This window comes from Hippoglossus hippoglossus, chromosome 23, assembly GCF_009819705.1.
Source record: "Hippoglossus hippoglossus isolate fHipHip1 chromosome 23, fHipHip1.pri, whole genome shotgun sequence".
Taxonomy (NCBI): domain Eukaryota; kingdom Metazoa; phylum Chordata; class Actinopteri; order Pleuronectiformes; family Pleuronectidae; genus Hippoglossus; species Hippoglossus hippoglossus.
Genome location: NC_047173.1, coordinates 12,483,194 through 12,726,986, shown reverse-complemented (window position 1 = coordinate 12,726,986; position 243,793 = coordinate 12,483,194). Strand labels below are relative to the sequence as shown.

General features: G+C 44.1%; 5 protein-coding genes across 14 annotated transcripts; 1 reads left to right on the top strand and 4 right to left on the bottom strand.

Moving 5' to 3' along the window:
• The first annotated feature begins 439 nt into the window (after window positions 1-439).
• Window positions 440-4,705, top strand: pax4 (paired box 4). The gene is made up of 10 exons (XM_034578394.1): window positions 440-568; window positions 1,117-1,247; window positions 1,329-1,544; window positions 1,635-1,719; window positions 2,000-2,131; window positions 2,275-2,357; window positions 2,926-2,989; window positions 3,118-3,185; window positions 3,493-3,598; window positions 4,006-4,705. Exons 1-10 carry the CDS (start codon window positions 535-537, stop codon window positions 4,314-4,316), a joined length of 1,230 nt encoding a protein of 409 aa, XP_034434285.1. The 5' UTR covers window positions 440-534; the 3' UTR covers window positions 4,317-4,705.
• Window positions 4,706-8,338: 3,633 nt separating this feature from the next.
• Window positions 8,339-29,210, bottom strand: hgfa (hepatocyte growth factor a). 2 transcript variants are annotated; one of them, XM_034578118.1, is made up of 18 exons: window positions 28,845-29,210; window positions 25,259-25,415; window positions 25,009-25,121; window positions 24,292-24,403; window positions 20,315-20,457; window positions 19,585-19,705; window positions 19,290-19,408; window positions 16,632-16,803; window positions 16,302-16,453; window positions 15,342-15,435; window positions 14,148-14,287; window positions 12,392-12,424; window positions 12,047-12,155; window positions 11,883-11,957; window positions 10,940-11,077; window positions 10,725-10,831; window positions 10,472-10,605; window positions 8,339-9,886 (listed from the first exon to the last, which is right to left on the bottom strand). In XM_034578118.1, the coding sequence occupies exons 1-18, from the start codon at window positions 28,906-28,908 to the stop codon at window positions 9,710-9,712; spliced, it is 2,160 nt and encodes a 719-aa protein (XP_034434009.1). In that variant the 5' UTR covers window positions 28,909-29,210; the 3' UTR covers window positions 8,339-9,709. The 2 variants fall into 2 exon arrangements, with proteins under 2 accessions (XP_034434009.1, XP_034434010.1); XM_034578119.1 differs by having other exon boundaries at window positions 16,302-16,435; window positions 28,845-29,209.
• Window positions 29,211-48,281: 19,071 nt separating this feature from the next.
• On the bottom strand, window positions 48,282-131,681 carry cacna2d1a (calcium channel, voltage-dependent, alpha 2/delta subunit 1a). 3 transcript variants are annotated; one of them, XM_034578115.1, is made up of 39 exons: window positions 131,406-131,681; window positions 114,704-114,785; window positions 112,832-112,948; window positions 97,564-97,623; window positions 93,769-93,804; window positions 92,945-93,068; window positions 81,550-81,681; window positions 80,993-81,062; window positions 80,449-80,499; window positions 79,837-79,936; window positions 76,657-76,815; window positions 76,085-76,189; window positions 75,904-75,982; window positions 75,124-75,173; window positions 74,869-74,958; window positions 74,227-74,289; window positions 73,255-73,338; window positions 73,083-73,157; window positions 71,924-71,995; window positions 71,751-71,822; window positions 71,606-71,667; window positions 70,697-70,773; window positions 67,523-67,531; window positions 67,073-67,133; window positions 66,852-66,958; window positions 64,497-64,581; window positions 64,216-64,278; window positions 62,866-62,981; window positions 62,650-62,721; window positions 62,151-62,218; window positions 62,025-62,063; window positions 61,856-61,927; window positions 58,247-58,396; window positions 57,108-57,160; window positions 56,588-56,643; window positions 54,931-55,057; window positions 54,066-54,178; window positions 53,181-53,263; window positions 48,282-49,690 (listed from the first exon to the last, which is right to left on the bottom strand). In XM_034578115.1, the coding sequence occupies exons 1-39, from the start codon at window positions 131,483-131,485 to the stop codon at window positions 49,568-49,570; spliced, it is 3,237 nt and encodes a 1,078-aa protein (XP_034434006.1). In that variant the 5' UTR covers window positions 131,486-131,681; the 3' UTR covers window positions 48,282-49,567. The 3 variants fall into 3 exon arrangements, with proteins under 3 accessions (XP_034434006.1, XP_034434007.1, XP_034434008.1); XM_034578116.1 differs by lacking the exon at window positions 67,523-67,531 and having other exon boundaries at window positions 49,460-49,690; XM_034578117.1 differs by lacking the exons at window positions 48,282-49,690; window positions 53,181-53,263; window positions 54,066-54,178; ... (12 more) ...; window positions 67,073-67,133; window positions 67,523-67,531 and adding an exon at window positions 68,238-69,162.
• Window positions 131,682-140,565: 8,884 nt separating this feature from the next.
• On the bottom strand, window positions 140,566-198,667 carry pcloa (piccolo presynaptic cytomatrix protein a). Of its 7 annotated transcripts, none has more exons than XM_034578020.1 (28): window positions 198,512-198,667; window positions 189,900-191,094; window positions 187,579-188,574; window positions 174,565-174,759; window positions 167,816-171,890; window positions 165,937-167,471; window positions 162,741-164,805; window positions 161,127-161,174; window positions 160,465-160,547; window positions 160,147-160,222; window positions 158,701-158,826; window positions 156,696-156,804; window positions 156,412-156,476; window positions 155,825-156,009; window positions 155,001-155,051; window positions 154,732-154,862; window positions 152,688-152,714; window positions 151,530-151,623; window positions 150,529-150,600; window positions 150,198-150,444; window positions 149,392-149,658; window positions 148,052-148,240; window positions 146,838-146,979; window positions 146,636-146,697; window positions 145,297-145,431; window positions 143,975-144,120; window positions 142,050-143,661; window positions 140,566-142,013 (listed from the first exon to the last, which is right to left on the bottom strand). In XM_034578020.1, the coding sequence occupies exons 2-27, from the start codon at window positions 190,887-190,889 to the stop codon at window positions 143,518-143,520; spliced, it is 12,255 nt and encodes a 4,084-aa protein (XP_034433911.1). In that variant the 5' UTR covers window positions 190,890-191,094; window positions 198,512-198,667; the 3' UTR covers window positions 140,566-142,013; window positions 142,050-143,517. The 7 variants fall into 7 exon arrangements, with proteins under 7 accessions (XP_034433911.1, XP_034433906.1, XP_034433909.1 ...); XM_034578015.1 differs by lacking the exon at window positions 198,512-198,667 and adding an exon at window positions 193,428-193,918; XM_034578018.1 differs by lacking the exons at window positions 148,052-148,240; window positions 198,512-198,667 and adding an exon at window positions 193,428-193,918.
• Window positions 198,668-205,916: 7,249 nt separating this feature from the next.
• sema3aa (sema domain, immunoglobulin domain (Ig), short basic domain, secreted, (semaphorin) 3Aa) lies at window positions 205,917-236,779 on the bottom strand. Its single transcript, XM_034578498.1, has 17 exons — window positions 236,117-236,779; window positions 222,901-223,061; window positions 220,995-221,057; window positions 217,374-217,493; window positions 216,420-216,510; window positions 216,203-216,322; window positions 214,116-214,258; window positions 213,910-214,024; window positions 213,751-213,820; window positions 211,277-211,421; window positions 210,950-211,169; window positions 210,585-210,676; window positions 210,451-210,492; window positions 210,043-210,200; window positions 208,277-208,344; window positions 208,026-208,174; window positions 205,917-207,639 (listed from the first exon to the last, which is right to left on the bottom strand). Exons 1-17 carry the CDS (start codon window positions 236,220-236,222, stop codon window positions 206,920-206,922), a joined length of 2,583 nt encoding a protein of 860 aa, XP_034434389.1. The 5' UTR covers window positions 236,223-236,779; the 3' UTR covers window positions 205,917-206,919.
• Window positions 236,780-243,793: the final 7,014 nt, after the last annotated feature.

Sequence of the window (243,793 nt, the reverse complement as noted above, 5' to 3'; positions counted from 1 at the left end):
GCATTTCAGAGAGAGCCAGAATTCTGTTATTTCGGATTTATTCTATTATTTAATATTTTATGGGGAGACCACCTCCATGCTGGACTTGGGGTTAAAGCAGTTTCTCTCTGCATCGTGAATCCCCACGACTCAGTCTCATCTTCTGCCCGTCGCTCAAGTCAAACTGCTGCACTTGCTTTTGGAAATTTCCTGGAAGAAATTAAAAGTGGAATGAAAACTGGCACATTGGTTCACATGTATGTTGTATGTTTATTTAAGAAAATACATTTGGGGACTATATCAAGATGTAAAGCTGGTGTTTGTGCACATTCACTTCCAGGCATTGTTGACACTTCTGGTAACAGGTCGCCGCGTCAGGCTGAGCTCTGCGGGCCTATAAATGTCTGCGGAGGCGCGTCAGTCCTTCACTGTCAGTCAGCAGAGGCGCACGGACTTTCCAGGGATCGTCATCACTTTTAAGAGTTTTATTTCAATTTTTTGTGGGGTTAGGGTTAGGGTCATCTTTATCATCCAGGCTGCAGGGAGCGAGTGGAGATGTGCGGAACCAACGCTGATCTGCAAAATAAAGGTAAAGGTTTTATTTTACTTACTTTTACGCACTTTGATGCTTTTATTAGTATTGTAGTTTTCATCCCTGTGCGTTTGTTGGCAAGATTACGCAAAAAAAACCTAAATGGATTTCCACGAAACTTGGTGGGTATGGGCCTGAGAAGAACCCATTTAATTTTGGAGTGGATCCGGATCAGGAGGCGGATCCAGGAATTTACTTTTTCCACTTTCCCCAAGATGGCGAAATGGGCCTTTTCCCAGCATTATTCCAAATTTCCCAGAGAAATAATTCATGGATCTTGATGAAAATAATCAGGCATCTTTAGAGCACTGATATTTATGAGTGTGCGTAATTTGGTGCAGCTTGATTGAATTTAAGGGGGCCTGTTGGGCCTTGGATGAGTTACGCGCTCGAATCCATCCATATAGTCATAAAACACCAAGGAAACTACCTGCTGAGAGTTCTTTAACACAAAGGTTGAATATAAACTAGTGTAACTGTATTTCTTTTACAGTAAGAATGTAATTTAAAGACACAACTCAACTGTATAGACTTGTTGTAACAAGGTGGTGGGCGTGTGAACCAGCTGGGAGGCATGTTTCTGAACGGAAGACCTCTCCCTGAATCCAAGAGGAGGAAAATGATCGAGCTGGCCTCAGAGGGGGTCCGTCCCAGTCAAATATCCAGGATACTTAGGGTAAGGAAAAGCATTGTTGTCATAGTTTCTACAGCTACAACACGTTCAGTGGCACGTGTGAGAATCCTGTGCGTCCCCCAGGTGTCCAACGGGTGCGTGAGTAAGATCCTGAGCCGGTACCGACGCACGGGACTCCTGGAGCCCAAGACCACCGGAGGGAGCCGACCTCGACTCCTCACCCCCGGCGTCATCTCCACCATCATCCAGTGCAAGAGGGAGAACCCGACTATTTTCGCCTGGGAGATCCGGAAGCGCATGGCTGCGGCGCGACTCTGCAAAGTCTCCAAGATTCCCAGCGTAGGTGCAACTGGAATCAATTGGTTTTGTGATGTAACCGATAATTGATTATGTGCAAACGTTTATTATTGCGTATTGTTTTTCTTCTAGGTGTCTTCCATAAATCGGATTTTAAGAAAGATCCACCTGGAGCACGGACCCATGTGCATGGAGCTCAGTGCGCACATGGAGCCGGGTAAGTCACCTGATCTGTGGAGACACGGAGGAACCTGTGAACTCCAGCTCATGACTGAGTGGAACAAAAACATCCATAGTGGGCGAAATGCATCATTTCCCAAATCCTCTCGTTGTCCAGTTTATACAATTCAATTAAGCCTGTTTATTTCCCACGTAAACACACGTCACGATTTGGGTAAACTAATAAACAGAGGAGGGGAAGTCCAGCTGGTAATTACATTCTGTGATGCTGATGTAATGTGTGTGTTCACGTGTGTTCATGTGTGTGTCCTGCACAGATTTTGATCATTTGATACAAGATGAGCTAAATCACAGAGACACAGTCTGCAGCGATGAGCACAAACCTAAAGGTGTCCAGCAGCGGAACCGCACCACCTTCACCCCAGAGCAGAGCAGAGCCCTTGAGCAAGGTGACAGAAAAACCTTTGAGAGTCTATGCATCTTTCAAACTAACACAACACTGTACTCCCCCCCCCCCCCCCCCCCCCCCCCCCCCCCCCCCCCCCCACACACTTATGAGAAAATAAATATCTCTACCTCTCTCCCGAATCAGAGTTTTCTCACAGCCAGTATGCAGACATGTACCTGAGGGAGAAACTGTCGGCCAGAATCAAACTTCCTGAGGAAACCATCAAGGTGAATTACTCAAGGAAAATCTATTCTGCAGAGATTACCAGTCTTTTTTATAGAGGTTTTATTGAATCTGTTTTATGTTTTGGAATTTTTATATGATTTGGAGACGTGGATGTGCCCAATAGGAAGATATTTGGTGCCAATGTGGCCACTAAGATCTTTGAGGGGAGTTATTCTAAGCTTTAGTACTTAAAGGGTTATGCTATTCCTTGCACTGCCTTGTATATTTGCACATCTGTACATTGGTGCATGTGCAATTCTGTCCGTCCCTCACTTGTGGCTCTCCTTGAGGTGTCTGCATTTTCCCCTGTTTTAAGTTTCTTCTTGGTCTCTAGTCGAGGGTTGAGGACAGATTTCGTTGAGGCTACTTTGCACATTTGTACTTGGATTCTGTGTTTTTTGCCCGTGTTTTTATTGTGTTATTGTCACAGTCCGTATTGTGTATTTGTTGGATGCTGTGAACCCATGGCTGCAAATCAGTTTTTTCACAAGTGGGACAATACAGACTTGACTCATATTTGTCCGTCATTAAAACTTCTGCTGTCCACATGTAACCGTCTGTCTCTCAAAGGTCTGGTTTTCAAACAGACGGGCCAAGTGGAGGAGGGAAACCAAACAGAGGAGCGGCACACAGAGTAAGTGTGTTTGTTTTTGGATTTGAGGCCTAGAAACAATATGTGTGACGCTTTCCTTCAAGCCACGACAAGATGAACTGAACTGAGTGGAAAGCTCAAAGCTGACAAAATGTTTTTCTCCTTTACAGACGTTCAAAAGCAAAGGGATTTTCCTCCTGTGAATCCAGCGCTGCCGCACGGCTTCACATCTCAGCAGGTACAGATGGAAGTAACAGTTTGTGAGGGAAACTTTAAAGCCCCTCAGCTTCTTCTCTCTGAGCGACGGGGTCTTTAACATGAACACGACTGTCTCCTGCCAAAGTTAGAAATAGACTTCTGTCATTTCAAAGCATCGTTTGGATCTAAAATGTCCATACTGCCTTTTTAGTAATGAATATTTAATGTTATGGAGAAAGACTTTAAATTCTTGGGGACTTGAACTTATGATGTTGTATGATTTAGATGACAGGAACACGTTGTTTATAGTCACGTTGGAACTGTAAACTGTTTGTGTTGATTTGAAGGCAACAGCAGTGTCAAGAATCTACCATCAACACTCAGAAGCCTCCTCTTCCTATGACACAGTTTCCAGGAAATTACAGAACGGCTGCATTTTCTCTACAGAAGCAGGTAAAATCTGTTTTATCAAACCAGCGTCTTCACATTTCTGTATAGAAATCGATGTCTAAAGGTGAAAATAGTTAACTAGTGGCTTTTTCATGTTGAGGGTGATCGAGTTATCGAATATTGTTGTTTGATTATTAGAGGAGATTTTTCTCATGTGCAAATCCACCAAAAATATTTAATTTTTAAGACGATTTGAGAAAATGATTGAGGTATTTTAAAGAATTAATAATGGGGCAGATGTTGGACTGCTGCTTTTTTATTTCTCCTCTGAAGAAACATGTGATTTATGATGTGATCCCTTGGCTGGAAGTAACTTGTAAGTTGAGTCACATCATTCTTGCATGTGATCACTTGACTCAGACACAAACATGAGCTTTTAATAAGTTTGCTTCCTTCACTCTGATGCGCAGGCATCAGAAATCCTGCACAGCTCACGTCCATCTCTCTGCCTCCATCACTCTTCCACCCATCAAACAACGCGATGACCCAGAACATAGACACGGCCCCGCTGGCTCTGCACTCGGAGGGATTCCCTTTCCCACTGGTCCACCGGCCCACAGACGCCAGGATGTCCCTCCCAGTGATGAGCGAGGGGGTGCGGACAGGCCGCCCCGTGCCTCAGTGCTGGACCCAGCAGGGAGTTTCTCTCACTTGGAGCCAGATCCAGGCGGACCAGAGGTATCTGTTCGCGCCGCAGACCTGGGACGTCCATCCACAGTAGTACCTGGACTGAATCAGTGACCACCTCTGTGACATGAATGAGACAAAGCAGCTTGTTCTGAACTCTGGAAACTGTACCTTTAGGGGGGGGGTGCAGGTCAAAGTCTGGACTGGAGGGAGACATTCTGGCCAGCAGAGGGCGACAAATGACTGAAGTTACAAGATTGTTCTCATCACTTTTCTTTGAATCTGTTCTCTTGAAATGTCATTAAACAGTGAGTTTTATTACAAATTCTGGATTCTGAAATCTTTAATATGTTACATGAGACAATGCAAAAGGATCTTAAAGGTACAGTGTACAGAAATTATAAGGATCTATTTGCTAATATGGGATGCAATTCTAATAACTATGTCAAAGTCACTGGGTCACCACCTTAAATTAAAACCATAGTGGGATTATTACTTTAGAATGAGCCTTTTATATTTACATATAACAGGTCGTACTACCACGGTCGCCGACATATTTCTACAGTGGCCCAGAAAGGACAAAATTCAACAGACGAAGAATTAATCCACTTATAAATAAGACAATAATGCAGGTAAAGGTGCAGTGTGTAGAAATTATAAGGATCTATTTGTAGATGTTGGAAATATTTATCATACTTATCTTTCAGTCTTTAAATCAACAAACCTGTTATTGTTACGTAGGAATGAGCCTTTTATATTTATTTAGTTAGCGGGTCCCACGGACTCGGCCATGTTTCTACAGTGGCCCAGAACGGACAAACCAGCACGAGATGGCCTTTGTACATTGCAGCAGAGCATTTGTGTGGGAATTTAACAGACGAAGAAGAATCGTACCCTAAAATCAATCCGAGAAAAGAACCGATCGAGGCTAATTATGAGTAGTTATTGGTTGTATTCCCACAAAGTGAGGTGTGACAAAGCCAATAAAGGTTTAATTTAATGCTAATAGATAAAAAGAAATGAAATATGGATATCTGAGGATCACTTTAACAGCAGGCTCTGCCGAACAGCGTATCTGCTCAGTGATATCGACATAAATCATATCTGCATGGCTCATTTAAGGTTACCACTATAATAATATATGGATGTTGCGTCTTTTATAGTCCTGGGCTGGCTGTTTGTTTAAGTGTGGAGTGCGGTGCAGGCGCCCCTCCAAGATTTCTTTCCAGGGATCGGCCAGTGGGGAAAATCTATAAAAGTGCAGCTTCAAAAAAGTCCAAACACTGATCTGATATCTGCGCCGCTCGGTGTCGGCTTTTATGACTGCAACAGGACGGAGGCATCGAATTCCTTCAAGTCCCTTTACTGCAGCGGAGAGACGGTACGACTTCTCGATAATTGGCCACCGGGGGGGGGGGGGGAGGCTTGGATCAGAAGGCAAACAGCTCGGTCAGCAGCGTGGATGTGGCCTTCTGGTAAAATGACCATGTCGGAATTTAACCCTGTGAAGCCAGATGGGTAAATGTCACCTCCACATGTCACTGCTATGTTAGTCATCTATTTACTGATCGTGGTCAGGGGGTCTGAAAATTACTCAGTACATCTATTCTAGTCCTGTACTTGTATTTCTACTTCGAGTATTTCTGTTTTATGCAACTTGACACGACATGTCACAGGCAAATCTTTGTTTTTTACTTCACTAACTTGATTTCACAGTAGATTGGGATCCTCCGTTTGAAAATTACATGATTAGTTTATAAAATAAAATCAATTCTATATGGATTGTTGCCATTCTACGCAAGCGGTTGCCAACATTTTTGGTTTTAACTGTGTCTGACTGGAGCCACTTGTCCTGCTCCTCGGAGATCTGTCACACAAAACTGAAAATACCCCTCTGAGGTCTGAACGTGGTTTCACGTAAATCAAGAAAATAACCCAAAAAATGAAAACAGATTTGCTCTGTGCAACTTTGTTTTTACTTCTTCCATAAAAATCCTCTCGTGACGATGATTCAGTTATCTTGTGACCCTCTGGCGGGTCGTCTCAGCTGGGAACACTGCGCCATGTTGACCCGCCACAACTGTAAAACCATGCTCCAACATTGATGCAACAGTATTAAATATCCAATAAAGTCATTCAAAACAATATGTCACAACAATATTAGTCACAAAGTTTATCTGCACCAAGAGAACTTAAGCTCATAATTGTTGTTTACTCAAGTAGGATTTTAAATGTAGGACACTGAAATGTGATACTAATAATACTAATACTACTAATACTACTACTACTAATAATAATAATAATAATTCTTATATATTTATCCATTATCTGAGGGTCACAGGGAGAGATGGAGCCAAATAATAATACGAATATGAATAATAAAAGTCATACTACTACTACTACTACTACTCATAATAATAATATAATAATAATATATCTGTATCACAAAACAATACAATTTAAAACAAATAAAAAATCAAATAAGATAAATTAAAATTCACACAGAGATGACAGTTTATTTTTTATTTTAAAAGAACGTTTCAAAAATGGATTTTAAAGGAGCAACAAACATAGAAAGTCTAATTTCAGCTGGTATATCCTTCCAGAGTTCCTTAGCACGATAACCTTCAGTTTTCTATCAGACTCTGGGAACCACCAAACAAAACTACCATCAGCTAATCTAAGATGGGACCCAGGCTCACTGGGAGTTGAGTCGCTGATAAACACAGGGTCTTAGTTGTGTAAAAATCGAAATCTCATATGTTGCTTCTTCCACTTTAAGTGAAATATCTCGCCACTGGCTACCGAACTCTCTGTCAACAAAATGACAGAAAGCAGGTTTTTACCTCAATATAACAAACTGACACAAGCATCCATCTTGCGTTCGGAGCATTAAGTATTATCTTATCTCACGTTGAGCAACCAGAAGTCTCCGAGCCGCCGATCCAAGTTCAGCTATGTATCACTTAACTCTGCGGGGGACGTCCAAATTTGTTATCCAAATGTTTCCTAAGACATGTTATTATGTATCCTCCGCAGCCGTGGTATGGATGACATCTGCGGCTCTCAGCCACTTCAGGGCATTTCTCATGTACTACAAGCTGCTGCTGTGAGTGACAAAGGAAGTAAACTGCCAAGAAGGGAATAAACACACTCGGGATATTCCTTAATCGACATATTACTCAAGAGGAAAACGCCAAGCGGAAGGACCACTACTGGAACGTGTGATGTCAGTTTTTCTTTATTAAAATAGGAATAATACAAAGGCTACAAAATTCAGAAAAAAGGCCGTAGATAGAAAAAACAACCCACTAACACAAAATAGCAGCTGTTATATTTCAGGTTTACATTGTACAAATATATAAACAGAATGATCAGGGAGTCAAAATACTCGAGGAGGGTATTTACAAAAATTACAAGTTGTAATTTACAGGACGCGCGAGGCCTATTTACATGAAGGTAAATTAACAAGTCACATAAATTAACAGTTACAAGTCCATTCGTTTTTTCAAAGAAGGCAACAGGTCATGTGATCTGCTACGTGACATAAGAATATTTGGTTTCCCCAGTTTAGTCTGTGAAGCGTCTTCCTTTCAAACTGCTGCTCCACAGACTTTTATAACCTTTGTAAGAGTTTCTGGATGTTTTTAATGTACGTAGCATTTTACACGTGATGTTCAGAACAAGAGAAAATCATTTACGCTTTAAGACAACACCGCTAAAATGCACCGGGGTCAGAAAGTGGGAATAACAGGGTCATCGGGGGAATCAATTGGGGGGGAATTATAATCTGCAAAGTTTTTTTCTTTATCAAAAGTGTGATTTCATATCAGTGGTTTCTTCCTCATTAACAGGGCGTCATTCTTCATGAACTAATTCTGTCACAACTTCCAAATTTTCTTTATTTTTAGGAAATGATCTGGGGATAAAAACTTTTGCATGACTTTGATTGTCGTCTTTTTCAGCTGATGCATTTTCACTTCCTTGTTAAACTGCCCCCCCCCCCCCAAAATAAAAAACATTCCATAGACAAAGATGGAAGACATGACTGCGTGTATCAGCAGGACTTTTATACCACGGCTCCATCTCACGATCACTACTGTTCAGACTCTGGAACTGTGTGTATCCAGGATAATTTGGCTTCACATCTGGATAGTGGGAGGAAGTGGAGACGTGTCGTCCATCTTTATCTACAGTCTCTGGTTTGAATGTATAAGGCACATTGTCAACGGTGTGTTCCTTTCTGTTTCTGTGTCTTTAACCTGGAGTCAAACACGCAGCATGTTATTACAGGTTAGAAACAAAAAACAAGTATCATTATCTGCAACATCTTCTGCTCTTTCCAAAGAAATAAATACACCAACCCGACCGCTCACAATCCACAAGTCCTATCTTTTAAATATTAAACACAATCCGAAACAGGAAGAAGCCAATCTGACATTACTCAGTGAACCAAAAATATTCCAGATCTATAAGACCTATAAAATCTTACGGCACGGCAGAGACATACTCAATAAATCTGCAGTTATGTACATAAGGAGTCACTTTCCATGAAATTTAAAAAGAAATACATACATATATATAAAATATCCTACTGACCACACACAGCCCGCCAGGGGCCACAGTTCCCTCCAAACTGGAGACCAAATAACCATGTTATATTTGGCATGGCTCTTCTCTCTCATGCTTCAAATATTAGCATAAGATCTGGAGCAGTTTGCTCAGTTCCTACTTAGACCCTCTCACGGGGGGGGGAAACTAACAGTTACAGCTAACTGGGGAAAAGGCAGTCCGGCTACTGCGCACAATTAGCACTGAATGGTTCGCCAGGGCTGCTGCAGTCAGCGTTTCAAGCAGCTATAGTGTATTCTATACACCTAATTCATGGTATATCTGAAGCAAAGTTTACAGGTTTAAAGTTACAGACCACTTCTTCTTCCTTTTTGGTCATACCTTGTTTATTATTTTTGGGTATGGTTATATTTCTATGGCATCTGAAATCACTATGGCCAAATTTGTATAGTTGTTAACATCTGTGTGTGTGTTGGAGGTAAATAAAAGTTTTGCAGTCCAGCTCAACACGTTAAAATAAAAAAGCAAAGAAAGAAATCCCAGTCACAGTCGTGTCCAACAGGGAATCTGGGCTCCGTCCATATTCAAGTATATTCCAGGAGATAATACTGAGTCACACGTGTCATTCTCATGTCAAAATACAATTAGTACGTCGTCCATGTGCCCGAGACTTTGGTTGTAAAAATGTTCTGGAGGCTAAGAACCTGCATGTGGAGGAATGCGGGAGATTCCACTTTATCGTATCCAGTCTTCAATCACGAGTCCCCGTCCTCTCTGTAAAACGACAGCTTCGGCCGCTAAAAATCCCCAAACTGGTGATTTCTCCTCATGTCTCCCCTGCGGTCCGCGCCGGAGAGGTCCGACCCAGAGTCGCCTCCCGCCTCTCGCCAGCTGTGGTACGCTCCGGAATTTATTTCAGTTCCTCTCCGGGCTGGGGTAAAGTTTGAACACTTTATAAATCCACTCCGAGTAGAAAGCGACGTTGACGAAGAGTGCAGGCTGCGACGAGGCACATTTCGTCCTCTGGATGCTCACGCCTACGATGACTTTGCGCTCATGCTCCTGGCAAACCAACGGGCCGCCGTTATCTCTCTGTGGGAGAAGGGCAGAGAATAAAACATCAGAAACACAGAAGATTCAAAATTAAGCCCAAATATCCCAAGATATCTTGCGATTTTTAAATAATTTGAGTGGATTTGCGAAACTCTGCTGACACACGCCCTCAACCAATCACGAGGGAGTCTCGGCTGTCAGTCATGATGTTTCCCCTCGTTTTTATAGCATCAAATCACAAAAATCTACTTGAATCAAAACCAATCAGTGTAATAAGAAGTACCCAAAATTGCAGAAAATGTATTTAATGTTTACTCTTTAGTTTGGTTTATGTTCCATCCACTAACATGGAGGAGGCAGGACATATGACCTATGCTGCAGCCAGCCACCAGGGGGTGATCAAGATGATTTGGCTTCACTTTTGGTAAGCAGTGATGTTGTCCATCTTTACATACAGTCATGCATTTCCCATTAATCCCCAACTTCAACGTTGAACATTTCCTCTGGGACTATTTCTCCAGTAGAAAGTAGTTCCAAAGAAAACTACATTTCAAGCTGTTGCCATGGTAGTTTGTTCTGTGGCTCGATGACATTGTGAGTACTGTACATTCACGTTCTCCTTACATCACAGACACCTTCTCCTCTCATGCCGCCGGCGCATATCCTGCTTTCCCCGGCGTCCCCTTTGATTTGCGAGCACATTTCATTGTTGACCATCGGCATGGTGACCGTGTTCAGTGCCTCGTCGTATCCCGCTTCTGTGCGGAGAAGAACACACAAACCAGTGAGTGTCAGAGGTCACACACGTTTACATCTCTTCAATTTGAATGATAATGGAATGTAGTGTTATTGGCATATTGGCGAGTGAAGGCAGTACTTTTGGTTTCGCCCCATCCATACATGGTGCAGTTGGTGCCTTCGGGGATGTGACAGTCTTTCACTGGAAGATGAATCGTGGAGGCGCCTTCAGACACAGGTGCAGGGCTACAACAACAACACACAACAGTCCATTAATTATACTTTAACAGTAACACAGTTTAATATTCGGATCTTAAATATCAGTGGAAACGTCGCGTGGGGCTGGAGACTCACTCTGCTAGTTTCAACATGACCAGGTTGGATCCCTCTGGGCCGCAGATCAGGCGCGAGATGCGTAGCCTCGGGTGGTGCGACGACTGGTTGAGGTGGCGCAGACCAACCTGCACGCTGTAATCCCTGAGATCTGGAACACTGAAGACCACAAGGACCAGTGTGAGATGGACAACCTGCAGTATTTGTGACTTGTGTAGTCGGCCGCCACTTTGATCAGAGATTAATTTGATCAGGTTGAGGGATCAACTGAGGAACGTTAGAGAACTCAGGGCTCAGATCTACAGTGGGCTCACTTTTGAATATTGTGGGGGTCCAGATCAGGGGGCGGATCCAGGATTTCAACATTTTCACCCTTTTCACGAGGAATAATTATGAGATTTTGTTGAAAAGAGTGAAGCACATTTGGGGGACTGATATCTATGAGTGTGTGAAATTTGAATTGAAGACGACTGTTGGGCCTCAGTGATCTACTGAGTACAGATCTAGTTGGGTTGCGTGTGGTCAAACCATTCCATTCAATTTTAAACAGAAAATCCATCAATGCACAACGAACATTATATCAGTTAATTCAATATTAAAAGCAATTTTTTCATCATAAGCCTTCAAAATTTGCGAAAACGGAAAAACAGCGATTCCCTCCACTACACAGCATCAGCTTCAAGCTGCTGATCTACACCACATGTGATACCTACAGTACTGCACATTACTACACAGATAGGGAGGTCTCCATTAAAACCACTGCTGCAGATGACAGAGATACTACATGTACAAGTATACGAGTGGCTCTGACAACTGCAGAAGTTAAACAGATCTCCAGTCCGACTGCTTTGTTCCATATCTCAGGTCTGTTTGAGGATAAGTCTCATTAAACGGGATCTGGCCTGAGGAAGCAGGCGTTGGAAAGATATGGTGAAGTCAGACACACAATAAAATTCTGAATTACCAGGAGGTGAAGCACTGTTGGTCCGTCAAGACCCAGTCCTCTCTGATCAGCGAGCCGCCACACAAATGAGCCTTCCTGAGAAAAAACGTGAAGAAGACTGTTATATTCACGACCAGGGGGACGAAGGAGAATCTGTAAAAACACAGAGAGGTAATAGGACTTACTCTCTTTGGATGCTCACCACCCAGCTGCCGTCTGTACCTTGCACTTGATGTCCGCCGACTATTCTGGTGTTTATGTGCACGAAGCATGATATCTTTGGTCGGGTTAGATCTTTAAGAGAAAAAGGAGACGCTGTTTATTTTTGATGGATGTATCATTTATCTTTCAATGGGAAAAGATTTATTAAAAAAATGTCAAAGCAGGACCATAAAATATGATTCGATTAGTCCGGTAAATGACAGCAGATGGATTCAATATAAAGCGTTTAAAAGGGAAAAGATTAGAGATAAGAGGAGGAGGAAGAGGACCAGACTGGTAAAAGCCAGATAAGTCAAAGTGATACTCACTGCTTGGTTGAGGAGCTACTGTAGATGATTCACCTGATAGAGGGGAAAGAAAAAACAGTGTAAGAAGAGACGTGACAGCCGCGGGAATAATTCTGACCCGTCGACCTTAAAACGACACAAAACCTCAGACGCGGACCGCACCTTTCTTTACTTTGCGAGCACTTCAGATCCGAGTCGTTGTCGGAGGCTACATCAGTTAGCGACCGCGGGACGGAATGAAATTTGCTCGAGACCTCAAATACTGCATGCAGGACATGTTTTACATTACAGTAATTATGGTGCAGCCATTCGAAAGAGGCTCTTCGACGCAACATGATTGAAACCAGCCATTTTCTGGAATAAAAGGATGACAGCACAGTCCTGCATCTGTTTGCTGTTTGGGCATCACGGTTATTCTCTGCAAATTGGACTAAACCGCAAGCTAACACATTACGTAAGGCTGTGTGAAATAAAGATTATCACGTTATAGGTGGAGTCGATGAAATAAAACAATCCTCTGCTTTGTACCAAGCGCAAATACACGATCTATTTAAAGTGTTTTTTTGGACAATCTGAGGGTCGAATATTTGTTTCTGTTTTCAAGCAGCTGGAATCTGAGCGACATTGTTCAAATACTTTACACCTGGAGGATTAAAGGAGCTAAAGGAGACCAGGACCACGTTGTCCTGAGCTGACACCGGAATCACTTCCCTGAGAACTTTTGCATATCGCAGCACGGGGTCACTTTAGTGGGTTGTTTTATTTCAAATGTTTACAAGCATGTGAAGAAGTGCTATTAATTTTTTCTCCTGGCTTGTGGTCATAATTTCTGAGGTAATGCAAGGGAACACTCATGATGATAGCATGGGGGACACAAGGTTTATAGCCACCATGTGCATACAAAGCATATTCAAGAGGAAGTGCATCATGGGGGAAATTGTGTAAAGATGCTATTCAGATGTCGGGACATTAAAAACACACCAGGAAATGTGGTAAACTCTTTGCATCTAATTAGAGCAACTTTTTACGAGTGTGTTGGGGCCTTATTGAAGACCAAAGAATTGGAGATTTCGAGAGTAATAGACAATGTTTTGCATCAAACTTTGTCCGATTAAAAATTAAAAGTCCGATTACTTATTATAATGTGGGGCTGATGTGCCAAAACATTAAGTATTTTGTAAAGTATAACGAAAGAAAAGGCTCCACATTACTCATTTTAATGCAGGCAACAGACTGGTGTTCTGAAACTCCCACTCTCAAAAGACACGTGGCCTAAAAAAACACTTTATTCTTAAATGACAACTTTATTCTCGTAATATTACGACCATCTATTCTGAAAGAGCCTCCACCTTCAAACTGTTTTGGGAACTATGCTTATTTTCCCCTTCTTGCTGAGGCCAAAGTGAGATGCATCACGTCTGTGTGGTAAATATGAAGCTAATGCCATGAGCTGGCAAGATCGGCTTAGCACAAAGACTGGAAACAAGTGCAGGAAACTCCCACCTGCAGCTCTCAAACTCAATAAGGAGCATGTTGACGCTTGTTGGTACATCGATTCCCTCATCACTGTTAATAAATTATACTTTTTCACTTGTGTGTATGATTTCTCTTTTTTGAATTACATGTTCGAAATAAATACAAAATGAATGAATGGCTAATCCCCATGAGACAAATAGTGAATATGGGCTACAGAATAAAAATTTGATTGATGAACCCGGACGTATCCACTGTTACGTAGATAGACGAGAGAGGAAACAAGGTTATTTAGGCCACTCACAGTGTTTCAGTTTGCAGTAGTCCCAGGCCAGGCGGTTGTTTGGATTGGTGTAGCACCAGGGGCCGTGCTTGTCCCGGTCCGGGTTCCGGCAGTAGTTGTTCTCCAGCCCTACATGGGACACTGTAGAGTGAGAATCCCCACTGTAAAACACACAAATACAGATTCTCATGTTCCATTTGTTATTCTGCACAGAGCTCACGCTGGCCCGTGTCTCATTAACATGCACACTGCCATGTCGTGGTTACACCTTTAATGCGCGTACAGTTCATATACACTGTAAGTAACCGCGGTGTGTGCCTGGAAAGTCTGACTCTGGCTTTCCTATAGTGCAATCAATCCTCTGCATTCGCTGCACTGAGCCCGTAGAAGGAAACGCAGAGTTTTGTGAAGTGTGCTCATGGGAGTATGAAAGTATGCACTCTAAGCATTCGGCAGGGCTCAGACCAGTAGGAGCCACATCCTCCTTGGAACAAATTCATATTTAATTGTGTCTTTTTTGCAGCGTCCCACTAAAATTAAACATAACCTTCTCAGACATCCCTGGAAAGCAGCTAGTGGGTACAAAACATAATGCCAAGCAATAGACAACAATTTGTCAGGAGGTGAAGATAATTCCACATCCCAGGAGAATGTAAAACAAGCTGTTGCTCTCAGCCGTTTTTCCTGGGGCGACCCTTGACCTTGAGCAGGATAGACTCGCTGGCTGCAGTCAACGCGAGGGAGCTGATTGGCTTTGATCTGCTTCCCTCAGAAAGCACTTCCTGGGGTCAGGGGTCGGCTCTGGAACATGTCCATCTGTCTGTGTCATTTTGGCTTTTAAAATTCCTATAAATTAAGTAATTCCAACAGCCTGACTTGAGCATGAAGCAACCGCCCCGCAGTGGGCCACCTCTCCATCACGATGGGTCACTCCGAGAGCACCCCAGGGTTTCCTCTCGACAGTTAGATGAATAATAATTGGGCCTCGTATTGACCCCTGAGGAACCCCCCCGATTTCCTCCCACTGTTTGTTTTCACTGCTTAGCTTCATTCATATGAAAGGGATTTTCACATGGCAATGGGAGCTAAGTTGTCAACAAACACTGAAAAGAATGTCAGCCTCTCCAGTGTTTCCTAACGCAGCTGAAGCTCGACTGGGAGTGAGGAGGAGGAGACACGGGACACATAACAATGCAGAATCAATGAGTTTGTTACCTGTCTATGTGATGTGACCAGTTGGCACAGGGAATCCCGGAGCGAGTTATGGATAAAGTTCCCCGGTACATCTCTCCGATGTCCTCGTAACACTCTGAGGAAAAACAGGATAAGGTTATTTTTATTGATTTTAGAATAGCAGATCCCAGCAGTTTCTGAAACACCTAAATACAGTCTGTGAGCGGGCTGACTCGCAAACGAACATTCATGCAAGTGCAGAGACGAGGAAAGGGATTCGGGTGTTTCGTGTTCTCCTTGTGGTTTGCATCAGTTTAATGTCAAGGCCTCCCCGCGTAACTGGTGGTTCTCAGATGTAATAGAACATTTAAACCGTGCTACGTCTTTTCTCTTAAACAGAATCAGAGGAGGGGTTTGTATAAGCCGCTTTTTGACATCTGTGGTCTTTTGAAACGCAAAGCAGAGAAAGATGGGAAACGACAGCGAGAACTATTGACAAAGTCTGGGGTTTTGATCTCCCATGAAGCGGAATTCACTGGGCAGTTGCCAAGCGGTCCAGTCCTATGGGGAAAATATCGAATGTGTGATTCTCTTTGCAAAAACATGACAAGCACCTGTAGTCCAGTATTTCAAATCTAATTATTGAATAATTGTTAACTCTTAAAAACACTTGCCACCTGGAAAAGGCTTTGACAGACTTGAAGGAATAGTTCACATTTTGGTAAATGCAAAACATTTGCTCTCCTGCTGAGTTGGATGAAAGCTCATGCCTGGAAGGTAAATATGCAGCGATAGTAGCCAGCAGCTGTTTCGGAGTTGGCCTCTTTCTGTCCAAAGGTTAAAACCATTCCTTAATCCATACATCTTTCAAATTTATTTCAAAATCCAAACTGAGAAAACAACTGCAGCTGCTGTGTCTAGCTTTATATCTACAGTATAATGTGCATATTCCCCAAAAATGTCAAACTGCTCCTTTAAAATCCAGCTTTTTCAGCCATTTACCTATTTTTTGTGTGGCCTCAGCATCACACCTGGGGATCTGGGTGCAGTTGGCTTTCCTCTGTTTAGGGTCTGTAGTGAAGCACCATGGGTAATCTGCTCCATCGGGGTTACGGCAGTAGTTCTCTCGCAGGTCTCTGTGGCACACACACAAACTACAATTTAAATCATGGTGCTGATTACTGTGTTTTTTGCAGCGTGGCTAAGAACTTCAAAATCCTTTTTCTTGGCATTTCAACAGTCGAATGCATGAAATGAACAAATCGCCGCCTTGACACAGCACAGAGGGACTGAATCCAACCAATCACGAGCCGCCAAACAAGCGTGACTCACTTGCATTTGAAGTTCTGGGGCAGAAACGAGTGGTTATGGGGGAACTGAGAGTCCCAGCGCTGACACGTCACGCCCTCAGGAGTGACAGACGTTGTGCCTCGGTAATCTGTGCCCTTCCCCTGGACACAGGACGTCGTGACATTGACGTCTGTGTCCTCGCTGGAGTCCGACTCTAAGAAAGAAAGAGAAAAAAACGTAGATTTGTAATCGTGTTGAAAGCTTGAGAAAAGAAGGCAAAGAAAAAGAGAGGGAGTGGTAAAACACTGAAGGCAGGAAGGAGGGAGGGAGAGAAGGAGGGAGATATTAATCCCCAGAAGAATGTGTCGTGTTTAACATAGAGACAGATGATCAAAAACAGTAGCACTCCCCCTCTTCGCCTCTGCTGCGATAGGAAACTTTATGTGTATTCATAACACCGGTGCCCCACATTCTTGCACGTAGGGGACATCCACAACAATATGCAGTTATCTAACTTTTGCTGACACCACACAATGTCACAGGTTGTTGTTGGGAAACTCCCGGAGCTCATATTCATGAACACATATTTAGCCTCGCAATTAAACATCAAAAACTTCAGGATCCGGGTTTGAATTTGTTTATTTCAACCCAAACAAAGATATCACATCCAGCCTGGTCCGACTGGGGCAACTTTATCCACCGGAAAACTATTCCAAACATCTTCAGATGGAATTCTGCTTTTCAGCAGAGCAGGAAAAGCCGGTACGTAGGGAGCGACTTCTCCCCTCCGGATTTCTGTCTCTGTTTCTTTAGCCTTTGACAAATGAGATTGGGGAAGATGGAGGAGTGAAGCAGAAGTTTTGAGGCAGACACGAGCTGGCGGGGGGGGGGGGGGGGGGGGGGGGATTCTTCGGCTTGATGTAATGCATGCCAGTGTCTGTGTGCACTGTGTAGCACAGGTCAGTGGTTTTTATCTTTCTGAGGGCAGGCATTGAGGGATACACACATCTGGACAAATGCTGATCCTCCGCCCAGGCTGTAAATCATATCATGTACTGTATGGTGCATGTGCGTAAGCGGCCGACAGAGACAAAGAGAGATGCTCTGTGTGTTTGTCATTGAGCATGTGGGAATATTTCAAAGCGCGTTCAGTGAAAAAATTAAATTCTCCAAAGGTGCGACCTCTTTTCGGCATCCACTCTTTCTTTTTCTTCATCTGTATTAAACATGGAGGCCAGTGTTCCACACTACAGCTCAATCAGACACATGTGAAATGGGCCAATTATAGTTTCCGGCCTAAAAAAAGAAAATCGGGAAAAACAAATTTGCAAACATGAAAAATACCCCATCTCAATTTCAAAGAGCAAACAGTGACATCCTTGGAAACAAGTAATTGTGTAAATACTGTGTCATTTCCTGACAATCCACAAGACCTTTCAACAATAATATTCTAAATTGGTGACGACATAAACTATCTTCGTAAGGTTCTAAGTTACCACAAGCCTCCAAAACAACCTCAGTGCATCTGGGCATCGATTCTACAAGTCTGTGAACGGGGATCAAATGGCATTGTTTCATAAGATTTTCCATCACTTCTTGTTTTGATCATGGGGATGGAGATTGTTGTTCTCAGTTGGGTTTTAATGCTCCACACACCATCCACTGACCCCCCCCCGAGTCATGCATGGAGGCATCTGCAACTGTTTTGTTCTTTGAGCATTAATTAAGCTTTTCCCTATAATTCGCCCATTGTCTCTGAATATATGAATGTCAAAAACAATGTTCACAGTACTAAATCCACTATTAGACCTTCCGGTGGCAATGTGGGACATCGCAGTATAGTAGCCTCTATTGTAGTCCTCCGCTTTATTGCCCCTAGTCATCTGTGAGTGGTCTCAGTAAAACACTACATGCTCTCTGAAGTCAGACTCGACAATTTACCAACAACATATTTACTCCTCCTTGTTGAGGTGGAGGGATTTGAACCCAAGCACCACATGAAACACTGAGCTGGGTCAACAAAAGACTTGAGGCTCCGCAGGGGACCTGACCGCAAGAACCTCAAAACCGCCAAAGTCCTGCATGTAGCAAACTCCCTGACGCACTCAAACCACTTGCTGGAAGTGCTAAACCGCCATTGGTCTGTCCCAAAGCCAAGCAAGGGATCCTAAATGCTATGAATCTGACAATGGATTCCTAACTGTGTGAGACATGCACAGAAGTCGGGACATTTCCGTCAGTTGTTCCACACATTTTCCATAACTTTCCCTTGCCAGCCCCCAGGTAAAATGTCTGGAAAATACAAATATCTGAGGATGCAAAGGAGGAGCCAAACACGTAGGAGACGCTGATGAAGATGTCAACTTGGAAAGACAACAGAATTCGAGAGATTCGGGTAATAACACTTGTTACCTAGATGTTACTCCTCGCCTGAATGTTCCGGACATCTGGCCCAGAAAATCTCCTGCTGCATATTTCATATGTGAAAGGCAAACTCCGAAAAATGCTTTGGACCCAATGTCTGAAAAAGGCTTTACTTGTTATCAGGTTGTGAAGGAACTAGACACGGAGGAAAACCAGCAACAAAGAAAAGCCATAAATCAGCGTATAACAGTAATTTAGTCTTCCGCTGATTTGTTGAAGACTTGTCCACAAAGCCCAGGCCCCAGATCTGAGTGTATACAGTGAATAGGTCCGTACCACACACAGTGATGTTGCAGTACTCCCATGGAGTTTTCGGATCCATGGTGTAGCACCAGGGACGGCGACGATTATCTGGGTTACGGCAGTAGTTGTCTTTTAAATCTTTGCCACGATACCTGAGAGAGGAAACAGAGGGGAAGCGGGGAGGAAAAGAAGTAATGAGGAGGGAGAGAAGTAAGTCATAACAACTGGTGAGGTCTACCTCCCTCGGGTATTAGCGTCATTTATTTAAGCATCTGTCATGGGCGTAGGCGGGTGTTGTACGTGAGAAATGATAGAGTTTAGTTCTCACTTTTTGGGCTGGAAAAGGTGTTTGTGAGGCCTCACTGAGTCCCACCGCTGACACTCCTTTCCGCTCTCTGTATGGTCCATTTTGCCTCGGTAATCCTCCCCGTTACACGTCATACAGACGTCTGTCAACAAAGCAAAACTTAACGTTACTCATGTTATGACTTTATAAGATACAGACAAAGATATATACCACATAAACATTGATTAAACCTTATTTGGCTTTCTGACGTGAACTGAGTTATCACCTCCGCCAATGAAGTTATGTGTTTACTGAATTGTTTGTTTGTTCGCCTGCAGGATTAGGTAAAAAACTGCTGATCAGATTTTTAAAGAAAATTGGTGGAAGCATAAGACATGGGTCAAAAAAGAAGCCATTACATTCTTGAACAGATCTGGACAAAGCGGTGAATCGGGGATCACGAGATAAGGCAATTGGGACATTTTCACAAATTTTCCAGAGAATAATTCAGGGATCGTAACGAAAAGAATAAGATCGTAAATAGGGGACTGATATCTGAGTAGGGCTAGAAACCTGTAAATACCAATGTGCAGCTGAGATTATGTGGATTAGGTCAGGAATGAACAGTTTGTATGTATCTTCAATAGCTGTCTCACTATGTCCAAACAAACATCCTGGATTTATGGGGACTGTTGGGCCTTGGTGGAGGTATCTGCTCTGCTAAAGCTGACCGAATGTAATTGTCCAGTAATGATGTTTCGGAGGGCCTTACCCTCCGAACACTGCGGCACACCACACTCCTCCACCCGTACGTTGGGGTCAGTGGTGTAGCACCACGGACCACCAGGATCGTTCTTGGGATTCCGACAGAAGTTCTCCCTCAGGTCTTCCGCTGGGAAACTATCAGGATAAAACCTACAAGGGAGAAAGTGTTACCTGATACTGTAAGCTGTATAAATACATTTTAGTTGCACACTTGGCTGCTCCGCTAGTATATACAGCGGTTGTACCTGCCTGCTAGTGCTCTCAGATGCATGCAAAATAAATTCATTCCATTAAGATGTTAACCCAGTTTTAACAAATGTTAGTGCCCATTATGTGACCAGGTTACATTTTAAATCCTAGAAGAAAGCAGTCATAGCAATCTCATGCAAAGTAGGTCATCAGTACGTCTCTCCTCTCCAGGTTTGCACCTTTTGGGCGGTTTGCCACACTGATTGCTGCCACATCGCAGGTCCCTCATGTGTGAAGCAGCCAGACTCTGTCACAGCACAGTGACCGCCAACAGCACAGAACAACGCCACGAACCACTTGGAGCAGCCCAAGCGTGTCATTTACTGGCAGCCTTTGAACAGGTCTAAACCTAATCCCTCTCTGTCAACTGCTACATCACGTCAGTGTGACCGAGCCGCTGTGAGGCCGTAAGAAAAAGAACCAGGCGAAACCAAACATGTGGGACGCAAGCGCTGGGAGAGGCATGGGATCCCCGCACTAAATGGACAGTGTGTGAAATCTGTCTTGTGTCAGGGCAGGATGATTAAAAGCTGGCATGTCAGCACCCCCCTGATCCATGTCGACCGCATTCCCCCCTCCCACCCAGGGAGACGGAGAAGGGGAGAGTGGAGAAAAAGAAAAGTTTTTTGCACAGGAGGAGGAGAAGAAGAAAACTCGTGAAACTTTAGTGGTTTAAAAAAGAGAAAGTGAGCAGAATGAATGGAACGAGCCAAAAGGTTGCTCGGTGTTTAACTGATGATGCAAAAAGAAAGAAAAAAAAAAAACATGTGCAGGGAACGACGAGGAAAAAGAACCAGAGCCCTCCCTCCCTTCAGCAGCTTGTCTGAGCGTTCTACCCCAGGCAATGACTCTTTTCCTGGGAGAGTCTGCTCTGCTCTCCCCTCTGCGCCCTGGGGTTTATGCAAGGCTTCTACACAAATGCGCAATATCATTCAGCCCAGGCGTGGAGGAAATGTCAGACATATAACTTGGCCCAAGGAGAGACAGAGCTAAAGGAGACAGGGGGGGGGGGACGACTTTCAACCGCATTGTAATTCCTACAAGTGTCAAAGTATAACAGGGTTAAGTCTAACATTGACATTTCACTTACGCATTTAACTAAAACAAAACACTTGCTCGGAAGCAGCACTGTGCCAAGCGCCACAACTCACATCTGTTGTGTGTAACTCTTAAGCTTAATATATATTTCTATCATACTACAGTGTCCCTAATTTATAAATGGAATTACACGGTTCGTCACGTCACAAAAGAGGCCGCATCTGGTGAGAGTCCGTAAAAGGCCGTGGCATGGGAACAAGTTAACCATAATGATGTTGTGCTAACAGATGTTGGCCAGTTATTCATCTCCTTGCCAGAGTCTGTTCCCATCGGAGCGCAGGCAGACACTATGCACACATGCTTCGCTCCCTGGGCCGACTTAACATATTGGCTAGATTTTGGGATATCGCTAAAGATGAAATCTAGACCTGAAGTAACTGCTGCGCAATGTCGAGCAACGTGCACCTGGCGACTGGGGAACAAACACGGTCACGCTTCAGTGCTCCAGCATCCAGAGGAGTGAGAGACGGAGAGATTAAAGGAAGTGAGGGGTTAGTGGGTTGCTTGATAAATATTGAGACATAAATACAGGCGTTTTGGAAGCAGAGTGTGACAGCTGACATCTGCTGAAGTGTCCTGAAGGGAAAGAATCGACATTTTGGGGGAGTACACCGACTCACTGTCTTGCCGAGAGTTAGATGTAAAGATCCGGCGCACGCAAACTTTAAGCTTAGCTAGGCATAGTTAGAATTAGCGCCGTGTAACTGCCACAGACTGTATGGACGACATGACAGATCCCCGAAAGTAAAGTCAAATCATCTTGACTTCCCCTTTGTGGCTCAGTCTCCTCCACTTTAGCAGATGGGACATAAAAAGTCAAAAAAGCATATTTCAGGTAAGTTTGATTTTAAAATGTTATTTAATGCTGTAAAAACCTGATAAACAGCTGAGACTCGAGATTGGTCGAGCACATGTATCTCGCTAACATGTCTCGTGCCGTCTACTGGCTCCAAATTATGTCGAAAGCGCAAGACGGCGGCTTCTGTATCAGACATATTTTAGCTTAAATCTTTGTACAATGGGAGGAAGTAGAGCTGCGTCGTCCATCTTTGTTTAAGGTCTACTCTAACGGCCAGTTCAGCTCGCATCAGACAAGCCATGCTAACAGTTTCCAACAGTTTTTAGTTTTCCTGCAAAGCTACACTCACTAGCTGCTGGGGAAAGCTTCAGATTGAGACACATGAATCATTCCTAGAGTTTTTCTTTCTTCTCCAAAAAAAAAAAACAACCTTTTCCTTTGAGCAAAACATAAAATCCAATATGCACCAGTGGGTTTCTGAAGCCAAAAGCGCTAACAGACCTCCCAGTGGAAATGTGCCGAAAAATAAATTAAGGTCTCTGCGGGAATAAACAAATGACTGCGATGTTATCTATTATTAAGAATATGAATAACAATGTTCCATTCCTCTCTCCAGGCTTGGCCGGGCATCAGCACACACTGCGGTTCAAACACTAAATATAGACAACAGGTGGAACTCCCATTCCTGGAAGGGAACCTCCTGAGAAATCACCCCTGCCCCATGGTGATCGGTCAAGCGTGAAAATAATAGTTACCTGAGACTCAAATGGTGCGTGGTTCATTATGGTGGTAATTCTCACCCAGCGGGATGGTCCCATGTTAGGTAACCCCACAGTGGCTCTAAATCTCCCTTAAGTAAAGCTCGCTTTGACCCTTTGAAAGTTAAAAGTTGTTGACAAGCCCAGGCGATGTTGTCAGACGCTACATTTGCCATTCGGGAAGGAGCCTGAAAGTTTGTGTCAAATAAACAATGACAAAAGGCTCCTGATGTGAATAACTGCTCGTGAAATGGGAATAGATGAGGGGAACTGTAAGAGACGAAAGGAAAAGACGGGGACCAACACCGCAAAGTGTTGTAATCACTGATCTTGTATTTTCCCTCATGTCTGTGGCTTTGTGAGCTCAGCTGGACAACAGACAGAACATTACTTCAGTCCATAAATCTTTGCATTTTTCTTTCTTTCATTCTACCTCCCCGCTGTACTTCTTCAAACTCTTATTATTCTGTCTCGCACCCCACCCCCCCCCCCCTGGCCCGCCCCCATCGCAGTTAAAATATCTCGTAACTAATGAGCTCCACTAATGAGATGCTGGCACAGAACCGTCCTCGCAGAGTCGCTGATCTGGCCTCTCCTGAAGCAGTGGAAAAACACATCTCTACTGTACACCTGATGACCTTCACTGTCACAGACCAAAAAACACACACACACCAGCCTCATTGGGGAGGACATCCCTGCATGTGTTGAAAGAAATCTGACTTAACTCTGGATAAACGTTCAAGCGTCTCAGAGCCTCCGCCTTCCCTTAACCCCTGAGGTGCAAGGGGATGATTTGAACATCGGTAAATCAGCTGCCGGGGCCTGTTCTATATCAGACACAGAGAAATAAAGAAGGAGCATCCGGCAAGGTGGCGGAGGCCAGAGGATTGGAGATGCTGGGCTTTGATGGCTGCAGGAATGCGGCCAGGGGGAAATGAATAATTAACACCCTCTCCTCCCTAAAAAACACCGCCGTCCAAGGCACTGCACGCCCAAGGTGACAAGTGAATCGTAACCACCCGTCCCACGTAGAAAAATGCATTTTGTTTGACTTGTTTAGTTGGAGATGAGAGGACTTACGTGTGTTCATTGATGTTATTATCTGACCAAGCTTGGCAAGTGATGTTTGACTTCGTCCAAGACCTCCTCCCTCTGTAGTCCTTGGTGCCGATGATACACTCCCTTATATAATCTGAGCAAAGGGCAAAGGGATAAAAAAGCATTTGAAAACATCCATCCATGTTTTCCCTTTGATACAAACTGTGCCTGTGTGTTCCCTCGTGTGCCAATTTATACAGCGTTTCATAAATTAGAAGTTTATTCCCTCTTGCTGCCCTGACCACCTGGAATACATTTTACCATGTATGGTCAAATGAGACCTTTTCCCACTTGTGTCTTAGTGTGTCCCGGCCTGAGTGTTATTCCCAAAACAGAAAAGTCCTTGAAGTTCATTTAATGTCACCGGGCGGGGGGGATTTACGTAAATTCTGCCGTACATTCTAAAGTGCCAGATTCCAACAGGCTGCGCTCCGACTGTAAACAATGAATTTCTTTATTGTTTACACTCCACTCAAGTCTGCTGCATGTTTATGCGAGCGACAAACCTCATCGGAGTGATTAAACAGCTCGGGGGGGTGAACTAGGGTTGGTTGCTTTTTATTGTGTCAACAGAAAGAGACCTTAACAAATCGAGAAAGCCAACAACCTGCAATCACTGGCAAACCCTGTGGAAACCCCTGCCTGCACCTGAGCGTTCTCATGAGAAAGAAAACAAATGAGTCAGACTTCGGGATTCACCTTTTTTTTCGTACAGAGTAAAGTTGACGTTGGCCTGCTTCTTCACGCCGGAGGTGAAACGGTCGAAGGGAAGCAAGTAGCATTTCCTGTTGTGCTTCTGAAAGTTGAAAGCCCTGTCGAGGACACACGGGAAGTCGTTGAGTCGAGATGGGACCACGATAAACAAGAAAAATATGTAAATACTGAGTCCATACAGGAGGAGAGGAGGAGTGATAACAAAAAAGAGACGGAGAGAGAAAATACAACTCACCTGCAGTTGAAGTTTTTCTTCTTGCATTTGCGAGCGCATTGCTCCTGCGATCGGTTGTTTCGTACCAGAGGGGCCTGAGGACAGTCTGTGCAAACCAGCATGTGGCTCTCGCTCTTCTCATACCGCTGTAACGACTGATGGATCCTTCTGCAGAAACCTGAGGAATCAATAAAGATGCAGCCTGAGAACGTCTTTCGGCACGTTTCGATACAGTCGTTATGTTCACCTTGAAGGAGACGGGCCAGCCAATGCCGCGATCGCCTCACCTGGGAGTTCTGCATGTTTCTAATTTGTTAAAAAACGTTTACATCAGCATCAAAATGCGTAAGTATGACTTGGATTACTCTGGGAGCTCAGAGTCATCCAACTTGTGGAAGCGGCAGCAGAAAATTTGGACGATCCACCAGAGTTTTATGGCTGAGGGTGTTAAATTTAATTAATATGGTGCTATGTTGTAATGCACGAGTATTTTTAACCATTAACATTAACCATTTAACCATTGGTTCTCCTTGTTCTCATCAGAGATTGGACGTGAAGATTGGACGACTGAGCCCCAAAAGTGAAGCCAAAGCATTTTAAACGCCACCTGGTGGCTGGCTGCAGTGTTGGTCATAAATCCGGCCTCCTCCACGTTAGCGGATGGGACATGGAACCAAAAAAGTAAACTCAAAATAAACGTCAAATTCGATATTTGATGCTATAAAAAAGGGGCACAACTGGTATCTGGGATATTTGGGCTTCATTTCTGGATAGAGGAAGGCAGTGGATACGCATCGTCCATCTTTATACACAGGTTATGGTTCGTTCCTAGAAACCATGTGGAATTTGTTTGTCTCCTCTTCACTGACAAAGCATCATCACACATTGCTCAAACACAGGAGGACCCGGCCAAATGCTTCTCTGCTGATGTCAAGTTCCCGGGGCTGAAGATGAACTTGTCAAAGCAATGAGAATATTTCCTTGAGTTTTCTCCTGGCGGGTTCAAATATTGGAACGAGCGAGAATGCTGTTTTGACGGTTTTGGCACGGACGACGCGGAGGATCTTCAGCTGTGCCGGCCACAACGAGGGATCGCACGAGTTTATGTCTTGAGAAAAAGCTGGTGTAAGGTATGTCTGGGACTGAAGACAATATTTCTTAAAAGCAGAGTGGCTGCTAAACTGCGTAGACAGCCGGCAAAACAGAGTGATGTCCATCCAACAGGCGGATGTGCTCCAGTCCATATCTATGCATCTCTCATATTTTACTGCTCAGAAACAGAGCCAAAACAGTTTTCTTTTACAGTTTTACAACTTTGTGGTACCCATTTGATGACTTGCATTTATGACTTCCTATCAGGCATGAGATGTCGAAACAGGATCACTGCTGCAGGCAAAGGCTTTTGTTTATTAATGAACAAATCAAGATGCAAATTCCAATGGAAAGCTCTCACGGTAGTCATTGTTTCCCACTAACTAATAAAAGCAATCGGGATCCAACACGTTTAATTGATAGGCTTTTCACTCCGAATCACTCCTTCGGAGGAAGGACATCAAAAGAGAAGTAAATCATTGCAAAGACACAGCATAATGTGTAAGACATCCAAGTGGGTTCAAAAGCAGGACAAAAGCATATTTTAAGTCTAAATCCTCCTGCGATACATATCCATCATTTTTACCTACTGGAAAAAATTCTTCAGTGGGATGGATTTGTAGAGGAAATAGCGTTTCCAGGGGGCTACAGCGAGATCATCAGATGCACTGTGGCTCGGTTACAATATAATTTTCCCGTTTATAATTAGGGGGCAAGTGCGAAATAAATCACACAAGAAAATCTCCTGCTACTGAGTTACAGCAACGTGCTGCTGCGCCAAGATCCGACACAAGAAGTTGTGTGTGTACTTAACATACTGTAAACTGTGGAGCGTTTAGAGGCTCCTCGTGGTTGAAAATGGTTTTTGGGGAGGACTTGTTATTAATGTTTGGGCTGGACTGGACCACATCTGGCACTCATCACCGTGTTGCTCCAGCCCTGATGTCTGGCCAGGCCGCTCAATTAGATTTCACTTAGTCTCTTCCTCTCCTCGCAGTCAGACCGCTGCTATCTCCAAAATCCAGAGCATTTGCTGAAGGTGGAGATTACGATAAAAGGTGCTCGGGCAGAGGTGAGAGTGAGAGAGAGAGGACATTTAATGGGAAGGGGGCGCAGGTGTGGATTTCTGGTTTGATCTTAAAAACGTGGAGAGGAAAAAGGTGAGGGAGCAACACTCTGACCCTCCTCAGACACTTCCACTTGAGCACAGAACCCAAAGCGTCTGCTGAATAAGTGTGCTGGTCGAGTTCCCCTGTCAGAGCAAAGTAATATTAATAATCATGGAATCTATCAGTGAATAGAATGTAAAGATGTGTGGGATGAGGAAGAGGAGGAGGAGTAGCAGGTTCAAGGTGTGTGCGAATTAAGCAGACATTACATCTGGTCCATGCACAGAGCAGCACAATGTGGAACTGAGCTCCGCAGCCAGATGTTGCCTACGCACCCCCACCCCTCTGCCACACACACACACACACACACACACACACACACACACACACACACACACACACACACACACACACACACACACACACACCTTTTCTATCTCTCTACCGGGACATACCGAATACCTCAGCTCAGGCGCGCGTTTTACTTTCCCCAACTCCAGCAGAGAGGGGGGGGCGGAGGTCAGGGGTCAGGGTCGGCACCCCCTGGAGGTGGTAACTATGGATTCAGTGCTTTGACTCGGTGACATGTCAGCCGGGGGGCAGATGTGAAGCCGGGACACTGACTGTGCACGCATGGCCACCAGATATCACGGACTCCGCGCGTCATGGCGCAGCGCGGAGCTGGCCTTTTTTTTTGGGGGGGGGGGGATGCGGCTGTGGTGCGCACCGGGCGTCCCGAGCTCCATCCCCCAGAGTAGCTGCTGGCGCGGGCCCAACAGATGCTATTGACCATGACCTGTATAAAAAAGGTTAACGACAAAGCAGTAAGATCAGCAGATGTAGTGGAGGAATCATTTGGGCGGCTGGAATGGCACAGGGGTTACCCAGAGGATCCACGTCTATGGATCAATTTGACCCACATGGCACGTTGGAGGGGCAACAATCCTCCAGGGCATCAGGGTGATTCTCCTCCTTCCACTTAAAAAAAATCCTTGTTAAAAGGTTTGATGAGTCTCCTCGCGTAAACAGCCCTGAGCAGGTTCATCTTCGTAATTAGTTACCGCAGAGAGCATCAAACACGGAGACGACCCAGAGCAAGACGGGACTTGTCATCAGGCTCGTTCCGTGACTCTCGCAGCTATGATCAGAATTAAAGAAAGGTCGTGTTTACATGCTTATACACGTGGTTGGAAGAGGAAACTCAACGAGGTATGCGTGTTCTACCCTAAGCTGCTTTAAAGTAAATCCTGAGTTTACAATTTTAAAAAAACATGAAGAATTGGGACTTTTTTCTAACTTTCTAACTTTAATTCCTAGGGGTGATTCCTGTTTTTTTTTTAGTTATAAAATAAAAATGAGATCCAACACCATTCATGCACATAATCCTCATCTCCTGTCTCTCTTACCTGTGTCCAGTACAGTGAGGGCAGCGCACACCAGAGCCTGGTAAATCCATACGTTTATCCTCATGGTGGCACAGGGGCTGTGGCGCAGGTTCGAGTCCGGAGGAAAGTGTCGGTGGCTGTGTGAAGTCCCGGGTGGCTGGTGATCGGCACAAGACTCACTCCTTCCTCCCTCGGATGCCACTTTTCCAAGGAGCCGCACGTCCTCGGTTCAACCCCCTTTTGACTCGGGTGTGCGCCGCTCCTCTGTCAGCGGCTCCTACCGTCAAGTCCCGCGTAATCAGCTCACACAATTTCCGGCTGGGGTTTCTTACCAAAATAAAACCGGATGCAAATTCTAGTGACAGTTTTTCTAATATACATCATAATGTCAACCAACAAAACTAGCTGTTAATTTACCCTGCAAACAAATATTGTACTGTGTCTTATTTTGCTATCGGTTCTCATTACAGACGCTGGACAGTGTGACGTCCTCCCACGATCCAGAAATGAAGCCAAAATATTTGACATTGACTTTTCAGTTTGGCCCATGTGCCGTCTATTAACATGGAGGAGATCTATATTGTACCCAGCCACCAGGTGGCGATCAAAACACTTTGGCTTCACTTTTGGATGGATGTGATGGATGGACGGACGGACAGACAGAGAGGCAGACAGACAGACAGACAGACAGACAGACAGACAGACAGACAGACAGACAGACAGACAGATAGATAGATAGATAGATAGATTTTCTTGAAACTTGGTGAAAAGGTGGGACATGGACCAAGAAAGATGAAAGATTAAAATGAAGATAAAGGGGCAGATCCAGGAATGTATTTTTTACTTTCCTTAACATTTTGGGATTGGATTTTTTATTTTTTTGACATTGTCACAAATTTACCAGAGAATAATTCATAGTTCCTGATTTAAAAAAATCTGGCACATTTGGAGAACTGAATTTGAGGGGACTGTCGGCCCTTTGGCGGAGATATGTGCTCTACTGAGTGTTCTAGTTTACAGGGTATTAGGAGCTTTTTTATTGTGACCTGAAACACAAATTGGTTTTACCCAAAATTCTCCCTCTTATCAAAAGAATTTCAGCATATTTCTATAAGAATGAAGGTTTAAGTAAGATTATGTTAATCAAAGTCAGTCAGCCAGATTAAGCCAACAGAGATAGAATAATGGTTTATTTGTTCTGTGCCCTCCCTCCCTCCCTCTCCATTAATATACAAAGCTTCATCATAAAACGTTGGTGCTTTTATTTTGAAAGCAACCGTCCTTATTTAGCCATAGTGTTCTATTCTGGTTTCATAAATTAGTTGCAGAGCACTTAATTACTGTGCATTCTCGCAGACATGTTTAGCCTCATGTTGGTCTGCATGGTGGCGCGTGGCACCACATTTTAATGAGGCAACGCTTTTGAAGGGGTTAAGCTTGAAATAATGACTTTACTGATGCTTCATCAATCATTTATAGATCAGCTGTAAACACTTAACAGCGAGCAATAGATTTTAATTTGCCCGGTTGTGAAGGAAATCTCTTTTGAGCTCTTCAGCTCATCAAAACCGCTGCGATCGACGAGAAGAAACAGAAGTACCACTTTCACATTTCCCCCTTCGACAGCAGGTGGTGATGCTGAACCAGACACTGGTGTAGTGATGTCAGGGATGATGTTGTGTCATGAAAAGTACCCGTGTTGAGGTGGCTCTCAGTTTTTGGCAAGAAACTAGCTCCTTACATTATCCTTCTCTCCGCACTCGCCTCGCATCTGCTCGGCTGAAAAGGCAGATGGGAGTCTTCATGCACGCCAAAATTCACTTGAAGCAACATAGTGGATTAGCCAATACAGTATCAGACCTTGTGCAAAGATACAAAGCACAAGCAGAACACAGCGTTTAAATTGTCCTCGAGCAAGACACTGAAATAGCATCACATCCAATTAAACTGAAGAGGACAGGGCTTCTAAGGTTTATGCACATCGGGACAGAAAGGCAAAATGGTCCGTTTCATAACTTTGTCGTAATTTGTCTGTAATGAGACCAATTTGGAGAATTAAACCACTGTGGTCACATCACAAGACAGCCGTGCAAATTTCCCTCGAAAACAAAAACACAGGCGGGGTTCGATGTTCTCATGAAAATCAAATCACGACAAAAATTTAAAATATCTACCGGGGACTGAGGGAATATTTGTCCTGCTGGGCGAACGATTCCCTGGAGAGAAAGAAGTATGGAGGAGGGGAAAAGCGCCAACAGTCAGGTCATGGTTTATCCCAATGCCACATTAGACATGGTACAACCTCTACATACAGTAGAACTGCAGTATAAAGTTTATATTGTACAAGGATACTGTTGGGTAGCGTAAACTACTGCACGGAATGTCCTACAGGAATATTAGAGTGATTATAGGAGTTTAAAAGTACCATAAAGGTCATTGAGGTCACCATAAAGACAATACTGAGCACCACAGACACAGTATATATCCCTATAGGGACATTATAACACATGACGAGTGTGTGTTCAGGAAGGGCAGCTGGAAGTGATCCAATTTAGGTACCAGCGTACAGGACTTTTGTTGGGCCCTAACCCTTATTTGACAGGAAATCCACACTTCAGCCGTTAACGGGAGGCGGACTTAAAGCCCTCCAGAGAGCAGCAGCAGCGGGGGGACGAAATGGTTTGAGGTAAATGCCAGACACCCCAACCCTCTCTCATTAAGACGTGTGGAGGTCATTTAATTTTTTTTCTTTGGTCCCCTTTTTCCTCCCTTTGGTCTGTGTGTGTGCCCAGGGAAGTACCAGCAGGTGTAGAGGCAGGCGTGCGTGTGTGTGTGTGTGTGTGTGTGTGTGTGTGTGTGTGTGTGTGTGTGTGTGTGTGTGTGTGTGTGTGTGTGTGTGTGTGTGTGTGTGTGTGTGTGTGTGTGTGTGTGCTCAAGGGGCTGCAAACTAAGCCTTGGCAGCAGGCGCGTCGCTGCGCCATGCACGTGCACTGTGCACCAGCAACGTCAATCAGCGTCAGCGAAGAGAGGAAATCCAGACGCGCAGAAAATCGGTCTCACAGGAAACTTGTGTCGATCGGTGCCGTTTGAACTACACAAGTGCGTCACAAGCCACAGGTAAATAAGTTACGTTTGACAGGCGGTGCGGCAGGACGTTGGAAGTGCGAGTGCTCTATCAAAACAGTCGAAAGCAATGGGAGTATTAACCTGCATGATTTATGTTTTCACTCAGAGCCCCGGGCCTATCGTTGGCGATTCCAAAACGTCACTCACTCCCCAGCATGGGAGTTTGCATTACAACATGGGAAGTTTGGTAGTGCTGTGATGTGCGAGATCGATGAGCAACTTTACTTAAACAAAAGCCGAAGATGTAATCAGCGTGACTCAATTTCACAACTGCCAGTAACAATAGGGGCCAGTTCATCCGGACCGTAATCATCAGTTACGTCCCATGAGATAGCAAGTCACTCCCTGATGATTTCCAAAGGTAATTTACGATCATCCGTAACAAAGTCCTGCAGCCCTCTGTTGCCATGGGGATAATGAGAGGTAACTCCCCTCGCTTTGTTTCTAATAGTTTATGTAAATACTCCTGCTTTTTCCAGGTGGAGACAAAGGGAGGAATTGGTTTGGCTTATTGCCTCACAAAAAACAAATCAAATACAGGGCGGTGTTTAAGTGTCAGATCCAAGTCATCCACCTGATGTTTGTGTTGCTTCCCTTTTCTTCAAAATCCAGGAAAGCTAATTTGTCCTTACAGCCATTTGCCTATTAAATGAGCCCATGTGATTTTTATCTTCTATTTATTAACATTGAATTTATCTGTTCTTGTCATGCATGGATTGCTGGCTGTACAACAAATTGCCCCTTGGGGATAATAAAGATTTCTTTACTCGACTGATTCTACACTAGAAATTCAAATAAAAGTTGTAACAAATGACACCTGAATAAATATTCTCTTGACACATGTAGATTTCATTCTTCCACAAAATGACTTCAGGTGCATTTAAAGTTTCCCATCTTACTGTAAATCCCATATTGTGCCCATTCTAAACCTGCCTGTCAGGAATAGGCTGCTTGTTTGGCCTGTGATGATGCTGGTGGCAGTGTTTCTTTCTGGAACTGTAAAAATCGAGCCGCAGCGAGTGAAGACAACCTGCAGGACTCAATTTGCAGAACCCTGAAGCTGTTCACCCTTATATTCAAATTTACATTGTGAGAGTATTTTGAATGATTTAATAATAGGGCGTGTCTGGAATAGCCTGTTTGGCTGGCCTCAACGATCCAAGCTTGGATATGTGCACGACAACGGATGGATGGATAGAAAATAAATAATTTTGACAATACAGTCAAATCCTCAAAAACTCTCTTTGTCTCAGGTACGAATCTGTAAATGCAGCTGTTTTCTTTTGCATTCCATTTCTCTCTTTTATCTTTTGTTTCCTCGTCCTTCCCGCCCACACGAACACTCGCCTACCTCGTGGCTTGCCGAGCCATGTAAAGAGGTGTGGACATGGAGATGTAAAGAGGAGGGAGACCCAGAGAGGAGGATCATTATCATCATCATCAGGAAGACCTGGGTGGTTCTCAGGTCTCACGACCCGTCACCTCCCGAGGCCAGAACCTGTCAGCACTCCCAGAATATGCAGACTCAGCTGAGATAAAGCCGCTTGTTGCGCACAGCTGATGTGTTCATCCAGCTGGCAGCGTCAAGTCTGTGATTTATGACATTATGAGCAGCTGAATACATTTCAAAGGGCTGAACCCACAGATTCAAACCAACGGGTACAGGAGGTTCAAGAAGTTCAGTGCACACATACTAAAAAATATTTGGTTTTTAAATTTTGAGTTTCGGTGACTTCTTATCCCCGGGTTCATCACTGTCTCTTCTTTGTAAATATTTTTTTACGGAATTGACCAGGAATCACTTAATCGGGGTCCAGGTGTCCATGCATTGACCTGGGGCATCATCATTAGCAGCACTGACCATCCTCCTCAAGCAGGATTTTACCCCTTTCCCTCTAATTACCTTACACACCAGCTGCCCAGCCCCCCCCCCCCCTTGCCCTGCTTCCCTCCATTCCTGCACATGAAGCAGGCTAATCACCAGTGTGATCTCCCCCTTTTCACCTTTAACCCCCCCTCCCCGACACTAGAATAACAACCTCCAGACCAGCTAGCCCACAACCCCTCAACGCTTAACCCCATCCCCAAAAAATTAGGAGGGTGCTTTTTCCCCTTTGCAGATGACAGATGAGGGGTCGGGGGTTGTCAGACCCCCTTGCTTGTTTCTCCTCGTGCCCACCGTGGGATGAAACAGGAGGATGTCTTTGCCTCGGGAAGTGACGAGGGAAAACGGTTCAGCAGTGGAAGTCACATTGACATAGACAAATTGGTGTCGGGGAAACTGGGCACGGGAGCCGGGGTGGGCTGCAGATGGAAAATAAGACCTGTTGAACGGGCGTTGGGAGGACGAAAGATATTCAAGGGGAGAAAAAGGTGAAAGTTGAGAAACTCAATGAAAGAAAAGAGGAAAAAGTAGAAGGCGATATGGCTGCACCTGAGGAGAAAAGACAGCAGTTGAAGCTGGAATGAAAAAAATGAAAGTAATATCAAGCACAGAGAGTGAGATTAAGTGACTAAAAGTAAAAACAAACGAGAAAGAAAACGAAGGAGGAAAAGGACCAAGACAGATAAGGCAGCACTTGCTGTGCCGGAACGCTGCAGCGAGCCCCTTTTCCTCCGCTGCAATAAAAGCCGAGCCCCAGTCCAATGAATCAAGGCGTTGGGGGCTTTCCTCTCTCTGTTGTGTGTTATGTCCACTGCTAATGGCCAGCAGATGTGGAGGTATTTCACAAGTGTGGCTTTGGAAAACATTCCCGCATATAAATCCAATTAGGTCGGACCCTGCACACGAGCTACAGCTAGCGAGCAGGCGAGTGCACTTGCGACCGCCCCAAACGCTCCGCGGACACAGTTGACTTAAGTAATCAAATTTTTTTCACAGCAGGTAAGAGAAGGTGTAGACTTAGTGTTGGTTAAAGGCTTTCTAAGCTTAAGTAAACCAATGTTCTAATTCAGGATTTCACTTGTTTGGGTTTGTCTGACTTTGGTGTTTGGGCGGGTGATCAGCTCTGACGGCAGTGTCAGGGTTTTCTTTGTACAGGTGGTCTGTCAGGAAAAGCCACAGATTCCACCTCAATATCCGTGGTTTTGTGAGCAGAGTTCTTGAATTAATGTCCGACCCAAGGTTTCATCATCAATAGAAATTGCTCCATCTCTCCAAACTAATTTCGATGGGATCAAACAATGCAGGTTAAATAACGACACGTGAACTCTGTGCCACGCTTATATAACTCAAGGCAACAAAACTTTGACATTATCATGTTTCCTCAGGGAGTCGCCCTCCCTGTGTCAGCTCCTGATAGTACAAAGCCTTGTTTGGACTGGAAGCCAGAAGACCTTTGGCTTGTAGCTGAGATTTCAAGCATTTTATTTTATGAGGCTGAGATAAAAAGGGGAGATAAATTGGCCTCTCATCCATCTGTACTCACCAGGTTATTGGAATTATGGAAGCAAACATTGTAACGTGTTTGTCATTAACTCATTAAATTTCAACGTTGGCACATGAGTTCTGCTTCATCAACTGTGGTCTGGCACGAGTGGGGTATTCGCAGCGGGCAGGAAACATTTAAAGTTGTTACTCAGAAATCCAACTGAACCGAAGGAAAAATCGGAATCGGGTCGGTAAACACGATAACTTTATAAATAGATGATCACACAAAAGCATTTATCTAACTTAACCATGACTAACTTTGCCTGGAAGCACTCGGCGTGTGAATGCGAGTGCTCTGAAGAGGGAGAGAACTGGAGGAGAAGAAAAGACCAGTTTTACAAGCGCAAGCGGCACATATGCAAAACCCAGCAGGTTGTTTAATAGAGAACAAGTGCCCTAAGTATCGATGCTGAGAAGTATGTATGCTAATTACAGTCATAATGCATATGAATAATTTCCTTGTTAAATGTAAAATTACATGTTCGGTCGCTTTCTATGTGGGAACTACTTTGTTGCCGACTTCAGTTTCGAGGCCGTCATGGAAATACGATAAATAACATCAGACTTCTTCCACATTGGGCAACAGTAACCTTTTCAAAATAAAAGCAAATGAAATAGAAGGCTGTGTTTACCTGTATATCGCAAAAGTTTTGAGTACCAACAATAACTTGGTCGCCAGCTGTCAGGCTCAGTTGTTTCAAAATGAACGTTATCTAGACTAGAATATAAAAGGATTTAGTCATCTAGCAAATAGCTTTTTCTTATGTCCTGTATCTTACACATCTCTTGAAAGGATGCTCGTGAAATCAAGTTGTTATGCCAGAGGGACATTTCTTCAGATAACCCTGTCCCAGACACTAACATCATCTCAGCAATTAGAGCAGAACGTAGGATCTGACCTGGAGTCAGCACTCCGCACTCTCTGCAGCCTACTGTGTCTGGATCATGAGCTATTGTTTCTAGTGTGGCAGCTGCTGCATGTTTGTCTGGCACCTCATTCACTGCTAACTGGCTCCACGTGTGTAGGGACAAGTCCAGATACACTGCATGTATACTCTGCACACACACACACACACATACATGCAGGCGTAAATGCACACCTCGCCACACGCCACAGACAGACACACGTGCACACACACACACTCACTAATCTCCAGGCTTTAGTGGCACAGCAGGAGTGCGGTGGTCTTGTGTGGCTTTATTAACCGGGGTGGGGCAGCGAGAGGTGAGATGGTAGAGCGACGGATGGAAGGACGGAGGGAGGGGGAGAGAGAGAGAGGACAGAATAGGCGGGGATGGGGGGAGTCCCACCAGGTGCTAATAGATTTCCTGCAGCTTTGAAACGTTTGCTTGTGCTGGTCCCCTGGAATGGAGTCTGGTTTCATCTGTGGCAAATTACCCGGACCGAGGTTTGACCTCCCTTCAACACACAGCACAGACACACGCCTGCGACACACATTCTGACACACACCTACCAAGTGGGACAGTCGTGTGCACACATCCACTGTTACGCCTGCATACAGCCCCAGTGGTGACATGCCCTCATAAACCCACACTTACCATTTGGAATAATTCAAAACTTGAATTGGGAAATATGCTTATTTCTTTTATTCTGAGACTATGAGACAATAAAAAAGCAGCTGCACCTGGTTCTGCACAAAGTTTAAGGCACCTAACATCATTTTACTTCGGTTTCTGAAGGCTGCTTTCACAACTTCCTCGTTTGGTCTGGACCCTCGGACTTTTCTCTTTGGTCCAAACCCAAATTACCCGTGTAAAAGTGTCTTTGGAATGGAGTCAAACCAAAAGAGGTGATCTCGGATCTCTGGATCAAACTGAACCACGGGTTTGGTTTTGTTTGCACTGGGAAAACTTTTATGGATAGTTCGGACTTTTGAATCAATTGCAAAAATTGTGACGGCATTAAACAATAAAAGAAATAAAAAAGAAGCCAAGGCGTCTTGCAGGTATTGCGTGTCGCCTCAGACGGTATAATGTTTGAACGACAAGGATGTTCATTTGGCACATTCTATCTCGAGTCGACTCCTGTGTCTGACCTTGCTGATGTTGAAATGATTTTACAGCTGCAACGAAATGAACCAGGTCATTCATTTCCTCCATTCAGACAGATACCTCGTGCCCGCACCCACAGAATTGACAACTTGCCAAGGTCAGACGCACATCCGTCTACAAACGTGATTTAAGGAGGACTTACATGCTTGTGCAAGAGACACAAACAGCTTGTTCCGTTGAACAAACGGAGCGTCCCGAAGTCTTGTAAAAGAAAGGGTTGCCATTTTATCGCTGGCTAACCCACACAATCTATCCGTTCAGCAGAATGAGTGCAGGAGCAGGGGAAAACAAGCTTCTCTCTGAAGGTTAGAAAATACTGCCTCTGTCACTGCTGGGCCACTAAATAGCCACACACTTAACCCCCAGTAAAAACCTAACTTGTCTTTTTGTGACAAGAGCTATAAGGTGCTAATTGGCGAGTTTTAGAGGTGCTGGACGGAGCCGAGCCGAAGTCTCTGTGCTGAATAAAGCTAATTGGCTAAAAGGCTGCAGCTTCGGGTTTATGCTTATGTTTATTTGTGCATTAACACACAATTACTGAGCATTGTGCCACACACCAGCCCGTTTTATAGCGGTGCAAGAGTTAATGCACTTGCCCGTTAAGGATCGTGTGTGTGTGTGTTTGTGTGTGTGTGGGCGGTGTGTTTGCGTGAGTGGTCCACACTGGAGATGAAAGTCTGTAAATGAGTCAGAGGAGTCACTTTTGCTGCCGGGAGTGTGAGTGTTTTACACGTTTGTTTATCTGTATTCAGGCCCTGTTTTTTTTATGCATGCCAACTTGTGTGTGTGTGTGTGTCTGTGGCTTTTGAGAATGTGCACATCTGCATATTGCTCCAGTTGTGTGATCCAGCTGTAGGAATAAGCTACAAGATGGGACTTGGCGTGTAAGAGGATCTTTAGGAGAGTCGTCTTTCTAAGCGTGCCAGACCCTGCTGCTTAATCACGGTGTTGTTACACGGAGTCGACACGCTGACTCGACGAGCTGATCAGACACCTGGGGTGACAGGAAATAACTCACGCTGGACAAACGTGAAACACGTCTGCCTCTCGTCGAGTCGGCGTTATACAATCGTCTGTTATCTGCTCGAATCTGACATGAGCCCGTGACTCGTCACAAGTCTGGCAGAGTGAGTCATTGTTTGTGACTCTGAGCGGGAATCCGTTTGTTTGGTCCGTCAGTTGGTCAGTAGAAAAACCAGGAAGAAAGGAACAGTAGTCACGATGAGTGAGATTCAGATGCTGACAAATCACAGACGATCCAATTTACTTTTACTATTTAGCCAATTTGCACGGCTGATTCAAGCTGCCTCACTGCTTTGTTTGCAAGTTATCAGAAAAAACAAGTGGTCATTTCCTGCAGAGTCAGCTCACACAAATTACACGAAACTTATTTGCTCGCTTCTCGTGAAATCGAGTTACGCACAGATTTGTATTTTAGAGGAAACATGTCAAGCTTTTTCATATTTTCTTTCCTCAAGTATGTTACATGAGCCTTTTGTGTATATAGACATTCTGTAAAGTTAAAAAACCCAAAGTGTACAGTAAGCTCCCCAACAGAACTTCTCCACACGGCTTCTAAAGCTCCTGGTCGGTCGTCCGGCCGGTACTTCCTGGAAATTGTGATGTCACGTGACTTTACAACGCCTCTCATTGGACAACGGATTGTCTGACACGCCCCATAACAAAGCAGGTAAAGCGATAACGAAGGCAGACATTTTTCTATACGTGCTGGAAGCTGTTGACCAATCACAACTGAGTGGGCCACCCGGCAAATCTGAGCAGCCTTGACTACATCAGGAGGGGGAGTAGCTAAAAACCAAGCATATGGACAGCAATGTACATTATTAGGAAAGTGATATGTTTTCTGAGCATTAGAGAATGTAAAACTTTCCAGGTAATAACCCAAATTAAAATTATGAACCTAAATATGAACATGATATTGCAGAGACATAATATCGCTCCTTTAAGCTTTTGGAAATCGATTTCCAAGATTTCTGCCTCTGTGTCATGAAGAGGTTTTAAAACGTTGCAGAATCTGTGTTTCCTGAGAAGCTCGATTCCTGAGAAGCTCTCCATGAGTGGATTGGAATTTTTCCATCAGTCATCAAGAGTAGCTGAACATTCAGGGTTTTTTTCCTTCCCTGTTTCGGGCACCATCATTTAAAGACAAGGTTTTGACAGCTTGTTCCTTTTTCACCTCGAGTCCATCTGCAAATCTCTGTAAGTGCTGCTCTGTTTTCTCTTCTGCTCGGCTCCCCTCTCCCCTGAGATAAGGACCACTCACATTTCCAGTCAAGGACAGCTGATACAGGACCGTGGGTGATGCCGGTGATTCAAAAACCACATCAAACCTCAGGTACTGGTCACTGCACGGCCCCGACGAGGGAGGGAGTCCCACATCTGCCCAGGGGGATTTTTCTGTTTTCCCGATACAGCCGGGGCCCTCCACTCGAGCCCTCACTTTCTCTGCGGCCCAAAGAACATGAAAGGAAGATGAAAAGCCTCAATGCTCCCAGACTGCAGCAATTACAACAAAGTGAGTTCACAAATGACCAGCAGATGAGTCACAAAGTAAAAGCTCCCGACAGGGCTCCCAAGTTGTGTGGAGACAACGGAGCAGGTGGAGGATATTTGGAATTCAGGCTGTTTTGGAAATCGGAGAACAGTTCTTTGACTCTGCCAAGCTAATAGTCTAAAACTCCTGGTTTTATCATAAAACCTTCATGTGGTTCGTGTGGATAGGACCATGTGAGAGGGTTTATTTGCAAATATCCTGTGTAATTGCATGATTGCAATGTTGTTTTTAAATACAATTTATTAATCCAAAGTTGATCAAGCCGTCTTCCATCATGCGAGTCACTTTTGTTGACATTAAAAATACGAGACATTCCTCTTGATGTTTGTTATCTTGATTGATCTAAATTATTAATCAAGATATATCACATATTTTCTTAACTCAGACATTCCCCCAAATGTGGAGACCACAGTTTCCCCTGCAGTGATTCTTAGGACACGAGACACAGGGAAAGTTGACACATTCAATCAATGACTTGTTTATAATAATCAGCATGTGTGGTTCCCGGGGATTCACACAGGTTCACTCAGAGTGAAGCCCGGACCAACATTGGAACCAAGACAGCTTTGTTGGACTGCACCTGGATATAAAAAAAAAAATTTCAGTCTTGACAAAACGTATCAGATTGCAGGATTAACATTCAGGAAAGAACTCGGACAAGTGTGTAAACTCACAGAGTTTCAGGTTTGCATGAGAAATAACACAGTTAGGAGTGTGCTTCAATCGAAGGGCTCGTTAGATCATAACATTGTAAGACACTCTCTTCCTCCAGAACCGTCTGAGGAACGACTTTGAGAAAAATGCAAATGACAATTTTTTTTGTGACCCTCTGACACCAAGAACTCAAGAACACGCACACACACGCACACGCACACACACACACACACACACACACACACACACACACACACACACACACACACAGGTGTGTGTGGGCGGAGTGTGCGGCTGACAGCAACATCAAAAACTTATTAAGAAGAGTACGTGATGCAGCCGGGGTGAAGTTAGGACAACAGGGTTTTGTTTGCCACCCACTCCAAGTGTGGTGTTTTTGTTTCAAGCATCCTGGAACCTTCAGAAACCCGAGCTCACAGAATGCTGCTGCCGTCAGTTGAAAAAAAAATGATCACAAAGTCGGGTTATTTACTTCAGGACGATAAAGGCTGAACTGATTTAATATCAGCAGCCCAGCTCCCGGAATAAATAGGTATGCGTGTTATATTAAATGCACAATATTAACTTTGGCTTTAACTTTAATAAAAGACATAGATTAACTACATTGTCTTCACCACCACTGCTGATAAAAATCTGCCTGATGCAACTATATCACGCTAGTTTAAGTTTTAATCACGCTACGGAGTAAATGGCAATGAATAATCGTGACCATCACAAGTGACAGTGGAAGGAAACAACTGACAACTGGCTAACTAGCTAAGTGGCTAGCAGTGTGTTTTTCCTTCGTTATACATCTTGACAAAGCCGCCGATATGACGCAATTAAGAAGCGACAAAAACAAAACAACCTGTTACCTTAAATACAATTTGCGATTCTTTGAATATTGTTTGAAATATTTGGAATGATGCAAGTACACAAGTCAACAAAATATATAACATAGGTCTTTTCATTTTTACACATTTTAATAAATGGTTACTGGTTTTCCAGAAAACAACCTGGAGCTGCTGGCTGACGTAATTTCCTTCCTTGTAATATAATATTCACAACAAATGAGAGACCATGAGGAGCTGCGTGCAGACGACTGCTGACCCTCAGGCTACAGAAATTCCGAATAAGATTGTCACAGTGGGAGCAAGATATTCTGTGGGGTAGAACAAGATACGTACAACATATCAATTACAACTCAGCTGAAATGAGATCCCCTTGAGCCAGTATCACAAGATATTTATTACAGCGGTTGTGATTGGGAGTTGGTCCCGCGCCAGACAAATGTCTTTACGGTGTGTTTGAAATTTAAATGAAGGGGTAAGAACTTCATTTGGGAATCGGCGCGGTTACAGATGTCCCTGCTGAGCACAGAGTCAAAAGTTACGACCTGTAAAAGTACACAGAAGAGCTAGAAGACAGGAGATGTTTCCACAAACCAAAAACCTCAACAATGCCTTGGTGGTCTAATCCCTGCTCTTTGCTGTCACTCGAGGCGTTTTTTCCCCAACCATAACCCACAATGTTGTTCTTTCTACCTAACAAGCGTGTGCCTACTGGATCCTCTGTGGCCTGCGTCTGAGCAACACCAAACTCTTCTCGGTGTTGATCGGCTTGGATTGTCTGTGGGCGTGAGGCAGGTTTTCCTGTCGTGGGGGGAATGTGCTCGTGGTTAATATAAAACCAGTCACACCGTCACACCGTCGGATCACTTTCCGCGCAATAAGAGAATGTAGAAATCATATCTTATCCATCTATAGTGAAGTATGCAAGAGTAAGCTTTGGCCGAGAGGAGGGGGCGAGCGGGTTTGGACAGCGGCACATGCATATAAATGAATCTTTGAGCTACAGTGTGTGACCATCGTGAAGTCCCGTTTAATAATGTACTTAAAGGTTCATTGTGGTGCACAAACGACATGTGACACCGTCTCTATGGACTTTGGAAAAGCCAATTTTTGGAAAAACAAATCTGCCTGTGAAATGAGAGGACTGTTAGAAATGTAATTACTTACACAGTAAACTTTTCATATTTACTCGAAGGGACGTTTACTTATGGGACTTCAGGCCAGATATCAATCAGTGGCAGGGGGACACAAGCCCAGAGAAGTAGGATAACAATCAAAAACACAACAGGGTTGACCTCTGCGTGTAAACCGACTGGGCCGTCCCGTTTGCCAGACACGAAATCCAGAGCCCCCGGCAGGAAATCCACCGCGTGCTGTTGACATCGCAACTCAACCGTGACAGACAAGGAATAACACTTCGGGAGAGGAAGAGCTCGGCGGGGAGGGAAGTGGGGTCCGTGAAAGATAGGGGGCTGTCACCGGAAAACACAGGTTTTCGCTTTTTCAGCTTGATAATAAATCATGTCATACAATATTCACTGAATGCATTAAAAAAAAGAGAAATGGTGAAAATATGCCATGGTTACAAGGCCTATAATTCTAAATATAAGAGGGTTGAGGTGGAATTTTTGATTTAAATTGGTACTTATCGAATCACACTTGCCGAAAAGTTTCACAAATCTTTGCTTGACGTTGAATTTTTATTCCACAGGGTCTGTAAATTATGTAATCTCACATTAGGGGTCTCTGTATAACCATCCACCAGCTGTGCTTCCAACAATAGAGGCCATTTTTTTTATTAAAAATAAATATTAAAGACACTGTAATTGGTCTCATTTAAAAAGGTACCCGAGCACCTGTCCCTAAGGATGTCAGATTTCAGCTCGCAGTGTTCCATACGGAGGTAGGGTCGGTTTTAACGTCCATAATAAAGAGTAAAATGAGCCAGTAGTTTGTCTTTGGGGGGTTAGACAGGAATAGTGGCTCTAAGAATCGGGATTTGACCACAGCTGGTTTCAGGTTCAAGTGTGAAGCGGACGGCACTAACGAGAAAGTCACTTACCATTTGATCAACAGGCAACAGGGAGAACAGGAATTACTGCAAATTTATGACCAGAGGCACATTGCGAGTGGTTGTTAATTGACGCGTCCTTGAGCCAAATTCAAAGCTGTGGAGAGACGCGGCTGGACCTGAGCCACCGTGGGTTTTTTTTTTTTTCTCCTGGACATTGTTGATCTTGGCCGGACGTCAGTTTTCTGATGCTGGCTAGACACAGGGAGAGCAGGCTCGGGGTGCTTCCTTCTCATTCTCACACACACATTTGGATGGGAAATGTGTGCTGGCAATGTGACAGGAGTTAGTGAAAGAAATCCGATCCACTGCGGGGGGGAAAAAACACTCCCTGATATTTTTGCAAGAAAAGGACATCAGCCAGAACTCTAAACGCAAAGCAACAGATAATAATCATAAACTTTTATTCGGAAGTTTTACATCTTATTTGCACATGAATAAACACATCTTCCCTCCCTCCCCAGGATTATAAACATTGTTCCTTTTTTCCTTTTGAAGAGAACATCAGTTTTTGTACAAATTTTTACACGACTGATTCTGGAGAATCGAGTTCCACAGAAGTGTAATATATTAAAGCACAATCGAGGGAGACTGACAGCGAGGCCCTACAAGCCGTCTCTCACCAGACGCTGAGGCTACATCCACACTAGTATGTTTTACTTTTAAAACGTATCACTTCCACTGCGTTTACACCATTACTCTCTAAACGCTTTGGAAAACGCTGCTGGCCCCGGGGCTGCATTTTAGTCGATGTTGAACTTTGAAACGATGATGCAGTCACCCACATTTATTTCCTGATTGACTCTCATCAGTCACAAATCGACTACGAGCGGTGAATACAGAATGTTTCCAACGCTTACGCTCGGTTACAGTTCCACTTTGTCGTCGGTCCAAGAAAAGAAAAACCCTGCTCTTACATTTCACCATCGATGTTTCCCGTCCTTAGTATTTTGTTTCAAGCAATTCTTAGACTCTTGATAATGTCTGGAGTTGGCCTGTCTCACCGGAAGACTGAAGCAGGTGATTGTCTGAGTCAGACGCGTTCACAACAACAGGAACACATCTGGAGCCTTCAGGCGAGGGGTGGCACCTGGGTAGATAATGCATGTGGCAGAATATGACACATAAATTCCACTGCAGAAATCACAGGTTTTTGTTTATAGCACATCGGCGTCGGCCCATATCCGATTGTCTTTCAACTTGTCATCATCTTCAGTGAGCATGGAACCTCCCTTCCATCCTGACTTATTTGTTTTCTTTCACTATTGTGTCCGTTGCACGTTATTAACACGCCCGCTTGCTGTGAACATTTTACTGCTGTATTCTCATTTGGGCTTCCATGTTACTCAGGGGCTGGTTATGGACAGAGATTACAGATCTAAAACGCTAATTTGAGCCAAAGTGGTTTTAGTTTTCAAACGCCTTTTTAAAACTAAAACATGTGGATGTAGCCGGAGTCTGGTGAGGAACGACTTGGCGGACGCCTCCATCAGTAGCCTGCCTTAAAACCGAAGACAGGGAAAGCCTGCCTGACCGATCCGCCAGCCGTCTGCCAGAGAGTGGCAGCAAAGTAACAGACACACACACACACACACACACACACAGACACGCACACACACACGCACACAAAACCACACGTTAAGCAATCCTCAAGATTCCAGAAATAAAAAGGCCAATCCACACAATCCATACAGAGAGCACCAACAGAATCAAAAAGACTTCATATCACATTGAGAGTATATTATTCCTGAGGTGACAGCATCTGATTTTAGCACTTAAAGAGTTGAATGGAACATTTGGACGGTTGTGAAGCTCGTGTTCATCCTCCAGTGTTTTCTATGCATTTCTGAAAGGAAATCCACTTGGAGCATTTGAAGGTGGAGTTTAAAAAGGACCAAGCTAGTTTTTACACGTTATAGCTTAATAACTACAGTTCATGGATACTTTGCGATCTTTGGATGTCCTTTTTCTTTTTTGTGTGTTTCAGGCAGATGCCACCCTACACTCATTTAAGTCATTTCTAAAACTTTTCATCAGATCTGCATTGATCCACATTGCATTCAATTCAAGTGCAGATTGATTTGATTATTCTGCACCGCGTCGCCTTTCAACACCAATAAAACTCGACAAAAACAAATGATAACAAATCAATTCAGATTTTCAGCCACAATGCTGCTAGCTGTAGCTCTGAGCTAAATGCTTATATTAGCGTGCAGCATGCTCACAATTACAGTGGTAACGTGTTTATGCTAGCAGTTATACACTTCAACAAGGAAGTGTAAAGTATACATGATTTGTAGTTAATGATATAAAACCATAGACTGCATATAAAGATGGATGGCATGACAGCTCCCCGAATGTGAAGATCTCTTGATCGTCCCCTGGTGGATGTTTGCAGTATAGCTCATAAATTTCTACTCCTCCATGTTAGAGGATGGGATGGACGAAACTGAAAAGTCAAAGTAAATGATAAATTATCCTTTTAGGCAGCACTTTACACACTTATGTATGTTCAGTGTTTATTTTACTTGAAGGTTTAGTGGTAATTAGCTATCAGCCATTAGCAGAAGTCACATCCCGCATATTTGGGAGGAATCGGAGAAGCGACCATCTTTATTTACAGTCTAAAGATAAAACTTGCTCAGTCACTGGAACGGTCCCGTAATCACAGTGAATCATGCGTGACTTGAACCAATCAGATCACGAATAGTGCATTCAAACCTCACACTGGCCAATCAGGTTCCCTCTCCCAGATCGAATCAGACCGGGGCGGAGCCAAATGCTGTCCCCCCAAGAGAAAGGCAGTAATAGCTGATCGTACCTTATCATATCGTGAATAAATGCCGGACACCCAGGATATTATGCTTCCCAGCATTACACACTGAAGCAGGAGCACACTGGATATTTTTCTAAAACAAACTGTCAGCCACAACCATGCAATCACAGGGAAACAATTCATGAGACGTACATCTTGCCTTGGTAACGTTGCATAAATGTTATATTAGAATAATAGGTTTCTCCACAAGAGAATAAGAGTCCTATATGGCACTTGATATTCTTGAGTGTTAGTAAATGTTAAATAGCATTGTTAAGTTTCACCACGTTGTTCTAGTTGTAAAGTTATAGTTAAAGATGGATGGAAACATCACGAGTAAAATGTTCACCTCAGACCAGTTGGAAAGTTATGATGATGATGATGATGATGATGGTTTAATGATGGTGATGAAGCAAAGCGACAAAAAAAGACAAAGCGAGCATTCCCTAATCTGACCTGGAGGAATACGTGAAGTTAAAAAAATAAAAGTGAGAGTGGTTATGTGGTGCACACTTTCCCACAGAATTAGTGGTTTCCTGCAAACACGGGTCGACTGCCGAATTTGCACTTCTAAAAGATCCCAGTTTGGTTTTAGTGGTGTTATGTACACAGCGTCTCCCCCAAAAATGAAACCTTGTTTTTTTGACAGTGAGCTGAGGAGCTATCTGGGGATTTTAGGGGCAAGCGAATCCTTCAACTAACTGATATCACTCCACAGAAACATAGTTGTTTCTCTTCTGGCAGGTGTCTGCATGCATTCTCAACTAATGAGGCATTCATGAAAACCTGTGATTGTCAGATCTTCTCGTGAACCGACTGACACAGCAGGATGTTAAAAATTGTGGAATTACTTGTCAACAGCGACCAAACAAACCGCCAAATGCAGCTGGCCTAAATAAAAGTGACAGTTTTATTTCAGGGATTTAAAGCTTGTTTGTAACCACAGCTTTCAACTGTTCTTCCCTTCACAATATTTCCTGTTGAATTGATGTGTTTTTCTCACCCTGAACAAATCCAAATAAATGGATTTCTATGTTCGTTATGAAATGAATTAATTTTTTTTGCTTTATCTTTACTGACGTTTTTAGTGAAGCACACGATATTTAACTGCTTCCAGAGCCCAGTGTTGGTCCTGTGTAACCTGTTGCAGATTTGCTGTCTGCTGCAGTCGTTTGCTTTTTCAATATCTTTCTGGGGTTTTGTTTCACCTTGTGAGTCTGTGTGTGCATCCTTGTGGCAAAATGTACTGTTGGGGTCATCTACTGTTGGGGTACACCTCTGTTAAAACCAGAGAGGTGGTGTATTTTTTTTTAGATTTTCACAATCGTGCAAGTTACACAACGAATGTGTTGGAAGGACAGGACATGAGCCAAGAACCTGTACAATTTTGGCGTGAATCCGGACAAGTATGTATTTCATTCTTCTCACGCTCAAATATTTTGACATCAACACTGATTTCCCAACTCCGTGAGAAAACTTGGATATTTTGGGCACTGATCTCTATGAGTGTGTTAAATTTGGTGCACTGTTACGTTGGTGTTTGACTTCAAGGCCTGATTGAATTCAAGGGGACTGTTGGACTCTCCTGAGTGTCATTCTAGTTTAAATTATTTCAACTGTTAAACTAAAACAATCTGCGGTAAATCATATGCAAATTGTGTTGCTTAAATTAGGTATGTTGTATGTAAAAAGACACACAAAATGAAGTGGATTGAATGTACATTTAAAAGCAATAGAAAGGATCATAGGCATGAATGCAGGTGCATAGTGATTTCCACTTGGTGCCAACAGGATGACAAACTGCAAGAGGGAATCTCACTGCTACACAGAGATGGAGGCTGATCTTCAGCCAGACGACCCAACTGTAAAGACAAATAACAGCTGCACTTTGAATTGCAGTGCAGATAGTAGTCATTTAATTTAAAAGTGACAGCAGTGAATACAAACGTACGGATTTCCTGTTTTTCTGTTGAACAAAAGGTCAAGTACAAACTCCTCTATCACCGTTCATTATTTTTTCTTTTGTGGTGGCGATAAAACAAACGGTAGCATGCTGTCTCAGTGCTTCATTCAAATAAAATAAATAGTGAAATAAATAAAAATACTACACTTCTCTCCATTTAGTAGCTAAAGGGTTAGTCTGAGTCACGCAGTCCACATGGCACTAGAGATTCTGTCCACTGACACCAGCCAGGCTCATCCTGATTGGTTAATGCGCGCTATGGCAACAAGGTTTTCACCGGAGCGATCCGACACCGAGGAGGAAAAATCCACAGACAGTTACAACTCCTGATCGACGTTTAGGTGTTCAGCTGTAAAAAAAAATTAAATAATCGAATCCATACACTCAGAAGCAGGAGCTCTGTGGCAGTTGACGGGTTGTTTCTGTGCATAAAACATAACAATGAAGATGATTTCCACACTGCAAATACAGTATCTACATGAAAGAACAGCAGGCGAAGGCCTCAGGGACATCGTGAACATGGGTGTTGCTATTTGAAAATCAGACAGAGACGACATTATATTATCGGCAACCCAACGGAAGAGCAAGAACTCTTGATGTAAAAATTTGGCATCTCATACTGCAATCGTAGCCAAATTGGAAACCACAAAACAATAAAAACCTAATAACTACCCACTGCAAATCGATTCTAAATAAATTGTACGCTCACAAAAGGGCAGCACTGATTCTGGCAGTGGTGAATAAAACTGCTCAACTTCATCGATTAAACAGCAAGTCCCTTCCACTGGGATTTCACTCCCTCTGATACTGTAAGGCAGTCCAATCTCCGTCATCAGTGACATCAAGTCAGAGAAAGTTCGGAAGTCGCCAATCAAAATGAATCTCTGGATTCCTCTAATCTCCCCTGGGGGACAACTGAAGGGATGAAGGATATCCGCAGGTCAAGGTCTTTCTTATTGTTCGAACCGATCATCTGATACACATTTCTTTCGTCGCTCGCACCCTCGGACCTGGTGAAATCACTGAGAAACCCCTGAAACCGGAAGAATGTGGGGGCTCACGGGTTTTTGCTTGTTAGTTACTTCTCATCGGGCGTTCATCGTTTCAGTGGCAGCGTCGCATGCTGGTTGCCATGTTGGAGAGTTGAAGGGGGGGAGATAGAGGGTGCGATGAGGTCGTTCAGAGGTCATGACGGGACAGCATGGTTTCTGGATCCAGTCAGAACCCAGAGCAGTACCAGCTGAAGAGACGCCATCAGCCAAAGCGGGGGACTCAGGCTGGATGCCCCGCCACAGTCTGGATCCGCCTCCTAGAGCCGAGCGGCGAGGCAAAGAAGTGAAGTTACTGTTTGTTAAAATCAACACAATAAACTGTTTTATGATGGTAATTTCTTAAATACCTCGCCCAAACAGCCGTAGCTTGCTAAATTACATTTCATACCAGCAACCTGAGCATTTTGCGGTATTGTGTCACGTTTACACATTTCTCATCCTAAAAGCTTATTCTCTCGTAGAATATCATGAATGTTGAAATTAGATTCATATTTTGGATTTAAATCAAGTACGCTCAAATCAATAAACAGACAATTCTTTCAGGGTTTTCGTAGCTAGCCAAAGCTAATAACGTCATTTCGGCAGTCAAGTCTAATTTTGTCTTCCTGTATCTAAAACAAAGACAAATTCAACTATTACAGTAAATCTGCAACTCTTAAAATTGTCAAGTACAAACTGTGTGTGTTGTACAAGAGGAGAACGCTTGACAGGTGTTGCTAGCGTTGCTAATGAGGCTTAGCAATTGGTCTATTGGAGCCTCAGGGTATAAGAGGAAATATCACAAGGCTTCAAAATGTATTTTTTTACGTTACTAGAATTATGCATGACCAAAACTGATATGATATCGTCTAGTAGAAGAGGAGGGATGTTTAACTGAGTAACCGTTAAAAGGTGCATGAATCCAGATATAAACGAGAAGTGAAGAGTCTTATGTAGCTAGTGCCTGGATACGTCAGTAATCAGATGTCAGTAGAGACAGACACCAGAGTTAATTGCCTGAGACGGATTGTGATAGATGGGTGAAGGTACAAAGAGCATAGCTTGAAAGGCCGGGAGGTAAGTTGGGGAAGGCGAAGACAGATGGAGGTAGAACATGACAGAGACTGACAGGTAACATGGATAACTGCAGTCACGCAACATCAAATGAGGTGAATGAGTCAAATTAATGTAGAGATGAAAAAATAAAAGGAGGAGATAAGGTTAGGAAAGTTGAGGATATCAGGGGAAGGAGAGCAACGGTTACAATCAAAGATTTTCAAGCTGATTTCAGACAGTAGCTCTTGGAATTTGTGAGCACAACAGGAGATTGTCTGGAAAATGTCTGGAACATTCAGGCGAGAGGTGGCAAGGACACGACGTATAAATTCAGCTGCGGCGATCGTGTTTTTGTTCACAGCACATCGAAACCGATGCTCTTAAAAAAGCACTTGAATCTCGTTGTCTTTCTGTTTCGACATCTACTTTGGCATCTTCCACGTGTACGGCACCTCTCTCTCATCCTGAGTTGTTCTAATTAGTTTTGTTTTTTGTTTTAAAAACCTCATAAATATGCCCACTTGCTTTCCCGACATTTTCCTGCTGTGTTCTCACATGGGATCACTTGGATATTTTGCTTGGGGGCTGGCAGAAAAAGTTCTGGATTACGGCTGGAGCACCCGACTTGGATTTTCTTTCTCACATACAGCCCCTCCGGGAAAAGTTCAGGCAAATGTTCATCAGAGCACGTCTGAAAGCAGCTTTAGATTGAAAATAAAACAAGCTGAGAAAGAGCTAGAGTTATGGGACTGACCCGAGACAGCACATGAACAGTGGCAGCAGTAACATGAGCAGAGAGGAAACCAATGGGGAGCCTGCGCTCCTTCGGCACATGGCCTCAGCCTAACCATCAACAGCCAATCACAGAGCGGGAAACGAGAGAGAGAGAGAGAGAGAGAGAGAAAAAAGAGAATCATGCAGCAAAAAAGATCCACATCATTAGCGAGAAGTTAGAAAGCAAACATGAGCAGAAAAGGCAGAAATAAATACTTCAAGTTGACAAATAGTCGTACGAAGACAGATGGATTCACTTCAAAGACAAGCGTGTGACAGAAGAGTTAAGAATTAGTGTGGGGGTGTGTTTGTGTTTATGAGTGTGTGCACGTGAGTGAGCAAGACAGTGAAGGCAGAAGAGTTACTTGATAAGACCGACACAGTCTGACATTGGAAGAAGACTTTAGTGAAAACAAACAGGGCAGTCAAGTACAGAGGTTTCACACGCAGAGATTCTGTGCGGCTCTTAAAAATGTTTGTTTAGCTTAGTTATTCACGAGGAGGGTAACAACCAACTGTTTGTCTTTGCGTGGGAAATCTGCACAAACACAGCAAAATAAAAGAGGAGAAACGACATGCACCATGTAAAGATATTAGAGATGGAAAGGTGCGATGGGTCGGACTTCTTCACTAGTATATTGCTTCATATCAGAGAATAGAGAATGGATTCGGGGCTCTGATCAGGGAGATCATAGTTTTTTTTTTTTCCAATCGGAATGAAATCCTTGTGGTCGCAATTTTCATTTGTCCATGTTTGCAATGTCCAAATTGATCAAGTTATATCATCATAAATAACACACATGGAAATAATGTCCCACAGACAGGCATGACCGGGGGAAGGCTTTAATCTCCGACAGGTTCTGTTGTCTGTTTGTCGGTTAGTCAGCAGAATTTCGCAGAAACGACATGACGTATTTCTATAAAAACTGGGTGGAAGAATGGGACACGACCCAAGAAAGAACCCATTCAACTCTGGACAAAGGAGCGGATCCAGGAATTTTAAAGATTGTGAGTTAGAACCCTTGGGCGGAGGTTAGGCTCTACTTGGTGCCATTCTAGTTTACTTTGTTCTTTGTAATTTGTTTGTTCTTACAATTGCGATCCAACCTGTAAAAGATTGATTCACACTTAACTAGTTGCTGTAGATACGTTCAGTGTGTGCATCAAAGGACAAAGTGTAATGTCAGAGGACTTGACTCTGCTGCTTCCCTCAAATCTACACTGCTGTCAGATCCTGCTCTTCCACTTTGCAACTTTACTTTTTTGGGGTTAGCAATTCACCAGCACCTAACAGCTGATGGACAAAGTTGGCTATTAGCAGTGGAGCATTTAGCAGCTAACCAGTTGCTAAAAAACTAAAATTGATTATTGGAGAGTGAGCGCGTAACTTCAGCTCTCCAGGGATACATGACTCCACAGTAATGCTGAGGTCTGTCATCCCTTCATGGAGCAAACACACATACCATAATAAGTTAATATATGTACAGTATGTTGCTCATGTGTTTTCAATTTGTTCCACTGGCCCCAAGTGGCCAAAAGAAATCAAGTTAATAGCTGTGATATGGTAATTTTGGTTTATTGAAGTATTAAAAATTAAAACCCTGGATTCAGATTTACAGATGATTTTAAGTAGTAGGATTTCTGTTAGTGCTATAAATACCAAAAACTAACTGAGGCTTAGTCCTGCAAACTGCCTACATTGTCCTTGGCATAGACTGAAATGGTGTTAGCAGTGAATCCCACACTGTCGCCTCGGGGCACACACTTTAATTTGAAAGGCTTCTATATTTCAGGCTGGATTTTTCTTTTGCAAAACCTCACTGCTCAGCCGCTTGGCGTAATTAAACCATTTTTGAAAAACCTACACAGAGCACCCCTTAGCAACACAGTTCAAATTATTTTACTCAAAACAGTGAAGGTCTGACGAAAACAACTTACGTGTTCGTTGTTATCAAAACAGACTGCAGGCCCTTTCCTGTACCGGGGACTCTGAGCCAGCTCACAGGGATCGGGACCTTCAGCTGGACGAGTGACGTCAGGAACATGACAGTTTGTGACAGAGTGATTAATCACAGCGGCAACAAACAGTTTTCTTTTCTCCAGAAGACACTTAGCTCTGATTACCACCCTGTAAAAATAATTACACTTTTTGATAACTGACGAAAATCCCCGGGATGCATTTCATGACTGTCCAAATCAAGCAGATTCGGTTTAATTGCAGCGTGACTTTTACAACCCGAACCAGGTTGTCTCCTCTCGGAGTTTGAGCACATTGCTCAATATCTCAATGATGTGGCAGGCGCTTTCAAGCACTGTGTTTTCCTCCAGGCTTCGTCTATAATTGACCGCAGCCCTGTGAGCCGGGGAGAAGATCACAGATTTGTTTGTAAGCTATCCGGCAGAATTATCCCACACTGCCATCTGCAATACAGACACGGAGAAACACAGCGCAGGCACATCTGGATCCCGGGCCAAATGTTTGACGTCAATTACAGTGGAAATGATCATTGCGTACTTTATTTGTCACTTGTTTATTCTCGCACGTTATCAAGTCTGTAGGTTTTCGCAGATGAGGCGAATGATAAGTAGTGAGAATTACAGATGATGGAGAACTAGACGCCCGGAGAAACAACATTCTGCCGTCCTACTGCAAGTTTCCTCTCGACAGTCGACGGTAAGGAAATCAGCTGATAGCGACATGTCACGATCAGCATCTGTCCATGTTTATCTCGTCAAACGACAGCAACGTCTTAAACATCTGTCCCCCTGAACCCAATGCACATGTTCCCTGCCAGACGATAGCTGTGTTAGGTAAAAGGATACACGGCTCCTCATCCTGTTTCATCAGGGTGGCGTCACAGGACGAGCAGGTGAGTTTCGCATCAGCGATGATAAAGACCAGGTTAGTCTTGGGCAGCTTTTCAGCGTGATAGAGCCTGGAGAGGAGCAGACGCACACAGGAGACACATGAGCAGTTGTTGACACATGGGCCCGACTCCAGGAAAGATGGAGATACAATTTCAATGAATCATTCTCACAGGAGATGCAGAGAGTTGAATATTTATCCAGAGCAATGAAAGGAAGACACTGATTTCCCTCCGTTACGTTTATGCATTTTTTTTGGGATGAAGAGCTGCTGAAGTAGAGAGTAATTATTTACCATACATGACTAAGTAACGCTGCAGAAAAGCTTTCATCTTTAACACAACCCTAAAACTGCAAACACAATGAGAAAAACACCGTGGAATCGCTAAATCAAGTTGCCTAACTGCTTTTATTCCTTAGGGGACACAAACCTGCTGTGCCAACCCACTGTCGTCCAGGACCTGTACTGAAACCCACATGTCGCTGGTGCACAAATGATTTTCTCTGCTTTTTTATGGTGGTCGTAAAACAGGGGAAAAAGTGTGCGCAGCTAATGCACAGGAACGGCACACGGCATGCCGGCAGGCACTCTATTAGCCGGCACGAGGGGGCCTTAAAACGCACACACACACACAAGTTCACAGTAACACACATGACCGTGCCCAGACGGTGGTCCCCACTGGTGACGTGACTTCACCTCTGTGGCATGAGAGGTTTTACAGCCCTCTCTGAGCGTCACCTCTGGGGACTTAATTGGTGTCTCATGGATGCAAATGCACCACGATACTCAACTGTGTGTGTGGAGCGAGTGTGAAGCTCTTACCTGGAGCAGTTCTCACAGTCCACTGTGCCTCGGAAAGACACGTTGTTGTTCAAAAAGTAAAACTGGGTTTGCTTGGTGATGCAGACCTCCTTCAGCATGGCATCTGACACGTCATCATCCAATTCAGCTGGAGAGATTTCAACAGGAAATACACTTCATACATAAATAACAATGAAAACTATCAATTTGTATAGAGCACTTTTCACAATCCAGACACAAAATGCTTCACAAGGCAGAGAATAAATCAGGCAAGTCCTAAAATCATGAAGTCTAAAAGACAGTGGTAATAAATACCTCAAAGTATAGACATATACTGTGTATATGCAGTACATGTCTGACACAGAACTCATTAAACTTTAAAGTTTAACATTGATAGTTTCTGGTGAGAGAGATATGGTAGAAAATGTTTGACTTGAGTAAAACTATCAACTTAGACATTTGGGTTCAACACAACAAGCTATAACATAATATAAATATATTATATCTAAGTAAAGATGATATAGTTAACATGATAGGAAACAATTATCCAACAGACATAGAGCAACACTATAAGTGATCTGTAGAGGTGTTTTTGACTAATTGTCCATTGTCATTTGTTCTTTTAGCTTCAACTCCTGGGGAAGATTTGTGAATATTTACCTTAATTCTATGCAAGATGTGCAGTTGCTTTTCTGTGAGAGATCCAAAGAGTAACCTTGTGGACCATAAAACCCAAATAATTTTTTTAAAAAGCTGAAAGATGCTAAAAAGACAGGAAACAGAAAGGAAGCTTGGCTTTGCCTTTCCTGCATCTTTTCGTACATCTGCTGCCGCAGTTAATACAACAAGAAATTAACTCTGCTACCAAAATGTTAATGCCCAATAAACTAAAGCTGCCTGTCAGAAAACTACTCCACATCCAGATGCACAAAAACATGTTGGATTTACATTTCGTGGGCTCTTGGGATTCCGTGGTGCTTAAAAATCATGTACCCATAACCTTTGCAGCTGCACAAATTCACAATTCAGTGGACATTGACAAACAAAAGAAGGAGCTGATGAACAAACCAGCAGACACGCAGAGCCGGGATCTTCCACCTGAAGAGTCCTTTCACTCAAATTACAATTTCCTCACTTATGCTTGGTGGTATCCAGCCTCGCAGGCAGTTCTGGGTTCAAGTGTTGTTCTGGGTTTTGAGATCTTTTTGGATTTTAAAACAACCATTGACGTCATCGCGAAACACAAAACTGTAAAAACAGAGAGACCTGCCATTTTGTCCTGGCTTTAATCAGATGGTTATCTGTGTTTTCTAAAAGCCTAATTTGTATTCGCACAGAAATACCACCCACAAACACGACCCTGTGGCGTATGTGCTACAACTTGCACACAGCTGAAGATCTGAAGATGGATGAGTAATGGGCTGTTGAGAGATCAACTGCTGAGTGACGAACGGTTCATAAACACGATGTTGTTAGTCTTGGTGTGTGGTGAGCTATTGCACCAGAATAAAACACAATTACCCAATAATGTGTTTTAGGCCTGATCAAACTAAAAGCTGTTACCAGATCGTTTCCATCCTGACGATGCCCAGAGGCAGATTTCCTAATGTTGCAGTAAACCTAATCACACGCTCACAGTGCTGGTATTTTCACTGGCTTCAATCTGATGGGAGCTCACCTGCATCCAGGAAGTTGGGGAATGTGACGCTGACCAATATCTGCTGCAGTATCGACCTAAGAGGCAAAACAAATATATATCTCAAAGATGATTTCCTGATTCGCTGAAGCATCGTTTACAATAAAACATCTGGGTTAAAGCTAATGTGAATCGCATCACAACAAACACGCTGCTGACCTTAAACCAATTAGTTTTTTTATTGAAAGATTTGAATTCGATTAAAATTCATATTCATTGGATATTTTGTAAAACAAGCTGTTAACGAAATCAGGACACTGAGACGGAGAATAAATCAAGAGAAGATTTTGAGGAATGCTGACTGTCTTGGGAACATTTCAGCTATTAAACAGATGCTATACATCCAGTTTAGAGGAAGAAATCCTTGCCTGCTTTCCATTAGCATGTGAGGTTAAGGATCTTTATACTGTGTCATTTTGTTATTAATCATTTGACCAAAAAATGGGATGACACTAATGACAACCACATTGGTAAAAGGTCAATAAAAAAACAAGAGACTCACCAGGCTGCAGCTGTTGCCCACCACCCCAAACTCAAAATATCTGCGATTGTGGGCTGACAGGGACAAACAAGATGAAAATTAATATAATAGCGGGATAAGATTATCTACGTAATGAATCATGGAGCAAATCACTTTAAGCTGGTCGTACCAATCAGAACATCCTGCTTGTGTTTACAGTGGCTGCAGTCGAGCCGATTCGCGGAGAACCGACGGCTCCAGCCAGAGATTCGATTTTTCCTCCAATTCGGAGAGGAAGTTCGAACACAAGCCTCCTCCACAGATGTGAGCGTATGTTCGTAAACAAGGGGCCAGTGAGAAAACAAAGTAGCACACGGCTCAAATAAAAGGCCCGACATGCTGCTCTGATTATGCTTAGCATGCGAGGGCCTTGTTTTGTTGAATCACGGCTGCGTCCTTTCTCCTCCGTCGATGGCGTGTCGAGTCATCAGGGAGATTTAACTCCCTGTGTTGGAGGCCTCGCTTGCCTGTTGACAGCGGCTTTGATCAGAAGCTGCATCTTTCATCTCACCTGGGCAACTCAGGCATGTCGCACACACGTGGTTCAGTTTGTCTATCGGCGACCGGGGCCGTTTTGCGTTGTTCATTAAGAACATGAGTCTCTTTCGCTGGTATCCGCTCCATCTAACGCTACCGGTAATGTTAAACCTTTGAGGATCTGAGGCGGCGTTAGAGTGATGTCTGCGGACAATTTGCATCACTTCACCGTGAGCTGGGCGTTTTGTAAGTGATGAAGAACAGTGCCCCCTTTCTCTACATCACTTAGCCGAGCACGCCAGACCACCTAATCCTGTTACTGTTGCTGCAACTCCCACTCTAACGCGTTCACCATACCCTCTGCTACCCGTCTCATCTGCTCTGTGCAGATTTATGGTTCCCTGGTGACTGATGGTGTGTGTGTGTGTGTGCATGTGTGTGTGTCGTAAGTTTAAAAAAAGAAATGTCTGCATGTGTACTCGCATCTGTCTGTGTGCTCATGCAGGGAAATGAGTAGATGTATGTATGGATATGAAAATGTGTGAACATGTAAGTGTAGGTGTGCACATGTGGATGACAAAGTGTGTGTGTGGTAGGTTGTGTGTGTGTGTGTGTGTGCATGATCTCTGGCTTATGTAACTCACCACGTAGACTGATCGCAGGCCTGCAGCCGCCTTGCTCTCCTTCTTGGGGTCACAGAGCGACTGGTAGTCGTAGGTCTGCTTGTAGGTGAACAGGGAGTCGTTCAGGCTCCTCATGAGGACGGGGTCGATCACGCCAAAGAAACGTCCGATCTAATGGATGGAGGAGGAGTGGAGACATAAGTAAAAACTGCTTTTTTGGTGACGCCACATTCAGAATGTGTTTGTAAACATGCGTTAAACTGCTTATAGACCATTTGAGTGCTTGATCCCCCCCATCTGCTTCTTCCCAAATCAGCGTCATCTGCTTAACTTTCCATTTGCAATGACAAGCATTCGCAAGCATCTAAAAATGGTTAGATGTAAGGTGACCTGGCTGTCTGCAGTGTACGGAAATCTCGTCTCCTCCATGTTAGTGGGTGGGACATGGACCAATTCAAAAAGACAAATAAGTTTCAGGTAGCTCTTATCCCACCTACGTATGTTCCAAGTGTTCATTAGTTACTTGATACTATAAACATGAGGTGAAACATCATGATTGACAGCTGAGACTTGACTCGAGATTGGTCGAGCGAGTGCAACAGCGGGACCTGGACACCGCGGCTCCATCCCCCCCCCCCCGGATCCCCTCCTGTGCAGACTCTGGCTTTTGGCTTGGGAAGTGGAGATGCGTCGTCCATCTTCATTTGCGTTCTACAGGAACTCGACACAGATAATCCCAGATGGCCTCACAACAACTTCACAGGGAAACGGTCTCAGTAACAAGGTTCCACTGAGAAATAATGGAAAAATCGTATAAATGTATACACCACTGACGGAAGATTTCCTCGTTTAGAGCGCTTAAACATTCATATACTCCTGTCCTGCGACGGTTAAATCTATGTAAAACAGTGAAGAATGTGTAAATATGTGCCGAAGGTGTTTCCTACACACACACCCGGAGTAACTCTACCTCAAAGCAGGATGATGGACTTCACTTTAATCTGATTAACACAATCCGCCAGGCAACTATAAATTTCAGCCTCGAGGAAGTAGTTTGTCTCGCCATCTCCGTGGTGTGACATGACCGTGTGCATGGGAGCGTTTAAGTATTTTTCTATCCAGGAGGGATCATGTAAAATATTCATCTATGTGTGTGTGTCTGTGTGTGTGTGAGTGTGTGTGTGTGTGCAGAAGATGAACATGTACAACTGTGTGTGTGTGTGGAAATGCAAACTATCCCTTTCCTTCCACTTTGTAAGGTCACTGTTAACAAGCCATCCTCCGCATATCCATTCCTCTTAAGTGCAACGGCCGAGCGATATATAAATCTTCCAATCTATAAGGTGAAGGAAGCCTTCTCTCCTTCCCCCCGTGCAATAACACAAATAATGAATTAACAGTCACAACCCAGTTGGCTGCAGACTCCCAGAGGGTTTTCGCAGAAAAAAGAAAAGAGAGAAAAGACCGAGCCGGAGAGTGAAAGACATAAAGAGGGGAGAGAAAGCGAGAAGCTAGCGGAGGGAGAGAAACTTTGCTCCTGTAGGAAATATGATTGAGAGCTCACAACGTTCTCCAAACAAGGCCCCGGGTCCCTCGGTTTTAGTGCTGCTGCCAAACTTCAGAGGGCGACTGATTTATCCGGCACACACCCAGCCCTGATTAGGAAGGGGCCAAGGCTGCATGAAAAAACATTTACTCAGACGACAGCAGGGGCCCCGGCTCCTCGCGTTAAGGATGAGGCAGCGGGGAGTGAGGCTGAAATGTACTGTATACTGTATGTGTTTGTGCACCAATCTCATGGGTCCAAATAATCACATTGGTTTATTTTTTAGCTTGCATTGTTAAGGTTGATCACAGTGAAGTGATGATGCAGGTTTGAACCCCGAAAGACAAAGTCGGTTTCATTTTGGATGTGAAAAATGAATAGTTGATTTTATTCCTGTAATCAAAACTACACAAGTGCCATATGGGCAATGACGGCTTCATATTTCATTCAGGAAGTGGAGCGGGTCTGTTAACCAGAAGGTCAGTGGTTCGATCCCCGGCTCCTCCAGTCTGCATGGGCAAGGCACTGGACCGTAAATTGCTTTTAACAGCTGTACCTGCAGGGTGTGAAGGGTTGAATGTAACTTGTATTGTCAAACGCTTTAATTGGACAATAAGACGAGAAAAGCACTACATGCTAAATTCAGTCCGTTTACCATACTGAACAATGAAGTGTTTAAAGTGTGAAACATCATATAAAACAAGCGTTTTAACTCAAGGTCGACTCGTAGACACGTACATAAAGCCTACTTCCTCCCACTCTCCAGACATGAAGACAAAATATCCCGGAAACAAAACCTGGCGTCTTGTGCATTTGGAGCAAGAGTCTGCGCAGTAGCGATCGGGGGATGGATCCTCGGTAGTAAGGGTCCCGCCAAGACACGTTTGACCAATTATGAGTCAGTCTCAGCTGTCAATCATGATGCATGATAGATCACCCTGTTTTTACTGCATCAAATAACTAATTAAAACCAAACTTAACACTTGCACAAACATCAGCGTGATGAGAACTAACTAAAATAATAGAAACCATTTTTGAGAAAAATGTATTTTTGACGTATTTTATGACTTTTGAGTTTGGTCCATGTCCCATCAACTAACAATAATTAAAACACTTTTTTATTTAAATTCAACCTTGTGATTCTCATCTATGAAACGTTCCCTGGCAGGGAAGTAACCTCCAGATACTGATATGAGATAAAGAAAAAGAAAAAGTGAGTGAATAAACCTTTTTAGAAATGTTTTAAAATAAAACCTTAAAATCTTACAAACCACAATACTATTACAGTTTAATCAATTCATAAAATTTTACTAAAAATGTGAGAACCATGGAAACACGGATGTTCCACCTCTCCGTGGAGAGATAATCCATTACGTCCACTTTCCTAGAAATTTACTTTCTTCTTTATCAAATAAGTTGTAAATGATTTACAAATCATATTATTGATTAACAAACACATTACTTATTCTTTATAGATCGTTTATTTATATGAGCAACTTTTGGATTTTGAGCACGACTGTTGCCGATGATCTGAAACTAAATAGATCTATTCTAAAATGTCATGAGGAGATAACAGTTCCACTGGCATCCACACAAATTGGAAGAGCAGATAATTCGGTGCTATTGGTTATCTGAGGTCATAAAATGTTCCCTTTCCCCACACACACTGGAATCCTTCTTGGTGTGAGGCGACCGTGCAAACTCTATTGAGATACAAAAAAACATTTTCAAGAATCCTAAAAATATCCAAAAGGTACCGCTTCATTACGATAAATTTGTGAAGCTTGTTGTGGAACCTGTTGCCATGGAGCGATGGGAAAACAAGTAAATCTTCTGAAACCCACAAATATCAAAAGGCTTCACTTTACAGCCCAATTAACAGAACTGAAGTTTCGTGGAAATATTTTTCCACATTGCTTTCCAGGAACAAAATGATGTTCCTGAGGTCGTACAGACTCACAAAGGGACGGACATACTAATTATTATATCCCCCCCTGCATGATGCCAAGTGGATAAAAATAGTCCTGGGATAGAACATGGCCTTATTTTCATGTCTGACCTGAGAGTTAAATGCACGGACCCACCTGATCAATGTATTCATCTCGATTGGACATCACCAGGAAGCCCCCGTCGTCCAGAATGACGCAGTCTACGTACTGGAATCACGCAGAGAGGACTTCAGTGACATTCTCATGATTCTCATTATTAACAACAGCTGAGGTAATAAAAGATAAATGCAATTAAAGCTCTTACCACGTCATTTCTCTGACAGCCACAGATCTCATCGTTGCACTGTAAACACAACAGGGGGACAGAGTGATGTATGAGCGCCACCAGGCAGTGCGTCAGAGTGTCACGCAGGCACGGAAAAATACTCACATTCGTCCTCTGCGTGGTGTTGATGAACCTCGCCATCCAGGCGCTGATGTCCAACTTCACGCCGGCCACTGGGAGAAAACACAAAAGCCAGACGTCCTAGATCATGTGGGACCTCTGCGTCAACTTTACTCTCTGAACTTGGAAAATGCAAAGTCGGCCAAGAAACACAGGAGACAAGACAACCTGATGTGTGGCTTGTGCGTGTTTGTGTGTATGTGTCAGAGCAGGGGGGGGGACTTGACAAACGAGGAGTAGCTGTCTTTAAATAAGAGCCTGTGTGTGTGTGTGTGTGTGTGTGTGTGTGTGTGTGTGTGTGTGTGTGTGTGTGTGTGTGTGTGTGTGTTTAAAGCTATATTATCGAAAATGTAGGCATGTACATTGCTGTAAGTGTGTGTTTATGTGTAAGTGGCACAGCGAGGGAGTCAACTTGAGAAATGACGAGAGTAAGTGTATAAATGTGTGTGTGTGTGTGTGTGTGTGTGTGTGTGTGTGTCCTTACCAGCTGGTTTAAGTGGGATACCATCAATAGTGATCTCCACCGCTCTGCTCACCAGCACTGAGTCGTCACTTGCTGCAAGAAGGACAATGGAATAAATGCATAGATAGACACACACACACACACACACACACACACACACACACACACACACACACACACACACACACACACACACACACACACACACACACACACACACACAGGGTTGTTACTCACTGTTGTCTTTATCTGCGTAGGGTGTTGGAGTGAAGATGTACAGATCATTGTCCAAAGTTCGCTTGTAGAAACTTGACTCGTACGTCTCTGCTTCTTCCGTCCAGTACAGCCCGGCACTGTCAAATGCATTTACGCAAAACAAATCAGACACAGACACACACGCACACACACACAGACACGCACACACCACATCTTAAATTCCAACTACAGATCATTTTCCAATTTTTCCATTTTCTTTCACTCACACTTGAAAGATGTGTTTTAGTCTGGCAAGCTAACCACCTGGTGATTGCTGGTCTCTGACATTTTCTGACTTTGCTCAAAACTTTATTGGCAGCATTATTTAGGCATTTTAGTGTTACAGGTCATTTCTACATGGAAACAAACTCATTTTATCACAATTTTCCCTCTGGGGCACCTCAAGGATCTGATTTGGGTCCAATGCGCTATTCATATCTGTCTCTCAAGCTCATCCTGCTAAAGCGTCTCAACACATTTCTTATAAACTGCTCGTCCAGGCCTAACTTCTAGCTTCCAACTTCAAAATATAAAGTTTCACATTCTGCTGCTCCCAAGGTTAATAAATCTTTGTTATCAAATGCTTCTTTGACATCTGCCATGTCTCCTAAATCTAAAAAACAGACTTGTTAACCTTTTTTTTCCTGCCACTCTTTCTAAAACATTGATCATGTAACTAAAACAGTTTCAAACTGGGTCACGACAAGTTGTGAAGTCGGAGAACAAACAACTCTAGCTCATAACTCGTAGCAGTTGTCTGTTAAACCAACTGTCACGGAGAAGAGGGATGCAAGCAAAAGATCAATCAAGCTACGTTCCAACCCAAACCTATAATCATAAGCTTTGGGTGTCACCCTTTGGTGTGAGAAGTTTGGACATCTGAAGGGAGATCATTGGAGACCCACTGCTTCATCACAATAACAAAATTGTTGAGGTGGTTATCATCTAATTGGGATGCCTATTGCGGTCAGATTCCACTGCGGGGGAAAAAACAGTTCAGGTCCAGAACATGCTGGAGGAATTATCAGTCCCATCTGGAAAACCTTGGGATCCCTCAGGAGGAGTTGGAATAAGTAGCTAGGGACATAATGATAAGGTCCTATTGGTTGGTTTTCTTAACCTGTGACCTGCAGTTGACGGATGGATGATTGTTGAAAACTTAGGTGATCTGGTTTTATACCATCACTTATAAAAAATAAGGCATTTCATGTGTAAACTGCAGGTTTCTTGGCAGACCACACCATTGTTCCTAATCAGATAATCCCAACCATACCGTCTCCTCCTCTCGATGCTCCTAAATCAGCAGCCCTCTCTCAACAGGTTGACACGTACCTTTTGGGGTAGACCCGCGTGATTCCCCCATCAGTGGCAACAAATCTGGCCGAGACACCGAGCCTGACAAGCAGAGAAGATGAAGCCATAAAACATACAGTTACAAAAGTCTGGAATGTGCTTTGTACCTGCATGACATTTACTGGTGATGCGGAAATATTTGAACCATCTGTTCTTTGGTTACCTAACACCAAGTAACAAACCGCATTTCAGTTGATTTTTGCTGGATCACCATAAAACCCTGATGGTTGACGTTGGCAAAACACAGACGCGGCACTTACGGCAGCTCATTTTGTTTCCAAAGCTTAATCAGATCTGAGGTTATGCCCGCATCCAAGAGCAGTCTGTTCACCAGCTCCACATTACCTAGGGGGCAAAATAGAAAGTCAGCATGTTATCTTTCAGTGCCAAATTTGTGTGTCTGCTGACGTGTCAGAAATTGCTGAGGGTGTGTTGAAATGTTCCGTCTTTTAGCTGTGAGACATCAGATTTTGAAAGTGTGACTGCTGGATAAACGCTGTCAAATGTTTGTTGTGGAGACATTATGGCCTCAAGGTCCGAACAACAAGGGTGTTCCAGATAATGTGTTATAAACGCTTGAAGGGCATCAGTAGCTGGGATAAAATCAATCATGTAAAAATGAGAATGATCTTAGCCGGTGTGGGTTCATTCTACGTACTCTTTTATTTACAGACGTCACCGTAAACATAACCTTTCACCACGGAAATCGAATCAATTAGCGTTTGAGTCCAAGTGACAACTGGTCAAAAGTTGATAAATTTCCCTAAACACAGACTTGAGATATCATGTTCAAGAAGACAAAGTCACGTTTGGTGAGGCCACTGTGATCTGGATCTTGGACCGTTGACCACCAAAATCCACTCAGTTCATCTGTGAGTCCAGCCAAACAAATGTGAAAGAATTCCCTGGAGGTGTTCTGGAAATGTTGCGTTCATAAGACCCAGCACGTGATTCGTAAGGTCACAGCAACCTGACATTTGACCCATAAAATTCCAATGACTTCATTTGAACTTTTGAATTTAATTTAAAGAAATTCCCATAAGCTTTAAATGATATATGGCTACATTGTCAAGCCCCTAAAAGGTCCAAATGCAAAGTTGCAATAACACGGTTGAGCAAATCTGACAGAGAGGTGATTGTTTTTGGGAAAGAAGGTAAAAGATGACACCTCACTATGAAATTTGAATTTCATAGAAAGCTATAAATCAAATGTTATTTGATGCCACCAAGGTGTAGGCCGGTGGGTTGATACAGGTGTGACCAAACTGCATTCCGAGACGTCCGACACGACCACATGACGAAGGAAACGGAGCGATAAAAAGCCGCTCGCCCACTTTGGGCCGCGCCGGCCTCTTTGAACACTCGGACGACCCGCCCCAGTCCATTAGGGTTGAGGCTCGTCGATACACCTCCACCACCTCCTCCAACATTTATGACACACCACACACATCAGAGAAAACAGCTGGTGTAACACTTTATCCCGCACCCCTACACCTCCACCCTGCCCCCCCCCCCTTTGTGCAGTGGTTTTCATTAGGGATCTTTTATTGAAGGCAGCCCAGGAATTCCTAATGTACTTCAACTTCTTCGCCACTGCAGTGGCTTTAACCAAGTAAAGCGTGTAATGATACTCGAGCTGCCAAAAGTCCACCGGGGCCAGACTCCTCTCTCCTCTCTCTCTCTCTCTCTCTCTCTCTCTCTCTCTCTCTCTCTCTCTCTCTCTCTGCACTCCCTGTGGACTCCATTAAACTCGCAGCTAATAACGGTGAAAGTAATATTTCAATTGGGTGAAAAGTTTTATTGCAGTGATCATGTCGAGTGTGTGTTTGAAGTGAGTTCCTAAATCCGAACCATCAAATTATGCTAGGGGACACAATAAAGGGACTTTTATAAATATCTGGGGACCTATTGTATTAGTAGGCAGAAATATGGGGGTGATGCACATCTATGAGTTTAGGCAAGAAAATGCCAAGGATGTTAATGCGTTGGTCAGATGCTTGGGAGAAGGTCCACCGGCCTGATTTGTGTTTTATTGCTCCGCTCGCCGTCTTGGCTTGACGTGTCCTGCTCTTTCTCACAAACACACAGTAATTGGATGAGGTCGAGCGGCTGTAGGCGGGGTGTGGAAGGAATATTGCTGGTGAATATTGTGTGTGTGTGTGTGTGTGTGTGTGTGTGTGTGTGTGAGCGCGCGCGTGTCACATCTAAGCCGCCGTACCTCACACATGTGCACCGAGGCGTGTGATGGTCAGACTTTTAGAGTTAGCGTCAAATGGGTAACACGAACTCGGGGGGCTCCACATTACAAAGCTTTGCCTGCTCATGCACACCAAACCATCCAGCCAGACCTGTATTTCACTGGGAAGGGAGACCTCTGGGAATAGGTTTGGGGTTTGGCGCTCTTCCATTAAATGCTCAGTGCACACCTTAATGCCAAGCCAGATGGTTGAAGCTCATTCACATATACATACAACACCAAATACCGTAAAGTCTGTAGTGAGAATGATGTCTTATTGCTGCAGATCCAGTGTAAAAGCTTTTTATTCTCAATGAAAATGTCACAGTTGACGGCGGCGGGAGTTTTTCAAGGTGAAGAACTGCTCTTCAATACTCACACATGGGGTTGTTTGGAGTCTTTGTGTCGATGTAGTTGTTGAACTCCATCAGGAACTCCGTGTTGTTTGTGTTCTTGTCGGGTGGTTTTAAATCCTTACAGTACATCCTGCGGGGTGGGGGGGGGGGGGGGGGGGGGGGGAGAAAGGAGCCTCTGTGCTGCGTCATAACGTTACGAAATCATTCAGAAAATCGAAACCAAATAAACGACACGTCAACTCACCTCGGAGCGATGAACGTGTAGCCATATTCATCAAACTTGTCGGCGAGCAGGCTCTCAGAAACTGGTGAAAGGGACAAAATATTATGAGTTCCCGTCCTCACACAGGTCAGAATCCGACAGTTTAATATTACGGTGAAAGAGGGATTGTATACAGAGGAGATCGGGAATATTTAACAACGCACAAAAAAAAGAACAACTGAAAATGAGCCGAACAAATATCAGGGGCCATGGATCCATGAATTTAACACCACGTTCCTCCTTCTTGTCCTAAGATTAAGATATTTAGCCACAAAGCCAAAATATGAAAATGATAAACCACCAAACTAATAAAATGGACAAATCAAAGCTAAAATTGAGCCCATTTCTACTCTTTCTGGGTAAAGGACCTACAAGGCTCGAGAACAAGAGGAGGGAGATGAAAGTAAAGGAGGAAAAACATAAAATACTTGCCATTTTTCCCTGGAGTGGAAAAAATCCCAGCAGAGAGAAAGTGAGCGAACGAGAGAATCATCCCCCGGGGGAGGTTAAAGACGAGAGGGGAAAAGAGAGAGGGGGGGGGGGGGGGGGGGGGAGAGAAAGAAGGACAGGGTAAAACCACAGGGGTCAAAGGTGACACAATATTTTATTCACAGAGCGACTCCAGAATAGAAATATTGCATTCCAAACAGAAGACCTTTGGATGGAGATGGAGTCGGTGCCGAATGGAGAACAGACAGAGCGGCTTACGATGTGGTCACACGTGTTCAACGTGACGATGTAGACGTGTTCTTAGCGGTGGTATTAGCATTCTTCTTGTAATTCAGCGATGTCCTTCGCATCAGAATGAACTGACGGGGATTAACCGCGGCTCATAACCCTGACGTTTCTTTGACATTCTCCAAAGCACATTGTGTCGACAGTTGATTATACAGTACAGCAGCATTTCTCATGACGACATGGGGCTACCCCCTTGTCCTCTTCGGTGGCCATGATTGGGAAATAATTGCACCCATGTGGTTTTGCTTTGATATCTGGCCCCCCGACTTATTAATCCAACGCGGCATCTCGTAATGATGGATCGCAGGGAGATTTAGGGAGTGACGGCTGCATGCATTTTCTGTGCTCTCGCATGCCTCTTTGCACCGATGATGACATTCCTGCCAGATCTTTTTTGGAGTTTTTTTTTCCCTCCGCGAACGACTGAGTCAGGGAAATATCTAAGACATGCAGCTACGTCCAACAATCCGTCCAAGCTGTGAACGGGTTCCAGCAGGAATCAATCTCACAAATAGAAACATGCAAGACAAGAACCCGGAGCGGCTTAAATGCATGACAAATAAGAAAATGGAGAAAGTGGAGCATTGGAGGTTTTTAAAACTGACATTTATATTCCCTCTCTGGAAAAGTAGAAAACAGACACGAGTCATTGCTGCGGTTTTCAGACAAACCACAAGAGCTTAGCCGTGTTTTGTGGAGATTGAGATGTCGATGCCAACAAACAAGATGGAGATGATGACACAGCACACAGGAGGACAGGCAGAGGAGATGACGGTTAGTGAATTAAGCTGGACCCTGTCTTTTATTTAACAGGCCTGTGAAACTCAAAGTGAGTCAAAGTAAATAAATAAATGAGTAAATAAAACAAAGAAAAAAAGCCTCCGATTCTGGGAGCAGACCCGCAGCTTTCTCCTTTATGGCTTCAACTTTAAACAACACAAACATCCTGTCCTCATTTCTTCCCTCTGCAGGAGCGGATCAGTGCCAAAACCACATCTGAGGGCCATTTGAACAGGTGGGGGTTAAACACATACGTGCACACGCAGACATTCACACCCTGTCTGCAACGCGCTGTGTGGGCACGCATCGCATGCGAAGCGCTGCTTCTAAGAGCAGACGCCGGCTCCATTCGGGATAACAGAATTGTCATTAGAAGCCATTTAATGAGGAAAACAGGCAACGAAAACAAAGATGCTTCTGTGTCTTGCGAGTGTTTGATGAAGCAGGTCAGACGTGAAGGAACGTCCAACGTCTGCAGGTAGTTTGAGAGTTAGGAGACGGCGACAGGGGGGTTAGGAGGTAAAGCACAAGAGGAGGATACTTGCCCAAAAATGCTGCAGGGGGTCCGACACACCAGGGATGGTCAGGAGTTGAGGAGGGAGGAGGGGAAAAAAGGATGAGGAGAGGAAAAACAGGGAGTTGGAAAAGAGAGCAGGAGAGGAAAGAAGGTTTGATGACTTCAACTTTAAGTTGAGGTCATCAAACAGTGGAAGATGCACCGGGTGTTTCAGGTCATCTAGGGTGAGCTGTGTGGGTGTGTATCTGAGGACAGGGAAACTGTTTACACCGTCACATTGTGGGAACAAAAACATGATCTTAGCTTAACTTGTTTCGGTTGTGGTTACACACTGAGGTGGTTAAGGTTGTGATGAGAGTAGGTTTTCCATGGAGATCACGTAATTCATTAAAGAGTTCTCTTTAGGAATATAAACAACTTTGTGTGCAAGCATCTGTTTTTCTACAAAGATCATGAAATGTCATCGTATGTGTACAAATGTATGGCATCAACTATACATTAAGTTTTAGATTAAACGGCGATTCAAATGATGCATTTTGTCAGCCCAATTGGATCGGGTGTAAATTTCGTTGGCGTTGGTGCATTCGGGGATGCTGCGACGTTTTTTAAACTTTACTGTAAAACAATAACCGCATCTGGTCTGCAGCCAGCACCAAGCACCGACAAACATCGTTTTCTGAAACTTGTCCCTGCTCCCAACTCGCAATTAATGAGACTCCTCCAGGAAAAATAGAGGTGGTGAAACCTTGACGGTGATGGATTACGCCGTCAGGAAAGCTTTAAGTCCCTGCCAACTGATTTTCTACAGTTATTTGGAATAGGGAGCTGTCGACAGCTGCATAAAAGGTGGGACGTTCGCCTTTGACACGTACGAAATGCAATGTTAAGTTAATACAAAACATGGGAAACTATAAGTAAACTATATAAACCGTAAGGAAGACAGACTCTAACCAGGGATGGCTCCATATTAACCACACACACACACACACACAATAAAACCGACTTTGAGTAACACTATGACAATGACATCTTTTACTAGTGGGAACAGACAGACCCTCAAAAGAGACATGACAGCGCGACACATCTGGAGCCTCTGATCCAATATGTATTCATTCAATAGAACTGAGCATGGACACACACATAGATACCCACTTGTAGACACACACACAGACACACACTTGGCTGTAAATGAATTGATGAGTCCTATATGTGTGAAAGGCGACACTGGAGCCGCTCGTCCCGCTGTCTGGCGTCAAAAACTTTGAACGGCACCACAACTGAGGGTGTGTGTCACCGTGGCGACACAAGGGGCGAGGGCATGCTGTACGTGGGTGTGTATGTATATGTATATATGTGTGTGTGTGTGTGTGTGTGTGTGTGTGTGTGTGTGTGTGTGTGGGTGTGGGAGGGGGTTGCTGTAAATGATGGATAGGAACCATAAGCGGAGAATTTCTCAGCCTCACACGGAGAGCGGACACTGGACAACATTAACATCACTTTACACCCAACACTGCAGAATATTATTACTATAATGCCACAAGGGATTTGAACTGATTTACGGGGGAACTTACATTTAGCCTGGGTGATTGTGTCACCGATCGTGGCCCGGATGTAATGCATACTGTACTCGGGGAGGACCAGGGCCAGGCTGAGGGACGCAAGAAAGACACAAACATCTCATACAGAAGAATTGTCGTAACAGAGTTTACTTATGCACGGAACTTTTCATGTCTTTTTATTATTCATGTGTTGGTTTTGAGAGAAACTTTGCGGCTGAATGCTTTCACCATCCAGTGCAGTTTCAGTCTGCATAAATGTTTTCTTAAGATTCCCAGAAGGTCACCGTGACCTTATGACCACTGACATCGAATCACTTCATCTTTGAGTCCAAGTTACAACTGATCAAATGTTCCCTTGAATGTTCCTGAGATATCAAATAAAAAAAAATAAAAAACATGTTTTGTGAGGCCACCGTGACCTTGACCCTTGACCTTTGGCTGCCAAGATCAAATCCAATTTCAAGTGAATGTTTGTCCCAAATTCAAATGGATTCCCTGGAGGCATTCCGGAGATATTACTTTCACAAGGCAAAAAACAATGTGCTTGTGCGGCCACCGTGACCTTGACCTTTGACCTGTGGCAAACATAATCTAATCAGCTCATCGCTGAGTCCAAGTCAATGTTTGTACGAAATTTGAAGAAATAGCCTGAAGGCGTTCTTCAGATATTGCGTTCACGAGAATGTGGCAGACGTACGAACTGACGGATGGAAAACACTAAAAATAAATATAATAAATAATAAGTATGAAGCCTCCGGCCACTGGCTGTTGCTGGCCAAGTCTTAGTTCCAATGAGATTAATTTACTATTATAAATATATTAATTTATATTTGCCAAGTGAGTCAAACTAAGGCCTCTGCAGTTCCTCTTACAAGTTAAGAAATATCACTTCCTGAAACATATTCAAAATATGATATTTACCTGTAATCTGTTCCCTTCACTGGTGCGTAGCTGTAAGTCCTGTGGTTCTGGTCGATGTAACGCTGTGAGGGAAACACTTTGATCAGCACACGTGTACATTTGTACACAGACGTACTTATTACTGTTATGATCATTGTAAAATCACCTCGTCTTGGGATTTCACCAGTGTAGCCATCGTGTAATCCCCTTTTTGTGCGTCAATCATTTTTTTCCGCATCTGTTGAACAATAAAAAAAAAAATTCAACGTATTATGAGGAGAAACTACAGTGATGTCGATTCTGACACAGGTTCATAGAAAATTCAAATATTTTCCAAACCTCCACTTTCATCTCGTTCTCTATCTCTGCGTCCAGGAAGTCCAGCGTTACAGGTTCATGGAACTTGGCAGTCTGCACGGAAAAACAAAACCAGGAACAATTAATCAACTAGGAATAAATTAATCCATAAGACGTTCAATAACTCACAATCTGTGGCCTTGTAGTACAAAGGATGAAAACTGAGCAATAAACCTGCAGTTAATGATGTGTTTCCAAAAACACACTGATGTTATGCAACCTCCAAGAGGGAACAGGTTGTGGATCTGACTGTTTGGTAACTCGGACTTCTGCATGTTGTAATCATCTGTGAGCGAGGTCAATGGGAAACATGTTGCCACATCCTCATCCCGGGGCCATATGATGGAGATTTTTGTCAAAGAGAGGAAGAGAAACTGACATCATATCTGCAGGTTCGGCAGAATAACGCAACAAGCAGCGTAAAGACAACAACATCCTGTTGCTGAAAAACAAAGATACTGAATCTGAGCGGGATGTTAAAACCTCAATAGGCTGCAAGAGACTTCAAAGTTAAAGGAAACGGAGATGCTTCTCTGTTTTTGTGTGTTATATGTTTTTTGGTGAATGTACAAGTTCTGCAAAGTTAAAAAGCCCAAAGTAAACGGAGCTCCTCTCCCCACAGAGAACCCTGCTCCTGAACGCCTCGTCAGTATTCTTTAAATACCCATAACTCACCACAATGATGATGTCACATTTAAATACTGCGTACCTAGCGGCGAGTCTGACACGCTGCCCGACAAAGCAGGTAAAACGAGAGCAGAGGGCGACACTTCCTACACGTGCTGGACTAAAGCTGACCAATCACAACAGAGTGGACCAACTGGCCAATCAGAGCACACTGGGATTTATCCGGAGACCTGGTGTTTCAGACAGAGGCTGAAACGAGGAGCTGCAGCAATGGACAGTCTGAGGAAAGTGATGTTTTCATTACATAAGCCCATGTAGAGCTTTTCAACGAACAACAAATTAAAGATATGAACCTGAATATGAGCAGAATATTTCTCTTTTAATGTTCAGCAAATGGCTTAAAGCAACTTAATGATATTGTTCTAATCTTTGGTGCAACACCCGTTGCTGTTAAATGTTCAAAAGGCCGAAACGTTGTAAAAAAAAAAAAAAATGGTTGAGAGATGTGTCCTACCAGCGGCTGGAGATTAGGGTGGAGCAGCACGTATCCGTTGGGGTCGATGGCAAAGTAGTAACCATTCGGTCCAAACTACAGGAGAAAGGGAAGAAAGAAAGACAGCGGTGAAATGACAGGAAGAACCCATGAACTCTACCGACAGGCAGGTTTCTGCAGTGTGTGCTCTTACCGTGAACCGAGGCGTGAGTCTCTTGATGTCCTCCAGCGAGACATCAATAGCCATAACCCCCAGGATGAGCTGGTTCTGTGATTTCTGAGAAGACACCATGGTGAAAGAGAAAGAAAGAAAGTCTCAGTGTAAGACCCACGTAGGAGTCCTGTTGTTCTTTCTGTATGAATCAAGTCCCTCTGTGCATTCTGAACAATTTCAAGGAAATTTCAATACAAATCTGGTGAGTCTCATTCCCAAAAGCCTGAGGAGCCGCCATGACTCACTGACGAGGCATTTCCAGCCTTGCTTTCAACCGTAGCGGAGGTAGTCAGAGGTAGTAGACATGTAAACTCATCTTGAAGCACTTAGCTACCGGATCATTCGCGTCTCTGATCTGCAGGTTTGATCTCATTTAGATTTCTGCTTTATGACACCCCAGATTCTCTTCCTGTGGAGGAAGCGTGTGGGAGACCAACAGAGGACGAGCCACAAGAAAGCAGCGGATGAAAGCGGAGGATGAGACGATAATTGGGAACAATATGGCGCGTCAGGCAGACTCAAAGCGCCCCGTGGGGTTGAAGCGTATGTCAGGAAATGTAGTCGGTAGATCTATACTGACAGTGGAGCTCACACCTCCAACAACAGTTCCCTTCAATTCAATCAAACTGCGCCAAATCGCACTCGTAGGCATCAGTCATCTTAAAACGTCTGACTTTTTTCATGAAGAACCATACATTTATCCTGAAAAATTGGTGAAAGTGTCCAAAAAAAAAATCTTCCCGGACCCATTTCGTAGTTTTTGCATAATCTTGCTTATACACAAAAAAAAGTCACCAGCAGGGGTAAAAACATGACCTTTCCTTGGCAAAGGTTAAGATAGATTAAAAGGAAGATGAGCAAATGAATAAAAAAACTATCAAACAAAGAATAAACTACAAAACAAGTTGTAATTTACAATAAATGTATCGTTAAAAGTTGGCTGTTAAATACCTTCGAGCCTGTGTTGGTCTTGTTGAAGACAGGCAGAGTTCCAGTGATCACCAGGCCGAGCTCCTGCAGGATCAAACACACAACACATTCATGAATACAGAGGATTTTCTCATGGCATAAATCCACAGAATCCTCGATGATAGAAATAAAACTCTGTAAACCGCAGATCCCCGCGAGTGTCACCGGGTCATTTGAAAAACCAAAAAACAGCTCCGTCTTGGAAATAGGATCTTTTCTTTAACAGAAGGCAGAGACGTTTTCTGGTGCTGACGAGGTCGACGCCGATCCCAAACGTTGACAGCGTCTTATCAGTAAACTGATGACAACAACCGAGCCGCTTGGCTGCGTTCGCCCCGAATGCCTCCTTATCTACGACGTCCTCTTAAAAAAGTAAATCATGACTGGGGCTTAAGAGCAACAAAAAAAAAATGGCTTCGCGCAGCAGTTTTTTTGGTGGGGGGGGGAAGTTAATCAGTGCTTTCGCAAACACAACGGGGAACAGAGTTGAAGTTGAGTTTACCAGGATGGCAAACGACGAGACTTATCTGAAGTCCTTCATCTGACGGAGAACAGATTCGGGGAAAACGGATTCTTTTACATTTCAAAACCTCTGTATATCTGCTGTGAATACATGTAACGCACCAGCGCGTCCAGGTACACGTTGGTCCACTGAACCTGCTTGGCCCTTCGGTCAGCCTTCACCATGGGTCTGCCCAGAACATCCAGGTACTCCTGCACAATACAAAGACCCTGGAGTTTTAGTTTCCTGCATGACAGCCACTCAACCACAAGAGGGCACAAGACACACGTGCTCCAGTGAGACAGAATTAAAATGTGAAAGGAAAGTGCAGCAGCAGCAGCAGCTCATGGTTCATTAGAGAAGTCTATTTGTTTTACCTGTGTGTTGATCCTAATGGCTCCTATAGAGGGAATCTCGTAGTAATAACCTGAGGAGAGAAATACGTTTGTTTTAACCTCCAACATGACAATACAGCACGAGGTTCATTTAAATCAGATCACGTTTAGCAAGAGGCCATTAATGCAGCATTTTAATGTAGCGCGAAGGCAGAATTAGTTTACTGTGAAAACACTGGGCCATTTAGTTAAGAATAAGGTGTAGATACAGGACGACTAAAACAAACTCAGGGAATTTAAAGGGATCTTCTATAGCAGCGTTAGAGAATTAACAAAAGAATTTGTAGGCCCACTGAACAGCACCTGACTGGATTTTGATTTAGCATCACGGAGAAAAGGTTCTGATGAGGTTCTGGGTCGAGAATCAAGGGTGACAGAACCTCTGGAATAGTTCACCTGAACTTTTAAATCATCTCTCAACACTTCTACTTACCAAATGGCTATTAAACGATTGTTATTTTCCTTTGTGCTATTTACTTTAAAATTGTGATGTATTATTATTATATTAGCTGTGCTTGATTTAAATGTTAATGTATTATTTTTGCTTTCTGTCTTTGATATTCTGTTTGCTTCTTCTTATTTTCTATAAAACAAGTTTATTATTCTCTTTGACCTTTGTACTGTGTTAAAAATCAGAAAAACTACTAAATAAAAAATCAAGTAAAGTATAATAGTAATGATAAAATGTACTTTTTAAAAAAACTTATATTCATCCAGCAGAAGATGTATGTGTTTAAGTGGAGCTCTAATGGCCCCTCCTACCTTTATTAGCACAGGCCATCCACTGTATTGGTCCTTTGTCATAGTTGTGTTGACCGACTGAAAACGTGAAGATTCGAACCTGTGAGATGTAAAAGAATCAATTAGTAAAAAACCTGATAACGATGAAAAGAAAAGACTCTTCTCTTCCCCCTCTGTGGACAACGTGTGTTTAAAGTCCTACCGCTTGCTTTGGATTGTATTTCTTAAATATCTCCTCCGCCCTTTCCTCTCCTCCGTCAGTGAAGAGCATGATGATCTTGTTGCAGTTCGCCCTCGACACGTTCAGCTGAGGAAAATAAATGAACATGTTTGACTTCACGTGAAAACAACACAATCTTCTGTTGCAGGAACAGGATGAAGGAAGTGGCTGCAAAAACAAATTCAGGCCCAAAATCCACTGAGCCAAGAAACTGCAATGTCCAAAACAACCAGAAGAGGTCGACACACACTCACTCTTCATGAGAGTTGTAGATGTGTGTGTGTGTGTGTCCAATGTTCCATCATTATTTTCATAATTGAATTAAAATGATGAATTACATGAACATCAGACTGTTAAGTAGATTTCAGAAAAAGTAGATAAGATGGAGTTTCTGCACATTTCAAGAGACATCGCTGGAAAATAATTATTAAATCAAACAGATTGACAGTGACATCCTCTATGTTTCCACCCCCCAATCTGCAGACCACACACACTCCCACTCCCGTATGTCGCACACAGACGCTGCAGAAGTACCCCCCCCGCCGATGCCTTACCTGCGCCAGCTGCTCGAAGGCCAGCTCGAAGCCGCCCTTGTAGTTGGTGATACCCTTGGCGATGATGTTCTGCACGGCTTCCTTCAGCATCATCTTGTTGCGGACGTTGGCCTGCACCAGGTTCTGGAAGCACGCCGCATGCGAGGCCTTTTCGTTGAACTGGAGGGAAGAGGGAAGGAGGGATGACGGGAAGTGGCGGGAAGGCAACCTGCACATATTTTCCTCTTAAATATGTGGCCTGGGTTTCCCTTCGCTGCAGAATCATGCAGTGTCCCTTGAACGTGCAGAATGTACTTTGAATCAGATATTTACAGAGAGTTTATAGGATCCCTTTAAAAAGGTAATTGCAAAGTAAACAGGCTGATTTAATAAGGCTTTATCTCGTTGACCTTGCTGTCGAAACAATTTGTTCACGTGTTAATGAAATCAGTGTTAATCAAATCTGCACAGACCGAAGGGATCTATAGGAGCAGAAGGAAGGATTGACAGGAGAGAAGGTAGGGACGTGAAAACAGTGGCATAAGGAGGTGAAGAAGAAACACAAAGAGATCTGTTATGGTGGGATTAAAATATTAATGTAACAGGTGTCTTTAGATGAGTATTGTTCATGTGGAGGGACAGATGGACACTCCCAGTCACCTGATAACAAACAAATCGTTTACTGGTGCAAGAAGAAATGTTCCAAAGATCAGAGCCCGACCGATATGGATTTTTTAAGTTTTCATATCAGTCTATAAGAGGCAAACATGAACGCTAATACCGAGAAGTATATTTTGTGAGATTCACACAAAATCCAGGATCAGCAATCAAAAGACAGAATCCAACAGAACTTGTTCCCGGGAGCTTTTTCCTCTCTTTCTCCTCAGGTTTGTGTTTGAGCAGCAAAACGAAGCCGCAGCTCACAATGTCGGTTTCCAACTGTTCAACATGTTGGCGGAAGTTTTCAGGGCAAATAACTGCCAAGACATTCGTCCTCTAAACAGAAGCACGCCCACACACACACACTAATATAAACAACAGCGAGCGAGAGCTTCATCTAGCGTCACCTAACACATAACTTAAAATACCACACAGAATTAAAACCTCAATACAACAGCATACTGTATGTGGGCATGTGTATATAAACACATTCGCCTATATAAATACACAAACACACAGTATATATGTATATATAGGCCTACATATATACACAGATATATATTCATATATATGTATTGCATATACAAAAATACATAAACACAAATATACATATATACACATATGTATTGCGGAAGGGAGCATCTTTAAGATCTGATATAAATTGAAACTAAAGTCTAGTTAAAACCTTGTAAAAGTGTTAAACTACATTAATCTATAAATCTATTCTCTCTCAAAACACACAAAAACTGTATTTCTTATTTTTGAGTGAGTGAATAAGTCAGAACCACATCTCCACGCACACACTCATCCGGGCTGTGAGCAGACTTAGTGCCTTTAATTAAACGATTTTATTATGAAAGACCAAAGCTTCAAAATGCTCCTGGATACAAAACTGAACTGGATTCCATCAATATCCTTATTACGCTGCCGCCTGATTTCGTTTTCTTCAAAAGCCCTTTCACTTAGCTGATTTGAAAGCTCCAAACAAAAACATAAACCACTGCTTTATTAAGGGAAGTGAAAGGAAATGTAATTAATGGTGAGTTTGGAAAGCAAAGTGAAAACCTAATTTATGCTCCCGGCCTTCGGAGGGGGAAGCGGAAGAAGGACGAGGAGGAGGCGAGCGAGGATCAAGGAGATTTGAGTCACGTCCAAGTAACACGATGCATCCTGTGCCCAAAACATCCAATTCAAGCTTGTGATGTCACAGAAGTGGGACTTTTTACATGTGGTCTCCATTATGAGATGAAAATAAGTAGAAAGCACGACAGTGAAAAAGAAGATTGTAAAATAGTCAGACAGCAGAATAAAGTAATAATTTGGGGGAAGCGTCTGTTTTTCTCGCAGAGTGAGATAAGAAGATTGACACCACTCTCATATGTTTTCATTAAAAATTCATATGCAGCCGAAGCCAGGAGACATTCAGCCGGGTTCAGTCGAGAAACAGGAGTAAACAGTGAAGTAAAAAAAAATATTCCTCCTACTTTACTTGCCCCTCTAAAGCTCAGTGAAAATACTGAACTATTTGCTTCACGTATTTTCAGACATGTGGGATGTGGGCTTCAGGGTTGAGACTTAAATATTAAAAAATTAAATATGATATTATTAAATAACCAAATACTAATACAATACTTTTTCATTCTTCAAAAACTTCCTAAATTTGACATGTTCCACTCAGCCACAAGGGGTAGTGTTGTTGTTCAAGTGTATTTATCAGAGGAAAATGGTGAATGAGACAAACTGAGGGGGCAACATGTGTTATGAGTGGAGCTCCTCACTTTTCACTCCGAATCCCATCCAGTGTGATTCCTGCAACACGTCTTTTGCAACTACTCATAAATCCTCCCAGCCGGGGGGGGGGGGGGAAATAACCACTGTGACCACTGGAAGCCGTGTTAGTTTTTCTTCCCGGCATTAAGATCACTGGGAAGCAGGAACCACGCCTCATTGTTGCGCGGCTTCAGATGAAGATGGATGAACATTTCCACAATCCCCGTGTCAGGATCCAATCCTTTGATGCCTGAGAGTCGCACTGAATTTCAAATGGGCCCTAACAGGGGATTCGCCATTACATGCCACTGATTCAACGTGTGGGTCACGAAGCAGCGCACGTTCATTCGTCAAACTTATCTCGTGGCGCTCCAGGGTCCGCGCCACGTGTTCGCTCTATTAGCCACACATACTGGAATACAGCTCAGATGCTCTTGGGATATTTCCCATGGTACATAAACACACATATACTGTACACATATAGCCAAACTGACACACTCTGAGTCAGACAAATGAGTATGCATCCACGCACACATACAGCCACAGTATAGATTCATCCATGTGTGCCGCGTTAAGTCACTCAAAAGGTCACGTCCACGTTTAAACCAATGACTCAAACCGCAGGAGTTAACGCTGCCACAAATAGTCCACACGTCAACATCCAGCAACACGTGCACCTGGACATCTCACAGGAATCTTCTGGAAGTGACAGAAAGTCGGGAATTTCTGAAATTAAATTCACGCCACGTTTGTTTCTGTGTGCAAACTCACAGAGACCACGTTCACGTAGTCGTCGTCAGACAGGGTCTCCAGCATCTTGTTCACGGACGTTCGGATGAGTTTGAGGGTGAGACCTGAAACGCTGCCGCTCCTGAAATTTAAGAATTAAAAAGGATGATATGAGTTTTACAACATAAAACATTATCAGAGTATACATTTAAAGGTTCAGTGTGAAGAGTTTAGTGACATCTAGTGGTGGAGTTGCATGGAGCAGATGACTCTGCTAAAAAGGTCTAAAATACATTAAGTTCAGCACATTTACATAAATTTTTGAATATATTAAATTTGACATAGATTTCATTTGTATGGATTTTTTGTACAAAAGATAAACTCTCCTTTCCCAGTGTTTGAATGAGAAATGGGAAATTTTCCAAATTCCAAATTGATCTAAACTGCTACTGCGACTTATCGCTGGCGGATTCTCTATGGAAATCTAAGCTGTAACTGGACTGTAAATGATGAAGTTGCCCGATACACAGATGTGAGTGTCGCAGTCGCACCCAGCGGCGTGGGGCTAGTCAGGGAGTTGGCGTCAGGGCCATGTCTGGCACAAAATAAAACAAAATCTGACTGTAATCGATGAATCACGAAGTCGTCACTCACGCATCCACCAAGATCAGCATGTCCTTGGGTGACGCCGCCCCCTGAATGTACCTGGTGAGTAACAACAGACACACACACACACACAGGTCGAGGACACTGAGAACAATGAAAATGTACAAGTGGCGAACACACGTACCAGACACACACACTCTTATTGAATATTGAAACAAGCAAATCTCACAAAGACTTAGCACATTGAATTGTTTCTTTAATAAACAAACAGCTTGTCAGGGCCAAGAGGCTTTGGAGACAAAATTTAATAACATGGTTAAAAGAGAATTTGTGGCTTCGCGCCAGATTTTAATCATTTCTGGGAGATTAATGAATCTTTTGTACGGTTACTTTCTGATCTGCCGTGTGTGTGTGTGTGTGTGTGTTCAGATGGTCTGACGCGTTTGTGCAACATGTAAATATATATAAAATGAAAATCACACAGGTAAACTCAATGAGCCGTGTGTGTGTGTGTCCTTGACAAACAGGAGAATAATGACCGACAGTCAAATAGACGAGAGACGGCGAATCATAAACCAGCGTCTGCACTCACCACGGTCGCCTGCGCACATCGTACAGGTCGATTTTACTGGCCGAGTTGCTCAGGTCCATCCAAGGAGATGCTGGGATTTGGCAGAAGGATGAAAGGGGAAAATTCGGTTTATTTCTCATTAAGGTTTAATATGTGAGCAAGTAGCCAAGTCTTATTGCGTCTCATCATTTTTCTTATGTCCTAATACAGCGATTCTTATCCTAGCAGACATCTCGTGTGTTTAATCTGTACAAAAACAGCAAAATGTGCTTTTATGAAGTGTTATTAGTAAATGAAACTGCTTAGCAACCAGCAGCCATGTTGTCCCAAAGACTTTAACATGTTCCGCATGTTTTTCAGGAAGTGATTCATGACTGACTGTCGTCGTTCTCAGGCCAAAGTCACAGGAAAGACAGAGTCAGCCAACAGCAACACAGTGTCTAACCACGAGTCTGCTTGATTTTGGATGCATCCGTCAGCGACATGTTGAAATGGCCCTTTGGTGTCCCAATCACTGACCACATAAAAAAAGGTCAGCAGGCCGACGGAGAAAGCCCATTGGCTGCCGGGCCGCTCACCTGGGAAGTAGCGGGCCAATCCGGTGGCAGAACCAAACACCTGCCAGAGGAGCGAGGGATCCTCCTCTTTGTTTTTCCGGAAAACATCCTCCAGGGCTTCTGTCCAGTTCAGCTCGTTCAATATGATGGTGGCTGCAACACACACACACGCACACACACACACACAAACAAACACACAGACACACACACACACACAGAGAAAGATTAAATGAGTCATATTTGTCCTGAAGTACAAAATAATAAAGATCAGACAAACACAAAATGTCGAGGCTTTTCAAAAACCATTTGCTCTGAAAAAAAAAAACAATTCTGAAGGAGGAGAAACCAAGCTTGGAAATTACTAACACACCCACACACAACATCACACACACACACACACATCCTGTATAAGGCTGTTGACACTGACAGCTGAGAGGAAGCCTCCTCACAGATATTGAAGCGGACGCCAATCTACTGTGATCAGATATTTCCATTTCTTTTAGTGCTTTTCACTCCACAAACCACACACACAGAAATCTGCAGTGGCAGAAAGTGAGCAGAAGTGAGGAGAGGAGGCACAGGGGAGAGAGGGATGGTAGAAGCAGAGTGATTGAATTTGATATTTCTGGAATAAGACAAAATCTTCTTCCGGGTACTCGGGGGGGGGGGGGGGGGGGGGGGGGGGGTACGTACAATAAACGTTTTGTTTACCTGTTTGTCTGCAGGAGCTCTCAGTGGCTTAATTCTCCCAACAATCAAGTTTGATCCAAAAAGGCAGCTCTCCGCCTGGGAGAGTGGGCTGCATGTCAAACTAAAGCTCTGCATGACTCACACTCGTTTATATTGTGTGTGTGTGTGTTTGTAAAAGCACTAAAGCAACATGAACAGGAAAAAGAAACATCAGGGTGAAGGAGGGGACATCCAGGAAATCTGGATCTCACGATAAGTTAGCGAGAAGCTCCCGTAACCCGGTGAGAGAATTACTGACAACTCAGCAAGAAGAGGTGAGAGGGAGAGAGAAGAGATTTGATTTAACTTTGACTGATGCATTGGCCTGAAAAACCACACACGCCATTAGTTTTGAGCTGTAAATCAATCAGAACACACACAGGAGTCACATTTATACCATGGAGGTCTTGAATATAAATCAAATTCAAAAGAAATCAAGGGGGTTTCGTCTAAATATCCATGTTTTAAACAGAAAGTGACGTTGTTAACCCCAGTGTGGCTCAGGGGGTTGAGCGGGTCATCCACTTACTTAAGCAAAGATGGTTTGATCCCTATAGCTCCTTTAGCCCGTGTGCCCAAGGGTCCTTTATCACGTGTGAAGGATGTGTGGTGGAACAGCGTTGCATATGAAAGTGCTGCGTGAATGTGACTCGTATTGTTTGAGTGGTTGTTCAGACCAGCAGAGTGCAATATAAAAGCAGTCCATTTCCCACTGTGTGCTTTGGCACAGCAGAGCTCTGACCTAGATGCTGACGACAGAGCGTCAACACGCTGATGTTTAGCAACTGGTTTCTGGTCGTCAACCAAAACACTGGACAAAGACCCTGGGGGGGGGGGGGGGGGGGAATGAGTGATTTTAACCTCGTTAAATAGCAAAATCAAATACTCAAGTAGTTCGTTTAATAGAAAACAGAAATGTAGCACTAGGCAAAAAGTAAGAGGATCATCAAACACATTTGGATGTAAAGTATCGTCAAGACTATGAATATCCTCGTGCCGATCCATCTAATATAGGTTTACACACGCTGCTATATTATACTGTACAAGTATAGTTCAGCACAATCGTATACTTTCAATTCATTTTGGGACATTAAGAGTAAAATGTGCGGCCAAAAACACTTTAAAAAAAAATCTTTCTGACATTTCGTTTAGCCTATTTACGGCAAAGAGATTAGACTAACAACATAAATATAACTTTACAACATTTTGAAAACTTTTTAACAATATACACGCAAAGAAAACACAACATAATAATTTGGATAACACTTTTTAAAGCCCACGACGTACGGTGCAAGTACTCTGGAGTTATGATGTCACTTTTTACCACTACAGAACGAACCAGTACCAATGTTTCTGTTTTTTAAAGTGTCAAAATATCATGTGGTGCGACCGTCCGGCCATGACTGCTGTTGTGAAAACTTCTTTGAAATTACTCAAAATCTATTCAAATTTATTTTCTGCCATATTTCGCATGATTTCCAAAGTCTTTTGTAATCCTGTACGAAATTGCAAAGCATTTGCATTTATATTTCCATCATAGTATACAAACAAACTTTGTCCGATGATGTCCATTTTATGAAATATCATGTGGTGCGACCATCAAGAAAGGACCAATTTGGGACTTTGATGTAGAAATCCATTCAAAGACAGGAAGTTGCATCATAAACCATTTTGCCAAGGACCCATGGAAGCAGCAACAGGTTTGTAACTCTCTCTCAAATTTGGAAAAAAATAACGTTTTTCACAGCTGGTATGTAGTTGCCACATTTGGATATCATGTGGTATGACCTAAAAAAAAACTATGAATTCTAAGTTGTTTCGAAAAATATATATTTTGATTATAAATGTCATAGTGACCTTTTGTGCTGACCTAGTTTGTTTTCTTTCGGTGGCCAATTCTGTGGCTGTAAATTTTGACTGAACTAGAAAAATATCATGTGGTGCGACCAGAGTGTTTTACATGATAGATATATGTCCTAGATTGGGAGTTTTGGGCCTTTTTTAAATTCAATTAATGATTTATATACATAAAGTACTTTATTTTAGTATTATTTGGAAAATATTTCTATGCAATTAGAGTATTTTTTTCTAATATTTCAGAAACAATGGTTTATGTTTAATTTTTGTACAATATCATGAATGACTTTATATTATTGAGAAATTGTAAAAAAAAATTTAAGCATATTAAGGAAATTAATTCATTTTAAGATAAATTACGGTCGCACCACGACATTTTTTAAGGCCACGGCCAATTCATCTAGATGAAAAAACACTAAAATCTAATAATTTGAAATTTTTATATGATTTTATGTGTTCACAACATTCCTAATGTTTGAATAATTATAATAGATATTCTTTTTTTTTGTATTTTAAAATTGGCCTGTTGAAAATCCTTATACGTCATTGACCCATATGTAGGTACTGTACAACAACAATTTAGGATCTTATTTTAATACCAGGTACCTATTCTATTATTACAGGATATATGTATATGAGCTGTACTCTCAGAGATCATTTACATTGTAGTGAATATTTACCTACTCTTATGATGTTGTATAAGGTGAACAGGGATCACCGGCCTACTACGATAAATGTACCAGGAAGAAAACCACAGCGTACTCTTTAAACAAAGTAAACAAAGTAAATGCTGAGTCATAAAACCTGAACTGTCTGAACCTTCCTCTTCGTTTCCTCTGCTCACCGTCCTGTACCTCTCCCTCTGCCCCCCCGTCCTCTCCCCACTTTAGCCTGGCTCTATTTCCATGCTTCTGCAGGATAAAGAGAGGGTTTAGGGCAAGGCTTTAAATGGCTCCCCCGTGGTACTGCCGAGCAAAGCGTGTCCCAATGATAAGTGGAGACAATTTGTTCAGGCCTGATCTCCCCCTGCTCCCCGAGGATGGCCCTTAATGGATTAGTCCTGCTGGTTTTCTGTGACATCAGTGGCAACAAGTCTCAGGGTAACCGGAGTGCGTACAGGAAGCTGTGGTGTTTTCTGGTACTGAACTGTAAACTAACAAGGGCAGAGGAGAAATTACATGTTTGATTTGCAATTGATTTGAAGTCAAGACGTAGACGTGATGAGGAAGGAGACAGAATAGATGACGGAGCCTGAGCGTGTGTGTCCTTACTTCCTGCACGTTTTTATGTGTTTCCTTCGTGTAAAATTGACAAACGCATTATAGCCTCCCACAGGAATTTGGATGCACACACACACACACACACACACACACACACACACACACACACACACACACACACACACACACACACACACACACACACACACACACACACACACAAATGGGCAGGTCAGGCTCCGCTGATGAGCCCTTGGCAACAATAGCGAATGCGCGGCAGTGTCAGCCCTCTCTGCCACATACTGGAACAAATCACGGTTTCAGTGTAAACAGATCCATCTCCGTGAAGATGCAGCTGCCGCTGCCGACTCGAGGTCAGCGTGATGAGAGGAAGAAGTGAGAATAAAGCATCACCACGGCAACACATGCTCTGGTCAGCTCTGCTCGTCAGGCAGGGCAGCGTGTCCTGAGGGATATTTGTTAAAGGGGAGAGAGGGCTTGTGTGTGTGTGTGTCTTTAGACTTAATGCAGAGCAACAAACATGAATATTACCGATGTCTCAAAGAAAACTGGATCTGAGTAAAAGTTGTTTTATTCTGTGTGCTGCACAATTTCCTCCCGTTTTGAGTGCAAAGTAAAAAATCCCCAAATCCCTCGTCTCCCCGGAGAAAACACGGATCCTTTGTGCAAATTGGCACCAAGCAAGACTCTGGTTGGACCTATACCCATTTGAGATTTGAATTGTATTTGCATGTCAAAATCGAACAAATAACTGAGTGAGTACTACAATATCATTGTTTCACAGAAAATATAATTAGGAAAAGACACCAGCAATCGCAGCCTTATACATCAAACTATTCCAATACCACATGGTTAACAAGAAAAGACATGGGAGATAAAAATAAAATGAATGATTCATGGGACGGGAAGGGATGAGGGGAATGAATATGGAAGAGAAGATGCTAAATATTCCCTGTGAGGCATGTAGATGCTTTCAAAAACAAATCAAACCGGATTCTGGCAGTGACTGATGAGGGTGACGGCGGTGGGCGGAGGTGAGGGAGAGGAGGGAGAGGAGGGAGAGGAGGGAGAGCTGTGCCAAGCGATGCCCCGTGGTGGAACCTGTCATCGGCTTGCTGGTGGCAGAAAGTGCCTGCGCATTGGAAAGTAATTACACGGTGGGGGCTGAAGTGGCGAGAGCCTGCAATCATCGTATCAGAAGGGGCCCCTCTACTCGATGATACTCCGCCACTCGCGACCGACTGTGACGTGAGCATGAACACGTCCTCGCTTAACTTGCAACACGTCCAGCGCATCGAGTAAATCATCTTTCCACCAGCAAACACATCTTTTTTTCTTAACTGTCAAAAGGGATTCGTGAACACAAAGGACAACACACAAGCAATTGTTAATTAGAGCAACTACGGACGCCACCTCGCACTAGTGACGCCGATACACGCTCGACCAATCCCGAGGCAGTCTTAGCTGTCAATCATGACATTTCCCCTCATTTCTATAACAACAAATAACTCATTAGAACCAAACTTATTGAAAAATGAATAGTTGCACATTAGAGTGTGGATACCACAGCGATTTAAAAATAATAATTGGGTTTGGTCACATTGGCTGGGATACGTAGGCAGAAAATCGTGGCCTGAATCTACCGAAAATTACAGAAACCATCTCTGGGGGAGGAAATTTGTGTGAAACTCGATTTTTAAGTTTGTGCCCATGTCCCATCTGCTAACAAGGAGGAGACATGATTTTGACCTATGCTGCAACTAGCCACTAGAGGGCGGTAAAGCTGCTTTGGCTTCACTTTTGTCGTCGATATGCATCTAGTAACTCATTGTTCACCATTAAGAGCCACAACAAACGACCGGATTTCCCAGAGTCAACACTTCCAGTTAAAACACAATCAAGATCGTCACATCCTCGTTACTGTGCCCCGCCTCCTTTATCTCTCTAAGTGCCACTTCTGGTTTGTGCCATCGACGTGAAATGACATCATGTCACACAAGCATCACCACGCAACTCCTGAAATCCTGCCAGAAGACAAATGGTCACGTTATACTGAACCAAACAAGACGGGACCGGTTTGCTTTGCTAATTTATACAGAAAAAGAAATAAGAAACTGAGAAAAAGTAACAAATGTGACACAGGGGACAACGAGACCTCTAAACTGCAGAGAGCGCTGGAGGTGTTTGAACTTTACGGTTGACTTGAGCTGAGCTGTCACTCCAGGACATTAGATGTTTCACTGTTTCACTGTGTCTGCTGTTTTCAGACATTTTTTAAAGTTCATATTTCCTCCCATTACGTCATGTTAACATTCTGGGTTTTCAGTCCAGTGGGATGGACTCGATCCAACGTTATCTCATTGGCCCTAATGCAGGAAGACGAGGAGTTTAAAAACGAAGGAAGGGAAGGAAATGTGAAAATAAATAATAGATCACATTTCAATTCCAGTGCTGAAATGTGAGTGGATGGTAATGTGTTCCTCTATGAGTGTGGTTATAACAAATGTGTGTGAAAACCACCCGAGGTGACATGAAGATGTAGAGAAACGTCACACACTCATAAGAGCCATGGCAGGAGGAGTGTGTATGTTTGTGTGTTTGTGTGCGTGTGTGTGTGTTTGTGTATACATATAAGAAGATGAGAAAAGGTATTTTTGGTCATTTAGGTTTGAGATCAAGAGCAAAGACTCGCACAAAACACAAACACATTGATCATAAAGTCGCAAAATGAAGACGACTGATTTATTGAATGTCTGATATGAGCCTTTCACAGACATATAGTTAATGTATTTATTCATTAATAATCTCTCTTATGGTGTTTAATCTTTATTTCTGTGCCATTATCAGACGAGCAAAGTAAGAATTTCATTTTCATTGCATATGACAATAGAGAATCTTGATTCTTGATAAAAGTTGTGCATTCATGTTTACATTTTACGTAAAGAAAAGTATGTTCAGCTCATAGAGTTTATGGTTAAACTACAAAATATCAAGCCTTAATTACATTTCTTCGTCATAACGGTTTGATAACGACAACTTTGCAATCATTGCTAATTTTATATATATCAGTAAAGGAACATTTTTACTATCTGTATCAGCCTCAGCCCCAAGAATCAATGTCAGTCAGAAGTTTCCACTTGAAAAATATTGGTTATTACTTGGAAAGAATTAATCAGTGCAGTGAGTGACAGCGCTAGAAATATGTATTTTCTACGAAGGATAAACCGGATTACAAGAAAGAAACTTTCTCTGGGAACTTTGTGGCATGGAGGCGAATCCCAACGCAAATCCCAATCAGCTGATTAGAATCATCCTGGGACGGCAGCCAACTTGTCACAAGGACACAGGTCGCAGACGTAATGGTGGTGATGGGGGAGAGGAGGGAAGAGGAGGGGAGGATGTGGAGAGATGGAGATGAAGATACCTCAGAGTTTGGCAGCCAGCGTTGTAAATGAAATGGGACGTGTGTCAAGTGGCACAAGAGTGCAAAAAGGGAGGAGAAAATCAATTTGTACGCTGTGAGCTTTGCCATCGGGGGCCGCGACTTCGACACGCTCTCACACACACACACAGTGTCACAGTATCTGGGAACGTCACAGTGTGTGCGTGTCTCGGGCTGACAGGTGCCACACGGCGTTGATGCAAACGGGCATCAGACGAGCCTCGGATCTCCTGCCAGGGCCGCGGCGCTCTCCGCTCATCTCCTCGTATCGTATCCACGCCAATCTGCCTAATGAGCGAGAAGGCACGCATACGCAGCCGTGAGATCCATATACAGTACAGTAGGTGTGTGTGATGTGACACACACACACACACACTCTGACAACACAAGTGTTTCTATGTCCCTGAAACACATTCACACACACACTCGGAAATCATCTCCTCTGTGCATGCACGCACACACACACAAACAGGATAATGAATCTCGGTCTGACCACCCACACTGGATCAGCGGGGAGAATAGATTCCAATCAGCAGGACTAATGCGGGGGAGAAAGACAGTGGCACATTTGTCTCCATGCACCCCACTACTAATACGCTTAATAAAGTGGAGCGAGGGATGAGGGGAGGACAGGACAGAGATTGGGGTTAAGAGACATAGAGGAGGAAGAGGAGAGCGAGGATGGTGGAGAGGAATGAAAAAAGAGCAAAAGAGGAAAGGAACTTAAAAAAAAAACAGAGGGAGGAGAAGGACGTGGCGGCGAAGAAAGTCGACCCCCCCTGATGAAAGAGGAAGAGGAGGATGACACGTCTCTCCTTGAGAATCAGTAAAAGCCACAAGGACGCCCGTCTTGTCTAGACAAAGTGTCCCCTAATCAAGTTACCAGTCCTCCCTCCGTACAACAAGACAGAACACCAGGGCGTGTCTAAGTGTGTGTGTGTGTGTGTGTGTGTGTGTGTGTGTGTGTCTCCTTCTAATGCACACTCACTCACACTCGAATACACATTGCCATGGCAACGCTGGCCAGCCGGAGTGGCATCAATGTGGCAGCCCATCCTGGAGACAGAGAGAGGGAGAGAGAGGAAGAAACGAAGAGAGACAGAGACAGAGAGAGAGAGAGAGAGAGAGAGAGAGAGAGAGAGAGAGAGACAGAGAAAGGAAGAGAGAGAGAGGGGGGCAACACCTGCCCAGCTTCACTACTGTGTTACCTCCACCCAGACCCCACCCACTTTACTAAGTGATGGAGGAGGTCCAACAGACACAGTCACAGCACAGAAGAATTGTATGTGGTTTATTTAACACCCTGTTCTCCCCAATATCAAAAAGCTAAATTAATATGAGCGAGACAGAACGACCGAGCAACAGACAGAGCAACAGACAGTACAACCGAACTAACGAACTAACGAAAGAAAGAAAGAAAGAAAGAAAGAAAGAAAGAAAGAAAGAAAGAGAAAGAAAGAGAAAGAAAGTGTATATATAGTCAGAGAAAGTGAGACACAGTCACTGATGAACTTCTCTGGTAATGTTCCTCGCTTCCAGCTCATTATAGCTGCTGCTTGTAAAAATAACTGAGTGCATTTGGCAACGAGCAGAACGTGTCACAGTCAGAGGCTCCAGTCGCTCTGCACATCCAGAGTCCGACTGCACTGACTCACTCACTGTATAAAGGCATTAGAGTCACGTGACCCAGGCCACCGCATTTAGCGGAGCCACTGTCACGGCCATTAGACAAATTGATATTGAATGCTCAATCAAAGCCAAGGCGGCCATTAGCTGATGCCGTACGCCTGCGTATGAAGGGAAGTTTGATGCCTGCTTCGTTTGTGAGGAGTCAAACAGAAAGGGTCACATGTGGAATGATCATTTAAACTATTTGAACAAAGCATTTTTACTACAGCCTGAAAAATATGGATGTTTGATGGCTGATATTAGTCAGTGAAAAAATTCTGACACTGATTTATTGTGCATTATTCATATTTGAATAAAAATAAAACCTAGAACTATTCCTAAGATTCTCAAAGTCTTATGACTGAGAAGTGTAACTGAGGCTTAACATTTTACAGTTTAACCAGAAACCTTATTATATATAACTTTAAATTAAAATAAATCACAAATACAACCAAATATATTGAACTTGAATTAAGAAAATAAACTAGAAAAAGTACTACAAAGTTATTTTTTTTAACATAAAAAGATGCACATTGTTTCTGCAATAAACAGTTTTCAGTAATTTCTAATTTAATAGTCATATATTCGTCTGTCTCATTACAAATTTCCCTTCATGCTATTAGTAATTTCTTCAAGCGAGTCTGCATCTTGTTATTGCTAACCCTCTTTTCCACCATACTTAGTGTGTGTGTGTGTGTGTGTGTGTGTGCGAGTATGCATGGAAGGACATGACCTGCGCTGCATGTTTTATGCGAGTGCGTATCAAGACATGACTGCATCCTTTCATGCCTTGCACCGTGCTCCTCAGTGTCCTAGAATAAGAGGCTCAGAACCCTGAGGGAGTGTGTCTGTGTGTTTGTGCATGTGTGTGTGTGTGTGTGTGTGTGGGTAAGTATGTTCTGCTCCTGTTTGTGTACACAGCCAGCCATCCATGTATATCGCCTGGTGAAGCTTCTCTGTTGAGACCAATACCAAAGAATTGAACAGAGCCGATTGCACGACCAATCACAAACTAACACATTCATACAACACGGCAAAAATGTTCAAATCTTGCATGGAAAAACCCTTGATTGTCTTTTTACCCTATAGATAACTGCACCTTTCATTTATTCTGGTATCAGTGTTGTCCTGAGTTACAAAGTCATGCAAAAGCCATTAACCCTGCTGCCATCAGTCCTACAGTAATGTCTGTTTTGCATTTGGCATTGTTAAGTCATAAAGGGTAAGAGTCCAATTATGTGGCTCCTGATGACTCAAATTTGTCTAAAACTGTTTAAGTCTGGCCACGTTCGCTAATAGAATTCTTTATTATACCAGATTTCATTACTGCGAGCTGAATCCAGCGTGAGTGGTGACCTGTCCAGTGTGCTTTCCCTGTGTTATGTCCAGTGCATGCTGGGAAAGGCTCCAGCAGGGAGGGGCAGACAGTCGTCCCTGTGAAGTTAGAGCTCTAACTTTAGATCTGCTTAATGTGAGAGAAGTGTAATTATACCACATAGTGGCAGCCGATAGAAAACGCATGAATGTGCCTTCTATTTCTGTATGCAGCATGTGTTAGCATATTAACATTTGCGAAGGGGGAATAGAGACCACAAACCAACACCAAGGCTAATGGTCGATCTTTCCATATTGAAAAGAAGTGATAAAACATTCCTAGATCCACCGGTTTATCCAAATCTCCAAAATGTAATGGGTTCTTTCTTGGCCCATGTCCTATTGTTGCAACCAACCATCCAACCAACCAACCAACCAACCAACCAACCAACCAACCAACCAGGGCAGCACTCATAGGAGCAAACATCTCCGCCAAGCCCCATCAGTTCCCTTACATTCAATCAAGATGCACCAAACTGCACACACTCATAAATATCGGTTCCCTAAATATGCCTTCATTAGGAATCCATTAATTTCAATTCTAAAGAAGGTGATGAAACATTCCTGGATCCACTCCTTCAGCCTGATCCACCAAGTTTCTTAGAAATCCGTTCTGTAGTTTTTACGTAATCCTGCTGCACGGCACAATGTTTATAAAATGAAAATAATGATATTAAAACAAGCTGTAAAACAGAAGCTGTGACCAAAATAACCGGGAAAAACTTCACACCAGTATAAAGAACATTGGGAAAAAAGGCCTATCGGGCACTGACATTCTCTGCATCTGTCCCGAGCAGGTCAGCGAGGTCAGCGATGAACGGGAGGGAAAGGAGCAGCTGGTGACCAGGGTAAAGAGGGGGCTCGAGTGAACTGGCCATTGGCTTGTTGGAATCTGTGCTATATATAGACCAGAACGGCCTCTGTGTGGAACTGTCTCCACCGCAGACAGCGCTGGGGGGGCTGAGCTCCACATCACGGGAACGTACAGTAGATACTGAACATAGTGATGACAGCGATAATATGAGACAGGGAGCAGGGTGCGTGGAGGTGGTTGCTATGTAATACTATTTATAATAGAGGGTTACGGAGATGTGTTTCAACTTACAGCCCTCGTATATATCCGTAGGGATGTGGACAGCGGTGGTGTTGTAAGAGACGAGGCGCTTGAAGTCGGGGTCGACGTGGAAATCATCTGGAACGTAGCGGTTCTTCTTCTCCGTCTGATTCAGCTGCGGAAAAGAAACAGAACTTGTAGTTTTGGAGCTGAAACCAACATGGAAGGTTGTTTTTTTAGTTTTTTGCTTAAGAGGGGTCTGTGAGTGTGTGTCCAGCCTCAGATTGTTAACACACCGTACACGCAGTTCCCCCGCTACTGCGAATGACAAGGTGTCAGTGTGGAGCATCCACTGAAATGTCACCACTGACGGATAAAGACTGAGCAACTGAATCAAAAAATTTGGGCAGTGAAACAGAAACCGAGGCGTCCGCAGAGAGAGACAGAGGGAAGAGGGGCGAACGGAGCCTGTCAGTCAAATGCATAGTGACATCAGTGTGCTGTGGGTGTGTGGCTCTCTCCCACTGGGACAGTGGAGAGGAATTAGATGCTGATCCCTGTTTATCAGAGCAGACAGATGACGTCTGAGGCCAGGGGACACGCTCTCAGTGTCTCACGCATACTAGTGCTTCCTGAGTGAGGGGCCCTAAACATGCACTGGCTCGGATGCAGAAAAATACTGCACCTTATACACACAAATGTAACTAATTACAGTACGGATAAAAACAATAATACACACATATACTCAAATGTAGTGATGTCAATATATAAAGGAGGCTTATAGGCCGTCAATAAAACCTAATACTGTACTTATAATCTATTGAGGGACGGATATTGTGTGTAATATCAGAACGGTGAAATCCAGTTGTACTTACGTCATCTTTGGCGTTGTAGTAAATAAGTTTGTCGATCTGCAAAGATGTTGAGAGAGAAAACATGAACAATTAGTGACAACATTGAAAAAACTAGAAATTATTTAAAGAACCATTTAAAACCACTTCACCTTCTCACTCCTGTTAAAAGTTTTAAGTGTGTTTTACTTCTGACCAAAATTAGCATATAGTGTGCTTTGCCTTAACTAGTGGACAGTGATGTCATGATACACCGACACACCTTGGAGCATAGACTGTATAAAGATGGACAACATGCCTGATCCAAGAATGTGAAGCCAAAGCGTCTTGATCGCACCTGCTGTTAGTGAATAGGAAATGGCTCAAACTAAAAAAGTACACTTTCAGTTTTCTGTCATTTTAGGTAGTTAGCATGCTTATTTTTGTAAGTTTGGTTTTAATTCGTCCATCTTTATATACAGTTTATGGTATTTAATTTATGTTTATATTGAATCTTTACTTATTTATTTTCATTATTTTGCTATTCCCTTTGTTGCTATGGAAAGTTTCTCAGTAATGGGACTAATAAAGGATTATCTTATCTTATCTTCCCTGTAGCACGGTGGGAAGTTCCGGTAAAAAGAAAGATTTCCTACGCTACACTAAACGCTTATTACATTATACATAATTCAAAGAATCCAACAGAACAGAGGTTTTTAAAGTTTCATCCGTCAGCCGTGGATTTGAATCTTGCTGTATTTCTCGCAGCGTGGCGTTCGGTCTGTGTTTGACGCTGACGATCGGTGAAAAGAAGTGTTGATGTTTTGCTCTCACACTGCTGGGCCTCCTGTCAGTACACAGGCCAGCCCGGGCGCTAACGAGCTAGCCTCGCCGCTGACATAAGGACGCCCCTGAGCCACAGCCGCACCTACTCCCAGCACCTGCCTCCCACCTCTGGAGCCGCGAGCCAACAGGGCGGCAACTCCTCCCGCCCCCGCCACCACCTTCACTTAAACAGGGTGTGATTAGCTCACAACGAGAGATGAAGCTGAGTAAACTGTGCCAAACAGCATATGCTCCCCGTTTCTGTGACGGAGCAGGAGATGTGCTGTTTCAGCCACATGTCCAGGTATTGGGGCCCATATGCCGATATGACACGAGCAAATGTAAAGAAGCTGAAAACAGGAAACCGTCCCATGATGCTCTCTGTCAGGTCAAGTTACAGCAAGACGATGTTCACCTTAAGACGTGACGATCACACCCTCACGCCCCTCGGGAGAGGCGACGGTGTGCAAGAACACGGGATGTGTGAGAGATGGAGGAAGAAGATGAAGGGAGAGGAAAATAAATGCTGTAAGTTATCAGGCATGTTGTGGTGGGTGTGATGTTTACTGCCAAATGAATGTGTGTGTGTGGTCTTGATAAGAAGATGCTTTTTTAATGGTGTTAACTACAGTTCATGTCCACATGTGACTCATCAAATCTCCGCTCACCGACTCCAAACATCAACAACTCACACAACAGTTTTTGGAGTAGAGCAATTTTTGGCGAAAGGTTTCCTCTTGAACTTGTTACAGTTCTTGTAGAACCGACGCTCGCACTCGTCTCTGACATGCTCGGCTGTGGGGGGTGTTGGCGTATCCGACGGCGGGTTACCGAGGGACATTTTGCTTTTCTTTCACAGCAGCTGCGAGCACTGGTTTTTCTGTAATAAAGTATCACAGTTTTTTCCCCAATTCAAATACAAAGTCAAATATGTGCAATGTTAATTTTTGACGTAAAACCTCATACATGAAAATCTATTAATATCACAAGAGGAACTTTGAATTTGGTACAAAACATGGCGACACGATCAAGTTCCTCTCTGTGTAGCAGCTGGATTGTGCTTTTATAAATAGCAACAATAATGATGCACTGACACATGCAAGCGTGTGGCTCGATCGCAGCAGTCACAGCTTTTTAAGTGTTTAAAGTCAGCAGGGAGAAGGTGCCCAGCAGAACTGGCCCAGTTATCAAAGGTGACAGAGAACAGACGCCCACGCACACACACGCACACACTGACACACACAGACACACACGCACAGACACACACTCGCTCTACTTGATTTGAAAATTAACATGATTTACTATGATACGAATCGTATCAGCGTGATTTCATGTTTGAGAACGTCTCTTATGACACAAAAACTAAGTAAATGCTTTTTTAATGGACATCAGGTGTCAGGATGATCTTTAAAATCTGTTACACATCTGTATATATGGCTATGACATTGCTGAGACTGCATATTTGCATCCACATTAAAATGAAAATGTATTTATTCTAGAATAAATTGACAGCACGTATGCCGGCAGCGTGTTTCCTTTTAAAACCCACGTACACATGTGCACGGTGTTTATGAGCCTCTTTAATGCTACAGACACCGCACTGCCTGAAGTTAGAGTCCAGCTGTGGTTCCACATAAAAGACCATGAAGGACACGTTCACTTTCGGACATGATGATGACAATGCTTGGTCTGTGCATCGTGAGGAGATCTTTTGTCTCATTCCACTTGGCTCTTTAAAATCAAATACTAGAGAATAATAGTTTCTACTTGAGTCTGAAGTCAGAGCCTGAAAAGCCACTGCAGACTTCAGTGAAGATCTGAGCTCCGTCCTTGGCTGCAACTTCAACTTCAAGAGTAAACAAAATGAATGGATATTCAAACAATCAATCCTGTCACACACTGAGGTTTAACACGCCATTAAACACTCGAGACGTTTTTATTTATCTTTTAAATGGAATCTACAAATTTTCCTAATTTACCATATGACAACACTGATGAAAATGATCCTGCGGAGGAGGAAGAACTGAAAATGTTTGTGAAATTACAAAGGAAAGTACCACATTAACTTTTCTACTTGAGTAAAAGTAATATAGTACTTGCGTTTAAATAAACTTAAAGTATTAAAGTACTTGCTGAGTGTAGCCTATTACTTGTACCTATAGTACCTGAAGATAGATTTACAGATACATGAAAAACTCACATAAGTACAGTACTGAAGTAAATGCACTTTGTTACATCCCAGCACTTCACATCTAAGCCTAATTACAATGCAATGAGAGATGTTTAATTGGTTCAGGAATAAAATTAAACAAATAATTTAAAGTATGAAACTCAGCGACTGATGCAGTGGAAATGAATCTGTCCTCAGAGAGAATATTTCTTTCCCTGGTTCCTAAGAAGTTGAATAATGTGGAACTTCTAATGGAAAAGAATCATTAAGATTTGGCAAATAACACTGAGGACGTTTTCCTCCCCCCCCCCTCCAAGCTAATAGGCTAAATGGAGAAGTTGAATTTCTGTCAAGTTCTTCCATCAGTGAATGTACATATATATCATTAGTCATTTCTTTAATGGCTCCGGAAAGCATGAGGCTTTTTTCTAGCTGCAACTCCCCAGAGGAGGCTGCCGTTGTGGAACGGGGGGGGGGGGGCGCTGCAATCAGGCAAAGTAACTGAACGAGCCGTAGTGTGTTCATATTATTTGCTGTACATTCGCTTCTAATGCATTCTTAATACTATGGGTTAATGGAGAAAGTCAGCGAGTGAGCCGTGTGCATGTTCATCATCATGCCTGGTTGTTTCTGCCAATTATGCACAATAATGAAATTCAATCTTGCATGAAGTCATTACAGCCTGATTGTCACTATAATGAGATTTGCCGTTGGATTATTAGAATCATATCGGGGCAAGAGCGACCCGCCCCTGCCCTCGCTCCTCTTAACGGAGTTCATGGCACCACTTGATCTGTGTGTGTTAATGAACGGATCAGACCGGGGCACCGGCGCCGCTCACTCACCTCGCTGTCGCCCTGCCACTGGTGCTCCATCTGAAACTTCTCCGCTTCGCTTGCCAGCCGCTGAGAGGAAAAGAGAAGGGGGAGGAGAAAGTATGTTAGTCCATGTTTAATATTCCTGTAAAGACTTTTTACGGTTATACGACTCTGATCATCATAATAACAGCATTGACCCCAACATTCGCTCTGAAGATTTCTAACTCCACTGATCTCTGAGTTACGCGCAGCATCTTGTTGGCGGCTGCGGCTCAGGTGGTAGAGCGGGTCGACCACTGACCAGAAGGTCAATGTTTCGATCTCCGGGTTCTCTATTCCAAATTGCCGAAGTGTCGTTGGGCAAGACACTGAACCCAAATTGCCGGCAGTAGCCTTTGTGTGATGTGTGATAGAAAAAGTGCTGCACATACTGTAGATGCACTGATTGAATGGGTAGATAAATACAGACTGTTTTAAATTAAGCAAATATGAATTAGTGAATATCAGCGTTACATGTGAAGTCAGGATATAAGAGCTGCTGATGCAGGAACAGTGCATTTAAGGGAAAATACCTAATTTCCTCTCCGCTCCAGCTGGGGTGAATTAGAACCAACGCTGTGACTCTAAAATTAGCAAAACCCCCCATTCCATCTTTTCCCAGATCTGGTCTTAATGACTAGGTTAATGGATTTATAATGGGCCCAGCTTTTAATCTCTACCTGGTCCAGATATGCACTGTACTATTAATTTCCCCTGGGAAATCTCCAATATCAAATCCAGCGCTTCCTGCCCGTGTGTGTGCGGCACAAAGGGCTCAGAGTCAAACAGGAAGAGAGGAGATGTGATGGCGGCACTGGAGTAAATTCATTTATGGGAGGAGAAGGGGGGGCTGAAATAATGAATTATTGAATTAATAAGACCGTCACGAGAATCAGAAAAAGCAGAACAAAGTCTGATCACTGACAGGGTTTGGTGCCAAATCAGACTTTGAACATGACACCAAGTCGATATTTCTACTGATACTAGTGATATTACTGTGGCCTCATAATAAGATTAAGTGCACACATGAGTCTGGTGGTTAATACATTACGCATCAAGTTTTAAGAAAATCGGTTCAGTAGTTTTTGTACGATCAAAGAAACAAGGCTCCTTGGTGAAGTTTAAACAAGAGAAAACAAGAGTGTATAGAGTCTCTCAATCAACACAATAACAAAAGACCTGGTTTGATGACGTCGTGAAGCAGCGCGGGATCATGGGAGTTTTGGTTTTCACTACCGTTGCCAATGGAAATCTACCTGACGTAACTCAGATGCAAATCACGTTCATGGATGAGGTCATGTACTCAAGTTTTACCCTCCACTTTTTAATGATGTTTTGCCAGAAAGCTAAAAAACGTATAGATAATATGACAATATTATCCGATGTTGACTCCAAACATATAAGAGTGGATAACATGGAGATTTCTGCAGTAACGAAGCTGATGGTTATGATCCCTCTGTTCCTCTTTCTTTTTTAAAAGTCAAACCCTCACTCTATAATCAATTGGCACAGAGGCAGCGTCTTGATAATGAAATCTTCCCCTCCCTCGGATCTGGCTTCAGATCACTCGTTATAACACCAGGTCGCCCCGTAATGCATGCTGGGTGGTGGGAGGTGGCGGGGCTGACACGCGTGTGGTCTGAAACACGGTTACCCCCCTCGGCAGCCCCCCTCGGTGTTTCTCATTAAGGTGGAGATTTCTCAGCGGCTGTCGGCGACGGGGGGGGGGGGGGGACCTCGCGGCTGGCAAAGGAGCAAAGGTGAGCCGGAGCTGGGCGTCTGTGCGGAGGGAAGCTTCACCGCTCCGTGAATACTAACCATGTTGGCGTGTGGTAGTGTGTGTATCAGCGAGACGGCACATGTCACTTGGGGGGGGGGGGGGGAGTAATTGGGCTACATTTAAATGACATTTCTGTGTGCACGCGCTCCCAGTTGGCCACCAGCCGTCAAATCACAACGTTAGACCTTTTCCAAGCAACCACGCAAGAGCATTTCTCTTTTGAGTATTTTCCAAGTCGTGACACGATGGTGATGAAAGCCTTTGCAGATGTTGTGTAGTTTCACCCAGCTGCACAAACTGAATGGGAATATACTTTCAGTTTCCAGCATCAAAGGACCAGGAGGTTTACGAAGGCAAAACTAAAGCACTTAGCGAGGAATCATCATCTTCATCTTCACAGATAGGTGTTGATGTTAGTGCTGAATCAAAAGCAATTTCCACAGTAACTAGTGGTGTACTTGAATATAAGTACTTGTTTTTTCAAATACAATAAGAGTAGTTTTTTCATTTCTCAGCCTCTTCTGAATCCATCTCAAGTATTTCTCCATCAGTGATGCTGCCGCAGGAGGCGGAGTCAAATGTTAATCAATGCCTGATTGGATCAATGAACCAATTCCCCTCGTTATTGACTCGTTATAAAAAAAAAAAACAACGTGTAACGCAAAATGTAGTAGAGTGGAAAGTACAGATATGTGTAGTGGAGTAAAAGTGAAAAGTACCTGAAAATAAATCGACTTAAGTACAAATACATGAAAAATTTCCTCGAGTAATGTAATAAAGTAAATGTGCTTGTTACATCCCACCACTGATGGTAACCACATCCAAATATAACTTTATTTTATTAGCTGCAACAAGTAAAAAGCTTATAAATATAAACGTGCAGGATAAGTATACCAGCTGCTTGCACACAAACTTGTATAAAGTGTGAGCATCACATGGGAGAACGGTGTCATGGTGTCACAGGTACACGGAGGTGTCGTGTAAAAACACACGTCAGCCAAGTCAGAATACAACACAAATGCCAAAGGAGCGGGAAGTAATTAGAATAAATAATCACGGTGAAATAATTAAGGAACTCGCTAATGAGCTGGCATTAAATGTTATGATGTCAGCAGGCAGCAGCAGTGACTCATGAGAGCATATTGAGGGGAAAGACCCTCGGGTCTAGAAAGACCCGAGGTTCGCTAACGCTCTCTTTACAGCAAAGACTGGAGCTCAGTACACACACACACACACACACACACACACACGGATTAACACGTTTACACTCATCTGCGCTCTTCCTTCATCTCCCTATCGCTTTGTCATCTGCTCTCAGGCTCTTTGTGTGTGTGTGTCTCTGTAACACACACACACACACACACACACACACACACACACACACACACACACACACACACACACACACACACACACACACACACACACACACACACACACGCACGCACGCACGCATCCATCCATCCATCCATCCATCCATCCAGAAAATTATGCATTTGTGTATAATTCGTCTGAAAATAAAGTGATTTTCATCTACGTTAGAATAGAAAAACAGACTCAATCTGTTTGAGCTGCTGGTTGGAAAAAGTAATTATGTGGGGAACCAAGAACGTAACATGTGATTAACTGGATCATCTGCTACAAACGTGAAGAATGAAGAGGATAAGAGATTAAACAGCTCAATTCTTCACAAACACACAAACATACGGAACAAAAGTTTCCCTGAGCTTCATGTCTGTGATGTGAAGACACAGAATAATGATTTACTGCAACTCCTCTGACTTTGCGTTTAGTAAACAACGCACAGAGATGTGCCGTAAACACACGCTTCCTATCGAGACACGTTCCTGGCAGTCTGATTAGAGCATCCAGTCCTGCCAGGACACACACACACACACACACACACACACACACACACACACACACACACACACACACACACACACACACACACACACACACACACACACACACACACACACACACACACACACACACACACACACACACACCTGCCATCTTACTGATGTGTGGGGAGGCTCGGGAGAGCAAAGGAAACATGAGCATCTGCTGTTGTGACTGGCAGCACTTTAGTCAGATCTATCCTGCTCAGCCTGTAGGGAGCCCGGAGGAGGGTGGTGAGAGGGGGAGAGCGAGAGAGGGAGAGAGGGAGAGAGGGAGATATACATCTGCACTCACACACACTCAGACCCAGGAAATAAAACAGGCACGAGCAGGTTGACACGTTAACCCTCTTTGCTGTAACCCCGGTCCTTTGTTCAGGAAGCAGCCGTCACCGTCCCACCACCTCTGTGGAAGTGTCGCTAGTCTCGCTTTGACAGCTCATCTCTCCTGCAGCAAGCTCCTCCAGCCCGGCACGCGATCTGTGAGCCAGCTGGCTGCGAGCAACTCCCGATTACAGCTGTGCTCGGCCGGCGATGGCGAGACGGCGGCCCTGCACGTGCACGCAGATTTACTGTATGTCGCCGTGACTCAAAGATGATGCCAAACTTTCTATTGCCCTGGATATGGCCATTTTAAGATCACGGTTTGTTTGGGCACTTTGCCTTCCCGCCACCAGCAACAACAACCGGCCCATATCAAGACAATATAGACTCAAAGGGGTGAAGCTCCACTTAATTGATCCGAGGAGTTATTAGCTTGTCGGTGCTTCCCTTTTACCATCACTTTAAGTGCGACAGGGCTGCAACAGTAGTTTGGCAACAATAACCTGAAGAAAGGATTTATTGCCGGCGATTACACACACATTTCGATTTGTTTCAGAGTCGCTTTCATCACACCGAGCTGCTGTCGATACGTCAGGAGAAAAGGTCTAAAGCTCTGCAGATGACAAAAAGTCAACAAAACAATGTCAACTATACACATCTGCTGCTGTCTGAACACACACACACACACACACACACACACACACACACACACACACACACACACACACACACACACACACACACACACCAGTAATGAGTGAGCCACATCAAATTAACACTCCCTCTCTGTATGCGTGTGTGTCTGATAAGGAAAACAGAGATGACAAACACAAAGCAGCAACACACACGAAACAGTTCGACAGCTGGGCTGACAATAGCCCGCCACACACACACACAGACACACAAACACACCAAGAAGTGGTGATAAATCAGTCATCAGTGACCAAAATACACACACAGACACACTATATCTCGCAGATTCAACATTTTCCGCAGCATCACATCCATCAAATATATGTTTTTTGTGGGATGGATAAATGTGTGTTTGCACAACCTTAAATATCACGATAAAGAATTCCTTTCCATTTTGTTTGTGTAAAAGTTGTAGTGGTGTAGTTAAAAACTACAATGTGCCAAACTGTCTGTTCTCAGCTTCTGTGCTCGGCCCCCTCACTGCTAAGTGTGGCTAATGTTGCCGTTTTTTAAAAATATGTTTGATGATGCGTTTCTGGCCTGGAAATGTGGAGCAGGCCGGCAGCCACTTTGGCTCGAGGCCCGTGAAGTGTGATCCTGGATCTAAGATTCAAACAGAGAAGAGTCTGGACACGTCATATAGAAAATAGAAAAATAGATATGATCCCGGAGAAAAGTACAGATTTGGCGTGAAGCCACTTTGCTGTAAGTGGTTCTTAATCGTCAGTTACACTATTAATAATGACTCCATGGTCCAATATAAAGCTAAGAGTGATTAATCAGCATGTGTCTCATCATCCAAGTCAAGAAAATGTAAATGTAGGAAATTCCTGCTTGTTTTACATCATATTAAACTGAATATCTTAAAATTAGGTGAACACTTTCTGCTGCTTTCTGATATTTTACTGAACAATCAATCGATTGGGCAGCACAACACAAACACACACATACAAACACAGACGCCCACAGACACACACACACACAAACGACAAGCAACGACAACATCTCAAGACTTGCAATGAAAATGAAATACGCATTTTTTGTGGGGTTTCGACCAAACAATACGTGTGTATTTGTCTATTTACCATTTATTTTCCCCATAATTAATTATCAGTTACCATAGCAACAGCACTAAATTTTCCAACTTTACTTTGCAAATTGAGCGGCAGACAGAAGCAGCTAATGTTTTATTGTCTCGAGACCACGAACGATGTAGATAATAGTTCCCACTGAGCTCACTCCGCTCCAGCCCGGGAAACCATCAGCATAAGTTAGCTGCCGATAATAACTCCTGGAGATGTGACACGAGCAGAAGATTTATGTTGTTTGTTCAGCGATTTTCAGACGACGCATTTCAGCAGCACTTCGGCGAGAGACGCTCCTGGATGGGACACGACCGCGCGAAGTGGCCATGTCCACATAGACGAGCTTTATTCAGACAAATAAATGAAATTGAATAAAAGCAATCGGTGCTTGTGATGTTTGAGCATAAGAGGAGAAACTGTTTTATTCTACAAGTTAATAAAAGAACGTGTGAGCGAGGAGGCTAGTGAGCGTGTGTGTGTGTGTGTGTGTGTGTGTGTGTGTGTGTGTGTGTGTCTGCTCTGTGATTAGGGCTTTAACAACAGTGTCTAATGACTCACAGCATGTCATCCAGTGTCGGTTTAATAACACACTTCCAGACACTAGAGATCAGTGACTCCTCTGTAATTACGCACCACCACATAACACGACGCCCTAACGAGCTCCACTCAAGTGCTCTCATCCTTTTTAGACAGCATAATGAAAAACGAACGCCCCGATCCTGTGTCAAACACGAGGTGGATGATGGTGCTTGAATGAAAGTTTTTTTTCTCGTTTTGCACCAGTGTTGAGTGAAAATCAGGCCGACACACAGAGAGAGCCGTGACAGAGACGTGATTCATTACGGGAGTGAGGAATGTGTTTGTGATGCCTATGTTGCTTAGCGACCAGGGTGTCATGGTAACACGCCGCATCCGTTGGTCCATGCACTGCGGAGAGCAAAAAAGCTCCCGTGCGGTGGCACCACGAGAGACCCGAAACATTTGGTTCATTATCTTCCCATTCCCGTCTTCCTCGTCGGCAATCAAGGCCCAACTCGAAGCTGCCTCTCCGCGCCGATGCCAACAGCCCACTCATAATTATGAAAATTTGGTTTCTATCGATAGGGACGCATGCCGAGCGCAATTCAAACCTGCACGAGAGGCCATGTTTGGAAAGCAACTGTTGTTTTTATTTAAAATGAAAAAAAATGCCGATCAATTGTGGCTCAGACTCTGGTGGGCAGCCAAAGCCGTTTGGATCCGCTGCCAAAGTGCTAATGCAATCCCAGGCCTGAAATAACCCTCAGCAATCAATATTCAAATAGCTCAGCCCTCAGCTGTCCGTTCTCCAGACCTGTCTCGTCTCTTCCCCCTTAAACCGGGGATGGGAATCAAGAACCTGGCTCCAAATTGTCCGAGCATTGGAATCGGAACACCTCCGAGCTCATCAGGTCCCTTTGTTAATGTTTTAATGACACAGCTGAGGGAGTCAAGGCTGAATTAAAGAATCAATCCAAGGTGTGAGGGCTTCACCTCTGTCGGTAAAATGTAATTTTGAAGTCAGGGTGGAGAAATCAGCAACAAGCGGAAGCATTTTACACCTGGGCCACACTGGGTGAGTGTGACGTTACACCCCCCCCCCCCCCGAACTGAGCCTGAGTCACTGCATGCACATTGGTCCCACGACACACCACCCGCCAACACCAGTAACTTCTCAACCTGTGGGGAATCCACATGCACACATGCACATCCTTTTTATTCTACCCCGTGGTCGGACTCAGAAGTAGAAGACTGGTCGTGATGCTGAAAATCCATGTAAGCCTACTTCTCCCCCCCCCCCCCCGTTGCATGGAAAATGGATTAGAAACCGTTTAAGGGAATCAATAAAGAATCAGACAAACCATCCGAGTCACTAATGACATTGGTATCAATAAAATCTTATCAATTTACAAGCCCTTCCTTTCTCTCCTGGGTGGGTGGTCTTTTTGAAAGATCCTCGTTCTCTTTTATTTTCCTATATTGTTCTTCTTATTCTCTTACTCTCTTTGAATTTAATCACAACAACCTTCTTTTCAGGTCAGTACGGTCTCCTCTGCCTCGGGGGGGAGGTCTCGGCGGGGTGCAGCGTCCCTTAAGGTTTGGTACAAAGCATCAGACGGACTTCCTTCAGGGCGCTGATAACCTCCCCTTCGTCCCGGCATGTGACTCGTCCTGCTTTGGTCCGAGGTCATCCTGAGACCAGACGTCGGCCAAACCTGACGTCGGCAGCCGGTGTGATCCTTCCTCGTGGCTTTTTAATGTCAGAAGTGAAGATCGAGGATTTTAAATGTCAAAAGGACATAGAAAAGGATGTGTCGCTGCTTTTGCGGTCGTTTTGTGTCGTCTCGAGTGCGTGAGGATTTCAGATGTAAAGAGTGAATGAAGCTTTTGTGATCATGCTGTTTTGAAGAAGAAGAAGAAGAAGAAGAAGAAGAAGAAGAAGAAGAAGAAGAAGAAGAAGAACAACACCAACAAGAACAACAAGAACAAGAAGAAGAAGAAGAAGACTATTCCTCACAGACTTCTATAGAAACTGATTTATTTTTTAAACCAGTGGAGTCGCCCTCTGTTGGTCATTCAGGAGTATACAGGTGTCGGGCACTCCCGCATAGGCTTTACTTTCCGGACCCAGAGTCTATACATTCATTTCTATATGCAGCCAATGGAAAGAACCTATTAACTCTTGGGGCAGATCTGACAAAGTGGTGGATCCAACAACAATTTCTCAGAGAATAATTCATGGATGTTGATAAAACAGGCCTGTTGGGCCCTGGCAGCGAGTAAAGTATAGACCTGTTACTTTTACCTGCTTGTTAAACAATTTGGTTCGCTGTGGAAACCAGTAAGTGCAATTACCTCGACCTAAGTGCACCACTTTTAAGACGAGTAAGCTTTTAACCTTTAATTTGTCTTTAAAATGACTCGGTTAGGTGAAAGCTTTGCTGTGTATTCTGGCTCTGTCAGTCATTTTCTGTGGAAACGGCTGGGAAATTCCAACCACCACACATTCCCCCCCCCCCCCCGTGTATGATAAATGAACATATCTGAGTTCTGTGTCACTGTAGGAAGAGAAATGACCTGTCAACCACAGGCCCCATCAAAGAGTATTGGTTAAGAGGAACAGCTCAATAATTGATGAGAGCGGAGTTGGGGGGGGGGGGTGGCCTGGATATCGGGGAGCGCTGTCATGGCAGGTTTAAAAAAAGAGGCGCTCAGGTCAATGTGATTAACAGAATGGACTGTGTGTGTACAACCTGTTCTGATGTGCGAGTTCCCAGTTAATCAACAGGTCACAGCTGCACTGCGCAGTTACACAACACTAAGCCGAGGACGGATAACGACGATGGAGACAACTGGAGCATCGTGGTACAGTGGAGGAGGCTCTGAGTCACAGACACAAGGAGACAGAAACCGAGGAGGAAGACGATGCAGGGGAGCAGCATCTTCCTCCTGCTGTCACTTTGTTTATCTCTGATGAACTGAGTCAAATAAAATCACAGAGAAAATCTATCCAAACAGAAAACATTCAATACTGTCGGGGACGCAACGCCGAGTCTTTTTTCTTGAGTAGCAATATTTTTAAGATCATTTACGATTTCTTTTGATTTTATTATCATCTGACATTTTGAGGTACTGACAACTTGTACTGTAAAGTGCATTGAGTGGTCGATATAATACAGTCCGTTGACTATGTATTAACATATGTATCTGTATACATTATATAGATCTTTATGGCAAAATTGGCAGCATTACAAAATGCCAAATTAACTTTATCTTCAGTTCTTGCACGCAACGTACCCAAGGATGAGCGATCACTGAAATGATTGATGTTTCTTTTGGAGGAAAACAAAAAAAACAGGACGATTCTCAGGCAGGTTCTGATGATATTTAATTGGAATGGGCATTTGAGATTATAACATCCTGGGAAAGTGTAAACCAGACTCAATCTAAAAATATCACCGTCATGTTTGTGCAGTGGTCGTATTTCTCCTAGTGGGAGAAACATTTTTGATGCAAATCGAAAGCCCAAATCAGGGGTAAAGTTATTCTCACTAAATTCTCGTTGCTTTAACAACATTGGGCTGCAGCCGACTCTTTCCCCTCTCTTCTAAACCATCATTCCAAAAGCAAATAGGGTCTTATTCTTAATCTAATTCATTCAATTTGAGCCGACACTGAGACTCCTGTCTGAGTGATTAGCGAGTTGTAATGTAATAAAATGATTTTCCATTAGCACTGTCAGTATTTTGTGTTATATGCTCACATGTGACCACTATTGCAAATAAGAAAAGCATCAGTCTGGCTGCTTATGCTAAACAAGATGTGATGAAACACTGTTGTTTTTAAAACACTCTCTGCATCTTTAATGGAGTGAATATCCCGAGGAGGAAAGACGACTCAGAGACGAAGAGAGATCAAATTTTAACGTGAAACATTTCTTCACTTTCAGAAGAGTTTATCATCCATATTCAAACACACACACACACGCGCGCATCTATAAAGGGGAAGAAACACGATGGGACATAAAGGGAGGATGGAGGAACACGGGGCAAAGCAACAATGGGGAAAATGGGAATGAGGAGTGACAGAGAATCAGGGTGAAGTTATGGGAAAGGAAGTTAGGAGGGAGTTAGGAGCAGAACGGATGGAGGGACGGGGTTGGAGGAGAGAGTACAGAGATAAAAACAGGGGGAAACAAAACACCATATGTGACAAGAGTGAAGAACAAGAGGAGGAATTTAAAGAACGGTGATTGCACTCGCGTCTACATGTGCATTCAGAGCCACAAGTGGAGTGCAGCCAGTGGGTCTGTAAAGATTCGGCAGCTGTAATCTCCAGAGTTTGAATCCACAGTGAAACTAATCTACGACAGCACCCGCCTCAGGAAACTGATTAATCTTCTGAAGTATCAAAGAGATGTGGGAGATAATTCTCAGTCTGGCACATGTGGTTTTACACACAGCAACATCCCCCTCTGACAAAAAAACAAAAAATATCAACCACATTTCGCACAATGCAGAATATTGTGGTGCAACATCCGTCCATCAGCACCACCCTGCAGAGGAGACATGTAAAACACACACAACCCTGCACCCTCACACCGACAGGCAATTTAGAGACGCCAATTAACCTGCATGTATCTGCACTGTGGAAAAAAGCTGGAGCACCCGGAGGGAGCCCACACAGCCGGAGGGGAGGGGGGGGAGAACGTACAAACTCCAACACGGGAAAGGCCCTCCCCGCCCGGGAGGTTTGAACCCAGAAGACCACTCGCTGTGAGGGGACGGTGCTGAGCGCTGCTCCACCGTGCCGCCCGTGGCGCGACATGAAAGAGGCAAATTCATTTGATCGCCCTTGAGTGGTTAGAAAAGAAAATAATCTCCCCCCAGTCAGAACAGCAATGCTTTGTGAACGTTAACTTGAAACGGTTGAAACAGACGAGTGTGAGGAGCCAAAGGGAATTTAACCCTGACACCTTCACGGTAAAGTCTATTCAGAAGGACAGTAGGTGCAGAAACTGTGCAGGTCTGTGTGTGTGAACCAGACAAATACTTTTCTTATTGTGACAACAGAACCGTGTGACAGAATGTGAGCAGTGTGGAGCAGAGGGAGATACAGCGAGAGGAGAGCTGCAAACAAACCAAATAGAAAGAAGATCTTAAAAGAATCTGTAACTCTACCACAGCTCAGATTATCACGTAAAACTCAGCAGCAGAAAAGCCACATAAAAAGTTACATAAAAAGTAACAACATAGAAACAGAAAAATGAGGCCAAATAGATCTGGAAGTCAATAATCATTTGGGTGAATCTGTACAGCGCTGTTCACTGTAAATAAGGACTAATTAAGCCGAATGACACCATTGATCATTTGTGTTCGAGCCGATCTGTTCAGCTCCGTGTGGAACTGTTCCAAACCGAGAGGAAACCTCTGTACAGCCTGAGCACGATGCAAATCCTTTCAAATTCAAAGCATGCGCAGATAGAAACTTCTATTTTCAGGGGCACAGGTTGACACTTGTGCTTTTGGTTGTAATATCAACATATGGTGTTACAGTTGATTTCATTGGAGTAAATTGAAGATATTTTCACCTTCCCATTAAGAGCATAGTCACTGTCTTAGTTTGCAAACTATATGTGTGGCTTTTCCTGGGAAGTAGGATTTCTCACATTATATATATATATGACAGTGTAGAGGAAAACTATTGATCTAAGTTTCATGAATAAATCTAAATATGGTGAAAGCATCGCTATGTGATATTTTGAAATCCACCACACGTTACATCAAGCAGCTCAGAGCCCGTCTCGGGAAGTGTGCTTCTTGTTTTCTGCAGAGTTATTCCCACTATGAGCCTGACATAAAACTGATCTGTGCCATAAAGCGTTTGCCGTGATGGAAACCCTCTCTCCCTCACCGAGTGGCCACAGCTGCCAACATGTGAGAGATTGCATGTCAAGGGAGCACCGGCGTCAAGACGCTGCGATTGAATTGAGGCGACAGGACGGGCAGATGTCAGATTGACAGACAGCAAATCCAAGCCGGCCCCTGATTAAGTTAATGACAGCAGCCATCATTCTAATGGGATTGTGTTCACTGACAAGTGCGGGAACGCGCGCGCGCGCGCACACACACACACACACACACACACACACACACACACACACACACACACACACACACACACACACACACACACACACACACACACACACACACACACAAACAAATAAACAGTCTCGAAGCACAGCCAGAGGAGAGAAGTTGGCCCAGTGACAGAGAAAGAGAAATGCCACCATTCATCCAACTTACACTCAATCTAACCCTTAAATTTTTAGTTTGTTGTGATGCATCGTATGAAGATCAATCAGCAATCAATAGCAACCAGTCAGATATTGATGGTTTTAAAGACTGGAAACACTGGAAAGCTTTTTACCCCCCTAAATCCATGTGAAATAGTAGATGTCACAATGCATTCTGGGAAATGTAGAACAATTCATTACACTACAGCAAAGACACAGAGAACATGGGTAACTATGGAAACCACAGGGTTACGTGGAAACTAACTTGGATCTCCCCCTGGTGGCTGGCTGCAGTTGAGGTCATAAGTCCCAACTCCTCCATGTTAGTGGATGGGACATGGACCAACTACAAAGTCAAAGTACACATCAAATAATTTTCCATCAATGATGCTTTCTTCATCACATCGTTAGTTATTTGATGTCAATAAAACGCGGTGAAACATCATGATTGACAGCTGAGACTATCTGGGATTTGCTGGCGACCTGTCCAGGGTGTAACCCACCTCTCACCCACTGTCAGCTGGGATTGGCTCCAGCTCCCCCTGAAGCGTTATAGATAATGGATGGAAATAGGCTAATCAGTAGAATATGGTGCAAATGTATCTTTCTTTCTGCATCTGTTCTGTCTTTGTTATTTTCTACTGATGCAGTGACTCAGCCCAAACAGCTGAAATGTCGAAGCGGTGCAGTGTGAAAGCAGCACAGAGCTGCCTGTTGAATTGTGCACTAAGAGGCCGAGATCCCAACAGATAGGAGAACTGCGATAGGCAATCTCGTCTTTTGTTTGCTTCCTCATGGGAGGTGTGGCTTAATGCACTTGTGGACTTCCCACCACTCTCCCTCCCTATTCCACTCGTCATTTTTCCTCTCATACTCATCAGGCCACTCCAAATGGAACGGAGGGTAAACAGAGGGAGAGATGGAACACAGAGGAGAAAGATAAGCATGATAGGAAACAGAGGAGGGAGGATACTGATTGCCACCGACCGAAATTAGTGCGTAGAAATACTACGAGATGAGGGTTGGTCGGGTCAAGAACATAACGGATGCCTCAGTCGTCCTTTCCCCTTTCCCCATTTCAGTTCACGATCCGGCTAAGTGCACCCTGCGACTATTTATGGTAGCTCGCATAAATCGATTACCATAAAGCTGGCTCAATTCCACTTCATTACGCAGAGCGCCATTTACAGTCCATACCGCACCACGGTGAGACGTCACCTCTGTAACGCTCATGCAATGACGAGGAAATACACTTTTTGAAAACAACAAAGAACATCAGCATATGGTGTTCGGCAAAAAAAACCTGATACCATCCCCGCCTCAAACGCTGCGTTCACATTTCCAGCAAAGAGCAAAGAAAGTGCTATTAACTCGCACAGGTGAAATAAACAGCAGATGGTGTTGATAAAAAAAAAAACACTAAGAGCAGAGCCTGTGGTGTAACATCTCCATTCTGCTGCCGTCAAATCACTGAGCAGTTGTGCTCCTCTCCCACGGTGCAACGCAACAACAACACCAAACCTAATTGTCCCCTCATCCCCTGGCAGTTATTAGGATGTAGGGAAAAACGAAACGCTCGGTTGGATTGATGGGGTAATCAATGAGAGGGTAACTATGGCAACAGGTTGTCAGGCCTTAATTTGGTATTTCTGGCTCTCTGAGGCAGATTGATCGAGAAAGGGAAACTGTGGATTGTAAACCAAGGAACAGTTAAAGGTTATATGGCTCGATTAATTTGTTGACCTTTGTAATCTGATTATTTGGATTGCATTTTATTGTATTAAAGGTTCGAGACAAATTCAGTTATTATTATTGTTTCTATCGTTGTTTGGAGTCTATAGCCACACAATCAGCTCTGTGAGGCTTAGACTGCTAATAGCATCCAAACATTCTTAAGAGTAACTAAGCTGATTTCCAAGCAGGTAATGGTGAACTTGTCAATCATCTTAGATTAGTGAGTTAGCATGTTTACACTGGTTCATTCACACTAAACACAAATTAAGCTAATGAGGATGTTATCAGTTCAGTTATTATTTGATAAAAAGTACTGGATAAATTATATTTTTAACCTGACAGAATTGAGGTTTGTTCAAAAATACAATTCTGGGGTTTACCAAGTTAGTAGGATTCATCTTCAGGCAACAATGACTTTATGGACTTTCCCAGCAGTCCATGAAATAGTTCATCAAAGCAGGATTCATCCCCTGGGAACCATGAATGTCTGGACCAAAATCCCTTGGAGCTATATACTGCTAGCATGGCTTCTAAACGTTATGTGACAAAAAGTGATACAACACAAACACGCCCCAGACTGGTAACTTTGAATTAAGTCATCTGGCTGGAGGATGTCTGCTTGCGTTGGATCAGAGCATGGCCTAAAGCAGTGGCTGTGTTCCAGCGTTGCTTCTGACGTTAAATGAGTAGAAGCAGATTCTTTCTGTGCGTCTCCCTGGGCTCCGTCTACAGGGAGACACACACTGGACCACATGTGCCATCTCAAAATACAGAAATCGACAGCTCTTAAGGGTCAAGTTGATGGCAAATTCGCATCGCACCACAATGACCAAAGAGGCGACGAAAAAAACGTCATGTTCCAATCTAGATTTCCCAGAGGGAGCCACAGAATTATTATGTGTAAGGAGATCACACTGACCTTTAGGGCTTGGGAGCGGTTAGCCAGCAGTTTCTCAATGTTCCCAGCGGCCGTCGACACCAGTTCCCCTGGATTGTTCGATTCCACGCTGAAGTGAGCTTTGTGTGTTTTGAATATCTGAAACAATCACAAAGGAAAAACGAGGGTCAGAGATAAGCAGAACAGAGCCGAAGAAATGCATATGTCCCTAGTCTTAGTTAGCAGTTAGCTTACCTACATATATAAATCAATAGATATATAGTGGGCTAAATGAAGTACAACTGAGGAAGGTCAGCTGTAATAGATTTATGAGTTTGAGGTGCATTGGATGCCAAAACACTGTAGAAGGATATAAAAAAGTATTGAGCTATCACAGCAATGTTGATTACCTGGTGCCCTGAACCACCAAAATAAGAGCTTGAAAAATATTTTGCCTGATGATCGTGCATTTTATGTTGAAGTCCTACAGGCACATGATGATGGTAAGTGGTAGGGGGATGTAAAGAAGCTGAGTAGGGGTATTGCGTAGCTTGTGGGAACTGAAAGGGCATTGGCCAGCTGTACAAGGCAGACAGGAAGGTATCAATGCTAACATTGGCTTTGTAGCAATAGCAAAAAGTTGCATTACAGATAATATCTTTAATGGCTTTTGGATGTTTTATCACTTTCCCTACACATGCCCTTATCAGGATGAAACCTCAGCTCTCCAGTTACGTAAGATCACAGGATAAGCAGATGAGGTCATTGCATACAAATGCGATGCATAGACGTGACAAGTTGTCATAAATCTTTTAGTTTGCCCCTTAGAGTGTGAAAATTTACTGTATCTGAAGATTCTTCACTGGATCTCACTGACCACATCACGCTGATTAAAGCGGGAAGCTACATGTGCACTGATTGAATTGCACTGTCAGGTTACGCAAGAGGACCACTCACTGTGCGACGGAATATGTTCTAGCAAAAGATATAAAAAAGAACACACACAAATGCCAAACAGCCAATTATTTAGCAGCCTAGAGGGATTCTGTTGTCCGACATTCAAACCACACGACTGAGGCGCGTGCATGTGTCCTCGTCCTCGAGGCGTCTGATGGATTTCGTTTTAGTGAAAGACAAATACTAAAGGGTAATCCTACTACTTTTTTAGATTTTGGGTTATGTTGCAATAAGGGATGCAGAATTACTTTCATGTATTCTCTATCTACTCTGTATGTTGGGACTAAAAGTACTGCAAGTAATGACAAACTGTAGATGTTGTGTGCATAATACTCAAAATTTCAAAAATGTGTCTTCTAGTAACAATATTTGAAGAAGAAGAAGAAGAAGAAGAAGAAGAAGAAGAGATCAGGTTGGGTGAAAAAGCTGTTTAAGCGGATTTGGTGACACAAAATTGTGACAGTTATGTATATTTCACAAATCTGGTGATAAGTCACGTCACCACATCGTTTTGTAATGATTTCTCTTTAAGGCCGACTGACTGATTCTCGAGCAGGGAGCTCCAGATGCATTCCGGCAATTAATGCAAAACAAAAAGTCATCTTCTTCTCCTGCACGTGAGCTCATGAGTGAGTGAGTGCAGGAGACTGTGTCTGTGACGTTGATCTCATCTGATCGTATATAGGGTTGTCAGAGTGCAATGATTCACCATTAAGTCTAATAAGAAGCTGCTATATATATATATGTACACTGTAGCTTGGTGATGCGTTGTGACAACTGAGGTCGAGCAGGCAGCAATAATATCTGTGAGAGCAGTCAACAAAAGCAAAGCTTGATAATGAATCTGTATAACAGGTTTTATTTAAAATGACATTAAAAGTAATTTCCGTACAATTCAACAAGTGAGGGATTACATTTCCACCCAACATCAGCTTGTGTGTATGAGGTGGTGTTTACCTGTATTAGGTCCTGCAGGCCACTGGATGTGTCTGTTAACATGATCAAATCATTTTGCATCTGGTCGACCCATTCCTTTACCCTGAGAACACAAAAAACAATCGATTAGTCAGTCGTACACTCCTCCGACAGAAAGTTTCCAAAACACAAGTAATGTGTTGGGTTGTGCACATCTCCTTCAGTTTGAATACAGCCCATGTGATCACATGACCTGTGCTTTACTTCTCACTATAAGAATATGCTAAAAAAGCACAGGGAGGGGAAGCATGAAATAATAATGTTTAGCCAAGTGAATACATTGCTCTACTCCACATGAGCTGTGCATTAAGGCGTGAGCTATTCATAGTTCTCAGCATGAGTGTCGAATCCTCGGGGGTGAGATACTGGTTAATATATTCTGATGGAAAAAGATCAGTCAGGAGGGGAAAGAGAATAGAGCAAGAAAAAAAAAGAAATACTCGTTAATTATGGTTTGGACTTTGTTTTATACGACTTAAGCCAACTTTAGTAAGATCAGGGTATCCAAGAGTTCTTTAATCCAGTGAAATAAACCAGTTCTGCATTTCAAACCAGTATCAGTACAACCAGTCGTGTTCTATGACCTCATTGAGATGCACATGTTCATAAACATATCTAAACAGCAATTACAAGCATGTGCAACCTGTTGAAAATCTGATTTACGCCTTTAATTTAGCCATTAGGATTTTAAGGACAGTGGATCCTTATATGGAAAACATGACATTCAGTTCAGGTTCTGTGCGCGTGTACATGAATGTGCGTGTAATATGAGACCATCCCCATACACACAATTCCCCGAACTGTCAAAACACCAATGAATCTCTTTAAATGGCAGATGTGATACGATACGGCGACCCGGCCCTGATGCAGTGTACAGAGTTATTTATGTGTATTTCTAAAATGAATGAGGTAGACGACTTCCTTTACTTAGGCAGTAATGGAACAGTTTTAGAAATGTTGAAGATAGACGTTGAAGAGCAATGACCTTTTCTTAAACAACTGCAACGAAGACAAGAAAGACGTCGTTCGTGTTCATTCCTGCAACTCAACTCAAAAATGACGGTAAATTGGATGCTACCAAGTGGACCAATCACAGCTCTTGTGGTCTGCATCAAATCGATGCCTAGTCACATTTTTGGGGCGGTGCTCTGCGTAGGGTACACGCAGAAGCATGACTCGGCCTTTACACGACACTGTTACACCTACAAACCCTCCACCTGCTCCTTTCCAACACCAAAAATAAAAAATACATGATCCATATCATCAGAAAATTGGCCTTTCTCCCCTCCTCACCTTCCACAGCACTGAGGGGCCTCTGACACATGAACCCCGTCTATGTTATCTTATTTAAAAAATACAGTGTAACGTGATCAGGGGTTAGCTCACGCTGGAAATGTGTGGCATAGCAGCCGCGCAGTATATTTAGCCTTGTGAGAGACAGCTGCTGGTCGCTGAGGGCAGATACAGGATGTGTGTACTGTCAGCACATTACTTTTACCCCCAAGTCACACTTATGTGCATGAATATCCACAAACACACACATGCAGTGTGAGGAAATAAGGATATCATCTCTTCCAGATGGCTTTAGAGATGGGTTTTTATGTCTCAGAGCCATAGTTGGAAATGTTTGCCGACTACTGTACATGCAGAGCCAGCTCCAGGGTCCAGATAAGGTCCACTGACCATAGCGAGCAGGTGTCTATTGTGGTTGTTCTGCATGGGACTTTTCCAAATTAGCCGAGTTGTCCTTAAGCAAGAGGGGTGGGGTTTTCCAACAGGTGTCTGATGGGAAAACGGTGAATGTGTGTGTGTGTGTGTGTGTGTGTGTGTGTGTGGTTATGCTCCATCAAAACAGAGATGAGGTTAGTGCTGGGCCACAAGAAAATATCAATAATTATCGCAGTGTAAAACATCGATAACATTTTATAAAAAGTTTCAGTATATGTTGATATATTGCTCATGCATTTAGCACAGTGAGGAGGTGTGACACATAATTAAACCACCTCAGATTTGTAAAATATTTGTCATTCTCTTCCCCTAAAGAAGAGTTTAAAGTCACCGACTTCATTCAGGAGTAAAAATGTGTCTTTAACGTACTTCAAATAATAAACGTGACATTTATCAATTATATTTGCCACATTTTCACAGCATGTTTTCCTCAAATCTAGGACCAACTTTGCAGAACACCTCTTACTGTAACCTGCTCAATCCAAGTTCAGCATTTCATTTCTAGATCCAGACAGCTCTGAGTAATTCTGTGTTTGCAGAGCTTCTCTGCTGAGGCCAAACAAGGAAAGGACAGTTACAACAATAAAACATGACCCAGGGAAGGTGTCTAATTACAGTGGTTGTGGTTAAAAGTGATTTGCTCCTTCACTTGTCTGTAACACAAAACTCTAAATGTCTCTGTCTTGGTTTAATTAAATCCCAAATAATGTTGTGATTAGCCGACTTACAAATAACAATCTCTTATCAGTGGAACGCATACATTCCCTAAATAACCCCAGAGTGCGCGGCTTCCTCGTGAGTGAAGACAGACGTTTGCTGCAAGTGTCAAAAAGAATAGAGGCAGAAGGACATTGTTTTAACAAAGAAGCATGTGCTGCATTTGACGAGAGGATGGAAACTTGGAGAAGGACATGGAAAAATGAGATCGCATCATCATCCCCTCCCAAGCTCAGCTCCTATTCTGCCCCCCCCCCCCCCCCCCCCACTCCCTCTGTCCTGCTCCTTGGGGAAATCTGAGGAGGGAGAGGGGAGAGCTGGGTGAGGGGTGCCCGACGAGGAGAGGACAGACGCCTCCAAAATGGCTGGTGAGCCATGTAGAGCTGGAATGAGAGGAGCTAAGTGAAAACTCAGCCAAGTGTGAGACCTGATGGCATCACAAGCCTCTTCTCCCTCACACATGTCTCACTGAGTCATTAATATCAGCCGTTTATGGAGCACACTGTTTTTCTCTGACAGGCAATTGCTGAAACTCATTTTTGTCTTTTTCTTTCTTCTTATTTTTGGTAGTTGTGGTCACTCATTCATTCAGTCGACATTGAGATGAAGGATGATCTGAAGACCAGCCCTTTACAACATCTGGGGGAGATTGTTGATCACAATTTTCCTAATATGTAAAACTGTAAAATCTACAAATGATAAGAACTATCTACGCTTTGGCATCACCAGTTGTACGATGTCTTTAGTAGAAGCGTCATGAGTCTACCAGCTCTACCGAGTTCACCCGACTTTACCAGGCATGGAAGGTCGTGACCTTTGCTCAAGTCGTACAAGTGAGGATATATCCGGTTCTTCTTCTGACGTATGGAGCTGCAGTTTCTGGTCAGAATGTTTTTCGTCACCACTTTCTTTAGTAACTGCTCTGAAACTATTTAATAAAATTAGCACAAGTTCCAGTTTTAAATTTTCCTTTCCTACTTAAGAAGCTGCTAAAGTAACAAAAGAGAGTATTTCTACCTTGTGGCGACAGAATCTACATTTTCTGAATATGGATTCTGTTCACATTGAGTACTGTGTGAACAGGATCGATATATAAGCAACATAATACTTTGTTGGCACCAGATTACTAGAAATCCTTTAGGACCTTGGGGCCTCTGAACTCTCCCCTCCCTCGGTCTTAATTTAGACCAGTGAAATGAAGCCAGTGCGTAAGACACATGATATTGAGAATGTCTATAACATTAAAAGATATTTCTTACTTCAGGCTATCTGAAGATTCTCTATATGGTATATTCAGGAGTTATTCATGTTTACATATGAAATTGGACTTACATTGATACAAGTAGCTACCAGTGAATGGTTTTATTATGAGGAATATCCCAAATGCTGCAGAGGCAGTAAGTCTTTGACCAGCCAATGATGACGAATATAGTCTAGCCTTTATTAAAAATACCATGAAATATCTATTAAATGCAACAAATATATATATTATGGAAAGGTAAACTAACACTATCTATATGATCTTATTCAGGTTAAAGTATTGAGTATTTGTTTACATGGCAGTTTCTTATTCTGTCAATTGTCTTAATCGGGCTAATATCAGAACATTGGTATCCAAGTAAACGTGTGATATCAATCAGACTGGACATCACTTACCTCGGCAGCTTGCAATGTCCATCTTTTTCTATGTGACACCACACACACATTCACCTGGATAGACCTTGAAAATGATCCATGCACACACACACACACGCTGGGCCTCGTTTGGACCGTGAGATCATCACAGGTTCAGACTTTGAACAGTTGCTGACGAACTTGGTCGGAGTTACGATGAACAAATACATTCTGAAAAGATTACATTGAGATTCCATCCTCTACTAAACCAGTGAGCATGGGTCTTAATTTGTGCTTGACCCCCGTGGCCTCGAGCACAGAGGCTGATGGGTAGACGACCTCTCCCATCCCTCTAATGACTGGAAGGGAAGCTGCCTCTGTAAAGGCAGCTGTTTGTGTGTGTACGCCGACGTGTTTGTGTGTGTCAACGCTCGTGTGTAACCAGAGCACCGGGTCCCTCGGAGGGCAGCGGGGGGGTTGGCCTGGGTCAGAGGTCACCAGGACAGGTGCAGCTCTTCTGAAGGAGCTTTTAGTGTAATTAGCTGGGTGTGATCCCATTTGTCCGTGTCAGTGTGTGTGTGTGGAGGGGATCAGAGTTACACAGTGTCATTTAGTCTTTACAGTGATGGACTGAAAAATGAAAATACACTGAGAGCAGCAGCTATAAGTTTAAATGTTAAACCTAATTATAAAAATATGACCGTGTGAAATGTAACAAGTAGTGTAGTGAAAAAACAGATGCGATCTTGCGCCATTGACGTCATTTGGAGCCCGAGTATGGAGCTGATGTTGTGACAATATTAGTTGTGTGACTGTATCTCAATCCCTGTGTGTGTAATCAGATTTGTAAATGTGTGAAACAACCAAGGAAATCGTGCTTTGCGAGATGTGTATTTAAAATCTGTGTGTACATAATGACGTTTAATAATGATAACTTTATTTGTGTAGCATTTATTTGAACATGTGTAGACAAATTAGCAAATCTTTGCATGGATCTGTGAATGTGCAGATAAATCTTTAAAGATAAATGTTCTTTTGCACATTCACAAATCTGTTTATGCAAAACACGGACTGAGATGCAGTTACACAACTCTCCACACACATACACACACAACTAATATTGCTACAATATTGGCCCCATACCAGCAATTGTTGCATTGAGCAGCGGTGACACACATACTCAACCAATAGACAGTCATCAGAAGTCGGCAAATTCTGCTCATTGTTTTGTTTTCAGCTGTTAAGCAGGAGCCAAGTTGCAGTACAGTGGCAGGTTGTGGATGTAGGTGAATTTTACAGGCTGGTGACAGGAAAGCAGGAACACCAGAAAACGACAGGGAGCTAAACTGAAGCGTGAGGAAAACGAGGGACGTGAATGGACGAACCCACGAAACAGCCGGAGCAGCACAGAGACCAAATACACAAGGGAGGCCGAGATAATTAGGCACAGATGAAACAGAGCCGGGTGGGGCAGAGAATCACAGGAGCAACTACTGGAATACTAATCCAAAGATCGAAATCCAACAACTTTATTGTTCTGGTTCAACAAACTACAAATTAAATGTGAAAATGGAGAAGAAATTGTGACAAAACGTGTAATTGCAGCTTGTTTCCAATGCTCTTAAATGGATGAAACATATAAGGCTGCAGGATTAATTTAATGTGTGCGAGTGTTTAGAGATTTTATGTGTGAATTTTTATGCAAATGAGTCTTGAGATTACATCGTTTCTGAGGTAGTGAAATAGTTGTGATGCAATGAAATGACGAAGAAAAACAGATCTTGGGTGAAGTAAAAAATAAAAATTGATTTCTAATTTACAAGAAAGAATTATCCTCATCCTCCAGCCGAGAGCAGGCGTCCAATCCAAACACAGGGAAGTGGACACAGGCCCAGAATAGAGAGCATGACTCAGCATGAAGGCCGGACCTTCTCACTCCTGACTCCATCCCCCCCTCTGGCCGAGCTGTGTGCGACTGTCTCCTCTCCCTCCGACCATCAGCTGTGCAGCTGCGTGACAGAGTGAAGACACTTGTAGGGCAATCAGCTCGGAGAGTAAATACACTTCAGTGTTTAGAAACTATGATAATAAAAATCTGTTGGGTTCAATAAATCAGGAAAACTATGAGATATATATTTTGGTCCATGTCCCATCTACTAACATGGAGGAAATGGAGTTTATGACCTATACTGCAGCATAGGCTTCACTTCACATGTCCTCCATCTGTATATGCAGTCTGATTTGCAGATTGAATCAGTACAATGTTAACACAGATACCGTGAAAAAGGAAAATAACCTTGAATCGCCTTTGACAAAAACTTTTGTTTCTTTTTCCTTAGTTTCTCCTTTAGTCATAGTTAATTTAATTTCAAGGTTTTGAGAAGACGAGTTTGTGATCCGACTTTAAAAGCTGGTTCCCAGATGGAGTTCACTGGGGGGAAGATTGGAGAAGGCTACCTCCAAGCTCCTGCTGCCGAGTCCTGTGGGAACTTTCATATCAGAATTATTTCCGTGTCCTCGCTGAAAGAGAAAGCAGCAGCGCAACTTTGAATAAATACCCTGTAGACTCTACGCTTTGGGCTGTCAAAATATTGGAACAGTTTGTCACAGAAAGTATCTTCACATCCCGCTGGTTAGCAGTCGCTGCTTCACGTCGCCTCATATCAACTGAAACTCATGTTATTAACGGCATCATTTCAAGCCCAAACATCCTTGATCAACAGGGGAAGAGAAAGACAGGATAACCTCACTTTGTCATTCAGCGTCGCAGGTTTTCACCCGGATTATTTCCACAGCTTTACAACTGGTACGTTTAGTCTCTGTGTCCCTTCGTTTTTTACCAATGGGATAATCCTCACACCAAGTAAACACCCTGAGCCGGGGGGAAAGCCACGGAATAAAGATCCAGAGATTTCTGACGCTCCATCATTCCGATTGAATCCCCCCCCGAAAAGTCGTCCTCGTGCCGGCTCCAAAGGGCCAACATGCCCGTGTGCGAGCAGCCGCGAGAATCCAGGGCTCAATATCCAATCCCAGAGTTTCCACTCCAGCACCTTCTCGTCTTGTTAACATCCTCAGGTGTTTTATACCCAGAACCCAGTCTGCGGATCCACATTTGATCTCCAAATACCATTAAAACCATCACGGAGGAAGCAGCCGGCAGCTTACACTCGTTTTATTTGTGAAGTCCGTTTTTTTCCAGCAGCCTGAAACAATTTGAAACCTTAAATCCTCCTCGAATAACAGTAATTTGGGTTCTAATCTGTTCTTGGAGAGAGACGAGGGTGACACCATGATGTGGAGGACACAGAGGAGATGTACAAAAGGAGATATGGATGTTTGAGAAGCAGCGCGGATGTAATTGAGCCACTGGGGGATAAAGCTAATAAGAGCGTTGATTATGAAGCAGGGCATCTAACAAGCAGCGAGACTCACTGATCCTTGTAGAAGAAAAACAGTCACTTTCAACCCATTCATGACTTCTTCGTCCACTCTTTCCTCGATTTGTTCTATATTCCCTCTTTCTTCCACCTTTTGATGTCAGCGTTCTGTGTGTAAGAAATTTTGATTGTGTTGTTGATTATGTTTAAGGAGATTCACATAAATCCACAAATGTGGGTTCATAAGAGACTGTTGGGCCTTGCTGGAGGTAAGTTGATGTTTCACAAGTTTATTTTACAATCTCCACATAATAAATAGTCTTATTTCCTACCCACTGCTTCCTTATTTATCGAAATGCACCAATTTGAATGTCACTGTTATAATCCCCTTCCTTTGTCCTCCTCTCTCCTTCCTATCACAATATCACCACGCAGCAGAGGAGACAAGTGATGATATCTTCTCCTCTACCGAGGTCAATAACACCATAATTGCCGGCTTTGTAAATGTCTCGCGGCCTCATTATCCTCTATGGCGAGATGTTATTGATGTTTTCTGCCGCTCTCCCTTCTTTGCACGTCCCCCTTTACCAGGATCTGAGGAGCCGTGTTTAAAGTGAAGCCCTCGACAACAGTAGCTCCATCGCGCGATCACGAGATCATTAGCAAATGGCGGGGTGGTGCTGGAGGGCTGTGATGCCCAGACAGAGCAGGTGTGTGTTACAGGAAGCTGCTTCCACTGGGATTAATTTAACAAGTGACACAAACACACATATTGACTTCTAAGCTACAGAACATGCAGTTACAAATTATGCCACCGCACTTTACAAATAACAACTTTAAAGTGACCTTAATAATTTTGCGGTTAGTCGGCTACATTTACTACTTTATCATAAATAACTATAAATATAAAGAAAACATAAATACAACCAAATACATAGAACCTTCATAAACAAAATAGATACGTATGTATGTTCATGTTCTCTGCTTCTTTTTTTAGGAATATTGGCAAACAGAAATGCCGGTGAGACTGTGAAAGGCAAATTTTTATTGTGCGAGAAATGTGCAAGTTGTCAGTTCAAGTTGCAGATGAGCAACCCACATCTTCTTAGTGTGCAAATGTGTCCTTTATTCCTTCATCCTCTTTCTGAACGGAAACTGTAGGAAGCACAAACCTCAGGTTATAAACGGCTCGGATGCAGAAATACCAAACATCCTCAGGTTGCTGCTTCACAAATGTCAGATTGAAATGATTTTCTGCTTTTCTTGGGTTTATATCATTTTTGTTTTACACTTCAGGCTGTGGTTTGACATCTTATAGGTAAAAGAGTAATCGAGGGATTTTAGTCCCTTAAATAAGGCAACCAAACAAAGATATGCAAAAAATGTATTACATGCAATAAAAATAAGAATTAAACAGTGAGTCCAAGAAAAAAAAGTCTGTTCTATGTGATTTTAAATGTGCATACCCACCCACCAGCATCTGTTTTCCTGTCACTTCACCACTTCTTTGTACATTTTAATACATAAAAACTCAAACTTTTGAAAGACAAAGTAACCTCAGAGAACCACACGTCACATGAGGCCATGTGGACATCTGAGCGCCGCACCACAGTGTGTCCACCGGCAACATGAGACTGCCACAGAGAGCCGGGGGTCGGTCTCTCTTCCTACCCTTGCCCACGTTTGACCTCACACCCTGGACCACGACTGACTCGCCGTCCCCCTGGCACCTTGTCCGTCTCGTCCGCACCGTCCACGTCAAACGGCGAATACGTCCTGACAGAACTAACAGCTCCCATTGTATCACCTCTCCCCGAAGGTGTCTGGCCACATTAGGGTCAGGGGAAACAGAATTGTTGTGACACCTGCAAGTGTTTGTACTCGCTGCAGAGCAATCACACCTGCTGGTGCGAATCCAGTATAATAGTAGACCAGAGAACGTCAACACCAATTCAATTAATATTATACTTCATGTGTGCACGTGTAATTTTGTGACGGACATAATCGCATTGGGCCCACACATAGAATTAAAGCAGATCTATACAGGCAGATTAAGGCTTATTTGAATGCGCGTCTTGTTTTCGATCCCTTACACCCTCAATTTAGCAATGGAAAATATTACATTTTTATTCTATTTAGCAAATTCGCTGCGTCTTCCTCCTCTTGCTCATCCTCGGCCCTCTAGCTGTTTTTCCTCCCTGCTACATGTCATTTTGAACTCTGCTCAAATGACTAAACCTCCACATCCCTGTCACCTTCACACTTTCTGAGCAAACGTACCCATCCATACGTCAGCCCAGCCCCTCTGCCTCACCGCACACACACATGCACACAACCACACGCACACAATATCGGACAATGTGTATAAATAGAGAAATTGGAGAGCCCCTCCTCCCCTGGCCAATTAACGTGAATCCAGACGCCTGCACTAAGACGATTGGTGTTGTTGGAGTACAGCTTCTGTCCAATGTGGTCTGAGCACTGACATTAACAGCGATTACACAGCAACACAACTCCATTAAGGGGCTGGAGAGGAGCCATCACAGGCCATGATGGGTCCACTTTTCTCTGCATCTCAAAATATTACACACCAGATGAGCTCATGTTACCACTTCCCACATTGCGGGATTTTCGACAGGAAGATTCTAAATCAGAATTAACCAACGCTGAGAGGGAAAGATCAATACCGCTGTTATTTCCTCACACTAAATATGAAGCTAGAACTTAGGCAGGTAGGTAGCTATCTCAACTGAAGGCGTCACTATATGTCACGACGGCTCATTCAAGCTGCCTTTATGTACGAAAAGAGATACCTCCATTCCAAACAACATAACCATCGCTGCCCACGTATTTTCAGGTGTCCTTTACGTTGACATGGCTATGAAGCAATACATCCGCTAGGGGGCAGCGCAGGGTCAAGAGTTTCCGGCAACAAACGTTGGGATGGTGAAGGAAGTTTGACGCCTGTAGTTTCTTACAAACTCGCAAAGTCTCTCCTCAAAAGGTTATTTGTTAAAATGTCTTCCTTGTGCCCTATGGTTGTTGAACTTGAACTTATAGCTAAACTGCCCCCCACGTTCCAGTGGTACTACTACATTTTGTACGTTTAGTTATAATCTATAAGCTTTTAGAAGACGTGCACAAATACGGACGGAATGAACGCAGTCAGAGCGCTACGTCTGTTTTCGCAGACGTATTTAATGTTGAGCATAAATGAGCCTTAAGCCGACAATATCCCCCATAAAACCATAAAGACCCATGTTAGCAGTTTCCCATGGTTCCAGTCTTAATGTTAAGCTAAGCTAACCATGTGCTTGCTGTATCTGGCACATGTACCTGCCTATTTCTTGGTGCCTTAAAGCCGACTAGATAGTGTTGGCGAATGGTGCCGTTGTTTTCTAAACCCTCAGATAAATACGTGGTCATGAACTTGCAAGACAAAGAGATGACAGCCACAAAAACGTGGTGTGACAACAGGCCGGATGAGCCACAGGGTTTGACTCTCAACCGTCAGTCTCACACAACCTCTTTCCTCCAACACTCTCCTCTCCTAAACCTGTGCAACCTCGTCGTCTTTATCTTGTGATCTTTTTTGCCTCCTTGTGTTTTTACGATGTTGTTTACCTTTTAATACCTATCGATTAGTTTAAAGCCATTTCCCTGTATTGTCCTTTCAGGCACATGCACTTGTGATAAACACAAGTGCCTTGATAAACCTTGATATAAGAAAGGAGTGGCACATGCCCAATTTACAATGCAGCCTCAAAACTACACCCCCCATGTTTTATATTAGGGTATACAGATGTGCGTCCTGTACCAAACAGGGCTCTCATCCAAACAGCTGGTAGCTATTTCCCAAGGTTGCCCAGGAAACGCTGGAATGGAAAATTCTTGGGAATTTCCATGTGGCAAAGGATTGTGGGGAGGTAGTATAAGACAGTGAGGGAAACTGGGATCAGAAAGTTAAACCAGACACTAAAGCAACACCCAGAGGCCACACATGAGCAAGAGGGCCCTCAAAATATCAGTGGAGAAGCCAGGGTGGAGATTTATGGAAACCCCCTGTAACTCTGCGCCCCTTCAGCTTGTATCTTTACTTACATCTGAGTCAGGACACTGAACGCCCCTTCCCGAAAGGCTTGCCTAAATATAGCCAGAGCAGATATGGGAGGCAAAGGGGATTGAGTGGGAGAGAAAGAGGGGAAAAGGAGAGAAAAGTGTCGGAAAGGAGCTGCGAGAGAGTGAAAAAAGATTTTGTCAAGAGGAGGAAGCCAATATTATCCATGAGCAAAGATCCTGCACTCTTGGATGTGTGTGTGTTACAGATATAGCCTGTCAGCTACTTGACTGTAGGCAAGAGCATGCCTCCTGAAATATACCTGCAAGCATCACTTCCCCCGAGGCTAAGGGCCGCAAATCTCAGCCATGGAAGGAAACCCTAGACGACCCTGAGCAGGTCATTTCCATCTGCTCGTTATGTTTGACTCATCCTCTCCAAGACCCCCTGTAGCATCAGTACCATACCGGAATAAAAGTTATAAGGGGAATATAACTTATCAACCATTTTCGTTAATCTTACAGTCTAAGGCTCCGTGATTCAATCAAGAAACAAAGCCTGGAGCTTTTCTCACTAACAAAACCTGAATTTGTTGAAATTATAATAAAGGACTAACGTGCTGGAAGCTGTGTTTGTAGCCAGTGTGATTTTCCAGGGATATTTATGCATATTTCTCGGTTCACATCTCCCAACGCCACAATGACGTCAAGCGAGTAAGGCTGTAAGAGAATTAGCAAGTTTTCTGTGCTGCGGGCCAACCTTTAAGTCATGACTTTACTGTATGCATGATCACAGCACGGCAGATTAAAGTCGAGATTAGCTTCTTTATCTCTATATTTCAGAGAGATTTTATCGCCGCACCGCTTTACGTTTTATGACTTAATTGTTTAGTAGCGTTGAGCTCAGGTGTCTGGGATCCAGGGGAAGCCTGGTGATGACATCAGATGCATATGGGTGGTTTCAGGTGGGAACTGAGCCATATTCATTACAGACGACTGTCGGTGTCAGTGACCTGACACTGACCGAGACAAATACATCATGCAAAACACATTATGGCAGAAAACTGAATTACTAGCGACAGAATTAAACCTTGAGTCAAGAAAATTCACAAATATGGACTGAAAAGATACAATTCTGACCTTTATAGCTGATTTTCTCGCTTGTTTTAAGAATGAAATGAAATGAAATTTGTTCCTGAGATTTAGATGAGAAGATTGATACCACTCTTGAATCTGTTTGGTTTGTACTGTATGAATTTGCAGACAGATGCAAGCAGCTAGCAGCAGAGTCTGCCTACCAGCACCTCTACAATCTTGTTTGTTTAATCTGCACAAAAACCAAAGTGTAAGAACCTCAATTTGTGGTTTTACAGAGGGGTCATGTGACAAACTTGTCACCACTGTGAGGTTATCAGCCAAACAGTATAGCGGCTGCAGGGAAGTCATGTCCTGAAAAGCCCTAATTGCCCTTTTTTACACCTCAGCTGTGAAACGAAATGAGAACACTTCTCAAAATTCTGATTCCTGTAAATAAAAACTGATGACATCTTGTTTTTCCTCAACGGCTGCTTTCAGTCATGTAAAGTCTGGACACTCTCGTGAAAGTGTCTGAAGGGTATGTGGGAAAGCAAATGTCCGAGTCAGTAGCTCTGGACATTTTCTGGAACTTTTCTTGCCAGTCCTCTAGTAAAATGTCTAGAAATTGTCAGAGTGAGCCAATATATAACAGGAGAATTCCCAGCAAGCGGAATATACACGTCATGTCCTGCTTCCTAAATGCTCTACCCAGGTGCTAACCCTCAAATGAATGTTCCCGTTGTTTTGAACACACCTGACACGTATAATCTGCTCCGTTCTTCCTATGTCAAAGGCAAACTTAGGAAAATGCCTGGACCCAATTTTACTAACCAATTTGTGGATCTAGGTGAAAAAGTATCAGGCATATTTAGGGGAATGATATTTGATGATAAGGGGACTGTTGAGCCTTGGCGGAGGTACGCGATCTTCTGAGTGCTATTCCAGTTATTTTACCTCCTCACTCAAATCAATGGGGGTGGGCTATAAAAACAGATATAACACTTTGCATGATGCAGTACAATTCAACAGCCCCACAAAATTGCTCCCTCCAAAATGATCACACACTTGAATAAGGAGCTGTTTAACAGATCTGCAACAAAAAGTGAACATCATAACCTTCCTGTACCTAATACAGTGACAAGTGTAAATCTTTACACTCCCCTGGCTCGCACACAGCTGCCCATGTTGCTCTGTGTTTGAATGAAGTGCCTCCTCACATTACGTCCACTGATCGGCGAGAACGCAAGGAGCGTGGCTCTTTAGCTGGTCGAGCATGAAATCTATTTATCCTTTTAAAGAAAGCAGCAAGTGAGAGAGAGAGAAACGGAGCAGAGGGTGACAGAAACTGTGGGGAAAGGGAGGACGGAGATAAAATATGTCCGAAAGTATGTCTGTCTGTGACTAAGGCGACATGCGCAGAGGAACATATGATGAACACAACTTGGGTTGGACAGAAATTCAACAAGGGATGTAAAAGGCTCGACTTTCTTGTTGTCCATCTTGTTTTTTTTATCTCCTCTGATCTCGCAGTGTGTTCGCTGGCGCCGGGATCTCTGGGGCACCGTCTCTGACATCAGACTTTTCATTTCAGATTCGGTGATGATAATCATCTGCCTTCAGGCAACGGGGGGGGGGGGAGAAGAGAGGAGAGATAGAGAGATGTATCGCAAGCTGGACGGAAAGGAGATGGACAGGGGATGAAGAAGACAGAGGAGGAAGACGTATGAAGGACGGGAGTGAGATTAGAGGAAGGAGAGAAAGAGAGGGGACGTGAAGATCTGAAGTAAACAGATGCTGCGCATGCATGCAAGTTTAGAGATGGAGTCCAGAGACGGAAGGAAGGAAGGAAATAGAAGTCCTTCAAGTCATGACACAGGGAGGTGAGTGAGAAGGAAGGAGGGAAGGAAGGACATAAGTAAGTAAGTAAGTAAGGAGAAAGAAAGGAATCAAGGAAGGATGGTCAGACATGAGTAAGTAAAAAAGAAAGAAAGAAAGAAAGAAAGAAAGAAAGAAAGAAAGAAAGAAGGAAGGAGACTGAAGGAAGGAAGGGGATGACAGACAGGCAGAAAGAAAGAAAGAACACTTGCTCTAAAGGTTTATGTGTTTAGTCACTGAGCTACTTAAGACCTTGCTTATCCACGTTTCCTGGAGGAAAACACGCCAGGTCCTTCTCTCCATCCTTTCCTCTCTCACTTTCTCACTTTCCCTCTGACTGGCACCTTTGGGTGTCACTCAGAATCACCATCATGTAGGAGCACACACACTAAGAGCGGCTGTGGTTAAAGACGACACTGTTTGGATGCTTTTGCACGTGAACCTTGAATTACAAAAAGAGACCTTTCCTAGTTCTCCCTTATTCAAATGGAAGAACTCCCTCTTGGCCGACGTTACTGGGAGATTTACGGCTGTTTTTCCTGCCAGGCGGTCGATTCCTCTGTCGGTGAAGGTGGGCCTGCAGCTCGCCCCGGCCTGTGTGAATATCATGTACACAACCCGCAGATCAATCCACTTAGTGCCCATGAAATATAGGGAGTGGGCCGGCCGCTCTGCTAGTCTGACATCATTGTGCTCGGCCATTAGGCTGAGTGCCATCATGGCTCACCACGTCTCCGGGGGACTGGACTTGGGCTGTAGTCAAAAACCAAACGCTGTCGTCCTGCAGAAGCATCATCTAAAGACCTGTTGATGAGGTGTGAGGTGCAGATTGGAAGCTGTACACTCACCCACATGTTTAATTTGGGAACTGTAATCCTGTATATCTCCTAATGCTGCGCTGCAAATTTAAATAGACTGAAGCAGCGATACCTCAACTGAGCTATTGATATCTCCACCAGCCTCCTGCAGCATCAGGAGAGACTTTCCAGCTCAAATCGTTAACTCTCTGTGAGGAATAACAAGAGGAAAAACCTGAACTGCTGGCCTGCATTTTGGAAATAGTAAATATGGAAGTGGAGTATTATATAAAAACAATAGTTTTCCATAAAAGGAGACTTGGAGTTAGAGACGGAATGAAGAAACACAGCCACGCTTCAAGTCACAGGGAGGGAGGGAAGGGAAGGGAGGAAGGAGGGACAGACATAAGGAAGGGAGGAAGGAAGGAATGAATGACAGACATAAGGAAGGAAGTAAAGAATAAACGAACGAAGAAAGATAGGAAGGACAGACATAAGGAAGGAAGTAAAGAATAAACGAACGAAGAAAGATATGAAGGACAGAAATAAGTAAGTAAAGAAGGAAGGAAGGAATAAAGGAAGGAGGTCGGAAGGAGGTCGGAAGGTCAGACATTAGGAAGGAAGGTGGGAAAGACGAAGGGAAATAAGCAACGACAGACATACTGTAAGTAAGGAAGGAAGGAGGTCAGACATAAGGAAGGAAGGGAGGTAATAATATTAAAAACTTTATTATAGCATACAAGAAATGCAGGAACAGATATAAGGAAAGATCGAACGAACAAAGAAAGACAGATATAAGAAATGAAGGCAGAAGGGAGGGACAGAAAAACAGACATAAGTAAATAAGGAAGGGAGGAAGGAAGGAAGGAAGAGCAGACATGAGTATAGAAGGAAGGAGGAAAGGAAGGAGGGGACGAAGAGAGAAAGGAAGGGAGGAAGGCCACAACAACACTAACCCACAAGATCTGCAGCAAGTCCGAAAATCAGACTCATGAACACAAATCCTCTCAAATATGTGCAACTCCAAACAAACTGTGTGTGTGTGTGTGGGTGTGCGTGTTGGGAAAAGTTGGGGCACAACAGCCAGACCTCAGTCCACCTCCCAGGGAAGATTCATGTGACAGCAGAGCCACATGTCAGCAGACAGACAGACAGCAGCAGCAGCAGCAGCAGCTTTAAATACCCACACGAAGTTGTGTCCAAAAAATAAAACGCAAACATCATCACTTCATATAAGGAACAATAAAAACCACAATGTGCTTCTGTTCCAGCAAATGCAAGTTAGAACAGAACGTGAATCCGAGGAAGAAACGATTGGTATAAAAAAACATAGACTATTAGAAAGTGAGATTTGGACTCTGATAACAGAAGATGGTGGGATTTCTGCAACACACCCTAGAAACTCAGGACTTTCCAGAGCCAACAGGCTGAGATACTCACATGTGCGCTGTGGGGAATTGTCCTGTGGACACCGACGACACGGTGGCCAAGAGTAAAAGTAGACAGACCGGGTAATCCATAGCTTTTGTCCTTATGTCCCCGCTTCCAAGACACAATCCACACAGAGAGGAGAACAACAACAACAACAACAACAAAATTAAAGCTCCACTGTTCCACCGCGCCGTGCGTACTTCTCAGCCAAACGCCTCACACCGCCATCGGTGCGCGTTTGGAAACAAATCTCATCTGGTGCGTCCGCCCGTGTTCTCCCTCCCCCCACCACCCCCACCGGTGGAGTTGAGGAGTGGGCTTTTTTTGGCTTCAGCAGCGTGTGAGTGCGCGCGTGTGTGTGTGTGTTGAGTGAGTGTCTCAAAGTGCGATGGGCGCGTTTGGAGCGGATCTTTGGCGTGAGTCAAAAAATACAAAAAGGGGGTGGGCGCATTTCAGATCCTGTGTTTTGCCGGCGGAGCGGTGCCACACTGCAAAAAATGTCGCCACTTTTCAAATGAAACACCCGAGCTTCTTGCAGTGCACACGTGGTACAAAGCGCGTTAAAGTGCGTGAGGTGTCTCCGTTGACGTGCGTGTTTTTATCACTTGTCAATTCCAAGACAGATTTAGACAAATTGATCTGTGAAAAAAGTGGAAAAAAACAACAAATTGAATACACATGTCCAGTTTTACTCTTGAACTTATAAGTATATCCACGTTTGATTACACAATTTGGACACTTTTGGATCACTGTTGTTTTACAGTGTTTGTGTTCCTGACGCACAAACGCGTTTCCGGGTGCGCTCTCCAAACACCGCGCAGCTGCTTTTACGCACGGATATCTCACCTCTGGAGTCTTATCGAGCACGTGACACTTGGCACAGACACCTCCCTGTCTGTGAGGAGGTGTGAGTCTGATAAATGGACGGGTCTCTCTTTATTAACCTGATGATCACCACATCACAGACACAGTGATAACACCAGTAAGTAGTTTTAATGCTGTGGATAAGAATTGTGTGTATTCCTCTGCATATTCAGATCATAGTTTCTTAGTATGAATGACATTTACATATATGTAGGGAAGCCCAGCTCTGCCACTGTAAGTCATGATGAGAAACGTTTTTCAAAAGCTCAGGTTACTTACTTAATATCTCAAATAATTACTCACTATCTCCGACTAATGACTTAGTATCTTAAAATAATGACTTGATATCGCAAAATAATGACTTAGTTTCTCAAATAATGACTTAGTATTTCCAAAAAAATGACTTAGTCCCGCTATATACTTGCTGTTTGACCACACGTAGGAAAATGGCTGCATGGTGAACATTATTGTTCACGTACTTGCTTACTATGCTATGCTACTATGTTACTGAGAGATTCCTGTAGAGGGCACAACACAGAATGTATAATCGTTGATTCTGACTGATCTTTCTCCCAGTTTCGGATTTGTGTGCGTTAAACAAGATTGAACTTACTTTTTGGACTCAAGGAAAAAAACATTTGGCTAATGTTAACATCAAGACAGGAAAAGCGACCTTCCTGCATTCGTAGGTGGTGTTTCAGACCCCTAAATCAGAGACGTCGTGAAAGAGGAGAGTTGACTTCTCTCGTTCTGCCATTTCTGTCACTGCTGACATTCCCACTGACCCTGTCAAGGACTCGCTACTGCCCCCGACCATTATGTGGGTATTGCATCTCTCATATATGCATCGTGGTAATCGTGCACAACCTACGCACCGAACCGATGCAGCATACGCAAAGCAGCCATCTTTCATAAGCATAATTAACAGCAAGTATATCGCGTCTCAAAATAATGTTTACTATCTCAGAATTTCGATTTAGCATTCATCTTTTTTTCCTGACACTGGCAGAAATGGGCTTCCATACAGAAAAAAAAACTCTTCACCTTGAGCTCCATTCTTCAAATCAAACCTTCCTCACCCTCCTCTTCATCCTCCATCACAAGAGTACACCACAGACCAGGTGGGACTTGTGAGTGCACATCAGGACAGGTTCGAAGCTGTGAGCGTTTCCTGGTCCTCCCGAGTGTCTGCCGCCGTCCATGTCAGCTTCAGTGAATCACCAGGAGATCTGTTTTATTATGTATATCATTATAAGCCCTCATTTAATTTGCTACAGTGCAGAGCATGTGCTTATGCATAAATGTGATAATAAATTCTCTTGCTCCGAGGGGCCGTGGCAGACTTAATATGATGTGACATTTGCTCTGCCTGGACAATCAGCAAGGTAAATACCAGAAGAATATACTGTACTTTCTAATGAGTTTCTCCCAAAAGACCCTTGTCAGATACAAAGCTAATCTCTGACTCATTTCCTCAGAGCGCCTGAACTTATTATGGAGCCCCAAAGTTATTATTTCTGACTTTAATTTTCATCTGCTTGCTGGTGTACGTGTGTTTATACATAAGGTGTCTGTGGGCCTGGTGTTTGCCGTAGAGCGTCACAAAGCTGCTCACCTGCAACCATCTGAATCACACAAATAGATTCCCTGTGCAAATAGACGTCCATGTCTGTTCTCCTTACTCCGGTTTCACTATATCTCATACAAAAGCTAAGGGGGGGGGATGTTTGCAGAGCGACGGTGAAGAGGCGGAGCAGGTTAGGGGGTCAGCCAGACAGAAAATGGAGAGATGATATTGAAGTTCATGAACGTACGAGAGGAAGACATTGGTTAAAAATCTGCCTGTTTGAAAAATCAGGAATTCTGAAGATGTTTTCTGCAGCAAAAAAAAATAAAAATCCATTTCCAATCCCTCATGCTGCTTCTGTTTTTGAACCAGGCGAGCGAATGCAACACTCTCTTAAATAGGATTATATGGGATTTTTCACAGGGATTAGTTTTGTTTTACAAAAGCCACAAGAACGGCAAATGCAGTTTGACTAAATACGTCCAATTTGCATAAATTATGAGATCACTGACACCGTAGCTTTTATCCTCAACGCCGCTGTAATCAATATTTTTCATGGCAACAATAGAACAGGCAACAGGCTGTGTTTAATGAGGGATTAACATTAACTATCAATCAACTCTGCAGTCACGCACTTGGTGTCTTTCAGCTCACAGAGGTTTTACAGCTAAACTTTAAACCTCTGTGTGTAACCTGTTAATCACCAAACAGTCGTTGGACAGCATCTCAACTTTGAGCACAGAGAAGTTTAGAGCAACTAAAGAGCCACATTTGAGTAAATTGAAATTAACAGAGAATATGAGGCTTCAATTTAGGCTTTTTATTCTGTATCTAAGTTTATTATTGTGCACAAATATTGCAGATAAAGAGGCCGATATTTCCTTCAGGAATTAGTTGGGGTTAACAGAATTTAGAGGAGAGCTAATACTGGACTGCTGCATCTGTATAAAGGCAACTTTTGATATATCAATATTTAAATATGAGAAAAGCCTCTAATTTAGGCTTTTTATTCTGTTTCTAAGTTTGTTATGCACACACATAGCATTTGCCTTCCTTCAGATGCACATAGATATTGTAAACATGCTTTTTGTTGGGCATTTCAGATTCAGGATCTGCACACAAAGGTCGTGTGGTTCACACTTGTCCAGTTCACTGCACTTTCATTTGAACCTGTTGCCCACTAAGGTGCAGTTTACTTCGGGTCATGTCTCCAGAAAAGAGCAGCAGCAGAGGTAAAATCAAAGAGTGCAAGTGTCCGTGTAACAGGGAGCGACAGGGAGGGTTGATGTAAAGGTTGTTTCTGTGTGAGTTAGTAATGTGTGTGTGTGTGTGTGTGTGTGTGTGTGTGTGTGTGTGTGTGTGTGTGTGTGTGTGTGTGTGTGTGTGTGTGTGTGTGTGTGTGTGTGTGTGTGTGTGTGTGTGGCGGGCAGCAGGTGTGGCCTCTATCACCAGCTCCCGATCCCACCCACCTGCACAGGGAATTGCCACGGCCACCGTCGCCTGGCAACCTCATCGCCGGCTCCACGCCGGCTCCTCACAGCCGAGCCACAAGGCTGTTGTTTTCCCAACCGGTGAGTGCACATCTTAAAGTGTGGTCTCATGCTGGGAGCGGCACGGAGAGGACAAACCAGGAGAGATAAACAGTTTAACAAAATCAGTTTAACAAAGAGGAGACAAAACCAGAGGAATTAAGCTACTGGGAAAATAAAATATCCATTTATGAGATGACATTTTCAATTTTAAACTCTTTTCGACTCGTCATTCAAACCGCATCATCTCTACTGTTTACAGTCCACTGAGAAACTATTACATCATAGGATTTAGTGTTAAGTTAAACTCACATTTTTCAAACAAATGCAGAGAGGAAGACGTAGTGCCTAAAAATAAAGGTTTAATTTTTCATGCAGCAGCTCATTAAAACATATTTACAGGGCAAAAGCCTTTGCATTTTATTCAAATACCATTCCAAATTCTCCCGTGGCCATTTTTCCACATCAAATTACACTTTCAAGTCAAGTAAAGACGACACTCGCTGTTTTCTTTCCGCCGATTCCTGCATTTATGATTATTTTTTGGGGGATGTTTAAAGCTACTTTTCTTAATACTGACATCAGTGGAGAAAAAAAAAAATGTTGTGAGCACTTTGAGAGAAGTCCACTTCACATGATACGACGAAGCATCTGTCAAATCGGACTCCTGCCACTGTCACATCCTCTCATGTGCAAACCGCTGATCCTTCACTAAAGAGGAGAGTTCAAGAAACCAGATTCATGCAAAAATGCTGCATTATACTCTAATCACCCTTCTCCTGGGCGAGTGCATTACCCTGGCAACAAATGATTTCCAAGTTAAAATCTTAATCATGGCATCGTCCCTGCACAGCGTCTTCCTGGCAGAGATGACTGGACATGTGTTCCATCTCCACATAAGCCGGCGTGGATACAGTCTTCATTGTCAGGTCCAACTTCTTAATAGAGCGGAGACATGGAACATGATGCTGGATGGAAAAAAAATCCTGACAGGAAATTCGAACGTGATTTAGATGTTGACTTCTTAATGTCTTTAGAGGAGGGAGAGCTCATTTAAAAGGTACCATCACAAAACTTTGTGTATGATGCTTCTTTTTATGCTAAGATAAACGAGAAGATCAATATTTTGCTTTTGTCTAAGCTTGAGACATTAGCCAGTTAGCTTAGCCTAGATTAAAGACTGAAAACATGGGAATACAGCCATTAAATATGAAGCTACTGTTAGCAGTCAGCTAACTAAACTCCGTAATTTTTTTAAGGATTAAACATAAAAGATAAAATGTGTTATTTAGAAAGTGAGTTGCTGGTAGGTTGATTTTGTGAAAAGCCTTTAACTTACGGGAAGTTAAGCAATGCTAAACTAAGCTAAGCCAACTTGCTGCTAGCAGTGGATTCACATTACAGATTGTGAGCGTAAATTTTCCCACAAATGTCAGCAAGAAAGTGAAGATTCAAAATGTCAAACTGTTCCTTTAATGGTGATTTAAGCTACATCTTGTTAAAAAAAACGTCATGTCTTGCAATTCATAGTTCGTGTTGGACATCGTCGTCTCCGTCAGCCATGACACACTCAGCTTTTGTAGGTCACCCCACAGACACATAAAAAAAACCCAACAAATGTTTTCTCTCACCACATTCCCCTCCGTGGTTTTTGGTAGCCATGGTTGCGTCTTGTTGACTCAGTGAAAGAGGAGTGATGGCAAGTGTGTGTGTGATATGATGTCTCACTCGGGACAGGGGCAGCCTCAGTCCCCTCTGTGCACTGACTGATCACATTACTATTAGTGAAAGCTATTCTGTCAGGAGGAGAAGTTATGGCCCAGCGAAGGAGGGCCTCAGGGTGAAACGGGCATCCAGTGACAGCGAGTCGGCTGCAGGGGGCATTTGAGGTGATTGGACTTGAAGGGTCTTAGCTGTCCTGGTCAATTTTTTTTTACTGAGAAAATCTTGTTTACTTCCGACAAAATTATATTTTCGCTTCTGCACTTCAGATTTGTCATTTGATAGATGTTTTATATCTCGATGAAGTGAATGGTGACAAGACTCAAAATATGGCCCCTGGTTTAACCACATGTATCGTAGTCAACTCTCAGATTCAACAGGTGGGTCTCTCTGCATCATCTGTAACCACACTTCCCAAACGTCTTGATCTGAAGCTTTGTCTTTTGACATTTTCCAGGCTCGATTTTCTAATTCACGTTTATGTTCATAGCTTCTGGCTGCGTCTAATGTCAAGACACAGATATTAGTCACTGGTTAGTGTTGTATGTCCTTATCTGTGCACCATCTGGACATCTGGACTTTTGCAGATGTCCAAATTCAACAGGAAAAAGGTTCTGGTCATTAAATCAAAGTCCAGATACCCTTCTGTTCTACATCTCTATCATTTTGTTAAGATGTCACATAGTTTGGTACCTGCAGTATTTCACCAGAAAAACCAACAAACTTAATATTCTCTAACGCAAGAAAACAGTCGTAGCTGTATCGCAATTTGGAAGCCTGCCATTGCATCACAACGGCGCAACTAGGTGGTCCCAGTCCGAAGTCACTGTCAAATGTGGCCAACAAATCTATCCTTCCATTCCAGAGTGATGAAGGATTCAACAGGTGGATCCCCCTCGGGCAAACCCATCTCGGGATTCATGGCGGTGACCTAGGTAACAAGTAGCTTCTGTGCAGCCGCTCAAAGTAGCTGACAATGCAACAGCAGGAGCAGTACAAGCTGGTAAAGCGATAGGAAATCTTCCATTGAATTGGGTCACAGCTCGTGTCTGGACACAGGTTGGCTTTAAGATAAATGTGAAGAAAAGCATGCTATTATGTTCACAATGACAATGTGAACATGTTGATTCTAAGTGGCTATAATGTTCACTATGTTCCATATCTCACTTGGCTCTTTGGAGAGCAAACTATGGTCGATGGACGTGTGACCCACGCCAAACCACGATGAGATGATACATCCAGCAACGTCACCTGGTGTGGCCACGCCAGCTCTCATTCTTTCCTCATTCATCTTGATCAGCCTCACAGCTGCGTGAATCACAGACACAGGGTGACAGCGGCACGTTTCCAGGCCCCTGTCTGATGTAGGCCACATCTTTGAAGCCAAAAAACGGGAACAAACACCCTTAGAAGTGAAGGATCTGAGGGATCCATCAGAGAAAAACTGAGAGGGAGAACAGAGGGAGAGTTTATTGCAAACACAGGGAATATTAAACGAGTGCAGGAGACAGACAGACCGGGATCTGGCAGGGAGAGCCTGGCAAACTTTGATCAAACTGTTTTTTTTTCAGGTGGAAGCACATGCAAAGTCAACCAAGCCATTGAAATCCTTGTCACATGAAGACTTCTGGAAAGAAGCAAATATAAAGAGTTGCACATACAGCTTTAATTCATACATTATATTACAGAACTTTAAAGATACAAGATATTTTCTTTACCTTCAGGCCATAGACTGCATATAAAGATGGTCGACATGACAACTCCCAAAAGGTGAAGCCAAAGTGTCTTGATTGCACTGGCTGGCTGCGGTATAGGTCATAAACTGTGCCTCCTCCATGTGAGCAAATGGGACATGGGCCAAACTGAAGAGTTTAATTCTTTCTACACTGACTCCGGCTCCAAATGATGCCGGAAGCACAAGATATATGAAGCTATACAGCTAGCATGTTAGCTTACCTTAACATGGACACTGGGAACTGAGGGAAAATCATAAATTAAACTAGTCTAGACAGAAACTGTGAATAATTTAGTTTAATTTTTTATTTTGTGTGATACATCTTTGAATTTCTAAATACAGTCTCATGTCAATCTTTCTGAATATAGCTTGTGGCGACACCCCAGCGCTCATCTATATTTAAAAGGTTTCTCTGTTTAAAAATACAGATGCCACTGCTGCTCACAGATCCACATGAGGCTATTCCAGGCGTTGATGGCGTCTGCAACACGTGTCCACGCGAAGATCATAATTAAATCACCAACGTGACGAAGAGTCCCTTCACTGGTCCTCGTCAGGCCTCACATCAGTTCATCTTTTATTACAGATCTTTTAATAATTTATTGTATTTTTAATCTATTTTTTTTTTCTACTGAAATCGTCAAATGTCGTTTGATAGCTGGACAATATATCAAAATATTGAAATGCGGTCCTGGTGGATACAAGTATCTCTCTATCTCTCACTCACACACAGACACACACACAGACACACGGTATTGTGTAAAACAACAGGTCCAAAGGTTCCTAAAGAAATCCACAGCAGAAACATTTCATTGGGTGACTCGGTTGGTAACTTGGTTTCCCACTCCCCCTGCTGGTAGAATGATAGAAATGCTGGCATATAAATTCAATCTTCCCTCAACACTGGCCCCATGAGATCAAGTGGGGAGGGACAACGTGGCTTTCTCGTCAGTGAAGACCTTGTAAATAGTGGGAAATGAGTGTCTAACCATTAAATCCAGTCAACATCCACCATTAAGAACTTGGACAGACTGTGAAATATTTGGAACAGTTATACAATGCACCATGTTGTGTAGACTGGAATGGAACATAGCCATTGTTAATGTTAAAGGCAACACCAGCACTTTTAAATATCAAATATATTAGTTTCTATTCCATTCATATTCTTCTGTATTATTATCCTCACACTTAAGTATTGCTTGTTACCTATTATTACTCACTGATGCCTATTTTTGACTCTTGCTGCTGTAATATTGAAAATTTCCCCTTTGTGGGACTATTAAAGGATTATCTTATCTTATCTTATAATGTCCTAAAGGGTCACTAAAAGTCTCCTGAAGGACTCCCTCAACCTTCTAAATGACCCATTTAACCTCCAAAAGACACCTACACCCTTTAAATGACCACCAGAATGTCCTTGAGGCCAACTAGTGAACTTTTGGGATTTCTTAAACGACCACTAAAACCTCTAAGACTCCTTGAACCTTCCAAAATGACCTTGATGATCTTAAAGATCCTGAAAACCAACCCAATCACCAGCAGAACCTTGAAAAGGAGCCATAACACCTTCTTAAGGTTCTGTAAACTACGTCAAATGTACAAGGTGTTTCCTTTAACTTGTGTGACAACCGAAAACAAATGGCACCATCTTGTGGACACCAGCTATGATGACTCCTAAGTTTAAAATGTTACAAAATACTCTAATAATGGAATACACAGTATGTGACAATGGCAATACACAACAACACTTCATTTGTACTGATATTTAATATTTAGACATGGGGCAACAGCCATTTTTACAGCACAATTTGCATAATTTATCAATACCTCCTGTATACAATCACAAAACCATGACGTTAGATTTTTTTTTCTGTTTACTTACAAGTGAAAAACCAGACAGGTTTTACAAGCATAATCTTTGTACAGTCAGCATACATCATCGATAATTTTAATAAGTTTTCTTCATAGTTCTCCCCCCCCTCCCCCCCATAACATTTTTGTTCTATATCTCTCTCTCTGTCTCTCTCTCTGTCTCTCTACCTCATTCGTTTTTTTATTCTTTAGTAATATCTGGACACAAAAATAGTATGAACCACCAACGAAACATGCAACATCCAGTGTGAGCACATTTAAATTCTCCTGCAACTACTTGAGCTGTTAAGATAGACGATAGTCCGTGTCGCTAGACTCTGGTAAACCTTCCGTGTTTTGGTGTAAAGGGTTCGGGTCAAAGTTTCGTCCGTAAGGTCGTTTCTCAGTCCGTCCACTGTACACTGATCAAGAGAATAAACAACGTCCTGTTACTTCTATGATCACACACCTTTCTTTTTTAATTCGTCCGCTAAAAGACCTATTGCTCCCCCAAACCCCCGGTATAAAAAGCTATGTATTTACAAGGTTGGAAATAGGGAGATGGCGTCTGTGTGTTTGTGTGTGAGCGCGTGTGTTTTGCGATTCTTTGTGTGTAGCGAGATTTTAAAGTTGATATCTATTAGACGGACGACACTTTGAACGAAGGGATACGCATCGGAAACCGGTGACGTGCATGGACTTGGCGTGAGGACGCTGCACACACAAGCACATGGATATAAAAATAAGAAAAGAGATAATAACACCATAGTGACCTCAAAACTACTACTGTTGTGATTTCATTTTTTTGGGGGGGTCGCTTCTCAAACACATACCGGGGTGAAGTACGTATAGGAATGTTATTTTTTTCCATATTTTGATTCGCAACTAAGTGATATTGAGGATCTCAACATGGCGACCTCCATAGGTGAGTGTGTGTGATCGTGCACAAAGGGCATAAATGTTGGTTCTCTGAGTTTCAGGCCCCTCTAAATGTTGTAAACAAGCACTACATTGTGTATAAAAACCAAAATCTCTCAACATTATTCTTGTATGTACACCTGATATGTACTGTAAACAAATGTAATACAACATATGACACAGTCTCACAGGCGATAAACAAAGATTCGTACAGCGATTACAAAACAATACATTGAATAAAATAAATAGAAACTATATTAAAGCAGTGACCATTCGAAGGAGGACGTGAAAACACAGCGGTGCAAAATAAAATGAAAAATCGTTGGTTTCCTCTCCCCATGAAGTGTCACACACTTCCGGCAAGTCAAGATGCAGTTACCACCTTCACACAGTAGACGTTGCATAGAAATCACTCAGATATCAAGTGTCGCCTCGCTGCTGAGTTTGAGTGAGAATGTCGAATGGACCCCGCTGTGCTGCTTCTTGACTTCCAGACACAGGTTGACCTTCCCCAGGATGTGATGAATATCAGAAAGACACAACATCGTCGGTAATATCGAGACAACACACAGAAACGCTGAGGACGACACACCGACGTGCCTCTGTCATAGCATTGTCGTACCTAAGCGTGATAGCAGTGATGTTTTCTTTCAAGGATAGTTTGCGGCATTTCCTCGTGTTGTCATCCCTTGTTTTTCTCTTCCTCACCTCTCCACTTCCTCACCTCGAAAAAAGGAACGAATATCTCATTTTGATGGCGACTGGTTTTTACATTCTAAGCGGGAAAAGTGCAAAAATACCACAAAAAGCGCGCGTCGTTGACTTGACTCGTACAAGATTTGCGATGTGCTTGGATCTCACGAACAGAAAGACGATCTCAAAACAGTGTCATGGACAAATAAAAGCTCTATGTCACAATCATTAAGACTCGATTGTCCGCGATAAAGAAATCTATATATCTATCTAAATATGTTATAGTTGATTTCCAGCTATGACATTTCACTATTTACAAAGTGAACCTTGGAGGTGATTTTTTTTTGTGCATACCAAATAGATAGAGTCATGTGCACAATATATAGTGTCCAATCTGATATATATTATAATATTTATCATTTATCAAATAATATATTTAAGGTGGGAAAAAGGTGGGGGCACAATTATTAAATGCTTTTGTTGATAAATTCAAAAACATGTTCGCTGCGATTCTTTTTTCTCCCTCTCGAACCGGAGTGATAGGTAGTGTGTTATAAAATATACTATACTTCCATCCCAGGATACAATTTGAAATAATCGAGGTGAAGACAAATGATAGAGCGTCTACGCTAATCTCATAATACAAAAATAAATACGAGGCCTCCGTCGGGGGGAGTCTTCAATATTTCATTCTCAAAAATGCTTTTTTTTGTTTTAAATCAATAAAACTCTGCACGTCATAATAATAAAGTCGATAATGAGGGGGGGGGGAAACTTCCATGGATAAAGATTATAAATAAAATTACAATCTGCAAGTGCGTCCATTCTGTCCCTGTATCTGTTAAAATGAAGATTTCTCTGCTGCGTGAATGATTATGTGCAAAATTGTGTGTGTGTTTGTGTGAATGAAAGTGTGTAATACCTGGTTGATTCCGCACCTGACCTCTGAACTCAGCACTTCTCCTCGGCCCTGGCTCCACTACTGTACACCGTGTGCGTCCTGTAAACGTGTTCATGTCCTGTAAACGCGTCAATTCAATCCTCCTCCTCTCAGAAATCATCACCAGACATCTTTTTTCACCCTCCTGAACTCAAGCTAAAGACTGAACCAAGAAATGTTTTACCCCTTTTTCACCGTTCTCACAAACTTCCCCCTCAAACAAGAGTGGATCAGTGTCCGGACCGAGGTGTCCCTACATGTCAGAAACCTCCTCGGGTCTTGTTTTTTTTCCCCGTCTTTCTCTACGAGTGGATCTGGGCGTTGCTGGCGAGCAGCTTGTGCCAGCTCACCACTCGCTTGCGGAGGTCGACTTTGTCCAGCCAAACGTAGGCCTCCCCGATCAGGGTCTTCTTCATAAACTTGCCCCCGTTGGACACGAGGAACAGCTGGATCAGAGAGTAACAGGACAACAAGGTTACATATGGTTGGAACAGAGTTTTATTCTTGTTTTTCTGACAGTTACATGTCTATAAAATAAATATGAAGCTTGCCAGGTGATTATCTGAGCTTAGCAGAGCATTAAGTAGGAAAGAATGGGATATAATGTTCAAATGTGTGAGTTTTAAAGCATTTAGTTTGTTTGCAGAGAGCTTCTAACTCTTATCATTGAAATACTGTATGTAGCTATAATTTTTTTTGTAAGTGTGTGGGTTTGTGTGTGTGTGTTTGTGTGTGTGAGGATCTGAGGGGTGGGGGTACCTGTAGCGAGTGTCCGGTCGGGTTCATACAGAAGCGGAAGGTTTCGTTGAAAGACGGTTCGCGGTCGTGACGACACACTCTGGTCTTTTTCTTGATGATCCGTTTCTGGGTGGCGATGTTCACCACGTAGAGCTTCACATAAAGATCTGTGGACGGACACACACACACACACACACATCACCGTAAAGCTGACAGCGTTGTTTGATGCTATCTATTGACACTCTATATATTTAGCCGTGCCGCTCTATGTTTTCTAACTTGTTTATAGTGTTTGTACCTGCATGATACATGATAATGCAAACATCCTGTACATTAGCAATAAATAACCTACAAAGTACCATCAAATGGTAAATGACTCTTTCTGTGTCACATTTTGTAGAAGATGGATTTTAGTTTTTACTATTTGATTAGTTGGAGTTTCATGTTTTTCTGCAGCCGGCCACTGGAGGGCAACAAAAGCGCTGTAACTCTAAAGAATTTGCAGAGAAGAAAACACCACAGATCCAATTACATCAACAAGTACTGTTGCGCGTAACCAGATTAACATTAAAGGGTTAATGTTAAGGGTTAATGAGGCTAATTTTTACTGCAGAACAACCATATACTGTCAATAGGAATAAAGATTTGTCAGATGCCAGAAGGCAAATCAAACAAGCAGCAGGAAGCCTGGACGCTAGGATGTAAATATTACGAGGAGGAGGTGGAAGAGAAGTGTGATTTTACTGAGACACACACGTCCAGTATTTATAACGGTGGCTTCACATCTAAAATCATGCTGTATAAAAATATCACCGCTTAGTTTCCGACACAGTTCAACGTGCTGCTAGTTTCCATATCCTTCCAGACAGCTACAGTAATCATAGTGATAAATTATAATATCATTAAATGCCAAATAACCAGATTTTCAGTTATGTGTTCATGTGTGAGCTTCCCTCGTCTTAATGGTTTCTGTAGCCGTGCACGTACATTCTATATTATGGAAGAGTCAGTTGATATATTCCTAATGTAACTGGAAAAACAGTCGCAACACGTGTCTCAGCACCTAGAAAAAAAAACCTGGCAACGATGTAATGGTATGTCAGATGCCAGTCCTTCTGAACTCGTGTTTGTGTGGGTTTACCAGCTGTCAAATATACAAAATGATGCATAATCATGTAAAAGTCTGTTTGAATGCCACGAAGAGACAATATTGCACCGGGAGGTAATAAATCGATCGAAAATACAGTTTGCTGTTTGTTATCCAGGTGAGTTTCTGTGTGTATCCAGTAAATGTGAAGCTGCACGTCTGCTGTCGTGTGTATAGTCAACGTGTCATCCGTTACCAGGCAGGTGGTCCGGACTCTTGAACTTGTAGGTGATGTTGCGACATTGAAGAATCTCAAGGACCAGATGCTCCCCCTCCGTCTTCATCTCCTTCTTCAGAGCGATCTTTATCTCACCCATTATCTGGGATTTACCTGATGCGACACACACACACACACACACACACACACACACACACACACACACACACACACACACACACACACACACACACACACACACACACACACACACACACACACACACACACACACACAAATGAAGTCATTCACATTGAGACAAAAATGAAAAGAAGCGGTATAGCTAGTGGATGGATGGAAGTCGTTTCATCACTAGACAGATGTAATACCCATTCCATCAATTTGTGTCTCCCTGTTTTCCTTTGCTGCTCTGTTAAAATGAGGCATCTCCTCACTGACACCGCCCTCTACTGGACACTTAGTGCACTTTCATGATGAGTAATATATAAAACGGGGCCTGCGAGCAAATGCTTTTATTTGTTTAACAAGGATGAGAAGAAGTTATGAGCCACTCTGCCTGACCTGTAGTTGCCGTGGCAACTGAGCGGACACGACAGTTTTGAAAGCTGGGTCAACAAGAACTCCGTCAGGGAAGCCTCTGTGTGTGTGTGTGTGTGTGTGTGTGTGTGTGTGTGTGTGTGTGTGTGTGTGTGTGTGTGTGTTACAGAGACACACACACACAAAGAGCCTGAGAGCAGATGACAAAGCGATAGGGAGATGAAGGAAGAGCGCAGATGAGTGTAAACGTGTTAATCCGTGTGTGTGTGTGTGTGTGTGTGTGTGTGTGTGTGTGTGTGTACTGAGCTCCAGTCTTTGCTGTAAAGAGAGCGTTAGCGAACCTCGGGTCTTTCTAGCTCTTTAAGGTCGTCTGTGCTCCTCTGCATTAGTCACAGTGACATGACTCACGGCATCACAGGCAGGAGGGAGCGACCAGGAACATTAGCCAAGACATAATGATGAAAATAACCTGTAAACGGTTCTATTTTATCTATGAATTTACACTTCATAGATAATAAAAACTACTTAAAATCTAATTTACAAGAAACATGAACACTTGAACAAACATCAGTTCAACATCAGGTTCATGTCCCATCCACTAACATGGAGAAGGCAGGAATTATGACTTGTACTGCAGCCGGCCACCAGGGGGGCAATCACAATGTGTTGGCTTCACTTTATGACATGTCGTCCATCTCCACACACACACACACACACACACACACACACACACACACACACACACACACACACACACACACACACACACACACACACACACACACACACACACACACACACACACACACACACGTCTCACCTTCAGCATCAACATGTCCCAGAGATGATTTCATCGGGTCCGTGCCGTTTGGAATCTTTCCACTAAAATGGCAAGGAACAAAATCAGACAAATTATACATTATAAGAGGTTTAATATGTATCAGTGGGTTCGAATGGTTAAGCATCGTTGAAACATTTATAATACATTCACAATGTCGAGGTAAAAGTCTTTGCCGACTCACAATCGGGGCACCTGGAAGATGGCACTGTCCACCTCGTTCGCCTCCGCCTCTTCGTCCAATAAGCTGTAGGCGCTGCCACTCAGGCCGCTGTCCAGCGAGGCCGCTGTGACCGGGGCGTCGCCGGATCTGTAGCCTGAACGAGCTGTGCAGAGATACGACCGCATCCATCACGACAAGACAAGGACAAAAGACAGGAGGGAACAGAAGAAGAAAAAAAAGAGTTGCACCTCTGCCACGTCCAGGGAAGTAAAAAAGCTGGGGCCAAGAAGCATCAGTTAACATCTGCAGCGGCTAAAATCACCTTTTAATGTTCACGGAACTGAATTGTAATGAATTGCACACAAACACCGAAGACTAGCAGGAAGCACATGGACGGACAATGTGTCTTTCTCTTGGACAAAGACAAGACGGTAATAATCCACATATGAAGCTTCAACACGAGACACAGAAACAAATCCAGAGATATCACACAGATGTGTTTATGCAAGACCACACAAGAGGCACGTAGACCCTAGTGACGTTGTTAGTTTACTATATGAACCATTTTAATTCATCTAATATCTTAGTCTGCGCTGGTTTAGATTAAACAAAGTTACGATTACACGATGACAGCTTCACATCAGGAGGAGTTTAAAGGATCTTTAAACCTTTTTAAACACAACATATTTAAGGTGAATTAACATTTTTGGTGTCACACAGCTGATCGGGTCGTGTGAGTATGAATGGGATGTGTGGATGTGGTGCAGAACAGGATCCATGCAGACACTTTTTCCTGCTTCTTTCTTTCAGGCACCACGCTCACTGATACCGGCTCAATGAAGCAGCGGGGAGTCGTGACGCAGCCGATGCTAACTCTCAGTGAGTCACCCCACCAGTCTGAGACTTTCATTTCCTGGTATCAGTGAACTGTGTCGGTGGCCGTGAAGGAAGTGTGCCTCGCTGCATGAATCGCTGGTGATGTGGTGTGAGTGAGTGCGACTCTCTCTCTCTCTCTCTGACTTCCTGTCTCTCTCATTAGCTTTTAAAGACCCCCCCCTCCCTTTCTCTCTCTCTCTCTCTCTCTCTCTCTCTCTCTCTCTCTCTCTCTCTCTCTCTCTTTATGCAGGTGTGCGTTAGTAGCATTGCATCCTCTCTTTCTCTCACTCTCTCCCTCCTTTGCTCCATCAGTGCTTCAGTCACACGGCAGAGAGGAGACTCGTGGGGCAAACGCTCACCTCCGGTGCTCTGCGGCCTCTCTTCTGACATGGCTTTCCTGAGCGTCAGGCGTCGGCCCTCCGCTCGGCCCCCTGTGGCAGACATGGCCGATGGCAGGGCGGGCAGCCAATCGGACTGGGCTCTCTGAATGGTGAGCACGCCCACTACGCTGTGTCTCTGGTGCCTCAGTGAGAGGCGGCCTCTTTGGCCTGTTTGTTTTTTTTCGCAGGCGCAGGTCAGGTGTCGGGAGGGGGAGGGAGGGGGGGGGGGGGTCAACGCCAGGAGACAAAGGTCATGGGGGTCGAAGTTCAAGATGAGAGGAGGGGGAGGAGGAGGAGGAGCGAGATGGAGATTCAGAGAGCAGTTTATCTTCACCATGGCAACCAGCTTGACTGTCAATCACATGCAGCCACAGTGTGCGGTGCACGTTTGCCCCTCCGCATGTCATGAAGGGGGCGGGGTGTGCAGCATCGACTGAGTTGCATTGTGGGTCAGGTTGGGGATGGGGGGGGGTTAGCAGACTGCATGCTCAGCCATCTCAGTGGAGGAGCTTCAGAAAAGCTGGTAATTGATTATTGATAAACAGAAAGTAAAAGAAAATAAAAAAATCCAAAATAGGAAACAAAAATAGCAAAAGAGGTTAATGATATTTTTAGGAGGGGGTTGGGATCGCAACGTTCTTCTGTTTTAAAGGTTGGATGAATCAGTCCAAACGCTACCTGTCCACTTACGAACTAACTCAACTTATAACGTTTATATTTGGTCATAAATATCTGGTCATTTTAAAGAGCTGGAGACGACATTAAGTGACGGGTTTACTGATTCGTTCCTGGAGATCAGCACCTTCAAGGCTTCTGTCTCTTTTTCAGATTTTCAGTTTTTCATGCTGTCAAACTCTGAGTTCCTACGCTGAGTAAAGTTTATGATTAAAAACAGTAAAACTTTATCTTCAACCTGGATAACATGTTTAATTTCCTTTAAACTTGCAGCCTCTTAGCTTTTTTTAATGTTTACGGGATTTTAATCATTAAGATCTGTCCTTTCTACGTTTAACCACTATGCCTCTTTAGGTCAGATGAAAGGGCGTCAAACTCAGGTCAAAGGTCAAAGACAGTGTGCTGCAGTACAGGTGAGGTGTGGGCGCTACACACTACAGAGTACATACAGAAGGGAAGCGGTGGGAGACGCACACACTGTGATCGCGACGAGGAAGCGGACCAGAGGGTGTAAGTAAGAAGTGAGGGGAACCAGGAACTGAAAAGGAAATGAAAAGAATAGGAAAAAAGAAACTGAACAGGAGGAAGAACAGATGAGTGCGAGGAGGCCATGCTGCGTAGGCTTTATTTGCGTCTTGGTTTACTTGGTTGGAGGCGTTGCGGCGGCGGCGGCGGCTGCTGCTGCTGCGACTGCTGTGGGGCATCGGGGCCCGTTGCTATGGCAGCGCCTCCGCTGCTTCCAGTGCTGCCGTCCGGATGGTGTTGCCGCGCGGCGCTTTTGCTGGAGCGCGAAGCGCCGTGCGAGCGAGAGTGTTGGCTGTGTCCATGGCTGTGGCTCTGGCCCTCGGACGGGGAAGGCTTCGATGTGCCAGGGCTACTGTGAGATTTCTCGATAGTGGGCACCTGCGTGTCTAAAACAACCAGATTCACCAAATTACCAAAAGAAATCTATCTTTTACTTTCGTGAACTGAGGCTGTTATCCCCTGAGGGGAATGAGCTCCTGCTTCTAGCCAGGTAACCACCTTAATGTTTCTATTATAGCCGAGCACCCTCATTAAATTTGATTGTTATTTTTCTAAATGAATTCAAAGCCTTCCACGGCCATGTTGCCCTCTGTGTTAGGGAGAGAAGCTAAGGCTAGGCCTCTGAGCTGGGTGGCATCATGGCAACCAAGAATACAGACCATGAGAAAGCAAAAAGCATGAAGCTGCTGAAGCTACGATGGGTGTACAAAAATGAGCAGAGGAAGGAAGGTGCTGGTTATTTGCAGAGAAAGAAAAAACAGGTGGACACTGAGATAGAAGTGAGAGGAAGAGAGTGCAGTGTGGAGATTAAGAAGAGGAAAGGACGAATAAAGAGGGAAGCAGAAGAGCAGAAGGGTACTGAGGGTTGTTGGGGGATGAGGGTGATAGAGTTGAGCAGGGAGGGGGGAAACTGAACGTGTCCTACCCTTCGCCGGGTCTGGAAAGATCCCGTGGCTTCGGCTCTTGATCACAGACGATTTCGGCGAGTCCTGAATATCGTGCAAGGAGCCGGTGGTTTTCGGCGAGGAGTGCTGCGAGGAGGGTTTAGAGGATCCGTGTCGGCTCTGGCTCGTGTGGGAGCGCCGGTGGTGTTCGCCCTCGCTCTGCTCCTTCAGGGGGAGCCAGCGCGGGACGTTGTCCAGCTGGGCCATGCTGGACAGGTCGATGAGGACCTGGCAACGAGCAGCAGTTGAATCGGGGAAATGCACAAAAAGCGGCAGGGACACCTCTGAGAAGAAACTGTCAAAGAAGTTTACCTCTCCCAAGAAATCGTTAGAGGTGCACTTGTCGTAGTCCCACACGCTGACCTCCAGGGTCTTCTTCCTCAGCTGGAACACACATGTAAAGAGTCAGTGGATTTTGATTGTAACTTATGCAAAAGAAAATGGGAAAAGAAAAAACGTCAAGTCATTTTTAAAAAAAAAGAGAGTTGCTATGATTGTTATGGGTCCAAGAAATCTACAATATCATCTAAAATGGTATAATTAAATCCCAGTGGTTGTATCCATCTGCTCCACTAAAACCAATGGCCTCAATATTAGTCAGCGTGCCAGCAGAGAACAGCCAACACTTTGGAGTGGTGTTTTCTTTTCATTTAACATGGAAACTGAGCCATTTGGTTCATGTTTCCATTTATTAACTATACTTGCTGTAGAGATATAGAAAAAGTTATTAAAACGTAATCTTTAAAAAACACCGTCGTACTTTTGAGATGTAATATAACGCCGGGCCCTTGGTGCCGGTAAGAATGTACAGCGCTCGCCTCTACATTAATTCTCCACCATTTCTGACGCTGACATGCCCGATTAATCCTGTCCAGGACTCGCTACTGCCCCAACCTATTATGTGGGTATTGCGGCTTGTGAATTTCTGACGACATGCACACGCTATGCATGAAACAGACACAGGATAAATGAAGCAGTCATCTTGTTTACATGGAGTTAACAGCAAGTATATATATATATTCCGACCCTTACACTTAGCTCGGAGGGGTAAGTGTAGCAGTAGTAGTTTACCACTTAGCCCAGCCAGCAGCAGCTCTCATGTTACTTGGATAATAGTCTGGCTAACGTCATTGTCTTGCACATGCACCTCAGGGAGGGGCTTTGCAGACAGCTCTGGAGCTCGGTGGAAAGGTGAGGAGGGGCCTGGAAGTTGTACCCGTTTAAATTCTCACGCTTTGACGACGTAAGAAAAATGTATGATGCTGCACGTGTGGCACCAGAGTGTGCACGTGTGTCTCTGAGCACATACGCACCTGCTCCAGGTGGATGTTCTTGTAGATGACAGTCTGGTTCCACTCGGGGTTGAGGCTCTTGCCGGCATGTTTAGACCTCCTCTTGTTTTCAGCACTGTGTTTTTGGGGGGGGGGAGGCGGGGGAGACATAAATCGCAACAGCGGTCACAGACGTGTGTCCTGCAGGTTACAGTGGACCAGCACAATGCAGAGAGCTCGACATACTGGAGCAGGGCACAATGTGACAGTATAGAGGGGAGAGAATGGAAGTGATGCACATTGTTTGGGCGGTATGGAGAGCAGGGTACGATGTCAGGCTGGGCTGCAAAAAAGTCCATTTTGACGTCTGTCAAGTCATTTTAAATGTAAATGCCCTAAAACAGGTGAAAATGTTTCTAAATTTAGTTATTCTCAGTTAAAGTTAAGGCCAATTTGCACCATAATCTGACTTCAATGACTTTTTTTATTTCACTCGGTTTAAGAAATAAAAATATTTTACATCACTGGAATAGAATGAATGACTTGTTAAGATGGATGTTTTTTGCAGTGTATCAGGTTTGATTTACGATTGTAGATTCATGAGTTCGCCTGGAGGAGTTAGTTTTCGGGAGAGACAAGGACAATCTACCATGTATCGGGAAGTAATGGGATGAATAAGGACTGCGGCGCAAAATAATGGGAGTGTGTATTAAATGTGGCGTCGAGGGCACAGTACGATGTCAGGGGGGGGGGCACGATGGGGGACGTTACTGGGGGGATTTTCACCACAAAACAGGAACAAACCAAATGGGGTCGGGGTCGATGTCAGGGAACAGAAACAGAGAATCTACCAGGGAAACACAACAGTTAGCTGGGAAACGTTAATCGTCAGCACAGAGGACGATATGTTTAGACGTGTTATGTTAAAGGGACATGGTAAGATGTTATTTAGGGGGGGTTTTGTAAATGCAATGCAAAGACACTGAGCCTACAGGTGAGGGGGGGGGGACATCATGAGAATATGGGGACGAGGGGGAGGGGAGAGATGCGGAATCGTTCCAGGGTGAAAGGGACTTTGTGGGACTGAGCGTAGCGACTCGGATCAATCAAAAGCCTCCAATTGGTTCCCGACCTTTCGGTTACCTTCACCAAACTGACAACCAAATTTTTAAAAAGTGCCAAAGTGGGCAAGTCACATACCTGGCGTTCTGGACAACCATGACCTGACTGAGGGGGGTCCAGCATGCATTAAATATAAAGAACAACATACAGAAAGAATAGTCAGAGGGAGGGTGGGGGTCAGAGAGTGTCTGTGGACTGTGAGTGCGTATGTGGAAGGGCGGTGGGGGGAGGGGGGGGGGAGAAATCACTGTAGTCTGAGTGTGTGAGTCATTAATGCTGTGTTCAGGGGCAGGAGCAGGGAGCTGTGGGTTGGAGCTGCAGTGGCCGGATTGAACTTGTGCTTCGGTGTCTGATGAATTTCATGTATGTGTGTAAACAGGGCTTTCAGGTGATGTTACGCATCCTTTGGCAAACTGAGTGGAGATCTGCTGCAGAGACATGAGCAACGGTTTGAAGTGGTACAAACCCAAATTGGGACACAGAAACCTTGCATTTCAACTTAAGCCAGAATTATGCTTCAGTGGACACATGCACAGTCATCTGTGTGAACCTATGCACAGGAGGAAAGGTCGGCAGGCTGCAGAAGAACCGACACACGCCCTCCAGAAACCTGCACATCACGTCAGATCTTTTTATTTATTCAAATCTCAGCCGGGGAAGTTCTGCCACAAACGATCTTCAAGCAGAACATAAGAAACAAAATTCTTCCTTGAATCACTTATTATCTTTTGAACATCTTGTCACTGTCGTTTCCATTAACACTGTTGTTAATTCTTCCGTATTTGTTTACATGGCGAAGGGTGAAGTTTTCCATTTGGTGATGCTGGTTGCAGCTGGAAACTGCAACCAGCATCACCGCAGGGCCAAATGAAACGGCCCATTCCAGAAAGGCAGGTTTACAACGGGTACTGCACTTTCTTCTTTCTTTGAATTGTGATTTGTTCAACGTGACGCTGCTTCCTAGTGGACACTTGCGTTCGAAACCCAATCTGTACAAGTATAAAATGCAGCACCAAGAAGCATAATTCCAGCTTTATTCACACTGACACATTACATTCACCATTTCTTTCCTCTCTCCTGGTTGCTGTGTGTTAAATTATGATTTGAAACCATCGAACGCGCTGCAGGACCTCCATGTAGTTTACAGTAGATCTGTGATGCATCTGAAAAGCCTCTTACAGCTGTGAGATTGAACCATGTATACACATGTAGCATATACAGTATGTGCACACATGCGCTTAAACAAATGTGCAAATGTGTCCGTCACCACTTCCTGTAGCGCGGGAGCCACTCTTACTGTTACTTAGCATAATCTCAACCCTCTCTAAAATCCGCTGTGGTGTTTGCATCTGCTTCCGTGAAAAGTGAAAAGCCTGACGGAGGGGCGGCTGCGGAGCCCACAGCCGTGTATCGCTGCTCGTATCTGAAACGATCACGGGGAGAAAATAACACAAACTCTCTCTCTCGGGAGCTCATACAGCAGAGAGGGTGGGAGAGTCAATTACATTAAAGCACAATCACAGTGAGCGGGGAGCTGTGGATTGTACGAGCGAGTGTGGATTGTGTTTCAAGTAAATATGAGAGCTATTGATTTTGACTGCACTCACACCTACAGGAGAGCACCCATCAACAGGGGCAACAACAACACAAGTGCACTGAACCTCATCTACATGATGTCATTCAGCAGCGATAAGGGAGTGGAGGTACAAGAACCCGAGAACCTGGGACGGTATTAAACGTAACATTTGTGCACTGAAGGTTCTGTGGAGGTGATACATAAGAGAGGCCATGTGCTGCACATTGAAAGATGTCATGGTAAGCCCAAATCAATTGTAAATCGATTTGGAAATGAATGGAAATCAGGTTGGAGCTTAACAAAGTGGCCGCCTGCAGAGCCTGGATGTGAATGCGAACATCTAAGCGGGGGCGCACTCAAATTCCCCTTCTCCAAAAAGTGGCTGAAAAAGACGGCAGACGGATGAAAATCTGTACACACGTCTGTTTCAATCGATTATACCTACACACTGTTTGTTCTCACTTCGTATCATTAATCCTAAACTGACCGTGTTCCTTTTCCTGAACTATTTCAGTTGTGCTTGCAGGTTCCACACCCTGGACTCACCCTCTCCCTGGCAGCAGATACACTTTGACAAACGGGTCGGAGTAGCCATTGTTGTCCCGCGGTGCAAGGTCTCTGGCCTGCAGGACGTGAACGATCAGGTTTCCCAGCTGCTTGTCGTAGTGGATTTGTAGCTGCAGAACGAAGCACAGTGCAAAAGAATTCATTCACACGCACTGGGAGGGAGAAACAATGCAAGAGCACGAGAAACCATGTAAAAAGAAATAACCATATTTTAAATTTGAGAGGACAGAATTCATCTTTCTCCAGACCTGTATCTCTCCGGAGATGGGATGAGACTGGGTCTTTGTTCCCTCTGCCGTCTGTAAGAGTAAAAAGCAACATGTCAGGCTCCTGCTGGAAAGAATCTGTAGGTGGAGGTCTCATGTTTACTGGTGGGTGTTCGTCGTGTACACTGTGTACTGTGCTGTACTATACTTCATGCTGTGCTTGAACTATGAGTTAATGATGCATCTGTGCATAAGCATATGATGCATAGGATAAGCTACAACCAGTTTTACGGCTGTTCTGCTATTGTTTTTCTTTTCTATTTTATTTTCTATTCTGTTAATCTATTCTGATTATAACAGAAAAGACCCTAAAGCAGTGCTGCCTGCAAATAGCCAACCACCCATTGAAGTTCAGATAGTTTCTTTACTATGGCTCATTTTGGCCTCTAATTCTAATTCTGCGTGATTTGTTTAATTGGCCATATTTTACTGTGCATGCGAGCGAATAAGCACATTTAACAAGTGCTACCAGGCACTCTCCTTTATTTTCTCCTATTTTTGGAATTTATAATTCCTAATTTTCATTTTAAATAATTCAGCACATTTTTATCAGAGAGGAAACTTACTGAAATATGCAATAATTAAAATCAGTGTATATGAAGGAACAGTGGATGTACCAGAGGCACCCAAATTTCCTCAGGTTCCCCCCTGGGTGGAAACTCCTTCCCACTGGCTTGCCGCTCTATATCCTTTGGGAAAAGTGAAGCTAATTTGGGAAAACTTGGTAAACACCCTATCTAAAAGGTGATAATCTGAAATCTCAACTCAACAATTCTCTGTTGTAAAGTGGGAACGCGGCAACTCGCCTTGCTGCTGTGGCGTTTCTTGCTGACGGACGGTGACCCCGGCTGAGCGGGACTGGAGGTCGCTGAGCTGGTGGCGGGCAGACCTGAGGAGGAGGTGGACGAGGGAGCCTGCTGCTGTGACACTTTCTGCAGCTCGGCCGCCAGCTGCTTGGGGTCAACGCCCGGAGACCTGGGAGGTCTGTCCCCTACAGGGTGCATTCCAACAGACACAAGTAAGAATCATCATCATCATCATACCTACACAGTCCCATGCATTATCTAACTGCTGCTTATGAAGGGAAAGTTGCAAGGACGGAAACCTTTGTTCACCAATTCCAACAGAAACCATGAACATGAAAATATCAAGCAGAATATTAGGGCACTGCTTTATAGCAGCAGAACAATTTAATGTTCCCAGAATGGTTCGATGAAATTCAGTGGAAAAAAGGCCATAAGTAACGCACGGTTGAACTTGAGAAAAGAGGGAATCATAGCGACGCAAGTTAATTACGAGAATCCAGAGGAGGCAGAAATGGTGGAGAGGAAGAAGCAGTAAAAGAACGTTGTTGCTGGAGTTATTCAAAAACAACAAGAAAAAAGTAATGTACCTTTGCTGTGATCCTGGAAATCCAGATGCTGGGAACCATCAGACTCAGCAAGCATGTTGAGATCACTGGAAAAAACACATCATATCGTGTCATATATATGTAAGAAAATCCCTCAAGACGTTCTTAAAAGTATATTGGGTTAAAAAAAAATGGGACGGATGGACGTTAGGACGGACAGATGGACAACCTGAAAACATCATCCGGCCACTGTCTGTCGCTGGAATGGAGACAGACTGAAAAACAGCTTTGGAAGAAATGATCAAGTGGGAGAGAAAGATACTCACAGCCTGACACAGACTTCTGCATCATTACACGGCTGCCCGACGAGCCCCTGCACTTCCTCATACGTCTTCCCCGTCAGAAGAACTGCGTTCCACTCCAGGACTTGCATTCCTACATGCAAAGAAAAAACTGTTGTTCAAAAAAAAAATACAGTGTTGTGCAGATTCCACACAAACACTTCATTTGAAACCAAGAAGAGAAAAACCATGAAGCGTGCGGCGGCTCTGTGAATGAATAAAGGGATCAATTCATTCTAATTCGATTCACAGCGAATGATCGTGAGAGAACAAACTTGACGCGCTTTGATTCTTGCACTGGAACAACATGCGCATCGGACTGGAGCCAGAGCCGGGGAGATGAATGCCGGTGACAGCCCAAACAGTGGCTGTGTGACAAAGCTGCTCAAGGACTGAAACTCCAAAACGGGCTTGTGTTTGTTTGAGCTCTAAAACTAGGATTCGCGGGGATAACACTTCAAACAGGATGCATTATCGGCTGGAAAGAAATACAGAATCTAATCTCCTGCAGCAGCGATGACCAATGTCTCGGAGCAGGAACTGACCATTTATCCGTATTAAATTCAGCAGAGGGAGTTGATTTGAATCCACACAGCACGGCAAACCCAAAACACACACACACACACACACCCTGCACGCCGGCAGGACTTACACAGGTTGAAACAGCTCATCCGGAGGGCCCTCTGTTTGCGGGGACACCCTCTCGCTGCATGTGTGAGTGACAGGGAAGGTGTGCTGTAGTTTCACTTTGATTTTTATTCATCAAAATTGGTCCCATTGTGAGTCCGGACTTTCAGCGACAGACACACACACACACACACACTGGTTCTGTGTCAAGCCTCCTCGCCGGTTGGATCTGACAACATTTCCTCCGTATTCGCGCCGCGGCGAGCGAGACGCCGTGTTCCCGCTGACTGTTGATGACAGGGTTATGGGTGTTATCGTGGTCGAGTTGTCCTCGTGGCGAACAACACCACAGATGCATCCTGACTCTTGGGACTCCGAGCAGTCTTCATGTGCTCCAACCACAGACTTCTTACTGGGCTCAGGGCCCGAACCACGATGGATCAGACAGTGGGATCTTCGTATCGCTAACATGAAGCACTAGTGGTGTAAAGTTCTTGATATGTGATGATGTGTGATACAATATAATAAGAACTCAAGTTACGCGGATCTAATTTGACTGTCATACACAATCTATTTTTCACAGTTTCCTTTTTGTTTCATCTTCATCTTTTCATTATGCAGTTTTTCACTGGAACTATCTCAGAATGTCCTGATAAAGAACAGCACAGACAAACAGAGGGAGGAGAGAAACTAGCGACATGAAAGGATAGAAAAACAAAACAGGAAATGGAAGAAGACACAGAACGCTCAGACAGACGGACTGCAGACGCTACACAGGTCTGAACTTGGCCGTATCTCTCCATCCCTATATCTCGCCATCCATAGATCAACCAGAGTGGCAGCTTCAAAAAGACTCGGGGCCAACAATTGTCCGACACCTACAACGCAGAGATTAAAGGGGACTGGGAGTAGCCAGATGGAACTGGGAGGGCGAGAGGGTTAACTGCCCCCCCCCCCCGCCGACTCCCTCGTGTGAAATCAATAAGGCCTCGTGAAATGTGCTCCTGTAAATACACCGCCACGGCAATTCATCCTCAGGTGGTGTCAGTGAGAGGTGCGTCAGGGTGAGACCACAGGTCATATATCTGCTGGTTATGTGCGTTATATTTACATCGTGACTCGGTGACATATCTGACTGTGGCTGTTGTAGGTTCCACCCACATGACACTTACTGTAGTAAGTGGTTTATCTGATGACATTTTAGACGAAAAATAACCAAAAACACATTATTAATGACAGGAAAAGACACATTTCCTGGGGTCACAATCATTGGACAGCATCTGGAAAAGTTTCAATTATACAGGAGGTGATAAAACTAATGTTTTTGCACAAAAGGGAAGTTTAGTTTGATTAAGGGTCATACCTTCGAGAATCTTTCCCGTTTGTTCCGCAGCTCCACCAGGTAGGACTTTGGCGACATAGGCTCCGATGTCTCCATTACTGCCGGGGACCTCTTTCCCTCCGACCACGCGGATACCCAGACCATTTCCTGTTCACGTTCAAACACAATAACTGGTGAGAGCCAAACATTGGCATCGAACGTCTTCACCTTCTTTTGGATGTCAACGCACGTAAACTCAGCAAAGTGAACTCTCTACAAAGCCAAAACGCTCTAGCAACACATTTAGGTAAAACTGAATTAGACTTTGGGGGAATCAGCTTTTCCATTTGAATTATTATTATGGTATGTTAATGGGAAATCACCAGGATGCAACATGTAAAATTTAAATGTTCTAAATTGTTGATTAATTTCTTACTATCCTGTAAATATTAGTTGACAAACACAGGAAAAACAGACAGCTTACATTTATTCTATTTAAATAGGGATTGTAAATATGTTGACAAGAAAAGTGAAGAAAGAACACATTTATATTTCATTTTCAACACTGGTTTATTTAAGCCCTGTGTAGGTTAAATGGCAGCTACTTAATCAGCGTAAACAGGCATGAAATTGAAGGAATCACAACCTGTTTACTGTCCAGCTTAAAAAGCTTTAAATCTTTCTGTGGTTGGTGCATGTGTCACGAGATACACGCCAACTTGTGTGCTGCCCATCCACAAAACATACAAGGATCTATTATATTCCTCCACAGGTCACACATAGAGAAAGGCCTTCACCTACACAGAATCATCTTTCAGCACAAAACACTCAAACATGTTTACTGCAGCGAGAGAACAAAAGGACTGAGGCAAAAATGACTCAGCACCGGGGCCCCTCGTGAACAAAATGCCTCCTTTGTGGGCTGTTTGTTAATTGCGTAAGATAATCCTGAGTGTGAAGGATACGCCATTTTGAGCACGGCAATGACTGATGAGCGTGGAGAGCAGCCAAATCAAAGGGGAGGCCAGGAAATGAAATGTCTGCCTGCTTTGAGCCTGCAGGAATGGTGTGATGGAAGCGTAATGGCAGGGGAAGAGACTCGCCAGTTTGTCGAGGTTTGGCCTGAATATCGAGTAAATAAAAACGCATGAAGCGCACTAGTCATGCTCGATAAACCCAACGACGACGCGTTATGATCCATAATAATGTGCACATTCGATTGACTTTATTCTTTTTTAAAAAATCATTTCGAAATCCATTCCATCATCGTTAAAATCCAATTAAAGGAAAAAGAATATCTGTGCTGTAAACAGTGCATAGCGGATGCAGTTATTAAGCAATGGGGCCAATGAAATCTAAATCGTGCATCACAGGCAACAGCGCATTAGCTTTTAGAGTGCATGGCTCTTTTGAAAGCATACAACTACTCCAGGACACGGTAGCATGCGGATGTTACTGAATGAAATGTCGTAAACTGTGGTACTTTACCTGAGACACTGCGGTCTTTGGGATCCCTCTGCAGTTTGACCCTGAGGTGAGGGAAGGGGTAGTATGGGACTTTTCCCTGTGGTCCACACACAATGGTGAGATGACATGTATGTACAAGGTAGATGGGAGATAGGTAAGTATGGATTCTTTGCATCATGAACATACTGTATATGTGGCATTTTACTTAATCTGGGTACAAACCACATACTGACATCCAGGGTGCATGCATTTTTATTTCTGCTCGGACGTGGTATATGGTACATGTGAGAACTTTAATAAAATGTGTGTTTGTGTGTTTTTCTTTCTTCCGTGTTTCACCTGTCTCTTGTCTTGTACGTTCTCCAAACGCCCATCTCTCGGTTTGTCAAACCAGTCTGTCTCCTCTCGTCTAAGGTGGTAGGCTTCAGGGATAAAAAAACAAGCGCTACTTTAGAGCCAATCTGACAACCGGGACTTTTTCACCCAATTGGAGAGGATGACTTCTGATTCAAAGGTGATTATATGCCATTAAGCAAAAATGTATATTCGTGGAAAGCAAATACTCATTAGAAGCTGAGGTGAAAATATGAGGAAGGGCCAAAAGAAAGCTGATTTATTATTTCACTAGGAAAACTGATGCTGAGAAACACAACATTTTCACAGCTACTGTAAAATAAGCAGAAAAAAAATAATGCAGCTTGAACAGTATTCGTAAAATATGTATAGTAGCATTATCTATAACCTAAAGAGTAATTTCCTATGACTTTAAATGTTGGGTATGTAAATTTTTTCCTACTATTCTGTATAATGTATAGATTTGTAAAACTGCATATGCAAACATATACAAAATTTAAAGTTAATGTGATATTTATTTGCAATTTTACAATTGTCCTTAACCTCCCCAACATTTAGTCATCATTTTATGGAGCATTGCATTCGACTTGTGGTGCAGGATCATGTGTGAGCTCGTGAATGACTAAAGAACTGAACTAATACTCTACCATTGGTCGCATCGTCTCTGTTCAAAGCCATCAGGGAATCACTTAGGGCTGGAATCAAGGCAAACGAGTTTACATTGCAAGATTATGAGATCCATATGAATTGATCCAAAAAGTGTTTACGCTGCATTCAAGATAAATCACAACTTGGATCTTTAAACATTTAAACCAGAATGATACAGTAAAACAATAAGACCTTCATCAGAATCTGCACTAGCTTAAACTGCCACATTTTCAATCACATTTCAGGAAAACTTATTGCAGTAAACTGAGATTTACCTAAATTTTCTCATCTCTCTAAAATAACAACTGACGTATTCGAATAAGACAACGTTCACTTCATTTACAAAACAAACTGGGCCCTCTTAGTGATGACAGCTCAGAATATGGTCTGATAGAAAGTGTGGAGAGAAATAACTAATGAAATGGGATATTTTCCTAACACACATTATTTTTCATTGCTATTTATTGTATCATTTGTACTTGTAATGTTGTTTATTTAAGATTATTAACTTTTTACAGTCAAACACACAGGAAATAATGAGCCAATAATGGGCCAAAACAATATAAAGAAAGTGCAGAGAAAGATTATCAGGCATAAACGTATTCCATGCAACATTAAATCACTGATGCATCACAACACAGAACAAGCAAGTATTCACGACAAGACATGCAAGTTGAAGTTTTGAATTTATTACACACACGTGAGAATTTCAAACATGAAAATAATCATGTTCCTTTTACTGGGAGGACAACATGCTTTAAATCATTCTTTTTATTATTTAACTAGAGTAAAGTACTTTTCTTGTCTACAGTTTAGTATCCTAATAAACATGTGATTATGAAATACAACAACCATATCTCACATGACACATCAAAAATATATAATTAATATATTGTTGGCTATTACAGCTGCTGGGTTGAACATTTTGCTGATAATTAGCTAATAATTAAAATACTTTTAGAAGAACCGGCTCAATTGACTGAATTCTGGACCAGTTGTGTAAGTTTTCATGTGGGGAGGCACTTTTTCAGGGTTTCATTTGTGGAAAAATAAAGTTTTCGAAATCTGAAATAAGTTCTTTGATTGTAGCTCAAGTCTTGTATATTTGAATGTTGGAATTGAGAAACTTGAAAACAATCTTCTTTGAGACAGCTACAAATGATAGTTTTCTCCGAATGAAATATGGATTGCCACAAGCGCTAACCTCCCACATGATGAAGCTGTAATGGAAAGTTAGACTGTACGATCTCTCTCAGTAAATAGAATAGCAGAAAGTCTGGAATATCTGGAACACGGACAGAAAGACAGAACATGCATCCTATAGGACATAGAGCAACATATACAAAGGCATGCATGCACACCAGATCTCAAGAGAGTGACCAAATGTACCGACACCAGAAAATGGAAAGACGAAACAGTGCATTCACCAAAGTTATAGTTAAAACGTGAAAACAGGAAAATGACAAACACATGCAGGCTTTCAATAAATACACAATAGCTAAATATTATTCACATTAGAAATACATGCATGCAAGACAACACATAACTAGACATGCTCAAGGATGAAATATTCAAAAGGAAAAGAAAGACAGTGTAATAGGTCTTTTTTTTACCTTCACTATCTGACATGGTGCCCTGAAGGTCATCCAGAAGCACATAACCCCTACCCCTGGTGGGCTCTTCCCTGATATGTTGCTGTGAGTCCTGCAAGGACAGGCAGGAACCAAACTGGTCCCTTGAATCAGCTGAAATGGGTGGCAGAGGTCCTGCTGATGCCCGGGCCATACCCATGGGCTGTCCTACAGGGCTCAAGGGACTCTCTTCCTCTGAGTTCTGGGCCACTATGGGTAACCGGCCACGTCCACTTTGCACAATAGGAAGGCTGGTAGGTTTGGTGCGACCAGAGGGGGTTTGATAGCTTGGTCCATCTCCTGATGATTCTCCGTCACCTTTGAGTCTCAGTGAAGAGCTCGAAGGGTCCCTTTTGATAGACAAATCCAGGCCATAGCAAGATGTGGGCCTGGATGAGGGTCTTGAGCGACTACCACTAGGATAAGCAGAGTCCAAACCTAAGCTTTGGCCCAAATTTAGTGATCCAGCCAAGTTGGCACCCAAGGTTGACCCAAGGTACTTTTGCTGCTCAGCGATATTCTTACGAAGGCCAAAGGTAATCTCGTCCTGCATAAGTCTGTTGGATCTTGGAGATGCACTGGTAGAGCCCAGATAGTTGTTATAGTCTGTTTCTAGACCTCTGCTGTCTGTAATAGAGGAATACTTGGACGAGATTTTAGGATCCACCAGCGGAGTCTTGTGTTTTTGGTACAACATAGATGCTGGGAGTTGTTTAGCGGCCTGCTTCTCTAGAGTAAGTCGACTGATGCTATACTTGTCTGTCTTTGGATAGTGTCTTTGGGAGTAACTAGAGACGGCAGTGCTAGGGGTGTAGTATTCCTGGGAGAGGCCTGTCAGCCGCTCTAAGTTTTCTGTTCCACCTGTGCTTCTCCTAAACTCCTGCTTGAGCTGCTGCTTCAGGAGTTTCAGTTCATATGGTTCCTCCATTGTATCCTCTTCATCCGGGGTCTTTCCAAATGTATGGAGTCTGGAGGTGGAGCCCAGATAGTCAGTAGATCCCAGATCCGCAGCACTCCTTCGCAGCAGCTTCTCTGCCTTAGCTAGCTCCCTCTCAGCCAGAATATATGATGATGACAGACCTGTGGAGCCCTTAGCTAGTTCTGCAGCATCTTCCAGCAGCATGTAACTCCGAGGTGTATGGTGATCTACATCAGTGTAATAGGAATCAGAGACAGCTGACATGGGGCTACTTGCTATACTTCCGACATCCAAGGCTCTGAGATCAAGATGGTTGCCATATTTGTCATACTTCACTCCTAGATAAGCTGATGATGAGGGATCCGGCTGGCGACTAATGACTTCATATTTAGCTGCATCCAGCTCTGAGAGTAGCGCTGCTTGTCTCGCAGCTTTCTGCTGCAACAGTAGCATCTGATGGTAACTCTGCTGCTGCGCGCTAGTGAGCGAGGGGACAGAGGAATAGATGGAATGAGACTGGTAGGACTGGGGAGTCTCGTAGAGAGTCTGCTGGTATTGGCTTTGAGGATATTGATACTGGGAGTATTTTCCATACTCGTGCTTGGTTTGAGGTGGGACAAACTCATCCAATTCTGACTGAGGAGCTGTCCTGGGACGTTCGAGACCATGAACTTCAATCTCTTCATCTTCACCAGCTCCACGCCCACCTCTAGTCTCTCGGATGTTGCTAACCTCACTGTCTGACATGTAGTCTCTGTCTTCAGCAACACTCTGTAAGTAGGCCCTTTCTCTCTTCTCTCTCTCTATCAGCAGTGCATCTTTTCTCCGATTAATACCCATCTCTAAGTACCTCAGCTTGGCATCAATCTCTTTCTCCTCCTCATCTAGCTCTGCTTGTCTTTTCCGGAGCTTGGAGGACTCACGCTCCACCATATTTAGTTCACGGTCGATGTCTTGAAGGATCTTGGCACGTGCCATGTTGGAATTGCGGCACATTCTCCGGCGGGCTGAACCAGTGCTGTATGCAGTCTGGCCACTGGTTGTTGACTCATCCTCTGATGGTGGATTGGGGAGAGTCCTCTTCACCTTCTTTTGAGTGCCTGTTGGTGTGCTACCAGAGCTTTTCCCCTGTAGGAAAAACAGAAAGGAAAATGATTACCTCTGAAAGAATCCCCCAAACCAATGAGTCAGCTGGAAATGCAGCCTCAAGGATTTGAAAAATAGCTCTCAAGAAGGAGAGAAGATCTCTCTTTCTGGTCTCTGTGTTGTTAAGCACATGAACATGGTGTATGTAAATGTATGACAGGTTATTGGAAAACACAGCTTATTGATCACCTTATGAGCATCTAAATAAGAGACGTATACCTGCTCATAAATGTTGCTTAATACTTCCAAAGCCACAGTCTCAAAATAAGCAATTTATTCACATTAAGTCTCTATGGATCTCTGACAGCTCAATATTTTCCTGCAATCTCAGCTTATTTTCCATCCTTTTACGTATGTATGAGATTCTCAGCAGTGAATTGCCCAAGCAGAAACTGACTTCCATAATCCCACGAGGGCCTGGAGCAATGTATGGAGTCGACCTATGGAGTCTAAGGTATGTCAGAATAGAATATGAATACACAAACTAGGCCGTCTATTTAACAATCATTTTATTCAATCATCAAGTTCTTTTTAATTGTTCTTCTGCATTTGAATAATCTAACTGTTGAGGAGCAATAAAGAGTCATACAGCAGATACATGGAAGAAATGCCCAAGTAGCAGCAGTGCCTAACGTGCATTCCATACAGAATGATGTGTAAGCTTCTCCATGCAAACATGAGGAGAGCATGCATTTTGCTGTGGGGGCAGGAACCACTGAGCCGTCATGTTACTTCTGCAACATGTGCATGACATAAAAAAAGATGCCACAAGATGATTTATGGATGCTTTACATGGAGCAGCAATTCTCGAACTGTATCAATCCACAGGAATAATACTTAAAAACTGTTTAGTCGAGCTTATCTTTGATCTTGTTTGCACTATACTAATATTTACTCTTGTGACTGAAAACACAAAACTGTAGCAGTGAGTGGATCACAGTATTTTAAATAGCCTAATAAGACACTAATAACATAATATGCCAAAGCAAAGAAACAACTACAATTGGCACTATTACCATTGCATTTTATTAAAAATGTGTTCAAGTTAAAAGTTAGAAATACCCCACCATAAACAGCTGGAAAGTTAATCAAAGTGATACATTTAGTACTTACAGCATAGCTATCACCAAACTGGGTTCCGGATGTTGCCATTTCTTCTCCGGTTGGACTCATAGGCTTAGGGTCAGACATGGACCTCTGCATGGGTTTTGGTCCCCTTGGACTCGCTGGAGAGGCTTTTGATGGCTCTGTATTTCCTCTTAGCTTTTGTGGGCTTGTATCACCCAGTGATTTCTCATAGGAAACAAACTCAAGGGACTTGCTAGGGGATATTGCTGGGGATATGGGGGAATAGAGCACTTTTGGAGATTTAGGAGGAGCTTGAAGCGTAGAGGAATCAACTTTGAGGTTAGTAGATTGTCCTATTTCCAACGGAGTTGGTCTTTTCTTTGGCGAGGTCCTTTCAGAGTCGGACAGCTCCATCCTGGTGTCCATTCTGATGTTCCCCTCTGAATCTGTTTGTATAGAAATTTCAGTATGGGCTTGAAGAGACATTTCTGACTGCCCTCCCCTATCACCCCTAGCCGTGCGTGGCCGGCTTTGTCTGCTTCTGGTCTGAGCTTCCCATTCGTCTTGATCCTCATCATCAGTCTGCACACAACTGTCTACACTTTTTTTAGAACTTCTCTTTTTTCTCCCTGCTGTGTAAGCTTTGCTGACTGCCTCATCCTCTTCATCTGTCTGGCATCCACTATCTGTGATTTTTCTGGCCAGCACTGTGCCATCGGGTCCTAAGACAACTGCCTCCTGCACACCATGCCCTATCTCTCCACCTGGATACATCTGTCGAAACTTCTGCTCTTCCAGTTGCACACGCAGTTGCTCTTGAAGCCGCTGAATCTGCTCTAGCTGCTGCTGTTGTTGGGCATAGGTTTCTTTCTGCATCATTAGATGAGCCTGTCTTTCTTCTTCTTGTTGTGTCAGGATGTGCTGCTTCATGGCCTGCAGCTCTTCCAGTTCTTTCTGTACCAGGAGCTGTTCGTGCTCACGGAACCGCTGTATCTCATTTCGCTCCCACTCTAATTCCTCAGCCAGGCGCTGTTGCTTGAGTTTCTCCATCTCTAACCTCTCCCGCTCTACCTGATATTGGCCATCCCCAGGAACCATGGGTGAAGAAAGAGCTTCCAGTGAAGCAGCTATGGCCTCCAGGGATGCATCAGTGTAGGTGTCAAGGGACAAAGAGGCTGTTGCGACAGGATCAGCAGCAGTAGTACCCCCTCTCGTGATCTCCAGATTGAGTGGGGCTTCTCCTTGTTCTTCTGTTGTGGTAGTGGAGATAGTGGACAGGAAACTGTGGGACCGTGTTAGTGGCAAGTTCTGGAGGTTGGACAGGGAAGGCATGGTGTCACTGGTATGCATACCTGACAGGGTGTTATATGTCGTACTAAAGATGGATCCTGGTTGGGTGGTAATGGCATACGTAGATGGGATTGGTGCCGCAACAGAGGAATACACCACCCCATTTGATGACCTCAAGACAGTGCTTGTACCAAAGAGTGTACCAGCAGCGCTTGTAACTCTGGCTTGAGAATAGGGTGGAATTGTCATTCCTGCATAAGTCCCTTTCTTGGAGTAGTCAACAGCTTCACCTGTCAAAAGTCAAAAATATCAGTTGAGTCCAATAATGCACACTTATTTAATGTTGAAGTAAGCCATGCCATATCCAAATTATGAGAAAATGTTGAAAAGGAAAAAAAAATCCAATGTTGAGAGGTGCAACAAGCATATACAAGATGTACAGCAACAGCATGCAGGCACATGCAAACGTATTATGATGAAAGAACAAAATAAAAAAGAAACAAAAAAAGTGTCCATGCTAAAACAAAACAAAAAGCAAAAACCAACAAAAAAGGTTCGCCACGTTAGCCATGAATGAGTCGCAGCAGCTCAAATTGACATTTAAGTGACAGGTCGGCAACGTCATACCACTGACCTGCATCAGAAATCTTTGTCGAGGTAAGATCTACTGCACCCTCTGTGGTGCCACTGAAATTATAGCTGTTCTTACTCTTATAGAAGAACAAGCCAGCTTCTGCTAGGTTAGTGTCTGACATCGATGGTTTGATTCCACCAAACCCCCTCATTCCATAAGGTGAACGGTCATACTGGTAATGGTCATCACGATATCCAAAACGGTCTTCAGGCAGAGGCGTAGCAGTTTGCTCAGTAGTGCAGCTTCCGGCAAAAGGGAGCTTATATACAACATCACAGCATACCACTCTTTTTCCTGCAGTGAGATCCACTGGTTTGCCATCATCGTCTGTGATTACAGCTGTGACCACTTCTGCTGAAGCACCGTCCATTGATACCACAGTGTTGAATGGTTTGGTTGTGCTAAGATCAACGGCTCCTGCCACTGTGGTTGTACCCGTAGTTAATCCATTGGCAACACTTGCGACAGAAGTTGGTGCAATTGTGACAGGGGTGGTCTGGAAAGTCCCTACACTTGATCCAACTGTGAGGTTGATAGGGATCTCTGCACTAACATGAGTGGAGGGCTGAGTATCAATTGGCCGATATACAATTTGACAAACAGGCTCAAAGGCTTTATTTTTTGTGAGCTGAAGGGGCAACGAAGTTGCTTGAGAGGTATCTACATTGTCAAATTGCTGGATTGTTGCAGCACAGGTCACAATGGTGATACTATCAGTCACAATAGAAACAGTAGATGACTCAGAACTGAGGTTGACCACAGGTGACTGCACTGCACTGTTTTGACGACTAGCATCAGTCACAAAGGACTGACGTCTTGAGTCGGGGCCAGCGGACAGATCCACTCCATTCATGTCTGATTCTGGATCCCCCTTCATAGTCCTGAGATCTACCACTTCAGATAGTTGGACGGCCTGTCCATTCTGTGCAGGCAATTGGGGCTTGGGTTTCTCCATTGAGATTGGTACACCATTTGCCCTTGGAGCTGGCACTGGTGGTGGTGTCCTTTCATGAACAACAGAGACAGTTGTCCTTTGGACCTCTGTGGTTACCACTTGAGAGATGAGGTTGGGCATAACAACAGGAGGCTGAGCTGAGGCAGATATAGCCTCAATTATGTGACAAGAACTAGATACATGTTTCTCTGAGTCACAAATCTCTTGATTTTCAATAGATTCCATGACTTTTGTGTATGCCAGAGGCACCCTGGTTGTTTGTGAGGGGGTTGGCTGTGGATGCTGCCGTTGAAATGATTGAGGTTGAGGCTGTGGTCGGTGATAATGATATGAAGGGGACATTGGGCCAGGGCTAGAGGGAGCTTGAGTTGAGACACTGTCTACTGGAGAGCTGGGCTGAGATGGGAGTGTGATGACCACATATGTGTCACGACGATTGCTGGCATATCTTGGAGAAGAAGGAGACTTTGGTGAGTGTTGGAATGACTTGCTCTCACAAGAGGGGCTCAGATTCAGAGCTACGTCAGTAGGACTAGTAGGAAGAACAGTGGGTCTTGGTGGATATGGGGCATGGGCAGGTGAAGAAGGCTGTGAGCCAGGCTTTGGTGCAATTGGTGGTTTAACACAATGTCCAGGTCTGTGACTATCGCCAATCCCAGCAGGAACTGATGGCTTTGGTGGAACGGGAGGGGGAACATGAGGTTTGTACGTTGGTGTAACTGCTTGTCTTGTAGATGGTCCTTGGGTTGTAGCCATAGCCACTGTCTCTGGTCGGATTGGAGTTGCTGAAGCCTGAGGTGGAAGTGGAACTGGAGGTTTCCTGGGAAAAACAGTGGGTTTAGGTGGGGTGGGAGGAGGCAGTGGTGGTGCAACAGGTACTTCTGCTTTTTCCTGAGAATTGGCCCTACGCAATACGTTTGGCTTCGGGGGCACAGGCGGGGCAGTTGACACTACACTGGGAGTACCTGGTGTGTACTGGGGGACTGTGGGCAAGGGTGATACACTCGCAATCACAGGGGTTGACATTCTTGGGAGTGCACTTGATAGATCCACAACATCAGCCTGGGATGCTGCAATTGTGGTGTGAGGCTGCTCCAAAGGTGATGATGGAGGCGACTCAGATATCACAATAAACGTCTCTGTTTCTTTGGCTGACGTTGTGTCTGATGCTGCAGTTACGTCCTCTTCTCTTTTGAACATACTCTCGTCATCAGATGACAACTCTCCTGAAGAACACTGTGTCACTCTTAAGTCTGGGATGGGGTGGAGTGCCCGTCTTGATGCAGTGGCTTCCACCTCTGGCTCCTGCTGAGTTGGACTTGTTCCCGGAGTCAGCACTCGTTTCATTAGCTCGTCATAGGCAGCTTCAGCATCCAACAATGGCTTTCCATCTTTGCCCAATGTTACTGTACTGCTTCTTGAGAGGGTATTTTCAGCCGGTTGCAACACAATTTCTGGAGTAGTGCTGTTCTGTTTTGGCTGCATATTTTGATATTCCTCCTCCAGCTGCATGAATTCCTTCCTCTTCTTTATCATGTCTTCATAAACTTCATCTGGTGATCTCAGTATTTTGGGCTGACCGGGAACAATAATCTTCTCTGGGTCTTCCATATCAGCGGTTGAATTGTCAATAAGAGACGTGTAGGCATAGTCTTCAATGAGCATGCCTCCATAAAGGGATTCCTTTTCTGGTCGAATCTCACCTTTGTCCATTGTTGGCGACTTAGCCCTCAGCAATATTTCCTCATAAGCCTCATCAGCAGATTTAAGAGTTTTTTTCTGTGGGTTATCAGTATTTTGATCGTCTGTTGGGGAGTGAAGACATACTGATATTGGCAGTTGATATGTTTTCTGGACTGCAACGATCTTCGAAGCAGGGATTTCAAACCCTTCAGGATCTGATTCGATACTCGGGGAGAAATCAGAGCAGGATGATCGTCTGATCTCCTCCATTTCAGCTTCTTGCCTCAGTTCTTCAGTTGGCGAGGCATCTTCAATCGGAGACAGGTTGCTTGGTGGTGTCTTCGGACGCTCTCGCCTCCTCTGGCCTCGAATCTCCTCTTTGTCCTTCTTGGATTTTTTCCCTGAGCCCCTCTGTTTTTCTTGCTCCCTGAGAAGATCTTCTTCTTCCCGTAACTCTTCCTCCTCAGAAGAGTCTTCAATAGTTGGCAGCATTTGTCCAGGTTGTCTGTGTTTGGCTTTCCTGTGTTGTTTACCCTCATCAGAACGGATATGGCTGGGACTGCTACTGTCACTGTCTTCATCCAGTGATGAGAGGGACGTTGGGGATGTCCCAGGAGTGAAGCTGGATGCATGTAGACTCGATGACCCCTCCCCTCTCGATTTATCATCTGGAGAGTCTGTAAGGCATTCCATCTCAGGTTCTTTATCATCATTATTTATGCCCACAGGGCTGCTGGTTGCATTCAGCTCCATACTTTGGAATTTGCGAACTGCAGTCCCAATTTGACGCTCTACTTCTTTTAGTTCTGGCCCCTCCTCTTTGTCTATATCAGTTTTATCCAATGCGCCACGGAGTTGCTTTTCTTCATCATCCGGACTTATACTGCTTTTCTTGGTAAGTCGCCTGGCTTTTCCTGATGTGCTCCTTTCTATAGCCTCTGTTCTCCTCTGTTCCATTTTTTTCTTTTCATCCTCCCTGATCTTTCGCCGGATTAGGTTTTCCTCATCAGACGGGGAAGCATCCTCATTCTCGCTCATTTCCATGATCTGTTTTCGGATAAAGTCCTCATCGTCTCCTGACATTGGACTTTCTTTTCCAAAACTTTCACTGCTGTCATCCAAGGAATCTGCCCTGATGTCCATGGGCACAAGGAGCTTTCTCTTTGCGGTACCTTGGGTATTCTTCTCAGAAAGTTCCCTGTCGTCTTCTGAGCTTGGCGAGTCAGGTGAGAGAGGAAGCACCTCTAATTTACGTCTGGCCTTTAGTGTGTCTGTTAGTTTCTCTTCCTCTTCCTTTGGTTGCATGTTTGCCTGGGCCTCAAGAATGGGAAGGACAGTATTCTCCAGCTTTGCTATGTCCGATGGGCTGGTGGGGCTGCCCACCTTTGGAGCCTCTTCTTTCTCTCCAGGCTCTTTCAAGGTCTCCACCGTTTTTACCTGTTAGATTCACAAAAAACAGAAATATGATTTTTCTTCAGATATTGCAAATAAAAAGATAATTTCAAACAGAAATTTGTGAGCTTTGATAGATGAACATGATATTTAGGTATTTCATTTGTATGTATTTCATTAAGTTTGTTAAATACAGCAGAAATAAAGCAAATGACGTAGAAAGACAATCATAAAATCTACCACTACATGTGCTTCATACTACGGTCACCTCAGCGACTGCATCTTCCTCCCTGGGCTTTCCCAGGGGCTGATCTTTTGCCTCTTTGTTCTCCTCCACATTAGTTTTCTCCTCCTTTGGATGTTTGTCCTGCTCACTAACTACAGAGGCTGGGGTTTCAGGTTCTTCTAAAGGGACCAAAGCTACCGACAGAGATGCACCTCCATGTTCAAAACCTGTCTCTGATACTTCATCCTTTGATATTGAGCTCTCTCCTACATCAGACCGTGCAGAGCCATTTTTGTCACAGACTGTGTCTCCCTCTGATAATGAAATTCTTTCCTGGATGTTTCCAGCAACAGGTTGTGACTCATCCTCTTTTTTGTCAAGTTTTGCTTCCTTCTCTTTGATTGACAGCTCCCTAAGTTCCTCACACCGTTTCTCATCACTGAGTGTTAGAGTTAACATCTCGCTCGCTACCTCATGTGGATTCTCTGTGATACAATTTGTCTTTTGTGAAACAGCTTCTGTCTCATCCAGAATGTGTTTATCTTTGCATTCTTTATCTCTGATTTCTGTCTCACTATCAACAGCAGCAAATGTTTCCATCTCTGTATTTTGCACCGAGTCCTTGACACTGACGCCTTCCTGATCTTTAGACTCAGGAGGTGGGAGGACAGACGTAGTCAAAGCTTCCTGCTTCACCACTTCTTCAAAGTCATTGTCTGCTTTTGACATAGTATCTAAAGGTTTCTGCTTTTCCTCTTTCTCTGCTACAATCTCTGCTTTGACCACAGGCTTTTTCATCTCCTCTGATTTCTCTGTCAATGATTCTGTCTCAACAAGCCTTTCCTCAGACGCTGATGGTTTATCGTTTGTTCCTGGTTCTTTTTCTACAGGTATCTCATCTTTTGGCATTTTCTCAGCATCACTCTCTTGCTCTTTTGCTGTTTTTGATACTTCCTCCTCTGTTTCGGGACAAACATTCTCTGTTTTGGTAAGTGAGGGTGCTCGAACCAATTCTGCTTTATTAAGCTCCTCCTCTAGAGGTTTCTGGTCATTTGCCTTCCCAGCTGTGTCCTGTTTAATTGCCGCATCTTCAAAAGTTTCCCCTTTGTCAGCGTTTACCTCTGGAGCCCTCCCTGCAGCTGCATCCTTCTCACCTGCCTCCTCTTCACAAGCTTTGCCATTAGATGATTTATTCTCAATGTCTACCTTCTCTATAACCCTCTCTTCAACAGTGTCTTTTTTAACAACTTCCTCAGCACTGTCCTCTATTGTTTCCTCACCAGCCTTCTCATGTGTTTCATGTTTAACTTTTTCCTCTTCATTATTAACTTTCTCGATAACCTTTTCCTCAACAGTGTTCTTGTCATTTGCTTCAACCAGAGCAACAGGGGGTGAATTATCTGCTGGCACAGGCTCCGTTTCTTTATCTACGCGTTTGTTTTCCACTTTGTGAGACTGACCTTTCTCCTCTGAAGTGGAGTCGGGAGGCTTCTCTGACACTGGTGAACTTTCGGACTCTATGCATTTTGCTGGCTCTTGACTTAATTCTATCTGGGTCTCGTCAGGTTTGTGAACCTCAGCGTGGTCTACAGGAGATACTTGTTCTACAGCCTCAACCGGAGAAGGAGGAGCATCTTGTGTGAGAGCTGGCATCTCTGGTTCTGCCTTTACTTCCACAGTTATGTCACTCTTTGAAATAGTCGCTACACTGTCAGGCTCAGGTTTTTTAGTGATGTCTGTTTTGTCAATGTTAGGAGCTGGGTCTTCTGTCACTGCAGGAGAAGCTTGGGCTTCCTCTAACTGAGGTTTCTCAGTTGGCTTACAAAGTTCTGACTCTATTTTTTTCTCATCTTTTATATCTGTAGAATCCGGCTTTGAATCAAGGTTAACCTCCTGTGTGACTGCTTCAGGGACCGAGACAGGAATCGGCTCGGGTGAATTTGCAGTCCCTTCTGGAAGCGTCTCTGTAGTTGGCTCCACTTTCTCATTATCTGTCAGGGGAGCTGCAGCCTCAGTCTGAGAAATCTCTGGCTCTGCTCCTACCTCAGCAGGGACTGATGCCTTGTCTAAACCTGTATTAGTCAATAGATTTTCATGTTCTAAAGGGACAGAAAGGTCCTCGCTGGCATTCAGAGAGCTAGTCTGTTGCTGCAGCACTGCTGGGAGATCACTGACAGGTGCACTCTGTGTTTGTTGAACAGAATTAGACGGCTCCGGCTCAGGTTGAGGAAGGTCCTCTGCTATTTCCCCTGTGCTGTTCTGCTGTTGCTCAACTGCTGGGACACTCTCAACTACACTTTCTAAAACTGGAGCTTCTTTTTCCGGATGAGTCACAGGCTCAGACACTGGCTCAGCTGCTTCAGGTTGTTTTTGTTCATTTGATTGAGATTCCTGAGGGAGGATTTCAGGGGGAGGGGCACTAACAGAAAGAGAAGCATCATGATCAGGTGGAATTAATGCACAATCAGGTGTGGGAGCGCTTGCAGGTTCTACCTTGGTCTCAGGAGCTGGTGGGGTTAATTCTGCTGCCACTACAGGTTTGCTATCTACAGCAGCAGGGGTAGGGGTGGCGGAGGGAGCAGGAACATGTGGCTGCTTCTTTGGGGATGCCATGGATGGAGGGGGCAGGTCTCCCAGCTGGCCTGACATGGCTCTTTGGGTCTGACAGCTGAGGCAGAGCCATTCTTTCTGTAAGACAAAGATATCAACAACTTGTTAGTACATGATACGAATTCTTAGCAACATGATTTCTACCAACAAATTAGAAAATAAGTAATGTCATAGATCTGTGATACAGTATATGTGAAGTAACTTGCACAAAAGGATGTGACAATCTCAAATAATTCAATATGCTGTCTTAATTTGAAAACACAGTTCTGGGAAACAAAATGTTTCTACGTAGTTAAGACGTCACTGTGACACAGCTCCAGTGTAACTTCTATTTCCAAGGAAGCTTTCACATTTATGGGACTTAAGAGATAGGCCCATGCATAATGCATGGTAATGGGACAGAGGTTTACCAAAGCATGTCGGAAAGGGTTGTGTGGCCTGTGCAGACATTTCATGTAGCAGACTAAACAGAGTATATGAATTTGTGTTTCAATGATTGTATAACGTTGTGTGCATGGGAACGCATTCTTTAAACTTCACAGTATAACTGTGCACATATCCTGAAGCTGGTGTGAGTGAATCACAATTGTTTTTCCCTAAGAGTGTGTGCCCTGAACATTGTGTTTAGTTTCAGTTACACCTCTCATCTAATGGTGAATCCCGCCATAGGCCTATTTAAAGAATGTTTTCAGTGCTGTTTATACTTTAAGTACAATATTTGACCAATATCACCTGGGGAAGCAGTCCTAACCCAAATATGAAATGCTGCTGCTTGCTCTGCTGAATCCGTCCTATCAGGGCTATCTTATTTGTGTTGCACAGTCCCGGGTCCCTCACTTAGACACAGGGCTCTAGAGGAACACACCAAGGCTGCGGGCCTTGCTGGAGGCTGTAATTCAAGGGCTGCAGCTATTATTGGAGTTTAATATCCAGCACTTTTTCTTAATGGAAAATTGTTGTGATGAGAAATAATCAGCATGTTGGGATTTGATGAAAAATACTGTAGCTATAAATGCAAATGCAATCACACACACTTATCCAACATGGCAACACCAGAACAGAGACGTATATTATTGGGACCACACACAAAGACAAACGCTCACATGTGTCACACATCTCTTGCACACACATTCACTGCAGTCATGCCATTGCCTGGCTTAACAGAATGATTTATACTAAAGTCGGGCTTCTGAGATCACAGGCTGCATGTTCAGCCATGAAAAAGACAAACCACCTCTCCCCCCAACTCTCATGTCCCAGTGAGAGCGAAGAAAACAGGGAGGCAGGAGGAGGATAGAAGAGGGAGACTGAGAGGATGTTGCAGCAGCACAGTCAGGGTAAATAAGGCATGAGCTGCCCGTGGTGCAGTCCATGCCTAAGAAGTCAGAAGCTTACACTTACGATGACACAGCTGCATCCAAATCTCTGTGGCATGAACCAAACTATGAAAGGTGTATGTGAAACTGCCTCAGAAGATGAATTAAGTGGTGAATAGAATGACATTAGTAGAGATCATAGCTCTGCCAAGGCTGGGCCCTAATCTTGCAGTGTTAAAGAAAGTGATTCAAAAAATGTGTACATCTGCCCCTTTGTCCTGATCTGAACCAAATTTGGTTTCTTTCTAGGTCCCATCCTTCAACCAAGTTTCATGGAAATCTCTTCAATAGTTTTTGTGTATTCCTGCTGAGAAACAAACTAATTAACCAACTAACCAACCAACCAATGCAATCAAGGTGCAGCAAATTACATGTAATCCTGCTGACGAACAAACAAACAAACCCACCAACCAAAAAAACAACCCAACAGACAGAAAAGATCGTTGGCAGAGGTGATAAAAGAGTTAATTTTAAGGTAGGAGGACTAAGTCCAGATGCCAGTCCTCCTTCCATCTCTAAGGTTCCCTGACGTTAGTGAGTTGCCTTCCCAACACGACAGAAATCCATTTAATCCTCGGACACGATGATGGACACAGTACAGATGTGATTGCATTTGTGTGTGTGCAACATGCACTAACAACATGACCCCGCCCCCACCCGTCCCTGCTGGGATGACTTGAGTTTCTCCGGCTTGACGGCTCTCTATCAGTTAAAGCAGAGAGGCACTGAGAGCTGCCGAGATGGCCTTCGATAGGAAATGCTGAAAAGCCACTCAGTCAGACAGTCGGTCAAACTCAGCCAGTCATCACTGATGTTATCACCACATCACAACAGACACACTTAAAGCTTTCACTGCGGCCTCAGAAACACTTGGCCCCAGCGTTTCTCATGGCTACTTTGCAGACCTAACCCATCCTTTTAAGTAATTTGGAATAACCTCCAGATATGTTAATTTAAATCACTACTGCTAAGTAGGCAAGTCTCCAAAGTATTTCTGACAGAGAGGCAATCACCTTGAAAGGCCATCAAGTCTTTAACTGTACCTGGCTTTATTTAAAGCTACACAGGGAAACTTTGGCAGCTCTGACTTTAACAGAATCCAATACATTTGAGACGTCTAGACAGAGGGAGTCTGTGTTTACCCTTCAAGATTCCCTCGATCAGTTTATACCTCAGACTATAGATTAAAACATGTCCTGCAGCCTGCTTTCTCCATCACTGCTGCTAGGGTTTTCAATAGAGATCATTTTGATCAATGGATCAATTCACTTATCAGGTGAAAATTCTAAATATGTTTGACTGTCAGATTTTTCAGGCAAAATAAGCAACTTTGCCTCTGGGAAATTGTGAGTGAACAGCCATACTTAGAGTGCTGGGTAGTTGTAAAGGTATAGGCATTAGGCTAAATTCTAAAGGTGATGATATGTTCACAATCCATCTGATTATTTTCAACAGATCTTTGGTACAAAGGAAGGGAAATTCTCACAAAACAAAGGTAATATTCCATTTTGCAGGTAACTTGCTAACCATGTTCATCATGTTAGTTTAGCGTGTTGCTTTGCTAACATTTGCTAATTAGCACTAAACTCATAACACAAAAAAGAGGAATTCTTCCGGTTAAAAAAAACCCCCCATCCAATAGTTGTTAAGGAATTTAGTTAAAATAAGAATATCGCAATGTGATTGTGGCATTAGTCAGCAGATTAATAGGGACACTAGGCTTTATCATCTGGGGACCATGAATTTCGGTTCTAAATTTCATGATAATTCATCAAATAGTTGTGGCACAAGGAAACAGATCGAGTGACTTACCAACCAACAGACTATAATTCAACAGATGAATGGGTACGACAGTTTTATCAGAGAAAATATCTCACCTCCTCATCCGTCACAAATTTCATTAATAGAGTGAAACCACAGAGTCCCACAGGATGGTAAACTCATCTCAACACTGCACTAACGAGAAAGGTGTATTTATAAATTGTTTATATATAGCAATCTTTCTTACTGTCACTTTCAAATAAATCTGAAACGCCTGCGTGTGTGTTCTTCTGTTATGAGTTCTGCAAACGACACAGTGGATGATTCATAAAGACTCAGGACTCCCTCCCCCCCACCTTGCAAAGAAGTTTTCTTATATTACATGTGCACAGACACCGAAGAGCAAACACACACCATCACCCACAGTTATGAGTTTGTGACGGTGTTGATGACATACTCAGATAAAAGTAGAGAAACAGCTTGGAAGGAAGCGACAACTCGCTCCGTCTTCCCGACATGACACTCATGAACAAACACAAGCTCATACATGAATGAATAACGTCAGACTCCAGTGCCATCGCTCCAAACTTTCCATCCTCTCCCAACCTCCTCCAAGGACACAGAGGGGAGACGAACTGAAAACCGCAGACAGCAACCAGATATCGAGACAAGATGGGCTGCAGCCATGTTGGGTTATTGTGTCCAACAGGGAGTTGGAGTGTTGTGAAGGTCGGTGCAGCTCTTTGATTAAGACGAGGGATTCTACGAGGGTTTTACCCGGCTAAAATTAGACAGAGCTTGGCACGGAGAGTGGGCGAGGTAGAGGATCTATAACATGACTATGCAGATGGATCAGGACAGATGAAAGGACGGGGGGGGGAAGTTATACAGGGGATGTGAGGACGCGAGAAACAGCATTATAATCGTGTGTGAGTCAGGGTCAGAAAAGAGTTTAGAATGAACCATTATACTTGAGACAGAGGCGTGATGTAGCGAGGTCGAGGGGGAAGCAGTGGGAAGGAGCTTAACGGTTACCAGAGGTGACTCGACAGCAGCGAGTGCCCAACAGGTTCGACTTTATCACCTTTTAAATCTGCAAATCAGGAGCCGGGACGTCAGAACAAGCTGTCGTTCATGACGATAACATGTTACACGGCAGATTGAAGATTCAATTGAGGTCACTGACACATTTCTATAGCAATTAATTACTTGATTACTTAATTGATTGCTAAATGTTATTTCTCAAGTAAAAACTTCTTAAATCAATACAGTTCGGGTGATATTCTCATTTGTTTTCATGCAAAGAAAATCAATACCACTCTCATTGTTATGAGCAAGTACCGAAATCTACATATTTGCATGCCTGTGCCAACTTAACCCTGGGATGAAAATACAACATGGTAATAATTAAACCTTATAGGTGCTGAATTCTCTCTGTTTTCAGTCTTTTATGCTCAGTTTAGTTGTCCATCAGCTTTTTTCAGGCAAATATTTAATAGAAAAATTTGAAAGTGGCATCAATCAAGACAGAAAATAAGCATATTTTTCCTTTAAACTCCACATGTTGTTTTCAATATGCTAATAGCCATATCTATAATTGTACCGGAAAATATTGAACACCTGGTTATTTTAACCAAGATAACAAGCAGAGTATTCTACGCTACATAAAGCTTTGACGATGCGTCTGTGTTCAAGACCCATGGGATACGTTTTTGATCAAAGCTTTAAAAGAGAAACACGACACTCCATCATCACACGATATGGAAATTTGATCCTGTTAAAATTTACAGCCAGGGAAATACTATTTGAAGATTGCTGTTGGCTGACAATGTCCCCAGCAGTGAATGGATCTCATGGATTAGCAACACTGACGTTCAGATGGATGGAATGACCATGTTAGTTAAGGAAAATTCAATATATCCTCATTTAGCTCATTATATTAATAATAAAGCTGCTGAAAGGCCAGTGTCCTTTCAGCAGCGCTCAATTCACCTTTCAGCGCTGAAGCTCTTGCTAAAATTAAAATATGTCCATCGCTGCCCTTCTCTCATTGATGAGTGTTGCTGTGCCACCAACTTAATTATAATGCACTAGACTGCAAGCAGAACATCTCGGCATCAGCTCCTTTGCAGGCCAAAAAAGATCTTATGTCCTAATAAATGTCCCACTGTTATAGACGTTTCCGTCCCGGGGCTTCGATCCGCTGCATAAACGACCACATGTGTCGATGCGATTCTCATTTGAATCATGAAACCGAATGTCATGTGATAGGCGAGAGCCTTCAGGTCGGAGAAGTGGGATTCAACCCATCCCACCGTTGGCTTTAATCCCAGAGTAAGCGGCGGAAATCTGAGCTGTGAAGATGAATAAATCAAACGCTTCTGTTTAACCCTCAGCTGCTTGGAAGCCTGCACCAGAGGACGGTGGCTGTGCTGGTCAGATTCCACATGGTTTTGTGTAACTGAGTGTGAATGAAGCAGAGCGCTGCAGGAAAAAATCCCTCTGAGGAAACCCGGAGAGGTGAAGGCTGAGGAAAAGTTAATTATCCAATTCTCTGCACAAATCTGACTCATCACTGACAGACGACAAACAAGAGTCTGAGGGTTTCTGTTCTCCCTTGACAAGAACGTTACGATCCGTGGTGGATTGTTGTTCCCCCTGGCAGGTGAGTAAATAACTGAGGGAACAAGTGTGCGTATGCATTTGTAAAGTGGATCTGACGCAAAGCAAGAGGTGTGGGACAGGGCCTCTATTTACTCTGAGCCCAGGGATTAAGAAGGGACATTTTTATTTCAGGGTATTTACTGTCTACATCCATGTTTGTGTATATTTGTCACAATCTGTCCACATATGTGAAATAGAAGTCTGGGATTTTAAGCTGGTTTTCCCTCTAATGCAGCATTTTTTTGATTTAGTCATTTGACATATCATGAGTCACACAACAGTCGCCGCAATCCCACCTGTTTAAAGCTACACTAAATATTTTCATGATATTAACAATGAATGAGATGTAATATGAAGCAGTAGCAGTGATCAAAACACCGAAAATTATCACTGAAGGCTGCAGATTTACGCTTTTTAGCCTCTTTTCATACATAAGAATCTCACAGCACACGTCAACTAATGTCAACTGTAGGTGTGTGTCAACTCGTCATCTGCTCATACATTAGTTTGTTTTCCATTTTTTGCCAAGACCAAGCTTATCAGTGCAGGTGGATGGAGGAGGAGGGGGGGGGGACGTCAGGGAAACAGAAAGAGGAGAAAAGAGGTGTGGCTGGGGGGGGTGATGGGGATTCCCACCCACTCCTCCATTCACTGTAAAGGTTAGGCGTAATGAGCTGTGGGCTCGGGCAAACAACAACATTTGGAAGCTGGCTGCTGTTTCAAGGTGATACTGCGTAAAAAGGCAGTGACACACACACACACACACACACACACACACACACACACACACACACACACACACACACACACACACACACACACACACACACACACACACACACACACACACACACACACACACACACACACACACACACACACACTGAGGAGAAGGGGGCTGTGTTTCCATTTGTCTGTCAAGTAAATTACACGCTAGCATGCTGCAAAACAAACAATGCTAATTACTGTGGCTATGTAATAAACAGCAGATAGTGAAATAAAAATCATTGTTATACTTTGCATGAGCCGTGTACAGTCCCCCCCAAATCATACATGTTTTGTCTATGTAAATTCAATGCTTCATGTATGTTAGACATTTATTGTATGTTGAATTGATTTTTTAGATATTTACAATGAGATAGTTTAGCCTCATGCTACACAGGACCAGTGCTCTGCTGCTGACTTCTTCCTTTATTCTCTTAAAGTCCTGACAGTAAACTCTGCCTATAGCTTCTGGTGATGTGACACACAGGCCTGACTCACCAACACTAAAACAAACCACGATAGGCAGGTTGTCATGGGCTGCGCTGCGAGGGGCAGAATGGGTCGGCACCCATATCCTTTGTGACACCGCCCCTCGTCCCTCCACCCCCTCACGTCAAGGGCCCTGTTGGACTCCTCTCTGTCTGTCGGCCATTTCTCTGCTCGCTCTGTTCTGGGCCTCCACTCCACCACCCCACACTCATTATCTGTCTGTGAGCTTGCTACTCACAGCTCTCTTGCATCTTTTTCTTACAACCTACAGTGTAGATTAGAGCCTGATCGATAAACAAAGCAGAAAATAAACCTCAAATAAATAATATAATAATTGCATCATGGGAGTCAGTTACAATTTTGTTTTTACTGTATAAGTAGGCTGAATAATTGGTGTTCCAAAATCGGTATTTACATTGGCCCCCAAAACTCGAAATGAATAGAGAAGCATCAGTCTCCCATAAACATGAACGGCACTACCTTTAATAAAAAGTTATTTCACTCGCCTCTCAGGTGAAGCCATTTTCCTAATCCGGAGCTCATGCTGCTGGCTTCAAGTGATGAATATCAATTTTTATGGAGGAAGTCAGAGTCAGACAATCCATCCATAAAAGCCCAGAGTAGCCCACTCTCTTTTTCACCTCGTATCATCCCGTCTCTCAATAGACACTAAAGAGTTTGAGAGCAGCAGCAGTCAGGATGTAAATACAACAGAGCCTGTGCTAACTAGCTGAGCCCATTGCCAGGATGTGTGAGTGTGTGTGTTTGAGTGTTTCTGCCTGTCTGTCCTTGCCTCCTCTCCCCCACACCACGGCTTCAGAGCTGGCTCACATCGCGTCTTGGCTTCGCCCTCCGTCTTACTTGGCACCGAAGGTTCGGTGGCTAAAATCTGGCCCTTTTCTAAGCATACAAGCACCAGTAAATTAGAAAGGGGATAATTGAAAACCATTCTGGAGAGGAGCTGGAGAGGAGTTCTATAAAAAGAAAAAGGAGAGGGCTGTTTTTAGTGCCTAGGAAATTCTAAAACAACAGTGAACCACTTGCCATAGCTGGTAAGGGGTCCTGGGTTTAGTCAATTGGATGGACAAATGTTCAGGTATTTTATCTGTGCAGTATTTCCTTTTTCATGCACCAGCATTTACAGTGTCAAACTGGAGAAACTGGCACATTCTGTCCGAAGCTCTGCACAGACACACACACACCTTAAAGTCTAAAAATAGTGTCCATTTCATGGCTTCCGAGGTGGCCATGTGGGGGGGGGTGGACTCTGTGGGTTGCCTGGGGCAGCAGAGAGACGCTTTTAAAGGAGGGAATATGAAAGAGGGAAAACAACACAGCGATAAAAGAGACTGGAGAGAGAGAGAGAGAGAGAGAGAGAGAGAGAGAGAGAGAGAGAGAGAGAGAGAGAGAGAGAGAGAGAGAGAGAGAGCTGCCCTACAACTTGTATGTGTTCTCCCCCTTTGTGTCTCTCTTTTGTGGCTGCGACTATTTCTGCACACTTCACCCTGGTGGGCAAGCGCTGGGAGAGCTGTGAGGCAACTGGCCTGGTATTAAGCTGCCGATACACATCAACCTTGAGTCGAGAACACAAACAAGAATCAAACGACAGATTCCCATAACAACTGGGTTTGTGATACAGAGAAGAAAAGGGAAATTGCACCCTGCCAGAGGATGAGCTGAAGCTGTAGCTGGATGATAGACCGAGGGCTGTGAGCATGCTCTACATGTACACGTGTGCCCCGCACAGTGCGACCACGGAGCGTTTCTATCTGCCAGCGCGTGACTCCAGAGGGCTCAGACTGTGGGAGGATTCATGGGCTCAGCCACAGAATAACAATGAGGAAGGAGGACACAGGAATCACCACGCAGAGAGTGTGGGTGTGCTGAGGATGTGCCGGACCAAAAGAGACAAGAACGCACAATTATGCTTGGTTTGTCTTCTGCAAGGACACCGAGTTAACTTTGAATTCACTGAGTGGCTTCACAGAACCTTTGCTATAACTGGCACAGGCCTAAACCCAATCCTGGCGATTGTGTATATTAAAAAAAACGAGAGATTATTGTGAGGCACCGCAACAATGCAGCATCACAAAGGACTCATTATCAAAGCCTGTTCTGGTGACTGGACAGTTTAAGATACAGAGCTCTAATCTCATTTGGCTACATGGGTTTCTTGTTATCGTCGTGAGGTGGCCGGCCAGGAAACGACTACGCCTGCAAAGAAATCGTCTGACACATCATCCTCCAGTAAAACCACAACGTGTCATTTTTAGTGAGCGTCAGAGGTGCTGGTGGGCAGATTTTGTTGAGCCTCTATAACCCTGTAACCTTATATCCTTCACACGGCGCCGTTTCTCCCGATTTCCAGTCTTTTTCGACCAATCACCTGGTTAGTGGACGACTATTTTAACATATCGAAGCAGTGTTTGTACCTCAACAAACCACGATCGTTCCATAACTTTAACAGCTTGTTTATTACAGTAACTACAATAGAGACAGTGTCGCTTTGACCTATTCTCCAAAAATTGTGGACCCTTAATCTACAGCTGGTTAAATACTAAGATAACCCGTCACTTTATACCCTTGTTTATCCATTTGAGTTTGAGGTTTTTACAATAATGAGGGAGTTTGGAACAAAGCATTTCAGTTTCTTACCCACAGCCTTAGAGTGTTAAATAATTAAAGACCATTTGATATATTATTGCAAAGCACAGTCGTCCAGTGGGTGAATTATTTGTATAATTGTCACAATCTAGTGATAAATAATATCTAACTAAACTCTAAATCTCCAATCTAACCATCATTATAAACACAGAGTTTGTCATTATGAACAAAAACAAAGATATTAGGTGATATGGTTTATGTTGGACTTGGACCTTTGGCTCCAGGCTATTACACAAATCACTGATTATTATGTTCTGGTTGTGGCTCAATATATTTAAGAGTTTGGTAACAAGGATACAATCTAGTTTTCCTGGGTGATACTTGATGCAGCTCACAGCTCACAGTCTCTTATCTGGATTCCTTGATTTGTGCTTGTTAGCGAAGTGCTGCTCTCCCATTTTACGTAAGACTTCTCCAACGAGCACACTCATTACCGATAAGGGCAACATGACATGGAGCCTGAGCTACGGCAGCAGCGCTGAGCAGCACTAGACACAAATTCACAGGGAGTATGACACGCAAAGAAAATACAGTGTTTGAAAGGAGGATAACCACCAAAAATACCAAAGGCTTTAAGTGACTCCCCCCCCCCCCATGGCTTCTGAAAAAATTTAGGGGATTAAAGGATGCAGAGAAAGACGACATAAAAGAGAGGGGACTTAGAAAGATATTCTGGGAAAAAGGTGACCAAAAAAAGCAACAGAGGGGGACAAAGATGGCCGGCCGTGATGGGAGGGGAAGGAAGAAAGGAAGAGGAGCCATTAGGGTGAGTGCTGTTCCTTCTGAGGAGCCTTTTTTTCACAAGTCATATTGATGGGGATTAAGCGCCGACACCTGAGTCTGGGATCAAGCCTCGATAGAAATGACAGGCTTCCTGTTGCCCTTTAAATCCTTTTAGGAAACAGAGATTACACCGACACATGCACACGCGACGGCAGAGAACGCGTGCACTCTCACCCTTCCAGCATTTCAGTAGAAACACATGCAGGTAATAGAAAAACGCCTAAATTCTCACGTGGACCTGGACATATCGTGATGGTATACACGTTGAAGGCTCACGCCCGCCTGCACGGCTCGTCTCATTCTCGATAAGTCATCAATCTTTCAAATAAAACATACTGTTCAGTACACAGACACGAGCACACATTCACATACACTCGCTCTGACCCACTCACATGCGTCAGCACATGGACCCTTGCTGACGGCCTTTATGACAGCGAATGACACAGAAGCTAGGAACAGTATGTGATTGGGGGGGGGGATGACTCAACCGAGGTGCTGTGTGTGTGTACGAGCGTCCCCTCCTGAATATTGCACTTTGACGTGTTCTCAAGTTCAACCAAATCCTATTATTTTCCCTGAATTATTGAACGTATTTACTCCTGCATGCCTCAAAGAGGGACTCCTCGTTCTCGTACCAGCGTCTGGCTCGAACCGCCGTTCCAAAAACAAAGCTGAGCTGACGATCCTGGCTTCAAGACAACGACCAATCTATAACCAATTAGCGCATCAGTGGCACGGCTCTCCAGTGTAATTACATTTTCCCCCGCGCTTGGCCTAAATGAAGTGATTTGCAGTTCAGCTCCCCATTTTCCCATCAGGCAATTAAGAGCCGCGGAAAAAAAGGACCGGCGTCCCCAAACTTCAGAGAAATTGAGACTTCAGTAGTGCTGTCGGTGCTGTAAACAAACGGCGGACATCTTGTTTTTGGCACGCTACCGAGGGGGAGGGGGATAATGTTGAATTCATGACTTAATAGACTGATAATTTCAACTACACAAGTTAAGTAGAAATACTTACGACGTTCAGAGACAGACTTCTGACAGATAGTTAGGCTAGATGATAACTCGCTATTTCAAACTTTTACCGAGATAAGGATTACTGAACAAGTATTATATAACAGCCCCCCCAATGGGACTCATCACTCGTAGAACCCAGTTTCATATCTCACACTGAAAGCAAAGTATATATTTCTTAGAAGTCAATATTCTTCTGCCAGTTATATTCCTACAACATAAAAGTTGATTTCCATTGAGCTTGTCAGTGTTTGTGAACAAAGCGGGGGTGCAGCAGCTATGATCTGTGGGCTGCTGCAGAATAAGGCTCCTCAGAGAGACAGAAATACACAGCAGATTATTCAGGACTCGCTTAAACCTCAAGCCGACACGTGAAGCTGTCTGACATGTGACTGTGCCCTGAATCACACGACCATGTCGAGAGGATGTAAGTCAACGTCCTCCTGTCACTGACCTGCAGCTTTTTGTTCGTTTAACCAATGCGTGGCTTCAAGGCGGTTATGAGTGATGCAGTGTAGGATTATTCACATGGAATAATATGTGGGTGTAGTATATATATATATATATATATATATGAGTGCTTGGCCTACATGCTGAGGCGGAAGCGCTTTTTGGCCTTGGTTCCCATAAAATACTCCATAGAGAACCATCTGTTCTGTGTGGAACATAATGAAGTAACACCAGCAAACCAGTGCCCCCCGCACCTCAAGTGATAAGCGGACAAAAAGTGTTTGGTTTCCATGTCATCATCAGGCAAACAAAGACCACGGCATGTTCTCGCAAACACACTCAGGCAAACATGTTGTACGTGCATTGAGATGTTTGCACAGAAACATATCTTCTGATTTCAGAGAGAGGAAATAGTCCATAGGATGGAAGTTGTGCATCCTGTACACAAAGCAGACACACACACATACTCTACATGTACACAGTTGCAGAGTCAAGTGTCAATTCTCTCAATTGCCCCATTTGATCTTCACATTTCTGGCTGCCCTCTCGACAAAAAACCAGCCTGGTCGCAGTGAGGCCGTCTTGTTAAACGCAGCGTAATTGACCACATCCATTCTGTCAGTGGACAAATATGTGCAAATGACATTACGCTGTCTATTTGGGCTAAACTAATGTAATTTAGTGCAGCTAATAACATGCTATCCTCATTCCAGAGCAGTTTGCTGGATGCTTGTGGGAAACAACGCTCGGCTGAAAACTCTGCCGCTCCTGATGGTATCTCTTCTGTGACCTACTTCAATAAAACATCTAGGAGGATGTTTGCGTTCTATTTATATACGACAGAATGCATAAATTACTGGTAGGTGCAGTGTGTTGGAATCTCAGGAAGCTGTGGTGCTTAGGAAAAGTGCAACAATAATAGGGCTTCTTACCTCTCCTAAGTGGGGAGTGGGATTGAATCCACACAGATTGCACACTGTCTTCTTGCACTCGGTGCAGAAGCTGTAGTTCGGCGTGACTGATGATCCGACGTTCAGCTCCACGGTGCAGAGAGGGCAGCTTTCCTTGGTGGCTGAGGCCGGGGCAGGCGCCGGTTGGACTGCTGGGGCCTTCTCTTCCTGCTCCACAGAGATGGTTCTGGGGGGTTTCTTGGATTTGGCAGGTGGGGTGTCAGGAGCAGAGTCCGAATCAGGGGGCGATCCAGGCTCAGAGAAGGGGGAGTCAGGAGGGGAACCCGCTCCGGAGTCAGCGGGGGAGTTGGGTGGAGACTCCGCTGCCTTTTGGTCCTCCCCCGCAACGAGATTGGTGGCTGAGCTCAAGAGGGACGATCCGAAGCTGAACATCTGAGAAGCGGCAGCAGGAGATTTGGATTCTGTCAACCCTCCAAAACCGCCAAACAACTTCCCAGCCACCGACTCCTCCTGCTTTGGCGGAGCCTGTGCCTGAGGCTTTGACGATTCCATCAAACCGCCAAAACCGCCAAACAGTTTCCCTGTAACAGACTCGGCAGCTTGAGAAGAAGCCGCAGGAGATTTAGCCGCATCGGTCAGGCCTCCTAAACTGATACCTCCAAACCCCCCGAAGAAGCTGGACTCCTGTTTGGCCTTAGACGGCGACGGCTGGGGAGTGGTCTTCTGCTGGATGGGACGACCTGTCTTGGGGTCAATTTTGGGTGATCCCGCCGAAGAGGCCGGGGAAAGAGGTCCCGGAGAGGTAGGACCTGGGGATTTCTGCCTCGGCGTGGTTGGCGGCGTTAACCCTTGGTCGGTGGTACTCTGTTGCTTTATCAACAGCTTGCCAGGCTTGCCAGGCGCCTGTCTCTGCGGCGAGGGCGGGGCAGAGCCTTGCTTGGGCTTTGTCATGCCGGGGGGATCCATACCTCCCATCGCCCGCTGCATCTGGCAGTTCAGACACAGCCATTCTTTGCCCTGTGCATGAAACAAAACATGGGTTAGAATTGACTGGAACCAAATTCAGTGTTCTTATGAGCACGAGCATCAATGGCACATGTAATTACAGCATGAACACGGGCAGGCATACGAAATTAAACCCCCTAAAATAACAGTTTTCTTTGTGTGTAGCTCAAAAATAAATACAAACTCAAAGACAGGTCCATTAATTAGTGTTTCAAATGATGCTGAATCCTGTTTTCTCCTCTCAAAATGCTTCTTTATACCCTGAGTGAATAAAAATCTGGCAACAGTTACATAAATACGACTTATAATGAATACATGCTTGTTCTGTTTCTAATTAATTTAGAAGGAAAAATGCTATTTATACACAGCATTATTTTAATCTGACTGCGAGCAGACAGACAAATACTTTTCATGTATAAATACTTTTTATTTACTTATTATTATTTATCTCTATGATATGATTAGACGATCATCTTTGTTTAATGATGGGATATCACCAGATTCCAGAGTGTGCAAACTACAGTGTTTAAAACATATTGTTGACAGTTTGATTACTATCTAGATCAGATGAATGATTTTATTATTGTGCTTATTAAATACGATGTAAACAGAGATTATGTCAGTTTAACAAACCTAAAAGCAACTTATACAACTGTATCTTCTACTGTAACTGCAAACAGCATTAAGCTTTTCGAGACCTTGCAACTCAAAGAGAATCCACTTCCTGAATTGATCTGTCTTACAAAGAGTCTAACTGAACAGTAACGAATCCAGAGGAGACGCTGGAGCAGAGTGAACCAGTCGCTCTGCTCTGCTCGTGGCCCATCGGCGAGTGTCCTCGCTGGCTGGCACAGTATCTTCCTGTGGCCATGACATGAGTCACCTTGATCAACATTCCCTGGGACCATATGGTCCCTCTGTATCTCAAATCGAGTGCCACTGGTATGAGCTGCACTCCCTTCTGTCAGGCTCAGAGAAAATAAACTAACAGGACATAATTGGATTTAACTATACTGTAAAAATGCCAACAATTATTTGGTCTAATTTTGTTACTGCATGTTTTATATCATGATTCAATCAAACCAGTCTTCAATAAGTCCCTCTGTCCATTTTGACAATTTGGACAGAGAGTTCCGAGTAAAACCAGAAATTAGTTTAAGATGATGTTTTTGCAGTGAAATTGAAACAGAGCACTTGATAATTTTATATTTCACACACAGAACATTTAATGATGTGGGACTTTTCTCATCCTCTGCCACCAATAACATGAACCGTCTCATGTATGATTAGATAAGTATCCGTCTGAAATTTTGTATGATAAGTATTCAGTCACTTACTGCTGAGTCGGGGGGGCTGAACCCACAGAGGCTGCAGACCTGGTTCTTACACTCAGTGCAGTTGCTGTAATTTGGAGGGTCCTTAGACCCAGTGTTCAGCTGGGTGGTCTTACACAGTGGACAGAGTCCACCTCCAGTCTTTCCAGGCCCCTGCTGACCAAGTGGCCCTCCACTCTTAGGTGGCTCCCCAGGATGAGCCCCGGGGCCAGGTGGCCCCTGCTGCTTGGGTCCAGACTTCCCTGGTCCTTGTTGTGGAGGGCCACCTGTTTGTGGGGGAGGGCCACCCTGTTTGGCACCTGGACCCGGTGGTCCTTGGCCTGGTTTGGGGCCCTGTTGCCCTGGGGGTCCTTGACCTGGTTTGGGGCCCTGTTGCCCTGGGGGTCCTTGACCAGGTTTGGGGCCCTGTTGCCCTGGGGGTCCTTGACCGGGTTTTGGGCCCTGTTGCCCTGGGGGTCCTTGTCCTGGTGGCCCCTGACCTTGCCTGGGAGCCTGCCCAGGGGGTCCTTGACCAGGTTTGGGGCCCTGTTGCCCTGTGGGTCCTTGACCAGGTTTGGGGCCCTGTTGCCCTGGTTGTCCTTGTCCTGGTGGCCCCTGACCTTGCCTAGGGGCCTGCCCAGGGGATCCTTGGCCAGGAGGACCCTGGCCTGATTTGGGCCCCTGGCCTGGCGGTGCCTGGCCTTGCCTGGGTCCCTGCCCAGAGGGCCCTTGCCCTGGCTTTGGCCCCTGCCCCGGCGGGCCCTGACCTTGTTTCTGGGGTCCTCCCTGTTGTGGTCCCTTTGGACCCGGCCCTTGCTGGGGGCCCTTCCCTGGTGGCTTTCCTCCCTGCTTGGACTCAGGCGCTGCGTCTCCCTCCTCCTCATCCCCAAACAGTCCAAACTTGGACATGTTGACAGAATCACCCATGGAGGATATGGAGGAGGAGACAGAGGACGTCATCGATGACACGGCACTGAGGGGGTTGGCCCCGCTGAGGAAGCTGGAGCCAAACATGCCGGGTGACTTGGTCTCAGGTTCCTTTGGCTCCTGCCGGAATCTGGACTCAAAAAGACTGAGGGATGAAGGGCTGCGACCCGGTGTGGGCTTGCCAGGTGGGCCCTGGTTGAAGGCGTCTACAGTTCGGCTCTTACTGAGACCTGTTGGGCCCCTGGAGGCCCCTACCTGTTGGGGTCGTTGCTGGGCATCAGATTCTGAAGGTCTGGAAAAGAGGAAACAGACTTTTTGTGAGCATATAATTCATTTGTGTTTACTTTGACAGTGTGAGAAAAATCTGACCAAACTGTGAACAAGACTATAATCATGTGAAATTACTCTTCATCTCCTTTATAAACCTACAAGAAACTACGGTTTCTGCTGAATTATGCACTCACATCGAACAAATCCACATATTTCAAAACATAATACTTAAAACAATCAGGCAAAATAAACCAGCAAAAGTATTAAGCACCCCTGTGTATCCATAAAAGATGTTACAAAAAATGACACGGACTGAAAAATAATGGTGAAAGAAAACAGCTTCTCACTGATGTCTATAATGTTTTCAACCCATTTCCACCTCAATCGTTGCTCGATGTATTAGCCAACTCCACTGCCTCCACTGTAGCGTCACTGTGCTAATAATAAAACTTAAGACCGCGGCTCTCCGGCCCTTTCATCACATCAGTGAACACAAAATGTGTAGCTAGCAGCCCCGGGGTGAAGCTGACAGTAAAGTGAATACCGCTGAATGACACGGAGTGTAGATCATTGAGATAGAGGGGGGGAATGTGTGGCTCCATTGGGGTAAGCTGATACGTCTTTGTTAGCTCAGGCAGCGCACACACACACACACACACACACACACACACACACACACACACACACACACACACACACACACACACACACACACACACACACACACACACACACACACACACACACACACACACACACACACACACGAAAGTCGACTGGACCCTGAGAGGAATGCATCAGCGCTCAAACACATTGATTGGATATTATTTCTTGTTCCATGTGTATGCCACACATAGAGGTGCTGCTGCAGGCGTCTGTCATTATGTCTCATTTGAATTACCTTCCCAGGCAATAAAGTTGAACACTGCCATGAATACAGCATCTCATTATTTCTATTTACAAAGAGATGATACTAGTCAGGGTGAGGGGGAATCGAGCATCAGCACCAGTGGTGTTGCAGAGCGTCGCTGTTCCACTGCAGAGAGGATTTCAGCACCACGGACAGCGAACCAGCCTCGTTCACATCCAACGTTAGAACATGAAATCAGACTTTTAAAATAAAACAGAAAAATTGGAAAGCAGCAAGAAGGATTTAACTGCTCCTCTATTTATAGTCATATTAATATTGATGCACACCCCCTCCCCCTACATCTCCAGCTCAGATATAAATAACATTTCTCCCCCCCACCCCAGTTGGTGCCAATTAGCATTTGCCACACACCAAGCCAGTGTATTTGATATCGAGGAATCTTCGTAGGATTCTGTTTAGGGCTGGGATTTGCATTATTGATTAATATGTTGATGAATAAATTAGTTGTCTGAGCAATAAAATGGAAATAAAAATTTTGAATTTGAAACAAAAACGTGCTAACCTAAGCCTCCTCAAATGTCTTGTTTTATCCACAAACACAAAGACGTTCACTCAACAGTCATTTGAGGAGCCAAGAAACCAGAAAATATTCACATTTAAGACGCTGAAATCAGAGAATTGATACTTTTTTAACACTCAAGCCGATAAATCGATTATCAAAATAGTTGGCCGTGATTTTAGTCGCCGATAACTGATCGATTAATCGTTGCGGCCCGAATTAGTTGGAAAATATGGACACATAATGGCTTTGGCAGCAGACTGTTTTCACTCCATAACACAGCAGGTTTCCAACACAACCCATTCAAATCCAATTAAGACTAATCTGACTGTTAATATTAGAGATCAGCTCATTAAAGGTTGGTCAGATTGTTTTTTATTGGCTGTTAAAGGCTCAATCCGAGGGTGGTGGTGGGGAGAGATAAACACACACACACACACACACAAACTCTCACACAAACACTGGGCACGACACATGTTTTTACCCAGCAGGCATTTCGAAAATTTCGCACAAATACTGGAGGTGTGTCTCTAAGTCTGTGATCTCACACACAGACACACACACGAGTGACACATTCAGATTCACTATATCTTAAAGGCCTGGGATATTAGCAGCCATTATAAAAACATGACACACATCAGTATGAACGAGACGTGGCCAGATATCACTAGAGCCGGTGTGAGGCTGTTTTCTGAGAAGGTTGGTGGCGTTTCTACCAGATGTGCCAGATGTGGATCCATTATACAGGGAGCTGCTCTAAGAAGGGAATGATGTCTTGGTGGGGTTTCAAATGGGCGTGAACGGCTCCCTGCCTCCTTGGAGCATCTTCCTGCTGCTGCACACAGCCCATCCACACGTCCCGCTCCCACCACCTGCTCCCAAATGCATGGAAATGAATAAATGCTGTTGAAAATAAAGCTCCTGCCTTCGTGCGGCGGCTGCGCCTCCGGGCTGCCTGCCTTGCGCCCTTGACACCGCCGCGGCGAGCTGCCGCCTCTGCTCCTCGCTGAGCTCCGCCAGGTCGACGGGGCTCCCGTCGGAGACCCGCACGAAGCCGCCCTTCCCGTCAGGTGCCAGCCCCTCCGGTAGCCCGGGCGGCGGCCCTTCGCCTCCCTCCAGGCTCGCTTCGTTCCCCATGATCGACCCCTCCCGTCCCCCCCCCCCCAACCCCACCACCCCCTGTACCCTGCTACCCGGATCGATGCGCGATCCCTCGGCGTAATTATGTCCAAAGCGCGCGGTGCAGACGCAGTTCCTCGGTGTGTCGGAGCATCTCAGGTGGATTTCTCTTTATTTCCTCATGTCCCGTCGCTCCATCCCCCTCGTTCCTGCTTGTTTTTCTGTGTCGCGCATCTCTGCAGCTGCACGGTGACCACAGTTTTCCGTCAGGAGCTGCTTTACTACTGCTCACTGCCACTGAAGGGGGTTTCCGGTGGGTTTTACAAAATAAAACCCTAATTAACCGGTATTAGTGTTGGTTTTTCACTCGTGCTCACTTGCAGCTAATCTGCCCAGCGTGCTGCGATTAAACTACAAATCAAAAATCTTAATTTTCCTTTGAACATCAAAGTAGAGTAGGTCAACACCCTGAAGCCATATTGGGTCGAATAATCAAGTCTGCTTGATTTCACCTTAAATCTACTTGAATTCTGGTTGATGTGATTTTAACTATTTTTAACAATTTGAACAATGCTAAATTCTGGAAGTCACAATCTTCGTTCTATGGACATTTTGTGATTTGTTATTCCTAAATTCTGGAGTGAATTAGGAAAACAAGATTTGAAGTTTTCAGCAAACTAATGAATGGAATATGTTACGTACTTAAATACTTAAATTAAACATTCAAATCCTTTGAGTCGAATAAGTTTAAAACTGGGGTAAAATCTCTCAAGTCCAGGTTGTCTGTGCAATATCAAGTTTTAATGTTATTAATTGTATTTGTTGAAACTGTGTTGCAGCTTCTCTTGGCAGGTAAAATATGTATTTCTTATTTCAATGGGACTAACCTTGTGAAATAAAGGCTAATAAATAAATAACACCCCCCCCCCCCCAATATCACTTTAAGACTTTTATGTTGAAATCTAAAAGTGCCACTTCCTCTCTTTCCCACCCTGGTTATCTGTCTTCAGCAGCCTCTGTGGTCTCTGGCTCCTGCCCACTGCGCATGCTCCGTCCCTGACAGGTGATCAGAAGACATCTGAAGGGAGAAATGGTTTTTAAAGGGAACCAGCTCCATTTAAATAATGTGTCTGGGTTGATTGTTTATAAAGACTTGAGGCTCAGTGGAGCTGAGAGGACACGTGGGGTTCAGCTCGTTTCTTTATTCTGGTTCTAAAGCAGATACAAGCAGAGGAGACAGCTTTAAGCAGTCTTTATGGGTCAGGAGCGTCTGGCTACAGGCTTGTGGAAGCTCATATATATTGTATGAACACACTCTCCACCTCAACGTCTGCTGTGATATCGCAGGATTAGAACAATGCTTTAAGGCTTTATTTATAATAACTCAACTGTATGTGTGTGTCCACCCTCTCTGTTCACAGCAACAAAAATCATTCCAGCAGCATGAGGCCAAAAAAAACGCCACGTGTCTAATTTTAGGGGAGATTATTCCATGAAATATTGAAAAACATAAATAATATGAATGTGAATGGGTTTATGTGTCTCATACCATGAATTACATCTAATATGCTTTGAGGTTTTTCTCAGCTGGCAGTTGGACGGCGTCTCATTTCCTATCCAACTCTTCATATTCTCCAACATGTTAATGTGCAGTGGCAGAGAGGAAAATCCGTTTGTCTGAGGCCAAATAAATCACAATGAATTCTTTATCTCCTCTCCCCTTGTGAGGAATTGATTGCCGCCGTTGTCACGATCACTGCATGTGATCACATGATAGTAATGAAAAGCCCACAGAGGCTGCAGTGTGGTGCATATTTGCCTCATAACAACATCACCCACCCGCACAATGCAAACAAAATAACGCAATTGCATTACATCAGCCCTGAAAACAAGCCTACAGTACATTTAGCCCCACTGTGCTGAGAATATGCACAGCCAGCGAGTAGGATATTAAAATACGTCAGCTCGGCTGTACATCAAGCAGATGTGTTGCAATATGACAGCGAGTGCTCATTTGCTGCGTGTCTGTGGAGCTCTGGGGCAGATGTGTCCTGGATGCACCCGGCGAACACACTGTAGTACCTGGGCGGGGGGGGGGGGGGGGGGGGGGGGGGGGACTGGGTGACTAGTGCAGAAGGAAAGAAAACCAAAGACCAATACTTCTGCTGTTGTTCTTGATACATGGAAAGGTTTCTGTAGCATGTGACACATAAAGATCATCATGTAAAATGTCATTTTAGATGTGATGGCAGCTCCTGTAAGAAAGATGTCAGCTACCAGAGTGTCTGTCTGCATAGACTTGATGTCGGGTGTTTTGAAAGGACGACGCAGAAAGTTTCATTTCCTCATTTGAGTTCAAGCATAATAGTTCAAATCAATAATTTATTGCAGAAGGTTTTTATGCTTTTTTTACGTACTGAACTTTTTTCCCGGGAAGAGGAGTCTCTTCCAAAAGCAGCCGGGCACATCCCTCAAATCCTAACCCTGTGGTTTGTACAACATTTCATTAACCTATAAAACAAAAGAGATATCATATTTTTAATTAGTGAGCGTTACAGATGTTGCTCAGGACCAAAGAACAGCAGGCTCACACATTTGGTGTATGTGCCTGGCTGAGGAGGCAACAGTGCAGAGCTGCCATCTGTGGGTCTGAATGCCTAGAAGTAACAATAAGCTGAATGTTGGTTTGTTGGTTGTAACAGGGCAGAGGGGAGGCCTGGCCATGGTCACCCCTGTGTTACGGTTCGTAAGGGGTTCTCTCACTGAGATCTTTGGACAGTCGACTATTGATCAAGCTGTTTTTGGGCCTCACTGAACAAGAATACCACAGACATGAGGCACCAAAACAACTGAAGACCAAAAAAAGTCTTATACCAACACACAGTGCTGGGCTAGCCGTTTCCCTCCACTTCCAGTCTTTATGCTAAGCTAAGCCAAACACCTCCTTGCATTTTTTGTTGTCTTTTAGTCATGCTTTGCTAGCCACTTCCTCGTCTCTTATGCTAAACTGTGCTAACTGTTTAGTTAACTCCTCTCTACATAGTGCAACATCTAAGAGGCAGATAAAGTGTGGTGTGAATTTCCTCATCTAAAACTCAGCAGGAAAGGGAGAATGGGAACAAGCCAGTGCATGATTCCTTTAGTAGTGGGAGGAGATGGTGAATCAACGTGTCGTTGACCTTGATGGTTGTTGCAGCGTAAGAGTTCAAATCCCAGTCACTGCTCTTTCCTCTCCGTGACCTTGACTCTTCCCCGCTCACGCTTTTCCTCCACATCCTTGAATATTTTCTTCTTTCCTATGTCATCTCCTTTATGTAAAAATATGCCTGTTTTACTATTCTCCTCCATCTTCTTCCTTTACGCCTCCTCCTCCTCACCTCTGAGTATGTGTAGGCAGAGGTGAGGTTTGGTTTCTGTCTCCAGTGATAAATGGTGGTGGTATAGCAATTGCTCTGCTCCTCTTCTTCTTCTCCCCCTGATTGCTGAGGCATGGCCTGATTGTCTCTATGCTGTGAGGCGGAAGCATGTTCTCTCTCCCACCCTCTCTTTCTCTCTCTCTCTCTCTCTCTCTCTCTCTCTCTCTCTCTCTCTCCCTGTATTTCACCCACATATTCATATGAACACACTGACAAAAGCATCCAGTCATGCAGAGCAAACATACGGACAGGCAGACAGGCAGACAGTCACACACACACACACACACACACACACACACACACACACACACACACACACACACACACACACACACAGGTGTAAATATGCAACATCAAACACAGGCCCGGGGACAAAGAGGTGCTTTCTGAAGCATGTGCAAACCCAGCAGTTTATACACAAACACACACACACACACACACACACACCTATCACTGCCTTTGAATAATATTTCTGTTGTAAAAAAAAAATGCTAAATGGACAGTATTTACATTCATACAGAAAATCATTTTCCATCACACCACACTGTCCCCTGTGACTTGTGTAATCTTATTTTTCAGTTTATTAAATTGTTCATCAGTATATAAGTAACATTTTAAACTTTAGCTGGAGCCAGTTTTAACTGTTTCTCTTCATACGGTTAGGTGTCTGACCCTTGTGATAATTCTTAAGCGTTGTGAGATGAATAATAGGGAAATAATTAAAAATAGCGTGCTCCCACAAATTTAGCAAAAATGTACATTCACTATTTTTCCAAGTTGTTTTAAACGTTGTTGAAGAGTTTAAAAGTTTTGCCTCTTTGGGGCTTGAACACAATTTAAATAAAGGAATTTAAATAAAACCTTTGAAAAGTTTAGACTTGAGGGTAAATCGGCTGAAGAAAACAAGTAATTAATAATAATTAGAAGTTGCAATATGAAAGTATGATATAATTTAAATAGAAGTACATTAGAAATATATTAGATTACAGGACTTTTACTTTCCCCCTGTGACTTCATATGTTTGATCTGCTCCTCTCCTGTACATTTACAGTGTGTGTGTGTGTGTGTGTGTGTGTGTGTGTGTGTGTGTGTGTTCTTTTGTGCTGTGCAGCCTCGCTGTAATCCGAGCTTGGAAACCAGATAACACACACAGAGCTGTGTTCATTAAATTTGAATACTCAGCTGGGGGTGCATGAGTGCAGAGACGGCAACAAAAGCTACATTTCTGTCAGTGACGCTGCTAAAACTCAAGTTCAAAGTCAGAACGACGGCCTCCACACACGACTCGATGAAGGTTTACATCACGAGACGACTCAGTAAAGACACAATCATACCTTTGAGACTGTACATGTACCACAACAGCTCTGTTCTCCTGTGGTGTGGATGTCCAAACACACTACGAGAAACTTCCCTGGAGAGTTTCACCTCCTCGGTACCCTGCTCTTCTCAGACAGAATAGCACAAAGTTACATACCTTTACTTCATGTGTGCAGGAGTGTGTATCCTCAGAGTGTGATGAGTGTGTATCCTCAGTGTGTCCCAAGTAACGGTGCAGGTGCAAGTGACGTTTAACTCCTGCTACATTAGGACTGAGCCTCTCTCATCCCTCTTAACTACCTGGCACGTGTCTAATTCCACCCTAGACGCCAACTTCCCCCCCGAGATACCCAGACACCGTCGACTAAAAATACCTTTAAAGCCACAGAGGCTCCCTTCCCTTCCTTCCCACACATGCACGCGCACATGCACACGGGTGGGTGTGTCAACGCACCTCACCCTCATGACAAAGAAACACTCATGCACACACGTAAGAGGCCCCCTGTAATCCTCTTTTCTCCCGAGAGAGAGGCCAATCACACACCGATCTGTGCCGTAAGCTGTCTTCTTGTCCTGGTGGAGTCCTGCCACAACTTCCCCCCGCCGTGCACAGCTGAGGGTCAAGTGAGCTCACCGGCCATCGACTGCAACAACAACACAAAACAGGCAGAAAAAAGGGCCTGGAATCAATTATTCATCCTTTGAAAAACTGTGTTTTTACCCTCAAAAGACCCCCCCACCGAGGCCGCAAATGCCAAAAGCTGCACCGAGAAGCCATGACGCCTTCATAGCTGCAGCATTTACAGAAAACATCGGATTGTGCTGCGTTCTTTGGGAACAGGAGTCATGTATCACTCTCACAGCGAGAAGACGCAGTCTGCTCTCAGCTAAACTCTCTGTGAATAATGTTCCTCGCTCCCTGAAGACGCACAAAAGACGTCTGATTCACACTCTGTGCTCAATGTCGGAGTTACATAAGTCCCTTTGTCTCCTGCAGATACACAGCAGCACAAATACAAAGAGTCCAACGTCTGTGTGTGTGTGTGTGTGTGTGTTGCAGAAATAACCTGAATTATCTTTGGGATAGAAGAAATTTCAAGTAAAACACGATGTCACCTGCCGTCATCAGCAGCTCCTGTGGATTTAAAAAGGTCTCACATTCATTTCTGCATCACTGACAGGAAGTCCTCACTTTTTTTAGATTTCAGAGATGTTTGTCGAAGTTAAACTGAAACCAGCGCTCGTGGGATTTATTTAACAGGGTTGCTGTGGAGCTCAGGTGAAGGACGTGGGAAGGAGACTTTAATGTTAATAGGATTTACTGGTCATTGTCTGGAAGCCAATCTCTAAAGCCACTATGTCAGTGGTTGAGTGGAGTAACAGCAGCGTTACCTCGTCACCAGTGAAAAGGCAACAATGGTATATCCTAAATTCTCTTATGTATCAAACTACAGCCCCAGTAAAGAAAAAGGGATTTTTCACAGATCCTCCCAGAGATAACTCAGATTGTGTGACAGTTCCTCTGATGTCTCTTGGAAGTTCTGAGTTCTTGTGAAGACACTTTGTCTTTGTCTTTTTTGAAAGAGGCCACAAGCTGCTGTCAGAAATGAAAACACATCACTGGAGGATAAAATATAAAAAAAGTAGAATCTGGTGTTTAAAACGACTGAGACAGAAAAACTACACACTGATCCTCTCCTCCTCCGTTCTCTCCTACATCCTCTCCTCTCCTCCTCCATCCTCTCCTACATCCTCTCCTCTCCTCCTCTGTCCTCTCCTACATCCTCTCCTCCTCTATCCTCTCCTACATCCTCTTCTCCTCCTCTATCCTGTCCTACATCCTCTCCTCCTTCCTCCTCTTCTCACCCCCCCCCCCCTCTCCACTTTCATTTTGTCTTAGCCGATTGACAGCAGCTGATATCTTATCCGATATCTTACCCTGCTCCAGGATTTAATGGGCTGATTCATCAGTAATAGAAGAGGAGTATAGTCCCTCAGCAAAAAGAAGAAAAAACACCAACAAAACACACACACACACACACGTTTTATAAAGGGATGATGTGGATTTGAATAGCCAATCAAGTTGTTAACGCCCCCCCCCCCCGGCTCATGCATCATTTAAAACACACACCTGTTGTCAAGGTGGTGCGTCACAGCCGGTGACGTCGAGGTGGTGGGTCCCAGGAAGCTCAGCCCCAAAAAACAGCACAAGGATGAGTCACACTGACGACAAATAAAAACACAAAGACATTGAATTTCCTCCGGAGCCAAGATACTTCTACAAGCCCGGGAACCTTTCCAGAAACTCAGCTTTAATAAAAATCTATGTCCTCTGGTGTGTTTGGACCAGAGAGCTGTAAGAGTCCTTGTGGATTTACCAAGTCCTCGAACAGAAGCACGTTGTGAATCAGTATCCTCTTCAGCCGCCGACAGGCCATTGATCACCTCATCAATCCCAAGCAATCAGAGGATGGGGAGTGTATGAGGTCAAACTGCTCTGTCTGTGTGTGTCTGTGTGTGTGTGTGTGTGTGTGTGTGTCTGAGCCACTTCACATCTGTCCCCACACACACGTGCAGCTGTGTGAGGCGTCTCTGTTTACGACTCCCGGCCTTGTAGCTCAGTGTTGAGGAGGTGGGATCGCAGCCATAAATCACACGGCTTCTTAACGACAGACGTGGAAACCGCTCTCCCAGAGTGCACTGTACGTACAGTGAAACCCCCCCCCCCCCCCCAAAGGAATATAGGAGCAGGGAGACTCTTGGTTACAGTTTGTGGCTGGTGTTTGAAAACTAGACGTCATCATGGCGGAGAAGCTTTTATTTAAAGTCCAAATAAATACATGTCTTGAAATGCAATGGACTCAATTTGCAACTCCGTTAATAATTTATATTTAAGACCTTAACAAATATTATTGATACAATGAAAAGAGTTGAATCTACTTTTTACGTTTCTACAGCGGTGACACCCGGTGGCCGGAGGCTTCATGTCTTCGGGCTGTCCCGAAGACCCGTACAAATGTTAAATTTATCTCAAGGATGAACTGAAAAGATTTTGGTGGTCAAGGGTCAATTTTTACTGCAATCAATAAGGCAGTTAAGGCTTTTTGATTCTGATTCTGAATGAACTGTAAAGGCCGAATCACAAAGTTATAACATGACGTCAGCAGGAGAAAAGAAAACATATTTGCTTCCATTTTGTGATATTGAAATGGACGGTGGACAAAATGAGACGATGACACGTGTTGTGCTTACATGTCCTTTACTGCAGTGAGTGTTTTCAGTGTGGAGGTATAAGAACACAACGCTGCACCTGTAGAACTCTCTGCGCTTCAGTCTTGATGGAAAATGTCATCCATCATCAAGGAGAGCTGCTCTTTATCACATCCCCCCCAGGAGTTGCCATGGTTTCTTCTTCCTGCAGCTGCCACTCACCTGCAGGGTTCCTCGTTATGGCATCACTTGATGATTAGTGCGATGCTCGGTACAGTGGAGCACATGTTCTGTATGTAAAGTGTGTGGGATCTGTGCACGCGTGTCGCGGTTCACAGTCAAGCTGCAGGCGAACAGGTCAGAGCTTCACACGTGTTTTAACAGCAGCCGCGGGGACGGAGATGAGACGGTGGAAAGAAGAGAGAGGCAGAGTTTATCCTCCCACTGAACTAAATCACAGCTCTCCTTGCCCACAGACTTCATTTCCCACAATCCCCCGGGCTCGCTGCGGGGCAGGGAGGAATGAGTCAGAGCTGCAAACTGCTGAAGGGAGCCGAAGATGAAGAGTCGTGACACACACACACACACACACACACCCACACACACACACTGACTGATGTCCTCTGAGATGTGAACTGGCTTCTTCATTTAATTCCAATTTTAATGCGCACTGAAATATTGATTTAATTTCAATGCAAAAGATTAGTTCGTGTCTTTAATGTGAAAGTTTGTGGTGAAATATTATCTGACCAACTGAAAATGAAAAGTTAATTTCACATCAGATTAAAAAACAGTTTGAGAAGAGTGAAAATAGAAAAAACTATTTATCAGCGGAGTTTCTGTTTAGTTTTTTTGGTTGCTATCATGTTTTTTCAACCAAGAAAATTCAAATTGGACTTTGGAAACTCTTCATTTTGCTCCGCACCAAACACAGATATATATAATACTGCAAATTGTACGTCCTTGCACAGGGGTCCAAAAATCTAGGACCACTTTCCCACCACAGATTTGGATCCACTGTGTCTCCCCTACCTCCCTTGATCAGCAGCTCAATAGAGAATATAAGGAATTTGCTTATTTGTTACAAGGGTGAAACATTGATATTCAAGATTAAAGTCTCAAAGGTCAAAATCATGTGCACATTTTTAGGAATAAAATTTTAATTTTCTTCATTTACCTGATGAAGATCTATCACCGAAATGTTGCAAATAAAAATCACTGCAGGTAAGAGAGTGCGCGGGAGTGTTTTCAATAATTCACATTTCTCAGATGCAAAAGGATTTTTTTCGGTTATGAGAAATTCTCTGGGAAAGATTTCGGCATTTATGAGACTCGAACAAGCTTCTGATTGATTGTGACATAAAAATTGTGTTGTTTCTACGGCTTTATTCTTAAAATGTCCCATGTATGTTTCCTTCATCAGACACTATGTCCCAGATTTTAAAAGCTGAGGTAAAAACATGAATAAATAATGTAAAGAATAATTAAAAAAGGTATTATTAAAATTAGGAAATGAATGACTTAACTGTGGACACTGTGATCAATGAGCCTTTATGAAATCGCTGAGTAAAAACTAAAATGTCTGAAATATGAAATGTTGATGCATCCAGGATTTGTGTCTGTGAGCAGACGAGAGGAGAAGAGCAGTGGAGACAGTGATAACACCCTCCTCCACCATAATGGTCAGGACGGCTTCTTTCTTCATCGTGCAGCAGACTGACACACACTCGTACACACCGAGTGTGCAAGGAACACAGGACATTCAAGGACAGTTGCCATGGCAACAGGACCAACCAGGAAGCGGGGAAATGTCGCTTTAAGAGATTATTTTGTCTGAGTGTGGAGGCAGGAGATTCGTGTAAAAAAGAAAAAAGAACACAGTGCATGTTCTGATGCTGCAGCCTCGAGGCCTCGGATTGGCTCTGACAGGAAGCAAGGCCACACAGGTAGTGAGACAACAGCACCCTCTAGTGGCTCAGCAGGAGAATCATCATATTCTATAATGTAAACTGTAATTCTAGCTTTCACCTCTGACAAATTGTTTGTTTTTCAGCAGGATTGCGCAGAAACTACAGAGTGGATTTCCATGAAACTTGCTGGGAGGATGTGATATTGGCCAAGTAGGAACCCATTAAAATCTGGGGCAGCTCTGGATCCAGGAATTTCTATTTTCTCTGTCTATAGTATTGTGAGATCATTGAGTGTTTTTTGGACATTTTCACCTTTTTTCAGGAAATAATTTATGGAGCTTGATGAAAAATCATATATTCAAATAAAAATCTGGATCTTTCAGATTTAAATGCTGCTGTATGATCGGGCTACAAACCTGCAACTACCACAGATGTTTAGCTGAGATCATGTGTCTTCAGTAGGAATTAATAGTTTATATGTATCATGAGGAATTTAAGGAGACTGTTGGGCCTTTGTGGAGTTGGAGTTTCTACCTACTACTATTTAACTCGACTATAAGACATGTCACAATCAAAAAAATAAAAATAAAAACATGAATGGCACTCTGTCCCTTTATAAAACATTTAAATTCACCAGATCCACACTTTTATTCGGATGTGCACCAAACTTCCCACACTTATAAATATTATTTTCATCAAGATCCATTAAATTATTAGGAACATGTTGAAAAACAGCCTATATCACAACAAAATATATTCCTGGATGTGCCCTCGGATCTGTATTCACACCAATATTGAATATGTTTTTTCCTGACTCAAGCTACATCCTTTCACCAGGTTTCGTTATAATCTGTCCAGTGGTTTTTAGGTGATGTTGCTTTCAATCAGACAAATAAACCGACAGGGGTGAAAACATATCATAAATGGCTGAATTCCATTTATCTGCTGCACTTTCAGGTTCCTGCTGTTGTTGGTACTTCCTGACTGAACAAACTGAATGTTGGTGTTATTACTAACATGTGTTCTTCTCCTGCTCCGAGTCAAAATATCTCCTGTGAAGAAAAACAAAAAAAAACCTTTTGCAAATGACATTAAATATTCATTAAGAGCAGCCGAGAGCTACGAGCCCATCTGAGCAGTTTGTTCTGTTTATTCTCAGGTGGGTGAGGTTGGTCTAAGTTTTTTTTCCAAATAACCATCTGTGGGATTTCTGCCTCCAGCGCAGGACAATAAACGTGAATGGATTCTTGCAGCGCGATAAAAATGGACCATCTCGAGTTTCTGCAGCGATTTGACTTCATCCTAGCAGGAGAAGAACAGATGGTACAGAACCAGGAGTGTGAGACAGGGGTGAACAGTGTGAGACCGGCTCAGGGCAGAAAGTTTGCGACTGAAATAAAAACAGCAAAACTTGTATTTTATTTTGTAACGGAGATGTTTATTTAGACAACTGAACGCATGCCAGAAAGAGCCGTGTTACAGCAGCGGAAACTCTCAGCTCTCTCGCTTGTTACTAACTCTGAGGGAGAGACCCGAATTAGGGACACACCGACCTTTTGGAGTGTCGGTACAGAGCGCTATCCGCTCGAATTTATTGCATTGACACTTTATACTCTTGTCGTGGATTGAGGGGATAAGGAAGACAAGGGGGAGGGGGGGTTACCATCGTTGAATTCGGAGATTAAGGAGGTTGGATTTCGGACGAGTGTCTCGGATCGCTATTAATCACTGTTTTGGCAAAGGTACAATTCACACTTTGCTTTTAAGGGAACTTTACCTCTCACACAAAACACAGAAAGAGAGACGATTAAAAAAGATGCACTTACTGTAGGTAGCATTCACATGCAGTAATAAGGTGTCTTCTCCTCAGACTAGAGTTTACATTTTTCTCCACTATTTCTTACAGAGATTCACAGCTAAGGTTTTCTCAGATTCGGGGGAAGTATCTTACACATCATGGCGACTCGATGCATGGACGACAATGTCGGGTGGATGTGGGGTAAAGGAAAAAACGTGATATAAAAAATCATCGGTTATGGCAAAAAGAGACTAAATTGTGCTTATTTTCGACGGGATTCGGTTAATGACGCAAACCCCCTTTGTACTTGAGTCACTTTCAAACCCTCTGTGATGTGGTTTCGCTCAGTTGGTCCATCAAAGTTCACGTAGATGCCGTTGCCGTTGTTTCTCCGATGTATTGATGAGCCAGAAATACCATAATATCAAAAATAAATGCAACCCTTTCACAAAACAATGAGCAATAAATAATTATCAAGTGGTGTTCTCGTACTGTATATGTACTGTATATACACAGAGTTACGTTTGTTGTATATATGTACACAGAAAACAAGTGGCAGTCTATCTCCGACTGGCTTTTTACGTATTACGTCGACAACCGGAATTCGTGAAATCCCAGAAAAGAAGCAACGACGTAATAAGTCGCACAGGATCCTCAGAGGCGGGAAAGGGGGGGGGGGGGGGGGGGGGGGGGGGATAATGCATGATGAGGCGGCTATGTTGCTCGTAATTTTTTGCAGAAAAAAAATTTAAAATAAAAATAGAATCACTGGTTTGGAAAGGAAAGAAAATATAAAAGTAACATTTTTCAGGTAGGGAGTAAAAAAAGAAAATAACTAGCTTATTAAAACAATGATTGACGACAACATGCACGATGCCTCGGGTGGAGCGGGTTGCGACGAAGCACTTTCTCCGCATGACTTTGCAGTTTTTGCATGTTTATAACGATTCTATTTCGTGTGGGCCACCGGTGCAAAGCTGTGCACACCTCGCGGTGAACTGCACGCCTCCCTTTTCCTCCCGCGGGGGGCGCTGTTGTTCGTACGGACGACACAGAAAGGATTGTTTTGTCCTCAAGCAGTCCTTTCAAAATAAGAGTCTGTTTACGCTATCTTTCAGTTCACATGCTCAGGTCAAAGAGGGAAGCAGGTCGGAAAACATCGCATCCGCTTCCGTAAATGTCCGTGCGTCTTATTAACGTCTACGCCACTGTCCTCTCAGCGTATCAAGTCCATCTGCTTCACCGACGAGCACCTCAGTCGACGTTTTTCTGTCCCCGGCTTATCTTAGTAGCTTATGTACAGGAGGTTGAACTGTCCGCCAGACAGTCTCCCAGGCAACCAGCCACATGCTCACACATTTACAGTATTTTCCAGTCTCTCCATCCTCCGTTCATCCTCCTCCTCCAAGGTTATGTGCGTTTGAGTCTTTGAATGAGAGCGGTATTCGTGTGTGTGGCTCGTGTACTTCTACTTAAACGGTGTGTCTGATGCGTGTGGTTTTGTTCTTGTCATGGAGAGGTCACTGAATCATACACTGGACAAACACTCTCGAGAACGTGTTTGTGTGTTGACAGTATGTGTGGATGCATGGGTTTTGTGCTTGTGTGTGTAGATCTGGTTGCGTGTGTGCGTCTCTGCGCTTCGTCTCAAACACTACGCGGAGGTCTTTGAAGCTCGTGGGTCCTCCTGTTGCGTCCCTTCTTATTTTCCTGCATCCGTCTCCACTTGGCGGCGTGCTGGCTGTTCGCCCGCTGTCCCCCCGCCGCTTGTGAGCCCGCCAGGCCGCCCTGCCCCTTCTGGCTGTTTTGCGTCTTCGGGTTGCTCCTCGTCGCCTGGCCGCTCACCGTACCCGGATTTGTTGGACCTTTCTGGGTGTTCTGGCCCCGCGCTGGCCCTTCCACCGTTGGAGCTCCGGCCTGAAGCCACGGCCTGCTCTGCGATGGATTGGCCTGCTGCCTCTGAGCATTGGGAGCTGTAGCTTTAGGCCGTAACGCAGCGCCGTCGGGTTTACCCGGATTGTTACCGTTGGGCGCCTTCACCTTCTTCGGTCTGCGCTCTTTCTTCCAAACTCGATCGCAGAACTCCTCCACGCTGTTGAGGTCTGGGTGGTCCAACAGAGAGAGGAAATCTCGGTACCACACCCTGTGCTTGGGGGACTGACCCACGCCGCCTCCTCCCGCACCGGGTATTCCTGGGAGGATGTCGGCCAGTTTCTGGGAGGGGATGACCTGGAGGTTGAGGCGGAGAAGGGGCTGAATGAAGCCGTGCTCGACGGCCTGGCAGTGGTAGACTCCTGTGTCGGACGTGGCGAGGCTGCGGATGAGCAGACCCTGGTCGGTACGAAGAACTCTGTCGTCCAGCTTGATCTGAAACACATAGAATGAAATGCATGAAAAACTGCTGCGACATCATTTATTCCAATGGGAACACTGTGTTGAAGAATTTGGGTCATCCAGTAAAAAAAAGTTCAACCTGGCTGCAGTTGTATTTAATCTCCCCTGTTTCCTAAAACAACTCGCCCTGAACGTCTGGTCACACAAATATAGACACGATCAAAATGTTCTTATATCATTAAGGCTGGAAACTCAATCTAAACTACTTCTAGGTCACAAAGGTTAAAGGTCAATAGTATCATAGATTATAACAAAATAACAGAACAGGAAAGGTGTTCTAATCAGCATGGAGTAGATATTATAGACACTATCTTCAGAAGTGGGCTGTGTCACCCAGATGAGGTTTACACATTTCCCACCTCGTGCTTTCGGTCGTCGTTGAGCTTCTGCAGCTGCCAGTAGATGAGCGCTCTCTGGGACTTGGGGCTGCACTCCAGGAACATGCTGCTGTTCTCCACACCGAACACACTCCTGTCCTCCACTCTGCCTCCTGCGCCGTCCGCGTCTTCTGCTCAAAACCGAAACACACACAGCGAGGGGTGATTAAGACAAGTGTGTGTGTGTGTGTGAAAGAAATGGAGAGCATTGGTGTGTGAAGTCATGACGGTACCGTGATGCTGGAGGTCTGAGCACTGGGAGAGAGGGTCTCCGTTCCTGATGTCCTGTCGCCTGGTTCGCCTGGGGACACAGTAATAATAAATAAAGTCACTGGTAACTCAACACATCCTCAACTCAATAGAGCAGAAATGCACTTGTCATATGTTCTGCTCGCTGTGATGTTTAACTGCAACCACTAGGGGGCAATGTTGCCCAGCGCTACACCACATTCGGCCTCCTTTTCATTAAAAGGGAGAGAAAATGTGTATTTACTCAACCTTTACTCTACTGTAAAATCACATGGGTGAAAAAATATAAAATCCAAAACCTTGGCAGAATATTAGAAACATAAACCTGCAGGGGCAGTAAAACAGCCAAGCCTCATTGCTTTCTGATGAGTCCTGATTATGAAACACAAGCGGTTTAGTTTCGCCCTTGAAATTCCTCGCAAAAAAGAAGGCGCAACTCTTTGTCCTCCTGACGTGAGAGTCCACTGTGTCATTGGGCTTTTTTTCAGCTGGGCTTTACTCACATCAACCCAACTGCCAATGTATCCTCCCTGTTTCTAGTTGCCATGGTTTAAAGATTCTGATGGACGCTGTAAAAAAAAAAAAAAAAACTGGAGCAGGGGAGAGGAGGGGTAAGCCAAAGGTGAGGTAACGGCTTTTAAGGAGGAAATAAAGACGGGAACCATTGTAGGTGAAAAAGAAACAGATGAAGTGAAATGGCCCATGTGTGTGTGTGTGAATCCTGCATGGAGAATATGGCTTCCTCCCTCCTCCCCTCCTTACTTCCTTACTTCCCTATGCCATACATATTTGGAAACTCATCTCTGTCTCTTTCTCACACACAAGGTCCCTCCTCTGTACGTTTCCTGACCCAACATTCCTGTCTTTTTGGCCGTCTGAGCACGTGCGGGGCCGGGCGTCTGGTTCCCATTCTGGGCGAGGGAGAAGGAGAGGGAGCCGGTGCCTGGCCCTTAACCATGGGGTGTGCCACCTTGCCTGTAACGCTGCCAAGGTGGCGTTTACCCACTGGCCTCTTTCTGCTGGTGTGAGAAGTTGTGGATGCATGAGACGCAGGGGAGTGTGTGTGTGTGTGTGTGAGGGCTGTCGTGGTCGGCCTAATCCCGCTGGATACAGCAGAGGGTAATTTGAGGGTGTGTATGTTCATACCTCCTGGCTGCAGGGTGAAGCGGTCAGACAGCTCCTGTTGGCTATAATTTAGAGAGAGAGTGTGTGTGTGTGTGTGTGTGTGTGTGTGTGTGTGTGTGTGTGTGTGTGTCTTCACGTCGGTGTGTTCCTCTTTGCTGTAAATTGATGGGTTCACAACTCACAGCAACTGTTACTGACAGGAGTTATAACCCAGGCTGCTGAATTCTACCTCTTGGAAAGCGTCCTTAGCGTGAGTGTGTTTAATGACCGTATTTTGTGCCTGTGTAATATTCCTATTCCAGATTACTTCCACGTGTAGATGCTTTGCCGCGTATCCGGGTAGATTTCTTGGATTGGGGTGCACTTGCTAATAGGCGAGTGGAGGTCTGAGGTTGCAGCACCAGGTTGTGTGTTGAAATTGCCCTTGAGCAAAAGTCTTTAGAGCCAATTGCAACAGCCCGCTGCAGGTGTACTGATAGCTCCCAGGTGTGACTGCGTGAGAAGGCGCTAACACAAAAGGCCGGATGTTGCTGAGAAGAGTCGTACGAGCTCGGCTAACCCTGCGTTAACTCACAAATAATGGCTGACGAGAAGCGTTTAATGCGCGAGCGTGTGTGCCTCCTACCTCTTGGCGGTGGGGAAGTATCTTGAGCATTCGGTGCCGTCCCAGGCGCAGTACGGGTCTCGGGCCAAGCAGCACTCGGCGCAAGCTTTCCCATACACCTCGCAACGGTGGAGAGACATCTGCGATACACCCAGGGACGAGCCAAGGTACAGCTGTTGCTGTGGGAGCCAAAGAAAAAAGCAAGGACTTAAAACTTGAGTGCTCCTGTGTGGCTCTGCTGGAAACGCTCTCATAAAAAGAAAGCGTTTGCGGGTTGGTTTCTCGGTAGGCACATTAGATATCTTTGTTTTTTTTGGATAGCAGTGTTTGCTTTAAGGCCCATAAGTTCTTACATTTTTGTTTCTCTTGGGCTTGTTTCCTTGTCAACAACTTTTGTGTAAAATATAACGTGTTAAAATATGTTTTTACCTGCTTGGTGGACAGCTCCATGGCAGTAATGGTAGTGGGCTCCTGTACAAAACAAACACAGCCTGTTAAACACCCCATTTGTGCCTATTTTTATACATCATGCATTGTTTTTCACACTATGTTCAAAGTCGTACCCTGAAGACCGTCATCTCCTCCAGCACCACCTCCTCCAGGTCGTGCCAGCTCTCTCTGGGGATCGTCACCACCTTCAGCACTGTTCCCATATCTGTAGGACAAACAGTGTGTTTATTATAAAGCCTATTCTGACAACATCTGTGTGTAGTTGCTTGTTAATGATGCAATTCATTATTAACGTCACAATCTGTAGCTGCTGCTCTCTGTTAGTATATTTGCTTCACTGTAAAAATATCTTTCGCACAGTTGTTTTGTCTGACACTAGTTTAAACTTGAGAAGAATTGGTAAAGAATGCTAATAATCAACTTTAAATACCATGTAACTGTGACTGCTTTCAGTAATTTAAAAGTAAAAGGTGCGTACCAGTGCCGATAAACATGACGTCGTACTGTCCGTCCTCTGCCTCCACTCTGTCCACCACCAGCTGGGAGAACTGGTAGTCCACATCTGTCCTCACCATGATGGGACGCCCCCCTATCGGGTGCACCGGGTTGAACATGGCCGGGTGGCCACGGGCAAACGTGATGACGTCATCGGGAAGGTCTTTGGTGGAGTCGAAACCTCCGAAGGTTTTACTGGGACACTGAGAAAGACGGCAAAAAGAATGTGAAGCTGTGTGTTTAGTTTCCGAGGAAATGTTCTCTGATTGTGAATCTACTGGTTTTTTGGACGGTTCATGTGGAAACTCACAGTTCCAGGACGAGGGTAGGGCACCCTCCCTTGGAAGGGCACCCACTGGTAGGTGGGTCCATCTCTGTGGGCGTAGGGACCCAGGAACACCCTCCTTATGTCCGCCATGTTGTACATGCACACCGCGGAGCCTTTAAAGATGTTACTGCAAAGGAAAACAGAGAGAAAAGGAGAAGAGAATAAGTTGAAGAGAGGGAGGGAACGGGGGGGCGGTGATACGAAGAAAGATGACAGACAGGACCAAAGGGGATTTATAGGTGATTGGTGACAAGACAGGGATTAGGAGTTTGTGAAATCCCGAAGAAAGACAACAAAATGACCCTTCATCGCACAAAGACGGAGGGGGAGCAAGGTTGTCATTACCTAAGTACGGGAATGACAGACTGGAACTCCTCTGTGATTGTTTCCAGCATCTTGAGAGCAGACAGGAATTTGGGCACTTCACCAAAAAAAATGGGAGACCTGGTTTGGAGCATATTTGAAATCTCCCTCCACTGTTTTTTTGCGAGCGTTTTGTTTTTGCCCGTTAGCCAGATGAGCGGATTTCTCTCTCGCTAGCCAGACACAAGTCGGATGTAGACAAGGTCAATCAATCATGCAAAAGAAGGGAAATTATGTGGGTTTCATTTCAATTTCTGCTCCATCCCGGGTCGTCCAGAAGACAGCAATTTCAGCCCTGACTCATAAATTCCATGTGAACAATCCAAGATATATATTTCACAAGAATTATTGAAATATTCATGCGGAGATGAACGTAAGATCGTAAGCTTGCTTTTTGCGCTGAGCGTTGTAGGCACATTAACCTCTGACCACGTATGAGGAGATCGGTTTCATGATTTTACAGATTAGCTGGATAATAGATCTTCAAAAATAATCTCATCATCATTGCAAGGGACACTTTTTAGAAGACAGATTTTCATTTTGTTGGCAAATCTGTTGCGTTTGCAGGAAACAAATGCTTGGCTAAGATTTGGGGACATCCTTTGTCTCGCTGACTGCAATGGGAAGTTGTCTCAGACTAATTAAGGATGTGGCTGACACACACACACACACAGACACACACACAAACACACACACTACTCACCAAAGCACGGAAGATGAATGGATTAGCATTTGAAAATGTTAATTACAGAGAAATTCAATTAACTCCGGGGGCAAAAACAGACACTCATATGTCTGTGCTTAAGAAGAAGGGTGAACATGTGTTTGTGCAGATACACACAGCTTCAGAGAGAGAGGCACACAAAGTCGATCCACCCCACAAACACACACACACACACACGAGTAGGGAGGGACACAATCCAACATTGATCTGTCAGTGGCAGCTTCTTTGTGCCTCATTAAGCAGTGATATTAAAAGCTGGTCCCTCTGAATCTCTGCTCTATTCATCTCTGAAAACCGGCCACTTAGAAAACCAATTAAACTCCTCTAATTCCTCAATGCCCTATAATTGAATTTTAAAGCGCGTGTGTGTGTGTGAGTCGGGGCGAGCTCCCATGTGTAGGTGTACGCCCGCCCAACCTTTTCGGTCAGAATACGTTCCAGAAAGCTGAGAAAGGCCAGACAGGCCCGCTGATGCAAGGCGACTGTCAGTACGCGTTTGCTCGCGCCGCCATTCTATTCATCCAGCCACCGGTTTTTATTATGAGCGGTGATTGATGGCGCTTGTCCTCCGCTCAAAGCGCTTCGGAGACACCACTGGACACAATATCGCCTCCTCCTTCCCATATGCAAATTCATCATCATCATGATAAGTGCCGCCATCTGTGCCATTTCAACTCACTTATCTGCCTGGGCCCGCGCCTTCGCCCCCTCCGCACGCTTCAATAGCGCCACACCCGGGCCTCTGAAAACCCCATTCAGAGCTGGGGCGGCGGCCAGGGGAGAGACGTGCCTTCCCGCTGAGGGAATATCGTGTTTCTCTCGCTCCCTCCCGCCCCATAATCTGATTTCCCTACGAGCCCCTGCCAAGGTTTCGATGGATGGAAGAAAAAAAAGGGAGACAGGTAGCGAGGAATTGGGAATCGGCTAAAAGCAATCTCAAGGGTTTGGGGGGAAAGCAACCATAAGACACCTGTAAGTGGATTATGGGAAGGGGGGGGGGGGGCACTGTCTGGGAATTCGGCAGGGGCACACTTGGTCGCTCACATTTTCCTGCGTCATTTAAAACGGTTAGGAAATAGCAGATAAAGGGATTGGATGAAAGATGTGAAAGGAAGAATCTTTGAAAGGAAATATGAAGCGTGTGTGTGTGTGTGTGTGTGTGTGTGTGTGTGTGTGTTTTTCAAACACAGAGGAAATAACTCGTCCAGGACTGTTTGCACATTGAATACATATCAGCTCCTTCCAGTCTCCTAGCAACAAATCAACAAAACAAATATGACACTACCAGCATCTGTGTCTAACTGAGAATTCGAGCCCTCGCCCACAGATAATGGAGGTCGTTGTGAAAAGATCTGGACAGGGGTTGTACCTGGATGTGGTGAATACGGCGTAGATGACTGGATTCTTCGGGTCCTTAGAACTCATGAGAAACACGTCCTCTGGAAACAGAAGATAAAGAGCGGGTGAAGCGGAAGCTTTTTGAAAAGGAATCCTTTCCTCCACACACGAATAAAGAATACAAGCTTACGTAGTTCGTCGAAGTGCGTATCAATGCCGTTGACCCCGGGGACTGAACACATGAGCCGGGCCTTGAGGAAAGTGGTCCACTTGTTCACCAGACTCCTGTGACCTCCCATATCGTTCTGTAACAACATGTTTCTGTAAGCATTCACGCCAACATTTCTGTAACAGGCAGCAATCTTGGATAGGATTTTGCTGTGTGTGTGTTGTTACCTTACACAGTTGTCCTATCCTGGCGATGGTGGCCTTCCCGGTGTGCTCTCCGTCCATGGCGTTCTCCTTGAAGAACAGGAAGATCTTGTCGTCTTCAGGGTTGTCGCTCTCCGGGATCAAGTGTACGTTGACGAATCTGGGGTCTAGAGGCAAAAGGGAATATGAATAAACCAGAATAACTTTGTCCGCGGTGCACAATGGAGCCAAATCATACATTTCTTCATGCACAAATGTAATTTTACGATCCCAACCTCTGTCCCGATGACGAACCTTTCACCCCGATTTTACACCTCAGAAACCAATCCTCCCATGATTCCCTCCCGTCACGGCTCAGTAATAACAGCCATTTACTTTACACCCCGGTGTTATAATATCTGACTTTACCCCAAGTGAGCGCTCCAAGTCCAAATCCCATATAACCCCCGTCTCCAGACCACATCCTCGCAAACACACATGGCTCTGATTGTCCCGGGTAACACATGAATAAATTTATCTCAACTTTAAGCACGAGAGGAAATCAAAAGCTAAACGGGGCAGGCCGGGGCCTTAAAGGCTGAGATATAACTTCGACTCCGAGGGGCACGAGGGCCGAGGGAAAGTGGCCGCAGTCACTGAGGCGTCGTCACGCGTAAATCGAGCCTGTGTCTAAAAGCTCGGGGGTTAGCCGGAGAGAAACAAGCAGTGCCATGTTACGCCTCCGTGGCCGTTCAGGATATAGAGTAGCTGTGAAAAAGGAGATCGTGGCCAAAGTGGGAAGCAGATTTATAAGCGCTGTGCGAGTGCGAGACCTCTGGCATGAATCATGTGCGCCCCACACATGCTCCATACCTTTATTGTGAATATGTACCCTTGTAAAATCCACACATTAATAAACCCAACGCGCTCACGTACAAAAACACGCTGTGGTAATACAATTCATTGCGTTTAATTCCCAACACAAGGCCACTTCATTGAGAGATTTAATCCAACCTCCGTGTGAGTGAGGGGGCATTAGAAGGTGAAGAGACGCGTAAATAGAATTCATGAATCAGAGCGAGCAAAGCCAAACCTGCCATCTAACCCTAAATCCCTTTTCAGAATCAGCTGCCATTAAGCATTCATTCCCCAGTTTCTTTCTTCTCCATGTGAGCACCATGTAACCTTGTTGATAAAGGCTCAACTGAATATCCCCATCCCGCTAATCCACACAATTACAATCCCGCTTTTGTTGAGACGGGAGTTGGATTTTGCCCGAATGGATGCGATCCCCCCCCAAGCGAATTAGTTTGAACAAGGTGAAAGATCGATCGGGATTAAAGCGGCGGCGATGACTTCCTATTCAAATGGCTCTTTATTAATATGTCACAGTAGTCTGCACCACAGAGGCCAGTGTTTGTGGTGGTGGTGGGGGAGGGTGTGGAGGGGGGACTGAGAGGAATTTGACTCCACTACAGGAAAACAGCTGAGAGCGGATTAGTTCTGTGGGAAAGAACTGGGGGGAATAAGGGGGATGGCATAGCTTGAGGGAAAAGGTTCAAACTGACCTTTTGTGGCTCTCTGAGTCCACCGCGGTGCCGACTGATAGCCGGACAGACCGAGCGGTCAATAACTTTCACCGCCGCGCTAATCTCACTGGCACAGACAATTCCAGCGACTTTGTGAATGGGCTCTGATATCTGATGTCTGCACATGAATGGAAATGACTGGAGACTTGAGGCTTGTGGGAGAATTTGATGCTTTAAAATCCGTTGGAAATGAACAGAGGTTTTCTTTTTGTTTGGCCAAGGACAAGAACTTATTTCCACTGTATTGAATATTTTGAGGTGTATGTAGGATATCAGGGTCCAGTAAATGTTTTTTTGTTGGCGTCTGTATGGTTTTTGCAGGCTGAAACGCTACTTGCTTCCACTTTTTGCTTGGAGATACAAAAAACCAAGGGAAAGGCATCATTTAAGTGGAATTCAGTGATAAAATCCAGCTGTGTCATTAAACAACACCACAGGAAACCCTGTAGTTCTAGGAGAACACAAACAGCTGTATTGATGAAAAACTGGATCGAACAGGAAAATTGATTCCTTCCGTTGTAAAAATCAATTTCGTAATTTTACCATTCAGCCATCTTGAATCGTGCTGCTCCGTCCTGATTGGATGATGATCTCCCAGCGTACGGAAAATGGCAAAGTCCCTTCCCATGAAATCAGCAGACGTGCCAGAGTACAGTTCCCCGTCTGCCAGCGAGAAAAAGTTAAAGTTATAGGAACAAATGATCGGCTCGGAGGCAAATGCGTGTCTCCTGGAACTAATCGAGGGAGGGATCAAACTCACCGATCAGGAGCGAGGCGGAGAGCATTCTGGGGTCGTAGGGGCTTTTCCCGCGGCCGTTCTCAAAATGAGGCGCCAGTCGAAAGATGTTGTCCTGTGGTGGAACGGGTCAGAGTTCAAAACAAGGCCAGAGAAAGCTAAACTAAGCCTAAAGGTACATATATATAGCCTGTGTTTCAAATTACAACATATTCTGCTTCTACCTCACAGCTTTTGGAATGAGCTGCACCACGATTTCAGCTAGAAACTCTGTTGAGTTCATTTATTTGATTACAGAGAACAGCTCTGAGTCTGCAGTGGTGCAACTAACACAAAGGGGAATAGAGTAGAATTGAGAAGAAAAGGCACAAAGCACCTCAAGAGAATTTAAATAAATTTAAACAAAAGTTACAAGAGGTCCGAATCACTCACTTTCCAGTAATTCAATTACCAGGATAACACGTGTTAAACCACAAGAGAACACATGCGGGGACAATCTGCATGGTGCAAACACTCGATCCCCTCCCCATTGTCCGGCGACAGAACCCACGCTGCTACACTGATTCACTTGTAGACCTCTATCAGGATGACTGATTAAACTTTAATGCGGGGGGAGAGGTTGTTTTAATTTCCGACGGCTGGAGTCGAACCGTGTAGTGACCACTTTTTTCCACATCTTCACACAAAGGAAAACATTGATGAGGAGATAATCAATGAGGGGAACGGACACTGCTGCGCTTGACAGAAAAGAGTGTGTGTGTGTGTGTGTGTGTGTGTGTGTGTGATCCCACTCAATTCTTTAAGGGGAAACAATATTGGACTTTCCCTCTCATTACTTTACAATAGCACTGGCGTCACATTTCATGACTTCCTAATGAATGCTCCTTTGAAATCTAAATTACCTTTTGCATATATATAACAACTTAAAACCCCACAACGTTCGGTGTGAGCTGACATCAATGCACCACAATGCGTTACCTCTGCCCTCTTGCCCATTTCCAGATAAGCACAGATCGGGTGGAAGGCTCCTGTGCCGCAGATGTACATGTGGGTCTGGTTGTACGGTTGGAGGACCCGAATGTAGTTAGAACACTCTTTCTGCAAAAATATAAAAACAATATACACATAAATCAACATATAATAAAGATATACACCTCAACTTGTGGATACATTTATGCAGTAATAGCTGGTAGAGAGATTTACTTTCGTGTGCAATACCTGCCTCGCAAAGCACATGAACCTTTTGGGAATTCTACAAAAGGGACTTGTGTGAGCAGTAGCCCCCGCGCTGCCAATTCACTCCTTCATATCATAAAGTTTAAATAGGGTTTTACCCCTTATGAAAATAAAGCGGACACCTATCGTAAAAAAAAGATGTGATTCGACTGAAACCGGAGACAAATAGAAAGCAGGGAATAACGGTGAATAGAGAAAAGCTTTGTTGGAATTTAAAGCAGGGACTTTCCACTTGGTTTTGGAAAAGGAAAAAAGAAAAGAACAACTGTATGAAACCGAGTCTCATTCGAGGAAATCCCACCTGTAAGTCGAATCAGCAAATCCACCTCAGATCTTTAATGATCCATATGTTTCAATTTACCGCGGGTATTTGGGTTGGCTCTGCGGGCGCATGCTGACAATCCCAGTGGTGTGAGACTGTTTATTAGAGCGCTAATCAAGGAGATTGGTTGGTGTAGGAGGCTTATTAGCGGCCTTGAGGAGTTGATTTGGGCACATGTGTTTAAGAGATTAGGTCGTGGTTTGCCCAATTATAAATACATATTGAATATCCACCCAACAAACAAGTACTTGTGTTTGTTTGGGGATTTGGAAAAGCAACACATACACACATCAAATCAAATGCTGACTGCCAAATAATTCTTTCCTCCCTTCAACAACTGTATCTCCTCCAGCCTCTGAGCAGTACAGACGCTTCAGATGATTTGATGATGTCCCTCATGAGACATAAATGGATACGAGGCTCCAGGTTGCAGTTATGACATTTTCCAGTGCAATACAAAATTGACTTTTTCCCGAAAAAACGGAATTTCCTGCTATTATTCAAAGAGGTAGAAACAATTGGGTTTTTGAGCCTACTGTTTTTTCCTCCGCAGTAACATGCTCATAATCGACATTTTGGGAAATGCACTTTGTAGCCGAGAGTGAAAATGGAAACCACTGAACAGCTGTGTCCCAATTCAGGGGCTGCGTCCTGTGGAGGCTGCAGTTGAAGACCGATTGTATCCCTTCTCCAAGGCTTCTTCAAATGTGGGTGACGAAAGAAGGATCCATCGGGTGGAAATTTAGAAAGTTGCTGCACCTTGCCAACAAAATTGTCCTGATTTTGTGTCGATGTCAATTAACTAGCTCTTATCTTTTCGTTGGGTAGGGTTAGGGTTTCATTGCCTTTTGAGAGAGCTAAGTCAGCCTTTGTGCTAAGCTAAGCTAACTGACTGCTGGTGTTAGCTTCCTATTTACCGCGCAGACCGAAAAATTGCTCACAATCTTCTCATCATATTGTCGTCAAGAAAGTGAATAAGCCTAATTTCATCCAAATGTCAATTCAGGTATGTTGGACTACATGTAATATGCGGTTTCAGCGTGTTAGCAGTTTCTAACTGGGCTGAACTGCAGGATTTAATACGTCTCATGTGTGCACCTTCATCAACAACCCACAGTCTCACACACTCAGTTTGCACACTTCAGCCACACTGTTATTGCTGATTTCACAGAGGAAGACTAAAACTCTCGTGGCTAACCTCAGCCCTGTCCATGTGTCTAGAAGACTGTGTCAACCTAACGACTCTACCCTCTGTTTTCCCTACTGTTGAACAGCGGGAGCAAACGTCCCCCCCCCCCCCCCCCCCCCCACACATCATTCTCACGCCCTTATTATATGCATTTCACACAAGCTCCTATAACCCCCCCCCCCCCGAACCCAGCCACCCCTCACCCTCCGACGTCAGGTCTGTTTAGGATTTTACACGGCTCTCAATAAGTTGGACTCATTAGCTATGTGGGAGGTAGGTTGCACCTAAACACTGACAGACGTTACTTATTCAAGTCACTCAAACGCAGCAGCTCGATCTTGGCCTCAGGTGAAAAATAGCTTCCCCGATCACAAACCATGTCATTATGTAAAAAAACCACAACAGCCGCAGAGGATAAATGAGTCATTATTGGATAAAGTTAATGCCTCTCTTTGGGCTCTTTCACGATGACTTTCCATGGGAGAAATGGGCGGACGGATTTGTGTGTGGTTTGTCGACATTTGGATGAGTTGAGTGAATTTTGAGATTATGCTGAGGTCTCTAATTGAATATGGAAAAAATTCTGTGGAAATGTAGGATAACTGCTAATTTCCCCTTCAGCGTCTGTAATAGCTGGACGAATAATCGGCAATGACATCAGGCAGTTCTGCGAAAACTGTGAAGCCACACTTCAGTATCCGAACGCTTTGTTCGCCGAAACGCAACAACCTGGGCCAAGTTACAGACTCATCCTGCCAAGGAGAATGATACAGCCATCAGGCATTTTGGAGAGGAGGGGGCAGCTGTTACATTTGTTCTGCGGCTGTAAAGTGTGGTTTGGACAAATGCATCAATTTGGGAGCTCTGAATGCTTTAGTAATGTCCCAATCAAGGCCTCCCGTGCTGCACTCCATCTCTGCTCTCACCGCCTCATTTTCAAGGGTAAACATTTTCACAGCACGCAAATACCTCATCACTGGGTTTTTGTGTGATTTTGTGCTGCCAGCGCACACTATTTTTCCACCGTGCGAGGCAGCGGAGGTGTAGTGTTCCTCGTGTGGCCTCGACTCAGTGTTTGTGTGTGTGTGTGTGGAACCGAAAAAGCCGCTGGTGAGTTTGGACCCCAGTGGAACCTCTGTGATTTGAAAAAGCACAGTGTAATTCTGGGTAATCCTTAAAACCTGCAGCCGCTGCACTCGAGACTCATCCAGCCATGAAATTAAGATCAGATACTACACGGAGAGGGCCTTTCCAAACAGCGACACAGAGATAACACGCACTAACACCGTCCTGCACACAAACAAAGCTGGTGGCACATAGTATGTGTTCAGCAAATTTGTGCTGAATTGCACATGTGAGCTAATAAACTGTGCCAGATAAAGAGAGCTCAAACACTATGCTCCCACATACATGTATATATATATATAAATAAATATATATATATACTGTATATATAAATATATATATATATACTGTATATATATATATATATACTTCCAATATTACACTGTACATCACAGAGGCGAATAACCTCTGGGGTATTGCGTCATTGTCCTGGTGCCATTGAGACTCTGCGTACACTTCAGTGTGATCGAACATCTGTGCTACAGTGTGTGTTCAGTTCTGTGGGGGATGGTCCACAGAGAGTACAGTGTGCTAGAGGTGACATGAGACATGGCTACTATCACTTTTATCTGAGCTCATTTCCCACCTCTCTGCAGTGCTATGGTAATTCTACGGCTGGTGGATCCAGACGGTTACTTCTATCGTGTGCTGTTGCCAAAACTCAAATTCCAGAGAAATTTAATGGAAGCGCAGAAATCATGATGCGAAATCACGAGTGGAGACTTACCACATAGTCTTTCCCTGCCCACTTGCATTCATCCCTCTTGGAGGGGGTGGCAGGCCATGCAATCTGTGCAAAAACGAGAAGAAGACAAAGTCACACTATGCTGGAGGTGGAGAGGAGCTTTACACGTTGTCTCATGATGCAGGGAGGCAGTGAGTCAAGCAGTGAATCAGAAGGAAACCGGTTTGTTTGAATTCCAGGAGAATGACTTTTCATTTGTCATGTTTTACTCACTTCTTTATTTTAGGTCAGTGATTCATGTACATTTGATAAATATTCAAAGGCGTTTCTACAATATAATGACAGACTGCATCAAAGTGGAGAAGAAACAGAGTCTGTGTGGCAGGAAAACAACAATGAGAGACAAACAGAGTTAAAAAAGTACCATGAGTCAAACATGTAATATGCAGGAACTCTACCCTTCGTGTTTCACTTGCCTTGTCGATATAGACGTTTTATATGGCTTAAATATGGGTTCTGGATCAAATTATGGGATTTAAATAGTTTAACTCTTTTCTACAGTTCAGATCGCGAGCATATGGTTGCACTTTTCACTTCAAATATGAAAAGAAAACAGGCTTTTAATATTTTCTTTTGGAAATGATTGGACTCATTTTGTACGTTGTTCTTTCCTTAGGGTGAATCCATCTATAGCCCAAAGGGCCTTATATTACACCCAGCGCAAAGTGGCGCCAAGCTTGATGCAATTGTCTTAGTGAGCTTCAGCCCGTCCTACGCCCACATTGTTTCAATAGCAAATGTACTTGCATCTGCGTGTTGGTCTTAAACTGAGGTGTGGTCAAACTAATTCTTGGCGCATCACTATTTTGAGGCAGCAATTTGCGTAATTGTTTAACGAGAACCTGAAGTTAATGTCGCAGAATCTCCTTATTTCAAAGACACATTGTAATAGGCGTCACATAGGCAGGTGCACAAAACACTTTGACTTTGTCCATGACCAGATCTGTTCTTGCGTAGTACCTGGCAAATCAGCAAGTATAAAAGAGATCCATAATTAGAGAAGAGATTAAGTAAATCTCTTTTGAACCATGCGAATGGCACTGCAACTATTTAATCTGCCATTGAACCAGCAAAAGTGGATTTGAAAACACCCTGAATGGCACTTCCTGCGCTTTGATCTTTAAAATAAAGGCTCCGTGGTCACAGGAGTTATAAACACATGGAGCATATGAGTGTGCATGAATGAGTCAGGGAATGGTTGTATACCAAAAACATGGATGGGGTCGAGGCCCCTTTTTTTGTTGGAAGCCGCACAGATGTGAAAAGTCAATGAAAAAGTATGCATGTGCGTGTATGTGCATTATTATGTCCACACAATACACACACACACACATACACACACATTCCTCACTCTGCTCTGAAACTTTAACTCCTCTGTAGATCAGCTGAGTTTTCTTCTCCTGGGAAGCTGCGTTGCAAATTTCAGGGTAATTACATTAGATTTGCTTAATCACTGCTTTTTGGCCTTTATCTCCTAATGATGCAAGGATCAGAACAAAAGAGCGAAAAAGAGAAAGAGGAAAAAAAAACCACACATCCGAGCCAAGGGCAAAAAGAATGCAGAGACACACTCTGCCTCTCTGCATTGACTATGTATTTTTCAGCACTTTAATTCCCCTGCTCAGCTCTCTGCAGCCTGCAGGCAAAGTCTGTCAGTTTTGTGTGTCAATGATAGCTGCTCGAATCAGATAAAAAGACCGTTAACCTAGTCCAGGTGGAGTAATGGAATTACGGACGGCCCCTGTCTGGACCAAGACAGACAGGGGGAGGGGCTGAGGGGAGGGGAAGGAAGAGATGGAGTAATGGACTCCAGAGGGAGAGGAGAAGAGAGGAGGGAGGAGAGAGGAAAAGTGTAACCAGAACAACGTTGCGGACGCTGGAGTCCTACCTGCTTGTGGTCTCTGTTGATGTTGACGAGGTCGAAGGAGAAGATGTGGTCCTCAGCTCCGACCAGCAGTCGCCCTCGCTCCTCGTCCAATAGGAAAGTGTCGTAGCTCGAGCTGTTGGACAAGCCGTTGTAGGTAATGAGGTTACTGGACTCTAACATCTCTGAAAAAGAAAGAAAAGAGAGAGTTGTTGAAAGATGGATGTAAGGAAATGGATTGAAAAGATAGAAATGTTGGAGAAAAAAACATTTATTCAGTACAAAACACCGCAGCTCTTCTAAAGAAATGATTTCGTAAACCGAAGCTGTGGAGAAATTGCAAATAACTGACTCAAATAAAATTTACCTTCAAGATAAAATATAGTATTAAATCATAATTCCTCTCGACTGTACGTCTCTTGTTCCAGAGGTTTTAAATCTTTTTGCATAAAAAAAAAATCAACAATCAATTATGTATTTGCAGAATAACTAAATTTGTCTTTGATTCAAAGGAAAAGTCCGCCCCTCTCCGATCATGGCGCCCACGTGGTATGAAATGTGACCTTTTCTCATGCTTCTGTAATTGCCTTTTTCACACACACTTGCACACACTTACACACGGACACACATCAGTCAGGTATAGCGTGAGACATTTAAAGTAAACACAGCACGTCCCAGTCAGGGACACGGTTCAGGCCTGTTCAGCCGTGTGATTGGTTGAATAATTCATACGGAGTCAGGGCGAGGGGAGACACCGTGTGCATGTGTGCGGCGTGTGACTGTAGACGGGTTATTGTGTAAATTCAAATTAAAGGGGGGCTACAAAGTCCTGGAATATACATTAAAACTCAATGTAGAAACCAGAACTTCACCTGTGGGCTGAAGTCGAGCCAGAGCGCTGACAAGTCAGTTATAACGTTAAATCCCCGAAGAGGAGTTTCATCAACTCCGAAGAGCGGGCTTTACTGAGCGTTAGTGTTACATTAACAAAGAACAACACTCCCTTCCTGAGAGCAAGTTAACCCAGGATTACACATCCTGTTAATGTAACACAATGTGTAATCCTGGTGTTTCACGCGCTACAGCACAAGATATTCAATGTATATTCACAGATATACGTTCTTAAGTGACCGCAGGTTGTAACAGCGTAGCCAGAAAAAGGCGATTGAAGAATTTAATTTTGTACATCAGGCAATCAAATTAAATTGAATGATTTTGGATTGAATTATAATTTTTATTATTATCATTAGCACATGACTGGATGTAAAGACACTTTATTAGGTGCCTTTCCTTCACATCATCTAATTAATGGATATTACCATAGCGGAGAGCCCAAGTTGAGCAAATGCAGGAAATAAATCGATATCAGTAAATTAAATAGCATCTTCCGCAGCGAAGCTATGCGGTACATCAACTGGCAGGGCGCCGGTTACAGTGCAGGCTGATTTAAAATGAAATAATTATCATAGCAGTAGTAATATTTGATTTGCAGTTCAATAAAAAATAAATTGAATTAATCCATTAAACATGTGCCCCTGGTTGTTCTGCTGGACACAAAACATGTGCTCTGGATTTCCCCCGCAGGTAAAGTCCTCCGATACATCAGCCTCAGTCTATCATACGACATCATCCATCATCATCAGTGTCAACACAGCGTGGACACATGCATGGCTCACAATATAGAGACCACACAAACATACACACACGTGCACACCCACACGCACACACACACACACTGAGAGGAGCGTGCAGTCCAGCGGATTGCGATCTCCCTGCTCTCCCCACAGAGCCGTGATTGACGGGCTGCTATAGGAGCCATCTGCGCCCACTCGCAGCGCGTAAGACCTTGGACATCTGTGTCTACATAAAAGAAGGGACTGATGGGAGGGGGAGACAGAGGAAGAGGTTTGTCAGCCATTCCTGTGGAACCAGTACGTGTGGGGTGGAGGAGGACCAGCGAGAGGGGCGTGGCCGTCACCTAATAAAGACGGTCGCAGCTCATCTGCGTCACTTGGATTCTGGTTTGAGGCAAAGTTTGAGGCTTTGGAAATCAAGTGGGTGGGAGCGGGCATGAATGGGAGTCTGTGAACGTGTGTGAGGATTTGTACAGTACCACAGATGGATTGAGTGTGTGTGTGTGTGTGTGTGGGGGGGGGGGGTTTCAGTGTGTGTAGGTATCTTTTTTTCTGCACTGGCCATTCCATGCAAACCAGCATCCTGGCATTCACATTCACACACACACTCACTGTGCCACAAAGGAGAAAGTGCTGCAGTGCTCAGATGACATGAAATCAAACACTGAAGTTAAAAGGTGTCCTTAGAGAAATGTCGGCAGCCAATCAGAACGTCCCTTTTTCTCAGTTCACCAATCAGACATCAGAATGCAGGATGTCAGCAAATGTGAGTTTTTTTTTTTGAAGTTGCAACTATGAAGTAATGGAAAAAAAAGAAGGATTTGGTAGAAAGTCAAGTTAGAAAAAAACTAAATTGGAATGAAATGGAAAAATAAATAGTTTTAGGCGCTTGACAGATCAGAAAAATGAAAAAATGGAAAACAATGGCAGATATTGAGGCACAGAGGCCAAACAGTCAACAGCAAATGAACGGATCTTATCCCTGTTTCCATTTAGGAGAGATTCTTCCCAGCTCCTCTTTCTTTACTGCCATGTTGGCTCAACATGTGACGACCCATATCAACTGAGAGCGAGACTCTGGAGCCGAGTCCAGGAGCCAGGAATGCGCTCCAAAAATGGCAGCGTCCGAGGATCGTCGTGAAAAGGTTTTCCCCCCAGATGGGCCAAAAAGCAGAAAAACACTCACGCATATTTCAACACGTGGTGATCTCCGACAAAGACAAGGTTGCCTCCGCACACGAAAAAACACACACACACACACACACACACACACACACACACACACACACACACACACACACACACACACACACAAAGAGGCTTTATCCGAGCTGGGATCTTCTGTGGTTTGGAGAATTGGAGGAACTGGGGCGTGAGCACCTAAGGACCTCCAACCTAAACACAGACACGCTCGTTTGGAAGCAGGAGCACAGCAACACGGGGAGCGTTCAGCACAGCTCATACAAAATATAGTAACCAGGAAAAGGACAAGCACGCACACACACGCACACACGCACACACGCACACACACACACACACACACACACACACACACACAGTGAACATATAGAACATGCACACACATGCATACACGCACTCGCACAGACACAAAACAGGTTCTGCATGAACTCACTGTGCTCTACTTTTAAAATGCAAACACCGAACACACCCTTAAACTGACGTGCATATATTATTGTGACCTAAATGTTTACACCACATCAATTCTCTAAACACACACACACACACACACACCACACACACACTAACACACACACACACACACTCTCTCTTTTCTTCCCAGACAAAGTTGTAGTCTGGGAGGATGTTGAGTATTTCTGCTTATGCAGCATGAACTAGTTGAACAGTGAGCGCTTCCATCTCTAACACACACACTATGGCCCCAGACCCCCCAATACACACACACACGTGCACACACACACATGGACATATGTAGCACACACCCCCCTCACCACCCACAGTCTGCTTACACTAGCCACTGGAACACAGAGACATTTAAACACACATATATGCTTGTGTGTGTGTGTGTGTGTGTGTGTGTGTGTGTGTGTGTGTGTGTGTGTGTGTACGAATTCCAGCCCCTACACACACTACACACACTACACACACTACACACACTTCATTCGGTTCGGTCTGCGCTGCCCACCTCCATCCCACTTTCTCTTGTTACACACATCCTCTGTCTGCTCTTTTTCACTCACACGTCCTGTCTTACACACATTAAACGTACAGGAACGGTGGCCTATGCAAACACACACACACACACACACACGAATGCAAATGTGCAGACGCACCTGAGTACATACAAGATTTTGCGCAATCAGTGTTGACCCAGTTTTCATGCAACTCTTAACATATGATGATTGAAAGAAGCATCCTGAAGTATGATTATCTATACTTTCTACAATGCACACACACACACACACACACACACACACACACACACACTGTATGGCCCTTGAAACTGGCAAATAAAAAAAAAAAATGATTCATTCAAATAAATCATCATCCGTCCCACTGTCATCCTCCATTATGGAAAATAACCTGGCTCTTGTCTTAAAAATCCCCAGGAAACAAAAAAACTATATTCAAAATTCAAGTGCAATTGTCTGTGGAGTGCTCTTCACTCCCCCATTCTCCAAACAGGCAGGCGTTTTAGACGCCTACATGCCACGCAATAGCGGAATAATGAGAGCGAATGAAAGAAAGGCGACAGGGCATTAAATTATGTTTATCTGTGTGTGTGTGTGTGTGTGTGTGAGTGAGTGTGTTTGAGTGACACGAAACATAAAAGCCTGACGGAGAAAAACACTTGACTGAGATTCAACAGATGGTTCCATTAAAATCATGCAACATTTCTAAGTGTTTCTCTTGTTCGTACATGCAGTGAAAGCTCAACAAGGCCAGAGTTGTTTTCAATATGCAAAAGAAAAAGGAGTTTGAATGACACGTTGTTCAGTTCCTGCTCATTGACATTGTTCTTTTTTCCTCCCCGCAGCTGGCAGAAGGGGCGAGACTCAGCTCCAATAGGTGTGTTACTGAAGGACGACTCCGTAGACAGGCAGGGAAAGTTTGAAGAGAAAATAGCGTCTCGAAAAAAAGGAAACTGGCGTGGAGAATTACACGTTTATCTTTCAAATGCGAGGCCGAGCTTCAGAAACGCAAAGACACGCAGTGCTGTAATATCTCCGGTGGTTTGGCTTGGCACGTCAGTCTCTGCCTCCTGAAAGCTTTCTTTTTTCTCCGTGTGTGGTGCGGTGTGTGTGTGTGTGTGTGCGCACGTTCTGCTGCTCTCGTGATGGCCTTGGCCACAAAACACAGGTGTCGGGGGGGGAGAGAGGAAGAAAAAAAAAAACCCTGGCTGCCGCCCCTTGGAAATTTGCTGAGAGCTTTGCTTAACAAAGTGCTCAAATTTTATCCTGAGCTCAAGGATATCATCCACACAGGCCTCAAAAGTTCACCTCCCCTCCCTCTTCTCTCTCGCTGTCTAAGCACAGGAGCAGGTGTGGGTTGGTTTCCATGGTGATCCTCTGTATAATACAACCTGGGCCGTCGGATTTGTCATTCAGGTGGAGCTGAGTGACTGCGCCGTCAGGAAATGTGCTTCCTCGCGCACCGTGAACTGTACGATTAAAATAAGGTTCTTTTGTGCGATTTAAATCCCAAAGAACGGAGTGTGTGAACACGTGTGTGTGGATTGATTAATCATTACAACCACGCATATCTCTGCATATGAATGTGCAGAATCTGGAGAGCAAGAGAACGAGAACACATTGAATAAAATGCATCGGCTATCGGCTTTTTAATAAATCTGCTTTCAAATGCAGATAGCTGTTAATAGAGATTAGCCAAAATGTCACCAGGACCCCAAAAAAACGACGTAAAGTATCACAGTTTGTGTTTTCTGCAAAGAAACGTCGACTCGTGTGATAAAAGAATATCGTTGGACTATAAACAGTGTATGGCGAACGGAAGATGGGAGTGTTTGCCCGAATATTTACCGTCTACACCGGCCCCAAATAATTTGTCGTTAGATGATATCCGATGGGTTAGGGGTTAGGGGTTAGGGATGGCAACCACGCTAAATGGGTCGTTTAAGATGTTAGCTACCGCAGGAGGAACTAGAATGGCACTCAGGTGAGCGTATTCCGCCGCCAAGACCCAACAGTCCCCTTAAATTCAATCAAGCTGAACCACTTTTATTCCCTGGGAAATTGGGGACAATGTATCCCTTTGTCCGGATCTGCACCAACATGCATCGGCTCTTTTTCTTGGCTCATGTCCCATCCTTCTACCAAGCTTTGTGGAAATCCCTTCAGTAGTTGTTGTGTAATCCTGGTCACAAACAAACAAACCGACCAAAAAACAGACATGGTCAAAAACATCCCCTCCTTGGCTGAGGCAAGTGTTTTCCTTGATTCCCCTTCGGCAAAAACACAGTTCCACTCAAAATAGTTCAAAACTTTTCTATTTTGCAACCAAACGTGACTCATAGCCGTAAATCATAGTCAGTATCGTGTGCTACGGGACGTTTTGACACCAAACTCTGTCCCCGTGACATCGACTCAGAGTAAGTTCAACCGTCGGATACAGTAGGCATCAGAGGGACTAACAAGGTAAAAGCGGCCGCATCCCAAACCGCGCAGAATCTATAAGAGTCGCCTAAGTATGTGTTGAATTTCACCGCGCAGCACCATTCATCTCTCTCAACCCAAATGCTAGACTTCCTCGTCACCGCACAGCATTCCTGCTCTTCCCCCGGGGGAGAGAGAGAGAGAGACAGAGAGAGAGAGAGAGAGAGAGAGAGAGAGAGAGAGAGAGAGAGAGAGAGAGAGAGAGAGAGAGATGCAGAAAACAAGAGCAAAGTTTTTACAAGAGGAGCTGACGGGAGAAGAAAAGCCGAGAAAGCAAAAGAGAATAATAGAGACAAAGAACTAGAAAGTCCGGATAATGACAGTAAAGTGAAACAGAAACATGAGAGAATGAATAAAATAAAAAAAAAAGCAGACATACAAGAAAAGTGGTCCAAGATGGAACCATTTCATTAGTGTGTGTCTCCTCCCGTCATTGGACGGCTGGACCACAGAGAGCGGTTTTCCACCAGCGCTGCGACCACAGACGGCTCGAGGCCTGGCCATGTGCACCGCAGAGAGCCCGCTCACACACCACTAAGTGCTCACAGTACAACCAGGCTGCTCGGTCGCTCTGGTTTACATAAATTTTTTAGGAAAACAAACAGACACACATACACTCGCTTTTTTTGCATGCGAGCACAGCCACCGGTTCAAACTCCTCCGTGAGTGTGTGTGTGTGTTTGCAAATCAGGGAAATCACTCGTCGGCGAAGCTGTGCAGCGAGCGGGAGGCAGCCTGTGCTATCGTGAGGCAGTTTGATGGATGGATGTGAAGAGGAACCAGGCTGTGGTTAGCGTGGTCATGTCTGGAGCCACTGCCTGTTAGTGCAGCCTGTCAGCCGAACGGTGCAGCCGAATGTCAGCTCTGCCATTTTATTAGAAATTAATGAGGCAGGGCTACAGATCTGGATGTGTCCCAGGCAAACTGTGACAGCGGCGACGACAGAGACACCGGAACATGGATCGCCGTGTGCACAGATGCATGCCAGTTAGAGCAATTGTTGAACAAAACGAGGGGCTGGTGTTATAAATGAACAGTGTCTGCATTTTCTGGAAACGCCTTTCAACACTGGAAAATAATAATCAATAAAATCCCCATGTGCCGCAATTTCATAACGTCAGGATTTTTCTCATTTCTTAATGTGGCGATGTGAAATATGAAATGAGAGGGTTTTCAAAACCTTCCTCATTATATCTCGAGCTGCTGGTGTTATTTATGACGGGGAAATAACAAGTCCATGAGAAAGGAAGAAAAGAAACTGCATGACTTTTAAATCACTGAGATTTTAAGGGCCTGGCATTTAAAGTTGACCTTAAAAAGTGACGTTGGGAACAATGAGAGCGGTCGATTCGGATTAAAACCCACTAGGAGTGTCTATAATAAATACAAAATTACTGTGCATCCATCATTTCTCCCTCTGGATCTGAACGTCTTTTCTGTTTGTCTGCCGCTTTCCCCCGTCCTTTGTCTGTCGTCCCTCCGTCTTTCTGCAGAGATGTCCCCCTCATTTGTAACTCGACTCTGTTCGGATTGAACGGTGCGGCCCTCTCTCGCTCTCTCTCCCTCCGTCTGACTGACGAGACTTAGCAGGTGGCGGGACCCATTCATACCCCGGCTTCAGCAGTCTGCACCGCGCTGTAACCCAAACCCGTCTCCCAAACACAGATGCAAAGACACTGGATATTTTTCTCGAACCCCCCCCCCCTGTGTGCATGTCCATACAACGCTTATGTACACACACGGACAAAAAAATGCACAACCAACGTACACGATTTGCTGTGCGCACACACGTTAATCTTTGAGCAAACACACACACGGCGCTGACGCTATCTCCGAATGTGGCCTGCGAGCGCACATCCAGGTTTTTGATTTTTTCTGGGGGATGATCATTTCCGCTTAAATTGAATTCTCTAAAGCGAGTAGACGAGTAATAACACAGCTATTTTGCGAGAGAACATTTTACGACGGCTTGGGAACATTTCATAACACGCCAATGAAGAGAGTAAAACAAAGACACATGCAAAGGAGAGGCCGGTGAACTCAGAAGTTCTACCTGCCAGTTTTCAACATGGGGGAATGATAACACACTTACATCACTCCTCCTGCATTCCTGTGTTGGTTTAAATCATGCACGATAAGATACAATGCCACGATAACACTCGCTTTAGTATGCAAGTGTGAAACTGCAACAAAAACAAGTGACAGGTTTTCTCGGGGACGTGATGAATGGCTTTTTGTTTTGCAAGCGTCGGTTGTGTCATTGCACAATTATCTGTGGGGCAACGAGCGTCAGCGCGGATACACACTCATTATGGCATCTCTCAACTTGTGGACGAGGGGCGGTGGGGGCTCCAAACACTGCGGTCAGGTATATGTGAGTCAGTGCGAGGATATGCAGCTTGTTTCGGATGTAGCATACGGGCAGAGTTGAAAAGCAAGCCACTGCGAAACATTGGTTTGTAGTATTGGAATGTGGGGGCGAAGATGAGGGCAGTTCAGTGTGTGCGTGTGTGTGTGTGTGTCCGAAGAGAGTTGAAAAAAAAGGATGTGAATCAACTGAGCTGCAATCAAACACACACACACACACACACACACAGCCTACTTGAAGATTGTACTTAGGGTCTGCGGTGGGGGAGAGAGAGGGATTGAGCCGCAGGAGAGGAAGGACGAAGAGGGTGAGAGGGAGAGAGGGAGGCAGACATCTCCAAAGTTGGCGCGTTGGGCAAACACCTTATAATTATCTGCATCCGCTCTGTCAGCCTCAGCCCACAGAATGGACAGATACGACGGAGAGAGAGAGAGAGGGAGAGAGAGAGAGACGCGGGGAGCGATGCTGCTCAATCACATATAAAATAATGAATAGACAAAACACGCTGATAAACCCGGCACACATGCAAACACCCACAAACACACATATACACACACATGCTTATTCTTCCCCCCCCTGGCAGGCAGGCAGGCACGCCCACACACACACACACACGGACACGCTCTCACAGACGCGCTTATTACGGGGGCCGAGTCCAGACTGCGTCGAGTGCGGTTCCACACCGAGTGTCTATTTTGAAGGGTTTGCGAGCCAATTTCAGATTTCCCCTCATGTCTTTCTCAGCAGCGCTCCATCTTCCTCGCTCGGTTCCACCCAGCGAGCCGGCGTGGGGGCGGCCTGCGACGGCGTTAAGAGGTCATGCAGTGTATAGGCGCCGTAATTACCCAGAGCCGAGGGTAATTATCAGGTTGTCTGACGAGGCCTTTCGGTTTTTAAAGCGCCGCTCCCTGGCGGGGTTTTTTTTCTGGGATCACAATGGGGTCAAGATTTTTTTAGCATAATCTGCCGCCGTATTGTGTTTGGAATCTCTGGGTGCTGCACGTGCACTGATTGACCTTCAGGGGTCAGTGTTCCTCCTGATGGCTGTGGGAGGTATGTGTTCAGGTATGCATTGATCCATGGGAGAGTGTCATTGTTCTGTGGTGACATACGGAGGCTGTGCCGCTGCAGAATTTAATAGTTGCTATGTTTTAAAGCCCTTAAATCTAATTTCATGTTTTCGATATTGACAATGAAGCTTTGCAGGATGTTCAAGGTGATGTTGACTCACGTTTTGTGGCACATGCATCATGTCAACATCTGCAAAACGTTCACAGAGGATTTTAACTTGGACTAGAGTTTCGCCTCGACTCCCCGTGCGAAGGCGAGGGAGGTTAGAGCTACTTTGGCGTTAAGAAGAGGAGAAAATAATTAACTCCTGTGATCATTCTTCTGTCCCCGTCAAGTCAGATCCTTTCTGCCGAATGTCTAACTGACCCAACTGGGAAATCATTTACTCCGCACTTGCTGCACCAGCTGTCCCCCAGGGAGGTCATTTTATCTACCTGCCTCCATTTCTCAGACGTCCTCGCGCTCAAACTGCTCACTCCGCACTTTGCTCCGTCCTTTTTCTGGGGGGGGAGCGAATCAGTCACTTTTGTCTGACTGAATCTGTCCCCGGAGGCGTATCATCGGCGCTCATTTGAGAATGATTTTCACGGGGACCTCGCTCGCACGCTCTCGGGTGTATATTTCATGGACTCAAATCGCGGGGCCCTGCTCGTCCTGGGCCTCGCTCTCTCTTTCCGTCTGTGATCGTCCCAGTCGAGGGGCCGGGCCCACTCTTGTGCTCGCCGCATGTTTGACCGTCCCTCCCAGGAGGATTCCTCCTCATTGTTTATTTGAATTAATTACTATGCCGGCTTCGCGGGCGGAGAGGGGATGAGTGACACTTCACTTAACGACCAGCCTCCCTCCCTTCTGCGTCGCCTACTGTACGTCTGCCAGCTTTTCCTTCATTAAAAGCAAATCCCCTCCCCTCCGCCATCACTTCCACCGTCCTCCCCTTCCTCCCTCTCCATCCGCCCCGGTGTGGGCGTTAACTGAGAAGCGTCCCCTGACAGGCATCAAGAGAGCCATCAAACACCTGTGGGGCGAGCGCAGGCACTGGCGAGCGGTGGCACACAAAGACGGCGGCACACGATACACCCTCATGCCTTTGCACACACACACACACACACACACACACACACACACACACACACACACACACACACACACACACACACACCAGTGCAAGCCAACAGCAGTTTGCAATCACACGTAATTGTAGAAACACCGATTCAACGGCACAATAAAAGATACCATTTTGTGAGCTCATGCGTTTGTGCTCGGGCACAAGTGCAAAACCAGGTGTCTAATTATATGAGCGCACAGCAGACCTGACACTTTCCTCTTTCTCTTATTTTTTTTGTGTCTCGCTAAAACACACACAAATTCACACAACGAGACACCACTTACAGTCTAAGAGGAGGAAATCACAAGAGAGGGTGTTGAGTCCTCACACCAAGATGTGGCAAGAACATTCACACACACACACACACACACACACACACACACACACACACACACACACACACACACACACAAACACACAAACACACATGTATGCATAAACAGCAAAGCTAAGATGCACTTCTCGTAAAAATCATTGTCCATCTATTACCACAGGCTGCAGGGGCTGTGGTTTGATGCTGCTCATCCATCACTCGGCACAGTCAGTCAATACACACTTTGATGACATATCTCTTGTCTTGTACGGTTGCCTGCAACATGCTCACTTGTCAGACCGAATAGCGGAGAGAGGATCCCAAAAAACAGGGGCACGCAGGAGGGGAGCGATATTCACATTCTTTAAACAGATGGCTGTGCAAAGAAGGGATGACATTTTCCCATCAGGCTCGGGTTTGCGCGAGCTGACACGATGGAGCCCCGGGGATATATGACGTGAGTGCAGGTAAGTTCAGCCGTGATTCTTTCCAGATTCATTACGCTCGCATGGTGAATACATGTCATCGCCCTTTTGAAAAAAAAATCCATCACTGTGTGACGGCATCAAAACCAGGACACAACAGAAAAGTGTGTTCAATGTCAAGGCACAAGCTTTTATACTTTAGATGTGGGACACAGACCATTTGGAAGTTGAAAAGGGTGATAAAGGAAAATATACTATCCCCAAATTACAACTTGCGCTCCGCGTAGAGAATAAAGCATGTCATATAGCAGGCCTCTAAACATAAGTTATACCGAGCGTCTCTGCTAAAGATAGAAAATGAATTCGAGTGACAAACATCGCATTCACCCAAATTTGATTTTCCCCTCGACATGGACTGAAATTATCGGAGGAACCAAACCTCGGGGTGGAGGTCAACGCACACGAGGGGACGCACTCGTGTTTTCAACTGCGAAATGATGTCAAATCGGCCCGTTCATAAATTCTCACAGGGCGATGCTTTATGGGGGTAAACGGGACTAAAATAAAGAATCAAGAGACCACACTCCCAGCTCTATACTTTTGGTCATGTTTCAGGACAAAGAACCACAATAGCCTCCCTCACTGACATCAAAAAAAATTTAAAAAAAACGTCCCAAAATATGCCAAAAATGTTGACAGTTATTTCTAGCTGAGATGAAAAGTCTGCTATTACAAAGAGCCTGATTTAGTGTAGGGTGTGAGAGAGAAGAGACGAGATGGAGAGAGAAGGAGAGAGGGAGGCGGAGGAGAGGAAGAGCCGGCGCTCCGCAGTCTCCCCTCAAAATAACACAGAAGGAGAGGGAATAACATGTTTGCTGTGTACGTCAAAAACGCACACGTGCACGGCAGAAAAAAGACACATTAAACTCTCCCTCTCCTTCTCCGAACGATGCATGCGGCTGCAGATAGATGATTTATTGCATGCGCGTTAAATCAACATGCGTAAGTATTTTTCCATTTAAAAGAAGAAGAAGAAGAAAAAAAAAAACTCTACAACTGTTGGATCCATTTACAGTCCGGTAATGAGAAGTTGGGAAAACCTGCATGCACGGCCCCTTAAAGAAAATGCCCCGTGTCACGACCCAAGCTTGAGTTTTTTGGGACAGAAGCCATTAAAACAGAGGCTCCAATGCCTTTTCAGAGCACTTAACAGGGGCTGTACAGTACCAGCACAAGGGGACAGCACAAGGGGAAAATTGGTACAGGGGCCAATATATACATTGAGCTCCAGGCCAGAGCCCTTCCTCTGCATATGGAACCAATCGGACCATTTTGCTAGGGGAGAATAGTCAGTTTTTTGAGGGACAGGCAGAGGAAGGAGTGAGTTAATGTGAGGAAGGGAATGTGCAGGAGGTTGAGCTGGATGCTGTGCGCTGACCAAGAAGGAGAAAAGAGTAGAGTGAGACAACACACAGTGGCAGAAATAGACTCACAGAAATAGAGGAGGAAAAAAAAAAAGGGATACTCAACATGAGAAGAATGGATGAAAAGAAGAGCATGAAAGAGCAGCCACGGGCAAGAGGAATAGACCAAGCAGGGTAGTTTGTGTTAAAAGGCAGTACACAGTGTATCCTGGAGTCGGGGGGGGGGGGGGCGGAGAGAGGGGGCTTACCCTTGTATGACAGCTTTAGCCTGGGTACGTTGTGCTTGGGCTCAACTCCTCTCCCCGGCTGCACCGCCCCGCACAGCAGCACTACAATCCCAAACAGGTAATCCATGGTGCTGGAGTGCTGCCGGACGGCCTCCGGACCAGGGGGGCACTCGCACCCCGAGTTCCCCCGAGATGAGTGGCTCCTGCTGGGGGGGGGGGGGGGGGTGAGGGGGGTCCGCCGAGTCCCGGAGAGTCCCTCTGACAGAGGAAGGTTCCAGGGGAGGTGGAGGTGGGGAGGAGAAGAGGAGAGGAGAGGGGGGGAAAAAATCCTGGATGGGCTCCCCAGCTCAGAGGGCTCAATGTGGGGGGACTTCTGTGGTGTGAAGTGGGTGGAGGGGTGCCGCTCACATGGCTCCCCTGTGCGAGTGGAGGTCCGAGATATATAGTCCCCCTTGGCTTATCTGTCCTCCCCCAGGTGAAGGCTTCAGGCAGGCTTGAATGAGGTGATAGGCAGAGTGGAGGTAAATCAGATCACTTATCCACAACAGTGAAGCTGTCCTTCCTTCCTTCCTTCCTTCCTTTCTTTCTTTCTTTCTTTTTCCACAGAGAATTTATTTTATCTCTGTCTTTCTGGCTTCTTCTCCTCAGAGCAGACACTCACAGCAAACCCTCTAATCCTTGTGTGCGGCTCCACTAGACTGCCAGAGAGAGAGAGAGCTACACCATCCACAGGAAGAGAGGGGAGGGGAGGGTGAGCAGCTGAGAGAGAGAGAGAGAGAGAGAGAGAGAGAGAGAGAGAGAGAGAGAGAGAGAATGGGAGTGCTGGTGAGAAAGAGAGATAGATAGAGGAGGGGGCGACTTGAGAGCAGCGATGAAGCCAGTTGTAGATATGAAGCACAGCGGATGGTTGGGTTTTTATACTCTCATCTCTTCGTTCGTCACTCTTTCCTTTTTTGATAGTCATCAATTCTGCATTTCCTGTAGATTCTTGTATCTTTTACAAAAAAAAAAAAAACCAACCTTTTTCCTCTCCTTTAATCAAGTCCTCTACCGTTCTGTCTCTTTCTCTTCTTCTGCTCAGGCAGGGTTGCATCTCTGTGACACTGTGATTTTTAAAAAGCCCAAAACAAAGTGTCTTTAGCGTCAGAGCCAGAGAGGACAAGTCGACCTGTCGTTCTTTTGTCGCTCTGTTTGTGGCTTCCTCCACTTTTCCACCGTCAGGTCGATGTGTGACGTGACTAATTGAGGTGAATTTGTGATCTTTGATGCTGTAATTTAACGGACTTGAGTTGACTTTTGTTCCCGAAACTCTAATTTGTCTGTGGCTGTGTGCACTCTAAACTTGACCACTATTTTTGTGTCTTGTTAATGATTAGTGATTGTTATTTGTGTGTTTGTTTGTAAGAAAGATTACGTGGTAACAGGAACATCTCACCACATGGTCCATGTCGTAGCTGTTCTGGAGCTTCTGGCTCTTTTCGTAGAGTTTCCTCAGTTTTCTGTAGATGTTAAAACTCCCTGAATGAATTTGATTTTAAGAGACAGCTCCTGAACAAACGCCTGGTTAGTTTTTTAATTGTCCTCAGTATTTTTGACAGGCAGAGACAGAACTTTGGAGGAGGCCTATGAAACGTCTTTTTCATCGTGTAACAGACGCTTTATATGTTACAGCTGTATCAGCACGACGTCCCTGCTTATTTACATCGAGATAATATCCAGAAATCGACCCTTTTCATTATTAAAAGTTATATCAGTGCAGGCGCGAAGCAGTCAACACTTCAGCTCTTTAAAATTTCAGGATCTTTGTGTTAAACATTGGAATTGAACTGCCAGGGCTGAAGGAAAACAGTCGCGGCCCTGGGAAATGTTGAGAGAAATAAATCAAACCCAGGCCCGACAGAACAACAGTGTCTAATTTCTATAATAGCCATATCATGTACAGACTCCAACAAATTCGATTATACGCAAGATTACTTTAAAAAAGTCTCTTTATTGGTAAAGAAAGGGCTTTCGTAATCATTTCCAACAAGTTTTCTTTGGTTCCGAATATTTATTTATGTTTTCGTACAGGGAGCTCTGAGTGATATTGTTCATAAATTACAGGTCAGAATGTTCCCACAGAGAGTATTGATTTAAAACGTGGTGTTTTTGACAAATCCGCATGGAGCCTGCCGGTGTGAGGCCGACACATGCTGTTAGTTAACCTGTGTAGTCTGAGACGGATCCTGTCTCTGGTAAAGTCATTCACATCAGCGAGGCAGGTCAACACACACACACGCACACACACACACACACACACACACACAGACACACACTCCTCTCAACCCCTGCTGGCCCCTGCAGGTGTTTGTGTGTGTGTGAGAGTGTGTGAGTGGGCACCTCCTGCTTCCTCTCGGGGGGGGGGCACATAGCAATGGCGAGGTGATAAAAGCTTTGATAAACAGGAGTGCCGATGTGTCAACTCACACACCTTAACGCACTAGAAAAGAAAAACACGGGGAGAAGTGACGCAGCGACGAACGTGATGAGTGCGTGTGTTGTATTATATAAGGGTACCCTCCCCCCCCCCCCACACACACACACAACGACCACCACACTCCCAGCATTCCTAGCGGTGCTTTTGTTTTGTTGCCCGCGTCGTAAAACCTATCTGGCATTTTGTGCAGCGTAACGTGTTTTTGGTATCTTAATTAATTTCTGGATAAAGCATGAGACGAAGTTATGCGAGCTAAAGCATGTGGGGCTAATTACAGTTTATTACGACTTGGATCTTAATCTTCCGATTGGTAAAAAATAAAATTGCCTGGAGTTAGCTGCTGGGAACACAGTGTCACTGCAGAAAAATGTAGAAAGACCCCTGTTGAACCCCGTGGTTAGGCCCAAGTTATCTGGAAGAGAAAAATAGAGCAAACAATAAAATTGCAATCCATATAATAGTCTCTTATAAATATCAATCACAGTTTACAGAGCAATTTTCTTCAGCTTTGATCGACTGTACTTATCGTAGTTTTCCCTGTGTAATGAGGGAGTGTTGCTTTCAGTTTTACCCCCAAAATAAAATGCTTTAGATGATCTGGCTGACTGGTTGACTTGTTTACAACCTGAACGTCTAAGTACTCACATTTCCTGCGTCATCAAACCTCTCTTAGCAAATGTCAGAGAGTTCACAGATCTCAGCAACTAACTTGTTGAGTGCAATAATATATTATGGACAGGAGTAATGGAAATAAAGCCCACGTTGTATGGTTTGTTTATGAGTTCCACTTAGTGGATTTAGATTAAAAAGGGTTTATTATTTTGTGTTTACAGTACAGGCTTGTGAAACTGGCTGATGTGTGTGTGTGTGTTTGTGTTTGTGTTTGTGTGTGTGTGTGTGTGTGTGTGTGTGTATCCCACGTCTTCCATTGTGTCCTCTATCCTACAACTGTGGCGTCCACATCCTCGTAACTCATCGGCTCTTTAGTTTAAACACCCTTTTTAGATGTTTACCCAAAACAAAAATATGTGCTGACAGACACGTGAAAGTGCCCTCGTCTTTCACTCAGACCACTTCATCCTCGGCCTCTTTTCCTCCGCCGCGATTTGACCCCTTCCTCCCATCCATCTGCATTAACCAAACTAATAGCAGCCTGGCTAGCTGCATCGATCTCCAGCGGCGGAGTGGGATGTGCTGGAACACGCCTTTATGGCTTGCCCTTTAGGGAGTGCAGCAACAGTCCGACCTATCCTCGCCAATCTATTTCCGACAGCCCCCGGCACCACAAGTAATGACGACTTAATAAATGGTGACACGCCGCTGGCGCTGGAATGAGATGCCCATTGACAAGAGGCTTTCAGCGCCTGCCCGTAAAAATAGAAGCGGACATGAGACACCATGCTTATGAGGACATCAGTGGTCAGGGGTAAGGCGTCAGACAGGTCGGTGCGCATGGCGGGTGTCAATGTGCTGCCATCGATATGATGGTGTATCTTCATTCAGTGGTTTGGGAGGTGCTGTTAATGTTCTGTGTGCGTTAGAGAAAATGATTACGGTAACATGACCTCACATGTGTGTTTTACAGTGAACATCGGAAATGTCCCACCCTGTACCGATCACTCCCTGACCTCTGACCTCCCTCTTCTGCAGCACACGCCTACGAACGGGCCCTGCGCACATCCTCAATGACCCCGTGTGGCCATCGCCACCGCTATCACAAAATAACTCATGGTTGCTTCATTAAATGACACATGAAGTTCAAGGTGCGGACGGCCTCCGCTTCCCTTATGCCAGCGGAGTTCCTCTTCCAATTCACTTCCTGCTCAGAAACACCACCTCCCACTCTGTGCGACTGGAGGTCATCGCGAGCCCTTACTCAGCAAATGACACGTCCAGGAAACATGGAGGAGGAAAAGGAGGGAGACAGGAAGAACAGACAGAGGAAGAACAGTAGCAAGTAGCAGCAGTTTTAGTTTGGTGGTGAACTTCTTTCAAGGCCTTGAAGCTTCCTCTTTTGACTTGTTGAAGACACTAGGGCGATTCATGTGGACCCACAATTATATGACTTTTTCATCGCACATGTTTGGTTTGTTCATAAGAATGGGTCGGACACATGTACGAATGGATGAACAGCATGAAAACGGTGACAGTCAGTGTCCGGTGCAGAGGCATAAAAACATGTGTGTATGAAATCATGGTTGTGACTCTGTAAACCTGTCTCTGTGTATCAAAGTATATGAAGCCTGAAACTGTGTCTCCGTTAGCATGTGAAAGAGACAATTCGAACTGAAAAGACATCTGGAGTTTTACAGACAGAGGTTCTGGCAGTTACCTTATTAAAGACATGTACTTTGACCTCTCTAAGTCAAGTCTTTACATCCGTTTTATAAAAATATAAAATATTCTCCCCTTTTTATCATCTGTCCGGTCAAGTGCTGCCACCTGTCTCCTTCTGCCGCTCCGTCACTCTTCACACAAAGTGGCGGTTTCATTAAAAATCCATTCAAGAGCTCATTAACAATGCCTCCTCTCCGCCAGAGGAGTCTCCAGACCCCGGCAGAGGGAAATGGGAGGTTTCCCTCCATTTCATCGCTTCTCAAAAGGTCAGAGGTCGGCCTCCAGGTTTACAATGGGGTCACGCAACCCCATCGTGTGCATGACGGAGCTTGGGTAATCTCTTTTAAGGAGATCTTCCACCTACACTCACATACACGCCATTCTGTGTGTGCACACGCAGTTTCCGCATCTACTCAAGGGAAGTGCGGGAACGAGAGGATAAATAAACAGAAGTGGAAGCACGTTGCACCATGGGAGAGAAAACACCACCGAGCCGTAACATCTGCTGCAGCGAGGGAGGGATGAAGGGAAGTTGTTGGGTGTATTTATCCAATGCTCATACGTTTCCATCCATCTTACCGGTGACTGAGGTCTCCTGTGGAGCTTCGGCTCGCACAGATGTGTCCGCTCTGCTCCGGCGATGACGGCGGTACAAGGGCAGATCAGGACCCATTTACAGGAAGCGAGGAAATCTGAGTGAAACGTAACACTGATTCATAAAATCGGATCATTTCCTGCCGAGCCCCGCTGCTGACGTTTGCGTGGGGGAGGAGGAGGGAGGTCTGACATCAGAGATTGTGCACTTGTTGAGCAACAATATCACCACTTCCCGACCACAGCAGAGGCGTAATCTCTTCCTCTGGAGTAAATTAAAAGTAATATACACAACATCTAAACCAACAAAACAAGTGCGATGTTGCAAATGAATGACGGAGTGACCTCAAAGTGCCGGATGAGTCCAAAGAGGACTCATCACGAAGCGTCACTGATGCGGAAAAGAGAAAACCTTAAAGTGAGGAGGGGTCGTGGACTAATCCATGACCTGAAGGATTTCTTTAAATCGTATGGATACGGAAATGCAAAATGCAGCGTTTGTGAATGGAGGTTTGTTGGAGGGGGGGGGAGTTAAGCTCAGGGTTTGGTTGAGACAACAGTGGAGAAGCTCATTATTCCCTCTGAGGTGGAATCAGGGAGCTTACAGGCCTCTGAGAGATCCGCTCTTCCTCACCCCTGCCTCCCGCCTGCACCCACAGCCAGCGTGAATAGAGCCAGTGAGCGATCTCTCAAAGAGCATTAGCTTCTGTGCTAGTTCACTGAAATGTGAGTGTAAAATGGGGAGAGGTTAAGCTGGGGGGTGCAATGATGACACTAAAAGCATTATAGTGGGACTTTGCTTTGCTATGTCCGTTCTAATCCAGATCAGAAAGTTAGGTTAGAAAATGGCAATTTAATTTTAGCTTGTTTTCTCAAAAGCTGTCCAGGTCATACAAAACAAGTACAGTAAAGTAATATATATCCATTTTTAGTTTGATGTATATTTTGTATCATTTAGTAGTTAACTGTTTTCAGACGTATGGATCTGTTGAGGCAGGAGGCTTTGGATTGGATTCAGGATATAGGCATACATCCATTCTTAGGTTTTTTTAAACTATGACAACTCTGCACTGTACTTTCCAAAAACAATTTTTCTTTCTTTACTATTATATTGTTTCACTGACATTATGTCATGTGGTTCCTCCAAGATGTGATTTACTGTTTTACCTCTATTGTACAAAATGAAACTGAAGAATCACCATGCAACAGGTGCAGGGGCCTCTTGTTTTTAACGGTTTATTAATATTAAAAAAGGAGAATAACAGGAGGCCTGTCGGTGGAAGTCAGATAACTGTGCAGCCCGGCATGCGGTGTTTTGACACACACCACAAGTTCCACAGGAAAGTTTGACATCAGTGTTTATGCATCCAGCTTTGATTATTTGTTTTAGTCCTGCACAAATCCCCAGCTCTTCATCTGATTAGAATCTGTAAATCGAGACTGATGCGTGTCAGAGATTTGCGGTTTTTTAAAAACATGAACAGAAAAATTCTACGAACTCCCACCGGCCTTTTGTAAGCGCACAGGACACAGTAACCGAATACCAAACAGACCCCCAAACACACATCCCAAGTTTGGAATGCTGTCGGTCGCCATCGTGTTTCATACGTATCAAGTTAGGGCTCAACATCTATACCAACTAACATCTCCTGCGACCGTAAACAGCTTGTATGTCCATGTCTGTGTCACACGACCCGAGAATCCGACTGCGGCAGAAATATGGTTAAGAATAAGACGCGTATATGAATCCGCTTCATAAATTTTCTCCTGTCAGGAAGGAAATTCTCCCAGCGATTCTCCCCTGTGCGTCTCTGTGGCTGACGGGGCAGGAACAGTGACACAGCACTCCAGCCTGCTCTTCTATTAAATATTTACACGCTTGTGAAACATATAAAACTAACCGCCGGTGCTCACATTACCGCGCTGCAGAGGAGTCAGATTTAATATGGCTCACATTCGCTTCCAAGAATATGTGTGTTAAATAAGAACTGGAGGGAGACAGACCGATAGAGACACCAACTGCATTCCTGCTGCTGTGAGCTCCAAGTGTGTAATGGTCAATCGGGGGCTCTTTTCTCTGTCAAACCAAATCCTAAGGTCCCACATAAGGAAGCTGCACATGCATTTCTCTCTGTAACTTCTCAAATCTATTTTTGCTTTGTGCGTTTTATTTAATATATGATGTGCAGAAAAGTTAGTTGAAGGATTCTGGCCGAGGCTGCGTTTCCTTAATTTTTAAACAGAGCCGCGATTCAAAAATGCAACAACTTGGCGACTCGGTGGATCAATCA

Bases quoted from the DNA above. Each gene is read 5' to 3' on its own strand.
- hgfa (XM_034578118.1), bottom strand. From the start codon at position 28,908: ATGAGGATAAACGTATGGATTTACCAGGCTCTGGTGTGCGCTGCCCTC. The intron at 19,706-20,314 runs GTAAGGCCCTCC...CTTTGTTGACAG, and splicing joins TGTGCCGCAGTGTTCGGAGG to ACGTCTGTATGACGTGTAAC. The intron at 14,288-15,341 runs GTAACAAACTCA...TGTGTTTTACAG, and splicing joins TGGTCACATCACATAGACAG to TGGGGATTCTCACTCTACAG.
- sema3aa (XM_034578498.1), bottom strand. From the start codon at position 236,222: ATGGATTACCTGTTTGGGATTGTAGTGCTGCTGTGCGGGGCGGTGCAG. The intron at 211,422-213,750 runs GTACAACCCCTG...TTTCCTTTGCAG, and splicing joins GCCGTATTCACCACATCCAG to TAACATCTTTAAAGGCTCCG. The intron at 208,345-210,042 runs GTAGGAGGCACA...CTGTGTCCCCAG, and splicing joins TACTTCCCCACCGCCAAGAG to GCGAACCAGGCGACAGGACA.
- pax4 (XM_034578394.1), top strand. From the start codon at position 535: ATGTGCGGAACCAACGCTGATCTGCAAAATAAAG. The intron at 1,720-1,999 runs GTAAGTCACCTG...TGTCCTGCACAG, and splicing joins CAGTGCGCACATGGAGCCGG to ATTTTGATCATTTGATACAA. The intron at 2,358-2,925 runs GTGAATTACTCA...TGTCTCTCAAAG, and splicing joins TTCCTGAGGAAACCATCAAG to GTCTGGTTTTCAAACAGACG.
- cacna2d1a (XM_034578115.1), bottom strand. From the start codon at position 131,485: ATGGATTACCCGGTCTGTCTACTTTTACTCTTGGCCACCGTGTCGTCG. The intron at 57,161-58,246 runs GTGAGTTACATA...TGTCCCTGTCAG, and splicing joins GCCTGCGATCAGTCTACGTG to CCCACAATCGCAGATATTTT. The intron at 55,058-56,587 runs GTGAGCTCCCAT...AAATCTCTCCAG, and splicing joins CCCCAACTTCCTGGATGCAG to CTGAATTGGATGATGACGTG.
- pcloa (XM_034578015.1), bottom strand. From the start codon at position 193,639: ATGGGGAACGAAGCGAGCCTGGAGGGAGGCGAAGGGCCGCCGCCCGGG. The intron at 156,477-156,695 runs GTGAGTATCTTT...TGTTTTTTCCAG, and splicing joins GCAGAAGTCTGTGTCAGGCT to TGATCTCAACATGCTTGCTG. The intron at 146,980-148,051 runs GTGAGCGTTTGC...ATCTCTGCACAG, and splicing joins GAGGCCGCAGAGCACCGGAG to CTCGTTCAGGCTACAGATCC.